The sequence below is a fragment of the Equus asinus genome, chromosome 4 (genome assembly GCF_041296235.1).
Source record: "Equus asinus isolate D_3611 breed Donkey chromosome 4, EquAss-T2T_v2, whole genome shotgun sequence".
Taxonomy (NCBI): domain Eukaryota; kingdom Metazoa; phylum Chordata; class Mammalia; order Perissodactyla; family Equidae; genus Equus; species Equus asinus.
In genome coordinates this window covers 136,963,555-137,244,920 of record NC_091793.1, presented here as the reverse complement: position 1 = coordinate 137,244,920, position 281,366 = coordinate 136,963,555, and the positions used below count along the sequence as shown (strand labels likewise).

The window sequence follows — 281,366 nt, the reverse complement described above, 5'->3', positions numbered from 1 at the left end:
TGTTCCATTGGCTGGAACTGCTCCACGGCCACAGCTAACTGCAAGAAAGGCTGGGGAATACAGTCCAGCTGCGTGCCCAGAAATGAGGGAAAGTGGGTCTGGCAAACGGCTGGCTGGCGGCTACTGAAGAAGGTTCCCTCACCTCTCCACTGACTTCTGCCCTGGAATCCATCACTCTTTGCTCGTCCTGTTTTTAAGTAGAACAGATATCAGTAATACTACTTTACATTTGCTCAGTTTACAGGGAATTTTTGCATAAATTATGTCATCTGAGTTTCCAAGAGCCCTATAAGATAAACAGAGAGTTACTGTTTCCATTTTATAGATGAAGAAACTGAGGCTCAGACAGGTTGACTTGTCCAAGGACATAAACCAGTAGGTGGTGAAACCAGCTCACAGTAACAACAGCTGGAATACTTCATATGCCGCTTTTTGGCTGATGCAGCGCTTCCACGTCTGTTATTTTCTCTGACCACGAGTGCAGGGCTCTCGCCATTCTGACAGTTGGCCTGTGGCCTCTCCATCATGCCCAGCTGGTTATTAGCATGTTGCTGGCCCAGCAGATTACGAGATATAAATAGATGCATTTGTGGTCTGAGCAAGTCTTTTCCTGGAGTCAGGCACATTTATCCCTGCTAGAAACCAAGGCCTTCTCTGCTTCTTGGCTCAGGTTAGTAAGGCGGGAGGTTTGGTGGCCCCAAGAACCACATGACAGCTTCCCTATGCTTCTATGGCCTAGAGTGGCTCTCCAGGTGAGGATCAAATTACCCAAGCTCAAAGGAGGCTGGACAAGAGTTTTAGGGTGGGGATGTGGGGTACAACAGGATGCAGCTGTACTTACAACTCTGTTAATCTGCCAATGGGCATTTCTCTGCTACTGTTTCTTGTTTTCTTCACTGTGTGGTATCTTGTGGTTAAGAGAGCAAGGGAGAGAGATTTCTCCCCCATAAACTCAAATTCCACTTTGCACTTTTGTCTTCATCATTTCCGTACTGCTTATCTCCTATGGGGATCCCCGCTTGGTGCATCCCCACATTCCCCCTTCCTCAAGCAAGAAAGGACTCCGAGAACAGGACCTCCTGCATCAGGAGCTGAGCTTTGAGCCCCACCTCGTGAACTCCCTGAGGGCTGCAGCTGCGGCAGCTTCTGCTTCCTTGAGTTCTCCTGGCCCAGAGTGGGGTCCCCAAATGCTGGTTGACCAAGAATGTTGTCAAGCTTTAACTTAGTTTTCAGAGATAAAGAACTCAGAGTTAAAAATAGCATGTTATTACTTTAAAAAATAAGACTTAAATAAGATCTTTTCAAGCACATAAAGAAAATAATAGGATGAATATCCATATACCCACCACATGTTTCCACAAGGTTCCAATTATCTTTATTATGCTATTAAGAAATGTTCCAGGAGCTGGCCTAGTGGTTAAATTCACACACTCCACTCTGGCAGCCCCGGGGTTTGCAGGTTCAGATCCCAGGCATGAACCTACACACTGTTCATCAAGCCAAGCTGAGGCAGCATCCCATATACTAAGTAGAGGAGGATTGGCACAGATGTTAGCTTAGGGTCACTCTTCCTCACACACACACAAAAAAAAGTTTCAACATAGAGTAGCTTGCACTTTTCAGAATACAGTACTGGCATTAGAGGCATTCTGAATGATTTGAATGGCACTGACAAGATTCCTTGACCTCTCTGTGCATCAGTTTCCTCTTGGGTAAAGTCAGCATAGTAGTGTTTGTTAGAAAGGGTAGTTAGACTGAAAGTCAATAGTACCTGACACATAAGTGCTCAATAAATGTTAATTATCATTTTAGGATTACTACTTTGTATTTTCCAATGATAGTAGACCATAATTAAGAACCACAGAAGCAGCGCAGGGCTGTGCTTACAATTATGCGAGTTCTTTGCACAAACCTGGCATGGGGGCAGTCATTGCCTAGTCATTGATTTATAGTTCACAAGTTTCTGGCACCTGGTGGTATAGTGTGTTGAAGGAGGAGTATCTTTCCATTCACAAATTAGTAGCACAAGGCTGGGTGGGAGTGTGTGAACTTGAATGATTTCAGTTCTGTACTGATAAGCTGGAACAATCCTGTACATCTTGACTGTAGAATTTTAAGAAGTAGAAAGTGGAAATTATCCAGTTTAAAACCACTTAATTCACATTAATATTTCTAAAAAGTTAATGACTATGTGCAACACTGTTAGCAAGTTAGGGGCTGGGGTAAATGCTAATAAAATGACAATTATGAGACAGTTCCCGAAATAGGAGTTTCCTCTCAACACTGGTTGGAGTAGATAACTACAATATTTTGGAGGCAAATTGGTACTATCTATCTACCCTTACATCACTTTGACACAGTAATTCTACCTCTTAAAATTTATCCTAAGGAAACACAAGTACGTGAAGATAAATGCACAAAGACATTCCTTGCAGCTTTGTTGGTAATAAAACAGCAACAAAAAAACAAAAACTGGAAGCAGTCTAAAGACAAACATTAAATAACAGTAGACACCTGGCTAGGAAAAACAGTGAGGCCTGTGCGAACATTGATCCAACCCATCCTTCAAGTTTACAGCCAACCCAAGTTAAGACGGAGAAAGCTCAGCCACGGGCAGTCTGGGACTGGTCTAGAAACCTATCTGTTTCTTTCTTTCAAAGATGTTTTCGTGTACTTTTTGCTATATGTTGTATGTTGGTTCAAATTTGGTGTTTTGTTTTCACAAACTTAATAAAACAACGACTAAGTTTTTTTACTTTTATACTAAATATACACAGAACACTTGCAGAATCAGCAATTAAAACCCTTCCTTCAAAAGCAAATGCTCAAGGACAGGAAACAATGGTTTCTGGTACCTATTCAAAGCTTGCCTTACCTGTGTGGGAGAAGCACTGAGCAGATTAATGCCCAGCCTTAGGGGCCTCCTCAAATTATCTACAGCGAAACAGCACAGCTGCTGCCTGCCGCTGGTGTTAAGGTCTTCACTTTAACAAGATGCACAGGCCTGACTTCTTGGCCATCCAATCAGGTTCTAGTTTGGAGTACCAAAGGACAGCAAATCAACAGAAGGGAATCCTCCTAGTGCAGTGGTCAAGGCAAAAGCATCATCAGCTGGGAACTTGTCAGAATGCATATACTTGGGCCCTATGTGCTAGGTGGACCAAATCAGAAACTTACCTTTTAAAAAGTTCTCCAGGTGAGAGCAAATCCCACAAGTTTTGAGAACCACTGTTCTGATCACTTCTAATTTCTCCTTAAACCAAACGCAGTATCAATACTTTCAAATAGTTCACAAGAATTACCATTTGACACTTGCTACAAGAAATGGTTTTCAACAAAAAACTACTGGAAATAGTCTACAAAGTTGTACTTGAAAATGGTCAATGAGTGTTGACTTCTGGCAATAGAGCCTACAGTTAACGGCCACAGGACGAAGTATACAGAAATGAGCTCAGAGTCCAACACCTGGGTCTGTCACTTAGGGCTTAGATTTAATGGTCATCTTAAAGCATTCCTAAAGAAGGAAAAAACAAAAGTGGCAGTCTTAATTTTATGTTCATCTGAGTAACACAAAAACCCAGTTAATTCCTCCACGGGTCATTCCCTCACCACTAAACAAACATTAAGGCCCTAGGAGATGCCAGGAGCCCTGCTAGCGATGGGTAAGCACAGACAGGGAAGGTGCACCACTGGGGAGTGGAGACGGTCAGGGAACGCAGGAAACAACGGCTTTTAAAACACTCCCTTACAAACATTCTCCCACTTAATTCTCAGAGGAATCCAGCTTCAGAGAAGGCTCTGAGTTTAAGGAATTTGCCAGAGTATTTCCTACCCTAAAGTATCACCTGAGAGTTTGCTAAATATTCAGAACCCTGGGCACCAACCCAGACCTGCTAAGACCCACAGTCTGTCAAGATCCCCGGTGATTCTGATGCCCTAAGTTTGAGACATTCAACTCTAGTGCATGTTATTCTAAGTGGTACAAACGAACCAGGACGACCAGAGTCAAGTTTCAAAAGATGGCCTTAGCAAAGTGACAAAAGGATTGAAAGGAACTCTTCATGGACAGAGAGCTGCAGTGTTGTGAGGTTGGAGCTCTGGAGCGAGCACAGCTCAGCCAAGGCCTTGATAAGCATACTGAGGCCCCAGAAGACAGTGCAGATATACAGAAGCAGTTTAAACCAGAAGGGGGTGGAGTGCAAGGGAGAATCAGTTTCTAAACAGGGAATATTTTATGTTGCCCAGTCACAGAAATTCTCCAAACCTGCTAATCAAAATTAGGTAAATAATATTCACCTGAGTCCCACACTGCAGACTAAGTTCCCACAGCTCTTCAATAGAAGTGCTCCATTTTACGACAAAGGAAGAAGCAGAATGTACCTTTTGGTTTGTGCTTTAAAACAGTTAAGGCTTTAGCGCCTAAGAAAGCTGGCAGCTCTGTGATTCAACTAGGTTTCCTTGACCACTCAAAATGACTAGGAGTAGAAGTTGATTAATTAGTATCCTCAGTCCATCCTGTTTCAGATAGAAAGCTTTTTTGACTATACAGTCCTTGGCAGGTCTATGGGCCACTTTCATCAAGATTTTAAAAATAAAAATCTGTTGTGTCCCAAATCAAGAATGTGTCCGGGTACTATTTGGTGATGCAGAACGACATTCCCCAGGGAGGAAATAAGCAGCTTACTATCAAACTTTATCTAGGAATGGCCACGTGTACTTCATGCAGCATTTGCTTCCATCAAAATATCTAGATCTGAAATGTATTTCTCTCTCTGAAAATCTGCATCATCTCATTTCCTGCAAACCACTCCTGGGAGAGGGGAAGCGCACCATTCTCTCTGATTTATGAGTGATGAACTGAAGTTAAGAGGGGCTGCTGGCTTACCCTTGCTTACATGAGCAGCAGAGGTGGAACTCAAAGCTGTAGTCCTTCTGGCCCCTCCACCTGCCGGATGCATTTCTTGAACTGGGCTTCAGCAGGATGCCTGTGGCACACACAGAAATGCAAGACGTAACAGTCTTCCGAAACTGGTGGCTGTCATGACAACAAAGCTGTCAGCCAGGCTGCGGTTCACATACTGGACACTATTTTTTAGAAACAAAGATTCCTCTTTGGTGTTTGATGTCCTGGTTTACACCTTACTCCTACCGACGTTTTTTCTCATCTTGTTTTCCTTTTATCCCTCATTCTTCACTATAAAATGATCTGGTATTACCTTTTTAAAAAAAGTCACTTTAGAAACAAATCAAGGTTTACGTGAACAATTATTCTGTTGTACCTTTCAGAACTGCGAACAAGTAAAGTTAGGGACACAATTTTTTTCTTTCTGAAGAGATACTGGAAAGCTTTGTTCATCTAATTTTAAAATTTTGAACACAAAACACAGCTTTATTTAAATAAATACGGAGGCAGAAAGAAGAAAAGGAGAGAAATGAAAGACAGTCCAAAAAGGTAAGAGAAACATATTTGAGTGAGGTTCTTAAATTGGTCAATCTAACCACTGCCTTCCAAAAGGCTAAGTTTCAAATGAATGATGCACAACTCTCACCTTTCAGCTATAATTATCGAAACAATGATCATCAAATGCTAAATAAAATATAGAAAGGGCCAAAGATTATCTAAAATGTAGAAATCACAGAACTGCCTTAAAATACAAAGAAAATATTTTTATTTGTATAACAAAGACTCTAAGAAATGATGACGTAATAAAGTTAACAGAGCTGCTGTCAAGACACAAATAGGCTTGAAAAGCTATAGCCGATTAATCACTGTGTGTCACCTAACCTCCCCTGGATTATTTCAGAAACCATGTCTGGTATATGCCTGACTGAATCTTAAGCACGATGTATCCAGGTTCAATCCAGATTCAATGATGGTTCCCTTTGATTAGTCTTCAATATCTTTCTTTTTTTTCTTTTTCTTCTTTTTCTCTGGACTCTGCAAATAACCAACAAGAATGCTTTTGAAAGAGCTGTAAATACATAGGTGAGTAATAATAACTTTTCTTTATAAAAAGCAAAGTAGACCTACTTTTCTTGAAAACAAATTTGGGGAAAGATTAAAATATAAAAACCACCTCTATGAAAGCGATCTGTAGCAAATCATATGCTCTCCTTTCCTCAAAGCAACTCTATTTTATAATAAGATTCTAGGTTTGGGAAATGGACCTTAAAATATAAATATAACAATGTCCTTTTACTTTTACCTCACCATCAATGAAAACTTTTTCTTTCCCCTGAGGAAGGCTCGCCCTAACCTAACACCCACTGCCAAGCTTCCTCTTTTTCTATATGAGCTGCTGCCACAGCATGGCCAGACAGAGGAGCAGTGCAGGTCTGCAGCCAGGAACCAAACCTGAGCTGCTGAGGCAGAGTGCACCGAACTTCACCACTACGCCACTGGGGCTGGCCCAATGAAAACCATTTTTTCACTGCCTGCTTGTTTCTGATAAAGAGAGTAGAATGAAATATGGAGAGCCTGCCCGTGCCAATAAAGTAATGGTGAGTAAGAGCACACATACAGCAACTGCCGTGCTGGTGCACGGTTCTTCCTCAGAAAGCGCTTCTTCCTTCACGTGTTTCTTTTTGTCCTTTTTCTTCTTCTTCTTCACAGACGTCTCCTGTTCTTCCACCACGAGCACTCCTTCTTCATCCTCTTCCTCCTCTTCTTCCACTGAAGAGGGTAAGTGTAAAGACACAACAATTAACATTCTATCAGACTTTACATCCCCAAACTCCTTTTGAGTCTTAGTTCTCCCCCGCCAGTCTGGTCGACGATCCAGTGTTTATTACGTCATCAACTGGAAAGACCCTTCAAACACCCACCTAGTCCATCACCACTGACTTCATAAATGATTTAACGCTCAGAGAGAAGTAAACTTCTCACGATCATGTAGCTATGTGTAGGAATTAGGATTAAAACAAATCCTCTGATCTGCAAACCCACTGTTTCTGGCAGTCAGTCAGTTACACTGGAAACAATTAAAGCCGTGCTCTGGAGTGAGGAGGCCTGGGCTCACTCAACCCGCGATGCCTCTGCACTAAGTCATTCAACCTCTGCAAACTCGACTTCCTCCTCTATGGGATTCAGCAATGTCTCTCTCACTGGATTCTTACCAGGACTTAACAAGATAACACATACAAAATACTTAGCACGATGCCTGGCATGTTAGAACAAAGACTGAATAACAGGTCATTTCTTTCATTAGAAATTTGTTCACTGAATACTTATTCAGCACCTACAATATGCCAGGCCCTATTCCAGACAACTGGAGATCCAGAAAGGGATGGAATGGACAAAAATCCCTGTCCTTATGAATCTTTTATTTTGTAGGAGAGTGGAGAGACAAAAGTAAATAATTAAATGAATGAGCAATACACTACACAATATTTTATGCAGTAATCAGTACTAAGGATAAAAATACAGCAGGAAGAGAAACACTGAGGAGGGCGACACGTCGACATGTTAGACAACAGAGTCAGACAAACACCTAAAAGAGACAAAGGAGTAAACGACGACATATTTTGAGGGAAAATATTCCAGGTAGAGAGAAGAGCAAATGCTAAGGTTACCCTGGGAGAGAAGGGGGAGGTGGCAGGTTCCAGGAAGAGCAAGGAGGCCAGTGTGGCTGCAGCAGAATCAGATCAGAGAGCTGACAAGGGTGCCACTGTGGCTGCTACATTAAGAACGGCATGGTGGATACAAGTGGTTAGATTCTCGATATCCTTTCAAAGTAGAGTTAACAGGGCTTGCTGCCAGAGTGATTCGGGTTATAAGAGAAGAGTTAAGGTTAAAGGCCAAAGCAACTAGAATTGCCATTTATAAAATGGAGAAAATTGTGGAGTAACAGATTGGGAGTGGCAAGGATTCAAGAATGTTAAGTTTGAAAAGTATGCATATACAAGTGAAGACACAAATCTGGAGTTTGGTGTTTCAAATGCTACTAATGGGTTTAGGGATTTCCTTGCTGTGTAATAAGGAAATAGAAACAGGAATTAAATAACTGGTTTATATTTTCTTCATCCAGGGCAAGAGTCCACATTTGCTGACAGCACACTTCGGACAACTAAGCTATTTAGAAACCAAAAATTAAATACGTCACTGCTTTAACGCCTGACTCTCTTGCTAGAGTAGCTGGCTGGTGCTCTAACAGAGGCACAGCTAATAAATGGGGGTACTTGCTTGTCAACTTTGCGAGACAGCCCAGGCCGCTAGAGAGCACCTACTGAATACGATTACTATGACAGCAGGCTGCTCAGTCCACCCATACAAGAGAAACACAGAAAACCACTGATGACACCAATTCTATGCTGAACTATACAAGAAAAATATTTCAGCAACCAATTTAGAAACCATATACCCTTTTCCTTCTATTTTAACCTGATTCTCAAAATAGTTCACAGTAGAAATGTAAGTTTTGGTATACTTAGCATAACATGTAATTCTACATATTCAAAGAAACGCTTCGCACATTTCTCAATGGAGTCTGATGAATCTACCGACATCCTAACTATTCCCAGAGAACATGACGGCTTATTAGAACATGGCCAGCCTTCCACATGGGTGGCTTCACAATCAAGTTCAACGGCATGTACCTTCCCAAGACTTACCGAGTCTGTACTTCTTAAGGAATAGGAGTATAAATGACATTTTAGAAAGTCAAACTAACCTTTAACTTTAACCTTAGCTTTTTTGGCCTTCTTTTCAATAATTTCGTCCTCTTTATCCACTTGTTCTATCTTGCGTTTTTTAGAACAGGTTGGCAGTGTGGAGTCACCAGAAGGATCATAAGTCTTCACTTCACTGAAAGAGCCAAATAATTTTAGAAAATCTCTACAAATATCTGTAAGTGAAATAATTCTAAAGAGATGTAAAGGAAATGCCATTAGATAATACCTACACAAGCACACAATATGCTCGCTCATGTTACTGGCTTTGGGGTAGTTTATGAAAACTCACAGTTTCCAAAAGATAAGTGGTAGCTAAATGAATTCTGCTTTAGTAATCAATGAATATTTTTCTGTACCACAGTCACTACACTCAGCACAGGGAAAAAAGGGAGAAAATTTCTTATACCAAATGATTATACTAGAAAGTAAAATGAAACCAGTTCAAGTTTTAGAACACTGGGTAATTCAAAGAAAACAAAACAGAAGGCCTAAATCAAGTTAAACAGAGAAGACTTCACCCTAAGACCCCAAGAGGCTGAGCAGCAAGAGGCCACGTGACCAAAGGGCTGCCTGGAACCCACCATTGGCTTTTGTTCTAACACGGCAGAAAGAACAAATGGGTGCCAAAAATGTGAACTAAATCTCATAATTAGTGCTTTAAGTGCATGTGTTTAAAATCATCAGCATCATGGCACAGGAATACTAAAAACCTGTTCAAAACAAGCTAAGGAATATTCTATTTCTTAAGCTAACCTGTAGACTCATGGCCATTTAACTTTTATAGGTTAACTTTTGTGGGTTATAATTTAAAAAACAAAGATCCACATTTGTCAACTAAAGACCACAAATTAGACATTAAAATTATAGAATATAAGGTCATTGTAGAAAACTCGGAAAATTCACAACATACAAAGAAAGTGTTAACACCCACAACTGAATACCTTTGTTTTTTTCCAGAATAAAGAAAAACAACTTTTCTGAATGTGTACATTTAAAAAAATACATATTTATGAGATGTTACCACATACTGCTCTTCCTACCCACTTATAGCATAAGATTTTACTATTAAAATTCTTAACAGGCCTGGCCCAGTGGCGCAGTGGTTAAGTGTGCACATTCTGCTTTCGCGGCCCAGGGTTCACCGGTTTGGATCCTGGGTGTGGACATGGCACCACTTGGCAAGCCATGCTTTGGTAGGCATTCCACATATAAAGTAGAGGAAGATGGGCACAGATGTTAGCTCAGGGCCAGTCTTCCTCAGCAAAAAGAGGAAGATTGGCAGCAGATGTTAGCTCAGGGCTAATCTTCCTCAAAAAACAAACAAACAAACAAACAAAAAACCTTAATGGATTACAAGAGTCCTCAAAGTAGAATTTATGGGTTAACAACAAGCAATATATATATATATTTTAAAAGATTTTTTTTCCTTTTTCTCCCCAAAGCCCCCCAGTACATAGTTGTATATTCTTCGTTGTGGGTCCTTCCAGTTGTGGCATGTGGGACGCTGCCTCAGCGTGGTTTGATGAGCAGTGCCATGTCCACGCCCAGGATTTGAACCAATAAAACACCCAGCCGCCTGCGGCAGAGCACACGAACTTAACCACTCGGCAACGGGGCCAGCCCCAACAAGCAGTACTTTTAAGGCTCTTGATACATACTGTCAAACTCCTTCCCAGAAAAGTTGTACCACATTCTCACAGCCTCACCAATATTGAGCATTACCTCAAATAATAACCAAACACCTCTCCCCACACATAACTTTCTTTTCTTAATTTCATGGTGAGGTCTGAAAGGTTTCCATGCTTCTCAGCCATTTTTAGACTTCAGTCTTTTGACTCTTTTTTTAAAAATACGTTTCATTGTGGATTAACTCTGAATGGACCTTCTTTTTGATAAATGGTATACTATACAGGAGCTATGAATGACAAATATTCAAATATCAATATCTGAAAATGATTAAGTTAACTATCAGGAAAGAAAAAACCTGCCAAAAGAAGTATACTATGTATACTTATTACAACAATGTGAGAATATACACATATGATTAAAAACCAGGATGTGACTACAAAGAATTGTAAATTGGAAAGAAAAAAATTAGGGGATACTGAGGTGCTTAAGTTTATAATAAAACAACTGCTGTCAACAGTCAACCTTATTTAAATAAGCAGAGACTGTTCATCCACCCTCCCCTAAATGTACTTACCTTTTATGTTCATATTTTTCTGCTTTTGCTAATGCCTTTCCTGTTCCACTTATTTTCCTTATCTAAGGAAAGAAAAAATTATCAATAATTTTCTAAGGCATAATCTCTTTATAACATATCCTCTAGTATATCAATTCTTTTTTTTTTTTTCAAGATTTTCTTCTTTTAAAAAAGAATTTCTTCTTCTCCTCAAAGCCCCCAGTACATAGTTGTATATTTTGGTTGTGGATCCTTCTAGTCGTGGCATGTGGGATGCCACCTCAGCACGGCCTGATGAGCAGTGCTAGGTCTGCGTCCAGGATCCGAAGTGGCGAAACCCTGGGCTGCCCCCTATCAATTCCTGATAAATTATAAGGCAAACTGTTAATAGCCGGCACAAAAAGAATTTATTAGACAACTAAAATGTATCAAAATAGAACTGTTTAGAGGTGGAATTAGTAAGTACATAAACTAGTCAGTTTATTAACTTCTGACAGCTAACACTTCTGCAAAAGGCAGGATGTGGTTCTTACCCCTCTATCTTCCAGGGTCCTCAACCTGGCCTCTAATTTGGCTCTGTTCTCAACTCCCATCGCAGAACTGGAATCTTCACCAAAAGCATCATACCTGATAGCCAAAACGGTTTTGGCAGCCAGCATTCGAGAAATCTAATAGAGAATCCGAAGTTAGAGGCATCCAAACTATATTCCAAGTTGACATGTAAAAATCTTGTTAATTAATTCACAAGAAAACTACAGAAAATCATCAACTCTACCACTCATGCTAGGATTTTTTAAAATCAGGAATTACCGAAGTTTCATGAATCATACAACTGGAGCTTCCTATCCTGTATTTGAATCTTTGCTATGATCTAATGGCTAACTGGTTACACACGACCACCATCATTTTGGTGAGTTAAGAGATCTTCTAGTAGCTCATGTCTCAAACAACCTCAAATTGTTCTTTTAATGTCTTTAGTTTCTACTCAGTAACATTAGTTCTACACAAGGTCATCCAACAAAAGTGTAGCCCTTTTTCAAGCTGATTAAGATTTTATTTTACTGAACCCTTTATTTCTCCTATTGCTGCTTTGAATTTTATAAAATTTCAGTTTCTGTTAAAGTACGTATCCTACGAAAAAGCTCGAAAGAACTTAATCTGTTTGAGCCTGTTTCCTCACCTGTAGGGTTATTACAAGAATTCCCTGAAGCCCCATCAAGTGTTCAGCACCGTGCATGTGCTATTATTTTTATAACACACACATGTTGATGTGCAACTTACCCCACCCCTCACCAACAAGTGGATTCTAGAAAAATACAGAGGGAAAGAAAATGGCTTTAACAGGACCAATAACACTTTAACTTTTCTTTCAGTGTACAAAAGTGCTTTTTATTTAAAGAATTCACCATTCTCTATTTAATGAGAAAGAGTAAAAGATTTATTGCATACTATGGAGTAGGAGGAATATGGGTGGCTTGGAGAAAAAAGAAAAACGCCCACCTCAGGAAAACTGTAACTCACCTTCCCTTTGTGTTTGGGACTTGTCTGGCCTACAAGTGAAGCGTGATAAATGAGTCCATATTTAGGAGTGTCTCGTCTAGACTTGAGGGCTCTGAAGAGTGCCTTTTCTGCTCCAAGAATCTGAACTGTAGATGCTGCATGTTTGGCCAAATTCAAAAGAGAACCTTCAAAAGAAAAGAAGTAGTTTAAACAGGAACGCACTTCCAAGTATTTGAACATCCAACGTGGTAAACACAAGACCTATGCAGGCTCAGCATTAGAGCCGCGACACAGGGTTCCACAGTCCAGGATGCCCTATAAGTCCTGACGCCTCCGCATTTGAGCCCCGTCTCTCAGCACCGCAGGCAGAGAGGTCTGCGATCAAGGTCAACGACAAACTGAAGGTTAAGCTGATTAGTTCAATTTTACTTAGTCACCCAGGAAGGTATTATCATTCTGCATTCCACTAGAATACCATGGGAGAAATATAAACATATGTATTCATACACCCTCCAATCTTGCCCCTATTTTTCTGAGATTCTGGACTTCAAATATTCTACTTTAGATATGAAAAAACATACAAATAAAAGGAAAATTATTGGGATATCTTGGTTCTAGAACTGTGTGATAAATTTCTCACATTTTATTTACTGCTGTTGTTTAAGATACGAACGAGGAGATATGCTTACAATAATCAGATACCAGAAGTTGCTGCTTTGCTAGATTCGCTGTGCAGATTTTCTGTCAGAAAGCACCCCCAACATTAACACAGTCACTCAACCACTAGACACGTTTAAAATCAACGAACACATACTTCTGTTAATCCTTGCACTTCTTATTGTTGCGAGTTTAACTAAACCTACGAAATTTTGGATGTGGACAACAAAATCAGCCCAGACTATCCCGACCTTGTAGCTGAGGGTATCTGAATGCCACTTATTTGTCTGGTCAACAATACAGCTAATGGAGCTATGAACACTTCGATACATTATAATAATGCCTCCAATAAAACAATGATCTAGTACTTCACTGCATTTGCAAGTATTCAATTACACAGCATTTTTGGTAGTATACTGTCTTTATAATATCACCATACATACATTAAGTTTTATTATCACTTATTCAAAATATTTTTGGATGTCAAATATATATATATATTTTTCAAACATATTAAAATAGCACTTCCAATAGTGACAGATCCTTGATCAAGGGTTTATATAATCTGTTGTGATTTCTTAAAACTATTCAAGTTTTAATCTGATGAGTTTTTAATATAAAATATTAACTGACTTCATCCTCCTGCATTCATCTGATTATTCTAATTAACCGTTATAACCTGAAAATGGACCACCAAGTGTCTCAGAAGAGGTAGTGACTAAAGACGCCTTCATTATCCAAAAGGAAATCAGGCATATAAATAGAAATCATCATTGAACACTTGGTCCTTAGTCCTCACCCACATACCTTCTACCTCTATTTATTACTATTATCTAAAATTTCTTTAATAGCTGTAGTTTAAAGATTAAAATAAAAAAATGCTAGCTAGAAAACAACTCAACTTTAAATAGCCACGTTTACAAGTTAAACTAAAATCATCACCTGCATGAGCAATAAGCCGTGCTCCAACTAGCTCCCCAACCATGACTGTAACATTGGGTGCAATGGCCATCATTCGATTTTGTAGATATTCATAGAGCTGGGTTCTATACTCTGAGATTTCAATCACCTAGTATAAGAAACAAAATGAATAGGTCATAAATGACTCAAGAGTAAACACAGTCTAAAATTCACATGTCTAAAACATGGAGTCCTAAATGATCACACAGCAGCTGTGCAAACCTGGGAAAATCAGCCACTCCAGACCTCAGCTTCCCATAAAGGAGCTGTGCTGAACATTTTATTAGATACTGTAGGTAAACAATCTAATACGCTGCCTAAAAATGTCAGTCAATATTACTGTTATTTAAAAAAATCCCAAGGGCTAGACATTTGTGTCATCCTGATTCTTGTATAGCTATCCCCAAATGAGGAAAAAAAGTTCACTACAGGCTGTAAACACAAAAGTTAGAATGAGTTGGGCCCAGCCACATGGCCGAGTGGTTAAGTCTGCGCACCCTGCTTCAGTGGCCCAGGGTTTCGCCAGTTCAGATCCTGGGCACAGACAAGGCACTGCTCGTCAGGACATGTTGAGGCGGGGTCCCACATGCCACAACTAGAATATACAACTAGGTACTGGGGGGATTTGGGGGGAAAAAAAGCAAAAAAAAAAAAAAAAAAAGAAGATTGGTAACAGTTGTTAGCTCACATGCCAATCTTAAAAAAATAAACAGGGGCCAGCCCGGTGGCGCAGGGGTTAAGTGTGTACATTCTGCTTCTCGGTGGCCCAGGGTTCGCAGGTTTGGATCCCGGGTGCGGACATGGCACTGATTGGGACACCATGCTGTGGTAGGCGTCCCACATATCAAGTAGAGGAAGATGGGCACGGATGTCAGCTCATGGTCAGGCTTCCTCAGCAAAAAGAGGACTGGCAGTAGTTAGCTCAGGGCTAATCTTCCTCAAATAAATAAATAAGTAATAAAAATAAACAAACAACTCAAGCTATACTTCTCTGCTTTCTTAATGGATTTATAATTCATTATTCAGACAATGCTATATTGTCTGAATACAAATAATACAATACAAATAAATTAGACAGTACTCAACTTCATTTTAGTATATACTTCCCGCACTACGTAAATCAAGATGGCATCAGATGAGGTAGTGACTGAACACCTTCATGTTTGTTTATCAGGTGAACAATAAGTTGAAAAATCATCACTGCCATCAGAAAGTTACTGTTACAGAGCTGGTACCATCACAACTAGTTTCTCTATGTGGATAGTCTACCTGAGTGCAGAGGTGCAGAATGTTGCAAATATCTTCTTCTGAAACCTCTGTCCCCATTGATATCTCTGCAGCCGCTTTCACTTCTGCTTCCACTTCTTCCGGCAGTAATTCAGAAAGTTTGGCCGTGGCATAATTCTTCCTATCGCCTATGGAATGTTTGCAGAGGATGAGGGAGAATCACTCTTCAATAAATTAATAAAATCCACCAAACAGTCAAAAGAAAAAGTAGAGATAAGCCAATGAAAAGGGTGCCTAAACAAAACAAAAAGCAAACAAGTTTGACCTAGTAATAATTTTCCTTATGTCAAGGCTTGATTTTAGAGATTAAAATCTCTCCCCACCACCTCCCTCCAAAAATACAAATTATAGATTTAGAATAAAAACAATATACTCCATGAAATAGGGCTAATATTGTGATAGACAATTGATAGCTAAGGTTATATTCTTGGGGTGGTAATACGGTAATATAATATGAGCCAGGTAACTCATATTTACCAACACTCTTCAGGTTCTAAATAATATATCTGTACTATTAGTATAGGAGATAATACTAACAGTATAGACAGCAATACCACTTTTAGAATAGATTATTATTAATATATTTCAGGATATCCCCCCAGGTTTACAGTTGCCCCTATTAATGGCACATTCACTATGAGAAACATTCACCATAAGAAACATTCACCATAAGAAGTCATTTTAAGAAACACCAAATTAGAAAACCATTTCTCTGTTGTATAGGCCATAATATCAGAGCTAATTTTGTTTCTGATATCTAACAGACATTAATATTGCTACACTCTCAAAACATACATAAGTTTCAAAACACTCCGGGAAGTGTGAGAAAAAAGTCACTCTAATGTTTTAGGATGCAAATGCCTTAAAGGATATAGCCACTCACCAACTTTCTGTAAACACTTGCAGTATGTCAAATTATCTGAAATAATTTTTCCTAATTCAGGGAAGTGCCAGCCATACCATTCTCTACACCGCATAATGTAGTTGTTTAGTTCTTTATCCAAGTCATCTAATAAGGCTGCAATAGATTAAAATGAAAAAGAAAACAGGAACTTAAAAGGGTTAATTGTGCCAAAATAAAAATTTACCATTTTAACCATTTTCAAGTGTACTGAGTGGCATCAAGTACATTCACAATGTTGTGCAACCATCACCACTATCCATCTCCAGACCTCTTTCAACATCCCATATAGAGACTCTGTACCCATTAAATAACCCCCCATCCCCACCTCCCCCAGCCCCGGTAACCTCTTCTACTTTCTGTCTCTATAGATTTGCCTTCTCTACATACCTCATAAGTGGAATCACACACTATTTGTCTTTTTGTGTGTGGCTTATTTCACTTAGCATAATGTTTAAAAAATTCATCCATGTTGTAGCATGTATTAGAACTTAATTCCTTTTTAAGGACGAGTAACATTCCACCATATGTACATACCACATCTTGTTTATCCATTCGTTACTGGGTATTTGGGTTGTTTCCACCTTTTGGCTATTGTGAATAATGCTACTATGAACACAGATACGTAAGTATCTGTTTGAGTATTGCTTTCAATTCTTTTGAGTCTTTATCTAGAAATGCAATTGTTGTTTAAAGAGAAGTTTAAAACTGAAAATTGTTTATAGACTTTGCTGTTTCCAAAAACCACTTAATGGGAGAATGACCTATTATAAAGGTAGGTGTAAAAAAAGGCAAAACACAACACAATACGGATCCTATTTATGGTCTTATTTTTCACGGAAAAAGACAAATGAACTGGTTTATATTAATAGTATAAGGCACATTATCCCCAACTAGTCAAATTATGGGTACTTTTTCCTTTTTCTATTCTGCATTTTCCAACTTATTTACTTTTTACTTATTAAAAGTTCTAACTGATCTTTCTCTTCCTAACAGATAGCAGGAAAAAGCATGAGGAACAGACAAACCAGACCCTCATGTGTAATATACTTACAAATTGCCTGAACAATCATTGTGTCCACTTTATCAGCACTAAATTTCAATCTGTATCGGGACAAGCTAGAGGGAAAGGAGAAAAATTAACAATTACTAAGACAGCAACTAGGAAAAGCATTTAATTAACATCTTAAAACTTTTTTTGGGGCCGGCCCAGTGGCTGAGTGGTTAAGATTGCACACTCCTCTTCAGCGGCCCAGGGTTTCACAGGGTCAGATTGTGGGCGTGGACATAGCACCACTCATCAAGCCATGCTGTGGTAGCGCCCCACATGGAAAAGTAGAGGAAGATCAGCAACAGATGTTAGCTCAGGGCCAATCTTCCTCACCAAAAAAAAAAAAAAAAAAAAAAAAAACCCAAACTTTTTTTACCCAAATCCTTCTCCTTGGAGCTACACTGTTTTCTTTTTATTTTTCTACATAGGAAAATCAGTTGAACAATACAATACGCAAGACCAGAAAATACACATTTAAAAAGAAAATAATTTATCTGTCCTGCTATAAAATTTCTGTAATATGAATTAATATATGAACAAGAAATGGGATCATACGGTATAGCGTAATTCATACTGGTCCATAAGACTTCTGCAGCATATTAATGCCTTACACCAGCAGGTAAGAAAAAGTGCAGTAATGTAACCCCTGAAAATAGCAAGCCATGGAGGAACAATATTGTATATTAACAGTTTCTTTATTTTGGCACTATAGCCACATATCACTTAATAACGGGGATACATTCTAAGAAACACTTCGTTAGGCAATTTCATTGTTTGTGCAAAGATCAGAGAGTCTACTGACACAAACCTAGATGGGATCGCCTCCTATGCACCTAGGCTGTATGGTACTAATCTTATGGAACCACTGTCGTATATGAGGTCCATCATTGCCTGAAACATCATGTGACCCACGAGTGTATTAACATTGTGGGCCTGATAATTCTTTGTTGTAGGGTGGTATTTCGTGCATTGCAGGATATTTAGCAATATCCCTGGCCTCTACCCATTATATGTTAGTAGCAGACCCCACTTCCAGTTGCAACAACGAAAAATGTCTCTAGACATTTCCAAACGTCCTCTAAGGAATATCTGATTGCGCTCGACTGAGAACCACAACTGTGCACAACATCAATTAATCACGTTTGCATCTTGACTCAGTTTAGCCATTTGTTGTCTCTTAGAAATGATTCCAAAGTTCTTCCTGACTTTTGTGCATTTTGATCATCTCTGTAACTCAGTAGCTTTAACTCTGTCATCAATCTACGCTCAGTTTTTTTGTTGTTCAAAAGTACAGACCTTTCTACTGTAGTATTTCTGTAACATAAATTTAACAAGTCTTTTTAACTATGTTAATATTTTGGGGGGTTATTGTGTTTGACAGTTCTCTGGTTACAGGGTTGCATAAGCTTTGAGTAATCTGCCCTTAATCTGTTTTTTCTTCATAAACCTTGTTATTTCAGTGTAATTTCAGAGAATGCCAACCTTTTCAGGAATATGGTATAGCAGAAATGTCTGTTCTAATGGACCACTGGTTAAACACGATAGGTTAATGTGCTTCTCTTTGCCTTATTATTATAAAAACTCAATAAAATTCAGAGTAAAGCAAGCAACACAGGCACACACAGACACAGCAGAAGGGTAGACTATATCATATGAGAAAATTTTGGGAGAGGGCAAGTAGATGGAGGAGTAGCAAATGATTTAGCAGAGATAAAAGAAAAAAGAACTCCCAAGAATTGTGGGACCCAAGACTAGAGGGGTGGACAATGTCTATGATGACGGTTAGAGTCCAGACAGCCTGGGTTCAAATCCCGGCTTCATCTTTACCAGCTGTACTGACTTTGGGCATCCGTTTCCTCACCTGAAAAATGTGGAGACTACCACCTCCCTCATAAGGTTGCTGTGAGGGTTAAATTAGTATTTGTAACATGCTTTGAACAGCACTGTACAATTGTTTATTAAATAAAAATAAGCTGACTTTATTCTCCAGTAAATCTCACCTGTGTGCCAACCCAAGACACATAGCTGCCATTTCGCGTGGTTCTACCCCAGGGATTAATCCATCCATCTGTGAACGGATTCCTCTCATAAGTTCATTAACGACAGGACTATGGATACAACTGAGATTTAGCTTTTCCTACAAGAACAAGAGCATTGGTATTAAATAAAGAAATAAAAGTTTTCCTGAAATCATTTAAATGTTAAAATAGCACTGATTTAAATATATACATCTCTTAGTTTCATAAAAAGCAGTTTCTAGCGTGTTTGTGGGAAAAACACTCGAATACTTGTGGAAGTCAAAATTGATAGAAGCTTCCTGGAAGGGTGCTTGGCTCCATGAATCAAAAGCCATAAAAAGATGAATACAACTTAACCTAGCAGCTTTGTTCTTTTTATTGGTTTGAGGGATCATTTACACCCATACGTTATTTAGCTTCTTTTTAAGATTATAAAATTAACACATAGACAGATTTTAATCAATAGTACTATAGACAAGGGAACCGAATGAGAAGCACAAGTTGTGAGCTTTGGACCGTTTTCCCTAAAGATAAGTAACTTTTAGCATCCCTTATATACTTCCAAATATATACACGTGTACACACATACACAAATCTTGATAAATACAGCTTAAAATTTACACATCCCACACAACACGATAAATTCTGTTCTGCACACCTTCACACAAATATACACAGTTCTAAGTTCACCAAATGCAAATAATGTCAAGCGTGCAAATTGTATATATTGTATCATATGTTTAAAAAACAAATATTTAGTATGTATACAAGTGATATACAGTGGAAGGTTTTGTGTGTGTGTGTGTGAGGAAGATTGGCCCTGTGCTAACATTTTTGTCAGTCTTCCTCTATCTTATATGTGGGCTGCTGCCTCAGCATGGTTCGATGAGCAGTGTGTAGTTCTGCACTTGGGATCTGAACCCACAAACCCCAGGCCTCTGAAGCAGAGTGCACGAACTTAACCGTTATGCCACTGGGCTGGATCCCAGCGTAAGTTTTTCAACTAGAGAAATTGAAAGGAAAAAATTAAAGATATCCCATAATCCCACCATTCAGCAATTTGTTTTTCTGCATGCCTTTCTGTGTATATGTTTACTATGCTAAAACTTAATGTTTTTAAAAGGAAAGTATAAACTAAGACTTGTGGGGACTTCAAAGGATGAAGATAGAGATTGACATCATCACAGAAAACTTCATTAACTGACAGTAATTAGAAATAATCTATTTAGGGGCCGGCCCTGTGGTCGAGTGGTTAAGACTGCACGCTCCACTTCAGCGGCCCAGGGTTTCATAAGTTCAAATCCTGGGTGCGGACATGGCACCGCTCATCAAGCCATGCTGAGGCAGGGTCCCACATGCCACAACTAGAAGGACCCACAACTGAAAATACATGACCATGTACCGGGGGGCTTTGGGGAGAAAAAGGAAAAGTAAAATCTTTAAAAAATAATAATAATTAAAAAAAAGAAATAATCTATTTAAGTGAAATTCTTAAATTCACAATCCTAGCTTAAAAAACCCTCAAAATCTCTTCAGCACTTTCCTATCTACCAAGACCTACAACATAATGAAACCTTTACTTCAAGAATCAGAGGTATGTTCATGAACATAATTAACCTGGCACTATAATATCTACTGTAACTACTAAAGATCAAACTATCACACTGGCTATCCAACTGCTCTGCTTTTCATGCCTGGGAGCTTACTTCTCCAGGCTTTCTTTCCACTTTCATGTTATATTTAATCTCTAGCACCTCTACCCACTACTAAAGTTTTCTAATAAACATATACACTAAAAAAGAAATGTCATGACCCTAATCATGAAAAAAAGAGTGGGTAAACAAAAACATGGCGGGTATACATACAGTGTTAACAGATTATCTCTGGGTAGCAGGGTGAAAGCTAATTTTTATAATTTTGAGGTGTATTTGTAATTTCTATAATGAATAGGCACTGCTCATACATGCTTAGTGCTGATAATCATATTGGAAATCAATTATGAGATAGCCTAGGGAAAAAAGATGAAGTATGAGACCTTATGACAAAGAACTCACTACAAAGGCTACACTCTGTCGTCACTGTGTGTAATGAGCTCCGCTCAGCAGGCATGAGAGAAAACCATACTTTACCTTTATGACCCCTCCTAGTTTAGCATCAGCTACAGCCAGGGGTTCATGGGCTTCTTTTACTATTTTCTTCAGAACCTTCTTCAGCTGCTTATTGATTTTGCCCTCCATCAGAGCTGTGAACGCTTTTCAGGAAAAAGAAAAACAGAAGAGACAACTCTCAAATTTTTAACTCTAAGAGATGAAGATTTTATTTAAACTTTAAAAATAAAGCAAAATAAACACTTCCTCTCAAAGTGCTGCACTTAACATTACTTCTGAAATGAAATTATAAAGATAAAAATGTTTTGCAAGTTCACATTTCATCATCTCATCTGACCTTCCCACCCTCAGTTCTGCTCCAGAATCAGGAATTAAACTGGAGCCAGCATTCCTTTCCCCACGTCACACGAATCTTCTCTGGAACTCAGAGCTAGAATCATAAAATGTTAGAAACAATCCATTTTGGAACGACAAATAGATCCACTCTCCTATGTTATTACAGAGTGGCCTGATGCTCTGGATTGTGAAATACCCCAGAATCCCTCAAGACTCTGGTAAAAACGAGTGTATTCATTTTGAAGATTCTTCTGCAGCATAAGCACGTCTGAGTGGAGGCCTTATCTTTCTTTGCTAATCCCTGATCTAGATGTGGTGTCAGGCCTCTGCTTGTAAACTGCAGTGATGGAGAAGTTACTTGTGAAGGCAGCCCCCTGATTTTGGGACCGCTTTCATTTCTGGCGAGTTCTCTCTCTGCCGCTTTATAACTCTCACCCTTCCTTAGACCTCCACTTAGATCTTCGGGCCCTATGGCCTCACACCTCTTCTGATACTTGTCTGGGTTTTGGCTGAGTTTAAAGTATGTTTGGCAGGAAAGAAGTCTGCACAATTTCTAAGGCCAGGTAGTCTGTGCTTAATCAGCCAAGGACCTGTTCTTCCCTCCTGACCAACGTCTCCACCCATCTGAATCACGAGTCCACTTCAGCTGTCATCTGGGAAGATGAAAGGTAAGGACAAAACCTATTTGGTGACTACACAGCTCTTACAGAGGTGTCTACACTCCAAGAAGCTAAGATTCAAGCTACTTTGGTTGGGTTTTAACCTTTTACATATTGTACAACACTGACTCCTTATAATCTACTTTTCTCATAAGAGTTGTATTCTTTGCTTACAAGTTTTTAATCTTTTATAATTAAAAAATTTTATTCAACTTCCTGCTTCTAGTTTTCAACCTTCCATATCTACTTTTATACTTTAACCTAGTGTTCTCCTTTATTTAAAATTTCTTGAAAGTAAAAATTTCTACTCGAGACCTATTCTAACATTTATAAGCACTTATCTTCCCTTTATCAAAAGCTTGCTAATTACTCTTCCTAATATGCATTTTACAAGACTGTGTAGAGACACAGGGACCGGGAGAGAGAAAGCTGAGTCTTTCCTCTACTGCTCTTTTCTACTGGCCACGTCCAACATCCCCTAGCAGTCTTCCCACTTCATCCAAACACAGGCTGGCCCCAAATTTTACTGTGGCTATTTACAAGTCTTGCAACTTGAAAATCTGACCAAGAATAAAAATAAACCTATCCATGCAAATGGGATATTTAAACTTCTGGGATGACTATAAATCCTTGACATCACACCCCATCAGACTCTTTCTTAGGCTACAGGGTTTTAAATGCATACTCTGACATCTACAACCATTTAGTTTTGATTTTGTCATGTCAAAACTGCCTTATAACAGGGAGCAGGAAGTTAATTCTCAGGAAGGACTCTGCTCTCTCAATAAGGTGATGTTCAACTTCCGGTAAAAATAGATGGGAAAAGGCACTGTAGAGGTTTCTATGAGCAGATTCCAGACAGAGCTCACTACTTTCATTCATTTACCCCCAAATATTTATGCACCAGAATCTAGGGATTTGACAGTGAAACAACACTGTCTCGGCCCCCGGGGAACTTATATTGAGGGGGGTGTGAGTGTCAGGGGTTGACTTTAAATTTTCACCTGTCTGGCATTTTCCCCACTTATCTTAGATTATCTTAAGGAACACCAAAAGCTGACTAGGGAAATGAGATGCCTCTCAAGCTTCAGTTTATCATCTGTAAAATTATGATAATATTATCTACCTTACAGGATTGTTTCAAGGATTAAATAATTTTGAAGTGATGAGTGTAAAATCTGACAATCTCATGTAACGAATTATTAGCTATCAACAGTAAAAACCTGTTTCATGTTTGGGTAGAGGTTGGATCTGCCTATTTAATAGTTTAATGAGGACTGGTCAGAAATACCCCCACAAGATTAGAGGTTATATGCAAAAAGGAATTCAAGAGGCCACTCGGGATTGGGGATGCAGCACTTTACAACTGCGGGAGGAGCTGTTCAAATTAGTCTGCGTGAGTAACGCCCCCCGGCAAGGTGGAGAATAGCTAACACAATCTTGCTTGGGATTTTGCCAAAATTCTACCCACATTTAATTTTAAAGCTGTGATGAACAGAATTATCTTAAAAAAAATCTCCAGGCAAAAACTACCATAGTTGCTTTATGGCTCTATGAGGTTCTAATTACTGATGTATTGATGAAGCAGCCTTAAAACTATCTTTAAAATTAAAAATCTAGCCCCACTGTTGGGTCTTCCCTCAGTTTACCCTTCTGCCAAGGTTGAAGTGGCTCATTAATATTCCAGCATATTTATTTATTCATGAGGAAGATTGTTGCTGAGCTTATATCTGTGCCAATCTTCCTCTTCTTTCCATGTGGGATGCCACCACAGCATGGGTTGATGAGCAGTGTGTAAGTCCACGCCTGGGATCGAATCTGCAAACCCCAGCCCACTCAAAGTGGAGCATGTGAACTTAACCACTACGCCCCTGGGCCGGCCCCTATTCCAGCATATTTAGTTAGATTCCTAATTTTCACAAGAGAACTATACCCTTCTCCCGTGGCTGATGAACAAAATTATTTGGGTCTGTCAAATCCTTGCCTAATTTTAAGCCGTATTTGTCCTCATGGTCCTTCATTTTCAAATTATTTAAGCCAAGTAGTTGGCTGATTTGAAATACAGAATTTAAGCAATTGAAAAATTCATGATTAGAGTTTTACATCTGGTTTTCTTGTTTTCCCTAACATTAAAAAAACCTTATAAGACCAAGTGCCTACAGAAGCCAAGCCTAGTTAATAAACCCTATTACTATGTCTGTTGTCCCATCACAAGGACTAGTGGAAGGATATATGAGCCATTCGTTCTTCTCAATTGTTAAACATCACGCCCCCTTTAGATAAACAAGTCTTATGCCTCTCTATAGGTTTCTTATTAGAACACACACACACCAAAAAACCTCTACGAGTTCTCCTAAAACTTTTCATTAACATTGTGCTTTTTCAAACTAAAAACGTACCCCGGAGAGCTGCTTTCTTATTCTTTCAACTGTGAATCCTGGCTATTCTCAACTTTACTCTTGGATTAAAATGATCAGAGCGCTGTGTACTTGACCACATTACCTTGGTCCCTTGTAGAACAGCTTTTACTGAATTGTGCTTCAGCATTATGCTGTTGGTTTCCACAGGGAGATCAACTTAACCACTTCTCACCTCTCATCACATGGGGGGAAAAATCAGCCCTATGGTGAAAAAAGCTAACTCAATGTTGTCTCAGTGGTAGTGACGAATGACTTAGATCACTTAAAATCAGTTCCAAAAAGAATGCATCATTGACAACATTGAATAAGGTTAACTCAGGCAACTGAAGCAATCTTTTAATAAGGACAACAAACTGCCAAAATTAAAAACAAAAAGCTAGTCTTTGACTTTACCTGCTAATGCTTCTGCTGTATCCTGAAATTTCTCAAAATGTTTTAGCTTTACTCTAGAGGAAAAAAACAAAACAAAAAACATGTTATGGGGGCACAGTGATTCTGCAAAGCCACATATTTAGGAAAGAGGTGCTGGACTGTTTCCAAATCATACTCCAATAAAAGAAACTCTCCTGTCATTGGGTATCAGGGTGCAAAGTTAGACATTCTTCATCAAGTGACCAGTTTCTCCAAATGTTAGGCTAGTAATGCCTGGACTATTACACAGAAGGTTACAGGCTTTGAAGGAAACAGAAGAGCAAAGAGGTCTGCTACCACATGTAAACCACAAGGAAGATGCTGAAGCTTCCATATAAGCTCTGCTGCTTAAAAGTGGACACAGATGCCTTTTACTATACAGCATAGAAGAGGCCTAAGAAAAGGTATAAGGGTCGCTCTTCAGTCAGGAATCTTATGACGTTGATTTGTCCATCCAGTACCAATGCCATAAAAACAGCTTATTGTCAGACCTGATTCCCGTCACCCTTCCTTTACTCCCCCCCCCCCCCAAAACTACGTGCAGGGTTACATCATTCTGTCTCAAACAGATAGATACAGTTAATTCATCGTTGTCTCAGTGGTAGTGACGAATATTTGAGTTAGATCACTTAGATTCAGTTCCAACAAGAATACATCATTGACAACAATGAATCAGGTTAACTCAGCCAACTGAAGCACAAAGCCTCTTAAAAGGGAGAACTAGTTTTCTGTCGTGTCTAAAATAGTGTTATCTTAAGCAAGGTTTTCTTACCTGATCAGAGAACACCCTGGGGGTCCCTTAAATATGCAATTAATACAAAGATTTAAGGAAAAAAGAGTAATTTCATCTTATTGCATCTTACCTCACCCCCATTTCCATTCGTCTGAAGTGGCATTTGTTTGTACCTTTCTATACTTACATAAATACACGTATAGATCTATAAAAACACTGCAAAATGGGATCACATTATACAAATTACCTGAAGCACGGTTTTCTCGGTATATCATGGACCCCTCTCCAGGTCAACAAGAGATCTATAGGTATATTACAATTTATTCAACAATTCCACTACTGATGGACATTTAAGTTGTTTCAAATTTTGGGTCTGTGCCACTACAAATGCTGAAACTCTGTATTTTCTCTAACTGTTTAGTATCTATGACATTTTTTTGGGTTCAACACTCTTTAGAAGCTTGGAAGTAGTTTCCTTCTGTTCTTATGAGTTTTTATTAGCACTAGCAGATGAAATATCAAATGCCCTTTGGCATCCAAGGACACCATTCAAATCCACATGTATTAAGAAATAAATCAGGAGCCAGCCCTGATGGCCCAGTAGTTAAAGCTCAGCATGCTCCACTTTGGCAGCGTGGGTTTGGTTCTCAGGCACGGAACTATACCACTTGTCTGTCAGCAGCCATGCTGTGGTGGCTGCTCACATAGAAGAACCAGAAGGACTTACAACCAGAAAATATAACTATGTACTGGGGCTTTGGGGAGGGGAAAAAAGAGAGAGAGAGAGGGGAAAATTGGCAATAGGTGATAGCTCAGAGGGAATCTTTCCCAGCAAAAAAAAAGAAAAGAAAAGAAGAAGAAAAAGAAGAAGAAGAGATAAGTCAGGTCCTTTCCTAGGACCACACTCATCAAATGGGCTATTTCACAAGGTGATTCACAGAAGGTAAAACAGCCATTTTGACTCGACCTTAAGGAAAAGCCAACTCTCTCTCCTACCAGGTATTCCTTAAGCAAGACATCAAAGGTATACTTCAGGGGCTGCCCCATGGCCGAGTGGTTAAGTTTGCGCACTCTGCTTTGGTGGTCCAGGGTCTCGCCAATTCAAATCCTGGGTGCGGACATGGCACTACTCATCAGGCCATGCTGGGGTGGCACCCCACATGCCACAATCAGAATGACCCACAACTAAAAAAATACATACACAACTATGTACCGGGGGGCTTCGGGAGAAGAAGGAAAAATGAAATCTTAAAAAAAAAAAAAGGTATACGTTAGGGGCCGGCCGCGTGGCTGAGTGGTTAAGTTCACGCGTTCTGCTTCGGCAGCCCAGGGTTTCGCTGGTTCGGATCCTGGGCGTGGACATGACACCACTTGTCAGGCCACATTGAGGCAGCGTCCCACACGCCACAACTAAGATATACCACTATGTACTGGGGGGATTTGGGGAGAAAAAGCAGGGGAAAAAAAAGATATTAAAAAAGAAAAAAAGGGGGGGGGGGCTGGCCCCGTGGCCAAGTGGTTAAGTTCGTGCGCTCCGCTGCAGGCGGCCCAGTGTTTCGTTGGTTCGAATCCTGGGCGCGGACATGGCACTGCTCATCAAACCATGCTGAGGCAGCGTCCCGCATGCCACAACTAGAAGGACCCACAACGAAGAATATACAACTATGTACTGGGGGCTTTGGGGAGAAAAAGGAAAAAATAAAATCTTAAAAAAAAAAAAAAGGCATGCTTTATTTTCTCGTCCAGAGACCGTGATGAACTCAAGTATACCTTTCCAGGATTTACTATCTAGTTATTTTATTATTCCAGATGGAGCTAGGACATAGAAGTCATAAAAAATAAATAAACTATGAATTAAGTTCAAAAACATTTGAATATCACAGGGGCCAGCCTGCTGGCACAGTGGTTAAGTTCGCATGTACCGTTTCAGTGGCCCGGGGTTCACCTGTTCGGATGCAGGTGTGGACCTAGGCACCACCTGTCAACCCATGCTGTGGCGGGCATCCCACATATAAAGCAGAGTAAGATAAGCATGGATGTTAGCTCAGGGCTAATCTTCCTCAAAAAACAAAAAATATTTCAATACCACAAACTCACAGAAACTAAAAGTTAAATCAATCAGCAACGCATTCTTTTGATAATTATTACTTTTAACAGAAATTTACTTCAAGTATCTTACAAAATAGTAATTTTGGGGTACTATCTCAACTAGTCTGCAACTAATATAAATTAGTTGAGATGGCCTATGCTCCAAATAAAGAATGTAATAATTAGGCCATTACCAATATTATTCCTGATATAGATTTCAAAACAAAAAGTTATGAATATAACATTATATGAATCAGGAGGGGAAAAAATGTAAAAACAAAAACACCCTGAATGTTAACTGCTAAATTCTTAGTTTCAAGATGACTTACATTTTATTTGCTTTCTCCGGAGTTTCAAATTCTTTCCACAAACTATCAACCTCTTGAAGTTTCTTCTCATTCAAAACCTGTAATAAACATTTAAATAATTTTCTTTAAATTGCACCACTTAGGCATACATAATTATGCTTTTCAAGTACAACTGTACAAGCAAAATGAGGGTGGTGGAAGCTATTTTCTTCTCTGAAATAAACCAGTTTTCTTACTCAGCATAATTTTTGGGTCAAATTAATCGCTCAAGTAGCCCATTTAATAACTAGATGGAATTCAGATCTAGTTGGGGTCTTTGTTGAAAACCTTTTACTTTTAAGGAGTCCCTAACCCCCTCACAAAGCAGATCATCATGCTTCACAAAGCAAAACATCAAGACTTTATTTATGTCCTTTTTATAGAATAAATTTTGTTATTTACTGCTATGATCATCCTAACCTAAGAGTATTATGGATTTCTCTAAAACTAAGATACCATCAATTGCAAGGCACATCCTGATGTAAGAAATTTTAAAATTCAAAGGAAAAAAAGGTGCACTTTTAATCTAGGAAGCACAATCATTAACATTTAGTTTATTCTTCAAGACTTTTTCACTGTCTATGCGACATTTTATTTAGGCAGACTTTTAGGAATCATTTAACATACCATGGATATAATCCTGGGTTTTAACAACCTAGAACTGTATTGTATGAACACACCACCATTTATGCCCTCATTGATAAATATTTATGTTATTTCTAAATTTTTCTTATTATCCTTCAGAAAACATTTTTGGAGCTTTACAAGTTATATTTCTATTGGACAAACTACTGGAAGCGGAGTTAACAGATCATATGGAAATGCATTATTTTACGTTTACAGATGTTGTTACCAAAATGCCTTTAAGAGATTTTATGAGTTTCACTGAAATCAAGAGTGAATAAAAGTTCTTATTTCCTGGGGCTGGCCCAGTGGCGCAGTGGTTAAGTGTGCACGTTCTGCTTCGGTGGCCCAGGGTTCGCCAGTTCGGATCCTGGGTGCGGACACGTCACCGCTTGGCAAGCTGTGCTGTGGTAGGCGTCCCACGTATAAAGTAGAGGAAGATGGGAACGGGTGTTAGCTCAGGGCCAGTCTTCCTCAGCAAAAAGAGGAGGATTGGCAGCCGGTGTTAGCTCAGGGCTAATCCTCAAAAAAAAAAAAGTTCTTATTTCCCTACACCCTCACCAATATTCCGTGATGTCAACTACTCTACTCTAAGATAGAGTAGGATCAATCCTAAAATGCTTTTTGCCCCGTATTTAACCACCTTGAAACTGAGATGTCTTACAACTGATGGCAGTTCAATTAGCAGTGTAAAATGAGGATGTACTAAATTAGGTGAAATATAGTATGTTTAGATATTATGCATGTATATTTATGAAAAAAATAAGCTGATACATTAAAAATTATACTTTACTGATAACATGTCATCAAATCTATAATATCACAGAACATTTACACAGTCACTTATTACCCAGTTATAGTCTAGTATATATTTTTGTGATAAAACATGAAGAAATATGCTATTGCAAGTTGCACAGTACCTTTAATTTCTTTCAGATGAGTATGGCAAGATGATTTTAAGAATGATTTGTTGTGTTGTTTAAATTTAATCCCATACACAGGTGAATTAGATGTATTTACAGGACTTGAAAAGTTGGTCAAAGTAAATCAAACTGGAAAAACTTAGGCATCAGAGTAATGGAGCACTAAATGGCTGTAAAGCATAGTGTTTGTACTGAAAAATTACAAGCTACTAACAGTTCTGTTTTGCATACCATGAAAATTTTAGAATTGAGACATTCCACCAAATCTCATGAATGCACTAAAACATTAATTCAAAGTTACTGTTAAAGGAATTTCACAGAATAGTCTTGACTTTTGGAAATAGTTTGTTCAGAGAATGCAGCTCACCATACCTAAGTCGACTGAGTGTTCAGAAGATATGTACAAAACGGGATACGACTCACAAGTAAAATTCACATTTTTTTCTAGTTGAAAAGCAAGCATTTTTGAAGATAACAATTGGGTAACAAAATTGTCATTAAGAGATATTATCAGTATTCTTAAAGTTAAAGTAACAAAGAAAATGTAATGAAATCATGTTGATTCATGACCACTCAGAGGTCACTAAAGACTGTTACGGCAAACAAAATCTTGGATAATATATGTTCCCAATCATCCTACAACATACTGAAGAGAACATTACTAATAAAGGCAATCTGAACAAAATAAAACTAGAGATAACTGCTATATTTTCTCTTACACATTTCCCCCAAATTTTCAATCATTCATTTTCAGATAGAGAAATCTGAAACATACGTACACAAAATCCATTTTAAGTTTTATCATTTTGTATTAAGATGGAATAATTTCCACTTCCAAGAAGAAACAGTGTATAGCTAGTTACCACTAAAACCTTCAGCACTGCTATTACATTATTTGCTTGTTTTAAAACTAGTCTTTTTTTTTCTTCTTCCTCCTCCTTCTTCTCTCCAAAGCCCCCAGTACATAGTCGTATATTCTAGTTGCAGGTCCTTCTGGTTGTGCTGTGTTGGATGCCACCTCAACATGGCCTGATGAGTGGTGCTAGGTCCGCACCCAGAATCCGAACGGGTGACACCCTAGGCTGCTGAAGCAGAGTGCACGAATTTAACCACTAGGCCACAGGCTGGCCCCTAAAACGAATCTTTGTATTTAACAGACATAAAGCTTATATTTTTATAATCTTCATACTTACAGATGAAATTAAATGTTTAGGATTTGCTTCAAACAATGTAGTGGAACAGGGGAAGAGGGGAGAGGACACAAAACAGCCCTGTCAAAGCGGAGTGATGGAGTACATGAAGTTCACTGTAATCTTCTACTTGTCTGCTTGAAATTTTTCACAATAAAAAATAAACACAAATGCACTCCACCATATGCCAGATCTACCTAGAGCACCCTCCTCGATTCCAGACAGGCATGAGTCTATAAATAGGAAAGGGCACACTATACCAAAAGGTATCTTCTCCAATTTCCACTTTTTTATTGGTTATTTTGGGATTTTCTCTATTTTATTTAAACATTTGATGCTAACTTTTTAAGGTTTACTTCACAGACAAAAATGGGTAATACTCTTTTATGAAACTTGTTAGAGTCATATAGGATTACCTGAATAGTTTCAAATGCAAATTATTCAAAAAGGAAGAAACGGATACACGCAACATGGAGCAGCTTCAAAAAGCATGCTAATCGAAAAAAGCCAGATTAAAAAAACTATAACATTACTTCATTTACATAAAACTTCTAGAAAAGACAAAATTATGCAGAAAGTGGCTGCCTAGAGCTGGGACTGATTTGCAAATGGGCACAAGCTAACTCTGGGATGAAGTATTCTAAAACTGGATCGCAGAGGTGCTTGTAAAACTATAAATTTCACCATAAAACATATCGAACTGCACATTTACAACACGTGAGTTAGACAGTATGTAAGTTATTCCTAATAAAGCTGGAAAAAAATATATTGCTCAGTAGTCATGTTATATACAAATCTTGGCATACACATACAAAATCTCTTCCTCAAGGCTTTGAGAAAACAACAGAGCACACAGTACTACGCTACACAGCTGCACCGTACAATGTGACTGCCAAAATTTAAATGAACTAAAATTAAAAATTCATTTCCACAGCTTTACTAGACACATTTCAAGTGTTAAACAGCTATCTGGCTAGTGGCTACCACATTGGGCAGCACAGCTACAAAAGGTCTGAGGATGAGAAAGACTAAACGATGTCTTTAGTCTTACTCAGTATGCCATGTGACATAAGGGACACAGGTTGAGTTTTTGCAACATTCTAGAAATAACAGTAATAGTTCTTTTACGTATTGTCTTTGCGTTCATATATAACCTTGTGAACAAGCAATAATTTTCCAAAGGTATTTAATTCCTTTTGAATCACTCTATATATGGATATGCGTGTATCAGGTCATGATATAAAATGTACTCACTGTTAACTGAAGTCAAAAAACTGAAAAAACTTCTTAAAGCATTATCATTAAAGTACAAATTTTATGCAACCAATATAATTTTATACTACAACATTTTGAAAGATTATGGGAGGGGGCTAATAACCTTGTACTGTATATCTACTTTTTAATACGCATTTCACATACCATAATATTCACCCTTTTAAAGTGTACAACTTACTTTTTAGTATATTTTCACAAAATTGTGCAACCATCACTAATTCCAGAACATTTTGTATGTCTATTTTATTCACAAAGAATCAATAACTAATATTAATTTCAAATACTTATAAATGAATCACTATTTCAATGCATTCACGCCTTTAGTTATTTCTCTAATATTAGATCACATACACCACAATTTCACAGCAACCTGCAGATAAATAACATTAAAAGCTACAACAGAATACGCAAGACTTATTTTTATGGAGAATATTCTTCCTTAATAGAAATCAATAATTCATCAAGAGACAGAGTTGAATATTTTACGACCCAGGTCTATAAACCATACAATTGCTAAGCCAATTCCTTCCCACCATCAGAGGCAACCCGTGGATTGTGCAGTCGCCCCACTCCCTCAGCATCCAGTTCAGGACAGCATACACAATATCAATTGTGTTGTATTGTGAATATATCTGTGAGTTGATCTGTGAATTTATCCAGAGACACTGATGCAAAATATGACAGACCAGGTTGGCTAAGAGAATTTGGGGGCATGTGCAAAACTACTTAAGAAATTAGAAAAGACTGCAAAAAAGCTGGGGGAAAGTAACAGAGACACGTTCCTGGGCTCGAAAGCCCTTAAAATTGCTAATACTGCAGTCACAGACAACTTCAATGAGAGGAAAACAAGCAAAGTCAGCTTTTGGTTTTAGTTATTTTATTGCTTTTCTTAAAAATAACAAGTATTTAAAGTAACAAGTGCAAACAGAAGAATACTTTCAAATGTCAGAAGAAAAACTTGGAGAATAAAATGAAAAGCTCCACCAAATCAACATTTTGGTACATACCCTACCAGACTTTCTGCACTCATAACACATACATAGTTTTTTGATTCACAACTAGAATCATACCATACATACTTTAGCTAGCATTTTTTTGCCTTACCAGCACATACAGGAAAAACCTGCTGTTGGGCGCTGTATTGGTAGAGCTCAGAGGAGCGCCTGGCACGTGGACGGCACTCAATTTACCTCATTCTTCCTGACATCTCAACAGCATCTCCCTACACGAATGTCCCATTATTCAATCATTTCCGTGCTGACAAACTTGTAAGTGAACTTCAAACTTTCCCTGTTACAACCACCAAATCTCAACTTGATTATCACCAGCCCAGATTTCTCCCCAGGCCTCAAATTTGAAATGACAATCGCATTTCCACGTCTAAGACGCTCCAAGCTTCACACAGCCCGAAAGGATCTCTTTAGTAACCCCGCTCCTGCCACCGAACCCCAACAACCTTGTTTCTTCTCTCTTCTCTCCCATCACGCACCCACCTTCTTAAACCAAAAATCCATTCTTCAATCCATCGGCCAAACTCTTCAGTTCTACCTTCAAAACTTCTCCCGATATTTGTTTCCCTCCATTACCAACCTTAACCCAAGCAATTCCATCTTGTCTAGATTAATGCAAAATATCTTTTCTTCGTTTCTTCCCCCCTGGAATCTATTCTCTACATAGCAAAGCAACTTGATTAAAAGACATAATTACACCAGGTCATTCCTCTGCTTAAAACCTTTCACTCACTCCTCAAAACACTCAAAATAAAATGCGGACCTACCATACCCTGTACAATCCTAACGCGGCTCCTGCCCACCTCTCTAACCCCGCCAAACGCTCTCACACGGAACCAGCGGGGCCACGTGTTCACCGAGACACGCGCCTCCCGGGCCGAGAGCTCTCCCTTCCTCTCAGGGCAGGGGACACGAAAGGCACCCAGGCGACCCTGAGCAGCGTCGTGCTCTCCTTGGGTCTTTCCCCCTCCTCGCCCGCCCAACACCCGCCTTCCCCTCCGACCGCTCAGCCTCCCACCTACCTTAAAGATGGCGTAGCCCACGGACGTTTCAAACAGCACCAGCATGCTGAGGCCGGGTTAGGGCGCTGCGCGGCCCGCCGCGAGCTCTAACACCAAGGAAACAAGGTCAAATGTGCGGCCCGCACAGGCCCGCCAGGCCGCGGCCGGCCAGCCACGAACGCCTGCGCCTTCCTGCAAATAATCAGACCACGCTGCCCGAAGGTTCCACACCACACGGCAGGCAGAACGCGCGAACGCGCTTCTTCTCCAAGGCGTCTGGATATGACGTCACTTCCGACACATGACGGACCGCCGAGCGAGCAGTCGCTTCCGGTTGGTTCCCGCCGCTGCGGGGGGGCGGGGGGGCGGGGCACGAAAATATCGCGGGGTTTCTTAAGGAACGAAACGAGGTTTTAGGTGGCTAGGCTGCACCGAGGTCTGACGGGAAAAACTTGGCTTTTTATTACTATTTTGTTGAAGTCCCATATATGATATATTTTACCTTGAGAGAAGTGCGGAGCTGTCTCGTCTGTTTGCCTCGGGCATCCGGAATGGAATTCGGGAAATGGCTGCCGCTAGACTTTGCTCTCTGGACAGCCCTGCCTTGCAGTGAAGTGCTGAGTGACACGATGGCTGTCACTGTACAGCGAGCGCTCCTGGCCCTTCTCTCCTCTCTGGCCAAACTGGTTTTTAGCACAGCTGTCTTTCAGATATGAGTAGGCCTCTCCCATGTTTACTGCCGTGACTCTAGGGCTTGCGTTTAGACTTTAGGTCCTTGTCTTGGTGTAATTTGCTTTTCTGGGAACTTTCAGTCTCAGTGACAGATTTATAACCTCAATTATTCCACAAGTCTGGCTTCCAATAGGAGTAAAATCTCCTTCCTTACTTCCCAAGCCCTATATGCAGATTACCTGTAAATATTAAGTTGCAACCCGCCGAAAGTTGTGGAACACTGAGTAATTTGATTTTCTCAAGCAGTTCTGCAACCTGGGATCAAGAGGAATGAAAACCCTGGACTGAATACCAGAAAAGATGGAAGTGGGGAAAAGTCGAAGGATGGGGGAATCCAGGGAACAGACAAGAGCATGGTAGATTATAGCCATAGGAGGCAGTGCGGTCGGGGTCGCAAGAGAAACCAAAATGGTCGGGGGTGGGGCGGGGGTGAATGAAGCGGAAGCGCTGTGTTTATAGTGTTATATTACTTAATATTTTTTTGTCTAGTCTCCTTAACGGAAGTGCCGTCTGCTAGAGAGTGCAATCTGTATCTTACACATAATTGTATCCTACTAATATTAGCAAAAGATGTCCTTTTGGACATTACCATTTGTATAATCAGCCCAGTGATGCGTTAGTCAGGGGTTCAGAGCTGACTCTGATTTTGGATTTGGCTCTCGTCCAAATACAGTAATTGTCTAAAATTCCCTGTTGCAAGAGAAAAGTAAGTGATTCAATACTTTATTAAACAAAGTACTAGGTCAAGGGGAGATAGCACAAAGAAATATGAAGAGAAGAACATGGGAGAGTATACATAACCCAGAAGAGGGCTTATAATTTTAGTAGTGGTTTAACATGGTGAAGTGACAAAGATAAGAAATGTGGTTCTTCTGTTCTCTCCCCACCTCCTAGCGCCATCCCTGTCCCAGCTAGAATATAAGCTTCATGCAAGCTCCTTGCTGGATCCCCAGTTCTAGGCTAGTATCTGGTACATGCTAAGGATCCCACAAATATGAATGGTGAAGGAGTAAACGAATGACTGGAAGAATGAATGATGGGATTAAATTATTTCAAGATGCCAGTAGAGGCCCCAGGTACTTTTTGAGACCTACTAATATTAGCAAAGATAGCACTTTGCTCAGAGGCCTCTCATGTGCCTTGTAACAGGGAGGAGATGTTCTGGACCTTTCATGTAGTTTCAGATAGTGAACATGTTTCATGTAGTCAACAAATATTTGTGTCTACTTTCTGCAAGACATTCTTACAGGCGCTAAGGACTTAGCAGCGAACAAAACATGCAAAAAAGCTCCGTACTTCATGGAGAAAGGGGAAACAGAAAATAAATACCTAGTATATTAGATAATACTGGATGTTAGAGAGAAAAATAAAACTGGGTAGGGGAATAAGATGTTTCAGGAAGGTCAGGAAAGGCCTCATAGAGAGGGTGACATTTGAGTAAATGACTTTAGGCAGCCAGCCATGAAACTATCTAGAGGGAAAGGATATTCAAAGACACCAAGCATGAGTGTGCCTGGTATGTTCTCAGAACAGTAGGACTAGTACTGGAGTGACTGTAAATGACCCCATTTAAAATTAATGAATTAACATTTTTATTGATGTAGCAAATAATATAGCCAGCCCTGGCGGTCTGATGGTTAAGACCCAGCATTCTCACCGCAGTGGGTCAATTTCATTTACCCCTCAGGGAACCACACCAGCCATCTCTTGCATACTGCAGTGGCTGCGTGTTGCTGTGATGCTGTGAGCTCTGTCATTGGCATTTCAGACACCAGCAGGGTCACCCATGGTGGACAGCTTTCAGCAGACAGACTAGGAAGAAGGACCTGGCCACCCACTTCTGAAAAAATTGTTCATGAAACCCCTATGAATAGCAGGGAGGGTTGTCTGATAGAGCACTGGAAGGGGAGAAGATGGCACGAATAGACAGGGCAGGGCTCAGCTTTGCCGTACACAGGGGCGCTAGGAGTCGGAATCCACTTGAAGACACTAACAGCAAACAACTAGTATGTTTGTTTTCAGTGCTCATAGTATAAGGTAATGCTTTCAACAAACTTAGGCAATAGGTGCTCTTATTATTACTCCATTTTCCTTCTCAGAGAAATGAAGTAACCCAAGGTCACACAACCTCCCACACTGTTTCCCTTAGGAGTCGCCGGAGGATGAACCATGGGGACTGTTTCTGTCGTACAATTGTTGAGCTGCTGCCCGTGGCTCTGTATTCCCTTGTTCTGGTGTCTGCTAGTGTTGCCATCTTTCTGCTCTGTGGACTGCTGCCAGTTTATGGAACACAGGTGCTGCCCATGCCATCTCCCACCTTCTGTAGACCACCACCTTCAGGAGTTCATGCCCCCCTCCAATAGTGGGGAGGCAACTCTTGTGCCCCCTAACTTGTGACACACGTTTTTCCTTTTGCCAAAGCCCCTTACTTCCAGAGACCATAGACGCTTGGAGGAAAGAGAGGCAATTAGGACATGGGTTGGAAACAGGCTCACAGCCCCGACCATCTGTTCTAACAGCCATGCTTTCATGCTCAATCTGGCTCATCCAACTAGATACACGAGGATTTTCTCTCATGACTCTGTTGTCGCTCTCTCTAGTCTGGCATTTTCTGAGGACTTCCTGCCATCAGATCAGGACCTGAATGAATCTCATGTCTTTCCCTTAGTTTCTCCTGTGGGCCCTGTGTGAATCAAGAGCATCTATTTCAATGGAGTTCCTGACCATTTCACTTAAAAGCTTTCCTGGGGCCAGCCAGGTGGTGCGGCAGTTAAGTTCGCATGCTCTGCTTCTGTGACCCGGGGTTCAAGGGTCAGATGCCAGGTGTGGACCTACACACCGCTCATCGAGCCGCGCAGTGGCAGGCGTCCCACATATAAAATAGAGGAAGATGGGCACAGATGTTAGCTCAGGGCCAATCTCCTTCAGCAGAAAGAGGAGGATTGGCGGCGGATGTTAGCTCAGGGCTAATCCTCCTAAAAAAAAAAGTTTCTTGAACATTGGGACATAAAAGTTTGGAGGCGGGGCCGGCCTGGTGGCACAGCGGTTAAGTTCACACGTTCTGCTTCTCGAAGGCCTGGGGTTCACAGATTGGCAGTAGTTAGCTCAGGGCTAATCTTTCTCAAAGAGAAAAAAAAAGTTTGGAGGCTAGTCTACCCAGAGAACACAGTGATGATCTGGGTTCTGGTGAGCTGTGTTGCCCAAGATTACAAAAAAGGCCAAGAAAGACTCATCTGTGACCAGCTAAAATACAGTTATACCCATTCATCACCTTCTTGTGAGCTTGGACAAAATGAGCCGTTCCCTCTAAACTAATCAACTCTGGATGCATGGTCAAAATTGAGTTTCTTACTTGTAAAGCGAAAGTCCAGACTCTGAACTATATTGTGGAACAGACTATTAGCTGGCCTCTCTCTCTTTTTTTTTTTGAGGAAGATTAGCCCTGAGCTAACATCTGCTGCCAGTCCTCTTGTATTTGCTGAGGAAGACTGGCCCGGAGCTAAACATCCGTGCCCATCTTCCTCTACTTTATGTGTGGGACGGCTACTACAGCATGGCTGGCCAAGCAGTGCCATGTCCACACCTGGGATCCAAACCAGCGAACCCTGGGCCACTGAAGTGGAATGTGCACACTTAACTGTTGTGCCACCAGGCTGGCCCCATGGTCTCTCTCTTTGACATTACAATCTCTGCTCTTACCTTCAATATTCCTATTCTTTTTTTTTTGCTGAGGAAGATTTGCCCTAAGCAAGCATCTGTTGCCAATCTTCCTCTTTTTGTATGTGAGCCACCACCACAGCAGGGCCACCGACGAGTGGTGTAGGTCTGCACCTGGGAAAACTGAACCCTGGCTGCCAAAGCATAACATGCCAAACTCAACCACTAGGCCACCAGGGCTGGCCCCAACATTCCTTAACATCTTTTTCGAAAATAAGATCTCTGCATGTTAAACAATTAGAAAATACTAAAGAATAGCTTATTCATTTGTATGCCTACTGCATACTAGACCCTATACTTTGTTCTGGTCTTTCAAAGACATGCAATACATAATTCCTGCCCTCAAGAAACTGATGATTGGCGAAGAAAGCAGACTAGTACATCACACTTACAATACAACAGAAGAAGGCAGGAGTTCAAATCTCAGCTTCACCTCTTACTGCTTATGGATGTTTGGGTCCTTGGGTAAATGTTTTAACTTCTTTGGCACTTTCTTTGTGTGTAAAATAAGAGTAACATCTACCTCACAGAGTTATTGTGACTATTAAACAAGATAATATTTTTATTTGACATAACTTAAGTGCTCAGTAAATCGCAACCATTGCTATGTAATTAAATTAAATTAAGGTAATAATTCAGATAGACCAGAGAAGGGAGACATCAAGAGGGAAACTAAAGAAATATGGAACAAAATTGACACTGCCTGCTTCCACTAAGGGTAAAAATACATTCACTCCTACAGGTAGGAGACAAACATACATACACGCCACTTTCTACCCCGAGAAAACAAAACTAGGATTTAGTTCTTGATCCCAGATTAAAGGAAACCTTGAGGCTTCCTGTAAATTGCTGATTCTCAAATAAAAACAACTCTCTTTGTCTTTTTTTGTCTTCCTCTATTTTATGTGGGATGTCGCCACAGCATGGCCTGTTGAGCGGTGTGTAGATCTGCACCCGGGATACGGGCCTGTGAACCCCACGCCACTGAAGCAGAGCATGCAAACTTAACCACTATGCCACTGGGCCGGCCCTGAAAAATAACAACTCTTTCTACTCTCACCTTTTGTAATGCTAATATCTGAGGATGTGGGGAAAGCTTTACAGATGAGATAATCATGTGAGAAAATTGCTTCTTTTCCTCTCTTAACAGACTGTTAACTTGCAACCTTGGTAACTATTTTCCTTTTAATACATGTTGTGTTCATTTCTTCTGTTTTGATTTGTGGTGAGTAAGCCTTTTAAATACTGACCTCCTTAATAACTTTCTTGGCAAGTAAATTTTTTTTTCTAAATGACTTTCTCTTTTAGTCCTCTTTTGCGGTTTCTGAGATTCCACTGAGAAGTCAGGTGGATTTTGCCCATCAGATCTGAGCAGACTGCATTGCCAGAGAAGCGTACCATGTGGGCCATTTCCACCCAGACGTAACCTTCCTGGCTCCTGAGTTCACTCTCACGTGGTGATAGCACTTTGCTCTGACTAAATCTCTTTCTGTCTTTCTGGTTCTATGTTTCTGGTTAATAGACAAGTCTGGATGTAGTTCTGGTTTTGATTTGTGTACGACTGCTGGTGGCAGAAACATGAAATCTGGAGTTTATTTATTTGTTTTTTTGTTTATGATATGACCATTTGGTCTCTGCCAGATGGCAGACGACACAGGGAATCTGGTCACGGTTGGGTAGCAGAAGTCAGAGTGTCTGTCCTTTTATGTGTGTTTTTTGGATTATTTGTTGATTTGTCTTTGTGTTTGTTTCTTCTGGCACTCTGTGTTATTTGTCTTGTCTGTGGGTCATTATGCGTTAAATAACGAAAAATATTTTATGTGTCTGTGAACAGAAAGCAGCTCTTTGAGATCTGGAACTGCTATAACCAACTGGTGAGTTTTGTGCTCTGTGTTCTTTTTCAACCCTTTGCTGAAGCTGGCAAACTATGGCTGGTTTTCTTTTTTTTTTTTTGAGGAAGATTAGCCCTAAGCTAACACTGCTGCTAATCCTCCTCTTTTTGCTGAGGAAGACTGGCCCTGAGCTAACATCTGTGCCCATCTTCCTCCACTTTATATGTGGGACGCCTACCACAGCATGGCTTGACAAGTGGTGCATAGGTCTGCACCTGGGATCCAAACCAGTGAACTCTGGGCCGCCAAAGCAGAATGTGTGAACTTAACCGCTATGCCACCAGGCCGGCCTGGCTGATTTTCTGTTTGTGTAGAAATGAAAAAATTTTTTCAGTCCCTGCAAAAGAAAGGTAGTTAGCCTTTATAATGGTTCATTTATATTTCTGTATCTGTGCTACCCACCCTGTCTCTGAAAACTATTGGAGATTAATCAGTCATAAAAATGCGTCGTTTGTATGCAATCAGAAAGATCACTGTCAAAGGGGAGAAAATGTATACAATGAAAGAAAAAATTGAAATTCTTTTCATATGATGTATAGTAAATAGTTTGACCTTGCCCAAAGAGTGGTCTGGCCTTTGCCCTTGGCCTCTGGGAGGTAATCTGTATCACACCTGATACGAGTGTCTTTGTTTAGGGTGGAGGTGTGCTTATATCAACCTGAAGTGAGTTCACTCGCCCGTTGCACAGCAAGCCAATCTCTGACACCGGGTGTAGTGGAAGAAAGTAGAGTTTTATTATTGTACAGCACTGAGCAAGGAGAAAGGGCAGCTAACACTGAAATCCCAAACTCCCTGAAAAGCAAAAATGAAGGGTTTTTATTTGGGGTTTTAGGTAGGGGAGGGGGAACATATGGCCTTGTTGGTTGGAACTTTTCCATGAGCTGTGTTTGACCTTGAGACTACTTGCAGGGAGGAGAAGGAAGAGATCATGAATCCAGGTGGTTGTTCTTGGCCATTTGTCTCCATGGCGGATAGTGGATTCTGGAGCCAGGAAGCCAGGGAGTAAGCAGGGAATGAGTGCTTTGGTTTTAACCCCATATATGCTGGGTTTAATGTAGGGAAACTGATAGCAGGGCTGGTATCAGTCCCAGAAAGACCAACTGTGTGACCAACCTGGAGTTCAACCGTATGGGCAATCAATCAATCAATCATGCCTATGTCGAAAAGCCTCAAAAGTGCTGGCCCAGTGGTGGCAGCTGTTAGGTTTGCATGTTATGCTTCAGTGGCCCTGGTTCACGAGTTCGGATCCCCCGTATGGACATGGCATTGCTTGGCACACCATGCTGTGGTAGGCGTCCCACATATAAAGTAGAGGAAAATGGGCACAGATGTTAGCTCAGGGCCAGTCTTTCTCAGCAAAAAGAGGAGGATTGGCAGCAGATGTTAGCTCAGGGCTAATTGTCCTCAAAAAAAAAGATCAGAGAAAATTTAAAAGGGGCCGGCCCAGTGGCGCAGCCGTTAAGTTCCCACGTTCTGCTTCTCAGTGGCCCGGGGTTCACTGGTTTGGATCCTGGGTGTGGACATGGCACCGCTTGCCAAAAGCCATGCTGTGGTAGGCATCCCACATATAAAGTAGAGGAAGATGGGCATGGATGTTCGCTCAGGGCCAGTCTTCCTCAGCAAAAAGAGGAGGATTGGCAGTAGTTAGCTAAGAGCTAATCTTCCTCAAAAAAAAAAAGAAGCCTCAATAAAAACCCTGGGCCTGAAAGTTTGGGTGAGTTTCCCTGGTTGGCGATGCTCCATGATGCCCCATCACACGCCGATGCTGGGAGGGTAACAACAGCCTGACTCCATGGGAGAGGACATTGGAAGCTTTGTGTTTGGAATTCTTCCAGGCTTTGCCATTTGAGCTTCTTTCATTGGCTGATTTTGTTCTGTATCCTTTTGCTATAATAAATTGTAACCACGAGTATAACAGCTTTCAATAAATTCTCCCTTGAGTCCTTCTACTAAATTACCTAACCTGAGGGTGGATCTGGGAACCTACTAAATATGCAGTTAATGTCAGAAGTGAGCGCAGCCTTGTGGAAGACTGTGCACCCTCTAAACATGACAACTGGCTCTAAACTTTGCAGTTTTCCCAACTCCACGCATAGGGATTTAGAACAAAGAAAAGAGAACTTTGAAATGGTTTATATAACACGTGGTTTATATAACAACTATATGAATGAGGCTGAACGTGTGATAGAATGTCATAAACAGAGTAGGGCTTACTGTTTCTGACTTGTCTGGAGCTTCATGATCTCCTGAGATATCTAAAGGGTTCTCCAGGCATGACTTTTTCTCTCTCCTTTCTAAAAGGGAAATAGGAAAGTCCCATGGAAATATACAAAGGAACTAAGCCAAGATGTGAGCAAAAGCTCTATGTATGCACAAGGTGTTGATAAATCCTAAAGTCGTGCCCCTAGATTGGTCCATAATCTGACAGAACAAGTATCGCAAAACACAGTGCATAACGATACAGAGAGAGATCCAGTTATAAAATTCTTCAGAAATCTCTAGCTTGCCCAAGATTTAAATGAGATTCTTCTATTGTGTGAGTGCGAAATGTTTTCTGAGTAAATGTACTGGTACGCTTTTGCCTATCTCCAGAAAAAAGTAATTAATTCAATTATAAATTGTCTTAAATTTAGTAGAACTCCTATTTTGATTACCTTATAGAGATTAGTAATTACTTATAGGACTTATGTTCATATCTTGTCTCCTCTGATAAGTCTTTTACATACTGTCCTTCTCAAATTCAAACCCCAAATTCTAAATAATAAGACTCTTCAGATGTCTTTACACCTAAACCTCATGTGGAGTTTCCTAGCGAGCAGGGAACAACCACAAAGAAGTTCTCTCACCTTGTAAAAGGAGATAATGTCAATTATAATTAAATATGTTTGGCATTCTTCAGATATTTAATTATTTCAACACTACTGTGAAAGTTCTCTTGTTTCTCAAGCACAAAATTTGAGAACTGCTAAATAAAAAAGAAAAGCACAACTTCTGTAAGTTAATTATATACAATCCAAATGATATCAATTATTATGAGTACGTTTCACTAATTGTGTACTTTTCATGTTGGCTAGAAACACACTCAACTTCACATACAGAGACAGTGTATTAGTTTCCTAGTGTTGCTATAACAAACTACCCCAAATTTAGTGGCTTAAAACAACACAAACTTATTATCCTATGGTTTTAGATATCAGAAGTCTGAAGTAGGCCCCACTGGGCTAAAATCAGTGTGTCAGCAGGAAATCCAGACTCTGGAGGCTCCAGCAGAGAATCTGTCTGTTTCCTTGCCTTTTCCAGCTTCTAGAGGTTTCCCACATTCATGGCCCTGCTTTAGCTGATACATCTTCTCAAACTCTGACTCTTGTCTCCTTCTTTTACTTAGAAGAACTCTTGTGATAATATTGGGCCCACCTGGATAATTCAAGGTAACTTCCCCACCTCAAGATCCTTTAATTGCATCTGCAAAGTCCCTTTTGCCATGTATGGTAACATATTCACAGGTTCTGAGGGTTAGAAACGGACATTTTGGGGGGCCATTATTCTGCCTACCATAAACAGGCACCATAACTGTTAACAAATAGATTGCTCTTCTTTAAAAGAAGAGTGATTTTATTTCTAGGTAGCTAGAAAAAATATGGTAATTTAAGGAAATATCCATTTTTTAAGCAATGCATTCTGAAGTACGTAGGGGTGAAACAACGTGTCTGGGGTTTGCCTTAAGAGAATTCAGTAGAGATAGAGAGAAGAAGGAAGTGTGCAAAATGTTGATTTTTGAATCCTGGTGATATATGTTTGAGGATGAGAAAAGGTGGCTGAAGGAGATATCATTTGAGTCCTGCTAAATAGATAGGAATGATCCAAGTGAGGGGAACTAGGAAGGGTGTGGAATTGTCTTCCAGTCAGAGAGCAGTATTATATTAGTCACTTTTTAAAATGTTTTATGTTTTTTGATGCTTTGACATGCAGGGACCTTAAAGACCCAGAGAGACTGCCCCTCCCTGAGTTAGCTAATTCCTAGAGATAGTGCAGGACTTGCCTGGGAACAGCTCTTTGATATGCAAACCAAACAATCCTGAGTCCACACTCTCACCACCTCCTTTTCTCAGGCTTCTGCAGTTTGGGACGCTATCCTCCTGCCCTAAGTCACCCCAGGGCCAATATAGGACACCTAGGGACCACCCTAAAGCTGAGAGCCCACCAAAAGCAAACTGTCCAATCCTAAGCCTGCTCAGCTTGCTTACCCTGCCTCATCCATTCCAGTCCATGAAAACCACAATAAAGTCTTGTGCCTACACTTTCCCCTCACTCCCTGTCTCTCTTGGTGTTTCTCTGAGTGGTCCTGTCTGGTATGCCAAGGCTGCTGCTTCCAGGGATCTGTGAGTATAAAAACTTCGTCCTTTGTGACAGTCAATTCCGTGTCTGCGTGTCTTATACCTGATTAAAACAAATCCCAGGTACATTTTAAAGCAAGCATGCCCTTCCTAAAATAAAACCGTATGAGGAGTTGGAAGAATGCGAGCTCTGTCAGAGTAGGGGCTTTATCTGTTTTGTTCGCTGCTTGAAGTAGAACACTATTGTAAAAAGCAAAACAGAAACAAACCTATGTGGCATTTACATGGCAGGTGGGTGGTGAGCGGCAATGAACCTTATCTCAGTGGCTGAAAAGATGGTTAGCCGTATGAGGTGGCAAAGCACTTGGCAAAATTGTTGCCTGAGATTACTTGAGAAGCAGACCGTGTGTCTACTGAGTCCTGGAGCAAGGGAATAGAAAATAGAAACTTAATAGAGGTTATTTTTAGCAGTGTGTGGCAAGATATTATAAGAAAGCAATGAGATCAGGAAAGAATTCCCTCTTGGGTTTGTAAGAAGAAATAGAAGGGAATAGAGTATAAAATTTGGGGCCTTGCAGGTAAAAATTCTGACTGCTTCTAGACCACAATAGTAAGAAAAATTAAGAGGCTTTGAACTTTCCTTTTCTCTCCCTCTTTCTCCTTCATTTTTGCTGCTTTTTTCTCTCTTTCCCTTCCTGAACTATTTTCATCCCAAAGTCATTAGGTGGAGGTGAGAAAGTAAGTGTCAACATGGTGTCACCTGGACAGGGGTGTCAGAGCCTGACGGGGGAGAAGTGTGTTCTGTGGAGGGGAGGCTCAGCAAGGGGTGTCAGAACTTGGGCAGGGGGAGGAAGACATTCCTGTAGATGGTTGCCCAGCGCAGGATATTGGCGCTTGAGTGGAGCGAGGGCACCCCTGAGTGGTAGCAAGCTGGTGTGAGGTGTCAGAACCAACAGAGGGTCTGACTCAACCCCAGAGAAGGAGATCTTCACCATATTTTTACCCGCTGAGATTTCAGAATTGCTGTGGCCCAGTGAGTACTGTCTGTCTTCAAGTCCTCCTTATTCTGAATGAGAATGTTCTCACCATTTTCCTGTCTTTGTTGCATTACCAATAGGGTGGGTGTGTCTGGGCAGATTACTTGTCCTTTTCATTCATAGGTTACCAGACCATAAACAGCCATATCTGATGAAGAAATCTAGACATCACCAGGAGAGCTTGGACTTTGAGCTGGATGAGACTTTGGGCTGGTCTCTTGGGGGATGGGGGAAGTATTATCTATACAAAGGAAAAATAGTAAACAAGATATTTGATGACAAAAAGAGCTGACTGTGCCACAGTCTGGCTAGATGGTCACCAATCTCTTTTCCTTTCATTGAGTCACGAGAAAACTACATATCTCAGACTCATTTGATTTGGGCTATGTGTTTGGATTCTGGCCAAGAAGATATGGGTAGAAGTCATATCCTGTTTCTAGGCCTATGTCCTTCTTTCTTTTGACCTCTTGAATGCAGAGAGGATCTGGTCCAGGACTCTGAGAAGACCCTCTATGGCCCATGGGTGAAATCTAGCCCACCACGTTTTTGTGAATAAAGGTTTATTGGAACATGGCAGTGCCCATTCATTTATATATTCTCTAATGGCTGCTTTCATGCCACAAAGGCAGCAGTGAGTCGTTGTGACAGTATGTCCCACAAAACCTAAAATGTTTGCTATCTCTCCCTTTATGGGAAACGTTTGCAGATTCCTGCCAGAGAAGATGGTGCCACCACAAGTTGATAGGAAACAGATCCTTGAATCAAAATATGACAGGTGTCAATTCAGGCTGTGATGTGGATGAAAAATAAAGCTTAATTTTGTTAAGACATCGAGATCTTCGGGTTATTTGTTAGTAGCTAGTTACCTTATTACTAAATTACTACTCTTCCCAGTATCTAGAACAGTGCCTGGTTCATGACAGGAATTAAACAATTGTTTGTTTACAAAAGTATTATATTCACGGTGTAACAATCTAAATATTACCCCCCAAAATTAAGTTAGAATTTGGAAGTCCCTGTAATTGCTCTGAAGCCGGGACCTGAGGGTTACTGTAAATATTCAATAAGAACATGGTTGCCCTTTGACCTTGTTCCCAACACAGAAACACAGGCACAGAGGAAAAGAAGCCAATCCACACGTCATTATAAGCTTATCAATTTTCAGTTTTCTTGTTTAACCTGAGGGGTGACTCAAGGATCACAAGGATTTATGAGCTTGTTTTGAAGAAGAAAAAGAATGCCTTTAAGTAAGTTACAACTGCCAGATCACCAGCCCCCAGCTGCTGTTGACACCCAGAAGTCTGGTTGCCTAAGGGCTTATCAGGAGTGGAAGAAATATGGACTTCCCCTTTGTTTCTCTGAAACTCCTCCTCCCAGGCCCCTTAGCTCTATAAAGATCCTCTGCTTTCTTCTCTCATTAAGGCAAATGTGAGAGAACCTATCCTCCCACCTTCTCTTTTCAGCCAATTCAAATAAACCTTTCTCTATGTCCAGGTACCCATGTCTCCATAATAGGCTTACTGTGCATTAGGCACACAAACTTGAGATTAAGAGGTTTGGTATCCCCTGCTCAAGAAATAACCATTTTTAGGAGTTTGATGTATATGATTGTAAACCTTGTACATATATGCTTACATACATGTATCAGGTGACTTGGCATAGTGGGTCAACATGGGTTCACTGCGTAAGATGATGGACTCTAGAGCCAGAATGCCTGGGTTCAAATGCCAGTGTTTTGTCTATGAGATCTTGGGCAAGTTACTTTACCTATTTGCTCCCCATTTTGCTCATCTGCAAAGTCTTATTAGAGACGTATCTCAGGGTCATTGTGATGATTAAATGAAATAGTTTATGTACTGTGCTTAGGGCAGTGTCTTAAAAATGGTGTTTGCTATTATTAGTAATAATAATTGTACTACTTAAGTGGTACGTTTTTATTCTTGGCTGATTTGCCCATCAGTTAACACAGCTGTGGGGTTCTGCTTCACCCATAGTACCATGCTAGTGTAGGAAGAACCTGTTGTGATTCTTTTTTGGGGGAAGGGAAGGAGAAGAGAGATAAAGAGCTAGTGAAATCAAAGAATGACCCAGGGTCTGGGCACATAACAGGTGTGCGGTAATGTTTAATTTTAATTTCTCCAAGAATCTTGTTTAAGAAACATTAGAAGATGGGTCCAAGTCCTGTTTTCCAGTCTCTCCAATATTACTTTCAGACCACCATTCCTCTATCTAGTTTAAAAACTTGCCCTTCCGCTTTCCTGCCATCCACCAAACTCACTCACTTGTTCACTGGCCTCCTTACACTCCTGAGCCCTGCTGTCATTGAGAGTGACTTCAATTTCTGTGTGATAACCCATCCAACACCCTAATCTTATATTCCTCTACCTCCTCATTTCTCGGGACACTTTAGCCACTCACTTCCAAGGCCACACTCTAATCCTTGTTATCACCAAGAATTTCTCCACTTTTGAAATCTTAAATTCAAGCCACCTTCTTATTGTCATAACACACCTGAGGAATGTAAGACACTCCCAGCAATAACTGGTTTACTATCGCTGTAATCTTCAAGGTGAGAAGTGAGGAAGACAGGAACAAACTCCCAAGGGTATTCATCTGCCTCTCAGAGGTTTGGTTAATTTGAAAACCCCCACAGGTGATTTTGATGGTAGCATTTCTCCTGCCCTCTCTACCTGTTGTAAATCACTGAGGAACTGGAGTCAAGATCTCCTGGGTCCAAATACTGACTCCATCACTTATTTAGGTGAGTTCCATCTCCCTTGGCTCTGTTTTCTCATCTATAAGACAAGGATAGTATCACCACTTACTTTATAGGATTAAGTGAACTAATAAACGTATAGTACTTGGAAGAGGGTGTGACACCCAATAAATTAGCAATTATCATCAACAACATTTATATGCCAATGACTTACAAATCTCTTATCTTCAGCCCAGATTTCTCTCAGTGCTCCAAGTCATATCAATGGCCACCTGGACCTCTTTCTTTTTTTTTTTTTTTTGGAGGAAGATTAGTCCTGAGCTAACTGCTGCCAATCCTCCTCTTTTTGCTGAGGAAGACTGGCCCTGAGCTAACATCCATGCCCATCTTCCTCTACTTTATACGTGGGACGCCTACCACAGCATGGCATTTGCCAATCGGTGCCATGTGTGCACCCGGGATCTGAACCGGCAAACCCCGGGCTGCTGGGAAGCAGAACGTGCGAACTTAACCGCTGCACCACCGGGCCGGCCCTATGGACCTCTTTCCTTGGACAACTCTGGGCACTGCACACTTACATCTAAAACATCATCATCTTTTTCTTTGCAAATCTGCTCCTCTTCTCCAGTGTTGTCTATCAAATCTTAAAATGATATCACCATGTCAAGTTCCCCAAGCCAGAATCTAATCAATTACTGAGACATGCTGATTGTATCCTCTCATTTCCATTTCTACTCCCATTGATCTAATTCCTGTCATTCTCTTTTTTTCTCCTGGGCTACTGCTGCAGCTTGTTACCTTATTTCCCTCTCTTTTGTCTTGCATCTCCACACTGCAAGCTGGTATTATCACTTCCTCTGATTAAAAACACTTTATGCCTCCCACACCCCTCCACTTCCAACTTTATGCCTTTCAGGATTAACTGCAAATTTCTTTTTTTTTCACCCGACCGGTTTTTTTGTTTTGATGAGGAAGAACTGCCCTGAGCTAACATTTGTTGCCCATCTTCCTCTTTTTGCTTGAGGAAGATTGTTGCTGAGCCAACATCTGTGCCAATCTTCCTCTATTTTGTATGTGGGATGCCTCCACAGCATGGCTTGATGAGTGGTGTGCAGGTCCGTGCCCAGGATCTGAACTCATGAACCCCAGGCCACTGAAGTGGAGCATGCAAACTTAACCACTACACCACCAGTCTGGCCCTGAGTCCAAATTTCTTAATACAGTTTACCAGACTTTCTGTGAATGGGCCCTTGCATTCATTTCTGGTGTTTTCTTTCTAGCTCCTACCTCCCAAACCATGCTCCTACTATATAGAACTTGTCACACTTGCCTCCTTCCCTCTTGCCACTTGTCTAGGCCAGGAAAAACTCTTACTTCCCATCCTCTAGCTCAACATATGATCTATGGACTAGGGGAGGACCTGAGACCTTTTCAGGAAGTCTGCAAAGTCAAAACCATTTTCATAATAATATTAAGACATTATTTGATTTTTTTTTAACTATGTGGGGTTAGCACTGATAGTGCAAAATCAGTGGTTTATAAAACTGCTGCATTTTAGCATGGAGACAGTGACACCAACTGTACTAGTATTCATTGTATTCCTCACTGTGATGCACTTGAAAAAAAAACCTAGTTTCACCTAAGGATGTTCTTGATGAAATAGTTAAAAATTAATTATGGTAGGGGCCGGCCCCGTGGCCGAGTGGTTAAGTTGGCAAGCTCTGCTGCAGGAGGCCCAGGGTTTCCTCGGATTGAATCCTGGGCGCGGACATGACACTGCTCATCCAGCCACGCTGAGGCGGCGTCCCACATGCCACAACTGGAAGGCCCCACAACTAAGAACATACAACTATGTACCAGGGGGCTTTGGGGAGAAAAAGGAAAAAAAAATTAATTATGGTAGGCTGAATAATGACCTACCAAAGATGTCCACTTCCTAATCCCCAAACCTGTGAATATGTTACCTTACATGGCAGAAAGGATTTTGCAGAAGTGATTAAGTTAAGGACTTTGAGATGAGGTGGTTATCCTGGGTTATTCAGGTAGTTCAATGTAATCACAAGAGTTCTTATAAAACAGACACAGAAGAGTCAGAATCAGATAAGAAATGTGATCACAAAAGCTTAGGATGAGTGCGGGGGGAGAGGTCGGGGGAGGGAGAGGATGGAGTTGCTAGAGATCCAGCAGGCCTTGAAGCAGCTCTTGAGGATGGAGGAAGGGGCCACAAAGAATGCAGGTGATCTCTAGAAGCTGGAAAAGGTAAGAAAACGAATTCTCCCCTAGAGCCTCCGGAAGGAACGCAGCCCCACAACACTTTGATTTTGGGACTTTGGACTTCCAGAACTGTAAGGTAATAAACTTGTGTTGTTGTAAGCCATGAAGTTTGTGGGAATTTGTTACAGCAGCAATAGGAAACTAGAATATTAATTTTATCCAATTTCAATGCTTGAGTAACATCTTTTCTTTTGAGGAAGATTAGCCCTGAGCTAACTGCTGCCAATCTTCCTCTTTTTGCTGAGGAAGACTGGCCCTGAGCTAACATCCGTGCCCATCCTCATCTGCTTTCTATGTGGGATGCCTACCATAGCATGGCTTGCCAAGCAGTGCCATGTCCGCACCTGGGATCTGAACTGGCAAACCCCAGGCCGCTGAAGCGGAACATGCGCACTTAACTGCTGCGCCACCAGGCCAGCCCCAAGTAACATCTTTTTAATATTCTATGTGAAGAAATGCAGCCATTTCTGCTCCATAAGATGGCTATCTCTAGGAAAAGCAGACAAGAGATCGAGTTATAAGTCCATTTAGCCACTTTCAAAAAAGGAACATTATTTTTGTGTGACAGAACAAACAACAGGTCAATCATGTTTACTCAGACTTGGAAATATAGGAGACATTTTCTCAAAAAATGAACAAATGAGCCTAACACTTAAAAAAAAACTGACAATAATTCTTGCCAATGACAAAATTCGAGCTTTCATGCAAAAATTAGCATTTTGGAAAACTTGTATTCATTACTGTGAGTTTGACAGTTCCTAATACTTAAAGACTTTTTCTGATGAGTCTATGAAAATAATGAATATGATTTTTAGATATTATATAATGAAATGTGTCAACATTTTGGAGATCTGAATAACTCAGTGAATCAATGTTTTCTGAACCACCAATCCATGATGTTACAAAATTTACATCGGTAAACTATGTACCCAAAATACAGAATAGACTAATGGATTTTTAATGTAACAGAGCACAAAAAGTTCAGTCATATGGTTTGAAGCTCCACATTTCAATTAAGAAACTACCACTTGTCAAGTTTGGATGTGCTACCAAAAAAATATTCACAGTTATCTGAAAAGGCCATTGAAACAGTCCTTCCCCGCCCCTTCCCCAATTACATATCTGTGTGAGGTTAGATTTTCTTTATGTACTTCAACCAGTTGCAACCAACATGGCAACAACTGAATGAAGAAGTAGCTATAACTACCCTCCTGTCTTCTATCAAGCTAGGCATTAAAGAAATTAAAGCCATTTGCAAAAATTAAAAACACCACCACTCTTCTTACTAGTTTTCTTTGTATTGGAAAACGTGCTCATTTTTCATACAAATATGTTATTTATGCTTACATATTACATAATAAAGGGCTTATTATTTTTCAATGAATTAATATATATTTTAAAATTTTCTCACTTTTAATATCTAATATGGTAAATATCGTTAGATATAACACACATAAACAAAAGCTCTTTGGGGTATTCAATAATTTTTAAATGTTTAAAGGAGTTCTGGGACCAAAATGCTTAGGAACTGCTGCTCTAGCTTGTATCAACTTATTCTGATTTCAATTTAGATTTTATTTTATTTTATTTATTTATTTGTTTTATTTTTATTTTTTTTGGTAAGGAAGTTTGGCCCTGAGCTAACATCTGTTGCCAATCTTGCTTTTTTTTTTTTTCCTTGAGGAAGACTGTCCCTAAGCTAACACCTGTGCCCATCTTCCTCTATTTTGTATGTGGGACACCTCCACAGCATGGCTTGATGGACTGTGTGTAGGTCTGCACCTGGGATCCGAACCTGTGAACCACGGGCCACCAAAGTGGAGCATATGAACTTAACTACTATGCCACCTGGCTGGCTCCTTATTTTATTATTTTTTTTGGAAGATTTTTATGAGCTTGGTTGGATGTGACTGTCCTATATGCTCCCTTATTAACATCCTATGCTTCCTTATTATTAGCAGCTCTTCTCAGAGCCATTTAAAAATACATACATAACAGTTGTACTGAGATATACCATACAGTTCACCTATTTAAAGTGTATAATTTTTAGTTTTTTAGTATATTCACAGAGCTGTGCAACCATCACAATCAATTTTAGAGCATTTTCATCACCCCCAAAAGAAACCTCTCCCCCTTAGCAGTCATTCCCTACTTCCTCGCTATTCCCCCAGCCCTAGCAGAAGGCTGGAGCAGTAGCCCACTAATCTATTTTCTGTCTCTATAGATTTGCCTATTCTTGACAGGTCATATAAATGAAATCATATTTTGTGACTGGCTCCTTTTACTTAGCACGTTTTCAATGTTCATTCACATTGTATGAGTACTTCCTCCTTTTTTTATAGCTTAATAGTATTCCATTGTATGGATATGCCACTTTGGTTTATCCATTAGCCAGTTGATGGACATTTGGGTTGTTTCCACTTTTTTGCTGTTATGAACAATGCTGCTGTGAACATTTGTGTACATGTTTTTGTCTGGGCATATGTTATCAGTTCTCTTGGGTATATATCTAGGAGTAAATTGCTGGGTCATGGTAACTTTACTTTTAACAGTTTGAGGCAATGCCAGTAGGTTTTCCAAAGCATTTTATATTCCCACTAAGTAGGGTATGAGGGTTCTAATTTCTCCATATCTTTGTTAACTCTTGTTATTATCATCTGTCTTTTTGATTATAGACACCCTAGTGGGCGTGAATGGGTACCTCATTGTGGTTTTAATTTGCATTTCCTTGATGGCTAATCATGTTGAGCATCTTGTCATGTCTATTTGTATACCTTCTTTGGAGAAATGTCTATTCAGATCTTTTGCCCATTTTTAAATGATTATTTGTCTTTTTATTATTGAATTGTAATAGTTCTTTATGTATTCTGAATACTAGACCCTTATCAGATACATTATTTGCAGATATTTTTCCCCATTCTTTAGGTTGTCTTTTCAACGCAAAAGACAAAAGTTTTTTTTTTTTTAAAGATTTTATTTTTTCCTTTTTCTCCCCAAAGCCCCCCAGTACATAGTTGTATATTCTTCGTTGTGGGTCCTTCTAGTTGTGGCATGTGGGACGCTGCCTCAGTGTGGTCTGATGAGCAGTGCCATGTCCGCGCCCAGGATTCGAACCAACGAAACACTGGGCCGCCTGCAGCAGAGCGCGCAAACTTAACCACTCGGCCACGGGGCCAGCCCCAAAAGGAAAAAGTTTTTTATATTTGATTTTTTTTTTCGTTTGAGGAAGATTAGCCCTGAGCTAACACCTGCTGCCAATCTCCCTCTTTTTGCTGAGGAAGCCTGGCCCTGATCTCACATCCGTGCCCATCTTCCTCCACTTTATAAGTGAGACGCCTGCCACAGCATGGCTTGCCAAGCGGTGCCATGTCCACACCCGGGATCCAGCCTGGCAAACCCCGGGCTACCCGGTTGCCCAAGGGGAACATGCAAACTTAACTGCTGCACCACTGGGCTGGCCCCTAGACAAAAGTTTTTAACTTTGATTAAGTCCAACGTATTTATTTTTCTTTCGTTGTTTGTGCTTTTGGCGTCATATCTAAGAAGCTCTCACTTAACCCAAGGTCAAGTTTTATACTTATGTCTTCTCTTAAGAGTTGTAGCTCTTACATTTAGGCCTTTGATCCGTTTTAAGTTAATTTTTCATGTTTTGAGGTAGTAAACCAAATTCATTTTGCAAGTCGGTATCCACTTGTTCCAGTAACATTTGTTGAAGTCCTTCTTTCACCATTGAATTGTGGCATTCTTGTGCAAAATTAATTGATGTGTGAGGGTTTATTGATTTATTTCTGGAATCTCAATTCTATTCCATTTGTCTACATCCTGATTCTCTACGCTTATGCCCGTAGAGCCACTGTATTTTGAAAAAGAAATCATAGAAGGATCATCGTTAACTCAGAGCAAGGAATTCACGGGTTGGAATCAGCTCATCGAGATTGTGTCCAATGGGATGACTGTTTTGCTTTCTTTTTTTAATCAAGGTCATGTGTTTGGCAAGCGGGGGAAGCAGGGCGCTGGTTAACCAAAAACGTTAGCTCTGGGGTCAGAAGCACAGGGATTCAATTCAGATTATTTAGGAAGGCTGACGAGCCAGGCCGGGAGACAATAGAAGCGTCGGGCTCGGCGTTCAGAGACGCGCAAGGTGTCCGGGAGGGAGGAGTCTGGGCTGTCGCTACGGTTCCCAACACCAACTTTGGGGACCGGGAACTTTCGCCGGGGGACGGGCGCGGGCCCCGGTGCTCGGCGGCGCTGAGGAGACTGTCGTTGAGTCACTCGCGCGACCACCAACACAGCGGCGCGCGAGCCCTCCCGGCCGGCGGCTTCCCGCCGTTTTCCTGCCTCGCCTTCCCCTCTCGCCCGTCCCTCCCCCGGCGCGTACCGGAAGTGACGCGAGGCGTAGCGGAAGTCCCTCCAGCCGCGGTGTTGTGCTGTAGGGAAGAGAGACGGATTTGTAAACCCCGGAGCGAGGTCCTGCGTGCCCGAGGCCGCTGCTGCGCGGAGACCCCGGGGGAAGCCGCCGTCACCATGTCTGACCAGGTACCGGGCTGGGCGCGCGCGATGGCGGGGCCGAGGCCCTCCTCGGCAGGGCCGCCTGCCGCTCGGCCGGGGCCGGGATGGAGGCGCGGGGGAGGGGAGCGCGCCCTGGGGGAGGGGGCGGCCGGTGGGGCCTCGGCCCGGGAGGAAGGGAGTGGGCTGGGGCCGCAGACGCCGGGGCCTGCCGCGGGCCTCCGGGAGCCGCCCTGCCGCTCCCCGGGCTCGCTCGTCCCTTCGCCCCAGCGCCTCTGGCCGCGGCCTCCGTCAAGTCGGCCCCCTTCTGTCTCCAGTCCACCAGGTGCAGAGCCCGGCTTCCACCCCCGGCGAGGGTCCTTGGGGAGCCCGTCCGCCTCCCTCTCCGAGGACTGATTGCAGAAGCGGGGCCCTAGGCCCCGGTTATGTAACGGGAGAGAATCCCTGCCCTGGAGGCTCCGGGCCCTGAAAAGCGGCTGGACTCCACTTTTTGGTCTGGGTCTTTGGCTAGTTCCTGAGTGGGGACGTGGGGGCGGGGGCAGGGAGACGCGGTCTCGGGTTGCTGGGAACCTAGAAAGCTCTGCTTTCCGTCCGGATTGCGATTGCGGCGAGGGCCGGGCCGCCGCCGCGCTCGGAGTCTTCCCGTGTGGGGGTGCGGAGCTGTCGCCTCTTTTCTTGTACTTTCCCTTTCCTTACTCGGGATTGGTTGAGCGGCTCTCCAGTTGTAAGAGAGCACTCAGAATAACCAAGAAAGAAAGTAGCACAAAACTGCTAGAGCAACTCAAAACATTTCATTTGGGCATTAACCTGAAGGTGACTGATCCCTTGTAGGAAAAGGATAGGAAAGCTCCGTGTATGGAGAGCAGTTGCAGAACATTTGTAGAAAGCTGCGGATTTTGGCAAAGTGCTCCATCTCAATGTTAGTATTTACTAACAAGTATTTCCTTGGAATTTGCACTCAATCAGGAGTATTTGGTTTTCCGTAGTTAAGTTTTTCTTCCTCATCTTTTTGTAGTTAACCACGCTTATGGCTAGTTTTTAGTTCGTAAGGTTTTTGTCTGGACTTCGTTTTGTTGCTCAGGCGACATTGACTTTTTAAAGTATTTTTGGACCTTTTGCTTGTTTAGTGATAGTTATCTAGGAAACTGTTTTTCATTCAACTCCATAGTGTACTTGAGCTTTTAAATTTAACACTTATTCCCTTGGCTTTTAACCTAGTTCAGTTTTGTACCACTTGGTGAGAGCAACTGATGCTTTTGTGGATTTGTACTGTCTTGCAAAATGCACATGTATGTTTTTAAAGCTTAACCATAATCTAGATAGTTTTGGATGGGTCTTCTTACTAACAGTCGAGGTTAATTCCCAAGTTGGTATGGGAATGGCATTATAAGTATTTCCCTAGATAGTTGTTTACTTGGTTACCAGGGAGGGAGGAACAGGTGTAAATGCTCAGTTTCGTCAGCCTTTTATTTTGATGCTCAGAAGTGGCTAGGAAGCATGTTGAAACAGAAATGTACAGAAGGACTTATGAAGTAAATTGTAGAATTCATTCCACCAGATTGAATTCTGGTCATTTAAGAAAGACGTGAGGGAAAAAATAAAGGACCTGGGGCACTAACAGGTGGCTGTAGGCCAGAGGTTCTTTAGATTCTTTTCAGGGGGTCCTCGAGGCCAAAACTATTTTCATGATAATACCAGCACATGACACATTATTTGTCTTTTTCACTCTTCATTCTTTCATGAGTGTTTAGTGGAGTTTTCTCAAGACTTAAATGACCTGTGGTATTACAACAGATTGAAATGTAGAAGCAGATGTGAAAATCCAGCTGGCATTGAGAGATTTGCAAGAATGCAGAAACAGTGTCACTCTTCTCATTAGTTTTGTTTTGGAAACTATTTTTAATGAAAATGTTCTTTGCTAATATATAATGAGTTTTTTGTTATTTTAAAAATGAATTAATATTTAAAACATTTCTTGGTGGTTTCAGTGTCTAAATATTGTATACCTCAATAGACATAACCAACCTGACAAAAGCTTTAGGGGGTTCTAAATAATTTTTAAAAGCGTAAAAGAGTCCTGAGACCAAAAAGTTTGAGAACTGTTGCTTTAGGTTGATTGACCAGCATCATTATTAATAATCAGGACCCAGTACAGTTCCAGTGTTGAGTACTAAGGATTTAAAGAGATATGAAGCTCCACTCTCACCCTTAAGAGGCTTATGAGTGAGAGTAAGAATCCCAAGTTACAACTATGCAATATCAGCAGATGAGACTGAATCACAATCTTAATTTAAACCAGATTCTTTTAGAATCATGTGTTTTCTGAAGTACCTCTCAGAAGGTTATTGTCTGTTGTTAAGATATTGAAATTGAGTAATAATTTCAGGTTAAAATAGGTGGCTATTAAATTCACACGAGACTTAAATTGCTGGGTTCTCCATTGATTAATGAAAAATGATTATTTTTGGAATTTGAGTGAAATGCTTTCTTATAATTCTAACAATGTTGCCATTATATAGTGGATTTGTGGACCATTATTGAATAATCTTCTAAAATAGTTTCTAAACCTGAGGTTCATGGACCTTAAGGGCTGAAAATTCACTGAAATTGTATAGATTGTTTTGTGAGTATTTGTGCACGTGTATTTTTTTTAAGGGAGAGAGAAATAGCTTTCATCAGGGGTACATGATCCCTCAAAAAGGTTAAGGACTAGACTTTAACCAGTAACGGATTGGGTGCTCTCCTTTAGCCTAATCACCTTGCAGCAAAATTAAGCACTCATATAGAACCAGAAGCTTAATATCAAATGGGCAAGGGTGATTTGTCCAAATATTTTCCCTTTCTCCTTCCCTGTCTTCAAGTTTATCTTTTTTTTTCGTATATCAGAATCATCAAAGGCAGTGAGGACTTCAGCTCTTCAGTTCAGGTCTGTTAATTTGTAATAATTTGGATGACTGGTTTGCTTTAAATGCTAACTGAATCTGTTATGACAAGGTTCGTTCTCCCTGCCCCCGCCTCAGAGACAGAGAGAGAGATTGATTGAATGATTTCCTTTTATCTTTGGTCAAGGATTTGGACCATTATGTAATTGAGGTTATCTGTTGGTTCCTAACAAACTACCTCAAAACTTAGTGGCTTAAAACAACAGTCTTGTAATTTGCTCATAAATCTGCCACTGAGCAGGGCTCTGTGAGTTGGACTCATCATCGCTCCTTGTGTGGGGGCCTCAGCTAGGCTTACTCAAATAGCTGGACTGTTCTTACAGTCTCAGGGCCTCTGTGAGTGGTCTCATCATGTGTTCTCTTCAGCCTGGGGATCCCAGGATAGTCAGACCTATGGCAGCTCAGGCCTCACAAGAGAGTGAGTGTTCCCAGAGAAGCGGAGTGGAAACCTCAAGCCTCCTGGGACCTAGCATTGGAACTCACTTTCGCATTTGGTTGGTCAGGCAATTCACTGAGGCCAGCCCAAATTCAAGAGATTTATTTATTTTTATTGAGATATAATTGACATGTCACATTAGTTTCAGGTGTACAACATAGTGATTCAATATTTGTATATATTTTGAAATGATCACAATAAATCTAGTTAACATCCATCACCACACATAGTTGCAAATTTTTTTCTTGTGTGAGAACTTTTAAGGTTTACTCTCTTAGCTTTCAAATATGCAATACAGTATTATTAACTATAGTCACCAAGGGAAAGGCATTTAGACTCCGTTTCTCAAAGGGAAGAGTAACCATGAATTTGCAGTTATCTTTAATCTATGACATGAATTGTATTTCTTCTGTTAGGATAGCATTATTCCCTGCAGTGTTCTTTATATCTCCCTGTTGCTGTTTACTGATCTTAGTAATTGTTGGCTTGAGAGAGCAGAAGAATACGATGAACTGGGCGTATATTAAAATTCATAATTGTGTATACTACTGTTTATATCATAGAATAAGTACGTTAAACTGTAGCTATGATTTGAGCAGGTAGTGATACATACATTAAGCATTCCATGGCCTAGGAGAGTAAAGATATGTTCTCTCTTCTCTCTGATAGATATATGAGGTGCTGCTAGTGGGTGTTGCAAACATATAGATTATAATAAAACATTTCAAAGCAAATGTCACCTAAACAATACTTAATAATATTTTGAAAACTGAATGTGATTGTTATGGTTAGAGTACTCTTGAAGGTTAGTTGAGTAGTTCAAATTGCAAAACTATAAAGCAATTGTCAAGTATGTCGCGACACCCATTAGTTCCCCAGGGCAGTTAGAATGTCTCCGTTATAGCTTTTTATATAGTGTTACAGTTATTTTAAGTTATCTTAAGTAGAGTCTTTCTCCATTGGACCATTTGCTTTTCAGGGTCAGGAATCAGGCTTTCTTCATCCTTTTTTTCCTGAAGTGCCCGGGCAAAGTGACTGGATACTTTAGTAAAAGTTTTTGAAGGAATGAGTGGTCAGATTCATTCATTTATCAAGTATTTCTTGACTGTCAGTGTGCTGTCAGCATCATTCTCGGCCCTAGAATTGGAGGGTTGCCTCAGAAACAGGAAGCACCAGGTCCTCCTCCTCCTTCAGTTCCCGTGACGTTTGGGTCCGGAGGAAGGGCTGGCTGTCCGAGTGGAGTCGTTTTCCTTTTATGATGCTTTTGCATACCTTCTTGACCTTTACTTCTATTTGCAATAGACCTGGTAACTTTATCTCCAAGATCAAATCATTTGCATCTTCCAGGACATTGGGATTGTTACAGATAATTTTCTCTAAGCCATGTAGTATTCCCATTTTGGAATTTCCTGAAATTGTGATTTTTTTTTTGGTAGATAATTATCTGATACTCCAAAAAAGTCATGTTGGTAAGTTCACACAGGTTTTATCATTGAGCACCTTAGTTTTACGGTTAAATTTTGAATATTCCTACAACATGACTCAGATTTATTTAAAGATGTATGGTATTTGTTATGCTTTTCTATTTTGACCATTCTTTTTGCCTGTGATTGCCTTTGCTGAGCTAATGAGAGTCTGAAGGAAAAGACCTGAAGGAAGGAAGGGTGGAGTTCTGTTTTCTGGACTCACTGTTCTCAGTGTTCAGGGCCAGTTATTTTTAAAGGTTTTACTGAAGATTAATATACATGTGAAAAAGTGCACATAAATGGATAGTTTGAACTTTCGCAAATTGATCATGTTTATGCAGCCAGCACCCAAATTAAGAACCACTAGCCTAACTAACACACAGATTAGTTTTGCCTGGTTTTATACATTATAACATGATATAAGTGGAATCATACAGTGTATACTTCTGTGTCTGGCTTCTTTTGCTCATTGTTTGGAGATTGTCCATATTATTGTGTGTAGTTGTATCTTGTTAAATCTCATTGCCGTATTGCATTCCATTGTGTGAAGGTACCACAATTTACTTCTCCATTCTGCTTTTCACACACATTGAGGTGGTTTTCTAGGACCTGTTTTTAACATGAGCCAAACGATACCTATTTACAGCACTTCCTATGTCGGGTTAGATTGGTTTTGGCCTGAATATCAGAAAATCTGATATATAGTAAGTTAAACAAATATGCAGTTTATTTTTCTCATGAAATACGTCCAGACGTAAGTAGTTCAGGGCTGGTAAGATAGTGCCACAATGCCTTCGTATGCCTTTCTCCTCCATCCTTAACAGCTCATGCTTGTCTCCTTGTGGGCACAAAAAGGTTGCTTTGTATCTTTGTTCCAGGCGGGAGAAAGGGATAAAGCAAAGGGAAAAAGTATACCAAAAACTATGTCATCTTTTCTCTCATTGACCAGCACTGCATCATGTGGCCTTAAGAGAAGCTGGGAAATATTTTTTTTTAGCTGGGCACGTTTAGGCTTCCCTTTGTAAGGAAGAAGGGGAAAATGGATATTGGATAGGGAATGAACAACTGCCTGTCTGCCATACCTCATCTATGTGCTGGTACTTTTAGATACGGTCAGGCCAGTTTGTTCCAGGCTTTGCATACGTCCGTAGTCTAGGATCAAAGAGTAGGGTTTACACAACCAGTGCAGTTTTCAATTATAATTTTCAGTTCCTGAGAAGTTGTCTGTGCATGTTTAGTGTTTAACCACAATTGTAGGGTTGAATGTAGATTTACAGAAGACCCAGTGTCTTGACAGCCCGACTTAAACTTTGAAGTTATGGAGCTAAATTTGGTCAGTTCCGTTCCAGATCTCTAGTACCGTCTCATTAAGTTTGAATATGTGTAGCATGAAGCTGAAAATGTATGTGTATTTTTGTGTTTTTAGAATTGTGGTAAACTCATTGAATTATGAGGGAGAAGACTTTATGGTAATTTTGGAGTTTGTATTTTTTAATAATGGATATAAGTATTAGAATTATCCAATTTAACCCTTGTTGAGCTTGCTTCATTAGGACATAAAGTAAACTGATATGTTACAGTAAGACCTATGGTTAACAGAATTTTTGGAAACTTTGAGTGAATGCATTTTTATGAAATGTTTTATTATGGAAAATTTTAATGTACATATAGTTGTACCTATATATCCATCTCTTGGCTGTCTTATTTCAGCTGCACAGCCCCACTTGAATCCCTCATGTTATTTTGAAGCCAGTCCCAGACATTTTATCATTTTATCTGTAAATATTTTAGTATGTATCTCTAAAAGAGAAGTACTTTTTCTTTTGACATGACCAGGATATTGTTGTCACTCCTTAAAAAGTGAACAGATTTGTTAATGTCATCAAACTAGGGTAAATGCATTCTTTGTTTTTGGATTTCCTCAGAATCTCCCCTCATTCAGAAGAACGAACAACCCTTGGATGAGTGGAAGGGTCGGTGACAGACTGTGGGTAAAGTGTGATGCTCTCTCCATGTGATTGGATTGTCAGCATACTGATTGGCAGAGCACTTCTAAGCAAAGTCCTTGTTTTTTGACTTTGAAATGGCACAATAAAATCCTTCTCATGAATTTTTTATATTTTTAAATGAGGATCGTTGTGTTTTCTGTCCTTTCCAGTCTAATTCTCTTTCCAGATCCAGCCGTCTTCTATTTCCAAGGTATTCCTTCTATATCTTGCAAAGAAGAGTTGATAGTGCCTGGTGTCTGATAAATTCCTTTACCATTCCAGGTACCATGATTCAGTCTGTGGATGACACCTGAAAACTTAGAGGTTTTCAGTTCCTCTCTTTGATCTTGTACATACATTTACTTTTTCTTAGGTTACCAGGTTTTTCTGCTCTTGGGCTGTGCATCCTCTCCAGCCAAATCAACCGGCCCTCTCTGGGATTCTCTTTTCTCTGATGACCTGGTGTCCCAGACCCAGTGCTGTATGCTTGCACTGTTTGGTAGCTAGTGTGCCATACCATTCTGTATTGGCTGCTTTTTTACGGGGGAGAGAAGGAAAGAGCATACAAAAGACGCTGAAATCACTGGAGACAAACTTTGGCCTTTTTTATCTAAGATCTTCTCACTTTCCAGACTAGTTTGTCAAAAGAAAAAAAGGTAGCACAGGAAAAATTGGATGGCTGCGTTAGGCAAGCATGAGGCTGTTAAACAAGTGGCACCGATGACATTGCTGTGGGGCTTCAGTCTGGAAGACGGCGCCGAAATGGAGCAACTAGGGAAAGTGGCGCCTTGTTTGTGGAAATAGCAAATCCCTGTGTTCACATGTTCTTATGAACGAAGTGAATTCTTATTTTCAACTGTGAATATAAAAATCTGAAAGGATTTTTGTTTGGACTGACTGTTGTGTAGAGTAGAAGTATGAAGCGTTAGTAACATTTTGTGGTATGATACAGAAAGTAGTGCTGTCACCTTAATTCAGCGAGAATTAAATAATTGCCTAGTATTCGCCTGGCACTACAGAGATTATAAAGATGAAAAACTTTGGACCCTCTCCTTATAAACTTATGGGGAGACAAGACATACAAAACCATCACAGAAAACATTAATTTATTTAGCAAGCATATTGAATATCTTCAAAGTACCAGGCACTGTGCTTGACCAGAAATACAAAGAAGAGTAAGGCATGCCAATAAGGAGCTTAGTCTAGTGGGAGATATAGGCATGCGAATGTGGTTATAATAGATACAAGTAAGCAGTATGGGACATTTAAGAGGGTGGTCTGGGAAATCATTTGGTAGGAAGTGATGCCCGAGTGGTCTTGAAAAGGGATTAGGGTAGGAAAGGACATTCCAAGCAGAGGGAATTAGCTTGTACAGAGATAGGGGAGATAAGATAGAGGGTGCCATGTTCAAGGAGTTGTAGATAGTTCAATATGGCTGGAGCAAAGGGTATTATTAGTAAGAAACAGGAGAATAAGGACCAGCACATGAAGGACCACTGTGTGTCAGCTAAGGAGTTTGAACTTAACCCTGAAGATTCCGGGCAGGTCAGATAGCATTTTATTTTATTTTATTTATTTATTTTTTTAAAAGATTTTTCCTTTTTCTCCCCAAAGCCCCCTGGTACATAGTTGTGTATTTTTAGTTGCGGATCTTTCAGGTTGTGGCATGTGGGACACCGCCTCAGTGTGGCTTGATGAGCGGTGCCATGTCTGCGCCCAGGATCCCAACCTGCGAAGCCCTGGGCCGCCTCTGCGCGTGAACTTAACCACTCGGCCACAGGGCTGGCCCCCACTAGCCTCTATCTTAAAGTTAAAAGCTACTTCTAGTTTAATATTTTCTGTTAAATTTTGAGTGTCAAAGAGTTTATTAGTTTTAAGTTACTGGCGTGAGATACACAGGTAAGGCCGTTATTTTATTTTTAAGATACAGTATGGTTGGTTATATTCTTATCAAGCGTGGATTAACACTTTGAAATTGTTATGAATAATATAGTATATATTTAAGTAAGTGAATAATTTATTTGGTGGCCAAACAAAGATATAGCACATGGGAAAGCTACTTCTCTCACACCATTGAGTGAAATTTTCCAGGCTTCCTCCTTTACTAAAAGTGGCTTATGGGGTCCGCCCCCGTGGCTGGGTGGTTGGGTTCCTCTGCTTTGGCAGCACGGGGTTTCGCTGGTTGGGATCCTGGCTGTGCACGTGGCACCGCTTGTCAGGCCATGCTGGGGCGGAGTCCCGCATGCCACAACTGGAAGGACGCACAACTAAAAAAAATATGCAGCTATGTACCCGCGGGGCTTTGGGGAGAAAACGGAAAAAATAAAAAATCTTAAAAAAGAAAAAGTGGCTTACTTTTCTTAGATACTTCATGGTGAAGTTGTTTCAACTAATTTATTCTGTTAGTTTCGTTTTCTTTTCAGTATCCCTTCATTTGGAATTCCTTTGTGACTCTCTTTTCTTTCTTCCAGTCTGGTTTCCTCTTCCCTTTTCCTGCTTACCATTTGTGCTTTTCTCTCATTTCGGTTCAATTCCCCTAATTCTTTTTCAGCCAAGCCTAATCTTCTGACATTGCATATAACGCTTCAGGTAGTCTAAAATAGTAGGTGAGAGAAAACTGATTTGTTTTGACTCTAGAGTATGTTAGGCCAGATGCTTGGCCATTTGATTTCCTCCTAAATAGAGTTTGCTTATGCTACTATGATTAATTTGTGTTTCTTAGTATAGTTTTGTAATGGGCGTAGTTAACTTCTCCCTATAGGCTGTGAGAAGATAATCTTGGGTTCAGAATGTTTGGTTAAGAATTCATGGAGAATGAGCTTCCTTTGACTAATAGGAGTTGACTGTAAGGGTAATGGTTTCCAGGTGGTTCCTCTGCCCAGCAGCGTGGTAATTTGTTAGAAATGCAAATTGCAGCCCTACCCCAGACCTACAGAACAAACTGGGAGTGGGGCCTAGGGGGCTTAACCAGTCCTTGGGGGGTTCTGATGCATGGCGAAGTGTTATTACCATTATTGTAGGATATTGTAAGAAAAGAGACCTCTTTCTTGATTTCTAGTGAACTAGTGTTTGGGACAGTAATTGGGTTGGGATCTTCTTTGCTCTTTTCTTTAAATGTCCTTTTCTTTCAGGAGGCAAAACCTTCAACTGAGGATTTGGGGGATAAGAAGGAAGGAGAATACATAAAACTGAAAGTCATTGGACAGGTGAGTTTCATTATTTTTCTCATTTGACTCTTCCTTGAATCTGTGAATAATTTCTGACACATGGGAAAAGTGATTTAGGTAAGGCAAGTTATTTATAAAGGGCATTTTTATTTACTATGTATGCATCTCTTGGAAGTAGAAAAGGCTGGTACTGTTTTTTTTAATTGGTCTGCTTTGCAGATTTAGATCACCTTAATTTCGCCAAATAAACCTGTTTTTTCGTTAGCAGGCTTCAATGGCAAATACAGTGGATACTATTGAGTTGATAAGGCTGAGGCCAGCCTTAAACAAAAGGACCTCTCTGCCCTTTTCCTGATCCTTTGCTTTTTCCTGGCACCTCATTTCTCCAGACTCTGGCCTGTATCTTACTGACCCTTTTTGAGATGTTTGCTGATACTTATAAGGTTAGCTGAAAATTGTTGGAGGAATGAATCTTCATAGTTGTTTTTTTTAAAGGGCAAAAGACAGAATTGGTGGACTCTCACCATCAAAGCATCAGCGTACTATTTCCCCACATTCTCCCAAACATGAAATATTACCAGTCTTTCAATTTTGTGCCAGTATGATAGGTAAAAGAATTTTATTTCGCATTTCTCTATCAGTGAGGTGTAATTTTTTGTCTACTGTGTTTATGTTCTTCTATTGTGTGTTCATATCCTTTTCCCATTTTCTGTGATTATCTCATTTTGAAAATTTTTTATGTTGATATAATTCATATACCATAAAATTCTCCATTTTAAAGTGTATAATTCATTGGCTTTAGTACATTCACAAGGCTGTGCAACTATTACCACTATTTAATTCCAGAATGTTTTCATCACCCTAAAAAAGACACGCTGTACTTACTAGCAATAACTCTGCATCCTCCTCTCCCTCCACCCTCTAGCAACCACTAACCTAGTTTTTGTCTTTATGGATTTACCTATTCTGGACGTTGCATGAAAATGAAATGATGTGATATATGGCCTTTTGTGTCTGGCTTCTTTCATTCCGCATATTTTCAAAGTTCATCCAAGTTGTAGCGTGTATCAGTATTTCATTCCTTTTTATGGCCAAATAATATTTCATTGTATGGATATACCGGTTTGTTATTAAGTTTATCAGTTAATGGACATTTGGGTTGTTTCCATATATTGGCTATCATGAATAATGTTGCTGTGAACATTCATCTATAAGTTTTTTTTTTTTTTTTTTATTAATGTTATGATGGATTACAAGCTTGTGAAATTTCAGTTGTACATTTTTGTTAGTCATGTTGTGGGTACACCACTTCCCCCTCCGTACCCTCCCCTCACCCCCCTTTTTCCCTGGTAACCACCGATCAGATCTCCTTCTCAATATACTAATTTCCACCTATGAGTGGAGTCATATAGAGTTCGTCTTTCTCTGACTGACTTATTTCGCTTAACATAATGCCCTCGAGGTCCATCCACATTGTTGTGAATGGGCCAATTTCGTCTTTTTTTATGGCTGAGTAGTATTCCATTGTGTATATATACCACATCTTCTTTATCCAATCATCAGTTTCTGGGCATGTAGGCTGGTTCCACGTCTTGGCTATTGTAAATAATGCTGCGATGAACATAGGGGTGCAACAGACTCTTGAGATATCTGATATCAGGTTCTTAGGATAGATACCCAGTAATGGGATGGCTGGGTCATAGGGTATTTCTATTTTTAACTTTTTGAGAAATCTCCATACTGTTTTCCATAGTGGCTGTACCAGTTTGCATTCCCACCAACAGTGTATGAGGGTTCCTCTTTCTCCACAACCTCTCCAACATTTGTCGTTCTTGGTTTTGGATGTTTTTGCCAATCTAACGGGGGTAAGGTGATATCTTAGTGTAGTTTTGATTTGCATTTCCCTGATGATTAGCGATGATGAACATCTTTTCATGTGTCTATTGGCCATATTCATATCTTCTTTTGAGAAATGTCTGTTCATGTCCTCTGCCCATTTTTTGATCGGGTTGTTTGTTTTTTTGTTGTTAAGCAGTGTGAGTTCTTTGTATATTATGGAGATTAACCCTTTGTCGGATAAGTGGCTTGTAAATATTTTTTCCCAATTAGTGAGCTGTTTTTTTGTTTCAATTCTGTTTTCCCTTGCCTTGAAGAAGCTCTTTAGTCTGATGAAGTCCCATTTGTTTATTCTTTCTATTGTTTCCCTCAACTGAGGAGTTACAGTGTCCGAAAAGATTCTTTTGAAACTGATGTCAAAGAGTGTACTGCCTATATTCTCTTCCAAAAGACTTATTGTCTCAGGCCTAATCTTTAGGTCTTTGATCCATTTTGAGTTTATTTTGGTGTGTGGTGAAAAAGAATGGTCGATTTTCAATCTTTTGCATGTGGCTGTCCAGTTTTCCCAGCACCATTTGTTGAAGAGACTTTCTTTTCTCCATTGTAGGCCCTCTGCTCCTTTGTCGAAGATTAGCTGTCCATAGATGTGTGGTTTTATCTCTGGGCTTTCAATTCTGTTCCATTGATCTGTGGACCTGTTTTTGTACCAGTACCATGCTGTTTTGATCACTGTAGCTTTGTAGTATGTTTTGAAATCGGGGATTGTGATTCCGCCGGCTTTGTTTTTCTTGCTCAGGATTGCTTTAGCAATTCGTGGTCTTTTGTTCCCCCATATGAATTTTAGGATTGTTTGTTCAATTTCTGTGAAGAATGTTCTTGGGATTCTGATTGGGATAGCATTGAATCTGTATATTGCTTTAGGTAGTATGGACATTTTAACTATGTTTATTCTTCCAATCCATGTGCAAGGAATGTTTTTCCATCTCTTTATGTCATCGCCTATTTCTTTCAAGAAAGTCTTGTAGTTTTCATTGTATAGATCCTTCACTTCCTTGGTTAAGTTTATCCCAAGGTATTTTATTCTTTTCGTTGCAATTGTGAATGGGATAGAGTTCTTGAGTTCTTTTTCTGTTAGTTTATTGTTAGTGTATAGAAATGCTACTGATTTATGCACGTTAATTTTATACCCTGCTACTTTGCTGTAGTTGTTGATTATTTCTAATAGTTTTTCTGTGGATTCTTTGGGGTTTTCTATGTATAAGATCATGTCGTCTGCAAACAACGCAAGTTTTACTTCTTCGTTACCTATTTGGATTCCTTTTATTTTTTTTTCCTGCCGAATTGCTCTGGCCAGCACCTCCAGTACTATGTTGAATAGGAGTGGTGAAAGTGGGCACCCTTGTCTTGTTCCTGTCCTCAGAGGGATGGCTTTCAGCTTTTGTCCGTTGAGTATGATGTTGGCTGTGGGTATATCATATATGGCCTTTATTATGTTGAGGTACTTTCCTTCTATACCCATTTTACTGAGGGTTTTTATCATAAATGGGTGTTGGATCTTGTCGAATGCTTTCTCTGCGTCTATTGAGATGATCATGTGGTTTTTGTTTTTCATTTTGTTGATGTAGTGTATCACGTTGATTGACTTGTGGATGTTGAACCATCCCTGTGTCCCTGGTATAAATCCCACTTGATCCTGGTGTATAATCTTTTTGATGTATTGCTGTAATCGGTTTGCCAAAATTTTGTTGAGGATTTTTGCATCTATGTTCATCAGTGATATCGGCCTGTAGTTCTCCTTCTTTGTGTTGTCCTTGTCAGGTTTGGGGATCAGAGTGATGTTGGCTTCATAGAATGTGTTAGGGAGTTCTCCATCTTTCTCAATTTTCTGGAACAGTTTGAGGAGAATGGGTATTAAGTCTTCTTTGAATGTTTGGTAGAATTCTCCAGAGAAGCCGTCTGGTCCTGGACTCTTGTTTTTGGGGAGGTTTTTGATTACCGTTTCTATTTCCTTACTTGTGATTGGTCTATTCAGATTCTCCATTTCTTCCTGATTCAGTTTGGGGAGATTGTAGGAGTCTAGGAATTTGTCCATTTCTTCCAAGTTGTTCAATTTGTTGGCATATAGTTTTTCATAGTATTCTCTTATGATCTCTTGTATTTCATTGGTATCTGTTGTGATTTCTCCTCTGTCATTCCTGATTTTATTAATTTGCGCTTTCTCTCTTCTTTTCTTGGTGAGTCTGGCTAGGGGTTTGTCAATTTTGTTAATTCTTTCGAAGAACCAACTCTTTGTTTCATTGATCCTTTCTATTGTCTTTTTTGTTTCAATATCGTTTATTTCTGCTCTTATTTTTATTATTTCCCTCCTTCTACTGACTCTGGGCTTTGTTTGTTCTTCTTTTTCTAGTTCCGTTAGGTGTTGTTTGAGGTTGCTTACGTGAGCTTTTTCTTGTTTAGTGAGGTGAGCCTGTATTGCGATGAATTTCCCTCTTAGGATTGCTTTTGCTGCATCCCAAATGATTTGGTATGTCGTGTTCTCATTTTCATTTGTCTCCAGATAATATTTGATTTCTTCTTTAATTTCTTCAATGATCCATTGTTTGTTGAGAAGCATGTTGTTTAGTCTCCACATTTTTGCACCTTTCTCTGCTTTTTTCTTGTAGTTGATTTCTAGTTTAATAGCGTTATGATCAGAAAAGATGCTTGATATTATTTCAACTCTCTTGTATTTATTGATGTTTGCTTTGGTTCCCAAAATATGGTCAATCCTTGAGAATGTTCCATGTGCACTTGAGAAGAATGTGTAACCTGCTGTTTTTGGATGAAGTGTTCTATATATATCTATTAAGTCCATCTGGTCTAATTTTTCATTTAATTCTATTATTTCCTTGTTGATTTTCTGTCTGGATGTTCTGTCCATTGGTGTTAATGGTGTGTTGAGGTCCCCTACTATTATTGTATTGTTGTTGATGTCTTCTTTTAGTTCTATTAAGAGTTGCTTTACAAATTTTGGTGCTCCTGTGTTGGGTGCGTATATATTTATAAGTGTTATGTCTTCTTGGTGGAGAGTCCCTTTTATCATTATATACTGTCCCTCTTTATCTTTCTTTATCTGTTTTGCTTTGAAATCTACCTTGTCTGATATTAGTATAGCGACACCTGCTTTCTTTTGTTCATTATTAGCTTGGAGTATTGTTCTCCATCCCTTCACTCTGAGTCTGTGTTTGTCTTTGGGGCTGAGGTGTGTTTCCTGGAGGCAGCATATTGTTGGATCTTGTTCTTTGATCCATCCTGCCACTCTGTGTCTTTTGATTGGGGAGTTCAGTCCATTTACATTTAGAGTGATTATTGAGACGTGGGGGCCTACCACTCCCATTTTGTGTCTTGTTTTCCGGTTTTCTTCAGTTTCCTTTGTTTCTCGTCCCATGGTTTAATCTGTTCTGATGTAGAGCTGCTACTCTCTGTTGTTGTCCTTCTACTTATCTCCTCTGCTCTTGGTTTTGTAGCCCCTTTCCTTTTTTGGATTTTTCAGGAATGAGGGTTTTCCTGAGGATTTCCTGAAGAGGAGGTTTTGTGGCAATGAACTCCCTTAATTTTTGTTTATCTGGGAAAGTTTTTATTTCTCCATCGTATTTGAAGGATATTTTCGCTGGGTAGAGAATTCTCGGCTGTAGATTTTTGTCCTTCAGATTTTTGAATATATCATTCCACTCTCTTCTAGCCTGTAAAGTTTCTGCTGAGAAATCTGCTGATAGCCTGATGGGGGTTCCTTTGTAGGTTAGTTTCTTTTGCCTGGCTGTCCTTAATATTTTCTCCTTGTCGTTGACTTTTGCTAGCTTCACTACTATATGCCGTGGAGTTGGTCTTCTTGCATTGATAAAGTTTGGAGATCTATTGGCTTCTGTCACCTGAAGATCCATCTACCTCACCAGATTTGGGAAGTTCTCAGCCATTATTTTTTTGAATAGGTTTTCTGCCCCTTTCTCCTTCTCTTCTCCCTCTGGTATACCTATAATCCTTATGTTGCATCTCCTAATTGTGTCTGATAATTCTCGGAGAGTTTCTTCATATCTTTTAAGTCTTGCTTCTCTCTCCTCCTCTGCCTGCAACAATTCTATATTGCCATCTTCCAAATTGCTAATTCTTTCCTCCATATTATCGGCCCTGCTGTTCAGAGCATCTAGATTTTTCTTAATCTCCTCTATTGTGTTCTTCATTTCCAATATTTCTGTTTGGTTCTTCTTTATCGTATCAAACTCTTTTGTGACATAGCTCCTGAACTCGTTGAGTTGTCGGTCAGAATTCTCTCTTAACTCATTGAGAATCTTAATGATGGCTGTTTTGAAGTCATCGTCATTTAGGTTATATATCTCATTTTCTTTGGGATTGTTTTCTGTGTATTTGTTGCTTTCTTTCTGTTCTGGAGATTTAATGTATTTTTTCATATTGCGTGATGTTGTTGATTTGTGCCTCCGCATGGAGATAGAGTTTAGTTGCTCCTTTCACTTGTTTCAGCTGCTGCGGTGGGGGGAGCAGCTGTTTATACTTCACCAACCAGGAACCCTGTCCGTAGTTGCTAACTGGGCCTGGGCCCCTCTTCGTAGCCACAGTGGCCCTTTGGATTCCCTCCTCTGCCGTGGGGGCCGTCACAGGGGGGCTTCAGGCTGCAGGTGCCTACTGTTGCAGCCCACCTAGATGTGCTCTCTCCTTGGGGTCTGCAACGGTGTTATGGGCTTTTCCAGCGGCCAGGGGTGGGATCACTTATATTTGTCGCTCCGTTGCTGTCGGCACCCACCAAATCTCACTTGTCCTCTATGGGTCGCAGGAGAGCTATTGGCATCTTCTACAGTCTGTGGTTAGTACACCTAGCTATGCTGCTTTTGCCCTGGGGTCTTCCAGCCTTGTGGCTGGCGGCTGGGTGCCTTCTACTGGTGCTGTGCAGAGGCTTTCCCTAAGGCTGCTGTGAGCCTGTAGGGTTTCCCCCTAGGCTACTAAGCTGGGTCTCTGGAACTCTCTCCAGCCCCAGTCCTCTCTGAGATCTCTGGCAATCCCTAGCCTCACGGGGTGGGCAATGGCAGCTGGGGGTCGCCCCGCCCTCTGGGATTCTCTCCGGGCCTCTCCCGGAGCCGTGAATGCTCAGCGTGGCCCCTCTGCTAATGGCAGACAGAGAGTTTTGTCTGCTGCCTGGCGGAGCTCCGGCGCTTCCCCTCCGGGTCGCAGGACCGGCCTTTGAAAGTTCCCCCCGCCCCGGTCCTCTCCGAGATCTCTGGCAATCCCTAGCCCCATGGGGCGGGCAACGGCAGCTGGGGGTCGCCCCGCCCTCTGGGATTCTCTCCGGGCCTCTCCCGGAGCCGTGAATGTTCAGCGTGGCCCCTCTGCTAACGGCAGACAGAGAGTTTTGTCTGTTGCCCGGGCGGAGCTCCGGCGCTTCCCCTCCGGGTCGCAGAACCAGCCTTTGAAAGTTCCCCCCGCCCTGGTCCTCTCCGAGATCTCCGGCAATCCCTAGTCCCACGGGGCGGGCAACGGCAGCTGGGAGATCTCCGTGCCCTCCGTGTCTCTCTCTGGGACCCTCCGGGCGCCCCGAGCACCAGGCTGGGTCTCCCCGTGGGCTCAGGTGTGCAACTCCAAAGTTTCCCTCTGCGTTTAGGAGTAATTGCAGGGGGTTTAGGTAGGGTTCTGGTCTCCTGTTTCCACCGTCGCTCCTCTGTTGTGTTCTCGCTCCTGCCCTAGATGTGTGTGGATCCTCTGGGGGCGTCCGTTGGAAGAAAGCCGCTTGCGGGTACTAGGCTTCCCGTCGGGGTCGGAGAGTTTTCACCTATTTCCACATCCTCCCGGAGGAAAGTCCATCCGCCTTCCGATGTATATTCGCGTGGGTGTCTCAGATGTCCTGAGATGCTGTCTGGATATCCTTTGTCAAGCGATAAGTGTCCAAATAATTGTAGACTCGAAGGGCGAGAGACAAAGAGGACTACTCACGGCGCCATCTTGGCTCTTCTCTCATCTATAAGTTTTTATGTAGATGTGTTTTTAGTTCTCTTGGGTATATATCTAGGAGTGGAATTGTTGGGTCTAATATAGTGGTAATTTTGTTTACCTTTTTGAGGACCTGCCAAACTATTTTCAGCAGTGGCTGCATCATTTTAATTCCCACTGGCAATGTATGAAGATTTCAATTTCTCCATTCTGGTCAATATTTACTGTTATCTGTCTTTTTGATTATAGTCATCCTACTGGGTGAAGTAGTATGTTTTTCGATTTGCATTTCCCTGATGGCTAATGATGTTGAGTATCTTTTCATGTTCTTATTGGCCATTTATACGTCATGTTTGGAGAAATGTCTCTTCAGATGTTTTGTCCATTTAAAAATTGGATTTTTTTTAATTTTTGAGTTGTAATAATACTTTTTATATTATGGATATTAGACCTTAATCAGATAGATGGTTTGCAAATATTTTCTCCCATCTTGGGTTGTCTTTTCACTGTCTTGGTTATGTCCTTTTGCAGCACGTGGTTTTAAATTTGGTGAATTGATCTGTTTTTTCTTTTGCTGCTGTGATTAAGTCTTTGATCATTTTTGTCCGGATTTGAGGTAGATTCTAACTTCTTTTGCATGTGGCTATCCATTTGTCCCAGACCATTGGTTGAAAAGTCCATCCTTTTCCCATTGAACTGCTTGGCATCCTTGTCAAAAATCAAGAGAACATAGATATATATGGCTTTATTTCTGGGCCCTTAGTTTTATTGCATTAATCTGTATGTCTCTCCTATGCCATTGATTACCTTTTTATTTTTTTTAAATTTTTTATTATTTTTTTAATTGCAGTAACATTGGATTATAACAATATATAGCTTTCAGATGTACATCGTAATATATTTTGAATTCTGTGTAGTATATCATGTTCACCACCCAAAAACGAATTAGAGTCCTTCCCCTCACATGTGAGCCTAATCACCCCTTTTGCCCTCCCCCCCTTCCCTTATGGCAACCGCCCGTCCAATGTCCATTGCTATGTGTTTGTCATTGTTTTTATCTTCTACTTAGGAGTGAGATCATACGGTATTTGACTTTCTCTCTCTGACTTATTTCACTCAGCATATTACCCTCAAGGACCATCCATGTTGTCACAAATGGCCAGATTGCATCATTTCTTATGGCTGAGTAGTATTCCATTGTGTATATACACAACATCTTCTTTATCCATTCGTCCCTTGATGGGCACCTAGGTTGCTTCCAAGTCTTGGCTATTGTGTATAATGCTGCAGTGAACATAGGGGTGCATGTATCTTTATGCATTTGTGTTTTCAAGTTCTTTGGATAAATACCCAGCAGTGGGATAGCTGGATCATATGGTAGATCTCTTCTTAATTTTCTGATACTCCATACTGCTTTCCATAGTGGCTGCACAAGTTTGCACTCCCACCAGCAGTGTATGAAGGTTCCATTCTCTCCAATCCTTTCCAACACTTGTTGTTTCTTGTCTTGTTAATTGTAGCCATTGTGACCGGAGTGAGGTGATACCTCATTGTAGTTTTGATTTGCGTTTCCCTGATAGCTAATGATGTTGAGCATCTTTTCATATGCCTGTTGGCCATCCAGATATCTTCTTTGGAGAAATCTCTGTTCAGATCTTTTGCCCATTTTTTAATTGGGTTGTTGGTTTTTTTGTTGTTGAGATGTATGAGTTCTTTGTATATTTTGGATATTAACCCCTTATCTGATATATGGTTTGCAAATATCTTCTCCCAATTGTTAGGTTGTCTTTTCGTTTTGTTGATGGTTTCCTTTGCTGTGCAGAAGGTTTTTAGTTTGATGTAGTCCCATTTGTTCAGTTTTTCTTTTGTTTCCCCTGCCCAGTCAGACATGGGACTTGAAAATGTCCTGCTAAGACGAATGTCAAAGAGCATACTGCCTATGTTTTCTTCTAGAAGTTTCATGGTTTCGAGTGTTACATTCAAGTCTTTAATCCATTTTGAGTTGATTTTGTGCATGGTGTCAGATAATGGTCTACTTTGATTCTTTGCATGTGGCTGTCCAGTTTTCCCAACACCATTTATTGAAGAGACTCTCCTTTCTCCATTGTATGCTCTTGGCTCCCTTGTCGAATATTAGCTGTCCATAGATGTGTGGGTTTATTTCTGGGCTCTCGATTCTGTTTCATTGATCTGTGTGTCTCTTTTTATGCCAGTACTGTGCTGTTTTGGTTACTATGGCTTTGTAGCGTATTTTGAAATCAGGGAGAGTGATACCTTCAGCTTTGTTCTTTTTTCTCAGGAATCCTTTGGCTATTTGGGGTCTTTTGTTGTTCCATATAAATTTTAGGATTCTTTGTTCTATTTCTGTGAAAAATGTTGTTGGAACTTTGATAGGGATTGCGTTGAATCTATAGATTGCTTTAGGAAGTATGGACATTTTAACGATGTTAATTCTTCCAATCCAAGAGCATGGGATATCTTTCTGTTTCTTTGTGTCTACTTCGATTTCTTTCAACAATGTTTTATACTTTTCAGTGTACAGATCTTTTACCTCTTTGGTTAAGTTTATTCCTAGGTATTTTATTCTTTTTGTTGCAATTGTAAATGGGATTGTATTCTTAATTTCTCTTTCTGCTACTTCGTTGTTAGTGTATAGAAACGCAACCAATTTTTGTATCTTGATTTTGTATCCCACAACTTGACTGTATTCATTTATTGTTTCTAAAAGTTTTTTAGTGGATTCTTTAGGGTTTTCTATGTATAAAATCATGTCGTCTGCAAAGAGTGACAGTTTCACCACTTCTTTTCCAATGTGGATCCCTTTTATTTCTTTTTCTTGCCTGATTGCTCTGGCTAGGACTTCCAATACTATGTTAAATAAGAGTGGTGACAGTGGGCATCCCTGTCTGGTTCCTGTTCTTAGAGGGATAGCTTTCAGTTTTTCTCTGTTGGGAATGATATTTGCTGTGGGTTTGTCATATATGGGCTTCATTATGTTGAGGTATTTTCCTTCTATGCCCATTTTATTGAGTTTTTATCATAAATGGATGCTGTATCTTGTCAAATGCTTTCTCTGCATCTATTGAGATGATCATGTGATTTTTATTCTTCATTTTGTCAATGTGGTGTATCACGTTGATAGATTTGTGGATGTTGAACCATCCCTGCATCCCTGACATGAAACCCACTTGATCACGATATATGATCTTTTTAATGTATTGTTGTATTCGATTTGTGATTACCTTTTTTAAATATTGATTTGTAGGAATTCTTTATGTTTTCTTGATTTTTCTTGTCTGTTTTGTGTGTTGTGAGTATTTTCTCCACTGTCTCTTAACTTTTGTTTATGGTGCCTTTTACTGTATGAATGGTTTATGTTTTTATTAAATCAAGTTTATCAGTCTCCTTTTTTTATGGTTTCTAGGTTAAAATCTTGCGTTAGAATAAGGATTTCCTAATGTCAAGATTAGAGGAAAAATTCTCTCTTAAGAGGAAGAAAAAATATTAAAAAAATATTTTGAAACGTTAGCTCTTTTAATTCGTCTGGAAGAATTTTAGTGTATCGTGTGAGGTATGCTGTAGAAATTTTGTCTGTTCATGAAATTATCTATAGGAAGAGAATTTGTTCTTTCTTTATAATTCTAGTCACAAACAAAAGTATAAACATGCACCTTGCAGTAGCATACATTTGTGAACGTGATATGTAATTGTAAGGATTGGCTTTGAAATTTTACAGTATGCAAGTGCCAGTATTCTCTTCAGATGGTTGCCTGTAGTTTGCTTGACAGTCTAGGTAGAAGAAAAGAATCTGTGGTCCCGCAAATCAATTTGACTGACTCACATTCTTACTCATTTTTCTCAGGTGACAGACCAGACTCTCTGGGGTGACTGTTTATGGCAGGAATCAGTTCCTCAGTCTGTTATTTTATGGTATATGTCTCTCTTGTTGGTTTGACCACCTGTAACGACGCTTCAGTTGCGGGGGGTACCTTTGTTTTGAGTTGCTTTTGGGGGTTTGTGACAGTTCAAGTTCTTTTATTTTGAAAATAGACTCGGCACTCAGTATGAAGGAATGCGTTCTTTGACATACATCCTTTTACTTATACTGCTAATTTTAACACCCAACACACATTGTTTGATTAAGTGTCTTTTGAAATGGGTATAAAGCAACTTTCAGGATGATTAGAGTGTTTTAATAAAACCTGTTAGGAATACTAAAAAGAATGTTTTGGTGGGAAAATGTAGGTGACAAGGTTTCTGTTTTTGTCGTGTACAGTCGTCACTCAGTGTCTGCAGGGTGTTGCTTCCTGGAACCCCGCAGATACCAAAACCCGTGGATGCTCAAGTCCCTTAATTGGCCCTTCGTATCTGCAGGTTCCACAGCTGTGGATTCCGCATCCGCGGACTCAGCCAACTTCGCATCCTAATCATAGTAGATACAAGATCCGTGGTGGGTTGAATCTGTGGATGCAGAACCCGTGGATTTGGAGGGCCAATTGTGTGTGTAATTAAATAATTTATTTCAAGCAAAGCAAGTAGTTTACACAAAGAGAGATAATTTTTTTTCTTTTATCTCCTTAGGATAGCAGTGAGATTCACTTCAAAGTGAAAATGACAACACATCTCAAGAAACTTAAAGAATCATACTGTCAAAGACAGGTTTGTATGTATTAAGAACAGAGCTTTATATGTCATTAATTTTTCTTTTAAGGATGATTGCGAAAGGACAAGTGATCTTTTATTATTTTCACCATTAGCAACTCAAGGAGAATACTCCTTATATCCTGTTTAATTGCTTTTTCCCCCTTGTGGCCCATTTCAAAATTTGAGTTCATAAGATATGTGGAACTAGTTTGAAAAATAACTTAGAGTTGTAAAGATAGCTGTATGAATGTTTCTGTCTTGAGAGTTTATAAGTGTGAGTCACAATAAAGGCAAGTACTTTTTTGTGATCACTGTGAAATTTCCTTGTTTCTAACCATGGGTGTTATAGCCATATGTTAAATTTAAGTATTAATATTAGTAGTTTATTATCTTTATACGTTTACTGTTAATTGCATTCTGTATTTTCAACATCAAGGAATTTTCTCTTTTTAAAAAGTCATAAAGAAGTCTAATTAATTTATTAATGCCAAATCCTCACAGATTCTGGCCTTCATGAGCTGGATTATTAGAACAATAACTAATTCCTTTAACCTGCCTGGATTCAAATTCGGCTTCACCACTGTCTGACTGTGGGACCTTGGACAAGTTATGTGCCTTGTTTCCTCCTTATTAAAATGGGAATATTACAGTGCCTACCTCATGAAGAGGAAATCAGATGACCTACATAAAGGTCTTAACATGATGCCTAAAAATCCTCAATAAATGTTACCTGTTATTGTCATTATTAATAAAATAGAGGGTTTTTTTTGAGGAAGATTAGCCCTGAGCTAACATTTGCTGCCAATCTTCCTCTTTTTGTTGAGGAAGACTGGCCCTGAGCTAACATCTGTGCCCATTTTCCTTTACTTTCTGTGTGGGACGCCTACCACAGCATGGCTTGCCAAGCGGTGCCATGTCTGCACCTGGGATCCAAACTGGCGAACCCCAGGCTGCCGAAGCAGAACATGTGCACTTAACCACTGAGCCACCGGGCTGGCCCCTAAGAGAGGTTTTTAAATAAATGTAATTGGAATTAGTTTATATGGGAGACAACCAAGATATATTTTGATAATTAGATCATATTCCATGATATTAACTCAGGTATTGTAGGTTTTATTTTTAGAAGGCTTGCTTTTTACAGTTTAAATTTGAAACTTAGATAAAAATCACTTTTGCCAGAAGAAAAAGAGATCACCTAGGTGTTAGGATAAGTAAAGCAATAAACACTTCTTTCTCTTCTGTTTTTGATGTCAATTGTTAAACTTAGTAAAATCTTATTAATTGGGGCTTAACTAGTTCACATTTATAATAATATTGATGGGAGCTAAAATTGAGATGTTCACCAGGGGAAAGGAACATATACGTTAAATGCATTGCGCTAAGGACTTAGGTGAGTTGTCATTTAATCCTAACAATGACTCTGAAGAAGTTTATGTAGTCTTTTCACCCCATCTGATGACCAAGGAGTTGATTATTGAGGAAAAACGGTGCACAGTAAAGAGGTAAATCACAGAGCTGAAGTGAAAATTAAGCTTTGATCCAAAATGGAAAGTGCTAGGTTTCGGGAGATAATTAAAATATAACATCAATTTAGAATAACTTCCAACACTTTTTTTTATGCTTGGGCATATACTTAAAACTTAAGAAAAAGTTATTTTACTTAGTTCACAGAGGCTTGATAGTTTTTCTTATATTTAATGATGTATGACGAATAGGAAACTTAATTTATCTGAACCATGCAACACTTACCCAGTAGAGATTGAAAAGTATATAAAGTAAATATTTGTTGAATCATTCTTCCATTTTGATTTTATAGATTGGTTTCTATAGAAACTTTTTTCACTCTGACACAGGATAATGTTTCTTTTTTAAAAGATCCTATAATTAAAATCAAAGACTATCCTGCCTTTGTCAGTTATGTTTATTTTATTATTTAATATAACCCTGGAAGGAATTTAAAATTAAATGGAAGGTGAGTTTGCACGGTCTCCTATATTTATGTACAGTACATATTGGAAGATAGTTTTAATTTTTTTGGATGTTTTTGGGACAGTGTTTGAACACTCAAGGTGGAAACCTTAATACATTCGATATTGAGCAAAACTGTCATAATACTTTTGGACTAAATAAATGATTCTTGATTTATACTTACCAGTGATTTCTCTTTAAGTGAGTCACCTCTTCCCTTTTAACTATTTTTGTTGACTAAGTGATTGGAAAAATGTATTTTAATCTTTTGTGATGTTGATAGTGCTATCTGTGCCATCACAGGTTTACTGTAGCTTACCTGGCTAGCTACTGTGCTTTACCAAGTTTCTATGATTTAATCTATTTAAAACCAGTTTTGCTTGTGTAGTTGGAAGCTAGTGAGAGTGCTCATCCAATTTCTGAGTTTATCTTTCATGTTGACTTACAGATTTGAGAGGAAACTATAGAATAGAGCACAGGCTTAGGAACAAGTTTGGCCTTAAATTCTTGGCCAGTTCGTGTGCCCTCTCCATGCTTTAGATTCCCTAGCTGTGAGATGAAGATAAGATGATAATATGTACCTTCTAGGGTGATTGTAATGAACGTTTATGATTATGTATGTAAAATACTTGGTATAGGGAGGGCCTAGCAAAAGTTGGTACTCAATAATTGATAATTATGATAGAATTGGCTGTCTAGTTTTATGTTGTATGTATTCTGTTGAAGCTTTCATGTTTGCTTTTTTTCTTTTTTGGGTGAGGAAGATTGTCCCTGAGCTAACATCTGTGCCAGTCGTCCTCTGTTTTCTGTGTGGGTCACCACCACAGCATGGCTTGATGAATGGTTTGTAGGTCTGCACCTGGGATCTGAACCCTCAAACCCCATGCTACCGAAGTGGAGTGCACGAACTTAACCACTATGCCACTGGGCTGGCCCCTCATATTTGCTTTTTATGCATCAAAGTTCTTATTATCTCGTATAAGATTTGTGTATACATATGTGTTTTTTACCTTTTTAGGGAGTTCCAATGAATTCACTCAGGTTTCTCTTTGAAGGTCAGAGAATTGCTGATAATCACACTCCAAAAGAAGTGAGTATAATCTCTTCTCTGAGTCAAGAAAAATGTTAAATTCTGCATTCAATGATTTGGTTCACTAATATTAAACTGCCGTTTTTGTGAATATTCTCTGATTTAAGTGGTATATCATTTGTCAGAGAGAAACAATCTTTTGGATTGAAACTTCCCATATATTGCCTTCGAAAGTACCAGTAAAAAGAGAGGTGGAAAGTGGGAATTGAGTACTGAAATTGTCATTAAGCACACAGTACGTCATATTGAAGATGGAGAGATATTCCCTAGATTTGGCAGATTTCTAATAGAGTTTGATGGTGATGGTGATGTTTTATGGTTTGATTTTGACTTTTGACCCATTTTGCGAACTTATTAGTGTATAGAAATATATTTGGTTCTGTTGTCTTGGTTTATGTTTTTTAATGCTTCTGTGTCTTCATTTAATTGTTTTATTATAGGGAACATTTTCTTTGTTTATATATTCCCCCCCTCCCCACCCCACCCCCCGCATAGAGGCCTCTGAAAGTAATAAAGTGTGAGAGAGAGTGTATATTTATATTTAGACAGATTCCTCCTTCCAAATACAAACTGACATTCTGATAGTGGGAATGATGTATGGTTATTTTTATTTTGAAAACATTTCAGACTCACAGGGTTGTTAGGAGACGAGTGTAATATTCTCCTGTATAACAGCCTTTTCCGTAGATTCACCAGTCACTAACATCCTGCTATGTTTGCATTATCACTCTCTCTACATAGACATATTGTTGTTATTGGTGGACCACTTGAGATTAATTTGCAGATATCATGACCCCTTCGCCCTAAATATTTCTGTGCTCTCCCCCAAGAGCCACAGTTCAATTAACAAATTTAGGAAATTTAACTTTGATACAGTACTGTTATTGAATATGCAGTCACAATAGTCCGATTTTGCCATTTGTCCCGGTAAGGTCCTTTATAATTTTTTTTTTAACCCTGATCTGGGATTCCATCCAGGATACGCATCCTAACTAGTTATCATGCCTCCGTTGTTTTCTTTATCTGCAACAGTTACTCAGTCTTTGTTTTTCATCACACTGACATTTTTAAAAGAGTACAGGCCAGTTATGTTTTAGAATGTCCCTCAGTTTGGGTTTGTCTGATGTTTCCTTGTGGTGAGCTTCAATTTTGCCTTTCGGGTGGGAGTAGCACCGAGTGAAACCGTGTACTTGCGAGTGCATCAGGTCGGGAGGTGCGTGGTGTCCATTGGTCCTGTTGTGTGTAATGTTAACTTTGGTCACTTAGTTAAGGTGGTAACTGCCAGATTTATGTATTGTAAAGTTCTCGTTTTCCTGTGTAATTAATAAGTAATTTGTGGGAGATACTTTGAATCTGTGTGTATGTTCTTCTTTGGGTATTGGCTGGTGGGGGCTCCTTCAATTTGGCATCTGTGTTCTTTTTGACATGTCTCCATCTTTTTTTATAGTTTCTATTTTGAAATAATTTTCAACTTACAGAAAAGTTGCAAGAATAGTACAAAAAATTGTACTCTCTTCCACCTAGATTCACCTGTTTTTAACATTTTGCTACCTTTGCTTAATTATTTCCCTCTTTGCCATATATGTGTGTGTATATATATTCCCCGAACCACTTGGGAGTAGATTGCATACACCATGGCCATTAACTACTTAATATTTTAGTGTGTATTTCTTAAGAACAGGTATATTCTTTTACATAACCACAGTACTGTTGATCAAATTCAGGACACTTAACACTGTTAGAATGCTTCAATCTACAACCTAATTTTGTCACTTGTCCCAATTATGTCTTTTATAACAAATTTTCTCCCTCGTCACTGGATCCACTTCAGTATAAACATATTTTATTGAGGTGTCCCTTCAGTCATTTTTAATTTGTAACACTTCCCTAGCCTTTTTCTTTTTAATCTCATGACATTTATATTTTTGAAAAATACAACCAGTTATTTTCTAGAAAGTCCTTCATGACTGGATTCCAGTTATGTAGTTTTGGCTGGAATATACTACATGAATGGTGATGTGTCTTTCTCAGGGTGTAATATCTGGAGCATGTGAAACCCCTTATGGGTGATGTTAATTTTTATCACTCAGTTTAACTGTCTTTTTTTTTTTACTGTGTTATTTTTTTCTTTTGTAATTGAGTAATTTGTGGGGACATACTTTGAAACTATGCGAATATCCTTTTTCTCATCAAACTTGTCCCCTAAGTTTAGTAGCCACCCACTTTCCTGAGTATTTCCTTACTTTTTGGCACAGTATGCTGTTCCAAACCCATGTAGTGTTTTCCCCGTCCTGGCATGTGTGCTCTCTGCAGCACAGTAGACACTGAGTGCATTTTGCGGCCCCTCCTCACCGTCACTAAGAGATGATCTTTTCACAGGGGTAATGGGGCAGTGGGAGAGCGCAGGTTTTTGGGTAGTGTTCACTCATCCCTACTCATGTGCTGCTTGAAACTGATAGTTTAAGGACACACACTACCTTCCTGATTTCAAGGTTCCTTGTAATTTTGGAATTTTAGTCCTTGCAGTATTTACTAAGCTATGTGTGCACTTAAGATTACGTTTTAATAGCATCTTTAATTAGTAGTTATTTTAATATTCATATATGTACCACAACCAAGAGATCCATAACACTAGAGCCAATCTAATCACTTTAAATCAACATAAGTCTGTGCTTTACTTTCAGATTTCTTAGCATATTTTGATTTTCATATTTTGTAATTCACAAAAATGTCACCTATAAAGTACAAAACTTTTCTCATTAAAGGAGATTATTGACCTTAGACTTTCCTTTAAAATTGTATTTTCCATTTGTTCTGTGGTGTATCGGAGTTCAGTGGAAACAGTACTAGTTTTGTTTTCAGTCCGCCTAGCACAGTGCCTCCCAGCCCAGCTGCACGCCAGAATCGAGAGTCACGGTCCTTACCTCATTGAGGGCAGCACCTGGGTTTCTGTGTGACACCATGCCCCCAGTGTTCTTTTTTCTTTTTTAAATAAAAGAATACTCATGGTTAAAAATAAAAGTAATAAAAAGCCAAACAACCAAAGTATATAAAATGGAAAATAAATATATTCTGAATATCTGCATTCCCATTTCTCAGAGGCAACCATTATTAATAATATCTTTAAGAAAAAAATTCCAGAGTATTTCAGTGTATATAAATATAAAGCACATTAAAAAAACCAATAATTGCATATACTTTGCTTAAAAAGGGATTTTAAAGGATCCCTTTTTTTCCTCTAAGCATTGAGAAGGGATGGGCTAAAAAATCTAGCTTATAAAGCTGGAGGTATCAAATAAAAGTAGATGTATAGATAGCTTTTCTGCATTTAGAGTGGTCACTATCAAAGAACATAACAGTTATATGCCAGAAGGAACTGTAGATGACAGCAAGACATTTAGAAAGGAATCCTTAGGCAGTATTTTTCTAATTAAAACCATGTGTATTTCAAATTGAGATTAGGCTTTTTGAAAGAGATTCTATCAGGTTATTATATCAAAAAGTAAAATGCTTTTTAGAAACTTATGCCATCAAACTATTAAACTATTAAATACATGTTTCATTAGATTTAACACTCCTTTAAGGTACTTTTCAGAAACACTTAAATTTTCTCTGGTGAGTAAACTGAGAAGTGAAGTTGACTCAGCAAAGTAGGACGAATGCCTCCACAGACAGACAAGCAGAGGAACGACAGACCTCTGCTCTTGAGAGGAAGGGGACAGGAGTCTGAATCTTAGAACAGGGTAACTGGATCTCTTGTATCTTTTTGCACTTGAAAACAGTGGCCACGTAATTGCAGCCAATTATAAAGTGGTGCTTTTATGTTCTACAGCTAACATATTTTTCTTCCTTCTTACAGCTGGGGATGGAGGAAGAAGATGTGATTGAAGTTTATCAGGAACAAACAGGGGGTCATTCAACGATTTAGATATTCTTTTTATTTTTTTTTCTTTTCCCTCAATCCTTTTTTATTTTTAAAAATAGTTCTTTTGTAATGTGGTGTTCGACACGGAATTGAAAACTGGCACCCTGCCTCTTTAAAACATCTGGTAATTTGAATTCTAGTGCCCATTATTCATTATCGTTTGTTTTCATTGTGCTGATTTTTGGTGATCAAACCTCAGCCCCCTTCATATTGCCCTCTCCTTTTTAAAAATTACATGTGTGCACAGAGAGGCCACCTTTTCCAGGACTGTGCATTTTCAGGCTTGTGATAAATAAGACCGACCAATGCGAGTATTCATAATGACTTTCCAATTGGCCCTGAAGTTCTAGCATGTGATTGCTTCACTCCTGGACTATGACTTTCAGTGGGAGATGGAAGTTTTTCAGAGAACTGAACTGTGGAAAAATGACCTTTCCTTAACTTGAAGCTACGTTTAAAATCTGAGGGTCTGGACCAAAAGAAGAAGATCAGGTTGGAGTCAAGATGATAGAGATGGTGAGAGTAATGACTGACTCCAAAGATGGCTTCACTGAAGAGAAAGCATTGTAAGATTAAAGAAAAATCTTGACGGAAGATCCCAGAAAAGTTCTAATTTTCATTAGCAGTTAATAAAGTTATTCATGCAGACGTGTATATGACAGAACACTGCTCTTTTTGATTTTATTTGTACTTTTTGGCCTGGGATATGGGTTTTAAATGGACATTGTCTGTACCAGCTTCATTAAAATAAACAAAATATTTGTAAAAACTGTACTAATGTTCATTTTATTTTTAATTGTACAGAAAGAAAAAAGAAAATGCCTAAAACGTAAGGTTTTCTTGCATAATACTGGAAGTTATTGTTTGTACATGGTACAAATAAACTTTTTCTTCAGTATCGTGCGGTGATGATGACCACGACTTTGGAGCACTGAAGGTTACTGAAGTGCCTTCTGAATTACGGGTTTAATTAAGGCAGCAATACCTTCTTAAATACTCAGTGTTCTGCTTTTTAAAAAATTTGATGTTTCTGTATGGTGCATATATATGACACACTTACCCAATCCTGTTGAATAAATGGACACACCAAAAATTCTTAATTGATTTATATTGATAATTTTAGTTTTCTCTTTAACAATTTATAAAATGTTCTTTGCTTAGTTAAGGTTTGGGATATTTTGTTTATGATTTCCTTTTATTTCTTTGTATCCTAAATATTTAAACTTTGTGTAAAATTAAAATACCCAAATTAGCTCCTATTAGAGACCCTAATCTTTTAATTCTTGAATGAGTCACAGAATTCAGTGTGTGTACGCACACACGTAACCCAGTTTGATGTTAGTCCCAGTAGAGTGCCATCTGACCAAGTGAGAAGAGCAAAGAAAATAGCTCTCTCAAGCATTTTGTAAACTGTTAGAGCTTAAATACTCTACTCAAGTCACCTGTTGAAAAATAATTATCTTGCCTTATAAATTTCTCTATCTGACCTTGAGAAACTATTTGTATTGTGTATATATAGTCTAGGTAAATGATGCTGTTAGACAGTCACCTGGCATGTTACCATTATATTACATAGTGCCTAGGAATTAGGCCCCTTTCTAGAAGATTCTCATTGAGTTGCATGTTTCTGTCAGGCCTGAGTACAGAGCTGATAGGCTATGTGAGCTGTCCAGACTGTACGAGTATGTAGTTTGGTATCTTGTTTTTGTCTGCATCTGTGAAGGCTCTCAGCATTTAGGTGGTGGAGCTTAGCTAGTGGAGAAGTAATTTTCTTGTTTTTAGTTTATTGGGTTCTTCTAAATGCATTGCATTCTGCTATGGTTAACTTAAAAATGTGCTTATCTGGTGTAGTACTGCTGTGGAAAAAGGCTTTCACAGCAACGATTTAGTAGAATATCAGATTTAGAAGGGACCTTGAGTAATGTTTAGTGTAGCTACCCTACCTGGTGCTTGAGTCCAACATCTTAAGTTTGTAAAAGAAGGGAGAAAATAGTCCGTAATGGTACTTTCCCCCACGAGGAACCCTGAGTGTTCTTTCTTCAGTTCTTGGTTGAGTTATTTGAGATGCTCCTTTCTCATCTGGTAAGTACTCTTGAATGATGAGTGAATGTGCAAGTAGGGTGGACAAGTTTGAGAAAAAGTTTAAGTGATTTAAATTCATTATGACTGATAGCCAGTGTTTGGGCCATTTTATTTCTCTTTTACATAAAATAAGGAGTTAAAAATAAGCATCAAATCTAAGCAAGTCCAATAACACAGCAATAACAGAATCAAAATTAAGTGGGACTTCTGGATTCTAGAAGTGCAGCTCCTGTAGGAAGCAAATGCCGTGCAAGCAGTGGTGGGAAAGTTTTCAGCTGTGCACAGTGAAGTACAGAGTAGAGCCAAAGGACATTCGTGGGAAAAGTCAGGTTCACGTACTGCTTGCTTGAACTAACATCTTTTTATATATGTTGTTAGCTAAGGCTCTTTCATCTCCTTTAACGGTCATTATTTGATAGACGCTTATTACTTATTGATATTAAAGAGATGTTAAAGACAAATTAGCTTATCGAGACTCTTCCTTGATAGTGTGATTTTAAAAATGGGCAAGTTATGTGTCATTGGTTTTTCAGAGCACAATTAGGAGTAAAAACTGAAGATCTGTTAATTTTCAAGGGCTCTAAGAGAACAGTGATGTCCAGTGAAACTTTCTGTGATGGTGAAGATGTTCCATATCTGTGCTGTCCAGTGTGGTAGCCAGTAGCCACACGTGGCTATTGAGCACTTGGAATGTGGCAAGTGTGACTGAAGAATGCTTTAATTTACATTTAAAAAGCTGCATGTGGCTACTTATTGGGCATTGCTGCTCTAGAATCTATAGGATATGAGAATACCCTCACAAAATAGCTCATTTTGCTCAAATGAACATTTATCAAGTAATTACCTTGTTTTAAATAGACATTAAATTTTAGATCTTAGGATGAAGTGGATATGGTTTTGCCTTATAAAGATTATAATAGAGGCCTGCCCCGTGGCCGAGTGGTGAAGTTCGCTCGCTCTTGCTTTGGCGGCCCAGGGTTTTGCTGGTTTGAATCCTGGGTGTGGACATGGCACCACTCGTCAGGCCATGCTGAGGGGACATCCCACATGCCACAGCTAGAAGGACCCACAACTAAAAATACGCAACTGTACCGGGGGGCTTTGGGAGAAAAAGGAAAAATCTTAAAAAAAAAAAAAGATAAAATTCTTAATATATGAATTATCTCCTCTTAGCTCATTGAGAGCTATTTGTGTTACAAAATTTTCACTAACCTGCAATTCTTTTAGACACGTTGACTGAAATGAAATGCTTGGACTATGCTAAGACTATGTTAGTGTCTTCCTAACTGAAATGCAAACAAATTATAAAACTGTGGGCTAGTTTTAGGCACCAAAGCTTCTGGATTTATGTGAGTGAAGAGTGTCACTGGGTTGAGTACAGTGTGTGGTGGGGAGGGGTGGTGGGAATGGAGGTCCCAGAGTGAAGTAGGTGTGAGTTGAGGTAAACCAGATGAAATGGAACTAATTGGGCTCAGTATGGAACTTCATTAGAGAACAAGTTTCTTTTTCTGTCACCATCTCCGAACTTACTTTTTAGTTTTCTTCTAGCCTTAAGGTCTGGGCATTTGCAGGAACTGAAAGTAAGAGTAGACCCATGGTCTGGAAATGTTGTGTGTCCACTGCAGGCCGCTGGCTTCCTTATGGAGTTCTCGGTGGAAGTGAAGATGTTGCCTCAAAGCAGCTTTTTGCCTAAGGAGACAACCCCGCCCCAATCCCAGTACTGATTAAGCATCCTGGAAGTTGCCCTTAGAAGCTGTAGAACGATTTTGCATTTGAGTGATCATCAGTTAGACTTGGTGCTGCAGATCTTGCATTTTAGGGGAAGATTGTACACTGTTCCTTAAGTAACTTGACAGAGGAGGTTTAGAGTGCCGTGAGCCACCTCCTGGAAGAGTGAAAGGTGTAACTCAGAGTTCCTAAACTGGTGTTGCTAAAGGGACTCCTTTGTGTTAGAGATGAGGACACAGGCCCGAGGAGTTAAAGTAGCTGGGCCAAGGTCGAACGAGTGAAGACAAAGTCAAGCCAGTTGGCGTCACGTTCTGCCCCTGGGTAGAGTGAGGCTCTGCCCCTCACACCGCCGTAGCCGCTTGGACTAGCCTTAAAAACTGCTCGACCTTGCCTCATATGCGCTGTCGGTGTTCTCTTTGTGGAAAATTGGAACTCAATAGCTTGCTTTTGGTCTCAATACTTAGGAATCCAGCCCTACTGCTATGATACATGGAATACATAATTTTGAAATTGAATGAAGATTTCTCTAATGATCCTTTTTGTAATTCATGTAACAGCTGAGGAAAGTCCAGGAAAGGACAACTCAAGGTTAAGGTGGGAAACCTTGAAAGAGAGTTGCTCTGGCTGCCTTCTCTTTCTGGTCCCCTAAAGAGTATTTATTAGCTTAGAGTCAGCTTAAAGAGTCAATTGAAACGACATTACTCAAGAGATTCTCTCATCAGAAAGATGCAGTGACCATTACTGTTATAAGAGAATAAAGGAGGAAGTGACCTTGGCTAGCCCAGCACCCGGCAGTCAGGCCCCCGGACAGTCCCCCTTGGCAGCTGTCGCCCAAACGTCCAGTACCTGGCTTGCTCCTGGCCTTGTTTCATGGCTTCCTCCAGAGCCAGCCTTGCCGCTTCCTCTTCCTTTTGCCTTCTTTCCTCTGCTTCCAGCCGAGCCTTCTCTTCTTCCTGTTTCCGCTGCTGGTACTCCCGCCGCTCTTCTTCAGCCATTTCCATCAGGCGTTTCTGTTCTTCTGCTAACTGCATTTCCAATTCCTTCTGCCTTTGCTTCTCTGCCTCTGCAGAACAGAAAAGCGGGTAGGCTTAGCAGGGGTCTCATTGGAGAGAACAGTTCTCTGATCCAACTCTCAAGCCTGTGATTCCCAGGGACGCCCCATGAGATAGTGTGCAGCTCACCTGCCAGCAGGCTGCCAGATCCTCTGGGGGGGTACCTTGGGGTTAATTTAGTAGTTTAAGAGTCCTTTATCAAGCACCTACTATGTGCAGCACACTCTGCAATTAATACAAAGCCCTGGGGGAGAATTTTCCAGAGCCAGGTGTGCTCATGTGTGGTGTGCAGATGGATTGGGCAGGGGTGTCAGATCTGGGTCTGGAGAAACGTGGTGCTTCCTCAGCTGGACTGACCCATCTAAAGAGTGTCATCTGCTGAAGTTCCTTCGTCCTCAAAAGTGAGGCTGTAGAGAGTCCACACTCAGCCCCTGAAAGGCTGCCCTGAAGCTATCCAGATGTTTGTCTCTGTCTGCTAGGGAAGGAAGCAAGGGGCAGGGCTGTCTCCGATTTAGGCAGCTCCTGGGCACTGCTGAGAGGACAATGGGAGGGGCAGGGTCCCAGGCTAGGGGATGACTGAATTGAGAGTGGGACCCAAGGATCATCTCCACAAGCAAGTCTCTTATTTTGATTTTCTGTCTCAACTCACTCTAGTCACACATATCAATCACTTTGAAAAAAAATAGCTCATACATTTGGAGTGCTTCAGACACTAAGGCCTAGGATAGGAATAACTCTAGGGAGATGCAAATGAACACCCACAGTGGGATAAAAATATTTCCGCCCCAGATAGACAGGAGACGCAGAGCTCCAGAATGCCCTCACCAGCCCTCTCGGCTTCCTCCTGCTGCTTCTTCGTCTGCAGTTCTTGCAGTTTCCTCCGGAACTCCTCCTGTTGCTGCCGGGCTCTCTCCTGGGCCACCTGCAACTGGAGCCGCTGCTTTCTCTCCTCCTCCGCCTGCCACCGCTGCTCTTCTTCGAGTCTCTGTTTCCTCAAACTGAGAAAGCCCACCAGATGGTCAGGGAAATGGCAGAAAACACTGGGGCATCTTTGCGAGACAAGCCAACAGGCAGTGCCCCTGGGGGAGGCTTTGCAGCCCGAAGGCCACTTGGAGCATCCCCTTGAGAGGAGACTCGGTTTCCAAGAGAGGGCTGATGGAAGAGCAGGAGCAAGAACACAGCGGGCCTGGGGCTGGAAGCCTGGAAGTTTCGACACACAGCTCTGTGCTCTAGGGTAGGAGTCTTAGGTTCTCAGAGCTTCATTTTCCATTCTTAAAAATGGATTTTGGAACTCTTGTCTCATAAGGTTGTGAAGATTAAATTAAATGAGTCCAGGCCTATGAAAGGGCCTAGCACAAGGCAGACAACACGGCAGGGGCTCAACAAGCATTTGCTGGACTCATCTATCTGGAGGAACCCTAATGGTCAAGGTGCTGCATCTCACCTTCAGGCCAGGTTATTCCTAGGATCGCTGAGGATAGAGAAAAATGAGAGATGCTGTTTTCCTTCAGGACCTGAGCCTCAGTACCCACTTTGCCCTAATGGAGGTCACCCCCTGCCGTTCGCTGCTGCTTCCTAACATGGCCCTGGCCGCTGTGGCTGCTCGACCCGACCCACCGGATCTCCTCCGCACGCCTTCGCTGCTCCAGCTCCAGCTCCTCCTTCATCCTCTCTGCCCTCTCCAGCTGCGCCTGCTGGAGCCGCCTCTGCTCCTCCTGCTCCCTCCTCTTCCTCTCCACCTCCAGCCGTCTCATCTCGGCCCTCTCAGCCCGCAGCCTGTCCCGGAGAGCTCTCTCCTGCTCCTTCTTAGCGAGGAGGTCCTAAGGAACCAGAGTGGCCTTAGTGCAAAGGACAGTGAGGTATTCACGGGGAGCTTGTCTCAGGAGTGAGCCGCCTCCCCTCCCCACAGTGATGTCTCCCCTCAGAGATGGGACCCTTAAGTGGTTTCTACCCTCTGACCACAGCTGCATAAACTCTACCACCACCGGCTTGGGCTCTGGGTCTGATTGATCTGGATCCACATCTCTCTCTTACTTGTGTCAAGATTTGGGGATCACAACTTAACTTTTCTGATCTTGTCTTCCTCGTGGGCTGTTACCAGGATTAACTGAAAGAGTGACAGTGCCAGCCTAACGCCTGGCACATCGTCCATCTAGAGTTCTCAGCCCTACCTGCGCTTTAGAATCACCTAAGGAGCTTTCAAAAATTACTTGAGGCCAAGCCCCACCCAGACCACTAAGTGAGAACACCTAGGTGGCGGGCCTCAGTGGTTTCACAGAACTTCTCAGGTGGCTCTGACGCGAAGCCAGGGCCGGCAGCCACAGCTTCTGGATGGAGGCTCCTTGGCCAGGGGCAGTCTGAGGTACAGACATGTCAGACTCGCATTTAACCCCATGCAAATTCACTTTTTCAGTGAAAGGTTCTCTCAGTTTCCGTGAAGGATGTCTTAGCTTTCCTTCTTTGCTCTCATGCCTCCTCCTCAGTCACAAATATGCCCACGAGGGGAAACCGGGAAGGCAGCTCTTCCACGGGAACTCTGTGTTCAGCATGGGGTGAGACTGCCTTGCTTTTCAGCCTTTGCAGAGGCAGCACGGTATTATGCCCTGACACCAAATCTAAGAAATTCTGATAGTCTAGCAGGCTCAGAAAAATTCTGCCCACAGGTTAGAATGCCACCTGCTGTGTAGAGCAGAATTCTGTAATCTAAGCAGCTGGGAGAGTTGAGAACTATAAAAGAAAAATCTTTCCGAAATCCCTTTTGGAAGGCTATGGGCTATAAAACAAATAAATACATAATAATTTAAAAGAGTAGGGCCGCCCCGTGGCCGAGTGGTTAAGTTCATCCGCTCCACTTCGGCGGCCCAGGGTTTTGCTGGCTTGGATCCCGGGTGCAGACATGGCACCGCTCATCAGGCCACGCTGAGGTGGCGTCCCACATAGCACAACCAGAAGGACCACAACTAGAATATACAACTATGTACTGGGGGGCTTTGGGGAGAAGAAGAAGAAAAAAAACAATTTAAAATAGTGACAAGAGCTCTGATTTTGGAGTCAAACGACCTGGGTTTAAGCCTTGGCTCTACAACTCGATAGTTGTGTGACTTCTGGCAACCGATATTTAACACCTTCAAGCCTCAGTTTCTAGGTCTGTAAAATGGGACCAGTCCTACCTAGCTCACAGTGTGGCTGTAAAGGTTAAGTGAGATGCAGCAGAGTTGTGCCATATGTACAGGTAACTCATGTGAGTTTAATCATAGTGGCTTAGCTGTGGGTGTGCTGTAGTGTTGAAAGATAGTTTTAATTTTTTTGGTATACAGCAGACCTCTAAATGCAGTTCAGCACCTTCATCTCAGTGGAAGAAATAGTGATCTATTCCAATAGCAGAGGAAAAATTGGCTGTGTTCAGTCTTATTGAGAGATGTATCTGTATAGTATTATTTTTGTCTAATTACAGGGATTTTCAAGGGTAATTTTCCTTAGAATCATTCAGTTTTTCTTTTAAATATTTGACATTAGAATCAAGGCTCCTGGAACAGAATGGCTCTTACACGCAAAGGCACCTTGTAAAGGCAGATGTGTGTGTTTCCGCAGCCTGTGGTCCAGCTGAGCCACAGATGAGCAGCTCAGTAAAGGAGGAATTTCCACAGCCTTTGGAGCCATTTGAGTAACTGCAATGTCATTTGGGGCAGTTTTTCCCACCCCTGCAGTGGCACCAGTGAGGACAGGAATCCCTCTGGCCACGGCAAGAATATCGGACCTACCTTGGAAGGGTCCTCGAGGCTTCTCTCTTCTTCAGATTCCATGTTTCCAGTGACAGCTACAGTCTGAGTGGGCGATGATCTTATATCTATTGAAACTTGGCTCTCCGGAGCATCATATCCGGGAGAAAGCCAAGGGTCCCCTACAAGGGAGCCTGAAGGAGAGAAACCTCTATCTGATGTGTCTTCTGTTTCCTCGGAGTTAATGGCATCAGGCCCACTCAGCTCCGTCACCAGACTCCTTTCCTTCTGTGGCCTTTTCCTTTTGCTTCCTGGTTTTTTTGCTTTGGCGGTTAGCTCGGGTTTCTTTCTAGCCTTTGATTTCTTTGGCTTCCCTGGGGACGAACAATCAGGGACAGACGGATAGCTAAGTACACACGGTCTCTGTGTCCTTTTCAGCAACTTCTAAACTTCAGCATGGATGGAATCGCCTGGGCTGCAGTCCCTGAGCCCGACTCCCAGAGTCGGATTCTGTAGGAATCTGCATTCTACCACCACTCCGAGGGTTTTGAGAAGGGTGGTCCACAGACCATCCTTTGAGAAAGTGCCTTATCCTCTCTGGATTAACTATAATTTAGTGGTCTTGCTACTAAAAAAGTTCTGTCTTACCCTGCCCTATGGTGGGGGCAGGACTCTCTGGAGGAGAGACCTGTAGACACAGCTGGAAAGTCATGCCTCAGGGACCTGGCTTGAGGTTGCAGCCATGTAACCCGGCAAAGTTTAAGCCTTCCATACTCTAAGGACTCTTGCTCAGTTCACCTCTGGGAGCCACAGGTATTTCCTTTTCCCAGTCCTGCTAGTGCTACCCAGGTCTTGGGCTACAACAATATAAACTCGGCAAGACTTTAAAGAGCAAATAGTGAAAATAGGTCTGGCCCAGGAAGCTATCCAGTGTCATCCTTTCTGACAGCTTTTGATTTGTTTGGAGGGTCTTCTGAATCGTGGTCAGTAAGGATGGGTGTAGGTTTAGGCTAAAGAAAGTCTTCAAAGCACGGGAATCTGAATTCCTTGTAAGGTGCAACACAAGGAACCAAGAAGGAAAACGGTACCTGGGGTAACCATTCAGAGCTTGTTGCATCCTTTCCCTTCCCAAATGCCCTCACTGCCCAATTCTCAGATTACAATTAAGTTACTGGTTCACAGACGCAGTGGTAATAGCGTGCATTTGGAACCTAATGGCAGGACAGACCCTGGGTCCCTCCTTTTACTGTGTGACTCGTTTGATCTTATGCAAGTCAGGCAACCTCTCTCAGCCTCCACTGCCACATACTATAATAATAGTCCTTACTTTATGGAGCTGTGGTGGGGATTTCATGGTATCACATATGCAGGGTTCCTAACGTAGTGGGTGTTCAGTGAATAGGTGCTGTTATTATTATTATCACACCCTCTCCTAGGTCGCTAGGCACCCCCGGTCTCCTCCATCTCTGTCTCCTAAGATATTGACATGAAGTAAGCCTGCAATACCGTCTTAGCTGTGGGAGTCAAGGAGACTCAAAACAGAGAACTTGTCCCATGGGATCTGTGTTGATTTTCCATGAGACCTCCGGGCCCTCATTAGGCATCTTCTCCTGGGTCATTCCTGGAGAGGACACTCCCTTACCAACGGCAGCCTCTGCTTCCCTGCGAACCTTTCCTTCTCTCTCCCTTTTGGGTGCCTTGGACTTGTCCATCTTGGTTCTTTTCTTTCTCTTAGCTTTGTCAATCAACTCCATCTCCTAAAGGTGAAAAATTAAGGAAAGGGACCATGTAGGAAACAAACAACAAATCCATCAAAGAAAGATTGTTGAACAAGGTGACAGAATGGCTTAGAATGGAATTCGTGTGGGTTCCAGATGAAGCAGAAGAGCGAGGCTTAGAGAGTGTGGAGCTGGTGGGGAGATCCTAAGGTTCAGCCTTTGATTGGAAACTGCTGGTCTAACTTCATAGGGGAAAAGAGGACTGGAATACACACTATGATCTGCCCCTTTTTCAGATGCTAAATCATGGTCTTCAGAGCTGGATCAAAGTGAAGCAGTTTTCACCTTTGATAGATTGCTGTTGCCGCGATTAACGGTTAACTAGTTTAAGTCAAAGCCAGCTTTATTCACGGCTGCATCATTTGCTAACTTTCAGGAAAGCACAAGCAGATGGCCACAGGCATGTCAGTCGTCGCCTTTCCCCATTGGCTGGGACAACATGGAGGTTCCTCCTAAAAGAAGATGGCAAAGTGGGGCCATGGCTACCCACTCAGTACCTGTGATATTGTGACATAATAAGAAATATATATTTGGTCTTCATCCCGAGTCCCTGGCACAGAGCTCCTAAAACCCTTGTTAATGAGCTGATTCTGGAAAGCCCCTAAGGAGTGGGGGCTGGTTACCAGGGGAATCACCCATGTGATCAGAGTGTTGGACGTTTCAGCCCCATATCCCTGACCTCAGAGGAGCCAGTCACCATTAGACAATGATTTAATCACCATGCCTACGTAATGAAGCCTCCATAATAATCCTAACCAAAGGAGTTCTGAGAGCTTCTGAGTTAGTGAACATATCCATGTGCTGGGAGGGTGGCACACTCCAGATTCCACGGGGACAGAAGCTCCTGTGCTCAGGACCCTTCTGGACCTTGCCCCATGTATCTCTTCATCTGGCTGTTCATTTGTATCCTTTAAAATATCTTTTGTAATAAATCAGTAATAGTAAGTAAATGTTTCCCTGAGTTTTGTGAGCTGTTCTAGCAAATTATCAGATATGAGGAGGGGGTCATGGAGCAGTCTGTTGAAAGCTATTGAAAGCCTGTTGGTCAGAAGTACAGGTGACAACTTGGGACTTACAATTAGTGTCTGAAGTGGGGGTAGTCTGTGGGACTGAGCCCTTAACTTGTGGGGTCTGTGCTGACTCTGGGTAGTTAGTGTCAGAATTGAATTGCTGGACCCCCAGTTGATGTCCAGAGAGTTGGAGAATTGGTTGATGTGGGAAAAACTGCCACACACTGGGTATCAGAAGTGGTGTAAGTGTGGGAAAACTGAAGTTCCCTTTTAGTACCTTTGTAGGAATGAGAAATGGGCACTCCATCCTCCAGAAGGATGCAGCGAACGCTGTGGGGGCAGGGCACGGTGAGCAGACCACAGACCGGATTTCAGCTCCCACTTGCCCACTTTGTCAGGTGCCCCTGTACGGTAAGCAGTCTACACAACTGTACATGGCACCCCTGATGGGAGCACGATCCAGGTAGGGCTTCTGGACAAAGCTCCCGGGTGTTTACACTCACATGACTGATGTTGGCTGGTGTGTGCTGGCTGAACAGTCTGGCTTTAGTCTTCCATTCTCTTTCTTTTGGAAGAAGAGATGTATCTACAGGACCCAGCTTCTCTGAGGACTCAGGCCCGTGTCCTGGAAGTCTTCTGTGCAGATGGTGTACATCATAATCTCTGCCCCTTTGAAAAAAGCAAACCAGCAGGACCAAACTAAAGAGAAAACGCTCGTGGACAAGAAGAGGGAGGTGAGCAAGCTGACTCAGCGCTGGGTCCCCCCAGGCCCTGTGGCCAAATGCTCAGTCTCTCTCTTTTCTCAACACATCCCCAGGTAAGGGACATGAGAAAGTTTCTTCTTCACTTTTGGGGTTCTCTCAGGCTAAATCCTAAAACTTTTGGAGCAGGAGAACCAGTCTGCCTCTCTGGGGTTGCGTACGGTGCCTTTAATTGAATGACATAGGATTATCTAACTGAAATTTCTTTTATCAAAGGCTTGGCTGAAAAAAAGTGACCTTTACAAAAGATTGTCTTAGGAAGATCCAACTATCCATGGGTTCCTTGATGCCTTCTGATCCAGCCACTGAAAGTTCATGTGCTTTGTAAGTGTGAGCCCTTGTGGAATTGCTGTCGCTGACCATGTGCCTTGAGGTTAACTGAGTGACGTTCTCTGGGTAAAAAGGCCACTAGGAAACGGCACATGGACTTCAGTAGCAGCTGCAGCAGCAGCTCTGTGTGCCAGGCTGGCTCTGGGCAGTTCATTTTTTAGCAAAAGCAGGATTACATTTACTGTGCTGTGCTAGCACACAGCCTTACTACAGAAACTTGAGAAATATTTGTTGAATGAGGTCACTGGAATTTCCTGTAAATATAGGAGTCTTTAAATCGTTCAGTGTCACTCTATAAAAACCCATAGAAGGGGGCTGGCCCGGTGGCCGAGTGGTTAAGTTCGCGTGCTCCGCTGTAGGCGGCCCGGTGTTTCGTTAGTTCGAATCCTGGGCGCGGACGTGGCACTGCTCATCAGACCACGCTGAGGCAGCGTCCCACATACCACAACTAGAAGAACCCACAACGAAGAATACACAACTATGTACCGGGGGGGCTTTGGGGAGAAAAAGGAAAAAATAAAATCTTTAAAAAAAAAAAAAAAACCCATAGAAGAAGGATCTTTAGAATTTAGTGCTAGGAAACCTCTCTCCCCGCCGAGGAGCAGGTGTGTGCCAGTGAGAACCACGAACCTGACGGCGTTGCGCCCATGTCTTCCCCTTTCCCCTTCAGGACTCTCTCGATCGAGTCTGAGAGTCTGAACTTCAGTCACAATGATTATAATGACTTTTGTGGAGTGTTGGTGTTCTTTTTTCTTTCCCTCCTGATTTAAAGACAATTTTTTGATTATCTCATCTCTTTTTTGGTGAGGGGGTAGTTGTAAGCGGTTTAAATCCATTGTGGAAAAAGATGAGGTGTAAAAGTTAAAAAATGGAATTCTTCAGACAGCTGCCTCAATACCCAAGCGCCCTTCGCCCTTGTTCCCAGGGAACCAAAGGCTTTTTGACCCAGGAGGGAATCCTTACACCACGAGGCACGTGAGGGCAGGTTCTCAAGTCACCGTGGCTCAAGGCAGGTCACAATAAGCTACAGTTCCAGCTGCCACTGCCAAACGGGGCTGAGGTCAGCGATGGCCTGACCGCTGAGCCGCTGGTCAGTGAGCTCATAGTGACATGCAGAAAGCACTTAATACATGCTAGCGTTAGTATTCGTATTATTTTTTTCACCTAGAGCTGAGTGAATGCTGAGAGGAGAAACTAAGGTTGAGTTGACAGCTTTCTAGGCCTGTCTGTAGATCTCAGATATGCAGACAAACAGAGGAAGCTGCTTCTGTTTGGCTGGAGTTAAACTTTGCTCTTGGCCCACCCAGCCAGCGTGTGGTTTAAGGAGGAAGCACATCACAATATAATCCTCCCCAAGAATCTTTGTTTCTCAGATAGCAATTTAATTCCAGCTGTCAGAACATGCGGTTAGCTGAGAATCTTCATGCCTCTTAGAAAAAACAAACGAGATTAATTGAAAACAAAGAAAAAATAAAAGTAGAAATGTCCATGTCATTGAACTTTGAACACTTACACCTTGTGGACAGCGTCTGCCTCAGGGGTCTGGATGTGCTCAGCCATGGAAGCATTAAGAGGTTCAAGGGTCATGCGCCTCAGCTCTGCATCTGGAAGACAAGGAACATCCTTTTTTATTTTTGGTGAGGAAGATTGGCCCTGAGTTAACATCGGTTGCCAATCTTCCTCTTTTTGCTTGAGGAAGATTGGCCCTGAGCTAACATCTGTGCCCATCTTCCTCTATTTGTATGTGGGATGCCACCACAGCACAGCTGGATGAGCGGTGTGTAGTTCTGCACCTGTGATCCAAACTTACGAACCATAGTTTGCCAAAGTGGAGCGTGTGAACTTAACCACTCTGCACTGGGTTGGCCCCAAGGAGCATCCTTAGTCAGTAAAGGATAACATGAGATGGTCCCAGATGTGGGAAAATGTCTACCTCGTTTTCAGTGGAAAGCAAATTAGCACAATGAGGTATGTTATCCCCGGGAAAGGAGCAAATGCTGCAGAAACCAGTGCTGGCACATGGCAAGTGATACTAAATTAGTAAGACCCTTTGGGAAAGTGATATGACAGTATGTATCAAGAAACAGAAAAATGTTCTAGTCTTTGATCAGGAACCTCAACTCCTGGGTATTTATCATAAGGAGATAATTCAAAAGAAGAAAGAACTTTTTGTACAAAGTTATTACAACATTATTATTAATAATGAAAAATTAGATGCAGCCAGATATGGGAGATTGGGGAAGTAATTTATGATGCGCTAATTTGACATTTAGAATTATGGTTAAAAAGATAAATAAGCAATATGGAAAATATGATATAATGACAAGTAAAAATGTAAACTATAGTATAATACGTTAAAACTCTATAAAATATGTATGTAGATGAATGAACACTGGAAGAGAAAACAGAAAAAGGAGATAATATGTTAGATTGGGAGGTTTGTGTGTGTTTAAATTTTTTCTTAAAACCCTAGTGTGTTTATAACATTGAAAAGAAAACTGCTTTGAAAAAACAAATGTTCCCCTCTGAAGAGGGCTTACTCAGGTGGCGCGGCCGGCACTCTCCACCAGGTGCTCTGAGGACCACATCGGAGGCTCTTTTAGAAGGAGAAGAAGCCCCAGGCTAAGGCTTCCTACTGGACTATGCCACCTTTTATTTTAGTTACTTTAAACAATTTTTAATTACGGAAGGTATATTTCATTGCAGAAAATTTGGAAAACACAAGCATAAAGAAGAAAACAACCCCCTCACAATCAACACATCATTATCAGAATGACTAAAAAGACTGACTATACTAAGAGTTGACAAGGATGCAGAGAAACTGGAATTCTTGTTACTGCTGGTTGGAATGTAAAATGGTACAATGGTTTCCACTTAGGAAAATTGTTTGACAGTTTCTTAAAAAATTGAATGTTATAAACACCATATCATTCAACCATTACACTTCTAGGTATTTTACTCAGGAGAAATGAAAGCGTATGTCCTTATAAGCAGTTGTACACAAGTGTTCATAGCAGCTTTATATGTAAGAGTAAAAAACTTGAAACAGCCCACATGTCCGTCAACAGGTGAATGGATAAACAAACTAGTAGGTACGTACAATGCAATACATACAAAACTGCTCAGCAGTAAGTAGAGAGAAAGTATTGATACACTCAACAACATGGAAGAATCTCAGAAGAATTGTGTGGCGTGAAAGAAACCAGACAAAGGGTACATATGATATGATTCCATTTATCTAAAATTCTAGAAAATGCAAAGTGATCTGCAGTGACAGAAAGCAGAGCAGTGGTTGTCTGGGGACGGGGTAGGCTGGAGTTGGGGGAGGCACGAGGAGCGTTGGGAAAGGTGACTGTTTCCTCCTGACTGTGGTGGCGGTTTCACGGCTATATAGATATGCTGAGACTCACCTAATCACAGGGAAAAAAATTGTAACTATGTGGTGATGGATGTTAACTAACCTTATTGTGGTAATCATTTGCAACATATACATATATCAAATCATTATGTTGTACACCTTAAACTAATACAATGCTATCTGTCAATTATATGTCCATAAAACTGGAGAAAAACCTCTAAATCATAGCAATGTTTAATGTCTCAATGAAAGAAAATTGTTGGCTGAATAATTTTCTATTCTACCAAATAGTTATACATAATTAAAATCTAAGAAAAAGTGAAGTTGATTATATTAAAATCTTTACAGAAAAAATAGTAATATTTAACATTCAAAAAAACGTATTTAATGGTACAATTTAAATAGGTACAATTTATCATGTGCCAATAACCCCTCGATAAGGCTGCTTTAAAAAACTTAACAAAGAATATATGAATACAAATGAAGTGCCTAAAACAGTGCTGGCACCTGGTAAAAACAAACAACAATAATAACCAAAAAACCTTCACCCATTCTCACTCTACTCACATACAACCTCTGCAAATATTTTAACATGTGTAAGTCCATGCATGTATAATAAATATACACCCATATTTTAATGGAATTGATAATATAATATATATATAATTTTAATCTACATTTATGTTATTAGAATTTCCCATATAATTAAATATTCTTAAAAATTATTTTAATAACAGATAGCATTTCATCATATGGATGTACCATAACTAACTTAACCAAACATGTAACCTTTTTTCTTTTTAGTTTTCATATTGTGTTATTTTTTAACTTTTAAAATTCAAATTGTTTCAAATTTTTTGTAAAGAACTTTGCATAGCATATTCTTGAAAGGAACGTTTTTGGCTATTAAAAGACTTACTCTTTGTCCTCATCTGTGATTATCGAAGAATGTATAGTCTTTAAGGCACAATGTCTGCTGCCAAATTGTTCCCTAGGAAATTTGTACCAATTTACACTCCGAGGACATGATCATTCCTTCCTTCCCTTATCATGTGTTTATGAAATACTGACTACGTGCCAGCCATTGTGTTAGGCGTGGGAACATAGTGGTGAGTGGGCTGTACACACACTCTGGTCTCAGGGAGGTTAAATTCTAGTGGGGAAGATGAATATTACCACAAAATGAAACGAAACAAAAAATAAAAAACGTTTTGAAAGGAAGACTCTAATATTCAATCCCTATTTCTCTCTTTCTCTTTGAGCAGTAGGTTCTTGCATGAAGTAATTTTTCCTTAATTTTCTTTGTTTGAAAGTATTATAATTTAAAGAATGAATTCACCTGTTGTCTCACCGTCATCGCTCCCTTACTACTACAGTTAAGCCATTTTTCAGGGTTCCCTCATCGTCCACACTGGGCCCCCGCCCGAGCCTCTTTGCAGCTTGGGTCCCCTCTGCCATCCCCAAACGTCAAGGGGGTGTCCACTGTCTCACACTTCAACCTCTGGACTCTTCAGTGCGGACAGAATTGTTAACCTACACATGGTGGTTGAGGAAACTGGGAGGGTCCATTGGTCCTTGGAATTTATTTTGTCTTGGATCATATGTAAAATTAACAGTGGGAGCTGATTTAAGCATTTTTGTGATAAGGGGAATTCTGTGAGGGTTTCTTTCCCTGACAATGAGACAGCCCAGGCAAAACTGTCTCAGTGAAGACATTCGCTCCTCTTCACAGCTATTTTGAACTCTAGGACAGGGCACCACAGGACCAGCAGAGGGCGCGTTTGTATTGACCAAAAGCTGAGATTCTATACTGGTGTAAACTCGCCATTTTGATTAGAATTGAAACCCTGTCAGTTCTGGGATGTGGAGCATAGAAGGGTGATTTTTTTTTTCTCTAGTAAGATAACCTGATACTTAGGAAGTATTGGAATAAACTAAGGCAGTACTTTGAGTAATATCTTACAACTTTTAACTGCTTTAAAAAAATCTGTAAAATATTTTAGGAACGGAGAGTATAGAAAAAATTACTATATTACCCATTTGCTTACCACCTAGCTTTGTGAAATCTTAACATTTTACTGTACTTAATTCATGTTTTTTCTAAAGAAATAACACATTTCAGATACAGTCCAAGACTTCGTTGTATCACATACAATCTCGTTTCCCTTAGTCTCTCCCCAGAGATAACTCTTCTCTTAAATTTGGTATTTATAAATTGGCTGGGTTCAGAACATGCTACCCCAAATCTGGCACCTTGGCAGACTGAGTATCTTAAGCCAAAGGAATCTGAGCAAGGGCAGGTGCAGGAAGGACTCTCTGACCTCCCCCTTCCTCCCTGAGGCAGGTTGTAAGACCCTCATCTGAGAGGTGTCCCCTGGAGGAAAGGGGCCTCCTCAGCTCTGAAGACAGAGGGACTCGGAGAGGAATCCCAAGGAACAGGCCTTGCTAAGTTTCCCCCAGTTTATTACCTTTAGCTCATACCCTTTTGTCCTATCACATTTTCCCACAACTTCCCACTCTTCATCAAGCCTAGTATAGAAATGCGCAGGCCTAACCATTTCTTTGTGTTTTCATTTCCTTATGAAGGCTCCTGTGTCACATAAAACTTACATTAAATAAATTCGTGTGCTTTTCTCCTGCTACTCTATCTTTGTTAATTTAATTTTCAGGCCCCGCAAGGGATCCTAAGAGGGTCGAGAAAAACCTTTTTCTTCTCCTACACGGTCCTCATGCATATTTTAATATCTTAACGCACCTATAAGTAACATATAATATTATTTTACGTATTATAACTTTATATCAATATAATCATTTATATAACTTTTGCAACTTGCTTCATTTTGCTTAACGTTTTACTTTTGAGATTAATCCACGATAATACATGTAGTCTCCATTTATTTATTTTGAGGGGCTGTGCATTATTCCATTGTATAATTGTACCACAATTTATTGGTCCATTTTGCTGTTGATGGCTGTTTTGATTATTTCCAGTTTTATGTGATTACAAACAATGCTGCAATGACCCTTCTTGAGTGAGTCACTATGCATCTATGAAAGAGTTTCTCTAAGATATACCTGGAATGGAATTTTTGGGTTGTAACAGGGTATATGTATCTTCAATTTGTTGGATATTTCCAAATTGCTCTGACTTTCTAAACTCCATATCCTCATCAATAATGGGTGTACAGACTTTTAAATTTTTGCTAAGCTGATATATATGAAATGATATATCTTTTTTGTTTTAGTTTGAACTTTCCTGATTGGCAGAAAAATGGTCATTTCTTTAGGTTTCCTCTTTCATTAATTGCCTGTTCGTGCCTTTTACCCATTTTTCATCTGGGTTGACTATCTTTTTCCTTCTCTATTTGTAGCAGTTCTTGCCGCATGTTGGATACTAACACTTTGTTGGTTATACACACTGCAGATATTGTCTTCTCCATTTTGTCTGTGGGTCACCACCACAGCATGGCCACCAGCGAGTGGTGTAGGTCTGCGCTCAGGAACTGAACCTGGGCTGCAAAGTGGAATGTGCCCAACTTGACTACTAGGCCGTGGGGCCTAAAGTAATTTTTGATATTTGGCTGGGTGAACTCTTCCTCTTTGTTTTTCTTCAAAGCTATATTGGCTATTTTTGGCCTCTCTTTATGAATTTTGGAATCAGCTTATCATGTTCCAACAAAAACCCTCTTGGGGATTTTTAAACATTGGAATTGCATTGAATTTATAGGTTAATTTAGGGAGAACTGTCATCTTTCTAACTTTGAACATTAAATACAGCATTATATAGAAAATTAATTTTGATTCAGGTCTATTTTTATTTAATTTAATAAAATTTTATAATTTCTTAATGAAAGCTTCACATATCCTTTTTTAGATTTATTGCTAGTAAATATATATTAAATGTTATATTTAAAAATTACATTTGTCCTGCCTTCCTATATAAACTGTACCACTGGATAACTAAATAGTAGGAGAGGAAAAGGTTTTTTTGGTAGGAATTTCCCAAGTAATATGTGAAGAAAGGATGACAGAATTTCAGTATCGCTGTTTTGCAACCTCTGATGAATTAATGGATCTGGTGCCGCTGGCATCATGAAGAGACAAGCAAACATGAAGTCTGCTGATGGAAGAACATGATGCCCTCCATGAAGTGGGCTTGCCCAAAGCAAAGCCAAACCGGCATCTGATCAAATGTAGATCCAAGTGCTAACTTTCAGGAAATATAGAAGGCAGAGAGATACGTTCCACCCACCACGAGGATGCCGTCAGCACAATCTGGACTGTGGGCAGCTTTACAGGGCACGTGACCCAATGTCCTCATAATAAACTAAGAGAGGGGATAAAGAAGAAATGGAGGGGAGCCTATAAATGACAGCAGACTTAAAGACCTATCAATCAACTGCAAACAGACTCTAAAACAGTTATAATAATTATAATTAGAATGTTGAAAAAACTGATTGAATATTCAATTACATTGAAGGATAGTTCTGATTTTTAGGTGCAATAGTGGTATTACGGTTATGTCAAGCATCTTTTCTTGACCTTTAGAGAAGCATACTCGAGTGCATATGGGTAAAATGAGATGAGCTGGAATTTGTTCCGGAACAAGATGGAAGGGAGGAAGGGGTTGGGGATGCAGGTGAACCACATGGGCAGGAGGCGGGTACGTGGATTCAGGGGCTCTTCTGTCTGCCTTTGTTTGTGTTCAGGGTTTCCCATAATAACAATGATTTTAAAACTGTATTGTATATTGTGCTTTATGTTTTGAAACTATTTTTTTCCACAATCAATTTTTATGTATTGATCTCTATTTACTTATCTTGCTGAATTTTTTTGTTTGTCTTTTAATGGTTTGTCTTTTTTTTTTTTTTTTAAAGATTTTATTTTTTCCTTTTTCTCCCCAAAGCCCCCTGGTACATAGTTGTATATTCTTTGTTGTGGGTCCTTCTAGTTGTGGCATGTGGGACGCTGCCTCAGCGTGGTTTGATGAGCAGTGTCATGTCCGCGCCCAGGATTCGAACCAACGAAACACTGGGCCGCCTGCAGCGGAGCGCGCGAACTTAACCACTCGGCCACGGGGCCAGCCCCTTAACGGTTTGTCTTTTAATAGCTTGTCTCTAGCGGGCCTCGAAGTTTCCACATAAGTAGTCCTGTCGTCTGGGAGTGATGACAAGGTCATTTCCTCCTTTCTATCCTTCTCTTTCCTTCCCGAGCTTTCCCTCCAGGGCTGGTACAGTGTCGACATGGAAGTGAGGACAGAGGGCGTCCGCACCTAGTCTTGTCTCTAAAGAGAACGCTTCTGTAGTTCCACTGCTCGAGTGTGGGGTTTCCTGCAGGTTTTGGGTAGATACTCTTCATCAAAGTCAGGAAGTCCGCTTCTACTCTTAGTTTGATCATTTTAAAGCATGAATGAGTGAGTTTTATCAATTTACTTTTCCTTTTGCATCTATTGAGATGATCCTAAGGTTTTTCCCCTTTAACCTCTTGATGTGAGTTACAAATAAACAGATTTTCAACGTTAGACCATCTATGAATTCCTGGGATAAACTGCGTTCAGTCATGGTATATAAATAAATAAATATATATATTTGAATATAAGCTTAAGGATTTGATTGCTAATATTTTATTTAGGAATTCTGCATCTTTGATGGTAACTCAGTTTGGTCCATAAATTCCCTTTCTTTTCTTGTCCTTGTCTCTAGTTTCAACTGCTTTTTCGTTTTGATGAATTGGAGTGTCAAGTTAGAAATGAGCTTTACTTCCCGGAAGGGGAGGAGAACTTTGAGGAGCAGGGGTAGCAGCCGTGTCCTGGGATTCTGGAGGCTTCCCCGTGTTTCTATCCCTGGCTGAGCGGGGTGAGCCAGAAACTTTCTTAAGGCTGCACTCAAGGCCCATTGTGGAGGAGAATGTGAAATACCTTCCAGAAGAAAAGATAAAGCAGTGACCGAGCATGCAGCTCATCCAGGCTGCTGAGCGCCTCAGACCGGGCCGGGGCTCCGCGTACACTCGGCTGCCCCTCTGCCCCGCTGTGGGGAGACCCGCAGCACCAGGGGCTCCTCGCGGCTCCACGTGGTCGGGCCGTCTGTGCACTGGGTCCTGCTCGCGCGGTTTATTCCCGGGCCGGGCGGCCCCTGAGGAAGGGCCTTCGAAACCAAACTGAAGGGAACTCAACACCCCAAACACTGAGGAGACCCTGGGTACCTTGGTTTTAATAATTGGCTGCATTTTGCATAATTCTCTTGACTTCTAGACCTCAGGCTCTCTAATTTATAATATAAAAGACCTTTTAGAGATCCTAAATCTCCAAGATTCATGCTGGCTTTAAAAAAAATGCTGCCATCATTTTGTGGTGTTGCCCCAACTTCGTAACTATTTCCTAATCAGAAACACATGGATGGCGTTACAACTCTTAAAAGAGCCAGACAAACCCGGGCTCGTGTCTCAGCTCCTCCACTTACTGCTATGTGACCTCGGGCTAGTTACCTCACCTCTCTGCACCTTGTTTTCCTCGTCTGAGAAACAAGGATAATGCATTTTACCTCATAAGGTTGTGGGGAGGATAAAATGAGACAAACGCACAAAAAGAACCTAGCGTGGCGTCTTGCTTCAGAGTAAGCGCCAAAAATTCCTTCCCTTTTCTCCACCCGAGGGACTGTGTGTGGAAAACCAGCCACAGGAGAACCTCTATAAAGTGAAAAGGGTAAACTGTCGGTGGCACTTCAGGGTGTTTCCCGTCTGCCTGCCTCCCCGCTTTTCGTCCAAGTCTGTTTTGCAGAGTTTTGGACCTTCTGGCTCGGCAAGTCTCCACTGGGCCCGGAATCCACAGGAGGCACCAGCGTGGAGCCTCACAAGCTGCCCCAGAGGGACAAAGAAGAGACTAGAAGATGCGCCGGGAGAAGGGACCAGAGGGGAGGTGGCCTGGAGTTGTCTGTAGGGGTCACAGCAGCGGGCGGCTGACTTCACGCTGCGGCCCAGTGAGGGCAGGCTGCTCCTGACCCCAGGGGCAGCAACCGCAAGACATTTGGTCCCTTCCTCTCCTCCCCCATTTGCCACACTTTCTTTCTTTCTTTTTCTCTTGCTGAGGAAGATTTGCCCTGAGCTAACATCCATGCCAGTCTTCCTCTACTTTGTACATGGGACGCCTCCAGAGCATGGCTGAGCGGAGCAGGTCCGTACCTGGGATGCGAACCCACGAATCCGGGCCACCGAAGTGGAGCACGTGGAACTTTAACCACTTGCCCACAGGGCCGGCCCCTTTCTTTCTTTTTTAAAATACCTGCCTGAAGAGTCTCTGCGTTCAGATTTCTCTGCTTTATGTGTGTGGTGGAGCATTTCTTCTCCATTTCCCTGGCCTTCCGTTTTCTCTCCATCTGCCTGCTGCAGGGTTGGCAGACGCTCCTTTTGATAACTGTTAGCAGCCAGGAGAATCAATGTCTACAGATGGTCTGGGGAGGTCAGTCAGATCTGGAGCCTTCCCACTGCCCGACTCTGTGACCAGGGACATGTTACTTAAGCTCTCTGGGCCTCAATCTTCTCATCTGGTAAATGGAGATAATAAGAGCTCTTTCTTTTGTAAAAGTTAAATGAAACAATTTATGGAAAATGCTTAGCTAGTGCCTGGCACACAGTGAGAGAGAACTGGGCCTGCTGTCCAGATGCCTTCATACGAACTGGTGAATGCACTCTGGGTTCAGGACACTCCTTCCTCCCTGTCAGGGACACCTCCTCCAGGGAGCCCTCCCTGACTTCTCCCCATCCCCTGATGCCAGTCTGGATCAGGTGTCCTTCCTCTGTTCTCTCAGAGCAGGGAACACACTGAACACACAGATGGTTGGAACCATCTGTGCACGTGTCTGGCTCCTTTGCTAAAGTGGGAGCTCCATAAGGAGTGTGTCTGATCCAACCGCAGAGGGCCTGGCACTTCGTGGGGGATCAGCAAATGTTTGCGAAGTAAATGAAGAGCTTTCCATCACTGCAGTCAGCCGCTGAAGACCTAGGAAGGCCCGGACCTGGGGCCTGAACCCTGGTGCTAGCACAGTGCTAACACAGGGTTCTGCTCTTCCCCTAAACGGAAACAATTCCGAGCTCGCTGAACCACAGAAAAGGAGAAGTAGAGATTGGAAGGTCAATTCTGTTATTTTCAGATGAGGAAGGGGAAGCCTAGAGAGGCCGAGGGGTGAGGCCGCGTGCCAGTGCAGGAGGACCGTGGTGAAGCCAGGGTTCGCATTCTTGACCTGCTGGGCTCTCACGCACCGGCTGTGGCGGCTGAGCCAGGGCCCGCGTACAGCACAGGGGCTGCTGGTCCCCTCCAGACTCTCTTGGTCAGCGTCTGGTGACCCAACGGGGGCTGGGTGGCAGCAGAGCTTCATGTGGGACATAGAAAATGGCAGCTGGCCTTCCCTGGGAGCAGGTGTGGTGGGAGGAGCTGGGGAAGGAGGCCCAGCCGCGTCCTGGCTCTGCTGCCGCTCCCTGTGCCAGCCTGGGTGCGTCACAGCGACAGAGAGCACGAGGGGGACAGGGCCCTAGCTCATCCCACCCAACCCTCTGGGTTTATAGAAAAGAAAACCGTGGCCAGAGACGTGACGTGCCCTGGACGGCAGACCTAATCAAGGGCAGGGCTGGTGACTGAACGCGCGTCTTTTGAAGCCTGTTTGAAGTCCTTTATTTTGGTCCTTGTTAGAACAGTTGTACCAGCATCCTAACTACCACACATCCATCTCTTGAATAAAGCAGTAATCCTCTGAGCCTTTTGTCCTGGCAGAAGAGAAATGGCTCATTAGTTTCTAAGTGTTCCTGTAAGACCTGCCTTTTGTTTCCCCCCCCCCCCCATTGTTTCAGGCCACTCATTAGGGCTCCCTGCACTTGACACAGGGCTCCCTAAATCTCTCACTCCTCTTAAGAATATCTTAAGTTCTGCCACATTCCAAGCGGTTGTGTCACTGTTGTGACGTAACCTTCCATCGAATGCAGAGGCTGGTGGGCTGCTTTGTTCAGACTGGGTCTGCTGCCCCCACCTGCGCTGGAGCAAAAGACTGCCTCACACAGAGGACTCCGTCGGTCCCCCAAGAGCAAGCCCTCTTGCCGCTGAGACTGACTTGGAAAGTAAAGAAGTCATCATGTTGCAACTTGGAACAAGTCTCTCCTGACCAGTTACAAACTATGGCTGCTAAGCTTGAGGTTTTTGAGGAACAGACTGATACTTAACCTCTGGTGAGCACTTACTCTGTGCCAGGCACTCTCACAAGCACCTTTCACATATTACCTCCTTTATGTCACAGCCACCCCACGGGATAAGGACAGTTAGTGTCCCCACGTTACAGTGAAGAAACGATGCCCAGAGAAGTTCAGTAACTCACTCAAGGCCATGCAGTTAGTAAGGGGGGAGCCTGGTCTGGAACCCAGGGAATCAGACTTGATAATCGGGGCTCCTGATCTCTGTGAAGCTGCCTGAGCAGTGCCCTCCAATCCTCCCAGCCTCCTTATTTTTAAAGGAATAAGTTAAATCGAGTCACTGCCCAATTCAGAGAAGTCATCCCAGAAGCAAGGCCAGGGCCATGGTTCTCAAAGTGTGGTCCTGGGACCACCAGCATCAGAGTCACCGGGGAACTTAGTAAAATTGCAAATTCTCTGACCTCAGCCCAGATCTAGTGAACCAGAAACTCGGGGAGAGGGGCCCGGAAGTCTTTATTTTAACAAGCCTTGCAGGTGGTTCTGAAGTTCGAGAACCATCGGCCTAGGAAATAAAAATTGAAATAAGAATTAAAGTTTTATTCTTTCTTTGGACTTTAGGGGTGGCGAAAGGGGTGGAAAGGAAAGTTCTGTGTTTAAAACAACAGCCATTCCCCACCCCTTCTTCGATTTGGAGGTTGCCGATCTGACCTGTCTCGTGGAAACTTGCGCTCAGCACTCTCACCAAGTCCGAGACTCAGGACGCAGCAGGCTCACTGCTGGTAACCGACCACGAAGATCACTGCCTAATTTAGAGCAGGAAAAGTCCTGACATCCAGCTGTAAGACTCCTGAGGGGGAAATTGATCCTTAAATGGTTAAAAAAATTTTTTTTGGCACTCCCTCTTTTTCCTTCAAAGATTTGAAATCCTTTTGAAACAGCAGTATTTATCATTCAGGACAGGCAAATGCCTTCTTCAGTTTTCTGCAGGGATGTTTCACTGCATTACAGACTGTCCGAATAGCCTGTGTGGAGCTCAGCCGGAGCCCGTCCCTCTGCCACGAGACAGGACATCTGTTCTGAGCACTTTGGCCATTGCTTAGATCTGGCGGTGTTCTGCGCTGCCTACAACCTCCATTGCACCTGGTCCGGACCTCGGAGGCCCATCAGTGTTCACATCCTGCATAGGTGATTTACGACGTGGAAGATCTGAAGGCTGGAGCATGTTTCCCTGGCTGTTGTCACTCAGCTTTGAAAATGGAGGTGGCAGGAGACTTATGATAGCAGAAACCCTGCCTAAAAGCTTGGCCAAACCCAGAGATCGAGCTACCATAATATTTTATAGTCTGATATCCAGAAGCAGGGACATCTTTTTAAACGAGTATAAAAATTAATTATTTTGTCTAGGATGTCAACAGAAAGAAGTAGTAAAAGATATAAACAGAAAAAGATCAAGTTTAGGGTGAAATCCCAAATCCACGACTTTGCGCATTTCTCTCCAGTGAGCTCTTGCGGTTTCCCTCACCCCACAGGGTCCGGAAGAAACAGGAAGAGTCATGGTGTCATTTCACAGACTGGTCAACTGAGACCACGAGAGGGTAGATATTCAAGCAGTGTGAATCCAAGTCAAGATTAATCTTCATTAGGGGGCTACCATACATGAATTACTCCATTTATTCCTCACGCAACCTCATGAGGGGAGCCCTGTTTTCACCCTCAGTTGAGGACACCCAGGCATGGAGAGGTGAAGGCAGAGGTTGTCCAGCTCCAGAGCTCGTGCCGTCCCCACAGTGACTCAGACCTGCTGACCTGCTCTGCTCGACCACAGAGGGGACCTCGTGTGAGTTAGAGAAAGGCGCCCAGGAGAAGAGCCAGGTAGGAAAAGAAGCCCCTTGGATGGCCCCCCCCCGGTGCTGGGGTGCACGGCTTAGGGAGCAGAGCACAGGCTGGGTTCCAGCCCCACCTGCTCTCTCTGCTGGACGCCTTTGTTGAGCAAACAACAAGCACAGTTCTGCTGTCTGGCTGGCCCTGCATCCGTCCTGAGGACACAAGAATCTCACACATCTGTTTCCACTCCCGCAAGAAGCAACGAGGATTAAGAACAGCTCTGCTGCCCGGGCCCGGCCCACTACAGCATCACGCGGCACACGGGGGCGCCCCCGGGGGAGAGCTGAGAGTCTAGTTCTGAGCTTGGGAATATTAACTATGCCTAGTATTTCCTAGAATCATCATCATTATCAAACGGAGCATAATTTTTGGAGGAAGGCAAACTCAAGCAGCTCTGGTCACCCTGAATTGTGGGTGAGAGGGACCGGATCTCTAAGGACGCTGTCCCCCTCTGCTGGAATATTACCCTCTAGGCAGGGAAACCTGTCCTCCCCCACCTGCACAGCCAAGCCCCCATGAAGGCAGGGGGAACACAGAGGTGGAGGTGTCTGTGGGGCCTTTCGTAATGCCCCCAAAGTCTCCACTCTCTTTCACCATCTGCAGCCTCTGGCAGGAAAGAAATGTTTCAATAAATCCAAGGACCTAGCGCCACTTGTCAGGCCACGCCGAGGTGGCGTCCCCCACAGCAGGACCAGACCTCCAGCTAGAATATACAACCATGCACTGGGGGGCTTTGGGGAGAAGAAGAGGAAGAAGAAAAAATCCAAGGACATAAAGGCATGTTATTACCCTCTGGCTTGTGATGCACTGAAAACATACGGGAGTCTGAACTCAGCACTTGGTTTGTGTCCTGACTCCAACCCAGGGCCTGCAAGCAAATGGACGAGTCCTTCCCCTCTGCCGTCTTTGAGCAGTGTCAGGTTCATCCGACCGATAGCGCGGTAAGGTCATGAAACCCAGCCCAGCTCTCTCTACCTTGGGTGTCTTGATAATCTTCTCTGAGGGGTCCTCCTGGTTCTTCCTGAGAATCCAGTTCCTCTCCACTTTCCTGTTAGGTTAACACACAACAAAAGATGCGTGAGACAAAATAAATGCAAACACTCCCGTGTCCGTGCCCTTTGGTAAAAGAGAATCCAGTTTTCTCAGTTGTTTCTTCCCTTTCTTTGTCAACATATTTTAACTGAAGTGTCCAGGAAGTCTGCTCCCCGTGGGAACTGCCCTAGAGAGCCAGGCGGGGTGGCCGTGGCGCTGGGCCCTGCTAGGTTCTCAGCTGGACTTCTCCCACGCGGGAGGCTTGTCCATCCCTCTGCGCAGGGCTGGATGCCTGGCGCACGTGGGCGTTAACTAGGGGTGGGGAGAAGAGTGTCAGAGGTGAAGACCAACTGGTGGAAGGAAGTGTGGTGTCAGGGGTCTTGAGGGAGACCTGTGCCACGAGACAGAGGCAGAATAGTGGGAAGGGTGGGGAGGAGCCAGACCCCCAAGACCTTGAAGGGGTCTTTATCTCGAGAACAAATGGAAGGCACTGAGGCTTCAGAGCAGGGGAGCAAAAGGGTTAGATTGGCCTTTGTGGGGTTTCCAGGGTTACCTCAAATTGGGTTTTTTATCACATTTAATCCCCTCTTCCTTCCTTCTCTGAGTCACACACACTGCGTGCAATCCCCCCGCCCAGACAGCTCCACCGCAGTGGTTCTCAACCCAGCTGCACATCAGACTTTTCTGTGGGGCTCTAAAAAAATGATTCCCAGGGCCCAACCCTGAGCATTAAGTTTAGACTTTCTGGAGGTGGGGCATTTTTAGGGCTTCGTGGTTATTCCACTATGTAGCCGGGCCTGAGAATCACTGATCGTCTCTAGGGCGTTGGAAGAGCAGCTCTTTAGAAGCCAAAGAGACATGGCAGGTGGAGTCAGTGACCAAGTAAAGCCCGCGACTGATGCAGCCAGCTCTTGATCTTTGTTACCGGGATCTCTGCTGAATGCACAGCTTCACTGCAGCCGTGGGAATGCGACAGGGCGGGCCCTGGGACTGAAGCTCCTCACCCTTTAGTGACAATCAGTTTTCCACTTTATTACCAAATACCCAGGCTGCTTTGGGAAGAGATAATTAATTATCTGCTAATTTGTTTGACATTCTCTTCTCACTTGATGGCTTTTTACCCTGTGTATTTCTCACGTGTTAGCTTAGTGTTTGTAGCTGGTGGGATGTTCTGACATAAAAAAGCGAGAGCAGGTATTTCATTTCCTTGCTTTTGCGTTTCTCATTTTGGAGACACAGCAGATTTGGCCTGGTGCAGTAAAAAAATTCATCCCTGAATCAATGAGAGATTTAAAAAAAATTATTGCAGGAAAAACCTGCCTCAGTCATATAAACTGCTAAGTTAGAGGACTAGAAAAGAGATAAATTAAAAAAAAATCCTGTTTATAAATCCTTTTATTCTAACAGGAAATTGGATTAAAAGGGAGAAACAAGCTTCCTCCCTTGGAAGAATTTCAAAGCCAAGAAAGATAAACCTTCAGTCTTAACAACATGCAGCTATGAGCCCTCAGGGGCAAGAAATGGTCTCGTTTCACAGACGGGGAGACAGAGGAGAGAGTGTGAGGGATTCGGAAAGAATTTTCTGATGCGTCCCTATTAGAAAAAGAAAGTCTTAATTTGAAATTCTCTGTTGCTTAGAAAATTGCCAAAACAGCTATCATTTTTTACATAAATGAACACACACATGGGGCCAGCCTGGTGGTGTAGTGGTTAAGTTCGCACACTCTGCTTTGGTGGCCTGGGGTTTGTGGGTTCCAATCCTGGGCCTGGACCTACACACCGCTCATCAAGCCATGCTTTGGAGGCGTCCCACATACGAAATAGAGGAAGATGGGCACAGATGTTAGCTTAGGGCCAATCTTCCTCACAGACACACACACACACAAATGAACACACATGCGAGATGACTCACCCAAGGTCACTCATTGCAACAGACTGGAAACAACCTAAATTTCTCATTAACTGGGGACTCATCAAATAAATTATGGTAATTCATCCAAAGGAATACTATGCAACTGTTAAAAATCATCTCTTTACTAGTTAACAAGGAAAAACCCCAAGATATATTAAGTGAAACAAAGTAAGACTGTGAACGATGTGCATAAAATGTTAAAGTGTGTATGAAATCTCTCTGTGTATGTATCTGTCCATACTGGTGTATGTGCCACCACAGCTTGGGAAGGGCGCATAAGAGCCTCACAACAGTGGTGTCCCCGGGGATGGGAACTGAGCAGCTGGGAGACATTCCCTTTTATACTTAAAATTTTTAAACTTCTGAGTATATTTTGGATTCAAAATTTGAATTGAAAAACTAAAACTAAATAGAATGCTATCTGTCACTTTGAATATGAGTTACAAATGCAATGACTAAACGAAGTGATTGAGAGGTAGTATTCTTGGCGAGGAAGCAGAACAGACTGAAGGATGAGCTCAAGTCCCGGCTCTGTTATTCTGGCTGCGGTCTTTGCTCATCATTGGTTCACGCAGCTTGGGGACAATTACTAGTGTCTGCAGCAGGGCTGGCTAGGGCAAAATTTGGTGTGGCTGCAGTGCACGGACAGCGTGAATTAGAGACGGGCCACATCTTGCATGTTGCAGTTTGGAGTTTAAAAAAATTGCATTTGTTATATTTTTCTATTTATAAAATAAATACATCTTTGATGCCGGGATTTAACCAGAAGGCCAATGGGGACGTGGTAAGGAATTTCAAGCAAACCAGGGATATGACTGAGCTGTATTAGAGAGAGCACTGGTGGCAGTGTGGTGTTACAGGGCTGGGGAGGGGAGAGTAACAAACACGCTGCATGCACGAGCTGCGGCACTGAGACCAGACATGACAGACAGTTGTCCGAGCGGCTGGGGTGCAGGTCCTGGAGTCAGACTGCCTGCGCTGCAGCCCCGGCTCCTACACCTCCTGTCTTATAGATCACGCGAGTCACGTAACCCCTGAGCCTCAGGATCTTCGACTGACAGGGGCCGGGCCAGGTGACTTAAGTTCTCATCTGTCCTTAGAGAACCTTCCACCGGTCCTGGCCTCTGCCCCCATGCACAGCACCCCACCTGAGCCTGGTCCTTCCAGGCCCACAGCGGGCTTCTGGGAGGATGGAGGAGCACGGGATGCAGGAGTCAGAAGTGGGGCTCCAGTCGGCTGAGAGCCAGCAGCAGGACCTATCACTGAGCCTCGGCCCCTCCATCTGTGAAACGGGAGTAACGATAAATACTGTACAGCGTTCTTGAAAGGCTTACTTAGGAAAATACATTCGGAAGTTCTGTGTAGCATACCGTGTAACACACACATCTAAATGACTGAGTACCTTCTAAACGATGGAAGAATATCACCATTTCATTTGAGAGTTTCAGCTTGAAGGTAGTACAACATTTCTTGTGTATTAATAATCCTTTTTCTTTAATAAAGAAAACCAATTTATGACGATCATAAGGTATTTTGTGTCATTAAGATTAAAATATATTAAAGATATTAAGATTAAAGTAAAATCTCTACTCCCCTCCCAGGAACCAAAGCCAGAGCACAGAAGCACACTTCAATTCTTCACAGGAGCAGAGCAGACAGACCTCACCGACACCCGGTGCTGTGGGTTCCGTGGCTTTGAGTCCTGGCTTCCCCTGCTGCCAGTCTGGGCAACACTCGTCAGCTCCTCCCACCGTCTCAGCTTCCTCACCTGCGCGTGGGGGCTGCACACTCACCAGGAAGAGGGTAGGGAAGATTGAATGGGGTTCACTCTGTGGGGGCCAGCCCTTAGCAGAGATGGAGGAATGCTTGTTCCCGTCTCCCTTATGAATTGAATCCTTTACAGATGTGAACATTCTTTGAAAACTATTTCATGTAATTCCTGCCTCACTGTTGACACGCAGGTATGGAGGTCCCAGTATTATTATCCCCATTTTACTAATGAAAGGCAGAGCCCCAGAAGTGTTATAAGGTTACTCAGAGTTAGAGAAGACCCACAGCTTCCCAGCTATTGGCTTGATACTTCAATATTGATAATGTTCCACTTAGTCTGGGCTTCTTTCTTTAAGAAATATAATAGACTCAATGAATCAATGCCTTGAATATTTTTCCCGGCAATATTGTTATTCAAGAGTCCTGGAATGTTTACATCTCAAAACCTCCTCCCATCCCACCACAGCTCTCTGCTGGTGGTCAACAAAGCACGTTGAAAGGACTCCAGGCACTGGAACTTGTCTGCCCAGGGTCTGCTCCATCTTTGGATAGTCTTAAGCCAAACATTGTTTCCCTGTTACTTCCATCATTCAAATCCATGTTGTCCCTCCTCCAGGTGACCATAGGATGCAGTGGCACTGACTGTCATCCTCTGCTTGGTGGGACATGTCCACCCCACCTACACAAATAAACCTGGGGCTGGCCCCAAACCAGGGAGGGAGGCACTGCTCAAGTCTTTACCCGATTTCAGGCAGGTTCCTCTACCTCGAGTCCGAGGGCACCAAGTCGTAACCGCCTGCGTGATGGCTATGGGGGTGAGGCTTATTTCTCATTCTTCATATCTTCTGGGCATAACATATATACCCTTTGACGTCAATGTTGAGTATAAGCATATTGAGTTCTGTAGCTGGCATTAGGCATTATTGCTATTTTCTTCCCCACTACCACGACCTAACCCTGACAATTTATTAAAGTTCCTAGGAAAAAATCTCTAACCTAATTTATTCATCAACTACCATTTCTTTCTCAAAAATAGATTTTTAAAACACATGGTTCAATTTTTATTTGCTTATTTATTTTTGGTGAGGAAGATTGGCCCTGAGCTAACATTTGTTGCCAATCTTCCTCTTTTTGCTTAAAGAAGATTGTCGCTGAGCTAACAACATCTATGCCAATTTTCCTCTACTTTGTATGTGGGACACTGCCACAGCATGGCTTGATGAGCAGTGTGTACGTCCACACCCAGTATCCAAACCCTTGAACCTGGGGCCACTGAAGCAGAGTGTGTAAACTTAACCACTATGCCACTGGGCCAGCCCATCACATGGTTCAATTCTTATGTGAACCCAGATGTACTCTGGATCAATCACGTTTCCCCCGTCTAAGCTCAATAGAGATTATCCTATAAAGTGGGGTAACAGTGTTGTCTTCAGATTTATAACGAGGTTCTTACACTCAAGGAGGATTCCACTGTGACCACTGAGAAATGAATGAGTCTATCCCGTAGCGCCCTGGGCCTGCCTCAGCCACAACATCCTGCTGATATTATCTGTTTCTCTGTTTATCTCCCTCTCAGATTATAGGCTCTTTGGAAGGCCAGGGATGGAGGTGACTCATCTCTGTATTCTGGGGGCCCAGCACAGTGTCTGACACACAGAGGATGCTCAATATATGTTGTCTGAAGGGAGCTGAACGGTCACTGGGAGAGAAAGAATTCATGCTGGCTCCACAGAATGCAGCTGGAAGTAGGGAGAGGGCAGAATCCTGTAGGGTCAGAAAATCTTCCTGCAGCAGACCAGATGAGTGCTCAGGAACAGAATTTTCTAGAAGGAGCTGTGCTGGCTGCTTAGTTAACATGTAAGCAGAGCTTCTGATTGGATGGGACTCAGTTGGGGTCTGCAGTGAAGCGTTACAGCAGATGGTTGGAATCATGGGCTCTGGAGCTGGGCTCCTAACTTTAAATCTTGTTTCTGCCACTTGCCACCTGTATGACGTTCGGGAGGTTACTTAACCTCTCGGGGCCTTAGTTTCCTCATCTGTGGAGTGGGACACTATTACCTACTTCTCAGGTTCGTTTTGTGAATTAAATGAGTTCTCGCATGGAGAACTTAGAGCAGAGCCTGGCACAGGGTAAGTGCTCGGTAAGGTTAGCAAGCATGATTATTCCATCTCTGTCCATTCTCCTTTCTGCCTTGATTTTTCATCTCCTACCCTCGTTCCCTGAAATGTGCCAGGCTTCCTCCATGCACCAGGCAAAAATGAACGAATTGCCCCATGGATAGGCAGGAAATGAACAAATGAACTGCGTAGCATGAGTCGGTTTCTGTGCAGCTCCAGATGCGGAACACAGCCTGTGTGCCTTTCTCTGTTTGAACTCACCATCCTTTTCTCTACAGCCCTGAGATTTGTGTCTTTCTACAAGGCAATCTCTAAGAATCCAGGAGCTACCATGTCAGCAAGGAGAAGGTCTACCTAAGGAGAGCTGTTAACATTGAACATTTCAGAGAAAAGATGCGGTCTTTTGGGCAAGGACGGGCCTGGGAGTCAGTCGCCTGGCGTGTTCTGGGCAAGTCCCCTGTAGCGCGGACCGAGTCACCACTCCTGTGAGACTTGAAAAGGGTGGGCTGGAAAGTGGGCCTTAGGGATGGCAGTACCTTTCCCTCTATAATATGATGCCAAAGTTGCTGAACAAAAATGTCACGCAAAAGCCTTGTGGACACTAAATACACAAAAAAATTATTGTAAAATTCCCCAGTCTGAATTCTGCAGTTTCTAGATGCTCCATAAATATCTTCTTATCTCATTTCCATAGCAATTATCACCTTTTAACATACTGTGCACGTTGCCTGGAGCAGGACAAGGATCTCAGTCTGTTTTGTTTGCTGATGAATCTCAAACGCCCAGCAAGTGCCAGACACATAGTAAGTGGTAGATGCCCGATACGGGTTGAATGAATCAATAATGAAATGATGATGCTATCTCATTCCAGGAAGTACCAATCATAGTTCTTCAAGCCCTAAGGGAAGAACTAAGCTATTGCTAAGAAAAAAAGGATAGTTTCATTAATGTAAATGTTTTGGGCTGAATTGTGTTCCTTCAAAATTCTTATGTTTAAGTCCACCTCCAGGACCTCAGAATGTGACTGTATTTGGAGACAGGGTCTTTAAAGAGGTAAAATGAGGTCATTAGGTTTGGCCCTAATCCAATATACAGTATGATTGTACAAGAAGAGGAGATTCGGACACGGACACACAGAGGGAAGACCACGTGAAGACACGGAGAAGACAGCCATCTGTAAGTCCACGAGAAGGCCTCAGAAGAAATCAGCTTTGCCAACACCTCGATCTTGGACTTGTAGGCTCCAGAATTGTGGGAAAATAAATTTCTGTTGTTTAAGCCAGCCAGTCTGGGTAATCTGTTATGGCGGCCCTAGCAAAGGAATGCAATGAGTAATGAATCCAGGTAACTCTTTTGCACCCTTGGAGCAAACAGCTTTTGTTTTGCTGCCCAGAGTCATTCTCTCTTATTCTGGTTTGAAGCACCTGTTTTCCCTTTTGAGACACTCCTCCCCTGCCCGGGCTTAGTCCTTGTGGCTGCAGGCTGGGCCAGTCAGCGTATTCCATTCCCCCGGCCATGATGATTCGTCTGGGTATGGGCATGTGAGCCAAGTTGGGCCAATGAGATTAAGTTCTGGAATGATCTGGAAAAGAGAAGCCAGTGGCCATCTTTCCACCGTGGGGAAAGAGCCTATCTAAGCGGAAACAGAGGAAAGCAGAGCCCAGCCATGGAGAGAGACAGATCTGGGGCAAATCCATGACTCTCTTGATCAAAGCCCTATCTCGTAGCTGGGATTGGGGCAGCCCAGAGCAGATGTAAGCTGAGGACTCTGGATTAGCTGAGGTTAGGGGAGGGACCTTTACAACCTATGAAGTCCCTGCCGGTCTACAGCAGCAGGCAGCACCACCATCATGAACCCTGAAAGTACTTGGTTTCTCCTCCTCTCCTAGTCACTTCTTCTCAAGGCCCTGTGCTGTTGTCCTCCAGGGTAGTACAAAGGACCTGAGATCCTTCCATGCCAGGCCTTGCTTTCTTCCTGGCCAGTTTCTTTTAGGCTACGGTCCTTTATTCCAGTTCATTCAGCTCGGGTGGCGGAGGGGAAGGGGGCGCAAAGAATGAGTAGGAGGACAGCCCTATGACAGAGGGCTGTGGGATGAAGAGGAGGGTTAGTTTATGGAGCACTGAGCACCTTGCACATGCGCGGTGCTGTATTAGGTGCTGCTGCAGCGGGGGTGTTGCAAAGATGGACAAAGGACATCGCCACCGCGGGAACCTCAGCACCTTACCCAGGTATGAAGCTGAGCTGGGAGAGCGATCAGCTCTTAGAGAACAGAACACAAGGTCAGACATCCCAAAGGGGATTCGCGGGTGACTTCTAAATAGTTAACTGAAGAACGAGGCTTCTCTACAGCAGGAATATCAGCTCCACCAATTACAGCGGTAAAGCAGTAACAATTATTTTAGCTACTGTCAAGGTGAAATGAATTGTATTTGCTTGTTTCATGGGGTGGTTCAAGGTTATCCTTTCTCCTCTCTGTTCCCTGTCCCCCACCACCCAAACCAGACACCCAACTGATTTGTCCCCGACGGCTAGCTGTGATTACTGTCCTAATTTGCTCTTTCTTCATCTGCTACAAACTGCTATTTTCTGTCCTTTCTGATAAAGCAGGAGTGCTGATGGACTTCTGAGGCTGGTTTTGCACCATGCGGAAGTGTATTAACCGGAATGCCTGTGTGCGTGTCTACAAAGCCCCTCGTCTTCCCAGTGTGAGATCACCTTCAGGAACGGCGTCATGTCGATGTGCAGTTTGCGCGTGTAAAATTCTCTTCTGTTTGAACACATCGGCCCTTTATTTATACAACTTTGAGGCTCTCCTGTCTTCTGAGCTGCTGCCTCCAAGGACTGCTGGGCTCCCTGTGAAGAGAAGCAGAAAGCCCAACTTTCATAGGAATGATATACAGTGTGACAAGAGCTAGTCCAAATCCCCAAATATTTATAGAAAGTCATTTTTCATCGTTGGAACACTAACAGTAACAGCTATTTTTACCAGTGAGGACACAGGGGACCCAGATGTGTAGAGAATAATCCGAGAGTGGTTGTTAATTCACACCTGGGGTCGGTGTAACAGGAAAGGGGATCGAGGGGTCTTGCTGTGTTCCAGGGTTGTAATCACTTTATTTGATCCTCACAACAACCCACAGGTACTGTTATTCCCATTTCACAGATGAGAACTGAAGGCTCTGGGAGGTTCAGCCACTTGCCCAAAGCCATGCAGCTGGTAAAGGCAGAGCTGAAATCATCGCCTGCCCAAGAATCCTTTTCTTTTCTTTTTTTTGAGGAAGGTTAGCCCTGAGCTAACTGCTGCCAATCCTCCTCTTTTTGCTGAGGAAGCCTGGCCCTGAGCTAACATCCGTGCCCATCTTCCTCTACTTTATACGTGGGACGCCTACCACAGCATGGCTTGCCAAGCGGTGCCATGTCCACACCCCGGATTCGAACCGGCGAACCCTGGGCCGCCGAAGTGGAACATGCGAACTTAACCACTGCGCCACCGGGCCGGCCCCCCAAGACTCCTTTTCTAATGAGACCTTTGTGATACTTCTGCAGCTTCCGTGAATGGTTATCAAATCTGCCTTGTGGCAAATAGAGTTATAGCAGGATTCCTGTTATTTCCAAACCTAAAATGTATGTAACGTGTTAGGAGGAGTGGTTTGAACAAACCCAGCAGGGAGGGAAGAAGGGGCTAATGGAGAAGGCTAGGAGGCCCCGGGCTCTCTGATCTTTCAGACCATGCTCTCTGCTGTCAACACAACAGACAACTGTGTCACGTTCCAGAGCACTACAGAGTTGGATCCGAAGTTGCTTTCCAGCCCATGCCCCACACTGCAACCTGGCTGATCTTTCCAAGATGCAAACTGGACCACACCATCCTCTGCTTACAGCCTTCAAAGGCCCTGCCCTCACCATGAAGGCCAACCCGCCTAAAAGGTTTACAAGACCCTTCTTGCCTGGCCCCAGACCATCTCTCCTGCCTCATTCAGTCATTCAACAAATATCTATTGAGTGCTTGTCCTACGCCCAACAGAGCGGATATAGCCATGCAAGTAGCAGACAGAAGTCTCCACTCTCATGAAAATCGCATGTCCATTCGACTGAAAGGAAAGAGATAATGAACCAGTAGGTGGAACACAAGTTATGTCCAAAGGTGATTCGTGATGTGGAGAAAAATCAAGCAGAGAGGGGAGTGAGGTGTAGCTGGGGATGGCAGTGGCAGCTGCAATTTTAAGCAGAGTGGTCAGGGATGACCCCACAGGAAAGCAATGTTTGAGCAAAGCTCTGAAGAAGGCGAGGGAAGGGCCGTGGGGCTCTGTGCGGGAAGTGTTGATGTCGCTGTGGGAATGGCTAGTGCAAAGAGCTGCCACCGACACTGACCTTTGGGCCCCTGGAGCAAGGCCGTCACACATGCCCTTCCCCCTCCTGGGAACACGCTCCCCCTGCCAACTCCCTCATCCTTCTGGCTCGTCTGTGCCTCCCATGACCATCGCAGGGCACCGAGCACTTCCCGACACTGTGCACGATGATGTTCATGCTTATGCAGCAACCCCCTCCCCGGCCCCCGGCTAAGCTCCATGAGGGCAGGAACCACCACCATCCCATCCCCATTGTAACAGCAGTGCCCGGCCCAGGGTCTGGAAATGAGCACACACTTGAAACACATTTGCTGAATAAACAATTAAGTGTCACATCGGAGGCGAGTGACTCGTTGCGGCCCACCTGAGTGAAAATGGGGTGCAGTGGGGACACTGCACAGGAAGCACGTCCTCTGTGCAGCACTGGCTCCTCATTCTCAAAGGGCAGAGTTACTAGTTATTTTTCAGGCTGATTCGCTGGGGTTACGTACATTAGTGTGCCATGAGATCACCCTGGGTGTGGGTTTGATCATTTCCATATTTTCTGGGAAACTAACTCTCGGATGTCTGTCTCTCTGGGCAGTCATAAACTCTCCCTCCCATAACATTTATATTACTTTTAAGTATTAATGATGAATGAACGGTTAGTGACTCCCCATAAGCAGCCATCATTCTGATATACACCCACACCCTTTTCCTTTGTTTTGAAATGTGGCTAGAGATGAAGATTTTTCCCGGACAAATACATATCCAATTTTTTGTCACCTCAGCCATATATTTGATTAGCGTCTTGGAGTGAGACAGCCCCTCCCCATTTCGAGATCAAATGAAAGCATTTGGTCCAAGCTGGAATCAAAGCATTTCAAGCTTTCTAGCTCTCCAAATCACGCGTGAATCACTGGGCGGAATAATGGAAATCAGACACTACTGATTTGAGGGAAATTTCTCCATTATCTCCAAGAGAATATCTGTGTTGGGCTAGGGGACAGAAGTCATAGCCAAGACCAGTTCCAGTGGCTGGAATCACTTTAACTTCTTCTGTGGGACTCAGATTGAAGAGGCTTTGAGAAAAGTCCCTCCAAATCACTCAACCTATGAATCTTTGGACAAAGCAACTCCCTTGACTGTGTGCTCATCTCCCTAATGTTCAGGGCCATCAATTCCCGCTTGAAGGAATGCTTTCAGTAAAGCTTTATAGTCACTGGAATGTGAAGTACTGGTTTTGCTCATTATGTTCAAGTGTTCTAAAAAATAAATGATAGGGAAAGGGGGGTTGGAAGATGGGCGGAAAGAAAAGATTAAATATATAAAGAGGATTCCGGGAGGTAGTGATAAGAGGAGAAAAAGTCAGAAAGTGGAAACCAGAAAAGAAAGCCACGTGTTGGGGTGGTTTTTCATTTATTCATCAAACTGACATTTTTTGAGTGATATTGTATGTGTCAGACAAACAACCACATGAATAAGCAGGGTGATTTTAGGGGGTGATAAATCTATGAAGACAATGAGACAGTGATAGGATGGAGGTTGACGGGGGAGAGATTGGGAGTGGCCTTTGGGTGATCAGGGAAGACCTCTCTGAGGAGGTGACATTTGAGCAGAGAGCTGGTGACAAGAAGGAGCCAGCTCTGGAAGGATCTATCTTTAGCAGTCAGTATAGCCTATGTCTACTTATTCGGAGGTTAAAGCAGGCAGGGGTTCTTTGAAAAGGAAAATAGAATTCCTGCCTTCTCGGCTGTCCTGCCCCAGCCTTCCGGGCTCCATCCCCATCTCTGGGAGGCACCTTCTGTCCTCTGGGTGGTAGAGCCGTCATAACTGACACTTGCAGCCAGCGCTTGGGCTATTTTGAGAGCAGAGACAGCAGAATAAATAGTCAACAGGAGTCAAGGTCTCTGAAGGTGCAGAAGGGAGAAGAAAACACAAGGTTAAAGAGAAGGGAAGGAAAACGGGGGTGGGGGGGTGGGGGCGGGAAGTGGAAGAAAGCAAGAAAGCAGAGCCGCCTGAAGCTTTCTTGTTTCTTTCATGTGCGCGCTTTAGCGGGAATGACTACGGAACTGACGCAAGGGTGAACTGTTTAGCAGAAAATCCAAACCCGTTCCTTCACCTATATTGTACTGTAACTACTATAATGTTCTCAGGTTCTGCTAAAAACACTTGGAAGCCTTTCTCTTCAGTAAATGAAACAATAAAGATTAATGAGTTAATTTGGTAAAGCTGATCTGAACTGCACAGAAGGCGTTACGCAAGTACTTGGCATTTAAAAAGTGATCTGACATTTAAAAGGAGATGACTGTTAATGAATTCAAGAGCTAATCTTACACTCTGACAGACTGAGCCACGGAAAATCCAGGATTATTATCTTGCTGTAAACACACTGTGATGCAGTTGGAAGCCAGAACAAAAGAGAGCTATGGGCTGTGTACAAATATCCATATGCACACATGTATAACGTAGCGAAACTTACAGAGGACGTCTGTTAAATTAAACAAACAGCATTTTCTTTCTTACTCTTGGGTTATAATACTTGAGCTACAAACTCAAGGAGAAACCCTTCTCCCCAGGGATTTTTCCTCCTCCTTTCCCCTTGCGTATTTTGAAGGGTCCCACCACGGGTTGGCCCTAGAGTCAGTGTGATGTCTCACCTTTGGAAGGAAGGCAGATTCTAAACCCAACCAGCTAGATCTCCACCCGTGGGTCCCCCAGAGCAGCCAAGATACGGATCTGCCCTGCGGCCCCCCGGCCCTCCTCTCTGCTTCTCCCACTCCTTTCTAATTGGGGCTCCCGTCTCTGTAGCTGCGGCTGAGTGGCTCCAGAAGAGCTATTGTCCCTTATTAAGAAGGCTGCAACACTTTCGCTGTCTGACTGCCTCCCACGCAGCTCACAGCTTCATTCTGCCCCAGAGCGAGCTGCCAAGAGTCTCTGGGAACCTGTGGGCAAGCTGAGCTGGAGGAAGAAAACAGAAGGAAGGAGGGTCTTTGTAGCCAAGATCTGAAATGTGCTGGGGCCCACGCCCCCCCATTATCTTAATGCCTGGAGAGCGGGGTCGGGGGGGCCTTTGCTGAAACCCTCACGCGGTCTATCAAGTTGTCACATCAAACCTCTGTGCACACAGGGCGTTTGTCCCCTCCTGTGAGCAAACAAAAGGAAAAGAATCAGTCTCTCCTGTGGACCACCAGGCTCCCTCCTTGGCTGAGAGTCTGTCCCTCCGCTTCCCTGGATTGGGGGCCTCCGAATCCCGATGTGGGTGGCTGGATCTGAGGGATTTAGTCACTCGAGGTGGGGGGTGGGGGAGGGCCGGGATTCTGAGCATCCCCCTCACCATGCACCCTGTTGGCTGGGTGGGGACCAAGTTCTGGAAAGGGCCACCCTTGCCGGAGCTACGAGCTGAAGGGCCTGGCGAATTTCCCTGTGCTCAGCCTTCTCAGGCCCTGTTATTTCTCTTCCATGGCAGCCTGGGGGACTAAAAGTGGGTAGCAGGAATGGGCGCACACGTGGGGCTGAGCAGGGCCTGGAACTCTGCTGGGCTCCCTGGGGCTGGGCTGCCTGGAAGGATCTGAGTGGGAGGGTCTTTGTACACACAGTCAACTTGGGCTAACTTGGAGGGGACCCAGCCTGTGCAAGGCCGGCCTCCCCAGCCGCCCCCAGTCCCATTCTGAGACCTTGTGTGGGTCTAGGTTTCCTTGACCTGGGGGAGCAGAAGACCTCAAGTCTTCAGAAGACCAGATGGAGCACCAGGATCTCAATTCAGCAACCCCGGCTGCCTGCACAGCCTCCTGAGGAACAGAAGGGACCCCAAACCACAGTGTGGTTCCACCCACCACAGGTCTGCTGGGATCTGAGTGCCCATCACCTGGGTTCATCTTGGCTGCCTGACGTCCTGGTCCACTTTTCATGTTCTAAAGGCAATTTGGGGCTGAGTGGACAGTTTTAGGAGGGCTCTACAAGAGGCGTTGTGGAGATAGTTTGGTTAGAAGCCAGAGAAGAGCTTTCTTGTTCCCCTCCTGTCATGAATTTTTGGTCTCCATCCACTTTTTTATGCCTCAACTGTCTGGAAGGACATTTTCCATCCTCCTGAGTGTGCAGCTAGCAAACATTAGACTAGGAAGAGAAACGCTGCAATCTCCAGTCTTGGCTCTTACGAGGGACTTTCTCCACGTCGTTGAGCTTTCTGTGTCTCAGTTTCCCCACCTCACTGCTCTCCTCAGGGAGTTGAGCGAAACCCAGGCACTTTGACTCAGGGCGTCTACTATCTGGGTGTGAATCTCCCCCTGGAGTTCTAATTGATATTGCCCTCAGTTTAATTAAGTGTTCTGGTTGACACAACAGAATCATTGTTTATCTGGCTTAGCAGGAGTTGGGAGAGAAAAGTTTTAAGCCAAAATAGTGATCTCTTCTGCCCCAGGGGAGGTAGAAACTAGCTTCTCCTGTGAGGGGGCGTCCGGCTGTCTTGGCTGGGGCACGCCTGTGTTTGACAGATGATGCACCGACTTTAGACGGGCAGATGGGAGGTGCTGGGCTGCAGGGTGGGAATCTGAACGAGCCCCTCGCTCCTTCCAACCCCAAACTTTAACCCGAACTGTGTGACTTCCCGGTCATGTTGGGTCTGTTGTGACTTTTCCAATCTGACAACCAGCCGAGAGATGGAGAGTCTCAACTTGCAAACTGATTTTGTTGTGAAAAAGGCCATTTTAAATCAGTTGATTTTCACTAGAAAAAGAAATGTTACCCACGGTGCTTTGATTCCCACGCGGGTCCATAACGGCCTGTCTAACCTGTAATTTAGCTGGACAAGGAGCTGAACTAGGCCTGGCAACACTGGGCCAGCCGAGGGCTGGAAGAAGAGAAGGAAAGACACCCCCCTTCCCTGCCCCCGTCCCCTCGACTGGGCCCACCTGTCCTCTGACCTCTCCCTGGGCAGCAGCGTGGGTTGGCGCCTGCTGGATACAGTGCTCCTGGCTCCACCATTCCCTGCCTCCCCCTCCCCCAGGCCTTCCGCTGTGCTCCCTTAGGTCCAGGGTGGAAAACAATTAAAAAAATCCAGGACGAGATGTGAGAAACCCAAAGGAATCTCTGACTGGTGGAATCGCAGGCAGTGGAACACAACTCCAGACACATGGCGGACCCTTGGTGGTGTCTGAGTTTGGGTGTTGGGGCGAGTAGGGTGGGGGAGGGAGAACGGTAGGTAGATTGGCTCATAGTCCTTTGAGTTGTTTCTGCTTTTCAAGCTTCTCCTTTTCCATGTCTGGACCCTTAGACTGTATACAGCCCCAAGTTCTGTTTTATAAAGGCTCTCAGGAAGAGAACAATGATCACTATGATAATTTAGTGGGATTGCCTGGCGACAAGCATTGTGCTAATCCCTTTCCATATGTTGTTTCATCTAATCCTTGTCATGACCCCACGAGGGAAACAAATTATTATCTCTTACAGATGAGGACATTGAGCCTCAGAGAGGTTAAATAACCTGCCCGAAGCCACACAGCCAGTATGGAAGAAGCTGGGATCTCAATGCAACTTTGTGGGCTTCCCTAACCAGCTGGCCCCTTTGCAAGTGCAGGTCACGTGTGGAACGGAGCCCTGTCTGTCTTGACATCTGTTTCCTCATCTGTAAAATGAGGACAATACCTATCTGATAAGGATGTTGTAAGGATCAAGGGAGATATCCTAAACCCACCCATAAAAAATCTCAAAACCATCGGCTGGCTGATATCACTATTTAAAAAGACTCTCTCCAGGTGATGGGGAGGTAGTTGTCCAAGCTTATGATAGGTCCATGGAGGTTCATTATACTAGTCTCTCTACTTTTGCATGTGTTTGAAATTTTCCATAATAAAAATAAAAAAGAAAAAGAAATTAACTAGGCACATATCATGCGTCTGGCTGGAATCAGCAGCCAACAGACCAATAAATACAGACCTACCGGAATCAATGGTTGTCGCAGTGAAAATTCAACAAACGAAAACCTCGATTTTGTAATTAAAAACAAACCCCCTCAGTAAATTATCCTTAAATTGTCAATGGAGTTTTGGGGCTGACAAAGTAATCCTGTGGGGAAGGTTGAACCAGAAGACGAAGTTTGCTTAGATCTTCAAAAAGACTTTGAATCAAGTTCCACAACCAAAGCTGTTTACAAAACCAGACAGAGAGGAGGAGGGAGGGGAGTGAGGAGGGAGCGGGACCGAGCCTGGACCTGGGGGAGCGCTGTGCCTGCCTTAGAGAGAAGGAACAAAGGTGGCGGGTGCAGCTGCTTCTCTAGACGGCTATTCGCCTGGGATCCCTGTTGGTCCAATCTTCCTGATAAGCCTCCAAAAGATCTCCAAGAAGGATGGCTAGTGACATCTCCATTCTGCACAGGACCCACAGCTTTTCCAGAGAGTGACATACGAGATTGCAGCCACCGACAGCAGGAAGTACCGGAGGTCGGAAGAGAGATGTCATCTGAACTTCTGTATCGTTCGTTATCACTGGAAATATCACAAGTACAATCTCCAAATCCTGCATAGAGGATTGAGGACGTCCACCCGGGACGTGGACCTTGATAAACAACAGATTTATTTGTCAATTATTTTTCTGAGTAGCTACCGCGTGCCAGGAACTGTGCTAAACACAAGGGGTACAAAAGTGAATAAAGCAGAATAAGAAAAAAAAAATGTCTTTAAAGATTAGTAGCTTGTTGTTTTAGATAACAGCCAAAAAGTTCACCAGAAGGCAGGGCATGGCTCAGAAGGACACTGAAACAAAAGGGTACCTTGTGCCCTCTACAAAAACTTAGTGTGTCTATAGGTGTTTTTTCATCCTGAAAGGAGTTATGAGCAGCATCTGTGAAACCACCAAGGAAGCAGATGGGGTGAACACAGGTTTATTCCACCTAAATCTGTGTGTGCTAGAGTTACAGGCCACTCTGTGAATCCAAAAGAGGTAAATTTAGGACACGTAAGACCAACTATGAATTTATACTGTTGTAAACTCATGAAATCTGAACTCAAGAGACAGTGCAGGTGGAAATAGAAGTGGCTTTGTGAAATAGGAAAAAGGGACATAATTCCGGTGTTACAGGATTTTTAGGACCCTACCGAAGTTCTAATCCCCACAAAGCAACAAGACAAACCCCAGGACAAAGTAAGGGAGAAAGGATGTTTGCTCTTCCTAACAAAGGGAGCCAACCGACAATGTGAAAACCGGCAAGATGGTTTCTCTCTTATTTTACACAGATACAACGATTCTTGGGAAATCTAATTGAAGTCTGAGCTTGTACTTTGATCCTCCTTCCTGACAACCTCTCTGCCCTGACAGCTCTATAAGCCAGTGGGCGCCGGGCGCCTCCTGGCCCAAGCTTACCTAGATGGGTCTGATGGACAAGAGTTTCATACTTTGAGATCCAGACTTTTCAGAAAAAGAGGCGAATTCATTGTCCCCCAAAGTCTAGGATCAGAGGGATAAAATGCTGAAAAGGAGTTGAGGTCCTTAAAAAGAGAATTCTGATAGCCCTATCCAAAAATTGATCTAATAAAAACCTAATTAATATTAAATAATTTCAACTAACAGTAGTTACAAAATAATGGCACTACGGTGTTGACCCTGGTTTAGCTTGCTGTATGCTTGTTTGCTGTGACCCTAGATGGCTATAAGCCAGACTTGAATAAAACCAGGTATCCTCATGATCCATTTTTCCTTCTTACAGGGAGAATTTTGAAAAAAGTGGAAAACAATGAAAAATCAGGAAGACAATAAAAACAAAAAACTCAATCCAACACACCCTAATTTCAAGTTAACATGACTGCACTTTTTTACATGCATTATTTGCAACTCTTTTCCTTATTTTTTCACATAGTTGTAGTCATAGTTGACACCACTTTGATTTCCACTTTTAAAATTAAATTGGTGGTTCTCAGCTGAAAGGGATTTCACCCTCCAGGGGATACGTGGCAATGTCTGGAGACATTTTCGATTGTCACAACTAGGGGGCGGTTGTGCTCCTGGCAACTGGGGGTAGAGGCCAGGGAAGCTGCTCCACAGCCTCCCGCCCCACAACCGAGACTAGCCGGCCCCGAATGTCGAATGTCGGTGCTGCTGAGGGTGACAACCCTGCATTCAGCCATTAGCATCCCACCAGTTTCCAGTCTGAAGAAGCATCATCTTTTAATGCCTGAATTAACCCCTCACCGAGAGGGACGTGTCACAATCATTTCTCTGAGGTCGGACTATTAGGCTGTTTCCAATTTTTCTCTATTATAGAAAATGCTGCAATGGACATCTCCACTCACTTTTTTCTGCTGAATTATTTTCTTAGGATAAATTCCAGGAAGTCAGAAATACTGAATCAATGGGTCTGAATATTTGTTCACGTTTCACGAGTCAAATTGCCATTTGTCTTTACAAGTGGGTTGAACCAGATTACAAACCACCAAGAGTGTGTTTTACCAAAACCTCGGCAGTACTAGGTGTTGCCATTAAAAAAAGTGAGAGGAGGCACACCTGTCAGATATAAAATGGGACCACCAGTTTGCCTCAATTTGCATTTAAATTGCTACTCAGGATGAATATTTTTCCATACTCGTTTTCTATTACTATTATTTTGGATATGAATTGTTTATGTCTTTTGCTTATTTTTCTAACTGGTTCTCAATATTTTTCTTTTAAAATCGAATGTGATCTTGACCGAGTATAGATAGTAATGCTGTTGTAGTTGATGCAATTATTATAAAGTTTTACTTTCTCCCTCCACAGCATAGATATGTTAACGTTTCCTGCTAGAATTTTCAGTTACAATATTACTACTCCTTTTAGATGCTGGTCACCTGACTCCACCTGCGGCCTCTGCACAGAGAGGCCTCGGTGAAGAGGAGAACCTTCTGGCTATTGACGTGGGCCACCGAGGTGAGAGCAGTATTCGTCCCTGACAGTACCCCAGGATCTAATTTCCCGTAATCAAATGAAAGGCCTTAGGAGGAGCCACAGGCAGAGAGGAAAATAAACGTGAAGGAGAATACTCCATTCTGCCAGGAGTTTGAAGGACCTGCATTAAAAAAAGGGCACGATACCTTTAGGACTTCAGAACTGGCAATGCTCCATATGCCGCTATTAATATGCAAAAAATGCCTTCATAAATACTTGATTCTGTTCACAGTGGGGAGGCAGTTCATTTGACAGAGGAAATGGGAGCTCGGAGTTGAAACATGTCTGCTTGTCTCCTTTCTCTTTTTTCACTGCTCTTTTCATCTCTACATTTCCCCTTGTAGCTTTCTTCCCCCTCTTTCCCCACCTAACCCCTCTCCAGCTGCTAGGAAGCCGCTGATGTCAATTGCTCCTCTCATTTCTGTTTATGGGTTCACCGCCGAGGCCCTGATCCTCGGCTGGGTGTGGAAGGGGTGTCCCCGGAGCTAGTCCTGTGTGCTGGGGGCGGGAGCCCCAACCATCCGCGCGGACCGGGGCCTCCCTCGGACACGCACGGCGGCGGTGCTGGGGCCGACAGGGAGGGGGCGCCCGGGGCGGCCCCGGAGCCGCGAACCCGCGAACCCGCGAACCGTGTCTCGGCTGCAAAGCTCCTGCGGCTTTCTCTCTCACCCACCCATCAGAAACTTCCCAAATCTAGGTCTGTGATTTCTCGTTAAACCACGGTGATGTCAAAAGATTCCACCTTTGGGTCTTTTTTCCCTCGCAGCTAGCACAGTGATAAAAAAGTAAAAGTATTTTGTGCGACTGAACTCCCAATATGGTCAGACCCCAATGAGCGGAGGGAGTGGGGAGTCAGCGGGGATTAATGGGAAGGAGCGAGGAGCAGAACTGCTAATGCTGATAAAGATGGAGTTGTGTGACATCCTAGCCCGCTCAGAGGGGCGAGGCGACCGTGGAGGGAATCCCCGGGGTTCGCCAGCGGCCCATCAGGGTCGTAACTGAAATCTGCTGGGCAGAAATTTGTTTCTAAATCCTTTCCAGATGCTTTATAGTAAACATGAAATTAGTCATTTACATGCAGTAGGTTGAGGAAGTAGTTACAATTGAAGTCAGTGATTAATCTAATAAAGGGCCTTTAGCCTCAAGAAGTACCAGGCTGGGGGTGGGGGGCAAGGCAGACCCTCCCCTCCCTATCCCCTGTTCTCTGTGTTTGGGGGCTGGCGGGGCTCCCTAGACTTTTCCTCAAATGGCTTTCCTTTTGGGGGCTCCTTATAGGAAATAAAGCTCCTGTGGCTTGAACGAACCACGGGTTGCGGTGGGAGCCCCCTCCGTTCACAAAGGCGGGCACACGGGGTTCCGGCGGGAGGGTCTGCCGCCCCTCCGGGAACGGGGATCAGGGTTTAAGACCCCGGGTCCGGTGTCCTCCTGCTGACTGCCAGGCTCATCTCCAGTCTGGGCCTCAACCTGACGCGCCTGAGCCACAGGCTGCAGGTGGTGGTCGGTCTGAGGCACAGGCGCGGGGCTGTGTGGATTTGGGGCGTGTTCAGGGCTGTGTGGGTTTGGCGTGTGTTCAGAGCGTGGGGGGCATTTGCAAGGCATTCGGAGCCATGGAATTATCAAAATAGAGCGTATTGCATTTTCCTTAGTCTCAGACCCTCCTGAGAAAGAAAAGCGTCTAGGTCCCTCGTTAGGGGTGTCTTCACAGGGGGCCGTAACGGCAGTGCCGGGTGGGCGCTGTGGTTCCTCGGAGAGGGAAGGGTGGGCTCTGCTGCTGTGCCCGGCGCGGCCGGACCGGCTGGGCTCCGACGCGAGGGCCAGGGCTTCCGCGGACCCCAGACCCACAGGGGGAAAGAAATGGCTTTTATTATTATCGGGTTTAACGAGTTCAAGGGAAGACGAGACAGCCAGGTGCGGCAGGAAGTGAGATAAGGGGCACCAGAGCTCCTGGCCCCCTCCCGCTCTGACCCCCGGCTGCGGCCCAGCGGGAGAGACCCCAGAGCCTCGGGCTCCCTGAGACCCCCCGCGTGCAGCTCTAGACAGCCCCTCAGTCGCCTCTCTAGAGAGAGTCTGAAGACAGAAGCAGCCTCAGAGCTTCCAAAGAAGCAGCCAACCTATAAACATTTGTGAACACATGTCCTCAAACCACGAACAGATACTCCTAATCCAGCCAGATGAAGCTTTCTCTCCTTTCTTCGTGGTATCCTTTCATTTTTTTCTTGATTGCTATTTTTTCTCCCCATTAGGAATGAGAATTGGGGTGGAAAAATGTGCCCATTGGCACGAAGTCTGCCTCGATGGTGGACACCTCCCTGCGTTTCCCCTTTTTGACTTCGCAGAAGGCAGGGAAAGGCCTATTCAGCTTATTCACACACAGGAAGAGCCAGACAAAACAGTCCAAGTTGAGTTAAGACATTCCAAGTCTATGAGTTAAGGAACCCCTGTGATTTTATAGTCCACTTGTCTCATTTTATTGATGAGGCAAATGAGGCCCAGAGAGGTGAAGAATCTCACCCAGGGCCACACAGCAAGCTGGGACAAGAACCCAAATGTCCTAACTCCCAGTCTCACACTCATTCAGAGCCAATACCGTACCTGCTTCTCTGGCTTTTGGGTCAATGGTGAGGTTTCATTAAGATTCGTGTGAAGATCGGTTCCAGATTCAGTGTTTGCTATGGTGAAAATCATAGAGAAAAGGATCAAGGTTGTCAGATCTGGGTCTCATGAATTTTTACATATACCATATACATATACAGCTAGTTCACATGTGTAAGATTATAAACATCCCCCCCCCCACACCATGGCATCCATATTTACTCACCAAATAATACCCACAGCCTCTATAGGCACAGTCTAAACTCCATGTTAAACATAGTGTTAAAAGCTGATATGCAAGTTTTAATTTTTTTGTTTTGGTTTCTCTTGAAAAGAACAAAAGTAAATTCTTTGTGCTACCAAAATTCAGATAAAGCTGAAATTAAAAAGGAAATATTGATGGAAAAAAATCTGCTGATGCTGTTGAATATAAATTTTGCATGATTGTACTTTACTGAAGTAGGAAAATGCTTCTGCAACCTTCCAGGTAGAGATCAGAGACTTCCCTTTTTCCTCGTAGTGGGGGCGGTGAGGGGGGCAACAGGAGACGTGAAGACACCATGCAAACAAGGGCAAAGGTCACGGTGGCGCTGGTGGGAGGGGACCAAGGGAATTCAGATCCCCAGGAAGCAGGGCCACACTGACCCCAGTGGGGTCCGCCTGTGATCCGTGACTCCTCTCCGCTGCTATGTTACCACCGCTGTAACAAGTTGCAAGCCAAGGTGCACACCGCGAAGTGACCCGCCCAAGGGTGTACGACCAGGGAGATTTTGAGGAACGATTCGAGCCCAAGACTGCCCGACTTGAAAACCCCAAGCTGCAAAAGGATAGATGTATTTTGTCTTTCTTTGTTTCCCCTAAGAAAGTAAATTTAATGTTTATAAAGGAATGTTTATTTGAGGAACAGATTTAGCTAAGCACATGGCCCCTCTGACAAGGATGTCAGTCTCTCGTGTGGGACCAGTGTGCAACAAAAATTTCTTTCCACAGTACTTGCTGCTCATAAGTGGCCCTTTTAGGAGTCTATGGCCATATGTGGCTCTGCATCTTTGTCTCTCTGACCCAAAGCCTCTCCTCATTCCTTGTGGGCTGACCTTTCCTTTTCTGTTGTTTCTCAGCTGTCCTGTCTTATTTGAAAATGGCCCAGATTTAAAACATTTCTTATTTACAACAGCTGGGGAAACTGAGGCTCACAGAATGGTTTTGTGTGATTGGCTCAAGGCCATACCTTGAAATAGCGCAAAACAGAACCCGAACCCAGATCTCCCGACTCAGCATCTTGTCCTCCTCCCTCCACGTCCCACGGCCTCCTGTTAGCCCCACTTGAGCTTGCCACATCGCAGCTGCTTGGCCACGATCCATCCTCTGGACAAACCCGGCCCAGCAGAATTGCGTTGCGATGAGGTTCACTTCACTGTGGCTTGGAAGGAACCCTGGGTCTCTTAGAAATTAAACTTATAAATTTCTAAGGCATAAGGAAAGTTCTTGCAACACCAAGAGAATGAATCAGTCAGCCAGAGTTCAAGAAATGTAAACACATTTTTAGATAGGAGACTGAAAAATCGCTTAGGACTTCTCCATCTCTTGGGTCAAGACCCTGGTAGTTTACTGAGGTCCGAGCTGTCAAGGAGGAGACACGACTCGAGCTGCATTCCTGGGAGATAAAGCAATGGGGGTGGTCAAACGTCCTCTCCAAACAGTGCGGCAGGCTCTACCCCTGTTATCAAGCTGGAGAAACTGATTAAGCCCTCGACCAACGCAGGCAACTGGCTGTGAACATGGGCCGGTTCTTTTTCACCGCTCTGGAGCTGTTGTGTACACTCACAGGCTACAGACAGCACTTCCCGGCCCGCCTGAACCCAGGAGCTCAGAGTCTTTCTATAATGAACATTTCTGCCACTAAAGAGATAAACAGAAAACACATTCCTTCCCTGGCTGCCCACCATCAGGCCCGAGCAGATTTTCAAACGCTAGCATTAATCTAAGCACAGGCTTTTAGCGAGGAGATAGCCTTCCTACCAGATAACCAGGCAGCTTCACAGATGACCCTCCCTGGACGGGGTCTTGTCCCAAACCTCCTCTGCCTTCTTCAAAGCATGGGATCCTTCACCAAACACTCAAAACTTGAAAAGCAGGAAAGAGCATCTGATTCTAGCATGGCATCTGGGACCTCAAAGTTTCCTTCTGTTTAAACCTATGTTGATGATTAATTCCCAAGTTGTTGATTGTTTTAAGTAAAAATGAATCATAGTCATATTTATTGTCATTGTTTCAGAATTCTTATTTTCCTTAGCATGCGATGCTCTGCTGGGCCCCATCTGGCGTCAGAACAGAGACGGAACTCCACTGGGGATGTGCCCAGTGCCAGACAGATCTCAGAAGGCGTCTTTGCCTTTGCACGTGGACTCACTGGCCCTGGCGGAAACCAATGGGAGGAGGCCTGAAAGTCAGCCTTTGCGCCTTCATGGTTTTGTATTTTTGGTCAAAAATGGAAAATGCAATGGCAAACTCCAGATTAGCAAAAAAAAAAAATTTTTTCCCAGTATAAACTAAACCATAAAAGGAAGGATAATTCTGGTCCCTTTACATAGCCCTGCTGACCTTTCCTTAAGAATGATTTCTAAAAATACTTTATTTTATGTGATATGGCTCAAGATGCTTATGATCTATAGAGTGTTTGATGTGTTATAATAAATCTCAAGTCTGCTTGTTTAATGCAGGAGACCAAGACCCAAGATGGCCTCTTGGTGTTGCCAGTATCAAATTCTCAAGACAAGACTTAAGACCTTGTTTATGCTATACATTTTCCCTTTAAATCTTCCTGGAAGAGGAGGAGGAGGGTGAAATGGGCATGTCTAACAGCTGCTCAAACCTGAGAAAGTCTCCAGGCTCAAGACACACCCCAGGGAGCTCTATTAAAGGAGGCAAGTAGGCGGATCGAGAAGATACGAGTCAGTCTGAATTTAAATATGGAAATGCCTACTAAATGCAAGGGCAATGTTTTTCTTCCAGTTTGGAATAGCAGTTCTTTCCCTTGCTTATATCTTCTTCGACCAAGGTTAGCACAGTCTCAAGGGTCTGGCTTTAGTTTTGGGAACACCAACTTCTCTCAAAAGCTCATAAATTATTTCTTATGGAGAGGTCCAAAGGTACATGGCAGTTTACCAAGCCCAAAATGGGAGACAACCAGATGATGAAATTTAAATTCAAGTTGTGTAGCAACAAAATATCCACTACGTGAGAAAGCCTCCAATCGAGATACATTATAGGATTAATACGGACACCTGTGGTGGAAGGAGGGCATTCAAAAAAGAGGCTGAAGGTGGAGCTACGTACAAAGCAGCCAACCCATTCAATTCGTGTGGTGGTCTTAATCCTACAGGAAATATTGTCCTTGGTTACTTGCTCGCAAACAAGTATAGACATCTGGTCTCCCAGCCTCTAGTCTTACCCGCTTCAATCCATTGTCTACATGGCTGGGAGAGTCATTTCTCTAAAACAAAGATCTGGTTATATCAATTCCTGCATAAACAGGATCTCACAGCCTTTGGGATAAATTCCTTAGTTGCTACCCATGGCCCTTCATGGTCTCACTCCTGTCTACACCACCAGCAGCGTTTCTCACCACTCCCTCCCCTCCGTGTGCCCTGGGCGCCAGTCATTACAAGCTGCTTACATTTCTCCCATGTCGACATGTTCTCTGACCCTCATATGGTCTCTCTCTCTGGAGCACCCTTTCCTCTTCTCCACGTGGCTAGTTCCTACATATATCCTTAGAAATTCAGTTTAAGGGTCCTCTCTTTCCAAAAGCCTTCCTACCCTCCAGGCCGCATTAGCCTGTGCTCCTCCGTGGCTCTCAGCGCACTCCACGACTGGAGACCACTTCAAGGCATGGACTTTATCTCTCAACTGTATTCTTGTGCCTAACAGTATTTGGCATTAGTAGATAGTCAATTAGTTTTTATTGAATGAATGAGTGAATGAGCAATCTTTATGTGCTTTGTAAAACAGATTCACTAATTCTTTCTATTGGACATGTTCTGATGCTGTTGTCTTCTTTAATTTCCACATGAGGAATTATAGAGAACTAAGACAACAGCAGATGAAAATTCCTAGACCACAGGGAGATGTGTGAAAGAAGCAAGAGAGAAACTAGGAGGAAAAAAAGTCCTTAGGAAAAGCCTCATGCTTCTTTATGGTCTTTTTGATGAGAAGCTAGGCCAAATGTCTGAAGGGTGATGAAAAAGAAAAGAGTATTTATGGATTACTAGTTAATGAAAGTTATAATTTTTCGATCACTCTGACAGAAGAAAAATTAATATTCTAAACTTTGTTATAGGTTGAGAAACATACCTGATACACATACTGACATCTTAAAATTCATACCAGCCTTAAATTGCATTGTGTTGAACACTACTTCCCTGCCTGAGCAAGGCCCTGAGTCCTCGTGTGTGTATACATACACTAAGTGAACGGCAGATGCTGGCTACTGGGAGGGATGCGTCCTGAGAATTCCCAGAATCCTTAGATTTGTGGGTACCCCTAGTGTATATCATATCCCCAATAAAACCAAAGTAGAAACAAAGAAAGAGGGAGAGTTCTTCAGACTCTTAATGAGTCTATAAATAAAGGAGTAGAGTGATTTATAAAACTATTTTTTTTGGCAGAGAATCATCAAATTGTTAGACCACTTCACTTTCTCTTACTTCCATCACCAGCCCTAGCAGTTGGCTTTCTTTTTAGGGCCATTAAAAAATATTTATATATATAAAAAAAAATCAATGTTGTTCTTTTTAAAAAACAACTTCGCAAGAGCTATTGCAGATGTTACAATAAATATAGACCACGACACTGAGATGTGGGCGCTCGGCGGTGGGCTAGGTGCCCCCACCAGCTTAGTGATGGTTTGCTGTCTTCTGGCCTTGTGATGTCTATGATTTGACGTCGCGCCTCTATAAAATGACCACGTGTATGTGTCCCTGACTTCAGAAGTCATTTGTAAATAGATGAAACTGAACTTCAAGTCCACAAATACCCAAAGTCCAGCATTTATATAATTTTTTAGAATCCTCTCATTTTTTCCTGAAAATATTCATTAAAACCAAATGACCCAAAAGAAAACAAAAAGCTGTGGAAGCTCTATAGGTGACTGCAATGAATAGACGTTTTAAATCGCTCTTTGAACTCAATTCCAGGGAGTATCAGATACTTTCCGAGTAGTGTTATATCCATTTTCTTAAAAACAAATGGGGAATGTTGAGCACAAAGAGATGTAAGAATGTTTTGTTAAGATCATTGAGCAAATCAAGGGAACAAATCAGCTTCCTATATTCTAAGCCCTGAAAGAGATACTCTGTGCTTATACGGGCAGGCCCACTGGGAGGGGGAGTTGTTATTTAATTGCTATAGAGTCATAGTTTTGCAAGATGAAAAGAGTTCTGGAGACTGGTGGCGTCACAATGTAAATCTACTGAACTGTACACTTAAAAATGGTTAAGAGGGCAAATTTTATGTTGTGTGTGTTTTATCACAATTAAAAAAATGTCAGGGAACAGGAGATGAGGAATTACGCTTCAGGCAGAGGGAACAGTACGTTCAAAGCTGGGAAATAACACAGAGATTTGCATTAGCCTTGGGTCTTTCAGTTACTAGCAGGAGAGATGAGAAGGAATAGAAGTTTTCCTTCTCTTTCCTGGCCATAGAGCTCGCCGGGGGGCAATTCTGAAATGGTCCCCGTCTGTCTCTGGTACTCTAACATCTCCCTGTCTGTGCTTTTCTCCTTCTTGTGCCTCCTCCCCATATAGCTAATATCCTCTGTTCATCCACGCCCTCCAGGGCACGCCACCAGTCAGGCTTGTTTCAATCTTTGAAACTCTACTTAGCCCGGAATTACCCACCTCTGTTTCCACCCCATCAGAATTTTCAGTCCCTCAGAGCAGCTGTTCTCAGGTGAGTTGCAAGAGGACAGCCATGTGATTAAGTAAATTTTTACTAACATGCGGGTGACTATTATCTGCACAGAAGTATCAGCCTTCTGAGAGAATTCTTCTGAATTCAAAGTGAATCTACTACTAGTGAGATTTTAATAGTAGAATGAAGTGAAACTGTAACATTTTGGGCCACATTAGGAAGAATATTTTTGGTCTGGAAAGCTACCCTCTAAACAGGCCTATCTTGCTTGAAAATCTTTCTCAAGAGTTTGGTTCTCCCAAACTGTTCCTACTTTTTCTCAGCTTCTCCCCTTCTCCCCATGTCTCTAAAAGTTGTAAATCATTTTCAGTCTTACCCACAAAAGAGTATCTGATGCTGGGTAAGGGGAATTGGAGGGAGAAAAGGCTATGCAACAGAAGCCATTTATTAGTATGGGTCATGAACAGAACCTTCCTAAACTCTCACACATCGTCAGATGGAAACGCGCCTATCTAGACTGACATCACCACTAACCATGCATAGCGGTAAAAACGCAGCTTCCTAGGGGTCAAAGCCCAGCTTCACCACTTAGCTGTGTGACCTTGGGCAAATCAGTCAACCTCTCTGAGCCACATTCTCCTAGGTGAAAAATGAGGATAATACTAGAACTTACTTCACATCGCTGCTGTGAGAATGAAGTGAAATAATGAATATAAAGCACTCAGCATGATGTTTGGCATATCAATGATAGATAAAAATGGTAGCCATCATCTTCATCACCATCATCATCATCATTGTCCTCATCATATCCATCAGCATCCTTCACTGGAGGGCTCCTATTAAGAGCTGCTCTGGCCCAGTTCTGACTGACAAGTGAGAAGGAACAGAACTGACACTGCAACTCTTCCCGCATGGTCAGGATGTCCATCCAAGGACAAGAATGCCAGGCTCCAAGTCTTCCTCCACCTACAGACTTTGAGAAGGGCCAGCACATGACTGTGCCTCTCCTCCTTCTAGTCTTACAGTCTCTGGCAAAAACAATTTCCTCCACCCAGCTCTGGCTCCAGCCCTCGATCCGTGGCATTGCTTTCTGTTACTACAGCAGGTCCCTTATGCAGGATTCATTGCTGCCTGCCCCAAAAGAAGCAGTGAGGAAGACCACACATGTTCCCTATTCATCGAAGACTGTTTTTAAGAGAGAGAGCGCCTCCACATAATCATCCTTTCCCCTGGTCTGAAGTGGAAGCAGCAGTAGCAGTGGGTGGAGGATGAGCTACCCGCCAGCCCACACTCCTGGTTCTCGCTTCTCTCTCCATGGGGCAGAGGAAAGATAAGAGGAAGCTCCGGAGACGGGGAACTGGCTGCGGTCAGCCAAGGATGCCCCAATCCTCAGGCTGTCCAAAAGGACCCTCTTTCCTACTTATTGCTATATCTGGGGAGAAATGGTGTATTTCTGGAGGTCTAGGTATGAAATAATAAGTACATGAGTCAAATGACATAGAGGAGAAGTAGAGGTGACTTTTCAGAGGAAAAGCTTACCTTTTAGGGGACATTGAATTCTAGACCTCTCCTTTTCTTGGCCAGTATTTGAACTGACAGATTCACAGGCTGAAAAACAATAAGGGTTTTACCTTTGAGTGTGAGAAAGTCTTGAAAAAAGCTATTTTCCTTACCCCATGACAGCGGAAAACACAGTAGAGGCCTTGATGCTTAAGCCTCATAATGAATTGGATGGTTCTGAAACCCCGTAGATGCCATCCTGGAGAGAAGGTTGATCTAGGATCTAAAAAGTCTTGAAGAAAATAATAGTTTTATTCAAGATGTTTAAGGACCATGATGCTAAAATTCTGCGAACTTTTGATGGAGCACAAGCAGGAGACAGTTGATGGCTGAAGCTGCTGTGAGGAGATGCCCGGGTCTGGACTGCAGACAGGCCTGGGGCCCTGCGTGTGCAGTGGGGGATGACGGGCAGCGTGAGGAGCTCCACCTTCTGGCTGTGGCACCCATATGAGGCGTGGACCAGGAGAGGTGGGAGGGATTCGAGCATGTCAGATTCCAGCCAAAAAGACAGACAGGCTTGTGTGCAGCCCCGATGAAGTTTTTTGCCATCTCTTACAGTCACCTTGTGTGGGAACGATTCCCCTAGCTGTCCTTGTCAGTCAAAATAATGCTATTTTAACAGCCAAAGAGAATTAGGATGACAGGCCAGAGAAAGACAGTTAAGGGAGAGGTAATAGACAGCAAAGAGGTCAGTTGAGTGGATCCAAAATGGAAGACGATTTTTAATGGGAAATTTGGTGTGTGTGTGTGTGTGAGAGAGAGGTGTGTGAGATATCAAGGAGATAGCAAGAGGGAAGAAAAAGGCAGGGGGAATCAGAAAATTCAAACTGGAAAGGATTTTGAGATCTTCCATCTCACTACCCCCCGACTCATTTCAAATCCATTGATGGATAGATGCATGTATGCTTCGTTGTCTCACTGCTGATGATAAATACACTAGAGAGGTTGTCAGAAAAGAATGTTTGGTTTTATTGATTTGCTGAACTGCGGTGGGCCCTGGAAGACCTGCTCCTTGGTCTTGCCCACCTGGGGAGCACGCTTGCAGCCACACACACACTCACAACTCAGGCCCAGCCGGGCAGCTTGGGACTCTGGGAGCCAATGCTGGAGAGAGAGAAAGCCATAATTAGCGCTAATTGTTGACCCTACAGTTCAAGAAGAGATGCTCTGGAGAAAGGGAAATGAGAACAAACATTAATTATTGAGTGGGGACCTTGGAGACAGACACTCCGGATTAAAAGGAGAGAGATAAATTGCATAATGAATGTTAATTTTCCCTCAAAGAATTGAGTGGTCGGCGGTAAGAAGGAGAAAATAGGCTAAAACCATCATGAAAGAGAAACCTCAGTGTGTGTCGGGGGAGAGAGCACAGGAGGCTTACAGAAACACGTGCCATCACTGCTCGCCGCCGGCCCTCTGCCTTACTCCCAAAAAGTGGCCACCAGGTTTTCCTTGCACCCTTATCTACCACAAGTTGTCTGCCAGGAAGCTCAACCGCTTCCCGGACAGAACAGAAGCCAGAGAACAGCCACATTGCCTTCCTGACAAGCCGAGAGGCGCACGACGCTGGAACCCGTTTTTAGTATGCTGGTGGGATTTGACTTAAAACAAGGGAGGCGGCTGGAGCTCAGCGCCACGCGGGGGAGGGCTGTGGCCCTGCGTGTGCCGCCTCGGGGTGCGCGGGCTCCGGGGCTTTCAATGTTGTTTTATCTTAAGTACAACATACGAGACACACACGCACGCACACACCGCGCCCTCAAAATAATCCTCTTCACTGAAGGTGAAAACAGAAACAGGGTAATTTGAGTAGAAAATGGGAGATGAGACGTAGCCAATTGTGTAGAGGGCTCTACCAACAGGCTTGTCCCCGGCTGCTCAGACTCCGCGCCGGGAGACCCATGTCCAGCGGGCGGCCGGGGATGCTCCGCGCGCCTCCTGCATCCGCGCTGCCCGCCGTCCTCCGTGACGCCACTGGCGCTCGGCCTTTCTGTCGCCTGTTCCCTCACGCTGTCACACACTGGGTTGCCTGACACCCCCTCAAACATCTGGGGTTCCTTGTTGCCCAGAAAGCAGCGTTTCAGCTCGGTCCCGGCGCCCCAGGCCTCCCCCTCCGCCCCAGGCAGCGCCCCCGCGGTCCGCACGCACGGCTGCTCGTCCCTCCCCCGGGGACACTTTCCCAGCTCTGCCTTTGTTCGTGCTGGCCCCTCAGCTGCTCGGGTCTGTCCCTCTTTTCTGTTTATCCATTGCTACTCATTTCTCAAAGGTCAGTGCAAGTGGGGGTTCCTCCGCAAAGCCCCTCCCGGTCCCCGCGGTTGGAAGGAACGGCTCCTTCCCGGACCCCTGGATCCTGGGCCGGGGCCTCTCCCCCGCGGGTTCCCTCTGGCCTGGGCCCCGTCCGTTGTCTGTGAATCTGTTTGCACACGGGCTGTGAGTCCCTGGGGGCCGCAGCCGTGGGCCGGAGGGGAGCCTCGGGCGGTGGGTGAGGCGGGCACAGGCCGGGGCAGGCAGGCCTGGCCGTCAGTCCCCGCTCTGCCGCCCACTGGGGGTGATGGCTGCGTGGGAGGTAACCTCCTCGTGTCTGAATGTCCTCACCTGTGATATGTGAATGAAAACACTCACTTCACAGGATTATAGGGGTGACGGCCGTGATGACAGATGGGGCCCAGTCCCTGAGAGCGTTTGCTCTCAGCGTTAGCATCCCCACCTGTCCCTTGCTGGTGGCCGTGTTCAGCACATGTTGTCAAAGGAGTCAAACGCCTGTGTAAGGGGTCTCCTCTCTTTTATGTCCAGTGACATTTTATATCAGAATTTTACTTAATACTTTACAAGATTATGATCTGGTTTGATTGTCACAAAGCAACGTGAACTAGGTTGGCAGACCTTATAGCTGCATTACGGTGGCCAAGGAACGTGGTAAGTGGCTGTAAGAAAGAGACTCCAGAAGGTGCACACTGACTTCATGTCACGTGAGTTCAGAGGTAGGCGGCAGACCAGGCCGGCTCTGCTCGTGAGGTCACCCAGGCCCTGTGGTTCCTTTTATCTCACGCGTCATCATCCCATAGAGTGTTGCCCTATTCCACATGGTCGAAGCCATTTCACCACCTCAACCAAGTCCAAGGGGAAAGAGGAGGAGGGCAAGCAGCGTCCTCTTAAAGACATGACCTGGCAGTCACGCACCTGCTTCCGTTCACTTTCCATTCGCCATAACTTGCTTACATGGCCTCACCTGGCTGCAAGGGGGGCTGGAGGCATATTTCTAGCTAGGCAGCCACGTGTTGCGCTAAACTTCAGGATGGGGGATTCTAGTATCAAAAGGAATAATGGAAAAATGGCTATTGCGGAACAATTAAATTCTTTGCTACTCAGTTTCAATCAGTATTTATGGCCAATGCTCTGGGAGGATCTACCGTGTATTCTGGGGTATACTCAAGTACATGGGGGGGGTGGTCTGCCCAGAGGAATTTTAAATCTTGGAGAAGAAAGAAGAAAAAGAGTATAAGAGATAAGGGAAGTGAGGAAGTGCCTGGTGAGAGGGCCAGACAGTAGGAATTAGTGGAACCTAAGGAAGCAGCCATCGATGTGGGCTGAGGGGGCAGGTGAGGCGTCACAGAGAAGGTGGGACTTCAGCCAGTCCTTGAAGCCTGGGAACGTGGCAAGAGGGACTAGAGGCAGAATGATTTAGTGGGAAGAGCTTTGACCTCAGTGGGCGCAGGAAGATCTGGGTTTGAGCCTTACATTTGACACATAGAAGCTGTGTGACTTTGAGCAAATCACCACACCTCTCTGTGCCTCAGTTTCCTTATTCATAAAATGAGAGGGTTTTCAAACTGTGGTCTCCCAGCTCCGGCGGCTCTGCATGGACCCCTCCCCAGGAACCGTCTCAGGAGGGGACGAACTAGCTGGACTGTGGAGACGTTGGGGAGGATGCAGCCACACCGGCCCCACTTCACCGGGCAGCTCTGCTTTTATCTGTCTGATCTACTGGTCCCTCAGGGAGGCTGTTAAAGTGTTTCTTCTGCTTAAGCCCTGAGGAAGGCGACGCCTGTTGCCTCCCAGCTCTAGATGTCTCTGAAACAGAACAAAGCAAGGGAGGTCTTCACAGGCTTCGCAGGCTCTGTACAAAAATGCAAGTCCCATCATATGCAAAAAATGAAGAGGAATTAAATATTCTTCAACATTTCATATTGATTTTTTTTCTTCCAAAAAAAAAATTTCTAGCAGATTCAGAGAGAACTATTATTTTTGACATTTTTCTTCTTTGGAAGGCGTAGAGTGGTGATGACCACATTTTCAACCACATACGAGGTAGGGGAGTCTTTGTACTTGTAGGAATCGTGGGAGGTTTTTGTCGAAGGACAGGAGACTCCCTGGGGTGTCTAGTGGCTCTCAGAGCACCGTCCAGCGAGGGCTGCTTAGGCCGTGCAGGGGTCACTACGCTGAGGGACAGGACTTCCCTCTGAAGTCCGGACAAACATAGCCATTCCAACCTGCCCTGGGGTCTATGTGACCTCAAATTAGCCCCATGCCGAGCCTCATGGGAATCTCCCATAATTGCTGTAAGAAGAGTACGTGGGTCAGAGCTTGGTGGGGAACAGAAACCACCAGGTACTTTAAGAAGAAACAGCCTGTCTGTAGATACTTGGTGGTTACAAAGTTGCTGTGGCAACTGCCTCTTGACACACTCGGTCTTCCTGGGCTCACTTACCAGCATCAGTAGCCAAAAGCTTTGATGCCTCTGCCTCACTTCTGCCCTCCAAATTTCATGCAAGTGCATCTAATTGGCAGAACTTAATTTGCATCCAGCCCCTAAGTTATCTGGGAAATGTAGTTTTCAGCCTTCTAGCCTCTGCAGTACAGGAAGGCCCACTGGAAGGAAATGCTGGGTGCCACGTGACCATGTCCAGCCACGTTTTCCTTTATTTCAACATTTGACCTGAGATCACTGGAACTGTCAACATTATTTCTTATGGGTTATTAACAAACACTGATTGGGCCCAAGGGCCTTATTGCCACGCAGGCTTCCTGCTGCCTTCCTCTACTTCTCACTCAGAGATGGATGGATTGTGGACCCTACCATTCAGAAGCGATGTTTTGAAAATGAAAATAAGAACAGTCATGAATTATTGAATGGCTGAGAGCACGCTTCAGGATTTAGACAACAGAGCTACCCCAGCGAGAGAGTCTCCTCTGGAAGGAACCTTAGAAATCATCAGTTTAGTGTTTTCCAAAGTGTGTTCCAGAAACTATTAAGAACTGCACAATGCTTTGCTAAAAACAATAAAGAATTCAGTGCTCAAATAAGTTTGGGATACAAGGCATATTCTCAACGGGAGGAGCTGAAATTCACAATGGCCTCTTAGAGGCTCTGTGAAGTCCTGCCATAAGGAAACGTTAGCTGCTGGTTTCCAAACTTATTTAACCTCGGAACCTTTTGCTTTTTACATAATGCCTGTCAACTTTCTGAGGAACTGGAGTTCTATGGGACACACGCTGGGAGGACTGGATCTGAGCCCAGCTCCTCTTTTCCCATATTAGGGAGCTGAGGTCCACAGCAGTGCAACTATTTGCTCCCGATCACAGATATCGCGGGTGGTAGAGCTGAGAATAAAGCCCAAGACTTTGGACATTTAGTCCAGAGTTCCTTCTTCTTCCTGACTCTGCCTCATCTAAGGACTTCTCCTCCTTCAGATCTCCAGGCGTCTTCTCTAAAGCAACAGCTGCTAAGAGAAAGGCTACTCAAGAAAAATCATACTTTGTCAATGACCCTACCAACACGGATGGATTCTTTTACCCGTGAGCCCCACAACCAACATGACCACAAATGGCAAATGGAGAAAACAAAGAGAAAGCCAACTATTTAGCATATGTTTGCCCCCAAATCATCAGTGTTTTGAGACCAGCTGGATATTCTTGGCCCCTTCATCTTTCTGTTTACCAAATTGCAGACCACCAGGAAATGACACCAAGGATATTATGTATTACTGAAGACAAATTACCCCCACATCTAGTGACTTAAAACGGTAAATTTGTATTATATCTGACACAGTTTCTGTGGGAATCTGGGAGTGGCTTGTGTGTGTACTTCTGGGGCAGAGCCTCTGGGGAGGCTGCAGTCACAGTGTCAGCCAGGATGTAGTCATTCGGAGGTTTCACTGGGGCTGGAGCATCTCCTCTCGAGGCAGCTCACTCACAAGCCTGGAAAGCTCGTTCTAGCTGTTGGCAGGAGGCTTCGGTTCCTTGCCCTGGGGACCTCTCCATAAGGCTGCTTGAGCGGCCTCGTGACGGACATAGCAGCTGGCTTTCCCCAGAGGGGTAATCCAAGAGAGAGAGCAAGGAGAAAGCCAGTCTCAGAAGTCATACGCCATCACTTCGGTCATATTCTATTTCCGTTAGAAGTGAGCCGCTGTGTCCCATCCACTCTCAAGGGGAGTAGAGTTAGGCTCTCCCCTTTGAAGGAACAAGTGTCAAAGAATTTGTGGACATATTTTAAAATCACCACGCCAAGAAAGAATTGCAAGAGAGAAGGATGTTATTAAATGACCAAAAAATAAGGAACATTTTTGGGGTAAAAATCCATTTGGGACAAGAACCAGTGTTAACTGGAAACTCTGAAAGAGCTCAAGAATTTAAAGTGACATGGGACTGGAGTCCCAGCCTGAATCATCGGGACAGACATCCCTGAACTTCTAGCAGTAAGCCTTCTGAATAAAAGAATTTCTGAAAGAAATCTTCCATTGCTGCCACCACAACCGGGAGACTAGATGCGGGATTTGGATCATGGATAAGCAATTCAGAGCACATATCCCCTGTTTTGACTTGTATCCATCCAAGTTAACTTTTCCTTTCTTAAGCCTTTGAATTTTCTAAGTGTTGCAACATCCCGCCAGGACCAGGAGGGTCAAATTCCAGCTCTAGTCTTCACAACTTTTTTTCTTTTTCTGAAGGTTCGTATTCATCTTTCTATGCTGTCTGAAAGCAAGATATCATGATCTAATTGCCTAAGAATTTATTCCAAATAGATGTTGACAGAGTCTGAATGTCTCAGAAAGATCAGACAGATCATATTCCCTTCTTACTCAAGATTTTTTTAAATTTAAAAAACCCAACTATGATTCCAAAAGAACTTTCCTTTGTGGCATCTGGGGTATTCAGTCAATCAACAAGCATTTCTTGGACATATGATAAAGATGAGAGGTGCTCTAGGCCTCGTGTAATATATTTGGGAGCTAAACAGAAAACAGATGCAGATAAATACAATAATCATAACAGTCGGATTGAGAGGGAGGAATGGGCTGAGGCAGTTGTATGAGATGAGGTGGATTTACTAAGGAGAATTTTCCAGAAAAGATGAGCCTTTGTCTGGAACATAAAGCTATTCTAAACATTTGGGGACAACTGGGCAAAGGCTGGAAGATAAGAGAAGGAAGACTGAATGTTTGGGCTTCCAAAGAGATGAGAAAAGGGTGGGCCTGAATAGAGTGGGAGATGAGACCGGAAGGGCAGGGTGGGCTGGTGACCAACCTGGATTTCAACAAACTGAACTGCAAAGATTTTGGTGTGGTTGGAGCAAACCCTTTGCAAGAGTTGAAAATTTTTTTCAGCACACTGCTTCTCAAAACAAACAACGAAAAAACTTTCCCATTAATAGAGACTCTCTGAAACCCAGATCTGTTCTATGGGCCCGCGTAGGGACATGTGGGTTTAAGGCTTTGTCCCACCTTCCAGGGCACATTCTAATCGCTGTCCAGAATGAAGGTCCGCCAGCTGTATATGGAGGAAAGGCTAGAGAGAGGCTTGCCCGCCTGACTGACTGATTCATTCATTAGTTCAACAAGCTTACAGCGAATGACTTTAGGTTTGAGAGGCAAGCAGGATTAAATATACTGTTCACGGGACTGAGACAAGATGGCGGACAAGTCTCCATTTATTCAACGTAAGCTACATTTCTCTCTCTCTTGCTTTAGCGTGGAAATTATTGAGAGATTTTTCAATGAACATGTATCGTGATCCTGTTATGCATGTGTCAGGAACCGTGCCAGGTGCCAGGGATGCCAAAACGACTGAAACCTCATATGAACAGTGTGACAACACACTGAAGGCCTAAACATTTCCTTTTCTGCTTCCGGCTTTGCTTTGCCAGAGTCTCTCCTGGAACAGAGAGGACAGCTGTGCAGCAGAACCATATTTGCTGTCCAGCTGCTGTACCCACAGTGTCACTCTGACACTGGCCTCCACATCTCTAACTCCTGCCTCCGCCAATGCAGAACCAAGTTATTTCCATACTCACAGCACAGGATAACCCAAGTGGTGGTGGAAGTGCTTTAATGTTGAATTTGGAACTAAATGCATGCTAGTTTCTGGAAACCCATGCACTAGGCCGCTGCTTCAACAGCAACAGACGCAACCTGTGAAATGCAGCAACAGTCAAGGAGCTTCCCAGCTGGCGGCAGGGCAAGAGTCAATCCCTCATTTCAGACAGGATGAGGACCCTGGACACAGGGAGGGACTGACCCCAAGTCATCTGACAACACAGAGGACAAGCCAGGGCTGCTCAGATCTCCTGGCTCTGAATCCACGCTCTCTTTATTGAGCCGGTCGAGACGCAGCCCACTACAGGAGCACAGGTTTTGCTCTCTCTCATCAGACCCCCTGCTGGCCGTCCGACTCATGCATACACGCCATGATGGATCCCAGGAGGTTGACACTCAGCACCCTCGGACTTCATTTTTTTTCCTTTGCAAAACGGCTATTGCCCAGAGCCAGCATCTCTTTTCCAAAAAGTTAACATGCCAGAAGGGTTTTTGGAAACTGCCTCGATAGCTGTCAGGAGCCAGAGGATTCGCAGTAATAAACCAACGTGTACCACGAGGATACCTGCTTGGCTTACCAATTAGCCACCTCCGCCTCTGGAGGGCGGTTGGAGAGAAGAGAAAAGGCAGTGTTTAATTTGGGCAAAAACCAAAAGGGCTTTATCATTCTCATCAAGGCATCAATAAGGCACATTATACCTCCTCCAAGCCATTCCACGGGGACGTCTCCCTCCAGATACTCCAGCAAGAGTCAACTTGTTATGCAAACATTGGGTTATTGTGTCTGAGCTACAGAAGCACCTCTGTGTCAGCGAGAGGGGAGAAACTGGCTGACTCGCGTCTGTTTTTAATGATGTCTCTGCTGCTGGGAAGTTTTGGAAGCTGCAGGTAAAACCTTCCGCTATGAAAATGAGGCCGACCCGGGATGGATCGTCTTACCTTCCCCACACAGAAGCTCCTCGGTTTGGGTAGGCCCTGGGAGGGACAGGCAGACGTTTTCTCCATCTGGACCCAGCAAAAAGTGTCCCAGTGTGGGGTCTCTGGAATCTTTTTGAAAACAAGCACAAACATGGGCAGTGTCAGCATGAGTGCAAGAGAGGAGGCTGCGCCCGCACCGTGCTCCCCGAGTCCCCAGCAGACAGACGCAGTGAGCTCAGGGCCCGCCAGAGCCCAGGGTCAGCCCCACTCCTGGGATCCGGCAGGAGTCTGGAGGCCAATGCAGGATGAACAGGGTGGGCTGCCACCAGCCCCTGTCACGCCTTTGTGAGAACCTGGAGGAGGTGGCCCCTCGGGGCTCAAGCAGCCCTACAGGGCAAGGCTGGGCTGGTGAGGGGCACCCAAGTGAAGGACAGGGGGCCCTTTCCTCCAGGTGTGTGTCGCCCACCTGGGCAAGTGCTTGGTGAGTCCAGCCTCTGCTTCCCCTCTCTGTCACATGCCTTTGTGCCGTTCTCAGCATGGACAGCCATCCCCTATGGCTCAAATGCTGTGACTGCCAGTGACTCCAGGGGGCTCAGGCCAAGGAGAAGGAAGTTGTATTTCCCTCAGATGCTTAGAAAGATTGAAGGTGTTTCTGTAACCTTACCTTCCCCATCTCCAAGGCAAAGGGGTCAGGAGCAGAGCTGGCCACCAGTCACAGCACACACTTATAAGTACACAAACACACACATGCACACAGAGGCAACACACACACTCGAGAACACACACACATATTTACACAGAGGTATACATACACGTATATATGTACACTCACAAGGCAAGCACACACATACATGCACAACCACCCATATGCAAGTGTGTCTGCATGAGCACACATATACCACACAGGCGCAAGGACACACACACAGCAACACTTGCACACTTGTGCGCAGCATGCCTGCGTAATCACACATATGTACACACAGGCACACACGTATCCTCACATGTACCTTCATTTACACACTCAACGTATGCTCCTGAGGCTTCGGGCTGCACTCTTACCACAGTCGGGGCCCTGGCATTGCTTCTCCTCAGATTCTCCCTTTATAATGACGTCGGAGGAGGAGTGTGAGTCTGTGTGTGTGTGTGTGCGTGTGTGTTCGGTGTGATTTCTCCTGGGCTACCCAACCTCTTGGGAACACCGTCAGTGCTGGCGTGACTGCACCTAAAGTTTGGTTCCTTTGTATCTAAGTGGAGGGCGTCGCTGCCGTGCGGTGCGGGTCCAGAAGGAGGGGCCACAGGAGGAAGGCGCCTGAAAGACGAGAGAGAGAGAGAGAGAGAGAGAGAGAGAGAGAGAGAGAGAGAGAGAGAGAGAGAGAGAGAGAGGAAGGGAGGGAGGGAGGGAGGGGGAGAGAGGGAGGGAGGGAGGGGGAGGGAGGGAGGGAGGGAGGGGGAGGGAGAGAGGGAGGGGGAAGGAGGGGACGTGATGCTGACCGTTTCAGCCTTGAATAGAGAAGCTGCAAACACATATGGAGTCATTGATCTATGTATTTAATTTATGCTTACAGGGCTTCACCTGTCCATGCTTGGGGGCAGGGGGTAGACAGAGGCACAGAGAGACAAATGGTGAGGCGTTCTGTGCCCGAGTGAGCATGAGATGAACAGGAAAGATGAGGGATCTGTTGTCTTCCTGGCGGCTCTTAGTGTCCTCCTCCCCGCCCCCCGCCTCTCAGTGTGTGAGTTTCTGGAAGCTGTGACTAGGATTCTGCCATTAAGAGAGATGCTTTCCTCACATTGTCCGGTGCCCAACACACAGCATCTCCTTCATCTGGTGCTCCACTGGAGAAAGCAGCCCAACACTCCTGGAGGGAGGAACAGCTGGCTGGGCTGCACTTTCTAGAAAACATTTTGTTGGTTTCCAGCATGGCACCTCCCTAAGGGGTTTTCAGAGGTAGTGTGGACTCTAAGCAATTTCTGCTTTATGAGCTGCCTTTAGCTCAAAGCCCCCACGGAAGCTGTCACTGCACCATCTGCATTATTGATCTTGTATAAGGACCTCAGTCAGTCTAAGTCATGGAGGGTGTGGGTGCTACCTCACCCTCCAGTGACAATCCAGTCCTCGTCTGTCTGTGAGCAGGCCTCAGGCTCTGCCCCGGGCTGAGGGTGGCCTCTGCCTGGGACTCTTCCTGTTGGCAGGGTCAGCAGGATCCCTCACCCCGGGGAGGGTTGGGCCTCGGTGTTGGGTGGCCCAGTCCATCCCATAGTGTGGCTCCCTGGGGACCGCAGGCAGCTGTGTCCTCACACTGCTGCTGGGAGGGAGGACAGCACGGAACAGTTTGGCAATGCGTGCAGGTGCAGCACACCCTTAAAACATGCACTGACTCTTTAGGAATACGCATGGTAAACACGAATCCCACTGACGTCGTCGTGAACACTGCCCATTTCCCCTTCAGCGGAGTGGCTCTCGGACAGCTTCATCACGGCTGCCGCGTGGCCCTGGAAGATGATTAAAATGAGCCCAGAGCCCCAGACAAGCCAAGGAGTGATTACCTTGTCCTTCCGCTGGGAGTGTCCCCCGGGGCCGTCTCACGACTGCGGAGCCTGTGGGGCTGCTGTGCCCTGATGTCCTGGGGCTGTCTGGGCCCCTCTGGCTCGCTGGACTTTTTCTTCCTTTAATCAGGGACAATGGTGGGGTCACATTCTGGGGTGGGGCATCATCATCTTCGAAAGCAAAAGGAGACAAACACGAGTGAGAGGACTTCTGGATCAGAAGGAGAAGGAAGCTCTCTTCTAAGTGGGGTGATGGCTCCTCCTGAAGGATGCTTCAGTCCACCCATTCTCAACCTCGTCCCTTTTCCAGACCAGCTGTCTCCCGTGGCCAGGGTGAAATCACTCTTGGCCAGAACAGTGGCACCTGGTTGACGAACCCCCAGAACTGGGAGGCACTGAGCAGCAGTTGTTATTACTCTCCTCATGTTGATGGGCTCCTGAGACAGAAGAGAGACGAGAGGGGCTGCAAGGTCCTTCCAGCCCACAGTGCAAAGGCTCTCACTAGGGGCCCCCCGGCTGCGGAGCTCACGAGATTATTGGCTACAGAATTCCAACCACAAAGCAAGTCTTCTAAGCAGAACCAATGAACACGCGACTCCTCCAGGTCATAGCGTGCAAAGCAGCACCTCCTGGGGGCAGAGAGGGTATGGGGCTGATGACAAGGCTCCACACAGTGCGTCCTGCCCTCCCCTCCGTGCTCTCCTTCTCTTTTCTCAAATCAGCTGGGACTGATCTATGGAGGGTGAAATCCAGTAATCTGAGGGATTGAGACCTTGTCTTAATCTCAGAGAGTGTCTTTATTTCATGCTCAACACACGGTTGCTGTTCGTGTTTAAAAGCCGGCTTCACACACAGTCTCAAAGTATTACAGGCTAGTTATTTGCTACGAAAGGGAAGGTGTCTGCCATGGAGAAATCTAGAGACACCACCTTTAACCAAATAATGAAACTGAACACCACTGATAATGGAACAGATGACAACAGATGGAATAAATATACAGGGATATTTGTGTCCCCTGATGTGGTGCACCGAGAAAGACACAACATCACGTATTTGGCTCTTCTTGCTAAAGATGTCTGATCTGAATCTGATCACGAGGAAACAGGCAAATCTAAGTTGAGGGTAATTCTGCAAAGCAACTGGCCTTCAAAACGTCCATGTCATGAAAAGCAAGACTGGTCAAGCGCTCGAGACGAAAAGATTCTGAAGAGGCGTGACAGCTAAATACGATGCATGATCCCGAGTTGAATCCTGGATTGATCAGAAAAAGAAAACCTCTAGGGAACGTTATTGTTATAATGAGAAATTTGAATATGGACTATATATTAGAAATTAGTGTTACACCAACGTTGATTTTCTTGATTGTGATAGTTGTGTTGTGGTCATGAGGGAGAACATCCTTGCTCTAAAGAGATATGTGCTGATAAGGGATGAAAGGCAAAAAGTCTGCAATCTATCTCCCGATGGTTCAGCAATAGAATAAAATCTGTATGTGTGTATGTGCACATACAAAATCTGGCTTCGTTTTTATAATGGTAGAGGTGAAATAATCCAGGGCTGAGCAAGTAAATGGGTATGGGCCACCTCTGTGGCAATGGGATGGTCACACTTCCTAGCTCAAATCACCCTTGCCCAGGAGCCCCTGTGTGAGGAAGACTGCCTTGAAAAATGGGACTCTCTGGATCTCTTTATGTGACTTCTACGAGGTTGGGTCACGTACTGAACCGACTCACACCAAGGCACCAGGGACTTCTAGCCCGGCTGCCCCCTGGCAGGGTGGCAGAGGAGGGACAAGTTCTAGAGAGTCAGTCCCTGTGGACATGGCAGCTCAAAACAAGTGGAGGGCAGTGTGAGGTGAATGACAGCAAAGACAAAATTCACTGGTGTGGCCTCCGACCCCAGTGGCTCAGGCTGTGCACCTGACGCTGAGGCTGCAGGTGGAAAGCTGCTCTCTGGCCCATTTGCACACAAAGTGGCCCTGGCCCATATAGTATTTGGATTTTTTTTGAAAAGAAAGACTTTTTTTCAGTCTTTAGGATGATTAACTCTCACTTGAGAGACGGTGTAAATGAGCCCGTGTCCCTGTAATCAGAGGCGTTCTCAGAACTGAGACATCTCGAGAGCGTCCCAACCTGGGCTCATGGTTCTGTTTCTTCTGAAAGGCAGTGCAGCCCGATGGGGAGGCTGCTGGTGCGGGAGACCTAGCTCCCGTCCCAGCCGGGCCACTTGCAGCCGTGCCACCTCAGACAAGCGTTCTCTCAGGGCTTCCGTTTTCGGATCTGGGAAGTGAGGGTCAGATCGTTGTGAGGAGGAAACGAGATAAGATGTGCTAAAAACTAACCCAGTGCCTGGCACAGAGAGAACTCCATAAATATCAATGTTCCTCCTTCTCCTTCTTCTGACACCACTGGTCAGAGATCACTTAATGTTTGTGATACTGTCATCTTGCCCTTTGGAAAGGAGTTTCAGTTTTCTGAAAATGAGGCGCTTTCTAAATATGGCCCATTACTTTCAGCTTAGCCAACACATAAAAATACACACTTAGATGCACCCATGTGTGTAATTTCAAACGTCCATATGATGTTTTGAAAAATTAGAGTGAAGACTTTTATTGATATTATGGACTTTTTAATGAATAAATAAACATCCCTAAACAGGTTAGAAATGAAATTTCATTGATTAAAAACATAGGATAAACCATAGAGCATGCAGCGAACTTTCAGTAAGTTTGGTGCCATTTTACATCTGCAACCAGAAAAATATTAGTAGGGGGACGATTTAATGAGTAAGTAACTTATGAGCTAGACACTAAACTGGTTCAATGACAGCACTTCAGTTAAGGCAGCTGCTGCCTGAACAAAAGACACCTTCGGGTGGCTGGGGGGAGCTGACCTCCCTTCCAGCTCCTTTCTCAGGGCTGGGGGTCCTTACGTGTCTTGCCTTGCTTCCCTGCTGGGTGAGAGTCTTGTGGAATGCTGGAGGGCAGGAGGGGTTACCTTGAGGCGAGAGTGTGTCCCTGCCCGAGTCCACTGGGAGATGCACTCTTAACATCCTTGGTCTTGCTAGGGACGTGCGCTTCAGGGAAGCCCTCCAGAAAGGTCTGGTCTCTTCTGTCTCTGCTCCTGACTCAGGGTGTGGAGCTCCTAGGAGACAATGAGAAAGCCAAGTTGTAGTAGACATCTGTGGTTTTTGCCAGCCATCTCTTCTTTTTGGGGATCCATCTCTCCCCTGCTCACACCATGTGGTTTGGGTGCAGCTGAGACCATTCCTTGATGGGCACGTGACTGCAGCCTGGCTAAAGAGACGCCTCATTGCTTTAGCCACAAGGATCAGGTCCAGGCACATAACCCAGTCAGAGGCAAATCTGGTACTTTTGCAAGAACTTTTAAGAGGCATATCCTTGCTACTGGGGTTAACAGGTGAGAGGTCAGTGTGGAATTGCAGGAGCCTATCTTGACCACCATGTGGGGACAGCCTGCTTGAGAGGAAACGCTAACAGAGCTGAGAAACTTAGACAAATAGTGCCCAGATGCCATTTTCTGAGACCTGGATCCAACTGAGCCTGGAGTTAGCTGGTCTTTGCACGACCAATGACACGAGCTCATAATACATTTCTTTTTTTTCTTAAGACAGTTTGAGTTAAGCTTCTGACACTCGTTACTGAGAGAGTCCACACTGACTGACATACCAAAGAAGGAAGAACGCAGTGCATTCACTTTCTCTGTACCTTATTCCTATTTTGCATTTGGCACTGTGTTGGCACACTCCAAGTGCCTAACAGCTTTAAGAATCTGGTTCCCAATGGCCTGGCGACCTTCCTTCTAGGGTCATCATGGAAGATACTCAGGATTTAATTGAATCCTGCTAATAGTCTTGTCTTTGTGTGTAGTAAGTATGTCTTTTTCTTCCAGTGTTTTGACATCTGGGACCTTACTGATCCTGGGGAGACTGTCCCCCCGCAGCGCTAGCTGATTCCTAGAGATGGTAAAGGACTATGTGCGAGTTCACATTTCACATGCAAACCAACCAATCTAGAGCTCCTGACCCCCACAACCTCCGTTACCCAACTCTTACACTCTAGGCCACTACCCCCTGCCTTAACCCCCCAGGGCCAGGTACAGACAGCGAGGGCTGGCCCCTGCCCCTGGAGCCTGCCCAAACCACTCAAACTAGCCAACCGCAAACCTGCTTAGCCTGCTTGCACTGCCTCGCCCACTCCTTCCCCCAAAAGGCAGTACTCTCGCCCATTCCCCACCCGCCAGCCCTTCTGGTCCTGACTGACCCCGGTGCTTCCCCGTGTGGTCCTGCATGGCCCGGCGTGCCCTCTCCTCTTGAGAACTCTGAGTAACAAACTGTCTTTTCAATGGCAATGTCTCCTGATCTGTCAGCCTCACTGTACCTGAATAATAATAAAGCCTACATTTAAAAATATTGGTTTTTCTTTTTTAAGGAGCCAAGTAACTTTTTTTGAAAGGTAAAATTATATACAGCAAAATGTACAGGGCTTAAGTGTACAATTCACTGACTTTCAACAAATGTATAAATCCATGCAACCAACCAAGGTTTAGAACATTTTCATCACCTTAGAAATTCCATTACGCACCCTTCCACTGACTGGTCTTTCAAGCTCAGTAGGTAAGCATTCTTCTTCATCTTGAGAATTCAAATAGCCACAGAACAAAAATTCTCCAAGAAATCAGTGGCAGTTGCTGCTGAAGTTTCTACAAAGCTCAGAACTAGGACTCCCTCAAAATTGGAGTCAGCTGTTTAGAGGGTCACCTACCTACCTCACGCTGCCCAGAGAAGTCCTAGGAGCGAGAATGTGTCTTAGGCCAGGGTGCTGTGGGACGTCTTGGGAAGGTCAGAAAGAATTCCTCCTGGGGGTGTAGGGTCAGCCGTCGCTCAGAAGCCTCCTTCTAAAAGTCTTCCTAAGTCCCCTGTTGGAAATGATGTCTCCCTTACCCCTACTCTCTTAGCACTTTGCTTAGAAGCACAAAATCTCTGCCCTGACAAAGACTGTAGAAATCATCTAATGTTACATAATAACCTAATTCAAAATCAGGAAAATGGCTCTTCAGGCAAACTTTTATCTTTCTTTTATAAAATGAAGATCCAAAGACCCTTTTTACCTTCGCTGCCAGGAAACTCATCTAAATCCAGGGCTTACCTAAAGCAATGAATTCATCCCAGCTGTCTGATAACATCACTTCTCTGCTCCTTTTAACCAGTTTTTTTTTTCAATTTCAATTGTGCTGTTTTATATACTGTATTTATTTTTCATAAACTGCCTTAAAATTCTTGCACCTTTGTAACATCTGTGGTGCATCCGACTTATTTGTGTGTATGCCTGACTTCCATTCTCTTCCACAGTTTAGCAGAATGCACTGCTTAATGAAGGGCTCAATAAATATTTTAAAAATTGAGTTGAATATGACCAGAGAGACCTACTTCTGGACTTATTCCCTTTCCTTCTTTTAAAAAAAAGTTCTCTGAAGAGGATGACCCTGGGGAGGGTCAGCCATGGTTTAGGAGAGGGCTGCATTAGCCGGTCCCACACCCGGAGCTTCCTGACCTGCCCGAGCTCCCTCAGGAGACCCGTCCCGAGGGGACCTACCTCCTCTGCGGGGTTTTTCTTTTGGAGGTTGCTGGGTGTGGAAGTGAATCTCCACGGGGAAGATGAAGAGCTCTGCTGGGGGCTCCTGGGCTTTAAGTCCACTCCCCAGGGGGTCCAGGACCCTGGGCGGTTCTTCTGAGATAGGAGGTAATTTCAAAGCTTTTGGTGCCTGAGAAAATTTAAAAATAAAACAAAACCCATTAGGGCAGGTCTCTAAGCCCTGCCGCCTGCAGGGGACAAATGACAGGGAATCTTATTGTGTCTGCAGCACCAGGAGCTGCTGGGTGAGGTGGCTTCAGTCCCCATGGCTGAGAAGCAACGCTGACCACCCAGGGAGCCGGGAGTCTGTCTAGGGGGCTGCCCCCAGCCTCTCGGGAGCTCGGCTGTACCCTGTTAACCCAGCCTCTGACTCCTCAGAGGAGCACAAACAGATAAATTCAAGAGCCTTTGGGAGGAACTACGGTCTTTCTTCACCTTGCAGCTGGGGAAACAGCCGGCTTGAAACGATGCAGCAGAGATTTCTAAGTACAGAGAGAGAGAAATCTTGGCATGTGTTGTCAAGGGGAAAAAGCAAAGCTCAGAACGTTGACTGTGCAACCTTTTAGGGAAGAAAGGGTGGAAAATAAGACTATGCGTTTGTCTGCTTACCCCGTTTACCCCTCAGCCTCCACACCCTCCTCTGCAAAGTGAGAGCAATCACCCCAGCGGGGCACAGGGCTGCCGCGAGGATTGAGCGAGCTAGTTACACACAGTCACCATCGTGTTTGGAACTAGGAATATTTCTGTGGTATTTCTTTGAGAGCAGAGTCTTCTCTCATTAGGGTTTAGTACCCAATCTCCCCACCAGCAGGATACCTAGGCGTCCCTACGCTTCCGCAATACGAACACGGCTAAAAAAGCATCTCCGTGTGTCAGGATCTGCCACGACTCTAGCCCAGTTTTTTTGCATCCAAAAAGCCTCAAAACACGTGTCTATATGTATACATGCGTATCTGTGCACAGAGAGACACACACAAGGGGTACTACTTCGAGCCTCCTGTTTCCAATTACGCAGAAGTTTCTGGAAATTTCTCCTTGTCGTCTGCAGCTTTTAACACATGAACTCCGCTCTAGGAAACACATCTTTGTGCTGGGCGTCAGGGAGTCCAATTTCACAGAAGGAAAAATAAAAACGGTTCTCACTGTTTTAGTGCTCGAGAAGAAAAAAGATCAGAGACATATGTAACCATCCTCCGTGCTTAGAGTTGAATGAGGAAGGAAATTTAACCAAACACACGCAGGGAAATATTTATAATTTCACGACATTAAGAAAATGATTAAGCAGACGTGTGCACATAGGCTCTCTGTGTTCCTGGAGGCCTTCACTGTCCAGGTGCCAGCTGCCCACCAACTGCCCTTTTCTGAACACTGACCTGGTGCATTTTGTTTGACAAGGTTTGCATTGAGAAATCGATGTGGAAAAACTCAGATGATTTGTGTGAGGTATGGCCGACAAACCAAGCCTTAATTTCTTTATTCTAATTAAAAATTTACCGAGTTTTAATCTAGTGGAAAATTTTGCTTTCCTCTGCTAAACCACAGGCATGGGTTGAAGGCAGGGACTCCTGTCCTCTGAGCCTGGCTCGGTTCTGGGCTGACCCGGGGTGTGAAATTGAGGGCTTCCCTTAGGCCTGCCATTTACTCCTGGTCCAGATGCACCTGGGAAGACAGAGGCCCTTCTGGTGTGGATGGAAAGGTTTAGGTCAGCTTAGACACAGGAAATCTGAGAAAATCCTGAACAGACTGAAAACAACCTCCCCCACTGGCTCCAGGACCACCCAGGGCTCCTCCAGGGCCATTTCCCATGACGCGAGTCCCCACAGTTAACCAACACCGCTGCAGCTCCCAATCGGACACAAGACGCTCTCACAGACAGGCATCACCCCCTCGCATCCTTCCAGCAGCCCTAAGAGTTGGCCTCATTATCCCAGCACACAGATGAGGTCACTGCAGCTCAGAGGGGCTACAGGGCAGAGCGTTCCGGGGCCCTGTGTGCCCTGCTCAACACAGGTACCTCCAAGCCACCCACTTAGAATGCAAGGCAGGACCCGGCCAGAGACAGCAAAGGACTTCTCTAAGGAAGAAGGTGTACCTGACGTCTGAAGGAGTTGATAAACTTGCAAAATTTGCCGTTTATTTTCAAAGGCGACAGGGCCTCAATTAAGCAAAACCATTGCTGGATTCAAAATCTCCAGCATTTTGAGTTTGAAGTGGGTCAGTTTCTTACAAGCTCAAATTCTGTCCTCACAGTTTGCAGGTAAGCCCCAGCCCCTTAACAGAACAAAGGGTTCCGTTGCCACCAGAAAGTGAGGAAATAGCGTATGCCTTGGGGTAGAATCGGGGCAGCTGAATTCCTTCACCCGTCCTTCACTATTTTCAACGTTTAGTAAATTACTACAGCTTTGTCCCAGCTCCACACGGTGAGCTCAGAAGCAAGCAGGGCCAGTCCTCTGCTGGAGGCAGCCCCTTGGAGTCGCTTCATTTCCAGATCGAGAGTGATCTCTTACACACACACACACACACCTTTTTCGTCTTCACTTCCCCAGGCGTGCTTTTTTCTGAGGCGGTGCTGGATGCTACAGGCGGGAAAAGGCACCTTTCAGCTGGAGGCTCCGGGAACAAGCGGCTGCTTCTGCCCTTGTGGAGTTTCCTGTCGCCCTGTATGTCTGTGGGAACAGGAGAGGATGAGAGCTGACCAGCTGCAGGCATCTGGACGGACAGTGGACTTTCCACTCTTTCTGCTTTGGGGTCAGTGGGAGGCAGAAGGAGGGCCGGGCACCAAGGCCACCACGGCTTTGGCTGAGCAGGTTCGGGGAGCCCTATTCTCATTATCCGGGTTGGGTTCTTGCTGGCTGAGTCAGACAATGGAGACAATGAACCCCTAATAATAGCAGTTAATATGTGTTAAGTGCTAAATGTGGGACAAGAATTATGAAAAGGATTTTACATGCATTAACTCCATCTCTGCAGTAGCCTTATGGAAGTATTATTACTACCCCCACTCCACAGACGAGGAAACTGAGCCTCGGTGAGATGAAAGAACTTGCTCAAGATCAGAGCTGGCAAGTGGGGGTAAGCTGACCCAGGCAGTCTGATTGCAGGATGTGCCGGTGGAGTGCTAGGCAATGGGGAGTCTCATTCCCACCTCCGACTGGACTTTGGCTGCTAGTCTAAGTGGCACGAGGAGGTGACACTCTGAGTGCCTCCGTGTTCTCCAGTGAGCTCTGCTTGACTAGGCTTACCCAGATCAACAAGCAAGACGTCTGGCTTCTTACCGCTGAGGTCTGCCTTCCTGTTGCGGAAGGTGCCTCCGCAGAACGTAATGTGGGGTTTGTCACTCAGGAGCCAAGAATGGGCAATGTGGGCGTGCCCACAGGCCCTCCTGGAGGTCAGCTGCCAGTTTTCATCGTGGTTTTCCTTCAAAGCCTGTGCACAGTGCTGATTCTCTCCGGCCATGTCCTAGAGAACGACAGAGACACACTCCTGTGAGCAGGCTTTTGTGAGGGGACGAGCAGGTTCCTTTAAATCAGACCTGTGGCTAGATTTGTGGTTCTAAGGATTAAATTTCCTTTGCAGCCTGGGAAGAAAAACATGCCTATAATAGCAAGATCTCTAATGCTGTTCATTACAATAAAGCATGTTATTGTTGATGAGAGAAAGGATGACATTTAACCATGCCTGACATATACTGCCTTCTTGCAAGAAAAATTAAAAATGAAAATGAAGCGCTAGTGTCACTGTCCTTCTCCGTCACGGGCCGTCTCTCCCCTCTCCCCTCCGTGGTGTGGCACTTCTCTTCTCTGCCTTCTCAGTTCTCATGGGCACAGCACCTTCCTGTGAGTCAAATGAGTTTATTCAAGACAGGAGCCTGTGTTGTCTCTGCTGCTCTGAGCCACTCTCATCTTGTACACACACACACACAGAGGCCTTAGAGTTTAGAAAGCATTTTTACATTTTAGCTCATTTAATCCTCACCGGAGCCTTGTAAGATACATATGATAACAGCTCCATTTTACAGAAGAGAGCGTCCAGGCTCACACTTAGTTAGGTCTCCCGGATGGGCTCGCCACAACCAGTAAGATGGAGGCCTCAAACCGAGGCTTCTCCAACTCTGAGGCCGAGAGCTCTTTTTTTCTAGAGAGGACTACAGCTGCCACGACGCAGTGAAGAGTGTCGGGAGGCTGTGTGGTTAAATAAGTTTGGAAAACCATGAGTCAAAGTTAAAGTGCCTACTTTAGTGACAGAACTTCTCAAAACAGTGCACTGTGACCCTCCGGAGGAGAGCGTGGTACGCGGCATTTCCCAAACGTATTTGGCTATGAAACCCTTTTATGGTGGAGCATCTGGCAATGCTAGGCTCCCACGGGTGACACTTTGGGAGACAGTGGTCAAGAAACTCAAAGTACTCTTCTCTTCTCCGGAGAACCCTGAGAGATGGTGCAGGGAGGAAGCTTCCCGCATGAAGTCAAGAAGAACGACGCCCGGGGAGCCCGTTAGAAACGGTACCTCGGCCAGCACTGCCTCTTCCCGCCAGGGCTGCTTCCTGAGTGGCGGCAAGTGAGTCCCCTGGCTGCTGTGGTTCTCGGGTACAGAGCCTTGGTCCACGAGTCCAGCCCCAGCTTCCCCTTCATCCAGGCCCTGTTGACCTGCAATGGTGAACAGCGGGTCAGCCTGGGAACCCCAGAGAAGGGCAGGGTCCTCTTAGCTGCTTCCAAGCTGCCTCCCTTCTTGCTTTTCTGAGCAAGTGCTGGGCAAGGCCCTCCTTCCTCCTCCTTCCCTGTTCCTGTCTTTCTGCTAGCTCTCCGCGAGAGCGGCAGCCAGAGCAGGGACAGAGCTGCGCTTGGAGTCAGGCTGCTCAGGGCTGACTTTTCATCTCTTGGATTCAGTTTCCTCATCTGTAAAATGGGGATACTGGCTTCTTGCCCTCTCTTCCTTGCAGAGCTGTCTGGAGCTCGAATAAGAGAGTGAGTGGGACAGCCCTTTGTAAACTGAGGGGCTAGAGGGTGACAGCAGTATGATCGTGGCGGGTGAGCTGCCGCCTTGCTCTGCTGTCACTGAGACGCTTGGTCTGAAGCGCCTGACTTCCTGGGCTGCCTGCTGGTTGTTTTCTTGGGGACAAAGCTCTGCCGAATGCACAGCGGTGGGACTACTGCTTAGCCCTCTGCACGCACCCTGCCTGTGCAGCCCTTGGGAAGGATCTGAGTCAACCGATGACTCGGGCATAGCTCGTAAATCTTTCATTGATGGTTGAAAGGGTCCTGCAGCTATTCTCCTCGCTCACTTGAGGGAGATTTACTGCTGAAACAGCCTGGCAAACCTCCCTGGTTTGGAGCCGCTTTAGCAACACCTCCACGCCCAGCGTGCAGTTCCGTGGAACAATGTGGGTTTGTCTTTCATCGGGGGCCCTGGAAGCCTTCAGGGGCCCTGCATGTGTTGGAGCACAGGGCTTCTGCAGGCTCCCGGCCAGCCTACCTTCCCTCTATACTCCCCAGCCCTCATCATTCCCTACATCATTCCCATCCTTGGTGTCGTGGGTCGAGAGCCAAATGCCCACGTGTGGGCTACTCCCTCCCTCGGGCTCTCCTGCCTCTGCCCGTGGCTCCTGAAGGGCACTCCGGGTCTGAGCCGAGGCCGAGTGTTGGCGGAACAGAGGCTCACTCGGGCTCGGGGTGGAAGGGGGCTGCTCAGGTCTTAGTGGCCCAGGGAAGCCTGGGGAGTCCTGGGAACCCCTCAATCTGAGGAGGTCTTGGGCCACGTAAGACCTGTCCCCAAGAGGAACTCAACTCCATACAGGGTGTGGCCCTAAAGACCTTTTTGTGTATTCTAGATGATTCTTTGGGGTCAAGCCAGACTTTGGGTCCATCCTTCCTAGTCGGATTCATCTGGAACCGAATCATTTGTGAGCGTAGAGGAAGTGGAACCGGCCAAGTGGGTAGGGGGATACAGAGAGACATTCTCCCCCTTGGCTAAATCCCGGGGAATATTGTGTATATGACTCAACCTGTGCGAGGGAAACCAAGATTCTTCTCAGTGAACACCATCGGGCTCATTTTTAAGTGCTCAATAGAAATAGATTTGCAGGCAAGGCCTTGGAAGTTTCAGTTGTTGAAAGGAGGCCACAAAGCTTGGTCTCTGCACTTCAAACATGGGTCCCCATCACCCAAGTCATGTGCACTGGGTGGCAATTCTGAGCTCCCAGAGAGCTTTCTGCCTCTGCCTTCTCCTGCGATTTTCCACAACAACCCAGGGAGGGTGGAAGGCAGACACCATTTCACCCATTCTACAGATGAGCAAACTGAGGATGCAGGGAGCATAAGTGACTTGGCAAATGTCACATTGCTGGGGCATCCGGGATTTTCAGCCAGTACTTTCACTACTTTCGCAAATAAAGCGTCTGGCAAGGAGAGGGAGGCCAAAGGGAGATCAAGTTAAAACCAATAAAACCATCAGTCTGGGTTCAAGTGACAGCCTCTGAGCTGTTTTCACTTCTTTACGAATTGATTTTTGGTCCCTGTGATCACGGGCAAGAGGGCATTGCAATTAGTTAGTAATCATACTTAACAAACACAAACTGGGGAGGTCTATAACTGACATTTATGGAGCACTTACTGTGTACATTAGCCCATGTAACTCCCACATCTGACCCTGGGAAGTAAAGGTGGGTGTGGTCATCTCCATTTTATAAATGAGGAAACTGAGGCCCATGGCCTCATGAGGTCACACGGATGGAATCCGGTGCTAATGGCCACATGGTTAATCACCAGTCTACATTGCCTCTCTGTTTTCTGCCTGATTGAGACAGCTCCTTGGTGTGTGGCATCAATTAGGGAGGTCACTTTACTCCTTAAGTGTGCAGTGTTGACCCACCCAAAAAGTGGAAGTACTGTGGTCTACTGTCCAGTATTTTTGGATCCTAGGGCATCGTCTAAGGATATTAGCTGAAGACAGTAGGATTTTTGAAGATAGAGTGCATACGGCAATTGCTAGGTGGGGTGTCACCTGGGGAAGGGCAGCAGGTCCCAACACAGGAGTGTTACCTGGGTGAGTTCAGCACTGCCAGGACATGGACGGCCCAGAACCTTGATCTCTTTAGTGCCCCAGAATCAGCTGGTCTCAGGGGTGTGGACCGACATTAGCAGAGTGCATAGAGACTGGTGTAAAGAGCAGGATATTAATTTACAAAGAGAGGAGTGATGACTGACTAGCATGTCTCCTGCAGATGAACTGCATCCGGACCAGGTTATGACTGAAGTTCCCTGCTGCCAGAGTCAAGACTCAAGGGAGGCGCATGGCAGGAACGTTTAACGGCACAGCCTCTGAGAATCTGCCACGTTCTCCTCCACTCCTCTGATAGACCAGATTTTCTACTTATTCTGACCAGATCCTCTGCCAGGGACAGGGCTTGGTTAGGCACTACCATTGTTTCTGGGAAATTCCTTTTTCATTTCAGAAAAATTAACTTTATCTTATGTTAGGTTCTTATTCTTTCCTTCTCTTTTCTCAAAAACCGTGGTACTAGGCAAGGCCCTGTTCTTTGTACATTAGCACTGCCCAGTCATCTTTTCCCATCTCCCTTAGCAAAGGCAACTTCTGGCTCTTTTAATCTTCAGGTTCCCAAGAATAATACTGACATGTAAAAGCCCCATAGTCCTCAGCAGCTTACAGACAGCTCACAATAATTTTCTGTGGGAAACGAGGTAGGTCTTCTCACACCCATTCGAGCAAACAGAAGCTCAAAGAAGTTAAGTGACTTGCTCAAGGTCTTATATCTAGTAAGAGAGAGAACAACCATTGCAATCCAGATTTCTGGCTCCCAAACTTGTATTTTTCTCAAGTGAGATTGTCACAAAATTATAGGATTAAAGAATGTTAGAGTGGAACAGGCCTAAGAAATCATCTAAAATCTGGAGTCTAGACTTGAACCGTTTGATATGGTAGCCACTAGCCCCATGTAGCTATTTATATGTAAATTAATTAAAAGTAATTAAAATTTTAAAACTCAGTTTCACAGTCACACTACCTACATTTCAAGTGCTCAGTAGCAACATGCAGCTAATGGTTACTGTATCGGACAGCACGTTCGGGCATCGAACATTCCATCACTGCAGAAAGTACTGTTAGACAGTGCTGGTCTAGACTAATCCCCTCATTTTACAGATGAGGCCAATGAAACCCAGAATCCCTAGACTCTATTTTGGGAAACTCCATTTTAAGGTGTTAGAAATCCAAATATTTGAGAACTGGTCATAAAAATCAACATATACCTTGTTCAAAAGATTTTCCTTGTTGAATCCAAAATGGAGGGAAGACAGGCAGGAGATGGTACTTTGGGGGTACCCCTGAAAGATCCTGTTGTGGCCTGAGATTCTTTGATACATTAAGTTCACTGTCCTGGAGCAGCACAGAATCCTTGAGGAATCCTGAAGAGCAGGTCAGGAGTTATTGGTAGAAATAATGATCACCAGTCTGCAGGTCTGGAGATAACTACACGGTTCCCCACTTGCACTAGTCTTGGCTTTGGACATTTCCCATTAAGGATGACAATTAGAAGACAAGAGGGATTAAAAAATCAGATGGAACCCAGATATTTATCCAAAGAGCTTGAAGTCAGCAATCCCAAAAGTCCTATGCGCCCCAATGTTTATTGCAGCACTGTTTACAATAGCCAAGACGTGGAAGCAACCTAAGTGTCCAGCAACAGACGAACGGATAAAGAAGATGTGGTACATATATACAATGGAATACTACTCAGCTGCAAAACAGAACAAAATCATTCCATTTGCAATAACATGGATGGACCTTGAGAGAATTATGTTAAGTGAAATAAGCCAGCGAGAGAAAGATAATCTGTGTATGACTCCATTCATATGAGGAATTTAAAATTATGGACTAAGAACAGTTTAGTGGATACCAGGGGAAAGGTGGGGTGGGGGGTGGGCACAAAGGGTGAAGAGGTGCAACTATAACATGACTGACAAACATTAATGTACAATTGAAATTTCACAAGATTGTAACCTATCAATAACTCAATAAAAATTAAAAAAAAAAGAATTAAAAAAAAATCAGATGGAACCCAGAGAGCCATGTGTGTGTTTCTTCCACTCCACCGTTCTCAAGGGTCTCCCTGGTGGAAGAAACATGGCCACTTCTTTGGGATTGAGTAAAAGTTTCCTCCTGCCTCAGGAGAAGAATCCAAAGGTTTCTCCTGGACATATCCTGCTTGCTTCTGTAGGCCCCATGATTCTCAATCCAGTCATTCTACAGGTATTTATTGAGAGCTTACCAATGGGCCTGCCCCTCTACAAGGTGGTGGAGCAGACACAGAAGAACCAGACACAGGTCCTCCTTAAAGGCACTAACAGTCTGTTGGAGAGAGAAAACTCTCCTGTGCTCCACTGTGTGGCCCCGAGTGTCAGGATGATATAAGGTTAGACAATGAGGAGCTCAGTATTGGCTGGAGCTGTCAGAGAAGTCTTTGTAGAAGATGTGGACCTGAAGAGTGGGGAGGATTTATCACCGGAGTGGAAAGATGGGACTAGAGAATACACTAGCATGACAAAGGTGGTGAGCTCTGAGATGTGAAGAGAGGGGGTGGCAGAGGTCATTGGGCCAGTGATCTCATCCCAGAGTCTTGCCATTGCCCCTCCAGCTTGAGGGTCTCACCCTCAAGAGGGGCTCTGGTGAGGAATTATGGCAAGGGGTGCAAGAATGCACAGACACATGGATCTTTTCTTAAACCACACATTGTAGCCATATGACTTCCACAGAGGGGTCTGAGACATCTTTTGATGTTAAGAGGGGCTCTTATCCTTGAAGATGTTGGGCCTAGATTATGGGGCAGTGACCTGCTCTGCCCTCTGCTCCACCCAATGATAAACATATCTTTGGTTAAGAAGCTCTTTCTCACAAGTGTTAAGCAAATGGAACTGCCTGTAACTGCGGGCCTGCCATGAAAGTAAAACCAATTACTGGACAAGCCCACACCTCTCATTTTCCTTCAAGTCATCATCTTATTGGAAAGAGAGCTGTTTTCTCTCCTTTCCCAAGGTAAACCTATAAAGCAAGAAGAAAGTCAGTCTTGCTCTGGTCCTGTCTGTTTGTTGGTGCTGAAGAAATGGCAAACAGCTCAGTAAGCACTGGCAAATCCCACTGCTCACCCCGCTCATCCCCAGTACGTTTGCCAAATAAAATACAGGATGTCCAGTTAAAATTAAATTTCAGATAAACAAGGAACACTTTTACAGTAGAAATATGCCCCAAATAGCACAAGTTTAACTGTGTGTGTGTATATACTACATCTAGCAACTCCACGCCCCAATCATTTCCTGTTTTCTTTCTTGCTTTCTTTTTTGCTGAGGAAGATTTGCCCTGAGCTAACATCTGTGCCAATCTTCCCCTATTTTTTTTGTCCGTGGGACACCTCCATGGCATAGTTGGTGAATGGAGTAGGTCTGCACCCAGGATCTGAAACTGCAAACCCAGGCTACCGAAGCGGAGCGTGCAGAACTGTAACCACCCAGCCACAGGGCCCGGCTCTCCTGTTTTCATTTTTAAACCTTTACAGAGTATGTTTGGGGTCTCTGCTCAGCATAAGGGTGTCCATCTCGCTCCTCAGTGGATTGTGCTGGAGAGCTGCCATCTTTAAGAGGAGGAGGCCTAACATTTTCACTTCCTGCAGGATCTGAGATCACCTCAGAAGGAGAGCGTTAGGAAGAAATGGGAGCAGGGGGTGTGGGGAGGGTCTGGCTTCTGCTCCCAGCTCTGCTTTTGGCTGAATGCTCTCAAACAACTTACTCTGCCCCTCTGGGCCTCTTTTTCCTTCTCTTGTAAAAGATAGGGATTGAACTGGAGGATCTGGAGTCTGAGGAGGAAAGGGTGGGAAGAAGGTTCTGCTTGGGATGTGGAGTGTGAGGCTGCTAAGAGGAGCGAGAGGGACTTCGGGCTGGAAGTTCCTCTGCAAAGGTTGGGGAGGATAGAGAGTGGGCTATAGAGGCCCGTGGGCTACTGAGCTTGAGCACCTTTGCTTGAACACAAAATTGCTCCTGAAATTCGGCGTTTTAGACCTTGATGGAAAACACACTTTCACACCAGGACGCGAGGCGGGGCAGCTCGGGGAGCACGTCCTCCCGTTTCCCCACTGACCTGCGCTCTGGAGCCTGGACACGCTGTCAGGGGGCCATGTCCGCAGGAGGCCGCGGAGGTATCTCTTGGCCGAGTACCCAGGCTGGATCTGCCGGCTGGCCTGGCTCTCTGGTTGGCTTCGGAAGTGGAGGTATGGTTGCCAGGCTCTGTCCTGCGCCCTCTGTGGGGACACCAGTCGGGAAACAGTATGGCTGCTGAGCCCTGGGCCTCCCAGGCTCAATCCTCACCAGTAATCCCGGAGACTCCCGTAAGGCACCAGAAACAGATGCCTCAGCCAACAGACATAAACCGAGAGCCCACACGGCAAAGCTCTGAAAGGCCCTGCAGATTCGCAGTTGGAAGAAGGAGAAATGAGAAATGCCAGACCCCATCTTGAGACAGAACATCAGAAAAGGATAAAGAGCCTCAAAAGAGAACACATTACTTAGTTCAGCCTGTGGAAATCATTTTAGTGCCTTAAAAAGTGGCCTTGCACAGCAGTGGGAAAGCCCACTCGACAACGCGGCATCAGCATTCAATGTTTGTGATGTGAATAATGGAACAGACAAACTGTGTCCGTGTTCACGGGGAGCCTGGCCTTTTGAAAATATCTGGCTCTGCTGCATTTCATGTCAGCCAGGGAGAATTTTCTGGGAACCTACCTGCCACAGTCAGTCCCAATTTGCAAGATCTTGTGGGGAAAACATGTGAATAATAACATCTTACATTTGGCTAGAGATTTATATTATACAAAGAACTTTCACCTCATTATAGTCCTTTAAGGGGGATGAGTTAATATTACAACCACTTAAATGATGCAGAAACTCTCTAAGGATGACCAGTTAAGCACAAGAATAGCAAACATGTGGTACTTATGTTGACATCTCTTCCCTGCCCTTGTCAGTGGCAGACATCACCAATCGATCATGGCATTCTTGACTGATGAACTGATTGTGACCTTGGAATCCTTCTCTTTCAAATTGAGGCATAATTTAATGTCCAGTTTAATAAATCTGACAATTGTATACACGTTGTAACCACCACACAAAACAAAATACAGAACATTTTCGTCAGCCCAGAAAGTTCCTTTATGCCACTTTCTAGTCAATGTCTCCCCACCTACCTGTTAATCACCATTCTCAGGTGAGGAAGAAAAATATGATGGAAATATAAGTCTTGCTTGATGGGGAGAGGAAGGCCTTACGGTTTGGGTCTTTGCTCTGCTGGGCAAAGCTGTGGTTTGCTCCATTCTGGTGTATTCAGAGGATGGAAATGCCACAGAAGGGCAGCCCAGAGTCGTAGCTGAGGATTCAAGACCACCAGAGCCTCTTCTTCTGCTAACCAGAGGACTGGGAGCCAAAGCCCATAAGATGAAGAAATACGTCTGCTGGGGAGAGAGAAAGAGGTCTCCAGGACATTCATCTGTTCACTCATTCATTCCTCAAACACCTACAATGCACCAAGCACTATGCTGGTCACTGGAGAAAGAGGGACAAATAAGGCAGATCGATAACTGATAAATAAAGCAATAGATAAAAGAGAGCATGGCTTGTTATTCCATTGGCTCTACTCTCTAGAAATCTGTAAATTAGATGAATGCTGGGAATCGAAACACACAGCATCAACTGGTCCTTGATGTCTGGACAGTTCATGTGGCAGGTACTTCACATGAAAAAGAACTTGAAAAATTCAGCCCCACATAAATCCGGAGGCTTTTCCCAAAGGTCAGGAAAGAAGGAATCGTAGGGAGGGCAGCGGAAGCCAGACGACTTACGCCCCTTCCCTCCCTCCGCTTCCTCCTTGGGGCATGCGGTAAATAGCTGCTGAGCATCCTCTGCGGGCCAGCACCGGGTTAAGCCCTGGGATACGGAGCTGTCAGACCCAAGGCCTTTTCTGGTGAATTGGAACTTGATTTCCTCCCTGTGAATCTTTGCTTCATATGACTTCTGTCAGAATGCAGCGAGACCGGGCCTCCTTGGAGAGGCTGAGGTCCCCGTGCAGATGGTGCAATGCGCTGTTTGATCTGGACAACAGCGCCTTATGGGTTCATATTAGTGGGTATTCTGAAGCACCAACTTGGTCTGGAGCTTTACTGGGCAGCTTGCTCAGTGGGACGGGGAGTTGCCGAGACGAGTTAGGGAGTTCCTTGTCCTGGAATTTGGGGTATCTGGATACATTTTTGCTTAGAGTTTGGAAGCTGCTCTTGGCCTCTGTGTTCATTTCCCCTTGCTGCTGTAATAAAGGACCACACACCTAGTGGCTTTAAGCAACACCAGTTTGTGCTGTCACACTTCTGCAGGTCAGAAGCTTGAAGTGGGTCTCGCTGGGCTAAGATCCAGGTGTTGACTGGGCTGTATCCTTTCTGGAAACTATGGGAGAGACTCTGTTCCTTTGCTTTTTCAGTTTCTAGAGGCCACGTGCATTCCTTGGCTTGTGACCCCTTCTTCCATCTTCAAAGCCAGCAACGTTGGGCTGAGTCCTTCTCATGCTGCCATCTCTCTGGTTCTCCCTTTTGATTGCTTCTTCCACTTTTAAGGATCCTTGTGATTACACTGGGCCTGTCCTGATAAACCAGGAGAGTCTGCCTGTTTTAAGGCCATCTGATTAGCAGCCTTTGCCATTTACCTAATATATTCATAGATTCTAAGGATTAGGATGTAGACATCTTTGGGGTCCATTATTCTGCCTACCACAGCCTCTTTAATTTTTTTTTCTAGTTTTCTGGTTTCTCTGAGTAGTTTCTCAAATTATGCGTGTCAAGCTGACTGACAAATTTCACATCTCATTGGATGCACTGAAGCCCTGAGGGCAGCCCGGGGTCTGCTTAGGGCTAGCAAGGAGACCACTCAGGGTTAAATCTATTCACTCGTTTCCAATGTGTGGAATAATACGGTAAGTGGAAAAAAACAAGATACAAGAAAGAATGTATAGTACAGTGTCATAAAAGTTTGTTTTATAAATGTATAACCACGGTGGAAAGACTGGAAGAAAATACATTGAAATTCTAACAACAGTGGGATTACAGTGTTGGGCATAAGATTACAGAAAGTTTTTTCTTCTCTTTTTTTTTGTTAAAATCAAAAAATTCAGTAATATGGTTAGATTATATCTATAGATGGAAAACCTGTTAAAAATTATTTTATTGCACCCACCCTCCTCTTGTATATATTTCTCTATTCTTCCCCCAACATTATCCTGGACCTCTAACCACCCAAAGTTACTCTAAAACATAAAAGGAGGCAGAAGGGAGTGCGAAGGGAGTTTCTGGAACAAGGAAATAAATAAATGACAGCGGGAGGCTGGCGGTGATGGTTTCACTGCTCAGAACTGCCTCGGCTCTGCCAGTGAAGCCCAGCCTCTGGTTTCTTCTGAAATGAGTAATTAGTGTGCAGAGCGGCCTCTCACCCTTGCTCCACTGAGAGTGCTTCCTTTAACGAGGGACTTGCCCGGCCGGCTGCCTTCCCAGTGCCCGCCAGGCCTCTGTATGCAGAGGGGCGAAGGGACCCCTGTCCCTGTCCCCATCCCCTCACTGGCTGTCGTGTCCACCCTGCATGTGCTGGCAGCTGAGGGTTTTCAGAGGATGGAAGGAGCTGGTGCAGGCTGTGCGCCCGCCCAGCAAATGTGGGGTGGCAGGGTGCCAGAGTCCCCAGCAAGGCAAGAAAGACCTGGATAGTCAGCTGCCACCTTACCACAGAGGGTGGCCAGCCTTTGTGTGCAGGAGCCGACAGAGGGGTGAAGAGAGAAGTCCAGAAATCCCAGCACTGGCAGGCAAAGCCCCATAATTTGACTCCATCCGCTTCTCCATGTACATTGCCAGCTCGGAGCCACATCTGTCCAATTACCCTGCCTTTCCTCGGCTTTCTCCCAGGCCTTCACTCACCTATGCCTAGAAGGTCTCTCTCCACTTATCTGAACAAGACTCAGCTCAAATCCTGCCTCTTCCAAGAAGCCACAATAGACTTTCCCAGCAAGAAGCAAACACAAACAAAATCTTCTTTGCCTTCCGACAGTGTATTAATAAATTATAGTCTAGCTCCTCTCATGGCCTCCTTGTGTCAAGTGTCACTGGGGCACAAACTTGCTTCCTTGAGCAGATTGTATACCCTGTGAGGTAGGGGCTATGCCCCCCGCCCCCCGCCACACCCTGGCAACTCCTATGTTCACCCACCATTTGTTGAGCATCGGTCATGTGTCAGGCACTGACTAGTTAATAACCACCCATTAGATGTTAGCTCAATGAATAGAAAGACCCAGAAATGTCTGTACTGTCTTGCTGACCACCGTGCCTCGAGCTGCCCCCTCCAGTCAGAAGTCCTTCTCTGTGTCTCAGCAGGACACAGCTGGCAGCTCCTGCCCCTCAGCTGGGCTCGCTGGAGTCACTGTGCTCTGGCAGGCCCAAGCCTTAGAGCAGAGGGTGATCACCCATTGTCGTCGCACCTGTGCAGGTGTGACTAGAGCCAGCCTTGGGGCTGCCAGGTGAGTGCAGCTGGAGTAGAGGTGGGGGTGGAGTGGGAGGGGAGAGGTGTTGAGCCACTTGCAACTGTGCGCCGGAAGCCTTCTCCAACCCCAGCCTGCTTTAATCAGTCTTGTACAAACACTGCCACTCTCAGCCAACCCCTTTTGCTGCAGGTTTAATTTCTGAGCTTCTGTGCAAATGATATTATCTCTTTCGTATACCTTTGGTGATTATGTGTTCCTGGATATCAGGCCATTAGGAAGAGAATCATGAAGCGGTCTGAATTTTGCCATCATTGCCATGTTGTAACAAGGCTTGATTCCTGATCAAACCATTTAACATCAAAGATTTGACCAGCCATATGTCACAAAAGCAAAGGTACAATAACTAGAATTGAAAAACAGCAAAAATTAAGCTCTGGTTACTATAAGAGCTCAGTCTGCCTGGGTTTGAATCCTGGCTCCATCATTTACTAGCTGTGTGACTTTAGGGAAATTACTTGACTTATCTGTGTCTCAGTTTCTTTATCTGTCCAATGAAGATGATAAAAGTATTTTATAATTTATACACACAAAAAAATGAAGCTGGATGCTTACCTCACATTGTATACAAAAATTAACTTAGAATGGACCAAAGATCGAAACATAAGAGCTAAAACTATAAAACTCTTAGAAGAAAACATAGGGTAAAAGATTCGTGCCATTGGATTTGGCAATGATATCTTGGATATGACACCAAAAGCACAGGTAACAATGACAACAAAAATAGATAACACTGTCAACAGATTGAAAAGGCAACCCACAGAATAGGAGAAAATATTTGCAAATCATATACCTGATCAGGGATTAATATCTAGAATATATAAAGAATTCCTACAACTTGACAACAAAAACCCAAACAATTTGATTGAAAAAATAGGCAAAAGATTTAGATAGACAAATGGCCAATAAACACCTGACCAGATACTCAGTGTTACTTATCATTAGGGAAATGTGAATCAAAACCACAATGAGATACCACTTCCCCCCCATTAGGATGGCTATTATTGGGCTGGCCCAGTGGCATAGCAGCGAAGTTTGCATGCTCTGCTTTGGTGGCCTGGGGTTCACAGTGTTGGACCCTGGGCACAGACCTATGAACTGCTCCCCAAGCCATGCTGTGGCAGCAACCCACATACAAAATGGAGGAAGATTGCTACGGATGTTAGCTCAGTGAAAATCTTCCTCAAGCAAAAGAGGAATATTGAAAACAGATGTTAGCTCAGGGCCAATCTTCCTCACCAAAAAAAAAAGTATCTTATTTAAAAAAAAAGAATGACATCAGCATAATGGCAGAATGAGTTGTTCCCTTTGTCTCTCTCTGTTAAGATAGAACTAAATGGACATTCATTAACTAGCAGAGGACTCCCTGTATGGCACAATAGGATGTCTCAGAGACCCCTGCAACCATACATCTGAAGGCAGGTGGACTGGATCCCAAGCAAGCAGTGGAACTAAGTGAGCACACCCCTCCTCCTCCCTGGTGGCAGTGATCTAGAAATACAGAAAGGTTTTAGGTGGAGGAGGAGGAGAGAACTAAGATTTTTAAAAAATGAAGAAACTCTTTGAGAAACATTTGACTCAATTAGGAAAAGTAACATAAGGATTATAGATATTCCAGGGGAAGAAAAGAGGGAGAAAGGAACAGAGGGCTTGTTTAAAAAAATAACAGCTGAGAACTTCCCAAATCTGGGGAAAGAACTGGACTTACAAGTTCATGAAGCCAATAGAATTCCTAATTACATCAATGCAAAAAGATCTTCTCCAAGGCATATAATAGTAAAACTGGCAAAAGTCAATGACAAAGAAAAAATATTAAGGGCAGTAAGGCAGAAGAAAATAACCTACAAAGGAACCCCTGTCAGGCTTTCAGTGGATTTCTCACCAGAAACCTTACAGGCTAGGAGAGAATGGAGTGATATATTCAAAACACTGAAAGACAGGGGCCAACCCTGTGGCCTAGTGGTTAAGTTTGGCACGCTCCACTTCAGCAGCCCGGGTTCACTTCCCAGGCACAGACCTACACCTTTCATTGGCCATACTGTGAGTGGCCATACCACTCATTGGCATACTCATCGCCATCATACTGTGGCAGCAACCCACACACAAAACAGAGGAAGATTGGCACAGATCTTAGCTCAGGGTGAATCTTCCACAGCCAAAAAAAAAAAGAAAAATACTGAAAGACAAAACCTTTCAGCCAAGAATACTATCCAGCAAAACTATCCTTCAATATGATGGAGAAATAAAAGCTTTCACAGATAACAAAAGCTGAGGGAGTTCATTGCCACTAGGCATGCCTTAAAAGAAATGTTGAAAGGAGCCCTCCCATCTGAAACTGAAAAGCAAAGGTTTATAAAACCTTGAGCAAGGAGATAAATAGGGAGATAGAATCAGAAAATTGCAGCTCTGTATCAGAATAGGTTAGTAAACACTTAATTATAAAAGGGACCTTTGGGGTAATGTAAAGCACACTAACATCCATATTATAGGTGTCTTAGAAGGGGAAGAGAGAGACAAAGGGGCAGGGAATCTATTTGAAGAAATAATAGCTGAAAACTTTCCTAACCTAAGGGAGGAAACAGACATCCAGGTACAGGAAGCACAGACAGCACCAAACAGGAGACCCACAGAGGTCCAAACCAGGACACATTAAAATTAAAATGTTAAGAAATAAAGATAGAGAATCCTAAAAGCTGCGAGAAAAAGGCAACAAGTCACATACAAAGGAAACCCCATAAGGCTATCAGCTAACTTCTCAGAAGAAATCTCACAGGCTAGAAGGGAGTGGCACAATATATTTAAAGCGCTGAAAGGGGAAAATCCCACAGCCAAGAATAGTGTACCCAGCAAGGTTATCATTCAGAATGGAAGGAGAGATAAAGAATTTTCCAGACAAGCAAAAGCTAAAGGAGTTTATCACCAAGAAACCAGCCTTACAAGAAATGCTAAAGTGACTTATTTAAGTGGAAAAGAGAAGATCACAAATAGGAATAAGAAAATTATTTAAAAAACCCCCCAAACACCAACATGACAGACAAATAATAATGTACAACTGAAATTTCACAAAGATGTAAACTATTATGAACTCAATTTAAAAAACTCCAATAAAATCACTGGTAAAGGCAAATATATGGTAAAGATGGCAGACCCACCACCTATGAAGCTAATATGAAGGTCAAAAGACAAAAGTACTAAACTGTCTATTTCTGTGATAAGATGGTAATGGATACACATGCACAACAAAAGAGGTTAGATACAATATCAAAGACATAAAATGTGGGAGGAGGGGAGTAAAAGAAGTCAAACTAAAGAGACCACCAACTTAATATAGATTGCTATATACATAGGTTATTATATATGAACCTCATGGCAATAACAAACCAGAAACCTATAGTAAATACACAAAAAATTAAGAGAAAGAAACTCAAACATAATACTAAAGAAAGCCATCAAGCCACAAAAGAAGAGAGGAAGAGAAGAGGAAAGCAACACAGAAGAAATACTAAAACATAGAAAAAAAGTAACAAAATGGCAATAAGTACATTCTTATCAATAGCTACTTTAAATGTCAATGGGCTAAATGCTCTAAGCAAAAGGCATACAGTGGCCGATTGGATAATAAAAACAAGACCCATAGATATGCTGCATACAATGGACATACTTCAGACCTAAAGACGCTCACAAACTAAAAGTGAAGAGATGGGAAAAGATACTCCATGCATATGGCAATGAAAAGAAAGCTGGGGTAGCAAGACATATCAGACAAAATAGACTTTAGAATAACAACTGTAACGAGACAAAGAAGGGCATTACATAATGATAAAGGGAACAATCCAACAAAAGGATATAATCCTTGTAAATATCCATGCACCCAACATAGGAGCACCTAAATATATAAAGCAATTATTAACACACATAAAAGGAGAACTAGATAGCAACACAATAATAGTAGGGGACTTTAACACTCTACTACACCAATGGATAGATCATCAAACAGAAGATCAATAAGGAAATGTTGACCTTAAATGAAAACCCTAAAGAATCCATCTGAAAACTATTAGAATTAATCAACAACTACAGTAAAGTTGCAGGGTACAAAAGCAACTTACAAAAATCAGTTGCATTTCTATACACTAACCATGAACTAGCAGAAAGAGAAATCAAGAACACAATCCCATTTACAATTGCAAAAAAAATGAATAAAATACCTAGGAATAAAGTCAAACAAAGAGGTGAAAGACCTGTACACTGAAAACTATGAAACATTATTGGAAGATCGTTGATCCATTTTGAGTTTATTTTTGTGAATGGTGTAACATAAGGCTTCTAGAAGAAAATATAGGCAGTACATTCTGACATCAGTATTAAAAGGATGTTTTTGGACACCATGTCTTCTCAGACAAGGGAAACAATAGAAAGAATAAACAAATGGGACTTCATCAGACTAAAGAGCTTCTTCAAGGCAAGGAAAACAGGATTGAAACAAAAAAACAACCCACTAATTGAGAAAAAATATTTGCAAGTCATATATCCGACAAAGGGTTAATCTCCATAACATACAAAGACCTCACACAACTCAACAACAAAAAATCAAACAACCTAATCAAAAAATGGGCAGGAGACATGAACGGACATTTCTCCAAAGAAGATATATGGACAGCCAACAGGCACATGAAAAGATGTTTATCATCACTGATCATCAGGGAAATGCAAATCAAAACCACACTAAAATATCACCTTACACTCATTAGAATGGCAAAAATAACCAAAAGAAAAAAAAGCAAATCTTGGAGAGGATGTGGAGAAAAAGGAACCCTCATACACTGCTGGTGGGAATGCAAACTGGTGCAGCCACTATGGAAAACAGTATGGAGATTTCTCAAAAAATTAAAAATAGAAATACCATATGACTCAGCCATCCCACTACTGAGTATTTATCCAAAGAACTTGAAGTCAGCAATTCCAAAAGTCCCATGCACCCCTATGTTCATTGCAGCGTTATTTACAATAGCCAGGACGTGGAAGCAACCTAAGTGTCCATCAACTGATGACTGGACAAAGAAGATGTGGTATAGATATATACAATGGAATACTACTCAGGCATAAAAAAAGAATAAAATCATCCCATTCACAACAACATGGATGGACCTTGAGGGAATTATGTTAAGTGAAATAAGCCAGATAGAGAAAGACAACCTCTGTACGACCCCACTCATATGTGGAAGTTAAACATGTAGACAAAGAGAACGGATTAGTGGCTACCAGGGGAAAAGGGGGTGGGGAGTGGGCACAAAGGGTGAAGTGGTGTACCTACAACATGGCTGACAAACAATAATGTACAGCTGAGGTTTCACAAGATTGTAAACTATCATAAACTCAATTAAAAAAAAAACATTGAAAGAAATCAAAGAAGACACAAAGAAATGGAAAGACATTCTGTGCTCTTGGATTGGAAGAACTAACATAGTTAAAAGGTCTATACTTCCTAAAGCAATCTACAGATTCAATGCAATCCCTATCAAGGTTCCAACAAAATTTTTCATAGAAATAGAACAAAGAATCCTAAAGTTTATTTGGAACAAGAAAAGACCTCAAATAGCCAAAGCAATCCTGAGAAAAAAGAACAAAGCTGGAGGTATCACACTCCCTGACTTCAAATATGGGGGCTGGCCCCATGGCCGAGTGGTTAAGTTCGTGAGCTCTGCTGCGGTGGCACAGGGTTTTGTTGGTTCGGATCGTGGGTGCGGACATGGCACCGCTCGTCAGGCCACCTTGAGGCAGCGTCCCATATGCCACAACTAGAAGGACCTGCAACTAAAATATACACCTATGTACCAGGGGGATTTGGGGAGATAAAGCAGAAGAAAAAAAATAGCATGGTACTCACACACAAGGAGGCACACAGATGAATGGAACAGAGTTGAGAGCCCAGAAATAAGCCCACACATCAATGGACAGCTAATTTTTGACAAGGGAGCCAAGAACATACAAGGGAGAAAGGAAAGTCTCTTCAATAAATGGTGCTGGTAAAACTGGACAACCACATGCGAAAGAATGAAAGTAGACCATTATCTTATACCATATACAAAAATTAACTCAAAATGGATTAAAGACTTGAATGTAAGATCTGAAGCCATGAAACTTCTAGAAGAAAACATAGGCAGGATCCTCTTTAACACTGGTCTTAGCAGCATATTTTCAAGTACCATGTCTGACCAGGCAAGAAAACAATAGAAAAAAACAAATAAATGGGACTACATCAAACTAAAAAGTTTCTGCACAACAAGGGAAACCATCAACAAAATGAAAAGACAACCTAACAATTGGGAGAAGATATTTGCAAAACATACATCTGATAAGTGGTTAATGTCCAAAATATATAAAGAGCTCATATATCTCAACAGCAAAAAATTAACAACTCAATTTAAAATGGGCAAAAGATCTGAACAGACATTTATCCAAAGAAGATATACAGATGGCCAACAGGCACATGAAAAGATGTTCAATATCACTAATTATCAGGGAAATGCAAATCAAAACTACAATCAGATATCACCTCATGCAAGTCAGAATGGCTATAAGTAACAAGACAGGAAATAACAAGTGTTGGAAAGGATGCGGAGAAAAGGGAATGCCCATACACTACTGGTGGGAATGCAAACTAGTGCAGCCACTATGGAAAACAGCATGGAGATTTCTCAAAAAATTAAGAAGAGGACTACCATACAATCCAGCTACTCCACTGCTGGGTATTTATGCAAAGAAGATGAAAACATGAACATGTAAAGATATATGCACCCCTATGTTCATTGCAGCATTATTCACAATAGCCAAGACTTAGAAGCAACCTAGGTGCCCATCAAGGGATGAATGGATAAAGAAAATGTGGTATATATACACAATGGAATACTACTCAGATATAAAAAAGGATGAAATATTGCCATTTGTGACAACCTGCATGGACCTTGAGGGCATTATGCTAAGCAAAATAAGTCGGAGGGAGAAAGCCAAATATGATCTCACTCATAAATAGAAGATAAAAACAACAACAAACAAACACATAGAGACAGAGTGGATTGGTGGTTACCAGAGGGGAAGGTGGGAAGGAGGAAGGTGAAACATCATTACATATGTATGGTGATGGATTGTAATTAGTCTCTGGGTGGTGAACATGATGTAATCTACACAGAAATCAAAATATAGTGATGTACACCTGAAATTTATATGTTATAAACCATTGTTACCACAATTAAAAAAAATAGAAAAAGGCAGGGGAAATCACAAATTAGTAGAGACTAAACAACATGCTACTGAACAACCATTGGATCAATGAAGAAGTCAGAGGAGAAATTAAAAAACACCTGGAGACAAATGAAAATGAAAACACAACATACCAACTCTTATGGGATGCAGCAAAAGTTGTGCTAAGAGGGAAACTTATAGTAATACAGGCTCATCTCAACAAACAAGAAAAATCTCAAATAAGTAATCTTAAACTACACCTAACGGAACTAAAAAAAGAAGAACACAGAAAGCCCCAAGTCAACAGAAAGAGGGAAATAATAAATATTAGAGCAGAAATAAGTGAAATAGGGACTAAAAAATCAATAGAAAAGATCAATGAAGCTAAGAGCTGGTCTTTAAGAAGATAAACAAAACTGACAAACCCTTAGCCAGACTCACTAAGAAAAAAAGAGAGAAGGCTCAAATAAATAAAATTAGAAATGAAAGAGGAGAAATTACACTGGATACCACAGAAACACAAAGGATTATAAGAGAATACTATGAAAAACTATATGCCAACAACTGGACAACCTAGAAGAAATGGATAAATTCTTAGACTCATACAACCTCCCAAAACTGACCCAAGAAGAAAGAGAGAATCTGAATAGACCAATCACAAGTAAAGAGATGGAAACAGTAACCGAAAACCTCCCAAAAAATAAAAGTCCAGGCCCAGATGGCTTCTCTGGAGAATTCTGCCACATATTTAAAGAAGATTTACCTATCCTTCTCAAACTATTCCAAAAAATTGAAGAAGATGGAACACTTCCTAACTCATTCTATGAGGTCAATATCATCCTGATACCAAAACCAGACAAGGACAACACAAAAAAGGAAAATTACAAGCCAATATCACTGATGATCATAGATGCAAAAATCCTCAATAAAATATTGGCAAATCTAGTACAGCAATACATTAAAAGGATCATACATCATGATCAAGTGGGATTTATACCAAGGATGCAGGGATGGTTCAACATCTGCAAATCAATCAATGTGATACACCACATTAACAAAATGAGGAATGAAAATCACATGATCATCTCAATAGGTACAGAGAGAGCATTTGACAAGATCCAACATCTATTTATGATAAAAACTCTCAATAAAATGGGGATAGAAGGAAAGTATCTCAACATGATAAAGGCCACACATGACAAACCCACAGCCAACATCATACCTAATGGTGAAAAACTGAAAGCCATCCATCTGAGAACAGAAGCATGACAAAGGTGCCCACTCTTACCACTCCTATTCAATGTAGTACTGGAGGTTTTGGCCAGAGCAATTAGGCAAGAAATAGAAATAAAAGGAATCCAAATTGGAAAGGAAGAAGTAAAACTCTGATTGTTTGTGGATGACATGATTCTATATAAAGAAAACCCTAAAGGATCCACAAGAAAGTTATTAGAAATAATCAACAACTACAGCAAAGTTGCAGGGCACAAAATCAATTTACAAAAATCAGTTGCATTTCTATCCTCTAATAATGAAGTAACAGAAAGAGAACTCAAGAATACAATCCAATTTACAATCTCAATAAAAAGAATAAAATATCTAGGAATAAGCTTAACCAGAGGTGAAAGATCTGTACATTGAAAGCTACAAAACATTATTGAAAGAAATCGAAGAAGACATAAAGAAATGGAAAGATATTCCATGCTCATGCATTGGAAGAATAAACATAGTTGAAAGGTTCATACTACCTAAAGCAATCTACAGATTCAATGCAATCCCAATCAGTATTCCAATGACATTCTTCACAGAAATAAAACCAAGAATCCTAAAATTTATGTGGAACAACAAAAGACCCCGAATAGCTGAAAGAATCCTGAGAAAAAAGAACAAAGCTGGAGGCATCACAATCTCTGGCGTCAAAATATACTACAAAGCTATAGTAACCAAAACAGCGTGGTACCGGCATAAAAACAGACACACACAGATCAATGGAACAGAATTGAAAGCCCAGAAATAAAACCACACATCTACAGACAGCTAATCTTTGACAAGGAAGCCAGGAACATACAGTGGAGGAAGGAAAGTCTCCTCAATAAATGGTGCTGGGAAAATTGGACAGCCACATGCAAAAGAATGAAAGTAGACCATTATCTTACACCATACACAAAAATTAACTCAAATGGATTAAAGACTTGAATGTAAGACCTGAAGCCATAAAACTCCTAGAAGAAAACATAGGCAATACACTATTTGACTTCAGTCTTAGCAGTATCTTTTTGAATACGATGTCTACTCAGGAAAGGGAAACAAAAGAAAAAATAAACAAATGGGACTACATCAGACTAAAAAGCTTCTGCAAGGCAAGAGAAACCATCAACAACACAAAAATATAACCCACCAAAGGGGAGAAAATATTTGCAAATCATATATCCAACAAGGGGTTTATTTCCACAATATATAAAGAACTCATACAAATCAACAACAAAAAGACAAACAACCTGCTCAAAAAATGGGCAGAGGATATGAACAGACATTTTTCCAAAGAAGATATACAGATGGCCAACAGGCACGTGAAAAGATGTTCAATGTCATTAATTTTTAGGGAAATGCAAATCAAAACTACAATGAGATATCACCTCACACCTGTCAGAATGGCTATAATTAACAAGATGAGAAATAATAAGTGTTGGAGAGGATGTGGAGAAAAGGGAAGCCCCATACACTGTTGGTGAGAATGCAAACTGGTGCAGCTACTATGGAAAACAGCATGGATATTTCTAAAAAAATTAAAAATAGAAATGCCATTTGGTCCAACCATCCCACTACTGGGTATTTATCCAAAGAACTTGAAATCAACAATTCAAAGAGATTTATGCACCACTATGTTCACTGTAGCAGAATTCACAATAGCCAAGACATGGAAGCAATCCAAGTGCCCATCAGCTGATGATTGGATAAAGAAGATGTGTATATATATACAATGGAATACTATTCAGCCATAAAAGAAGACAAAATCGTCCCGTTTGGAACAACATGGTTGGATGTTGAGGGTGTGATGTTAAGTGAACTAAGCCAGACAGAGAAAGACAAACACTGTATGATTTCACTCATATGTGGAAGATAAACACATGGACAAAGAGAACAAATTAGTGGTTACCAGGGGAGAAAGGAGTTGGGCGGGGTGGTGGGCGAAACGGGTAAAAGGGCACATATGTATGATGATGGATAAAAACCAGACTATTAGTGGTGAGCACAATGCAGTCTATACAGAAACTGATATATAATAATAATATTCACCTGAAATCACACAATGTTATAAAGCAACATGACCTCGATTTAAAAAAAATCACAAGCGGTGATGAGGATGTGGTGAAATTGGAACCCCTGTGCATTGCTGATGGGAACATAAAGTGATGCCGCCACCACTATGAAAACAGTACAGCAGTTCCTCTAAACATTGAAAATAGAATTACCATGTGATCCAGCAATTCCACTTCCGGGTATATACCCAAAAGAACTGAAAACAGGGACACGAACAGGTATTTGTACTCCCATATTTATAGCAGCATTTTTCACACAAAACATGACAGCAATCTAAGTGTCCATCAGTGGATGAATGGGCAAACAAAATGTGTTGTAAACACATACATAAAATGTGTTACGTACAAATAAAATGTGTTACATACATATATATACATATACATAGTGGACTATTATTCTGATACATGCTACAACATGAATGAACTTTGAAGACATTATGCTAAGTGAAATAAGCCAGTCACAAAATACTAAAAGGATAACTACTATAAGATTCCATTCACCTGAGGTACTTAGGGCCGTCAAATTCAAAGAGACAAAAGATAGAATGATGGTTGCCAGTAGTCGGGAGGAAGCGGAAACAGGGAACTATTGTTTAACGGGTAGAGAGTTTAAGTTTTGCAAGATGGTCAAAGTTCTGGAGATAGATGGTGGTGACGGTTGCACAACAAATGTGAATATACTTAATGCTACTGAACTGCACACTTAAAAGTGAGTAAAATGGTACATTTTGAATGATGTATATTTTACCACAATAAAAAAAGAGCACGTACTTTATAAAGTTGTCGTGAAGGTTACAGGAGATAATAAGGGTAAAGTGCTCAGAATGATGACGAGGGTAATAGCACAGGCCACTGAAATGTGTGCCGTTCTTATAAATACTCTCTATCCACTGGTTACACAAGGGAACCCATGGATGAAGTACATAAAGCCTAGAAACGTAGGAGTCCACTGGATCGTCTATACGGCTTACTATGAAGGTGTTACCAATAACCCAGACTGATTTTAGTGAAAACCTGATTTGCTTTCCCAGAATGGTAAAGGGTTTTAACAGGTGTGTTGGAAGACCCAGGTCCCTTTTTAAAGACGCCTTTAGAGCTGGGGAGAGGCTTCTTCTCTCTAGCTCATGGGGAATCTTCAAAATCAGGCCCTCCAGGGTTTCAGAGTGGGGCTCTGGGATCTGCTGTCTGGGCTCCAGACCCAGCAGCACCACTTGGGTCTTGTAACATGATTCCACGTTTGCAACGTTTGTAACATTTTCAAGTTAAACTTCAAGCCTCAGTTTTTCCTCCCACAAAATGGAGGTAACTCTAACATCCAGCTCACAGACAGTGCAGATTGAGCGAGGTTACAAATAAAATGCCTGGCACACCCTAAGCGCACCCTAAGTGTTAGCTGTTGTCGACATTGCCGTGACCTCCTAGTCACGGTTGGCCCATGTCCTCGGCTGATCCTTCCTACTTCCAGGTCTATTAAAGGCTCCCAGTGTCACAGCTCAAGAGCTTCTCGCATGGAGGATTCTCGGCAGAAGAGCCGTCAGTCACTTTCTCCCTTGTGTGGCTTTGGTGCCCACTGGACACTTTGTTGATGGCCATCACAGCCCTATCACTTCTTAGGGACACCACGGAAGAAGGAACAGGTTATTGGTGAGAACCTGCAAAGGGAACTTCGTCCTCCTGATCTTTGGCTGAAAGGATAATTTATTTTTCTTCCTACTTTTCTATATTTTTATACTTTGTGTGATGAGCCTACATTATGGTTAGGATAGAAAACTAAACTTCATTCAAAAAACATATTTCTTATGATATTACCAAATAGAATGGTAACCTGAAGGTGCCTTCCTAGGTTGGACTTTGGCTGAAAATGCCAACTAAAGAGTGAGCGCCTTGAGTATTGAGATGTGGGGAGAAATTAGGCAGCATAGAATGAGTCAGGATAGAGTCAGAGGAACAAGGTTGACGATACTCTTAAATGTAACCACACGTATAAGGGAGATGGCAGCAGCAATGGAACCTTGGTTGAAATCAACTATAATAATCTGAATCCTGCTTACCTCTCAGAGAAATGAGCTGCTCTATGAATTGGATTTTTAAATCAAAGTATTTTAAATACATTATTTAATCAATGTCCCACTGTTGGACATTTAAAAAAATCACAAGATTTACAAAATCCTAAAAATATAAGAATAAGAAATACTACACAATGTGAAAATTATTTAATATTTCGGATGATTTGCGAGCCACTTGAGGATTCTGCTACGCTACGAGAGCATCATTATAACTATCATTTAGATACTACCCCAAATTATGGTTATTTAGGTTTTATAGCTATTTGGTTTCTAAATAATGGGAAGCTGAATGAATTAAAGGTTTCAAGATGAATGGTTTTAACTCTGGGAATGTTTGAACAACCATTTCCTTCTGGTTTTTTTTTTTTAAAAAAACCAAACACCCAACATATCTGTGTGTAGCCAGAAGTGGAAGACCTCTGGCATCTAATCTCCTGACTTAGCACTTGGTCTTTGCTCATCAGGAAGTTGGGCCATCAAGCGAGTTAAAGAGCAGGCCCATGTTGAGCTATGAAACCTGGACGTATTGCCACGTTCATGTCATTAGACCCACATATAGAACCAAAAACGACTGTAGGTGCCTTAGAGCTTTGACTGCCCCTCCCTGTGACAGCTGAGACTCTCACAGGTCTGGACCGAGCCTGCGTTTTGTGGGTTTCCTGATTCACGGTCCAGCCAGGATGGAACCTTCTGTGAGCAGCACTACTTAACTATTCCCCCCTTCCCCCTCCCCATCTTGGCTCTTTTACTTTGAATGTGGTGTTTTTAACTCACAAACTGTACTATTTGGACAAGGAAATACTGACCTGAGGAACAGATGGTGTGGTTATTGGTGGGCTTCACTTACAGTGCTGTTTGAGATGTGGGGAGAATGTTTTTTCTATTTTGCTATTTCATTTCCCTTCCTGATCCCACCTGGCTCTCTAGGGTCTACCTCTCTCTCTCTTTCACCATCTACCTCCTTCAAAGCCATAGATTGTTATTTTATCTTAAAAATTCCATGACTTTAAAAAAAATGATGTTTGGTAAAAATATACGTATAAATAAAAATATGATTTATAATCTCAACACCCATGGTAAAATTTTGATGTGTATCCTCCTGTTTGTATAACCAATTTTTAAAAATTGGGATTATATTAGGTACGATGTTATCTACACAGCCTAGTCTTCAATTCTGGTGCAATTATCTATATGGCTGTATAATCTTGAGTGAATTACTCAGACTTTCTGTGCTTCAATTTCCTCACCTCAAAATGGGGTGATACTCCACCTAGCCCCAGGATGGACAGAAAGCATACATGAGCTATACACGGAAAGCGCTTAGGACAGTGGCAGGAGCATAGAAAATACTGAAAAAAATGTTAATGAGCATTGGTATTCTTATCATATGAATACTATTTTGTAACCTGCTTTTAAAAAATACACCATAAGGGGCCAGCCTGGTGGCATCGTCGTTAAGTTTGTGCACTCTGCTTCAGCAGCCCAGGGTTCACAGGTTCAGATCCCAGGGACGGACCTCTACACCGCTCATCAAGCCATGCTGTGGCGGCATCCCACATACAAAGTAGGGGAAGGTTGGCACAGATGTTAGCTCAGGGCCAATCTTCCTTACACACACACACACAACAAAATACCGTGAATATTTTCTCAAGTTATTCATGACTAATACGTGACTTTATTGCCTGAATCAAAATCCATTATACGACTGTACACAAATTATTTAGTCAATGTTCCATTGTTGCACAGTTATTATTTTCAGTATTTTGTATAGTAATAAATAATCCTGTAACAAACATTCTTGTGCATAAATCTTTGGGCACACCTCTGATTATTTCCTAAGGTAAATTCCTAAAAGTGGAATCGTGAATCAAAGAGGTTCAGCCCTTTCTAGGCTTTTACCAAAATGCCCTCCCGAAATGTCGTGTAACTTGTGTATGAGGCAGCTCATTTCCCCACAGCCTACCTGGCACTGGATATTACGGTTGAAAAAGTTTCTCACAGTCTGTAGTTTTCATAATCGGATGCTGCTCTGTAGTTTACAAGGCTCTCCTCTTCCGAGGTGTTCGTCTTCTATAACCCCACGTCCCTTTTGAGCCGCTTCTCCTCCTATTTTAATCTACTGTGTCCTCTAATCTCACATCCTGGCCCTGCTACTGTTCCAAACCTTTTCTTTCCTTTCTGCTTTCCTCATACCATTTCCCTCCCACCCACCTGGAGTTAGACTAGAGAGTTCTGTCTTGGGCAGGTGTGTGTTATAAATCTAGTAGATGGTTAGCACGGGAAGACAGGAACTTCTTTTTTTCATTGAGCTCAAGGCTAACTAAAAATGAAGCTGTCCCCAAATAGACTCATCTATGTTATAAAGTAATAAGATCCCTGTTGCCTGAAATATTTAAACTATATGGACAAGTGTCTGAAAACTGTGGGAGGTATGCTTACTCTGGGCGATAAGTTAGCCTATATGTCAGTGTCCAACCAGGAAACAGAAACCGCCCTAGGTATTTAAACACAGAAGGAATTTAATTCAGGCAATTGGTCACACAGGTGATTAGAGAGCTCAGAAGCCAAAAAGATGGTGAGGCAACACTAAGATCAGTAACATCAGGAAGCCAGCACCACCCCCAGGCTAAAGGACAGAGGGATGAGCAGGTGCGGTTACCTGGAGGAACCTGGAGCCACAGTGGGCATGTCTATTTGGGCCTGGACCACAGAGATGAGGCAGGTGCTTCTCACCACCCCAGGTAGAATGGGAGGCGAGAAATACCCTGTCTTTCCTCTTCTCCCTCTCTATTCTCCTTCCAGTATCTTCCATTGGCAAATTCAATAAAAAGCCAGTTGACACAGATGTTTGTGGAATTATATGTAGCCTGTGGTCAACTCCACCATGATGCAGAGCAGAGTAAGAGAAGGGTGAGGCTGTAATGGCAAGCAGGCCAAGTCCTGGCACAATGACTTCTGGAGGCCATTCCAAATCCACAGAAAATAGGGCGAAGTGCAAAGCATGGTGGCCCTGGAGAGGTAGATAGTCCTGGGTTTGAATCTTGGCTCTGTCATTTATTAGCTCTGAGATCTTGGCCAAATCACTTAATTCCTCTGAGCCTCAGTTCCCTCGGCTATAAAAGGGGCCAAGAAAAACCATATCTCACAGGGTCACTGTGAAGATTAAATAAAATAATGTCTATAAAGTGTTGGTAAGCATTCAACAATTGGTTTCCTTTCATCCAAGAATTTATAATTTTAAGACAAAAGACAATTGGACATTTGGTCAAGGTCATTAAACGTCTCTGTATTTTGAGAGAAGCGAAAGGAGCAGACGAATCTCCCCTTTGGAAGCTCTGCCTAGGGTGGGGTGGGTGACAAATTGCCCAATCATGATGCTGGGAGATGATCTAAGAAACATTAAAAGTATCGCACATGATTGATTCATTCCACAAACATTTGTGGGTACTCACTATTTTCTGGAAATGATTTAGACATGGTCCCTGCCCTCAAGGAGATGGCAACAGATGGGCAAAGAGAGAAATGGAAACGATGATGGTTTGGGAATGTTCCTGGAGGAGGGGGCAATGGGCTATCTCTGCCCAGGGAAGTGGGGGAAGTCTTCACCGAGGAGATGGCATCCGAATTGTGTTTTGAAGGATGAGTGGGAGTTTTCCAGCTTCAGAAGCATGTGCAAAAGCGTGGAGTCACAAAAGAGCATGGGGTGTTGGGGGAATGGTGAGCTCTTCACATCCATAGGGCCTCTAGGGGTCCGTGGTCAAGGTGGTGCTAAGAACAAGTGAAAGACATGGCTACAGACGGAAGAGAAAGGCAGCCCATGAAGGACCTGGTGCAAGAAGCTAATGACTTGATCCTGTGGGGAAGGAGAAGCCAGTAGACTTTTAAACTAGGGAGTAACTCGCCACCTATGACCTAGAATTTCACAAAGTGCCACGTCTTCCCAGTCTCCCTCAGGGCCTCAGCCAAGGGGCTGATGCACACAGTTACATAAAGCAGGGGCCATGTGCACATCTCATAAGACATAAGAAAGTATGAATCAGAAAAATGAGCACAAGGGTTTCCCCTTAATAATAAATTCAGAATGGAAAAAGTCATTAACTCATCCTGCAGACGCTGAAGGGCTCAAGGTAAATATTTAAAATGTTCTCCTTCTCATTTCCACAAAGCCAAGAACATCAGAGGTGTAATGATGATGCTTGCAGCTACGAGACAGGATTTCAAGGATTCTGATGAAACGTCTACTGGCCCGGATCTGTCTGAATGCTGAAAAGGACTTTGTGTTACTCTAGCGGGAAGGAAAACACAAAATAATAACGATATAGCTCTGGATGCTTTCCAGAACCCTTTCACAGACAGTATCTCATTTAAGCCTCGCAACAATTGTGTGCATCAGAGAGGACCGAGAGTACCATCCCATTTTAGAGACAAAGAAATGGAGGTCTGAGGATTTCACACCTTCCTTAGGATCTGAGAAGAAGTTGTATCCAAAACTACAAGTGGATTTCTAGACATGCAGGCCAGCGCGGTCCCCGACCCCCAGGCGCTGCTCTGCCTACCTGTCTCCTTCCGTAGGCTAGGATGGCTTCCTTGAGGTCCTGAAGCGTGTGCAGTTCGAGATCCAGCCTCTTTCTGGGACCTGTGGGGCCGTAGGGGCCTTTTCTCCTCTCTGCGGGGGTCCATGCTGATACCGCTAGACCTTCTGAGTACAGGATCAGGGCGCCCTTTCGAGTGCTGAATGTTTTAGGAAGAAACAGGCTCCACGTGTGCTGCTTGGCCCTGCCCCCATCTCGCGGTTTGCTGACCAGGACATAATTTTCTGGGGACTTCCAGTTCAAGTAATCCTGCAACGGAAAGAAGCCACTTTGAATGATCCACTGTGGAAGGCCCTTTTATGACAAATACTGCTTGTACAAGGAATTTGATATTTTTTAGTGACTAGTTTTCTCTGCTCACATGGTGTCACGAAACATAATCACTCCTCTTAGCAACTGATTTTGTCCTCCACGTGTCAGAGTTAGCAGAACTCAGGTCCCGGTTCTGTTTTACCCCACACAACTTTCAGGGGAGCCATTCGTGCCTGGAGGCGTCAATGGGGTAGAGTGTAGTTTACAGGCCAGGTAAAGTTTCCTGGTATGCAAGTAAGTAGTCAAAATTACCAAGGGCAGCAGGTAACTTTGAAATTAGACCTGGACTAGCTGGCAGTTTAAATAGGAGAAAACCATTCCAATCTGTCACTTCTGCTGTACACAGGGAGAATTTCTATACATTCCAGATGCTCTGTAACATTACCTAATTTGGCTATTTAGGAGCCTGTAAAGTAGTTACATATCTTGTAAGTAAATAAATGCCATTGGCCACAGAGGTCCTTTGAAACTTTATGTGACTTTTAGTATAGCAAAGGTCAAATATCACGACAAACTACCATGACAAGGGAAATCTCTGTGTGATCCAAAATTTTCAAAGTACTCTCAATGGATTTCTTATTCCTGGTAGGACTTAATGAAATAAAATTCCAGTACAACAAGGGAATTTTGCCACCTCTTTAAAGTCTTTTAAAATGAGAATTTTTTTTTGCCGATATTAAATATGAGTCCTGTGGGTTGAATTCCAGAAAGTTCAAGGAAGCCGTTGAAATGGTATGAACATACACAGCATTTCAACCACAGAGCATGACTTCCAAAAACCAGACAGCCATCCACTTGCCTAGAACCCAGGTGGAAATTCTGGTCTTGAACCAAACCATCCAAATTGTAGACAATCTGGAATCTCCTTTGGTCTAAAGCAAATGAGGCTGTGAGTGTGCAAGGGAAGGAAGAGGCTCCCAGTGGCAATCTTGGTGTGTCAGGCAAACCACATTATTTTCCTGATAAGGAGGAGGGGAGACCTGCCAGCAAGCCCCTCTCCCCTAACAAAACAAACTGAACACACATGGCTCAGCCCCACATGGAAAAATAGAACATTCCTGCCCCAGCCCCGAAATGCGCCTTCATTCAGCTGTAAGACTCACCTCTGGTTCAAAATAGACTTCTAGCTTCTGTTTGTTCTGGACCAGCCTCCCGTGTCCCCGGCTCAGGAGAGAGAGCGAGAACGTGTTTTCCCCGCGCCCACCCTTCTCAAGGCAGTTCATCCTGGTTTTGAAGACTGAGAGCTGGTCACACCTCAAGGTTTCCCGAGCTCAGTAGGGAGCCCAAGAAGACCACAAACACTGGGCCTTTTATTAAACACATTTCCCCTCGTACAGCAGCTTCTTAATAACAACCAGCCACACAGTTGAGACAGTGTGCGTCTTTGTCGGGAGAAAAAGTAAACCACAAACCCAGACTCCTCAAGCCCAGGACTGTCCACACTGGGCAGGCTCTCTCCCTTCGCCTGCACCCTTGTTGTCCCTTGGTGCTGTTGGTGCTGTTGCTCTGTTACCGCTGGCCATGGGCATCTACATGTCCGGCCGCAGCACCATCCTTCTCATTGTGAAAGCAGGTTGTTTCCCGGTTGCTATGGCAGCACACGGAAGTGCAGGCCCTTAAACCAGCCTGGGCAGGGCAGCGGCTGCTGAGGGCAGTGCTCGCCACTGGGGGGAGGGAGGGTCCAGCGGCACTGAAGTGACCAGGCTCAGATTGCAAGCCTTGATTTCGAGGGGGAGGGGCGTGTTGGGATATTTTCTCTGTTATAGTACTCATCTTCTTTTAGAGTGTGTCTTCCCCCTTCTGATATGTGAGCCTGTCACTGTCAACTAACCATGAACAGACCCAGAGGAGTCGTCTGGGTCACCTAAAACCACCTGTGACGCTTACCTTGACTGGACTGCAGGCCACTCTCTGGCACTTGCTGCTTTGCACGGCTGAGCGCGGGGTCCTGGGGATCTCCAGACCCCTTTGCACACCTGGTTCTCTCTTGGCAACTCCTGTCTCCAGAGGGGGGGCACTTGGGAGATATGGGTGGCAGGCTATTAATTGCCACAAAGACTGGGGGTCAAGGCTGGCATTTAGCAAGCAGGGGCCCAGGATGCTAACCGTTCTTCAGTGTGTGGGACTATCCTGCATAATGAAGAATTGTCCTACTCAGAATGCCAGTGTCACCTTCCTTGAGAAACACTGCTACGACCTGGGCTGCTTGGTTCTCCTCGATGCTGACACGGCAAGGAGGATGGACGGGGGGAAGTGGGTCAGGGAACAAAAAGGCGCTTTTGGTGGTGACCAAGGACACTGCTTTGGCCTGGAAAAGCAACCTGCCGTGTCATGTGTCGGCAGAACCTCATTGGTAGTCTTGTGAGAGTGCCCCCTGCTGACCTGCATGAAGCAGTACAGGAGGCTACAGGCCCAGTTATCCTTGAGATCTCCCTCCGTGGGGGCAACCTTGCCAGGAGGCAGGCTCAAGTCTCACGAGGAGGAACCAGAGGTCATGTTCTGTAACTAGATTGGATTTACCATGGGGAATCAAGACAGTGAATGCAGAGGATCAAAACTGAATTTAGTTTAAACCACATGGATGCCACTTCAACATCCATTAGGATAGCTATTATTGAAAAAAAAAAACCCAGAAAATAACAAGTGTCTATGAGGACGTGGAGAAATTGGGACCCTTGTGCACTGCTGGTGGGAATGTAAAATGCTGCAGCAGCTGTGGGAAGCAGTCTGGCAGCTCCTCAAAAATTAAACATGGAATCACCATGTGATCCAGCAATTCCACTTCTGGGTATATAATACAAATGAAGTGAAAGCAGGGATTCAAATAGATATTTGAACACTCACGTTTATAGCAGCATTATTCACAATAGCCAAAATGTGAAAATAATCGTGTCCACTGACAGATGAATGGATAAACAAAATTTGGCATATACATACAATGGAATATTACTCAACCTTGAAAAGGAAAGAAATTCAGACACACGCTACAATATGAATGAAACCTGAAGACATTATCCTAAGTGAAATAAGCTGGTAACAAAGGGACAAATATTGTATGATTCCGACCATAGAAGATATTTAGAGCAGTCAAATTCATCGAGACAGAAGTGGAATGGGGTTTGCCAGGCGGTGTGGGAGGAGGGAATGGAAAGCCGTGTTTAATGGGTACTGGGCAACGACGTGAATGTACTTAATACTAGTGAAAGGCACATTTAAAAATGCTTAAAATGACAAATTTTATGTTATGCATATTTTAGCAAATTAAAATCTAAGAAAAAAACATATAGCAAAGAGAACAAAAAACTGAATTTAGCACTTTATGATCTGAAAGTGGATCAGGCGACATTACTGTGGAGTGCCCTCCTCGGAGCAGGTGAGACAGAATCCTGCAAAGTTAGGGTTCCGGATAGTCACCAGGGGTCCGAAGCTGCAGTGGTTCCTCTCTTTTCCCTCTCTGCCCCTTCAAAGGGCAAATGGTACCCTTCATCACAACTTCCCCGAGAGGTTCCTCCATGTGAGACATGGGTCCCTGCCATCGAGAAGCTTCCGGCAGGGTGAGAAGATGGGTACGTGTGAACCAGGGCCTGAAAGATGACGTGACAGCTATGCTAATGGATAACAGAGCTGGAGATATGTAGGTACTGTAGGAAAAGAGGTGTGTTGGGGGGTGATGCCTGGTGGTGGCCTCGTAGAAGGCTCGAAGATGAGCGATATGAGCGGTGACTTTAATGGGCAGTAGTGTATGGTGAGGAGGGAAGACGAAAGAGGGGGTTGCAGGAGGCATGGACAGGAGCGTCTGAGGCTGCTGGCGAAGGACAGCTTCTCTGGTGTAGCCAGAGCCTCAGGTCATGAGGGCAGAGCTGGAGCTGGAGAGACAGGCCGGCCGCCCGGGACTGTGAGGCCACACGGGCCTGCTAAGCCTCTTTGGACTTCGTTCTTCAGGTCGGTTCTTTAAGCAGGGGGGTGATTGATCCTATCTAGGTTCTAGAAGGATGCTTCCGAGAACAGTGTGAAGGATGGACAGAAGGAAGCATGCTAACCTCATAAACCTCTGGGTAGACTTTCAGGGTCTTGCCACTCGGGCCAACCTTCCCTTGGATTTGAATGAATTTGCAAACTAGGTCAGGAATAATCACTTGCTCAATGGTCTTGGGTGGAGACATGCAGGGGAAAGTCCACACCAGCTGCAATGAAATATAACTGTTGCCATTTTGAAACGCCCTTACTCAGGGAGGTAAGGTAGCATAAGAGGAAAATGACAGAGAGACTGGGACCCCAACGAGAGCCACTATCGTCAGCCAAGGAATGACTCCAAGTTTCTCCAGAGGAAATTCCTTCTCTGAGCTCACCTGACTTGGAAATGTTAACTCATCCATAAATGGTGAGCCAGGCCCCCAGGAAGTCTAGGTTGAGTGAGCATCTCACCTGGCAAAATACCCAAGCGCCCATCTGGCCCTCTCAATGCTGTGGCAAGGCCACCAGGCCTCTCTGAGGTTGTAATCTGTGAACGGCAAGACCACAGCTCAAAGTGGGCCCCCCCCAAACTGTCGTGTTTACATCCATGCTGTTTAATATGGACAATGAACAGATGTACAGATCAATTAATAGACATTTAAGAGCATTTACTCAGTCCCCACAGCAGTTTATGGGAAGTGCATTTAGAAAGCAATCGAGGTTATTGCTATTCTAAAGTGCTTGGGGATCGCAGATGAAAGGCCCTTGTAACTGGAAAGTATTTATAACTCAAGAAGAAACTCTCCACACCCATGTTATATAACACCAACCCCATCTCCTGGCATGTCGGACCTGTCAGCCCATGCAGCATGTCTGTTTAAATTACACTGTAAATTCTATAGAGTGGAGACCTCGCTTTTATGGTTTGTAAAGCATCGTGAATAACCATGGCACTCTGTAAATAAAGAGAAACCACATGAAACAAAGAAAAGAGATGTTATTCAATGGTCATGTCCCCAGTGTGCTCAAGAATTTGTCCCTTGCTCCAAAGTGCATGCGGTGAATGGACGCTGCTCTGGGGAGGTGGCCTAGGGGGTAGCGTCAGGCTCCCACCCGCTTCGAAGGGCAGTGTGGTAGTGTTTTCTAGGAACTGTGCTCACCTACAGGGCAGCCTCCCAGAAGAGTCGTTGGTGTTGCCCTTCTTACCCAAAGAGGAAAGATCAGTGCACAGAGTGATTGAATGGTTTTGCACAAAGCCACAGAGCAAACCAGAGGTGAAGTGAGACCTTGTCCCAGTTTGGTCCTAATCCCAGCCTGCTGTTCATCCCACTTCTGCAAGAGAGTAGGAGTGACTATTCACAATGGCTAACGGCCAGTGCTCGGGAAGCTGCCGCGATGGAGGCCATCTTGGTGCCCTCTTCAGCCACAAAGCTGGTGACTGGACGCTGGATCTGTGTCTGGCTGCTGCGAAGGCCTGAAACACTCCAGCCTCCCCAGCCTCGCTTCTCCTCACTTTACCTTGCACATCTAGTTGCACAGGAGTCTAGGAAATCATATTTTCAGCTTTCTAACCTCCCGCGCTGGCATGGGGGTGGAATGAAGGCTGATAGAGCCATCCACAGTTGTCTGCCATAAGCACTAAAGACAAGTTGCGTGAGAAAGTCAAAATAAGGGTTTTTTTAAAGATGTGGACCACGTATATGACAATCAGCATCGCCTTGCATCAAGACTCTTTCCATCTGCTGGTGTTTTATACTCCCAGCTAGACTGTAAGTCTTCAGAAGGTAGGGACAGCCTCTTATAATTCTTCCTACTTCCCGTAGCACCCCTTGCATATAGTAACAGCTGAATAAATATTTGTTTCTTACTTTATAACATGGCCAGAGAGGTAGGTAATGATCTTGGAGCGATTATGAAAGATATATGAAAGAAGAGGATTAAACCAAAGCCTATCTTAGTAGCTAGTGGTTTGCCTACAGGAAGAAGCTTAGAGCCATAGGTTAAAGACTCAGACCATCAAAAACTTGGTATTTGAAGGCTGAAAGGACACCAAGAGAATCAGTGTGGAAGATACAGCCCTCCAGACTTGTTGGAAGAAGCGCAGACTTGCTGAGGATGAGTTACTTGGCTTGTTTGGAGGCTGGGGCTAATTTCTCATGTGGCCAGGTCGGGTTTGAAAGGAGAAAATGCAAAAGGCAATAAAGATACTCTAGAATCATAGCAAAGGGGAATGTGTCAGCGATGACTCCTGTTGCCATTCTCTCCTTGTCTATAAATTACGGCCATGTGGCCCGCCCAGCTCAGGAGGGAGGGACTGGACATCTATTTCATTTAGATCTTTCTGAAGGGTTTGCCTTGGGAGTGTGAAATATTTAGTTATGTTTTGCTCAGGGCTTCATTTTATTAGCAGGAGTGCTCACAGTAATTGCAAGCTTTTAAATTTATGGTGGGGAGATAGTAAGGTTGGAGAAGAAATAAAAATCACACATTCTTGGTTCTTTCATAACGTGGGGAACATCAGTCACTATTCCAGCCTGCAACTCATCACAGGGGGCAGACGCAACGAACCTGCTCGGGAACCGACCCCTGGAGGGTGACGAGACCAGTAGTGACGTTAATTCTCAGAGGAGAATCTCAGAGCAGACGCCCTTCATCAGAAGTACCTGGATTCTGATCATTTAGAACCATTGAACATTAAAGTAAGAAGATATAATATTTTCTCTTCTTATGTTTTATCTTATGTCATTGGTATGGTTGTGGGTAAATTTTTTCTTCTGATTTTCATCAAATGTTGTTACAGTGATGTTTGTTTAATTAACCAATAAGACGATCCATAAGGCACTGAGTGTAGAGCCTCATGTAACACGTGCTCAATAAATAGAAAATATTACTTAACAAACAATCCCTGTCCCTAACCCAGAACACACATGAATTCCCTCCCCGCTGTGAGCACACGGCAGCGGGTGGGGGGGAGCTCTGTACGAAAGGATCCTCTGAAAACCGTTTCCTCACACTAGGAACTCTCATGTGCAGTGGACAGCAAGTCTCTGGGCCCCACAGCCAGACACGCCTCTGTTGCCTGACTTCCAGTTCACTGTGCACACTCTATGATGAGAACGGCTTTTATACCTTCCAACCACCACAGGGTAAGAATTGTGAGCTGTCTGCTAATCATTTTAGGGAAATGTTAATCCGATGTATGAAACATGTATCTTTCCAGGCACGTAGGTATTGCACAACCCAAGGTGCACACAAACTCTCTTCCCACTCTTTGCCCACCTCAGTGAGATTTTGATGTACAAATCGGTATCTTCACTCACAGCCCCAGGAGGGGAGCAGCCAGGGAGCTGGAGCTGACAGTCTGAGGAAGAGGAGGGGCATCAGGGAGCCTAGGTTCTGGGAGAGCCTGCCCCTCAAGGCCTGGCATTGCAAGAGTGCACCCCTCGTGTGAACCCAGGAGCCCCTGGCCCACAGCTAACCTCATTGCCTGTTACTCAGCCTTCATAGTTCCCTGTGGGAAAGCATTCAGACCTTCCTGAGAACTGAGTCAAGGTGCAAGCCCCTCTGCAGAGATTGAATTAACCACACTGTGCAGGGATGGGACCCAGAACAGATGCCTGACTTTGGGATTGATTGGGGAGGAAAGAGAGCGAGGAAGAAATGGCACCGACAGAGGGCAGTATGCCTTGGGAGGGACATTGGGAGGCCCATCCACAGCAGCTTTGCCCTTTCCCCCCGTTTTCCCAGAAAGGAGCCTGTGCCCACGTCCCTCCAGGTAAGAACCTTAAAATGGGGCAGAGGCTGCCGACCTCTGGTTGCCCCCAGGAGGATCTGTGAGTATATATTCAGGGAAGAGGGGAAGCACTTCCTTCATGTCTCAGAGAGCAGACCCACCTGGGGTAGCAGAGTCCCTTCTCCAGAGGCCAAAAGACCGCACAAAACTCTACCACAGTTGAGAGGACTCAGTAGCATTATAACAAGTGTGATCAGACGTGAGCAGTGCCCTCTGCAGAACCTCAGGCTCCAGCCAGTCCTGTTCATGCCCACCTCTGCCACCAGCCCACTCCAAAGCAGGTTTCCGGGGGAGCTAGTCAAGCAGGAGAGCATCTTTGAAATGGTACATTCCAATGGAGAGACTGATGGCAGGGGTGGCTTTTCAGATTTTACAATAATCCTTCTCTTGATTCACTGTCTAGACAGGGTTAGGTGTGCAAAGGGTTAATGGGCCTCCTAGGACTCAGCTGCCAAGTACACTTAATGCTCAGTCCAGCACTCCCGGCTTGTATTCTTACGCTGCTGGAGTGGCCTGTTCATGGCATCTGGTTCCCTGGCAACAGCTTTCATTGGCTCAATCAAAGCCTTTTCTTCTTAAGAAAGCTCCTACTGAGACGCCCACCACCACCACTAATCACCATCTTAACTCAGGGTTTAGGATGCAGCTGGTATGAAAAATAGCATTTGTGCATGTGAGAAGATAAAGCAACGGACTGGCTTGAATACACCTGCCTTGTGTGATCCTTCACTGGTTTTCTACAGGACCAGTTGGAAAGTACCTGCTTTTCCACTGGGACAGCAAGAAAGGCTAGGCCAGACAGCTTCCCAGAGCTGGAGCTCTTTGTTGGGCAGAAGTCCATGAGCCTGGGTGATTCATGACGAGCTGTTTCCTGGGCTGGTCTGTGATATAACCGCGGGTTCTGTGCTCTGACAAGGGGCGTTGCTGAGCGGAGGGCGTTCAGACAACGAGATCCATATTGTGGAAGGCTTGTCCCCTGTCAGCCACAAGCTGGGGAGAGAAGTCAGCCTCCACTGGAACCCGGCATCTGGCGGCCGCTCCATCCCGCCTCGAGAAGTTTCGCCAGCTCCAGATTCACTAGGAGCAGCAGGAAAAGTAGCTCCTCATGCAGCATTTGGGGGAATAAAAGTTGATGAGAGTCTCTAACTCACAAAGATGGGCATTTTTAGCAGAACTCTTTAGTCTTACTGAGAATTGCTTTGCGTTTTCCTGTTTTTTGGGGGAATGACTAAAACGAAAGCAACGGAGTAGAGAGGAGGAAGGCCTGCGTCCCTACTTTTGGTTTATCCATATCAATCCGTTCATTCATCTCACCTTTTTAAAATCAAATTTCATCCCATGTGCTTATACTCACTGAAACCCAAACACACAGCATCGTTCAGGAATTGAAAGTGTTCAAAATTCACAGTAATATTTACAGAAGATGTTGACTTCTGGCCTGGCCACCCACCCTAACATTTGTGCTGCCCTGACCTTCTGGTTCCTCAAGAGAAAACAGTCATCCTGGTCATGGTGCCAAGATGTAATGGGACAGCTGACGGTTCAGAGACAGTTAGGGTTTGTGGCTGCTCTGCTTGGGTGAGCGAAGGGCCCCTCCTGCTGTGTGTGGGCGAATGGCTCTCTGTGTCTGACACCAGCCCGTCCACAGCTTAGCAGGTAAGGGTGCTCCATGGGGCTGCCTCACATGTTGTAAAAATATGTTATGGAAAGCACTTAACAAAAACAACAAACATTTGAGAGCTTTGTGAGGACCAGTCTTGTTCTGTGTCTTATTAGATGTGTAATGGGAAAATTCTTAACCTTTCTGAGCCTCAGTTTCCTCATCTGGAAAAGGGGATAATAACACCTATCATATGGGACTGCTGCAAGGACTAGCAGAAATGACGTGTCTGGGGCCTGCCCCCATAGATTCTGACTAAATTATTCTAAAGTAGGGCCCTGGAGTCCATCGTTTTTAGGAGCTCCCCAGGTGATTCTAACATTCAGCCAGCGTTGAGAATCACAGATGGAAGGCACTCTTTGGTTATTTATTTTTTAGGCTGAGGAATTCCTTGAATATCAGGGATTCTTGAGGATGGAAATAAGGAGGAGGTAGTATTTATAGAAACAAGATTCCTTTACTCCTTCTTCAGATCCAAGACTTATAACAGATTGGAACGGATATGTGGCTCAGTGCAGTGGAAGCATTCTCTCCCCTGTGAGCCCTTTCCAGATGGGTCTTTATCAAACAGCTTTTTCATCCAAAAAAAGGAAAAAAAAATATTGAGTACCTTCCATATGAATGTTTTGATCAGAGATTGTGCAATAGGGATAAATAGATAAATAGCATAGTCCCTGGGCTCAGGAGGCTCCCAGCCTAGCAAGGGAAGATAAGCCAGGCACAGGGAGCCTCTATGCTCCTGGACTTGGCAGGATTAAATAATAATACCCTGAGCTGCTTTCCCCTGGGGGAAGCTTGATGGGGTGACACAGGAAGTTTCAAGACACTCAGAAATGGGGGACACATTTTCAGCTCGGATTCTTAGCAGGAAGTGATTCTTATCCTTCCTAACAAAGGAAACACACTCTGATTAAAGACCAGGAGAATAAAGACACAGAACCCTTGGTTAGAGAGTTAAACTTTATGAAATACCGCACTCCCGTTTTCATTGGTTAGCAGAAAAGACAGCAAGCATCTGTAGGGCATATTTTAAAGAAGAAAATGTTTTGACTACATCACTTGAAAGATGCTTGATGACGAGGATTTTAGGCTGGTTAATTTTTAAAAAACTGCAGATGAGAAGCAGGCTCTGAGGATTGGAATTTGCTTGCTCTTTGAGAGATATTTGCCTTTGTGAAGGAAGGGGGGATGACCTTGTAGGGACCTGAAATTGGCCACCCCAGGATATGTCTCTTTGGCATTGGGATTGTTTTGGGCCAGATCTTAAGAGTCTAAGAAATCTTTCTTTCGACTCCTCAGCTCACCGACCCCGCATCACTTGATATGTAAAGGCTGCATATGGAATAAATATGTAAATGAAGACAACTTTGAGTGGTTAGTAGCAAGATGGGGTCGCCCAAAGCCATGTGGGATGTGAGATCTAGAGAGTCCAGAACCTGCGGGAAGAATCCAAGCTGATGCCCAAATGGTTCTCTTGGCCACACCGTTGTGAGTTTTCACTAATTCTTTGGAGTGGAGAAAGAGGAAACTGGTGTTGGAACTCTTGTATATTCCTTGGTGTTAATTCTGTATAAGAATATAACATAAGGGGCTGGCCCGGTGGCACAGCGGTTAAGTTCGTTTCAGTGGCCTGGGGTTCACTGGTTCGGACCCTGGGTGTGGACCTACACATCATTTCTCAAGCTGATGAGGATTTTAGGCTGGTTAATTTAAAAAAAAACTGCAGATGAGAAGCAGGCTCCGAGGATTGGAATTTGCTTGCTCTTTGAGAGATATTTGCCTTTGTGAAGGAAGGGGGGATGACCTTGTAGGGACCTGAAATTGGCCACCCCAGGATATGTCTCTTTGGCATCGGGATTGTTTTGGGCTGATTGCTTTCCATAAACTGAGACAGGGAGGGAGGCTCTGGGGAATGGAACTTGCCCTTGTTGGGACACATTTACATTTGTAAGGTAAATCTCTATCTGTAAAAGGTGCTTCCCTCTCTGTACCAGGGAGAAGAAGAGAGATGACCTTGTCCCTAGAAACTCTTAATGGGGAAGGCAAGAACTTAAGTTGGTTGCTGTCTGGCAATCTCACGTAACTGATTTAGGGTGGTGGCTTCTAACCTTTCTAACCTTTACTTAATCTGATTTGATTCTTGTCTAAAAGTCATGGGATCACCCAATGACCAGGCCCCACCTGCACTGATACCATTTTAACTTTTTTCCATGTTCTTTCCTTTGTCTTGTAAAGAGATGACTCACATACTCATGCCTTATAAAATTAGCCCTAACCCTCAACTCAGCACAGCAGCAGGAGCTCTGCCTGCCCATAGGTCCTGTCCCCATGCCAGCAGCAGCAGCAGGAGCTCTGACTGCCCGTGGGTCCTGTCCCCACGCACCAGCTCTGCCTGCCCATGGGTCCTGTCCCCATGCCAGCGGCAGCAGCAGGAGCTCTGACTGCCCGTGGGTCCTGTCCCCACATACCAGCTCTGCCTGCCCATGGGTCCTGTCCCCATGCCAGCGGGGGCAGCAGAAGTGGCAGCAGCAGCAGCTCTGACTGCCCATGGGCCCTGTCCCCGTGCTATTCCACACTATTCTCTAAATAAAAGAGCACTACTGCCAGATCTTAAGAGTCTAAGAAATCTTTCTTTCGACTCCTCGGCTCACCGACCCCTCATCAAAGCCACACTGTGGCAGGCATCCCACATGGATGTTAGCTCAGAGTCTTCCTCAGCAAAAAAAGGAGGAATGGGGGCAGATGTTAACTCAGGGCTAATCTTCCTCAGAAAAAACAAACAAAAAATAAAAATAAAAATAAAACTGTAATTAAAAAAAAAGAATATAACGTAAGCATGGCAGATAGGTTTCCTATTATGTACCGAATCCAATCAGTTGGTAGTGGCTGCCTAGAGCACTGGACTGAGAATAATTCTGGGGAGCTGGCCTAGCACAAAGGAGCTCCACGGCTGACCACTTGTGTCTTCTGTGGGCGAGGGAGGGAGAATGAATTGCGATACATACACTGAGCTTTGCCAACTCAGTGTTGTAAACCGTACAGAATTCTCATTACAGGATGTGGACTTAATCATTCTTAACAAATGTTTTTGGCATCAACCTAAAGTCAAAAGTTAAAGAGCTGTTCCATCCATTAGTGAATTAACCCTAGTTCCTCAATTCTGAGATGCTGTATACTTTAAGACACACTGCTGATTTAATACCAGATTTTAAGGGAAAAGACACCACCGTAAATATGAACACGCAAAATAACATTTATCCATACGTCCCTTTTCAGCACCTTATTCAAGGTTTGAGAATAAACCTCTTTCAGATTCAGCCTATGGATTTTTCTGAATCATTTGTGACCATTGGCCGTTGTGCGTGGCATTATGGGGATTTTCTGCTGTTTATCGCCTGGCCTAGTGATCTCGACCTCCTGTGCAAATGGAGCCTGGGTGGTCTAATTGTCAATCGTATTGTTGAATACCAGGGTTCATTTCTGTCTCCTGTTTGGTTAAACTCACAGTTCGGTCCTCCCCTTAATTATTTCTTTCTGGAAGGTAAACAGCTTCTCTTGAAGGTCATCCAGAAGGTTCTGAAAGATATTGAGAGCGACTTCGCAATGAATAAGTTTATCATACAATCCTCCTTTAACTTAAGACGTTCTGCTATGTCTCCTAAGCGATCCTTCCATTTTTATTGTATGTAATTACAGTGTCCATCGTGCGGACTGACAATCCTCTTCCTGCGTCCTCTGAAGTGCTTGGCTGTTGTTTTGCTAGAAAACATGAAAGTGCAGTCATACCTTCCGCCATAAATATTTGCTTCACTTATTGTAAATACGCCTCACTACGTTGTCCCTTGCGTAGGCAATAACAATTCTGTCTCAACTTATTCTCCTGCCAGCAGGTGGCAAATTTCTTTTGACATAAGTTATAAGTGGTATCCCAACTTTAGAAATGTTAAGATGTGAACATACAGCACTCTGAGAATAAAGAGAATAAAGCAGATATCTGAATGAGGGATGTCTGAGTATTCAGGTCAAAGTTCCAGGGCCCAGAGTAAGGAAATAAGGTAAGCAACCTCCGCTCCCACCCTGTCCCCTTACAGAATAGTATCATACAGGGTTAGTCATATCTGGGTGTGCTGCGCATAACACACACAATACAAAAGAGAAGGCATTACAAGAAAGTAATACAAGAGAGGAAGTACTAAGCTGCCTAAGAGAGGAGTGGGGAAAATACTATGGGAATTCAGGGGGACAGTACTTCTGCTTGTGTAAATCAGGGCAGGGGAGCAGGTGGCATTCAAGCGGATGTTGAAGAAGTAGGTACTGAATGGGGTCATGTGGAGAGAAGAGGCAGACTGTGGTGGCCGTGAAAAGGCGCCACTCAGCTCTCCAACTGTGAGTGGCGTAATTGACCCAGGGCCCCGGTTGTGCGCTCTGAAATCTATCACACATTTGTGCTGAGGCTGGGCTTCCCACGGGCTGCTCCCAGCCCGTGACGGAGTGTGACAGAGGTACAACAGCAGCAGGAGTGTTCTCGGGAGGCACTGCTGACATGGGACTCCTTGGTGGGTGACTTTGGCTCAAGGACTCCCTGGCAGCCTTGATGAACTTTTTTACAATTGTGCAACAGCCTAAGATACTTCCATCCAAACTTTCTTCCTTCCCCCTTCTCCACGTGGTCAAACCTGTCCCCAGTCTGACAGTCCTCCTGGCTCCCTCCTCATTTGCCCTCCCTGATGTTTTGCCTAATAAATCTCTTGCTCATCTAATCCTGTCTTAGTGCCTGCTTCTTGGAGGACCCGGATAGACGTCCAACCCTAGTTGAGGTGCCAGGTAGATGTCTTCAGTGCATTCCAAATTGACCATTCCCTTTGCTTTGCCATTTCCAACCCCTCTCCCAATCACCGCTGTGCCTGAGAAGTAGGCACTGTTGGATGGTCTCCAGCGGAAGAGCTGTGTTAGGCAGTAAGAAGTGCACAGAGGAAAGTCCTGGAGAGAAGGAAGCAGACTCAGAGGGTGAGTAGAAAGACATCCTAATTTTTTCCCTTATTACGCTAATTATTTCTTTAAACAGAATTTATTTTTTAACAAAAAAGTGTATTTTATTAGTTGGTACTCTTCTGGTTACGAATGACAGAAACAAGCTCCATCTGGATGAAGCAAAAAGGGTTAACATGGGGCTCGCTGGTGGCGTAGTGGTTAAGGTCGCACCTTCCGCTTTGGCAGCCCGGGGTTTGCAGTTTCAGATCCCGGGTGGGGACCTACACACCGCTCATCACACCATGCTGTGGCAGGCGTCCCACATATAAAATAGAGGAAGATGAGCGCATGGGTGTTAGCTCAGGGCTAATCTTCCTCAAAAAAAAAAAAAAGCGGGGTTAATTATGATGACCTTGATGGCATTGAGCTGCATCTCAGGAACAAGTACAGTCACGGACCTGAATGACATTCGGCTGCTTTTCTGACTCTCCTTCTGAGGCCCATGAGATGGCCGCTGATGACCCCTGCACTTTACATCCTGTGGTCCAGGGACCCAAAGAAAGACTGACCTCTCCTTTTTAATTCTGCTTCTAATTCCCAGGGGGAAGCTCAAGTTGGCCCGGTGTGGATCAGATGCCTACCCTCACAACGACCCACTCTGTCCAGGGATACTGGGTCAGGGAAGGGACTGTGATTGCTCCATGTTACTAGGGTGGGGTTCATGGTCACTATGTGCATAGCGGTCATTCTCAAAAGAGGAAGGAGGGCTGCTGAGAAGCCAAAATCGTATTTATACCACACAGAATATGCTTGCAATACATGTCATGCAGCACTGTTCAGCCATGCATAGACACCTAGAGCTATTTCTTCCGCAAGGAGCTTGACAGCTGCTCCGCAGTCTCTCCGGAGACTCGGAAGGGGAGGAACCCGCATCAGGGCACACGGCTCTCGGATTTGATCTGGGCAGATTTTCAGAGCTTCAGGGAGTGGCTTCAGCTCCATTAGGGACTGCGGCCTCAGAGTTGCTGGACACCCTTTCCCACCCACCCCAAATCATCAGATTTGCTGGGCTAGACTTTCAGTAGCCTCTTATTTCTCTGACCAGGAGGAATCTGCATAACATGGACGAGAGAGATCACTAGATTTAGAGTGGGGAGACCTGAGTTCTCATCTTGGTTATGTCTTTAACTGGCTATGTACCACTTCATCTCTCTGCACTGAAATTTCTTCGTTTGGGGACCTAAACAAGAAAGACAGATCCCAACCCAAAGGTCCTCTGATTCAACACGTCGTCAGTCTGTTATGAATCCGTTGGGCGCTCCTTATGTATAGCACTACTTTCTCACTTGAAACTAACTCCCACCCTCCCTCTCTCTTCCTTCTTTCCTTCCTAATACACATTTATTGAACAACTAGTATGCACCAGGCACTATGATTTGGACACAAAAAATAAACACAACCAGTCCCAGCTCTCAGAGAATTCAGTCTACTGGGGCAGCTGACACATAGACAGACAATTAAAATACTCCCTGATAATGCTGGTCACGTATGAGGATATTTCCACAAGTGAGTTCTTCTTTCTTGCACTGATTATGAGTTTTTTCTTTTCTGTAATCGTATATTGGCAATTTCTGCAGGAAATGGCACCTTTTAGTTTTTCTTGAAAGAATGTAGTGGATACAATGTTTTGGTTGTTATAGCCATTCCATCAAGAAGAATAAAACAGTTTTTGGAGCCAGCACATTTGTTCATTTAACCAATATTTTTTGAACATTAATTTGTGCCAGCTCTGTGCTAGGAGCCTAGAGGGGGTGATACACAAGGAAACCAAGAATATATAATTACGAGTTGTAGTAAGTTCCAAAAAGGAATTAAACAGGGAATTTAGATGGAGAATAATGGAGGTGGAGAGGTACCTGATGAGACAGTGGAGTCGGTGAATTCCTCTCTAAGAGGACGTTTCAGCTAAGACCCTTAGAGAGAAAAGGAGCCTGAAGGGCCACGCCGGGCAGTGGGTGGGCACTGAGTTCCCACACTGAGGGACTTGAGGTAAGAGAGAGCTTGGTGAGTCTGACCACCTGAAAGGAGGCCAGTGTGGCTGGGGGGCAGTAGGCAAGGGGAGGATAGTAAGAGATGAGGGTGAGGGTAGGTAGAAGCCAGGTCAAGGGGGGCCCTCCGGGCCAGTGTAAAGGGTTTGTGATGGGAGTCACTGAAGGTTTTGAAGCAGCAGTGACTTGATGTGATCTGTGCTTTAGAAAGATGGCTCTGACTGTTGGGAGTGTTCCGTCCTAGCCTGATGGAAGTGGAACCCTCTTGTATACCCAGTTAGGGGTGTGTTTTCCGAGTGTCGTTTGGCAGGAGCTAAGGGAGACAGAAAAGGGAACAAAAGAAGCTCTTCACCTGTCCTGGCTCAGCCTGGCCCAGCACATCCTTCAGCCTCGAGTGAACATGTGGCCAATGGAGGAACGGGGGTTGTTTCTTTTCTGCTTTGGCTGATGGATCTCCGGCTTCTGGGAAGGTGACAGCAAAACAGAAGAACAGGAAACTGGGATATAAATGCATGGTCTTCTCTAGAGAAGGCTAGAAGAAAAGAGAACAATTTAGAGGGCAACATGTTGTATAACTTCTTGTGCTGTCTCACTGGCTCAGCCAATCTGCTGGAGGGTGGGGCCAATGCAGCCAGGCATCTGGATGGCAGTGGACAGACCGTGGATTTTGAAGTCAGATAGGCTCAAAAATTGGCAAAATTTTGCAATATAATCCTGGACGAGTTACCTAACCTTTTTGAACCTCATTTTCCATATCTTTGTAATTGGAATAGTACCAATAACCTTGCAAGGTTGTTGTAAGGGTTAATGGCGGTAGTCTGAGCCACAGGTGTGTGAATAAATGGGAGCTGTCATGATTCTGTAGAGAGAGACGGTCATCTGTTAGGCCTTCAAGAGCAAACCAGGCTTTGAAATCCCCCTTCCTCTTTTGGGACCCCCGTCTCTACCTTCCCTCTTACCCAAACTCCCAATAAAGGAAACGTCAGTTTACCAGAGCTTCGAGTAGGGAGGGACTTCAAAACGTGCCTCTGCTTTCAAGTGGGTGATGGCTTATTTTTATTTTGCACCATATTAAATTCCTATGGAATGTGCTCATTTTTAGCAGGCAATTGACCCAGACCACTTTTGGGAATTTGGGAACCTCCTGGTTAGAAAGATCTAGCACTCCCCTGCCCCTTTCCTCGCAGCTCCGTTGGGCTGACTCTACATCAGAGTGTTAGCGCTTTCTGCCAGTCCTCAGTGGGGGCTCCTGAAGTCACAGCCTTTGGCGTCCTGAGTGCTTCTCAGGGCTCTGGACACGAGGAAGGCAGGATTTCCAAAACGCCCACCTCAGTGCTGGGCTCCTGGCACAGCCGCGGTGACGGCTGCCTGGTGAGGCTGCCTTTGAAAGTTGGTGTTTTGTTGGGACGAACTCAAGCGCCAGTGGCAGATTTGGGCTGCAATGGAAAGTAGGTTCCAAAGCTGCCCCTGGAATGTGAACTTTTCCTGGAAACTTTCCCCGTGGCCTCTCGGAGAGCAGCAGACGTCAATGTATTCACACCAGGAGTCAATTAAAAACCCCAAATTATTGCCATTCCAATAAACAATGATCTCTCTTCCTTTTCAGATAAACTTGTTAGGATGATCTAAAAGCCAGGTTTAATTACACGATCAGATAGCATAAATCTGATTGGAAGCTTTTTGTCTACTTTAATTACTTTTCTCCTGCCGTCGAGTTATTTTTAGTAAACGTTAAATATGTATTTAAACAATAGTGTATACCTTTTCTAAAACCCACTGAGCTTGTCTTTCATTTGTCCTTCCTCCTCCTTCTTCCTTTTTTTTTTGGTGAGGAAGATTGCCCCTGAGCTAACATCTGTTGCCAATCTTCCTCTTTCTGCTTGAGGAAGATTGTTGCTGAGCTAACACCTATGCCAATCTTCCTCTGTTGTGTATGTGGGATGCCGTCACAGCATGGTTTGATGAGTGGTGTGTAGGTCTGCAGCCGGGATCCTAACCCATGAACCCTGGGCTGCCAAAACAGAGCATGCAAACAGTCACTACGCCACCAGGCCAGACCCCTCCTTCTTTTCGATGAGGCATAAATGTTCCTAAGACACAGTATTTGGAGAGGAAAAGGTTTAGGAGAACACCATACTTTATAATTTAGCCTGTGATATAAATACATGTATCCTGGGTACCAACATAGGTCATATATCACAGGTTGAGGGGGTCATTTAAGGTGGTTCCGAGTAACTGTTAAATGTTTGATCCACTGGAGGGAAGGAGAGGAAGTAAAATGGTGAGAATACTCCATAACTATGCCTTTCAAACTTGTCTGGAATAGGACCCTCCAAGGGCCATCGTTCTTATCAGTTATCCTTTCCAGCTCCTCCCATTTGCCCTCCCTCCCACGCATCAAAGACAATTTCTTCTTCCCGAGGCACATCTCCGTCCATCCAGGAGTTTCAAGATCTGCTATCCCAATGGTTTAACTACTGATCATGTAGGTAGGAGAATGTATCCCGTTCACCTCTACTTAGCACAGTGCCTGGTACATAACAGGAAGGAGGGAAGGAAGAAGAGAGTAGGGAGGAAGGAAGGAGATAATAACAGGAAGGAGGGAGGGAGAGAAGATTCTCACGCTCTGCATACTTAGGATTCAACAATCTCTTTGAAGGTTGTCCTGCTGGTTGAAATGTATGACTGGTGAAATTTGGTGAACTGTAGTTTAACCAATGCAGAGCGCTGGCCAGTGTCGTCTGATGTCAGGGACGCTTAGTGTATATGCATGAGGAGTGGCTAATTGTGGGCGAACTTGCTTTCCTTTGTAGCGGGTTTTCTTAAGGGCCTGAGTTAAGATTCTATGTCATCTTCACGTTGATGAAAATTACTGTTGTCGTTTTAAGTTTCTCTCAGTTCACTATGTCCTTGTCAATTCTGATGATGAACAAAGCTCCCTTGAGATTTTTTTAAAACAAATTCCCATGCAACTCAAGCAATTGCTTTGTTTTTGTTTTCTGCCATTTTGGGGAGAGGATAAAAAATGTTAGTTTGAAACATTTATGTTTGACTGTAATTTAATAATTGTAGAAATTATTCTTTTCTTTTTGTTACATTGAATAAGTTCTAAACCCAATGTCTCTGAAACCAGTGGTCAACATGTTTTTCTCTGTTTTTCAAATTGGCCAAGAACAGCAGAAATAAAAGGAGTAAATTCTATGTAATCACTTCTAAGAGGTAATAAAAAAAGCACAGCCGCCACACATCAAATAAGATTTGTTTTCCTGTTGATATATTTGAATAATTTGCATTGAGGTTAACACACATAGAAAAGGAAGAATGCCCTAAAGATTATTGCTTTAATATGGCTGCATGTAAAGAGATTTGGGGCTAACTGTTGGTAAAGGATGAGCCTTTAATCAGATGTAGTCAAATGATCTGTTTGCACTGCTCAAGGGGGGGTGATAGGGGCCACTTATCAGAGTCCCCAACACCAGCTGGCAGGAGACCTCCCACACACTCTGCCTTAGAGAAAGAGCCCAGTTTGGCCAACAGCCGATAAGAAAGAGGACTCAGCACAGGCTGGGTCGATGCCGGCGGGGCTGCAGTTTGATAATGTCTAATAATATCTCGTGTTTACACACGAGCCTTTTCCTGGGGGCAAAGTGCTTTACCAGCATTATCTCATTAACCTGTCCTCTGACCCTAAAAGCATCCACATTTCACTGAGGCTAGGAGTGAACAGAAGAGAGAAAGAACAAAAGAACTAAAGGGTAAAGCTGGATTTGGAATTCAGGTCTCTGTTTCCAGGCTGGCTGCTCTCCCGTTCCCTTGTCACTCTTACGTGAGCCACGACGCTCATTTTTTTTTTTTTTTTTTTTGAGGAAGATTAGCCCTGAGCTAACATCTGCTGCCAATCCTCCTCTTTTTGCTGGGGAAGACTGGCCCTGAGCTAACATCCGTGCCCATCCTCCTCTACTTTATACATGGGACGCCTACCACATCATGGCTTGCCAAGTGGTGCCATGTCCACACCTGGGATCCAAACTGGCGAACCTGGGCCACCGAAGCAGAATGTACGCACTTAACTGCTGCGCCACTGGGCCGGCCCCACGGACGCCCGTTCTAAATGATGGGACCCTCATGATTTGGCAGGGCCTAATTTAAAAAAGAGAAAAAACTCCATTGCTTTTCTTTGCTTTCAGTGTGGCCAAAGAATTGGTGAAAAATCCTAAATATTCTACGTGTACCTTCTATCTCAGGAGTTCCTCATCTCGGTTCAGTGGGTTTGGGGAGGAAGGAGGAAATTGTCTGCAATCTTGGGCATGTATGATCACACTTGAATTTTTCTGGGGACAGAGCCCATGGTTTCCATCAGATTTTCAAAAGGATCTATGATTCCTTGAGAAGAACCTCTGGGTTCTTGGTTTTGTTCTCTGGCTCTGGTGGGGTCTTGGAGCCAGTCTACAGCAAAACTTGTACTTGGGATCCCAACTATAGTTCAGCTCCAACCTAGTGATGGGGTCCTGGGGCAGGAGAAATTGAATTTGGCTGACAACCTATAAATCATATTTCTAAGGGTGCCAATACTTTCTCTGGCTCTAAATAATTTCCCGCACACGATCCACTGAATTATTCTTCTATCTGTGTACCCAGCGTTCACTGAGTAGCTCCCTCCCTAGGGCTGCCAGAAGAAAGCATCGCAAACTGGGTGGCTCAAAGCCACAGAAATTATTCTCCTGCAGTTCTGGAGGCCAGGCATCTGAAATAAAGTTTCAACAAGACCACACTGTCTCTGAAATCTCCAGAGGAGGAAACTTTCTGCCTCCTGCAGCTTCTGGAGCCGCCCACAGTCCCTGGCTTTCTTGCCTTGTAGACACATCACCCCACTCTCTGCCTCTGCCATCACACGGCGTTCTCCCTGTGTGGACAACTGTGATATTGGTTAAGGGCCCGCTCTACTCCAGTGTGACCTCATCTTAATTTAACTACCTACATCTGCAAGGACCCTGTTTCCCAATAAGGTCACATTCAGATGTCCCAGGAAGGACATGAATGTGGGGGGACTATCCAACCAGTACACTGAGCGTCTCTATGTACTGAATACTCTGCTGAGCGCCAGAGATTAAATATGAGACAGACCGCTGCTCTCCAGGCACTCACAATACTTAATGATCTCCTTTGATTTTTTTTAGTCCAGTAGCACTCCTTCTTCTTGGGATTTCTTTAGTTGTCCTGGGGTGATATAGGAGGGTCCCAAGGTGATGATCTAGGCCTCACTCTGATTTTCTTCTGGATCTATACTCCTGTCCATTTTTTCAGGGAGTGAGAGAGCTGGAGCGCATCCACTAAGGGGCTTGATTAGCTTTCAGTGGTCAGCACAGCTACAAATTCTCCCTTTCACCAAAAAATGAACTCGTTTGATACATGAGTACGTGGGGCAAGTATAAAGAGAGCAACATTACCAGATATTCTCCATGGAGCAAGGATGGCGGGAGGTGGCGGCGGAGAGCTGGGCAGAGAGCGTGGAAGGCCTCGTATGCTGTGCTTAAGGCTTTAAACAAGGAAGAGACAGTCATAGCTGCACAGGGTGAGGATGAATTGGAGAGGGACCAAAATGGAGGCAGGTAGGCCAGTTAGGGGACCATTATAGTGATCTAAGCAAGAGATGGTGGCCATGGGGAGGAACCAAATCCAAGCTGGTTGGCTGATTGGAGGGGTTAAGGGAGAGGACAGAGCCCGGGATAAATTGCAGTTGCTGACAGAGTAAAATATATAGCACCAGCTGTTGGATCTCAAACCGTTGACCTTGTCCTGGCCGTCTACAGTGCCTCTTAAACACCAAGAGCCTGCAGGACTGCAGGGGAAGGCAGCAGAGCACACCCACTCCTGACAACCATAAAGAGGCAATATTTCCCTTGTAACCGCGCCCCTTCTCTGAGGCAGGTCCCTAGAGGGAGCTACAAGGACTGGCTCTCTGATAGAGAGACGCCTACTTTGCCTTATTCTTCCAACAGTGCTGATGGATGGGCTTTTAAATGTCCACACTCACTTACCCAGGATGCCCCTGGAAAGGAAAAGGGTTGTCTCAGGCTGTGGGTGGGGTGGGGTTGGCTGTGAGACATTCTTGTGTCCCTTGACCATCTTAGCACCATGCACTCAACAACTGAGTTGAAGTGATTTCCCCAAACTGGAATAACAGTCATGATTTTTTTCTTTCTTGGAGGAAGCCATTAACTCATCTTTTCCAAACAACTCCCAAACTCCTTAGGGAACCCAGCGTTATCTCTCAAATCCCTCATCTTCAGAGGGAGTTTGGAGACCGGACACAGGGTGAACACTTGAGGAGCACATGCAGTGAGTCATCTGGACTCAGGTCCAGATGGAGCGACCTTCCAAAGTGACCTTCTGGAGTCGCTTTGCCCTGGAGGCTTATCAGGCTCCCCTGCAACCCCTTTCGTGTAAAAACACAATAAGATGAGCTAAATCCAAACCCACTTTGGCTCCACCAGTCTATCAGCTCCCCCACTGGTGACCGTGGTCCTCCTGGGACACCACGTCCTGTGAGGTGAAGTCATTAAACGTAGATCACGCAAGAGCAGGGTCTAATTCCCTGCTAATAAGTAACACATGACTTGGAATAAATGTATTTCACAGTTTCAAGAAAAGCTGATCACAGTTTTAGTGATATTTCAACAGTCAATTCTATGGATACTAACAAGTCAGTAGTCAGAGTTGGAAAACAAAGCAGGAGGAGGGAAGTGGCACAGTATGGGAATCGAGGGGTCTTGGTGTCTCAGCTTTCCTCATCTTTAAAATGGGGACAGTAGTATCTATCTCAGACAGCTGTTGAGAGAATCAAACGAGGTAAGGTGTGTGGAGTGCTTCGCACACTCTGCACATGTGCCTGGTACATCAAACCTCTCAATTAATGTTACCAGTTATTATAACTCTGGGTTCAGGGAATGAGAGGAATGACGGCAAGTCAATTAATAGTTGTCAAAGGAATGATTGAATCGAGGTGTCAGGGGCTCAGAAGCAGAGCTGTGTTCAGAACTCTCTCTTCTCTCTCTCTCCCCTTTCTTCTCCCTTTGATCCTTTTTTTTTTTTTTTTAAACGCATTCCATCTCCGTGTTTCCTTTTCCTCGGTTCAGAGTGACAGGTAGGAAAGATCTCTAGGTTAAAAGAAGTGTCCCCGAGGAAAATGAGGCTAGCTCCACTCTAATTTTTCTTGAAGGCTGGTCCTATGCAAAAGGCTAACCGTGGGTTAAACTCTTTCAGTTTAAAAATCAAACGTCCAGGATTAAGAGACACAGTAATGTTTATTCTTGCACATGCAGTAACTGTTTTGGAGGCGGAACCTGTTGAGTCTTTCTGTTCATAAGCAGAGTCCAAACTTTGTGTTCTGACAGGAAGAAAATTGTGTTTTATAACTTAAAAATAAGAAAAGGCCATTCAGGTAGCATTCTGGGTGGACAGTAGAGATCGCATTTAGATTTTTTTCAGTGGCCACTTTAACTGCTCAGACAGATTTGAGCAATCCTGAGAGACAAGCACAGAGCAGTTATAAATATACAATAGTGGCGGTGTGCACTGAAAGGGGACTTAGTAATCTGGAGTAAACATTTTGTACAACCTGTAGACCAAAAACCACTCGGTGAATGGAGGCATTGTATGTCACCTTCCTCTCATCAGAGATGAACTAACTGAATTTCCTTGCTGTTTCACTTAACTCTCACAGTGAAATAGATTCCCACCTTGAGTGAAACACGAATCCACTTTTGTAGAGGGAGCTCCCCCAGTGGACCCCGTGGACCAGAATGGAGAATTTGAAAGTTTACTCTGTAGCCTTCTTTGTTGTCAGCCACTTGTGCTAACAGTAAAATGAAACTTTCGTATACTGTGAGAGGATGGTTGGGTTTGAAACATTTGTTCTCATTTTCTGGGGCTCACTCCATTTCTAAGTTTACCAAGCCATTTGGCTTTTGAAGAATGCTGCAAGAAGCACCAGCAGATACATGCTATGCTGGAAGCTGGAAGTACTGGAGAGGAATTAATATGGCATTGACTTTTTCCTATAAAAGCGTGTTATTTACAAATTTAATTCCTTGGAAATGCTAAGTGCAAATGGTGATGAAAATGCAATGAATCATCCTGAGAATGGACTCTTCTCTGCTAAAAACTGAACAGTCTCCTTTCAGGCTGGCATGTGTCTTTATGCAAGGGTGTCAGATGACATCCGTGTCAACCCTGAAGGAATGAGACCCAGAAGTGAACAGCGAGAAATGTAGCTCTGAGTACGGTGTTTCAGTGTTAACCATGAGGACGGAGGAGAGAGACAAAGGCAGAGAGAGAGGTGCTCATAAGACAGAGTCTTTAATAAGAGATTAAATAAAAAAGGTCTTAACATTTAGACTCTCCTCCTTAAGGCTGCCTGCCTTTAGATCAAAGCCCAATTTGAACTATCTCACACACCCAAGACCCCTTTCATTTAAAATAGTCTGCACACACACATGCATACATACCCCCTGCACACACATATACACACGTATGTGTGCACACTACCAGCCTTTTGTCTCTTTTATGCATGACTTGACTTTCTGTGAGAATCGATAATTTCTAAGCAACCTAAAGCTCATCTAGGCCCATAAACTAAAGAATTGGCTCTAGATCCCCAGCCCAGATAACTAACATTAGGCTTTAGCGAGCAGATTAGCGGATGGTTGTACTGGGTAAAACCTTTTGAGTTTCTTATTTACCATTTTCTGCTGTGAAGTCCCCCATGACTGGACCCTTCGTCCTGTCGGAGATCCAGTTATCCTGCTGGCAAATGTTGTCAGCCTGTGGAAATGTGGAAGAGCGGTGCCATGGCTCAAAGTGCAAGACGCTGTTCCCCCTGAAATTCACATCAGCAGAGAGGCAACACCCCACCTCTTTCTCTGCAAATGCACTGGATTTGTTCAACTCATGAAATTATGTCATGTGTGTTTTCTTGTTAAGACACAACAACAACAACAACAACAGTGTTGCCTTCAGAATTCAAACTTCCTGGAGCCAGGGGTGGAAGGCAAGAGGAATTTAACCCTGTTCTCTGGAATTGTTTTCACTCTTTCCCCAAAATCGTTTCCTGTTTGTTAAAGAGCACTCCAGTGGGAAGTAGACCTAAAATATTTCCCTTTCCATGTCCTTACAGCCCAGATCAATTCTCTGTGCCTCAGTTGCTCCTTCTGTAAACTGGGGGTAATGCAAGGGTCTTTTTGCTAGGATGCCTGCACAAGCTCTCTCTTGAGCTCATGTCCAACTCTAATGCCCAGTGCGATTCCAGAATTCCGTATTGAGAACCTGTAAAATGAGAATAGCAATGATTTCCGTCTCATAATGTCATATGGATTAAATGAGTTACTATAAGTGCTTCACATAGAAGTGTGTAGTGAGCACTTACACTATACACGCACGCGGTAAGCACTTATTAAAGGACAGCTACCATGTTATCATTTCATTAGGATGATACTGATAAGACGTATGTGATAATGCTGGGACGGGTCTTGTGATTCTCCCAATAGGCTTTAGGGAGGCAGCTGCCGCAGTGCCAGGGTTTGCTTTCCTCGTGAGCTGGTTTGCTGACTCCTGCCCGGCCAGGAGCCCAGGAGCGTGGCTTCCCACTGTCCCTGTCCAGCCCTCAGGCTGGGGTGGGCAGCGTGGAAGCCAACCGGGAGGAGGCCTCTGGAGGGGCGGGGATGCACTTCCTCAGGCTTATTCTGCTGCCAGGCCCCTGAGCCTCAGCGGGGAGCATCCAGCCTCCAGAATTTAAGCAGCATTTACGAAGCTTCTGTTTCTTGAAAAAAAAAAGTGCTTCCTGGGACTAGCAGGGAAAACGCCCTCCTCAACTCCATTCTGTCCTAATGTGAATTATTTTACTCACTTATTCTCCCTTCAATCCTGGGTTCAATTAAAAAGAATAATACGGGCCAGCCTGGTGGTAAAGCGGTTAAGTACGCAAGGTTCTGCTTCGGCAGCCCGGGATTCACTGGTTCGGATCCCGGGTGTGGACATGGTACCACTTGGCAAGTCAGGTGTGGTAGGCGTCCCACATATAAAGCAGAGGAAGATGGGCACGGATGTTAGCTCAGAGCCAGTCTTCCTCAGCAAAAAGAGGAGGATTGCCAGCAGATGTTAGCTCAGGGCTAATCTTCCAAAAAAATAATAAAAAAAAAAAAATAGAGAATCGAAGACACTAGGGCCTCAGGCAGTATTTGTAGCCTGGTGGGCAGGGGCATGGGCGATGGCCAATTTTGCTGCTCTGCAGCTCACCTTTCAGAGCCTGAGGGTCCTTATGTGTGAAGTGAGGACTAATGACACCTACCTTGCACTGTTGTTGTGAAGAGCAAATGAGATAACTACATATTAATCATAATAATCTGATGTTTATTGATCACTTATTAGATGCCAACTACTGTGGCTACCAGTGGCTTCATGTGGGTTAACTACTATGCTATAGTGTACCCAGAGCTTAGTATATAGTCAGTGCTCAATAAATCTTATCAATTACTAAGATAATGATCATTATCAACAACGGACGAAGAGCCAATCTTCCCTGCTCTTGGCAGCATGTTTGTAGGATCACGCTCCCTTCACAAGGCTGGTCCAAGTCACCGGTTGCTCTCCCGTCCCTCTTAGGTCTCTCTCCTTCCGGCCACATCATATTTTCAAAGCGCACTGCTCTGGGGGAAGATGGCCAGATTCAGAGTCTTCGGGAGACCCCCGGGGACCCTTCACTGGAACCTGACCTGTGCTGACCTGTGACACTCAACAAGCTGCTTTGAGCCTCACTGATTTCCATCTTCAGAATGTGATCAAGGTAGCGCTACCCATTTGTTGTTGGTACTTTAGGACCATGGGGAGGAAGCTAGTTTGTAGACACAAAGGATGGTGGTTCTGGTCCGCTCCCCACTCAAGCAGCTGGTCTGGAAATTAATGAGGTGAGGACTGAGTGCTTAACTCTGGCTAAGACCCAGGATAACAAGTTCCAGAAGCCAGGGTGCTAAACCCAGGGCCCAGCATGGTACCTGCCATGTCCGAGGTCCTCAAGAAACAATTTGTTGGTGCTGAAGATAATTCATGATTTTAGCTTGAGGACTTGTTCTTTACATCTGATACAAAAAGCGCCTCAGGGACCAGCTGCCACCCATCTCTCCTTCCAGCTATCCCAGATCCGGAAACTGGAACTAAACGCTACAAGCCGTTTGCTTTCCTTTAGAAATTAAAAGATCTAGCTGGTGCTGTGTTATTCTGCCCATCTTTCATTGTCGGTCCTGTATTTCCTGTTCCCTGTCCTGCCATGCCCTCCCCAAGATGCTTTTCCCTTCGATTGAATAGTTCTCTAGAATCTGCAAGGCTGAGCAGAAGTCTGGGGACCACATTTTCTAGGGTGAGTAGAACTAGGTTGTTGTCTTACCTGGATCATCCGAACAGCTTGTTTTCGTTCATGGACAGCCCGGAACTTTATCTCCTCCCTCCCTGCCCGCTTTGTATCTGGCTCCTAAATGCTTTTTCTTGCTCCTGCTGTGCCCATCTCTCGGAGATCACCTCTTAAACTCTAAGGTGAATCTGATGCCACGGCCAAGCCACACACAGAGATTGGCAGGTGTGGAGCATTAAAGGAAGCCAAATAACAAAAGAGGTGGGCTTGAGCTCCCTGAAAGGTCCCCGCAAAGTGAAGTAGACCCCAGCTCAAGCACGCCAAACCCCTCACAATAGCGTCAACTTTATTTTGTTAGTTTGAAGTCTTCTGAAAGAGGCTTTAGGGACAACGACCTCGAGGAGCATTTAAGTTTTTGCCTGGGTATAACTGATCAGAACCCGAAGCCTCTGTCCTGTTATATCAGCCACGTAAGATGTTGATCCGGCTGTGAAATGCCGAGCAATGGGAATGCTAAGCTAACGAGACTGCAGCCAGCCCGGCTGTGATATAGACACGGTCTTCGGGAGAAACCAAGAAGATCCCACGCAATAGAACCCCTTAGCTATTGAGGAAGGCGAGCTGAAGATGGGGGGATGCAATTGCTAATGAAGAGGAATGAGGGGCGGCCTGTGGCCGAGTGGTTAAGTTCATGCACTCGGCTTCAGCGGCCCAGGGTTCCGCCTGTTCAGCTCCCGGGCGCAGACCTAGCTCCGCTCAGTCAGGCCACGCTGAGGCAGCGTCCTACACAGCACAACCAGAAGGACCTACAACTGGAATATACTACTGTGTACAGTGGGGGGAAAGGGGGGCGGGGCTCTGGGGAGAAGAAGAAAGGAAAAAAAGAAGATTGGCAACGGATGTTAGCTCAGGTGCCAGCCTTAAAAGAAAAAAAAGGAGTGAGGAGCAGCCAGTTACTGTAGCAGAGTAATGATTTTACTTTTTGAATTGGGCTTGCAAAGGACCACGTGAAACTCATTTTCTTTCACTGACTACATACTGGCTTGGTTGGCTGAGAAGTGGGACACACTGGCCTATAGGAGTGAAAAACAACCAGTCAGGGATTTCAAAACAGCCGTGGGTGATCTGCAAATGGACGGGCCAGTTGTACTTCACACTGGCTGCCTTGAATTGCAGGATGCTGGATGAAGGCCTTCGTGTCAGGTGCCACCTTCAGCAGATGGGGCAAGCAAGGCCCTCGGAGGTGAGGGAACCAATCTAAGAGCACACGAATTGCAGAGGATCACATAATCCGTAGTCTTGAGAAATGCATTCTTGCTGGACGCCCCCCTCCGCCATTCAAAGGGCCAGGCCCACCACTGAACCTCCCAGCGCTTCCCCTGAGAGGCTGGTGGTGTATTACAGAAAGAGCCCTGAGCTGGAATCTGGGGGCGTGAGGTGGGTTCCTTCCTCTTCCTGTGTCACTTCACCTCACAGAGCCTCTCACCTTCTCCATCTTTAAAATGGGAATTATTCCACATTACAGGGCTCTGATGATAATTGTGAGGATAAAGTCAAATAATGAATGTGAAAGCAGCTCTTAAAACACTAAATGCCACCAAATGTCAAGCGATAGTATTCCAAATAGCACTTGTGCCACTTGCCAAGTTCTGTCTAGAAACACAATTAGCTGCTCATTCCTCCTTGGGGATGCACTCCTCCCCCCGAACTATGCTCCCAGCCATTTCAGGTGGACGGTGTCCTCCCTACCTTCATCTGTAACCCCTATAGTCCCCGTCACGATACCTTCTATGCGGTGGCTACTGATCAGTCCTTCTTGAACTGGATCACTTACAATAAACTACCATCATCTTCGTCAAACTTCCTTTTTTCCACCGTGTACTAACTGAGAAAATTCCAAGTGACTGAACTTTTTTTTTACAACCAAGGAGAATAAGAGGCACAATCTGTGTTTACCAGAAACCTGACATTTTAACGGTACCCTTTTACTAGTTCAGTTTTGTTTGAAATGTGAGGAATACAGATTCAGACAGAAGAAATGTTACAAACTGGAAAGCAAGAGTTGAAGAACCAAGTTTTACAAAATCAGTCTAATGGTACTAAGGGTGAAATAAGAGAAAAAGGGAACAGATCTATGAATTGTTAAGTCCACATTGGACTGCTTTTGGTCCCTTCTAGGATTTCCTGGAGCCCTGTAGACTGTTACTCACCGTCCACATATGCATATATAAAAATATACCATCTATAAATAGCCACCTGCCTCTTGAGTGAAATTAAAGATGAGAGAGTTAGAAGAGAATTTCCCAGTATAATTACAGGGCTCAAACCTACAGCTGTTACAACTCTATAGTTCTTCTCAGAGAATTTTAATATCACTATTTTCTATGAGGCACATTTAAAAAAATTCTATTTTTTCTTTAATGGTAAAATGTTATCAACAGGACATTTATTTCTTGGCAAGATTTCTTACATACCTACTTAAAAAGATTAGGTGTTGTGTGGGGTCATTGTGTAGACTAATTTTGTTTTATAAACTGCAGAAAATTTTCACAAGTGTTTCTGCTCCTTATCTAGGGATTAACACCAAACTCCTGCCAATGTTTTTCTTAAAACTCTACACACGCCCTTTTACAAACATTCTCCCTCACATATTCTTCTAAGATGCACCTCCTTCAAAATCCCTGAGATTCTGAAATTCTTAGGTAAGAATCGACTGCGTAAGGAAGGACACACCACAATGTGAAAGGGATTAAACGGAGCACTTTTATCTTTGCTTACAAAAAAAGCAGGTAGTAATTTATTCATACACAGTCTTTGTTCCCTCACTAAAGACCCAACGCTCTTCAATCTTTGAGAACCCTGAAGGACAGGCCTCGCTGACAAGAGGAAGGGGACACATTTATAGGAGCAGACACATAGCTCTCCCACAGAAGGGTCTAAGTGCCTTTAGCAGTTAATTTGTGAGCAAAAAACCCCGTTGGGAGCCTTCCATCTACTCTGAAAGCAAACATTCTCAACAGGCGGTATTAAGAGTGGTGTTAAGAGAGGCATGCTTTAACCTAAAAGGTGTCATTTTATGAGCAAAAACTGGATAAACCTTAAGAGACTTGCAGTTGCTTTTTTTCCTTCCTTGACGCCCAAACCTTCACAGGTACAGATGACCGCACACTCAGCGATGTTCAAAACCCAGGAGCATCCTAAAGCTGCTTTGCACAGCTTTGCACTGTGGCGGCTTCCTCCTCCTGGGGAGGACTGTCTGTCACTGGTTTTCATTCCGGGTGTCTGTCAAATACACCAGCCACGAGTGTGAGCCTGTTACTTAAAACAAAAACCGAACTGTTTCGGTTGAGCTTTCTAAGTACAGAAACTCAGAGCCAAAACAGGGCAGGAGAAACAGCATCTAGTCTGCTCTTGGGCCTCGACAGCCACTTGAGAACGGGCCCTCTACTATGAAACACCGGGAAACAGGCCCCCGAATTCAAGAGGAGAGGCGAGTAAAAAAGAAAAGCTGGGGAAGCTTGGAATTGGAGTATTTAGAATGCCTTTATCACTTCCCTGAGGGGCGCTTTAATATCCAAGTGCCTGGTTAGGAAGGCTTCTCAGTCTAATCTGATTCCAAAGTTAGCCTCTCCCACCAGAGGAAAGAAGAGCTCCGGTGGCTTCTGAGGCCGTCCTCGGGTCAGGCGTGCAGGCCATTCCTGCCGGAGCTGCCGAGTCACTGCCACCTCTGCCACCTCGGGAATCACTTGACCTCTGGTTCAATTGACCCACAAGGCGGAGTGAAGCCCACAGCTGAGGAGGCTCCATATGCAAGGCCTCTGCTACCAACTGGAATCATCTACTGACTCTCCCAGCCACCTGAACCCAAAGGATTTACGTATTAACGATGTAGATAAAAGGGCATTAGAATTCAAAAACACCAATCAGTTCAAAAAATTCACTGAATTCTTCCCAAGGAAAACATCACCAGAAAAGCAGACCAAAAATATCTTCTAGTCATCTTTCAAATATGGACTTCATCTCCGAAGGGTGGTAAAAACAGGGATCAGATAGCGCCTCTCTAAAAGAGATGCTTATTCTGTACCTTCAGTAAGTTATCCAAAGCGGATGGTTAAAGGCTTAACAGTGCGTGTGGTGGGGTGGCGTGGAGGGACGCAGGAAGCAGCAACAACAGAAAACAAATTAAAGGACAGTTAAGGCATTCATTACACTCTGTTTGAAAAGGCAAGGGAAAAAAAGACCTCCATCATGTCTAACATCTTCCTCTGTGAGGCACACATCGAATGGGGTCCCTCTGTACCTTCTTCTTTCCATAACACAAAGTTCTGCTCTTTGGCTTAATGACATATAAGGACCATAAACTAAATAAACATTCACGTTGTATTTAAAAAAAAATTTATTTGTGATCTGTACATGTGATAAAGTGGGGCTTCCTTGTAGACTTTAAAAGGCAAAACAAAACAAAAATCCAAAGTAAAAATGTATAAATACAATATATATTTTCTTACAAAAAAAAGGAGATTTACAAAATATACATACTGCACTTGTCTCTATCTTACAAATTTCACATGCAAGAGATACAACACAAAAGTTGCCAAAAACTGTGTAGTGGGAGTTTAGAAAATCTGACAAATGAGACAGTTTGGGAGGTTTAAGAAACACAAGGTCAATGTTTTAATTTAAAAAGCAGCTCCACTCAACTGAACATTACAGGTACAAAGTAACTTGTACTCCTGACAGTACCCTCTATGATTCAACAACTGTTTTGAGAAATAGGATAGTGTTGCAAGATTGGAGGCTGGTGTCAAAGGTGGAGGAAGGCTGGCTCCCACGATTCTCTGCTCAGCTTTAGACCACTATGCAAAAGAATCAGAGTTCTGTTACTGGGAAAAAAGGACACGATTTAAGATTAAAAAATTTAAGTCATCAAGTGCGTTTCAAAGAACTGCAGGGTTACTTTGAAGTGCGCCTTCTTTCAATGACTCCTTAAAACGGGGCCTGTGCTTTAAACCAGCGTCCTCACTGGCCATCTTTCTGCAGGTCACCTCCCCACCCAGCCACACAAAGACAGGGGCAGCACACGCGTGACGTTTTATCAACGATTTATAGAACTAAGAAAACAGGACAAAATGCTTCTTTACTTTTTTGAAAATTTAGCTTTTCTTTATTAAGAAGTTCAAGGCATTATGCTTTTCCTTTATCTTGAAGGATTCAAATTAGACAAAAAAAAAAAATAGAAGGAAAACCTAAATACAGGTTTATAGGAAGAAAAAAAATGAAGGGAAAGATTTCCCTGGACATTTTAACAGAGCCTGTTGTGTTCTGAGGTCATGTGTTCCGAATTAAATTTATTTAAAACAAACACAACAAACCTCTTGCATTTCCTTCAGCCAAGTCAGAACCTCTGACGGAAGGGGTACGGAAGCACACTGCCCTTCACGTTTCCTTAAAAAGGAATGTTTATCTCAACCAAATTGACATCCAAAGGGAAACCTGGGATGCGCGCCCTCCACCTCTAACAGTTGCTGTCTTCAGTTCTGCCTTTCCACAGCGAGACACTTGTTTCCTCTTTTGTCTCTTACAACAAAGACAAGGGGAAAAATGCATTCCTGTTGTGAAAAGCAACAAGTCATTTCTTTTCAGGGTATTAAACCAAATAAAACACCCTTCTTTCTTCCTCCTGCCTTCCCCAGAAAAATTTTTTTAAAAAGCAGAAATACCTACTCCTGGTCTCCTTCGCCTATCCCGGAAGTGTCGTCTTCATCTCTTTACCCCCTCACATTAGGATTCCAGGAGGCAGGCCTCCCAAGACCTCCAAATGCCTATTTTACAAGACTTGAAAGGAGTGGGGGAGGAAAAACAGGCAGGAGGGGGCCGGGGAGGACAGACTGTAATGTCTGACCCTGGAAATTAACCCATCTGGGCTCCAGTTTGGCCCCAGTGAAAAGAGATTATGGTTTGACCACCGCTTGACAAGGACACCGCAGGGGGTCCTCCCTTCTCCCAACAAAGCGGCCGCCGCAGACAGCGCTGTACCTTTCACCCCGGCCTCACAGGAGCGAGGACAGGCCACTTGTCTTGGAGCAGGGGAATCGCTCGCAGTCCCAGTCCAGCCCCGGAGCCGGGAAGAACTCCGGGCAATGCCTGCCGGTCTCACGCTTCTCGACAGGCCCCGGTCGGCCGTACCGTGCATGATTTTCACATCATCGCTACCAGGACCATCTTCGTTATCCTGCAAGTCTTTGCCAGAAGTCTCTTCCTCCAAAGCGTCTTTCCACTCAGGCCTCCTTTCCAAACCCACCCCTCGCCCGCAAACGACAGACCTCCTCTCTTCCAGGTCACTTCTCGTTGGAGGGGGAGCAGGGTACAGAAGCGAGCCCCCCACCCGGCCGTTCTTCCCCGGCGCGCCTCGCCCCCTGCCAGGGGTGGGGGAAGAGGGGTGGGGGAGGGGCCGGGGCTCATACCGCAGTCTCCCCCTTGCTGCTGTGGCTGAGTCTGTGGTAGAAGCGGCGCCACGACTGCAGGGTCTTGCCGGACCAGATCCAGAAGCCGGTGGTGATACCCACGATCATGGTCATCAAGTACTTGATCATGAAGACGGTGAAGTCGGGGCTCATGGGCGGAAAGTGGCCGGGCGGGCAGGGCACCGCGTAGCTCTTGCACGTCTGCAGGAGCCAGGTGCGCTCCCAGTGTTCGCGGAAGGCCTGCTCGTAGAAGTAGCAGGCCAGGACGATGGTGGCCGGCACGGTGTAGAGCACGCTGAAGACGCCGATGCGCACCATGAGCTTCTCCAGCTTCTCGGTCTTGGTGCCGTCGTGCTTCATGATGGTGCGGATGCGGAAGAGCGACACGAAGCCGGCCAGCAGGAAGGACGTGCCGATGAAGAGGTAGACGAACAGAGGCGCCAGCACGAAGCCCCGCAGCGCGTCCACGCTGGACAGGCCCACGTAGCACACCCCGCTGAGCAGGTCCCCGTCCACCTGGCCCATGGCCAGGATGGTGATGGTCTTGACGGCGGGCACCGCCCACGCGGCCAGGTGGAAGTACTGCGAGTTGGCCTCGATGGCCTCGTGGCCCCACTTCATGCCGGCCGCCAGGAACCAAGTGAGCGACAGGATGACCCACCAGATGGAACTGGCCATGCCGAAGAAGTAGAGCACCATGAAGAGGATGGTGCAGCCCTCCTTCTTGGTGCCCTGCGCCACCGTGCGGTAGCCGTCGTCCGAGAAGCGCTCCACGCACACGGCGCGGTCCTCCAGCAGGAAGCCGGCCACGTGCGCCACGGCCACCATGAAGTAGCAGCCCGACAGGAAGATGATGGGCCGCTCGGGGTAGCTGAAGCGCCGCATGTCCACCAGGTAGGTGAGCACGGTGAAGAGGGTCGAGGCGCAGCACAGCACCGACCACACGCCCACCCAGAGGCGGGCGAAGCGCCTCTCCTCCTCCTTGAAGTACATGAGGCCGTTGGCGCGGCCCGGCTCGCACGGGGCGCCGCAGTCGCGCTCGCCCAGGAAGCGGTAGCCCAGGTAGGGGGGCACCTTGAGCTGGCGGGGGCACGAGAAGGGGAAGGCGGGGCGGCCCCTGCCGTCGGGGGCCCCCGGGGGCAGCGCGGTGAAGGGCAGGTCGGGCAGGTAGGGCGCGGTGGGGTAGGCGGTGGGGCCGCCGCCCGCGCCCCCGGAGCCGTCGGACGTGTTCTGGCCCACGCAGATCTCGCCGGCGCCGTGCACCGGGAAGTTCTCGCAGCGCAGCCGCTCGGGCCACTGGAAGCCGAACTTGTTCATGAGCGCCTCGCAGCCCTGGCGGGCCCGCTCGCACAGAGAGCGGCACGGCGGGATGGCCTTATCGAGCACGGTGCACACGGGCGCGTACATGGAGCACAGGAAGAAGCGCAGCTCTGGAGAACACTGCACCTTCACCAGCGGGTAGAACTGGTGCACCTCGAGGCCCGCGTCCTCTTGGTTCGTGTGGCCGAGCAGGTTGGGCAGGATGGTCTGGTTGTAGGCGATGTCCGTGCACAGCGGGATGGAGATGGGCTGGCAGAAGCCGTGGTCCGGCACCGAGATGCCCTTCTCGCCGTGGTACGGCTGCGCCCTGGCGCCCGCGGGCAGCGCGCCCAGCAGCGCCAGCACCAGGGTGCACAGGCCCAGGGGCAAGCGCGACGCGACCGAGCCGGGACCCCGCATCGCCGGCCGCGGGTGCAGCGACGCTCTCAGCCCGAGGAGCGCGGCCAGACAGCCGGGAGAGGCTGGGATCCGGGGAGGCGCCGCCGCGCCCGGCGCATGAGAGTCTCCCCGGCGCCGGGGCCGGGCCGTGGGCGGCGCGGGGCCGAGGGCGCCGCAGCTGGGGTGCCCGCGCTGCGGGGGCGCCGGGCCGTCTCCGCCCAGCACTCGCGCGCCCGCCGGGGGCCCGAACTCGTCTGGCTGGGCCGGGGGCGCCGAGGGGGCTGCCCTCTTCCGCCGCGACCTAACGGTGCGGCTCCGTCTGCGGCGAGGAGCAACAAGCGTCTCCGGTTACCCTTCAAAGTTTGCCCAAGTCTCCCGAGCCGCAGCGCACGGCGCCGCGCGCGCCCCCCGCCCCGAGTCCGCCCCCGGCCGCCGGGGCCCGGCGCCGCCGCCCGGAGCCGAGGACGCCGCCGCGGCGGGGCTGCTCCGCCTCCTCGCCTCGAGGCTCCGCGCGCCGCCGCCGCCTCCTTCGCCTCCCTCTCCACTCCGCTCCTTCTTCAGCCCCGCGAGCCCGGCCCAAGTTCCAGCCCAACGGCTGGTGCTCGCTCGCAGTCCGATCGGCGCCTTGGAGCCAAGAGCTCAGCGAGTTCTCTCTCGAAATCCAGCCGCACCGCGTCCTAAGCAGCGAGGGCCCGCGCCGCGGCCTGGGCCGGGCCTCTCAGCCGCGCGCAGCCCCGGCCCGCGGGTCCCGGCGCCGCCGCCGCCAGCCGAGGAGCGCAGAGTAACGCCGGCGAGCCGCGCCGCTCGCCAGATGAAGCGCCGGGCGCGGAGGTTCCGGCCGCCCCGCCCCCTCCCCACCCCACTCGCGGCCGCCCCGGGGGCGGGCCCTCGGCGCCGCGGCGGCCCAATGGCGGCCTTTGTTTTCCGAGCGGCCGCCTCCGGATTGGGCAGGAGTCGGAAGGGGCAGGCTCGGGGCCCGGGGAGGCGGGGCCTGCGGCGCTCTGGGCGGATTCCTGAGGGGAGGGGCTGGGGGCTGGGAGGGAAAAGTTGAGAAAACTTTTACCCTGAACGGGCTGCGGGGTGGGGAGTGGGGGGAAGCGCCCCAGAAAGGGGGTCTGCCTGAGAGACGTGCTCCTCTTCCGGTACCCGAGCGACACTGTCCTGGCGGGAGGGCTCCTGCGCCGGGGAGCCGAGGGGAGCGCAGCGCCGCGGCCGCGGAGGCGCGACCCCGAGGCACGTGGCCCGCCGGCCCGGGAACGCCGGGCGCTCAGCGCGGGCTCGGTACCGGCCGGGAGGGGTGCGCCTGGCGGATCGCCCTCCTCTCCCCAGACCCAAGGCGACCACGTGAGGCCACGACCCCCGTCCCGCCGGTAGAGGAGCCTCAGACTCCGGGAGGGGAGGGGGACCCCGGCTCGGGCCACCCGCCCGCGCCCTCGGCCCGCGGCCTCGCGGTCTGCTGCGGCTTTAGTGAAGCTGCAGGAAAACCAAGACGCTGCTGGGGGAAGGTTGTAAAAGCAACCCGAGACCCCGTGCCCGGAATGCGGCGCGGTTCGGGGCGCGTCGTCGGGGGCCGTGTGCTCCTGGTTCCGCGGCGGGTGGCGTGGGAGCCCGAGGGCACTGCAGAAGCCACGGTGCGATCCTCTACCTGGAACCTGCGTAGGAAAGTTTGAATGCGTGTTGCAAACCTGGGCATTTGCTAATTAAAGAGTTTTCAAAACACAAAGAGGTTATCCTGGTTCTCGGGGAGCGTCTTCTGATTGGCGAGCGTTCTTTTGTTCGGGAGCCGATCTTCGTCCTGTTCGGGGCGCTGGGCGCGCGAGGTCCAAGTTACCGCGGCCTCTCCCCTCCCTGGGCGCCGAGGAGTGTCCTGAATCCCCGTGCAGGAAGGGGACAGTGGAGAAGGGAGAAACGTCTCGCACACACCACGCACACACGCACAGAGCAATCCTTTGCTTTAAAAAACGTTACTCTTGGCCGAGCCCTTGCCGGCGCTGGAGCCCTGACGGATTTCTGATCAGGTTGCGTGTTTGCAGAAGTTGCTGCTTCTGCTGCCCTGGTGAGCCTCTTCTCCAGCAAGAAAACACTGATTCTGAAATCTAAGGCAATTGATTGGGCTCCCTTCCATGGGAGGCTTCGGCTTCCTCTATTTTTCTTTTATTTATTTCCTATTACTCGAGTTTCCCAGGCATCTTTCCTTCCTCTTCGCAGTACTTTGTCTTCCCCTCTCCTGTTAATGGGTCTGGAGGGCTGACTCATTTGGGCCAAGGTAGGGTGTCAGACTGCTCGCATTCTCCATCCGGCCCTCAGCAGGAATCCCCATCTTTTCCCTCCACACCATGTCTCCCCCTCACACCTGGAACCATATTTTTTTTTCTTTTAGGGTCTCTGCCTCAAGATAGTAAGAAGGATCAATGGTATTTGCTTTAGAAGTGTGTCACTCCTTCCTCGTATTTTTTAAAGGGCTCCTCTTTCTCTTTCTAAATTATTATTCCTATTACCTAACACTGGAGATCACTGATAGCGCTTTGAAAGATGCTGCTTAAAGACAATGCTGCTGCTTTGCTTTGTCATTTAAAGCGTCTGTGGTGGGGGGTTGGAAATCCTTTTTTCTTTCTGTGAGCTTCAGGATATCCTCCTTTTCTAAGTCAAATTTTCATGCTTCTTCATCAGGCCACTGATCTAAGTCATCCTTGCTTATTGAAGAAGAAATAGCAAGCACTGTCATCAAATAAAATGAAAACCAACAGGATAAAATGCTGTGTCTCAAATGCAATGAAAACCAGTTCAGTTGCTGAGCTTTTCTACTCCTCATCTTATAGCTCCAGACAGCTCCCTGATGTTAGGTAATAGGGATAATTATTTAGAAAGAAAAAAAGCCTGTAAAAAGATACAAGGGACGAGTGAAATATTTTTAAAACGGTCTAGGCATAAGATGCAGACAACCCATCCCAGATGGAAAGAATCACAGATGGGAGTCCTCTTGCTCTGTCCCAGGCAGACAAGTACAAAATGCAGAGAAGCAAGGACCAATGTTTTGATGAGTATTTTGTTTTTTAAGATGATTTTTAAAAAGCCCACTCCAAAGTGATTCTGAAAAATAAGAATTTGCTGTTTGTGAGAGGGTGTGGTAGCTTTCCATGCCTGGTCTGATGTAGAATGCTGTGATTTCAGTGAGCTAAGTAATAAAAGGGAATAGATCAGAGAAGTAAGTTCACAATGTCGGGGGCCAAATAGTCTGTTTTAGGCTCTATGATAAATGTAGTAACATTGGTTCACATTTTGTGCAGGATGAATTTAATTTTCTTTTCCAAGCAACATCTTCCACACCCAACTCCCAAAGCCACTAACTGGTATCTTCTGTGGAGAGCTAAGGGTGAAAAATTTTGTCACTGTCTGCTGCAAATCTTCCAATCGTCTCTGCCCTCTAAAACAACAAAGGCTTTTATTTCTTTGCATGTAGTCATATGGCCCCACAGAGAAGTGATGCTATTCATTGGCTCCTGTTATTGAAATGCTACCTATTTTGGCCAAGTCCCAGGTTAATCTAGTTGCGTTACATTCTGATGTCAGGCCAGATTTGAACATGGCCACCTTCGTGGTGCCGCAATCCCGTGGTTGTAGTGAAACTCCAGCTGCAGGAATTACTCATGCAAGACCAGAAAGGGCAGTTTTAGCATATACTTCTCTTTCTGGCCTCTCTTTTACCAGACCGTTTGTGACTATAACATTAAGCACTTGGAATTTCCAGTTGCCAGGTTGCCGTTGACTTCATTTTAGTTTGGGGTGTTGGAGCATTCCCCAGATGGGAACATGTTTATCCCTAAAGCAGACTTTGAAGTGTTAGGAAAGTTAGAAATGTCTACATTGAATGAGAGGAGGGCCATGCTGAAACCCTGTTAGGTGTGCCAGGCCCCACCCTGCAGAGGTGATTTGTAGGATAGATCAGTCACTGAATCGCTTTGACCATTTTCCTTGTGGGTTGAGGGTTGTATTAGTTACCTATTGTGTCTGGCAGGCTGCAGAGACCTAGGAGGAGAAGCTGCAGGAACAAGACACACAGGGGTAATGAAAGACCCTAAGGAACGTTCTAGAAGAGTGAAGATGGGAGCTAGAGCAGTGGATCCCAAATCTGGCTAGTTATCAGAATCACCTGAGGAATTGAAAAAAAAATTTTTCCGAGTCCCAGGCCCCACCTCAGACATCTTGAGTCAGAATCTCTGGCATTGGACTTGGGGACTTAATTTTTAAAAGCTCACTGGGTGATTCTTTTGAATTTGTCAGGTTTGAGAACTACTGACCCAGACTCCGAATCCAAAGCATTTTGTGTGTCACTGATGCCTTATAGAATGTCTTTTGTCGTCAGTTCCCTGGAGTGGGTGCTGACTCCTGGTGACCCTGTGGGCAGCAGAGCGGAACCCTGCCAGATCTTCTTTTGTGCCATCCTCTCCCCTTCCGGTGCTGTGTCGGGCAATGCTTGGCTGCTACTCATAGGGTTTCGCATGAAGTCCTCACTCTACTTGATTACATTTTGAACTGAAGGATGGAATAATGAGAACCATAAGAGAGGATGAAGTGTGTGTGTGTGTGTGTGTGTGCCTGTGTGTAATTACAGAGAGAATAAGGGAGAGGGAGAGAGGTGATGGGATAAACGTCTGGTTGCAGGCTGTGATGTTGGGTCTGGGACCTTATTTATGGGTCTCAACAAGTTCACAGTGGCTACTCTAAAATGTAACAGCTGCCGCTCCCACAGTTCATTCACAGCTTTTCCTCAGACTGACATTGCCATCCCTGTGCCTTGTACCACGTGACCCCTCGCCCCAGACAACTGAGCAGGAAGAGGGAAGCATCTGAGCAAGGCAGGAGGCTGTCTGGATGTTGAGTGGCCACGCGATCAGATCCTGTTGTTCAGGGAGTCCGAGTGCAAAATACACTGGCAGAGGCGGAGGGACATTCAGTAAGATGGGAACAAGCGGGAACCAGGAAGCAGGAGAAGCTTGGAGGAAACAAGAGCCACGAGGCTGTGAGCTGAGTAGAGAGAGCAATTACATGGTGGTAGCAGGAGCTGTAGATAGAGAGATGGGAGAGCAGAATCCTTCAGAGTGGAGCTACAGGAGGAAGGATAGAGGGAGGGAGGAAGGAATGGAGGGAGGGAGGAAGGAATGCAGGGAGGAAAGAAGAAAAGGAGAAAGGAAGGAAGGAGAGAAGAAAAACCTGATTCAAAAGGTGATGTAAGAAGACCAGGACACAAGAGGGTTTCCTAGCTCCTTCCCAGGAATCCTACCTGGCCTGTTAATGAAGTCCCCTGACCGCCTGTGTGTTCCTGACAACTGGGGGCAACCTCATTAAGCAGAATGCCAGCGCCCGGACAAAGGGGGAAAACACGGGTCTCTTCTGACTTCCTCCTGGGGACAGGCCCATAGCTGTGGAGGGCTGACCTCCGAGGACCAGCACCAGCCCAGGAGAGGCATCCACTCAGAGCTGACTAACAAGGGTCAATCTTGCGGCCACCTTCGTCTTGCTCAATGGTTTGGATAAGAATTTGAGGAGATACTTCCTAGGACTGCAGCTGACATTGAGTTGACTCCGTTGAGTGACTGAGTGATTGTAAAAGTGTTGCAGTAAAGACCCAGAAGACCTCTTTCTCCTGAGTTGTGCAATGTAAATGCTGTAGAGCATATTAAGTCCTTAGCATGGCGTGGAAGCTGCTAGTTGTCCACCAATATCTGTTCCTTCCTCCTTCCATAGTAATAGAGTCCCCAGTCTTTAGCTGGACATGTGGCCACTTGGAATAAAGACTCCATGTAAAAACCTCCCTTGCATCCATCCACTAAGCTCTGGCCAGTGGAATGTCAGCAGTCAGGTGCAACAGAAAGGGAGTGGATGTACCATCCTTCCCGCTCCTCATGGCTGGAACTCCAGAGCCTGTTGTGGAACATTCAGGGGGTTAGAAGGAGCCTGGGTCCCTTATGGTCCCTCATGGCACCCCACCAGCCTGGGATGGACTCCCTCTGGATGTCTCACATATGAGATCAAAACCAACCTGTCTTGTTTAAGCCAATATGACTCTACGTTTTCTCGTGCCCTCAGCCAAGCCTAATCCTCTTTTATCTTGTGGTGCCCAGCACAGAGTGGGCACTCATCAAATGTCAGCTTCCTTCTTGGCTTTCTTTAAAGGCTCCCTGGCTCCTGGGCTGTCACTGGTACTGGCTCCCGTGTTTTAGTGCTGCCCGTACCCGCCCGTTCATCTGGCAGGCCCCTGAGGGTAGAAACTGTGTCTTATTTTTCTCCTTTGTCTCTCACAAGGTAGATGTTTGATTTGTTGAATCAAATTGTGCAATTCATCGGTCAGATGAAGTTCAGTGAAAATAGAAACTATAAATTGCAGAAATGCAGGATGGAGAAAGACTAGCCAGGATCAAAAGACCTGGGAGTCCTGAGAGACCAGAGGCTAAGGGGTCAACAATGACTGCTGTGATTTTTAAGTCGAATGTAAACTTGGGAGGCATGAACTAAATGAAGTGGCGTGAAGGAACCTACTGGTAGGAAGAGTAACCCAAATAGGGTAAAAAGGTGATTCTCAAAGAGGGGGTGGGGATGGTGGTAGAGAGGTTTAATTTTTAAAAAATCTACTAAAAAAAACCTACTTTCTGGGCCCCACCCCTGGAGAATCTGCTTAAAAGCTCCCCCAGGGCATCTACTAAGCAGCCAGGATAAAAAATAGCTGATGAGATGACAAGGTGAAAGTATTTGGTTGTTTCACTCAGAAAAATATATGAAGTCATTTAACTGTCTTCCCAAGTATATGAAAATTTGTTTGAGGTGGATGTGGTGCATTTCTCTCTCCTGAGGATCAAACAGAGGAAAGGCTTCAGTTACAGCCAGGGAAATGAGAAGAATTCTTGGGGTCTGAGTCCAGCCACTGACTCCTTGGCCTCAGGCAGGGCGGTTCACCTCCCTGGGCCTGGTGCTTCCTCCGTGAAGGCGGGGAGCCGGGCCTTGTGATCTGGCTCAGCCCTGAGAGCTTGGGCTCTGTTTGGGGGTGCTCACCTGGGCCAGGACTTCCCACAGTAGGGGCTTTATCGTGTGTTCCGTGGAAGTTATCCACAGGGCGAGCCAGTCTCCTCCCAGTTCCTGATGACCGGCATGGCTGAGGCTCGGCAGCTCACCGTCTGTGCCCGACATGTGCAGAAAAGGCGGCACGCGGTGCCCTGAGTGTGGCTTTAAGGGCCACTTGCCCATCGCTTTTCTTCTCTTTCTCATTTCCACTTACTCCCCTTTCTCTCCCCCTCTCCCTGCCTCCTCCCTATTATTGTAAAATAGTACTTTAAACTCTAGAGCCAGGCTCTTCAATTAAGGTGTAGACAAAGTAGCTTGACTCCACTTGATTAAAAACTCTGTGAATGGGAGAGAACACAAACCTCAAAACATTTGCCTTTCAAAGCCAGAAGAGAGGGGAGAGAGAAACTGTTATGCGATCTCGAATTTGCCAGAGAATTTGCCAGATGTCAGTTTAAAGCGCCTAAAGAATTCTTAAGCCTTTGTTTACCAAATCCTCCCTCCGCTCAGTCAGAACCTCGCGGGAGCCCGGCCGGTGGCTACCTGACCTCAGAGGCCACCGAAAGGCCAAAACAGGAGGGGAAGGGGCGGAATGGGGGATGGGGGAGGTATTTGAATTTGAGTTTTTCTCTTAATTATCTGGGGCTGCCCTCTGAGAAACCTGCTCTCTTTGCATTGGGAAATTAACTCTTAATCTCCACAAATGAGGGCAATCAACCCATTTACTAAATAAACACAGATCATTGCAGACTGTCTGCCCCTCTTTGTGATTTAATTGGAGAATGGCTTCACCTGAGGGAGGAGCCGAGGCGTGGCTGAGCCCAAGCAACCTGGCGGGGTCCCCAAAGGGAGGTGGGTGTTGAAGAGGTGGTTAAGAGATGGCGGAGGGAGCTGGGTTGTGATGAGGCCTTTCAGGGCTTTGAGATTTCCTTTTCCTTAGTAAATTGGAGTCCCTCCCTGGCTCAGGTCTTATCTGAATTTATTTGGGGCCTCCTGTTGTATGGTGTTAATTTTGGCTTTGAAAGTGTGAAGCTGGTTAAAGCAACTTTGTGTGTGTGTGTGTGTGTGTGTGTGTGTGTGTGTGTGTGTGTGAGGAAGATTGGCCCTGAGCTAATCTGTTGCCAATCTTCCTCTTTTTACTTGAGGAAGATTGTCCCTGAGCTAACATCTGTGTCAATCTTCCTCTATTTTATGTGGGATGCCATCACGGCGTGGCTTGATGAGTGGTGCTACGTCCACGCCTGGGATCCGAACCTGCGAACCCTGGGGTGCCAAAGCAGAGTGTGCAAACCCAACCACTACACCACCAGGCCAGCCCTGAAGCAACTCTTATTCGAATGCTGGCTATCAGAAGTCTCTGGGAGGGGAACAGGGAAGCCCTGTATTTCTTAGCTAACTCTCTTATTAATATGCTGAGCAATCTCCCCTTGCTTTAGTCACCAGGTACTTTGGCTTTAAGTAGTCACAGAAGGTTATTCCAACCCTGGGTAGTTACACTGCAGCAGGATGCAGTGCCTGGCATATAGAGGGTGCGCAGTAAATGACTGAATGAATGCATGCATGAATAAGGTACATCTTCAGCTGAAAATGGGGAAATAAAGCCACATAGCCTTCATTTATTTAAAAAAATGTGCTTAGAGATTACCATGCGCCAGGCACTGTGCGAAGTGCTGGGAATATAACGGGTCCCTGCTGCCATCCTGGAACTCAGGGTCCTGATGAACAAACGAAGCTGTGATGACCGTGGGTTTGTCTCAGATTTACCCTAGGAGTTTGGCCCTGAGCTAGGAACTAGCCCTGCTGTGATGTAAAAAGGGGGCTGATTGGAGAATGGTTTGGGGATTTATTTTTCGGAAAGGACATCGGAGTTCAGTAATTCTTCCCCTTCGTTTTACAGATGAGAAAACTGAAGCCCAAGATGGTGGAGCGAGTTGTCCAAGGGTTCACAGAAAGAACTGGAACTAGAATCCACATTTTTGGGTTCTTAGGCTTCTGCTTGATCCAAGAGCTTTGCACATAATGGCCCAACTTTATTTGTGGGTCTGTTTATCTTTGCTTCCTGCTAACCTCACACCGGAAGTGCTTGTGCGAGCTCCAGAGTGAAAAGATCCGAGGGACTGGCCTGGCAGGGACCCTGGGTGGGCTTGTGCCCGGGAGAGTCATGGGACACCGGCGAGTGTGGCTGCTCTGCTCAGGGGCCACAGCAGCGGTGCTTGGTCAGGAAGGAACTGGAAGGGGGGTACAGAAATTGCTGTCAGTGGGACCCCAGAGGCCGGGGGAGGGGTCTGGGGCTGTTCTGGGCCGTTTGAGCTGGGCAATGAGCTGCTGATCTGTGCTGTGGTCTCCAGCAGACTTGTGAAGAGCTGCTACCGATGGGGAGGCGTTTTGAAAACAGCCCAAGAGGCGAGAGAGGAAACATTTAAAGAAGAGATAAACAAAAGAGGTGACAGACTTCTCACGTTAGCAAAAGGGGCCTCAGTTTTGCTGTGAAACTCCACTCCTCCTCTTCCCCTAGTCTGCCACTGAGGGGGCTCGTCCGCAGCTCCCGGAGGTGACCACTGTGTTAAGGCCTTAGTTCTGAGGACCATGTTGGTCTTGCTGTGTCTGAGCCCTGGGGTTGATGATATCCTGATTTAAATTCCAGCCAAACAGTAAGAGCCAGCCAGCCAATGGACTCCAATGTCTGGATTAGTCGGATCTTCACTATTTTTATGAACTGTAACATTCATTGAGTGCTTCCCACAGCCAGGCTTTGTGCTGAGCCCCTAACCTGCTCTATCTCCTGGAATCTTCATCACAGCAGCCCTTTGAGGTGGCCGCTGTTTATTGGACCCATTTTATAGGTGGGGAAACGAAGGTCTGGAGATGTCCCTGATCACATAGGGAGGGAGGAAAAGAACAGGACTTTGAAGCCAGGACTTGCTTTGCAGAAAACACGTGTGGAAGGGGAGCAAAGAAGGAAGAAGTAGAGCCCCTTCCTGGGTGTGGGAGCCACCTGATTCCCCCAGTGTGTCTGGCCCCCAGTCCCCAAGGGCAGGCCGACCGGGAGAGTGTGTGTTTCCTGTGGAAGCCTCTAGGAGGACGCGTTTCCATCTACTGCCTCTGTCGCCAGCTGTCCGAGAGGACATCACAGGGGCAGGACATTTCTGGGATGCTGGAGCACTGAGGGGTGGCCAGGATGCTGGGCCTTCCCTAGTAGCCACCTCACATTTCTCACTCTGCTAGGAGGAGCGATAAAGTCGTTTTTCCATTAACTATTTTGAAAGCTCTTACTTTCGGTATAGTGGGGGCTCCCCCCCACTTTCTTTGGAGATGTGGTTTGAGAGTAATGGTTGAGAGCACTTGTTTTGTGGATTTGAATCCACAGCAGCTTGTTAGTTATGTGGCTTTGGACAAGCTACTTAACTTCTCTGGGCCTCAGTTTCCTCATCTGTTAAATGGTGATAATATCAGCACCCGCCTCGTAGGATTGTGACGATCAAGTGAGATAATGCAATGAACTTAGTACCTGGCCTGCTGTAAATGTTCAAGAAAGGGTCATTATTATTGTTCTTTAATGGTGTAAAGAGACAATTTGGTCTAGGCAGATGGGGGCTCAAGTTTCTGGTTTCCCAGAAGGCCGCCAGCATCCTCGGTGCCCAGGTGAGATTGAAAGTGCTGTAGAAATGGCAGGGCCAGGGCAAAGTCATGCTTCAATCTGAATGTTTCCAGCGAGTTGAAAAGCTGAAGAGATGGCCATTTGAAAGTTGCTACAGACCACAGGAGCAACCGAAGAGAAAACTTTCCTTTCCAAATCTGGATGCCTACAACCCATACAAAAAAGATATTTTGGGCATCCCATGTTTATTTCTACCCATGTCCTTTTTAGGCATAGGGCTTCCAGAACCAAGAACTGTGCTAAGGACAAATGAAGAGGAAAGGTTATTTTTCATTCCTAGGCAATATGCATATAGAGTTTATCAACACGATCACAACCTTTTGCGAAGCTGAACTTCTAATGGGAAACAGGGAAAAAATGTAAGTGGTACATTTCTCACCATGCTTTACATTACTGCTTTATATTGTCCTGCCCGTTTCATTTGGGATGCAAACCAACTCAAACTGCCCTGCGGAGCACTTTAGATTTACAGAGCCTGTGGAACCCTGCCCAGTTTTGCAAATGGAAGGGCCCGAAGCAGTTACTTGCTGCACGGCAAGCCCCAGGCAGGCAGCATCCGCAAGGAAGGCCTAGTTGTGTTTCCCAAGTAGCCCTGCCCTCGGTGGGCGCCTAATAAATATTTGTGGAATAAATGAGTTGTTGTTTTCTACCTTGCCCTATGCAGCTCAATTTGTTGGTTTAAAAGAATTTTCCTCATCACAATTTCCGAAAGCTTAAACAGTAACGTTTGTGTTTATGTATGTATGTAAAATAACAATTAATTAGAAAGTGCTGTTTTATGTTGTCGCTAGTGAAAAGCAGTGGCCTCTCTTTTATGACTTCTATAATCTAGTAAGAGCTTTGAGCACCCAAAGGCTTAGAATACTATCTTACTGTTTAAAAACCACAGATTCTTTTGATAAACATTAAAAAAAAAAAACGTTCACAATTGCCCAGAAAGTCTAATGAGTTTTTATCTGCATTTTTTAGAGCGGCTAAATAACTTGCCTGAGATCACAGAGCTGGTGAGTTATAACGGCTGGGGTTTGAACCCAGGCGGTCTGGCTCGAGAACGGGAGGCACCACTTGATCATGCTGATAATATGAGGTGTGTGTGTCACTGGCCATTGGGCAGTTCTGGCTGGAGAGATCTCACCTCTGTCTGAACTCCAGGGAGAGAGCGGTCTCTTTAAAGGGTTTTCATTCCATTTTGGACAGCTTTAATTGTTAGCAAGTCCTTCATTATATTGAACTGAAATCTGTGTCTGCGAGGTTTCCATTGATCTTCACAGCGCAAATGTAGTCCCTCTTCCACGTAACCACCCGCAGATATGTGAGTGCCACCCTCCCCCACACCTCCTCCTCCTCTAAACTGTTTTTGGGAACAGTGGAAAGAGGTCCTCTCAAGACTCCAGGCCCCCAAAGCAGCCGAGGCTGAGAGGAGGCTGGACGGGGCTTATGCAGGAGGCGGAATGTTAAATCAGGCATTGTAAACAGCTGCTAGGCAGTGTTTAGAATGGTGGGCAAGGAATTCCCTAGGAACCAGCTAAGGATGGCTCACCATCCCTGAATTATACACTTCCCTGGAACACAGACGTTGCCATAAGATGTAATTGGTCCTGAAAGTGGTGAGCACAGTGGAATAGCAATGACTCCAGCCCTCTGATTTGTAGCTGAGTCTTTATGCCCACATAGATGGGGTTCAGTGGTAAAGGGAACCAGACGTGCAAAATTAGTGAGGATGAGACCAGAAAAAGACATCATAACAGGGAGGGGCCTGGATGGGGATGAAAAGTAGGTTCCGCAGCTGGAGTGATTACGTGGTGCCCGGTGGGTTTGAAATGGCAGCAAACCCTTGCTAAGTGAGAGGAGACAAATAGATGCTCTGGCAAGAGAGCCAGAAATGCCGATTTAAACCCTTGCTGTCCTCTCCATCAATTACATCGTAGAAATGAAAATGCATGGGTATGTTGCAGGGTGGGTATGGCCGCAAAGCAAATGGAGCCAGCTCCCTGGGGAAAGCTCAGGCAAGAGGACTGAAGGAGAAACACATTTTGGCAGCCATTTTTAGCTGTCTCTGCCCCCACTCCCACCCCAGCCTTCAGGACCTGATGAATGGGTGGCTTATCCTCGTGTAACCACGTGGCTGAGTGTCTCTAAATGGTCAGCAAAGATGTGACAGCCCCAGAGTTCAGCAGAGCCCCAATCCTTATTGGGACCGAGATGCTCTGGAGAGGCAGCAAAGATGGCCAACAGGAGACCCTTTCATTGTGTCCAGATGCTTGTGTTCCTTCATCCGTCTGAAGCCATGTGCACTAGGCCCTGTGCTTGGCGCTGCACATACAGGGGTAAACAAGACCAGTGTGGCTCCTGCATCGTGCCTTCCAGGCTTCCTGGGTGCCCACGCCATGCAAGGCTTTGTGCTAGCCTGAATGGGTATGCAGGCTCTGACTGTCCCATCCTCTTTTAGGGCTTCTGGAAAGAGATGTGGAGGGTGAAAATCTTCTGTGCTGTTGGAATAGTGATGGCTCTGGGTACAGGAATGCTGGATGTTGGGACTGCCCATGCTGACTGTCTTCTTGGAGATGTGAGGTCTGCGGCCCCAGAGGGCTTCTTGGAGGAATACTCACAGGACACCCACCCCCACCCCCGACCCGTCAGCTTTTATGTCTGTCTTACTCTTGGAGACAAACTCCCCTTTGTCTAAATTTGGATATTGTTCTCTCTAATGGAGCCGAGCAAAAGTCTAGCAACGCCAGCTTCCCTTGGAATCTCAAGCCAAGCATTTGAGCAGACAGGCATTGCTCATCCTGAGTCTCTCAGCATCTCCCAGCGATTAACATAACATGACACCAGGCCCATCAAGATAAGGATCCTAATGGCCACAATGGCTTCCCTTTCTTCCCTCAGCCGTCTTTATTGCTCTGCACGTTACGCTAGCTTCCAGCAGAGAAGAGTTTATAAGCGTGGGGCTAGGCGAGCCCGTTCTGCAGGCAGCTCCCCGCAAGGCTCGTGCAAGGGCTCCGGGGACAGAGATGCATTTCCCTTTAATAAGCTTCTCACACTACATTAAAGATAAAAGGGGAAGGGAAATATTTATATTCTGACAAAGCAGCTCTTCCCTTCAGGCTCTTGTTTTATTTATTAACTTGCTCTGTCCCTCTCTCAGTCTCTCTCTCTCTTTCAGGGGTGGGCATTTCCTCTCCTTCTCCCCTTTAGTCATTAATTTTGCAGGTGAGTGACAGTGACAGGGGGACTTTAGAATCATTGTCAAAGAGATGTGATTTGTATGTGGGTCCCATTCCCAGGTGACACAAACAGCTGTTCCTCTGCCCTCCCGGGAGCTGCTCCCCATCACCAGCCTGACAGGTGGCACTCGGATGGCAGAAGGCAGCATACTGGTTAAGTTGTGTCATTTAAAACGAAGCTGTGTCAGTCCAGCAGGTTGTTCAGAGGTGCAGTAACCTGGATGCGTGACTGCACACCTGGGCTGCCTTCGACCTTTTGTTTGTTACACGTTTTCTTCTCTCACAGAGGTGAGCCCTTAAAGATGCCTATTTCCTCCAGCTAACCTGCCCAAAACCAATAAAACACAGGTATGCTGTTCTGAATTTCTAGTCACCCCTTTTGCAATGATTTTCATTAAAGTTTCAGACCACCTATTGTTCCAAAGCCTGTGCGAGTTTGTTAAGGGTTAATCCTCTGAACAGCCCCCTCCCCTACAAGGAGTTGCCTAGATTAGCAGTCAGGAGACAGACGGGGATGTGTGTGTGGGGGGGGATTAGGATCTGCTCAGTTTGCCTGTGTAATACCTGGGAGTATTCATCCTCTTTTCCAAGTAGAAGCTCTCTATAGTTTGGTAGTGACTTCTTTTTTAATGATACATAATCATCAATTAAAAATTCAAAGTAGAGGCGCCCCCCCCAACATGGTCGAGTGGTTAAGTTCGTGGACTCCGCTTCGGTGGCCCAGGGATTCCCGGGTTCGGATCCTGGGCATGGACGTGGCACCTCTCACCAAGCCATGCTGAGGCGGCATCCCACATGCCACAACTAGAAGGGCCCACAACTAAAAATACACAACTATGTACCCAGGGGCTTTGGAGAGAAGAAGAAGAAAAAAAAAAGAAGATTGGCAACATATGTTAACTCAGGTGCCAATCTCTAAAAAAAAATTCAGAGTACAAGGAAAGCAACAAATGCCCTACCACCCACTTGTGGAGAAGCAGCTAGGGTGCTGCTTCAGAGCTCGGGATCTGGAGGTGGAAGCCTTGGGTTTGAAGCTCTGCCACTTGCCGCCTGTGTCCCCATAGGAAGCATCCCAGGTCTGTTTCCCTACCTGTAAACTCGGGGTGATAATAGTCTCTATCACTGCTTAGGAATCTTAGGAGGATTAAATACAGACGTACCTGTAACGTCTTTAAGATAGCACTGGACACACAGTATAGTCCATAATAAGAATTAGCTATTGTTACTATTACCATCCCAAATAACCAATGAATAACAGTAAGTAATATTCTGGACTTCACCTTATGTATATACAGAGAGAGAGGACAGAAATAATTTTATAGCAACAGGATCATATTATGCATGCTTTCAAAAATAAAATATTGGGTTTGGTTTTACCTGAACTTAACAGAAGAAAGGCACTCAGGTGAAATTGATGACCTTTACATATTAGTTCCTGAATGACAAGGTATATTAGTTTCCAAAAGATCACTCCCAGGTTAAGAAAAAACATAATAGATGATGAAAGTCAAAGGAAAGGTTGGGTGGATGCTTTTGACTGACTTTCTGCCTGGTGATTGGCCGTTTCAATGCTCTCCTGCTTCTTCCGGTTCCCCATCTTTGATGCTTCCGTTATCTGTAATTTGTTTGGGTTTATGGCACCTGCATTCTGATTTGCATCCATTTATTTCTCCAGGGTTTAGTCCTCTGGATTCAATGTTTACTGCTAGTCCTTTTACCAAACTTTCCGGTTGCTCATGCTCTGATTTGAGCCGTTTCTTGACAGGCTGTATCATTGTCACATGGGTTTTCTCCCCCTCCCCCTGCAGAAGGACTCATTGGGGCTACATGGCCTGAATTCCTTCACATTTGAGGATGTCTGAACGTTACCATTCTGTATGGGGATGACTGCTTGCTGAGGGTAACATTCCTGGGTCACCTTTTCTTTCCCTCAGAACCTTCTGGCATTGAATGTTGCTATTTAGAAGGAGGAAGGCAGCTTTATCATTTCCCCCTTGTAGGGCCCTAGATTTTCTGCTTGGATGCTTGAAGGATTCTTTATTCTTGAAGTCGTGATGGTTCTATATCAGGTTTTCCTTGTTTAGAGGGAGCCCCCCCCCCCACCTTCCATCTGCAGATTCAAATATTCCTTGATTTTGGAGAAATTTTTCTGTATTATGTCCTCAAATATTTTTTTGGTTCTATTTTTGGGGTGGGGAAGAGGTTTCTCTTTCCGGTATGGACACCAATTTATTTTCTATTTATACTCCTTCCTTTCTAGTTTCTTTAATCTTTGTCTTGTCCCTCTGTTTTAACTTTTATTACCTTAAGTATTTCCTGGATGTGTTTGTTTCATTTTTTCTTGGGAGGGGGATGTTGCCTTTATTTTTTCTCATAGAAGATGATGATGTTCTGGTTCTTAATTGTTTCCTTAGCTGCCGGATCTCTCCTTTTACCTCACTCTTTTGCTAGGTTTTTGAGCTTGTCCTGAGTGTTTCCCAAGAGGCAGAGGGAAATTCCCACCCCCGACACCGATAGTATCACTTGGGGAGAGACAGGAAACACAGATAAAGCTAAACGACAATCAGAACCCTCTATAAGCTGAAGATGCGTCATCTTGACAGCAGGTGCTAGAGGTGTTTGGAAGAAGGACTGGTTACTAAGGGTTGATGGTTGAGATCTTCAGAGAACTGGGACAGGGAGCTGAGCAACATTGCAGTTTTGGAAAGCTGCCCAGGACAGGTGTGGGCATCGTGAGTCCCCCAGGCTGTGAGGACAGGAGAGGAAAGGACAGACGGTGGAGAGTGGGAACCACAGTGTGGGCTGGAGCCACACTATGGCGGGTTCCCCCGGCACGTGGCTAGATCCTCAGGCTTCAAAGTCACACAACCTGGGTTCAGGTCTTTCCTGCCTGCTCGCTTGGTGACCTTGGGCAAGGTACTTGATCTCTCTGAGCCTCACTTTCCTCATCTGTCAAATGGGAATGATAGTATAAGCCATCTAGTAGAATTGTTAATGAAGATTAAATGCGATAACTCATCTAAAGGGAAAGGTGATTAACACATTGTAATAGGTAGCAATAAATGGTGGCTATTATTGTGGACGGTCTTGAGTCCCTAACTAGATTCTGAGGTCCCCGGGGGAAGGATTGTACGTTTTTCCTCATTTTATGCCCAGCACATGGTAGATGATCAGTAAATGTGTGGATGACTTTATTGTATCAGTTAGGTTGTCGGTCGTTGCAGGCAGCAGAAACCCTAACTCAAACTGGCTCAAGCCAGGGATTGCTGGCCTGCTGCCTGTGGATCCGCTACCTGTTTTCGTACAGTCCATGAGCTAAGAATGGGTTTTACATTTTTAAATGTTTGAAAAAAAATCAAAAGGAGAATATTTGGAGAAACTTGAAAATTATATGAAATTCAAATTTCAGTGTCCATAAAAAAGTTGTATTGAAACACACCCGTACTCATTCATTTACATATGCGTAGGGCAGATATTGGCAAACTTTCTGTAAAGGGGGACAGATAGTAAATATTTTAGGCTTTGCAGACTCTGCGTCCTCTGTCCTAACTACTCTGCCATTGTAGCAGGAAAGTGGCCCTAGGCAATAACCTTCAAAGAGAAGACAAGACCTGAGGACAGGAAACAGCAAAAAGTGGAAAGGCGCGTGGACGGGAAGGCAGCTCTCCGGAGTTCTGGGTTTGACTCTCACCAGCTGACGTTAGGGTTTTGGTCAAGTCACTGAACTTCTCTGGCTCAGATTATCTGCAAAACAAAATGGTTGGACTAGATTTTGAAAGCTTCTTTTAGCTCTGAAAGTTCTCTTTTTCTATTTGGTGTCCTAGTTTAAGTCCCTGGACCTTTTCTGAAGATGTGTACAGCAGGTAGAATAGTGCTCCGATGGCAAGCAACAGAAACCAGCTCTAGTTGATTTAAATGCAAAAAATATTTATTGTAAGGCTGCCATGGTAGGTCACAGAACTAAAGGGAAAGCAGAAAAGACAAGCTTGGAGAGGACAGGAGCCAGGGCAGGTCAAGGCAGCAGGAGCTAAAGAAGAGTTTCTTCAGAACACCGCAGTCTCAGCTGAACTCTGACTATTCTCAAGATCATTCAAGATTAAAATTCTCATGTTATGTTGCTGGTCTAGCTTAGGGTTGTATAAAGGAACCCCCATGATTGTATCCAACAGGGAAGGATAGATCCCAAAGCCAAATGAGGGACTACGACCAGAAAAAGGAGGAATGGATCCTGAGCAGATATCCATGCTAAAGGGTGTGGTTGTCTGAGTGCTAGACATTGTAGCATGAGGAGCCAACAAATGATTCAAAGAAATCAAAATGTTTCTTGAGTCATTTGCTCATTTTCTCAGCAAATACTTACTGAATTTGCGAATGGCATTTTGGAGGACGCCAAAGAAATAGAATAATGACCTGTAAGACTGGTGGGAAAAGGTGCTCAGATCTCACTCAGGATGACCTGGGAACAGAATTATATTCCCTTTTAATTTGAGTCATTAAAATATATCTGAGCATATGCAACTGCAGCTCATTATAGGAGAGATGTTAGGTAATTCTCTAATTGTATGTATTACACCGTAGGCAGAGGAGCCTGAGACACGTGACTTACGTGTCAAGGGACAGAGCTAGAAGCAGGACTTGGCTTCCTGACTTGAATAACTGTTCTAAGGCAGCTGCCTAGCAACCACGGCCCGTTCAGGAGCAGCTATCATGTGAGGAGCCTGGTGCCTGGCTCCCCCACTACGCCACGAACTTCTCCAGGGCAGGACCTGGCTCCTGGTCCTCTGTTTCACCCCAAGGCCTCGCGTGGCACTGGGCCTGCAGAAGACAGATGCTCAATAAGGAGCCTGCGTTACAGCTTCCACGGATGAAGCCGAGCCTGTCTATGGCTGCTTCCGATGCAGACTCTGAAGCTGAAGAGGATTGCAAACATCCTGGCATCTGTCCGAAAAGCCTAGTCTAGGGGCACAGAAGGACTTAACTCAGGGCAGAAGAATTTCAGAGTCTTTGCTAACAGGAGATTGAGCTGTGAGCTCAGGGCGTTCACCTTAGACGGCTTCTCCCTCTCAGTGTGTACGTTATTACTTCTGGCAAATCATGAAAAACATGACCTCACAAAGAAACCAGTGAGAGCCATCATCTCGATTCATCTCTCTCCTTTTCAATGGGAAAAAAACTGGCCTGTGCCTCGAACTTTGCTCAGCAGGAAATGTTTATAGAAATTAGTCGTCAATCGAGGACTTGTGCATGTGTGTGCTCTTTGTTTAGAGAAACTCACCAACGCCCTGGACTCACCTCTGGAGGCTCCCGGCCAGGCCTTCAGCAGCACCCCTGGTCCCACGGCCGAGGCTCAGGCAGGCCACGGCTCCACGGGCCGGGGCTTCGCGGCTGGATCCCGGGGCGTGCATCTCAGAGGCCATGAAATCACTGACCAAATAAAATTGCTTCTTCTTTTCATTGTTATTTGCCCTTACCTGAAAAGGGGGTTTGTGTTATTACCTTTTTTCCCCTGAGGCCATCAGTCTGCCCCTCCAGCTCTAGATTTGTGGGATGGCAGTGACTTCCAGCTTCAGTTTCACAACAGCTTAAAGTGTCTCCAGTTATCTGAAGCCTGTTGAGAAATCCTCAAAACTAAATTCGTCTCGGTTCACTTAGGCTTCCTAAGTCAGCGTCACCGTGTGCTGCAAGGAGCAGCAGGGGGGATGTGAGGAAATTGGAGGCCTCACAGACGGCCGTGTCTCCAAAAAGATTGGCGCCCTTGGACGTTATTCTGGGCTGGTTCATCACCGCTTTTCTCATCTCCGTGGCAGGAATATGGTGTTCATTTGTTTAAAGAAAGATTTTGTTTTTCTGAATCTCAGCATCAACCAGCCCGTCTACACTTGCTCTTTCATCGTCTCCTGGTATCCACATAACTGTGGTTCCTTCACTTTCCCCCTCGGCCCTCACCATTTTCCACATCCATTGCCGTGTCACATCAATCCCCCGCCCTTGTGTGCGACAGTGAATCTGAGGAGTTTATTACTAAAGTCCATTTGGGCTGACTTCCTCCATGTCAGTTTCCCTGGCCACTCCAGTGGGCACTCAAGATCTTGCCCTTTGCTTTGGAGACCTTCCTGGTGGGCCACCCTTACCTACACCTCCCTTATAAGCCAAGAGATTCTCCAGGGAGCCCAGCTGACCTCCTCAACTTCCTTGTTTTCCAATACTCGCTTAAAAGCAAAACTACAAGAAAATAATTTTCCTTCTGCTTCAGCCGGACTTCATTTTTCTCCATGTAGCCACAGAGATTAGAACCACACGAATCTAGAGCGATGTTGAAGGATTTGACAAGAAAAGTCCAAAGAGAAGCGTGGCAGCAATATTAGCAGGCATGGTCTCGGATGAGGCTGTCCAAAGGCAGCTGACACCACGTCTGCTCTCCAGAGCCCAGCGCATGGCTTGCTGTGCGGGTCTGCTCTGAGCTAACGCAGGACCACCTACTTTTTGGACAGTTCCCCTCTTTTCCCTCCCCTTTTGCCCTTTCTCTTAAAAAGTTTCCAAACTTTTTAATGTCACACCCGTTTAGACGGTGATTCAAATACCAGGAGCATCCAAAGAATGTTTAAAGTTTCCATTCATCAAGCGGCTTTGCTAGAGTTCAGGCGGGACACACCCAGGGCTGTGGGTGGGATTGACAGCCAGACCAGCGGTTCGTCTACTCTCCAGCTGGGTGCTCTGGAGCGGGTTAGAGACACAGGCCTGAGGTTCAGCAGGGGAAGAGGTATGAAGGGGCGTGTGTGCAGCGGATTCCAGCACAGGCCGATCTCCCTTTCTCTCTGCCTGGATCTTTCTTTCTCTGAAGCTGACCCACTGACACTCCCTCGCCTGATAATTAACACTCTGCGCAGTGGGAGCTTCTGTTTAGGGCTTTTTCCTCTAGGGAAGTTGTGGGGAGGGTTGGAGCAAAGGGAAGGTTTTTAGCAGGGAGGAACCTGCAGAAGAGAGAGCTGTGTGGAAAGCAGGGAAATGGGCAGGGTTTTGTTGAGCAAATCAAAACCCTTGCCAGAGCCTAGTTCCAGTTTATCTTTGTTACGTCACCAGACAATCAGCTGCTATGTTAGGAGAGAAGGGAAAAACCACACAGACCCAAATCTTGTCCCAAAGCTTGTCAATGACCGTGTTCCTGTAGTCCCCCCGGAGTTGGTGGCCACCACATATCTCTGTGAAAACTCTTAACTGTAGTGTCCGGAACCCTGCTTGTATCCAGCCCAGTGAGATCATTAAAACTCACCCAAGGGCTGCAGACAATTACAATAATGATGTACAGCTTCACAAATTGGCATGAGTAACTTGGGTGATACCAAAGAGGAAAGGAGGATTTTGAGCCTCTCCAGTAAATGAGCTTTAATGAGGACGTCTATTGCTTTTCCTGCCATCATTTCTTGTTCTAAAATAAAGCTACCAAGTTCTGTTGACATAATCCCTACAATGATGCTGTCCCCAGATGGGATGGCCCTCTGTCCAAAAGTCACATTCCCTATCTGATCACTTTTGTTTCTCTTGAACTGAAAAGGTCAGCTTGAGTGAGGTATTGCATGTAACCTTTGCAATTTTCATTTGATCCTATAAGAAGAGAGGGAAGGATTAGGTTTGAGTTGTGAGAAAATTCAGTGCTTACTTCACAGCTCTCTCCTCCTGATCATGGGGTGGTACGTTTTCCAGCCTCTTGGGGAGTCCAGTTGATTAGACAAGGCTCATTCTGAGCTTGAATCAAACATGAGTTGAGGGCCGGGGAGGCCCCCAGCTGTTTGAAGGACCACCTGTTTGCAAAGAAGCCTCAAAATAGTAGAGTAAAAAGATTTTTTGGATAGAGCCAGCTCAGGCAGGGTCACGTCTTAAGGGAATAAGCTGTAACTGAATTAGAAACAGGTGGATTAGTTTTTCTTGAAAATACTCTTTTTTAAAAAAATTAGGGGGAAATTCTTAGCATGATGCATTTCAGATTTGATGCAACTAAGACTGGGGACAGGGGTGATTCACTGAATCCAGCGTGTGTGTATCAGCTAATGGCTGATGTTATGGCACATGAGTATACAATGTATACATATCATACATGTTACCCATGAAAGCCTTCCATTGGCTAATGGAGCTCATGACCAGCACATAAATAAATTCTCTGTGTCTACACTTCTGTTTTTAAATCACTAGCTTGTTCTAAAAAACCACCATCACCACCACCAACAACAAAATTGCCAACGCCATCAATAGTTAATTCTAAAAACAGAAATGTAAAAACAAATATGTCTTATCTCATCTTTTAAATTTATATCATTTGATGTGCTCACAGTTCCTAATAAGGAAAGTAAAGATTAGTTAAACAAACTATTAGCTTAGAAAAAGACTTGTCAAGATTGGCCCACTCGACAAAAATGTGACTCATTCTCAAGTTATATGTGTGTATGTATACGTATGCATGTATGAATAATCTTGTTGTCATGCCCCTGAAATGCCCACTAGGTGATCCAGGAATTTCCCCCTATAATTTCAGCACAAAGCTTTGTATACAGCAGGTGCATCTTACTTGACTGCATTGTATTAAGCATCTACCACAAGGGGTAGGGCAAATAAACCTTGGAGTCAAGATTATCCTTGAAAAATCTCTTCAATGGCTTATGAATTACAATATAGGGACAGCTCTCACTAGGTCCAACACAGCCAGATTTGTCTCTGATAATGGATCAGACTTTTTTGTTTTGTCTGTTTTTGGTTGGGAACCAGATGAATCAGCTGGCTTTTATTTGGAGGCCCTGATATACCCCAAACTCTTATCTTATCTTTCAAACTCTAGCCTTACATTCAGCCTCACCCTTGAGAGGTACAAGAAAAGTAAAACGAGCAGAGTGGACAGCAGATCCATGCCCCTCACCTCGCTGACTCTGGGGTCTGTCCTTGAGTGAGTGGGGGGGTGGAAGGTACACACTATTGAAAGTGTTCTTTTTCTTTTTTCTTTGTGCCATGTGCACAGAGTTGAATTTGTATCATATATTATGAATCTACCATAAATATTTATTGAATTAACAAATGTTTAAGATGATATTAGATATTATTTGGTTCAATTGGTCTACTGACTTGTAGGAATATAAGCTATTTTTCCTCACTGGAAAAAATCAATAGTTTAAATGGCTTTTAGTTATAGCAAAGCATGTGAAAGAGTCTAAAAGAAGAAATTACCAATTACTTTAAAAAGGAAAAAAAAAAAAACCAGCCAGACTACTTTGATGAAGGCCTTCCCATAAATATTCTGAATTTCTTAGGGGTACAATATATAGCAATACTGGCAATTTTAATACCATCACTAATCATTTGGAATACTCTGACATCCTTTCACTATAATATTTGTATATTTAGTGGAAGCTTTTTGAAAAGTCATTCCACTAGCCAACAAAAGTCAATTTATAGTTATGATGTAATTTTAAGGTAGTATTTCAGAGCTGTCAAGATCAAAGACTTGAAATATGACTTACAAAAAAAAAGTTCTCAGGAGAGGCCACTCCAAACAACCTTCTAAAGGAACTAACCAATCACATCTCATCTTCTGTTTTCCTTTGGTTTTTGGAAATAGAATCATACAAAAGATACATTCTCCAGAGGCACATGAATTAAAATGAAAGAGTGAAAATAAATAATCCTAGATGAAACTTTCCCTCTGATTTAAACAGTGAGAAATATATGCACTCAATGTATTGGCCATAAAAATAGGAAAACTGTTCTCAAATTTTGAATTGGGCTCAATACCAAAATCTGAAAATGGATATCATGAAAGCCACTTTATGGTTATTGCGTTAATTGGAGGAAATTTTTTTAATGCACGGGGGGTGTCTATCTAGTTTATCTTCTTGGGCCTTATAAGCCAAAACTAGAGATTATCTTTAAAAGTGAAAATCCTTTCAGTACAATAAAACCCAAATTGACGTATTAAGTTTTTCTATATTTTTGCTTGCTGACTACCGTAAACTCAGCTGTCAACTACTGATCTGGCCTGAAGGGACTGTCCTGGGTGGATTCACAAAAGTATTTACTTTCTCTGCTTGTCCAAGGTGATGAAGAAGGGAGACATCAAGTTATAGCTCTCCACGGTGGCCCCCTCTGACTTCCTCAGGCTAAAGAGAGGAAAAACAAAAAGCCAAACAATGCTCGTTCACTTATAAAGCATTTTTAGATGGTGACGATTTTTTTGATCATGATCTACCAACCCTTTAAAAGAAAAATAAGGAAAAAGAAGTGTTTGTGGTGCCTCCCCCCATCCCCCCAGTGACTCAGAGCAGGACTCCAACACAGTATCTTTCTTTTGAGCTTCTTGATGGATTTGGCTGAGACAGCTCAATTGTTCTGAAGAAGACTGGCCCTACAGGTGGAAGAAGCAACTGAAGATCACAAGTAAGTAAAAAAAAAAACCCAAAAAACTCAATTTAGACTTTTCCTCCAGAACGAGAGGACATTTGCTTTTGTCTTTGGAAGACGTCACTTCCAGTGAAAAATCCAAATTGTACAATGTGATGTACCCACTTGAGACTTGAGATAGGCTACTGCCTCGAAGGGCTGCTCTCCCAAGTTGTCCACACATCACTGCTTGTCTCTGAAGGCTATGCTCCCTCGCAAAGCACACACTTGTCTCCGACGCAGTCATAGCCGTAGTCATAAGAGTGTGTAACCACCACCACGATGGCAGCTACCCCTCCACAGGGCCCACCGCTGTGTGTCTGACCCAGACTGGCCATGTGCACTTGTTGGCTCGTTCATCTTCACAGCTCTCCCTTAAAGAAGGGTTTATTATCACCATTTTACAAATGAGGAAACTGAGTTCAGAGATGTTCTGTGGGCTAGCGTCTCATGATGAGGAAGTAGTAAACTGCAACTCGGACCCATGTCTGACTTTAAACACATTCTTTTATACTCTCCATTTCTAATACTCTAGCCAACTGTTACGGCTATTTCTCTTTTGAGGGGGATTTTAGGGGAGATGAGGAGCCAAATAAACTGGGAGAGGGCGTCCGGGAATTTTTCAGGAAGATTGGACAATAAGTGACTAGTACTATCCTGGATATTCCTTCAATGAACTTGGAAGGCCAGGTTCATTCACTGTTGTCTCCCATTGGTGGGCATATAAGAGATCAATAAATGTGAAATGAATGGAGATAATAGATGCTCATTAAATTTGTTCTGAATTGAATTTTAAAACCACTGCCATACCAACAGTTGGGAATCCACAATTTCTACACAGGAAGAGTTTAAGGAATGGTGATCTGGTTGAAAGGGAGCCTAGGTGGACTGTCTTGGAGCATATCAAGGGCTGGCTGGTTTGGTAACAGTGGCAATGAGTGGTAATGACGGCAACTCAGGACACAGCAAAGTCCTCTCTAACCTACTCAGCATGGCGCCTGAGTACCTGCTCCAGCCCAGTGAGGGGTCACTGGTCTCAGGGCCAGTGAAGAACCCACCACCTAACACAGACATTACAGGGAGTCTGTGAAGGACAGGACGGACTGGCTGGTCCTTCCCTCCGTGGTCAACTCTCTGCTGCCAGCAGTGCTGCAGCTCGACTGCTCAGGATGTTTTCTGCAATGCGATGACAGCGTGATGGAAGAGCCATCGCCTCAGCACCACGCAGCCCTGCCAAGCCTTGGGAATGCTTATGTTCACGCTGGCCTCAGCTGCTCTCCTGAGAACCCACCCCGCTTGGTGAGGCCCACAGATGGAAAGGAGGGAGGGGTGCCTTCCCTAATATAACATCTTAGCACATTAATCAAAAGCAAAATAAAAGCAAATTTCCCCCAAATATAAACCATGCCGATGACATCTCTCTCTTTAGAACAGGGCTGTGGCAGGGTCCAGCTGGGCTCGCCAGCCCGTATCCATGGATGTAAGCGAGAAGAGTGCAGAGGATGTAGGAGATAAAGTTTCTCTGTTAGGGAGGAGATTTGAAACTGGATTCAAACGAAAAGAGAGGGGCCTTATTGTTGAGGTTTGCGTCTCGGAGGAAGACATCTTTCCAGCTGAAACACTTAACAAACCAAACCCACAGAATTGGAAATTCTAGACTCTTGGTTGAGAGCACCTGGGGGCCCGGTCGTCCGCTCTCTCTTCTCTGGGAGGCCGTACTTTTGACATGTCTGGATTAAGGGAGGCCTTGTGCCATTCTCCGGAGGTTTCCTCTCTGCAATCTGACCTCCCTCCACAGTCTCCAAGTGTTTTAGATCCAGAGGCCATTTTCCCTCTCGCCTGGCATCCGTCTGAGAGGGTGAAAGCATCTGTGAATGAGAATGTACCTTACAGACAGGAGTTCCCTTGAAGACTCCTGGACTCCTCTCAGAGCCTAGAGTAGTGGCGGCCAAAGCAGAGACTCAGCAAAGACCCATCAAATAAATAAAACAATGGACTGGAACGCTCTCTTGTTGGCCGATCTGAAAAACAAAATCCTTACAAGCTGCTTCCTGTTTCGCAATATTGGCCTCGTTTCTGGGAGCAAGGAGAGCGAGGAGAAAGTCTGATGAGAACTGTCCATGAAGGCAGGGTGTTAAATGCAGTCTTTCCCCTGGAAAGAGTGGCCACGGCACAAGACAAGTTTCCACCTTGTCCTTCTCTCCAGGGCGGCCTGGTTATCGTGTTTCTAGGGAGAAAAAGAGATATTTCCAAGAGCAGAGAAGAAGAGAGAGCTCAGGAAAACCTGGGCCTCCAGGTGCTTTTTCAACCGAAGAGTCGATTGGACTTTTGACCCTTCGAATACTACACACAAAAAGGTTTTTTGTACCTTCTCATTTATGAAGTCTATCAAAGTGGGACAAACATGAAATAAAATTAAGCCCATAAATTTAACAATCACTCTCGCTTGCTGTTAGAAACCTCTTAAGAATTTATGCCCAAGTTTCTATTTTATCTGTAACTATAACTTTGTTTTCACTGGAAGGGGAAGTTCCTTCAGCGGAGGGTAATTTAATTTTGTCAGTAACCAGACACATTCTGTTTAGATTTGGAATCCTTTTAAAATGGGAGCTTTCTATCAATCACCCTCCCAAGCGTGTTTGGACTGTGGGTTCTTGGAGAAAGGGGCCCTCTGCCTATTGATGACGTGGGGACCGGACCTCCTTCTCAGAGGCAGCTTCCAGGAGAGAAATATTATCAATATCCACGTGTTAATTAGCAGGAAATGGCCTGGCCGCGTGGCCTCCCCGGTCCCCCATCCGGCCCAAGCCTTCCTTCTCCGAAAGCGGCGGCCGGACGCTGCAGAAGGGAGGAGAATTCTAGCAACAGTGAAAATGTAACTTTCCACTCCATCACAAGAAGCCAGACACAGAAACCATATTCAAAGAGTTCTTTGTCCACAAGATAACGTTTGAATCGGAAACTTGTTTAGCCAGATTCTCCTGTTACAATTTACTGCTTCATCAGGTGGGGGCAGGGAATGGCACAATCCAGCCTTTAAATAATAGGAGGATTCCCACAGGAAGGTTGGCAACTCCAAATGCGTGTTTTTAAAAATCGCTCGTCTCCCCGCACCTCAGCCTCGGGCGTGGAAAATGCGCCTGTGGCTGCGGGAGGGTGCCTGCTTGGGAGGAGGGACTGCGCAAATACCCACACACGAGAGTGTGCGGCTTTCAAGTCGGAGAGGAAAAAGCAGCCAAGAGCGGTCGAGTTTAGAATACCTTCCCTCCCAGGGATTAGAGGCGGGAGCAGAGACTGGAGGAATGGGAGAAGGGAAAGGATGGACAGACATCTCCCTGCGGTGAACTCCTGGGAGAACAATCGCCTTTGTTCAAAGCAGGCTGAGAGAGCAGCTTGGGAAGCACCGGATCTGGGCTCGGGGCAGGTTAGGGCCTGCGTGCACGCGTGAGGTCTCCTGGTGACCAAGGGCCCAGGTGGGTGGGCCTGGAATGCTGATACTAGAGAAGGGCTGAGGGGGTGTTTTGGCCCATTCTCTGCCCACCTCCACCCAGAGTTGCGACTGCTTCCCTCCTGAAGCCCCCTCCAGCGTTCCTAGTGGGGGATGGGAGAGAGCAGACTTCCTGCCTCCCTGGGGAGAGCCAGGTTGGCTGCGGGCGTGGTCTGGGATTCCACTGCCCAGTGCTGGGGCCCTGGTCCTGACTGGGCCACAATCCCCTGGGGAGTTAAAACAAAACAAAAGCATTCCTGGGCCCCCTAATATCTTTTGAATCCAAATCTTCATGGAGATTAGGCTTGAGAATTTGTGTTTTCCAAAACTCTCCAGATATTCTCGTGCTACTGGTGAGGAAACTGATGACTTGTTAGGAACCTTCTAGCATGAATTCACTCTTTGTTTAGTTTTAAACCTGCTCATACATGTGAACCAGTTGGGAATTCCAAACTCCCAAATTGGCCAAAGCTCTAAGGGGCCTGCGTGGACCCCAGGGCAGACTTGTCCAGCTAACACCTTTCCTAAAATGGGTTTGGGGAGAGCCATTCACCTGGAATCCTTCAGACTTCTGGTCTCCCAGGACAAGGACTCAGTGTCATCAGGCTTATGTTTTCCAGATCTGATGTCTTGGAAAAGTCGGGCATGGCTGCCCACAGGTCCAGGCCAGCCACTGGGAGGTGGGAGAGAATGGAACTAAGAGGACACCGACCTGTGTCTCAGTCTAGGACATTCTGCGCAGCGTGGTCCCTCAGGCCTCCATCTCGTCCCTCACACCCCTCCTGGCCGAGCTCTTGTGCTTAAAAGCACTATTCTCATCTTTTGGTTTGTATGAGTTCTTGCAAAACGTGTATCGTTGTCCTGTTCATTGATTCATTCAACAATATTTGCTGCCTGTCTCCTATAGCTCAGGCATTTGGGACACATTAGTGAACAAAACCATCGGGGATCCTGCACTCGTGGGATGTATATACTAACAGGGGGTGAAAGACAGCAATCTATAAGCATAAAAATAAGAACATTGTCAATGTGTTAGAAGGCGCTAAGTGCTATAGGGAAAATAATCCAGAAAAGGGGATCAGGAGTGCTGGCAGGGAGGGGGTGGGGAAGCTACAATGTTGCATTTTCTCAGCATCTACTTTTTATTTATAAAAATGGAACTGCTACATAGCTTATTTTGTCTTTTGCTTAGCACCAAGTTTTTAACTGTTGCATAATATTCCATGGTGCGTGTTTTTCTCTTTCCGGGTGTGGACCCTCCATTGCTTCCAGTTTTCCCCTGCCATGAATAACACTGCACTCAGCATTGTTGTAGGTTAGAAACGTGTTTGAGATTTATGCCCAGGAGTGGAATAGCTGAGTTGTTAGGTCTACCTATACTTGATTTCGCCAATGTGCCAGATTGCTCCCCAGAATTGGTGCAAAAGCCCACCCTCCCATCAGCATGTACAAGGGTCCCCATGTCTCCAGACCCCTGCCAACACTTGGCATTATCCAGCTTCCTGGAGTTTTTGCCCGAGCAGTGTGGCTTCTGTTACCAGCTCTCCTGCTAAAACAACCTTCTGCCTTTGCTCTCCATGGCGCTTCCTTCCCAGGCTCCCCTCGGCTCTCATCCTCACTTCACTCACCCTCCACTTTCTTCTACCCACGAGCACTACTTGTCTGCATCACTGGGCTGTCTTTCTAAACTCAACTTCCTTCCACTTGGACTTGATATCCTGAGGTCAGAAATCCCACCTCCTAGTTGTCAAGATAGTGTCCCAAATTCTGTCCTACTCTTACCTGGTGTAGCAATTTTGCTTCTACACTATTTTCGGGATGTCTGACCCTGCGTAGGGCCTGTGGTGGCTTTCCATATCCTGTCTCATCGAGTCTAAATTCTCCCATCTGGCTTCAAGACCTCCCACCAACTTGCCCTGCTCTTCTGGCCCTCTTGGGGCTTTGCCTGTGTTCTTCCCTCAGCCGGAACCACCCGCTCCTGCACTTTGCTGGGCTCACCGTGGCTCAGCTCACTTTCACGTTCTCCTTCCCCGGGTCTGGGTGAGGTGTCCCCACAGCACTCGGGGCTTTCCTCTGTTGTGACACTTGCCCAGACTCTGCTGTGGACACGCTTGGCTTCCGGCTCTTTGAGGGAGAGACTGGGACTGTGTCCTGTTCACCGTCCCAGCACAGCACCTGCTGCTGTGTGCAGCACAAGCAGGCGTTCAATCGATGTTCATCGACGGAGTGAAGGAAAGAAGCAGTGAGCGAGTGGGTGAAGGCTCTCCACCTTCACACACACGATTGTTCCAGCCCGCTTGAAATACTTCTCTCTTCTATCCGTTCATCTGCTTCCCTTTTTTTCAAAATTTGATTCAAAATCCAGCAAGTCCATAAATCTTACCCATACCCCTGAGCCGATCACTGCTCCTGCTTTTTTTGAACTCCTGTGTTCTTTGTTTTTCCATTGGATTTAGGGTTTGCAAATGCCATAGGCCCACATTATAAAGGAAGCTGTCTTGGATGGGGTCCTCCTGCTCTTTCCGGCCCACGGCCAAGGTCTGTCCTAAAGGATCTCCCTGCAGTCCCTCCTCCCGTGTGTCCAGCATCCACTCACCCCTCTTCTGGGTAGGCTGCCTGTGGGGGAACACCCCTCCTTCACTTTCAACCCAGGTGTGGAGATGGGGGTAGGGAGGGACCTAACCCTCAGCCAATCGGTTCTTCTATTCCCTAGGCCACACACACACACACACGCGCGCACACACACGCACGCGTGTGAAAGAGACAGAGAGAGAGAAACTTTTTTCCTGGACTTAACCTGAGGGGGTGATGTTAGGTCTAGAAGTTTTGGCAGTTACCTTGTCACCATGAGGCAAGGGACCATCTGAGAAAAAAGCCAATCCCGCAGAAGCTGACCCAAGAGACAAGGAGAGAGAAACCAGTCCTTTTCTCGAGCTGCACCTGAAGTCAGTCCTACTCCTGGGATTTTAGGACATGAGCCAAAGTTATTTCGAGACCATGATAATTCATTATTTGGTATTTGATGTCTAACATTAAATAAGGGATAGAATATTGTGGTAGAAAAAGCACTGGTTTTCAGGCAAGCTCACCCATTAGCTAGTCATGTGATCCTGGTCAGGTCTTCACACCTCCCTGGGCGTCAAGCTCTTCTCCTGGAAATGAGGGAGCTGGACGAGATCAGGGCAGCTACTGAGCCAGTGTGCACTAGCCCAGGGTTCCAGTTGCCTCCTGGCCTGACATTCCAGTTGTCAGATACCTTAAATCTGGACCAGATAATCTCAGTGTTCTTGTATAGCTGTCATTCGATGATTCTAGGCAGGGAAAGTCTGACCTTTTTATAATCCCTGATATTCCCATCCAAGCACACTTTGTATAAAGTGCAAGATGAAGCATGTGTAATAAAACCAGCAAATAGCATAGTTGTGCTCCCATATTATTTTTATCCTCATCAAGTTTCCTTTAGATCTGTCTTGCCTCAGTAGAGTCTAATTCAGGAAAAAAGGGAAAAGGGTCTAGGCCTCAGCCTGGAGTGTGACCTCAGGCACGTAATTTGTCTGTCATTACGCTGTGGGTGGAAATGACAAAGAGGATAATTCACAGTGACATCAGTAATCAAGTTACAAGGAGTTTTTGGTTTTGTTTTATTTTGGCTTATTTTGCTAGATTCTGAAACGTTATGGATTTTTCCCTTCATGTGTCTAGACTTTAAAATGTTTTCTTTTTAAAAACAAGTGTTTTCCCGTAGTTTTTATTGCTAGAAAAATCACACAGCCTTTGCCCCACAATTCCCATTGATACTTTTCATTGTTGTCTTCAACTTTCACAATATGTTTTTCTAGACAGGTTAGTATTTCCAGGCCTACTTATCTCGAGGTAGCATACAGAATAGGCAAATCAGTAACAGAATTTCTAAAGAACAAATTCTTGTGGTCCTAACCCCCTGGGCCTGGTGTCTGAGAAACACGGTCAAGGAGAGTTTGATTTGGGAATAGAGCTAACCTCCACTTATCGTCATGGTAAATCTAATAGCCCAAGACTGAAGAGCTGGGTAAAATTAAGAAAAAAGAATATATAAATGAAAGCCCCTGCAGAAATTTCTCTCAGCTCAAAGAGACCTGATTGACTTATTTGTTGAGGGATTTTTTTTTTAAGTAGTTTTAATTCATCCATTCCAACCTATTGGCAAACGCTGCTGGCTCTCCGTAAAGAGCACGTCCCACGCATAAGCGCTCTCATCGTCCACGGCACCAGTACCGTTCTGTGCCCAGACTCCACCAGGGTCTCCCATCCTCCATTCTTGCTCCCCTGCAGCTTAGCCTCCACAGTGCTGCTGTCTGCCACATCCCTGCTCAAAATCCTGCCATGGTCAGTATAAAACCCCACAGCCTCACAAGGGCCTTCAAGACCTAGCCTGTTCTGACCTCTGGCAGCGTCTCCAAGGTCATCTCCTCTTATCTTCACTCCCTCCCTTTGCTCCAGCCACTGGCCTCCTTGCTGTTCCTCAGCTATGCCAAGCCCATTCCGGCCTCACCCCTTGGCCCCGAATGCTCCTTCCCAGCTTCCTCCCTCACAGCTCTCAGATCTTCACTCAGGTTTCCGGGTTTCCCTCGTGACTCTAAGATACTGGTCACCATTTCGCTCTAGTTACCTTGTCTAATTTATCTTCATAGCACATATTCCAACCTCACATTATATTTTTATTTGTTTCCTGCTCTCCGACATCAGGAATTTTGTCTGTGTTATTCACAATAGTGTCCCCCAAAGCTCAGAATAATGCCTGTACATAGTAGGTGTGCAATAAATATCTGTTGAATGAATGAATGAGTTTATTTTTAAAATAAGTATTTATTGCACATCTGCTCACGTGCTGGACATTGGTCTTGGGTTTTTAATGTATACAAGCCAAAATTTTTTTAGATTGTAAAAGAAAAAAATCCTGAAAACACATTTATGGAGAGATGCCAAAATTTGTAAAAAAGAAAAAAAATGTAAAGAGCTGTAGTCCCTGATCTGGGCGGCAAGTGGCCTTATCTAACAGCTTAAGTGGTGGTTAAGGGTGTCTTCAGACTTGTAAGTCTTAACCCCGGGGAATGGCTGCAAAAGTGGCCTGCTGATTACAGCCCAGCCGCGCCAGAGGTCACAGGTTCCTGCCCCACGTGAATCCTTCGGCTTTGTTCTTGCCACAACCCCAGAGCTGTGGCTCTCGCCCTGACCAGCCTCCCCGGGCCAAACCTGACTGTCTCCTCCAAGGAGACCACTTGAGAAGAGATGAAGGGGTTTGCACAGAACAGTCACTGGGCCTGGAAACCCAGCTTGAAGCCATTTCAAAGCCAGCTGCTCTATCTGAAGACCACACAGTCACGGTGGAGGGGAAGCGTAACTGCATAGAGATGGGGGGCAGGGGTTGGCCTCGTGGTGGCAGAGTTTAGTCTGTGAAGCCCCTTTGGCCCCAGGGATGCCATCTGGTAAAGGAAAGCAACTCAACATTTTACCAAATCCATATAAAGGTCAGTTGTTGATCAGGCAAATTTGGGCACAAACCATAATTTTCTCTCCCTCATTCGTCAGAGGAAAACAGCTTTGAAATATCCCCCAGTCCTCCAGTATGGTTTCATCTTTATTGCCCAAATGCTCGCCCTGCTATGCCACGTGCTTCTGTATCACCCCAAAGAGCTTAGGAGGCACAACCCCCTTTTCACAGGTGGAGGAAACTGAGGCAGAGACAGTCGCCTGACTCACTTGCTTATCCCTGCGTATCCGCCCCAGCTGTCCCCATGCCACAGAGATGCTCCAACGAACAAGCAGGGCCTTCAGATGCGTGCACCCTGCCGACAGTACACTTTCCCTGCCATCTGCCGATGGAGGAAACAGGATTGCCTAGAAGCAAGAAGCTGTGATTGGGAGGAACCTGAAGAAACATTCTAGGCCCTCTGTTTTTTTCTTTGTCTTTAGAGAAAAGATTCTGCTTCTCGTAGAAGGAAGAGGGAAGTAATAAGGAGCCCTGACTCTACCTGTGGCCGACCAACTGACTGCTCACCCAGGTTGTCAGTGAAGGCTCGGCGTTTCCCTGACACTGTCTAACTGGGTTTCGGGGGCCCTTAGGGGTCAGCATTTTTCACACACAGTCCTTTTACCAGTTGTTGAAGGGAACAGGTTCTTCTGTTGAGGTTAAAACAAAAAAATCAATTCCTCTACGTTGGATCAGACCTGGGAAAAGGCTAACTACGGCCTCCTCGATTCCGAATCTCAGGGACTCAGGCCAGGTGCTCAGTGGTCATGAGATCAGCATCAGACAAGAGTTGCTAAATGGAAAAAATTTTATCTTATAAAAATTCAGGTCTGGAAGGAAATCCTGGCATTTGCAATAACTAGGATGGACCCTGAGGGCATTATGCTAAGTGAAATAAGTCAGACAGAGAAAGACAAACACTGTGTGATCACACTTATATGTGGGATGTGCAAAACAAACTCGGAAACAGAGAGAAGAGCCGTGGTCATCAGCGTTTGGGCGTCGTGGAAAGGGAGAGATGTTGGTCAACGGGTACAAACTTCCAGTTACAAGATGAACAAGTTTGGGAATCTGACGTACAGCATGGTGATTATAGCTAATAATACTGTATCATATACTTGAATGTTGCTAAGATCCTAAATGTTCTCACCACAAAAAAGAAATGGTAACTATGTGGTAGGATGTGGGTGGTAGCTGATACTATGGTGGTAATCCTCTAGTAACTTATAAACATATCAATCAACTTGTTGTACACCTTAAGCTTGCACAGCGTTGTGTGTCAATTATGTCTGGCTAAAGCTGGAAGGAAAGATTCGTGTCTGCGTGACCCTGGTCGTGTCGTACCTGGTTATACGTATCCAAGTCTGCGAGATGCTCCTACAGTCAAGCTGGCCACAAGGTGGACTGGGCTTCACTTTACCCTGGGGGAAACCGAGGCGGAGTTGTGGAGGCTTCCACCAAAGGTTGTGCCAAGGGAGTCAGCAGATGGCCAAGCTGCCTTCCTCTAACTGCAGCGCGACTCTCCCGCCGGTATGTTTACGACTGCTCACATGCCAGCAGGAGCTTCCGGAATGTGTGCATCTCATGTTTTGGGAAGAGCAGGCTGCGGGGGTGAAGGTGAGACAGGAAGTCTCTCTGGAGGCTCCGAAGCCATTCTGGGTTTGGAGCGTCCCCAGCACCTCCCACGGAGTCGAGCCTTTGAAACGGCCGTGTGGAGAGGCTGCACTGCGGGCAGCTGCCACAGTCTGCTCTGGGCCCGCTGCCCTTCTGTGGGACCCGGGAGAGAAAGATGCGAGGAGAACGAGCCCACTGAGGGATGCGGGCCTGGCTGGCAGGCTGCCACCCCAGCGCCTGTCAGCAGGCTGTGGTGGCTCTTTTGGGTTTGCTCCCAGAGCAGGGCGGCGGGGGCCAGGGAGAGTACTTCTTCTGTTTGGGAAAAGGTACATCCATCTGGCCTGCTCTATAGCCTGCGGCCTCTCCACCATGGAGCTTTCCTGTCACTGGGCACAGACGCCATAGGCCAGGTCTCTGCTGTGACCCACAGGAGATGCTGCCCTGGAAGAGGCAGCCAGGGAGGGCCATGCAGGGCGTGTGTGCGGCTGGACCAACCGAGCCGCCAGTTCATCCACCCCACAGACACTTGTTAAGGGTCTCCCGGACTGGAACATGGACTCAGCCTGGTAATGCGGTCTCGGTCTCGGGCAGAATTGTCAAGACGGGCAGTCCAGTACTCTTAGGCCTGAGGGGTCTTGTAGATCATCCTGTGCAGCCTGTTTGTTTTCTCCAGATGAGGAAATGAAGGCTTAGAGATCTGAAATTGCTTGCCCAAGGTCACACAGGAAACCCAAGTTCAGGGCCCAGCTCCACCACTGCCTTGTCATGTGGCCTTGAGCCAGTTACTCAGCCTTGCTGGGCCTGTTTCCTCACCATGTCAAGGGGGACTGAGAAAAGTAGCTAATCCACAGGGCCATGTGGGAGTTAAATGAGATAATCCAGGGGAGGGGCTCATGGGGTCCCTGCTGCCCACCCATCTCAGAATCTGCATCATCATCATTTCATTATCGCCGTGCTGTGCTGTGGGCAACAACCTCTGCCGCCGCCTGAGACTTAGCAAGGGGGCGACGCAGCCCAGGCACTCAGCGACTGTCCGCCGAGGGCCTCCAGAATCGCGGTCGCCTTCTGTCCTCCTCAACTGCCTGTGAGGTACAGAAGGGAAATCTCCTCGCTTCCATTTTTCTGATGAGAAAACTTCACTCAAGGATGGGCCTCAAAACGGAGTCCTCGACTTCCCAGCTCCCTCTGCTCTTTCTGCCTCCACCTGCTGCCAGTTGGGATATTCCTGCTGAGAGAATATTCCAGCTATGTTGGGTCAGACTATGAGAAAGAAGGGATACTCCCCCACCTCTCATGAATGGAAATCACCTCAGCCTTCTTCCCCTTTTCTTTGTTCTTGAGTTCATCCTGAGGGCCTGGGGCTTCCTCATCCGACTGCAGGGGCTGCATCTGAAGGAAGGATGGAACCAGGACTGTGGCCAGAGGCAAGTTCAACAGCAAAGACAGAATTACCCTCAGTTGTGTTATAGCGGCCGAAGGGATTTACGGATGTTTTCTGGGAATCTGTGGACACTGACCCGAAGTGAACAGAGCTCAGAGGAGACGCAGGGGCCCTTGTTAGACAGGAAGAAATGAGCTGAATGTACAGGGTGAGGGTAGGGATTGGTGGGGAGAAAAGAGAAGGAAAGGGGGTTCCCCCTGTTAAATATTTACACTCTGAGCCCTGAATTTCCAAAGGTAGTGGTAGGAGGCTCATTTCTCTAACACGTTCCTCCCCGTAACCCACCTTTCACGAGAACATGCAGCAGCCACAAAACACCGCTCCTGACTATTCGTCAGTAAACTCCCCCAGCTGCCGGGATGCAGGGGCTGGTGCTAACCACGCCCCCCCCCCCCCCCCCCCCCCCCCCCCGCCCCCCAGGCAAACAGCTCCTGAGGAAAGCCCTGAAGGCTGAGAGAGCACAGATCTTCCAGGCCCGGGGTCAGAGGGCAAGGTCAGGGGAGGGGCCAGCTTTGTTTCCACTCTTTGCTGGTGAAAGCCAAACCTTTATGGAACTTTTCTAGCTGCATTTTGGGCTAGTTAGCTTCAAAAACAAAAGATGTATTTTCCCCCTTCTCCTTTTGGGTTTTGTCCTCTGCTGACAGCGGTGACATATGCAGGTCTGGAGGCTGTAAAGACCGGGCCGGGCTCTCCCCCATCCTGAGGAAAAGAAAAGATAGGATCTTAATTAAAAGAGAACCCAACGTGCAGAAAGCCAGCACAAACATTCCCAACAGCCACCCTTGCTTCTCTGATCTTCTCAATAGAGAAGGGAACGAGATCGTGTGATGGGGCGTGCCTTTTTAACACTCTGTGTTTGCACAACCTGTTACATTTTGTAAAGCACTTCCACATGCTACAGTATCCTGTGTAATCCTTGCATCCGTTCTGTGAGATGGGGCTTACGATCCCCTTTACGGACGAGAAATTGAGGCTTGTAAGTAACTTCACCAAGGTCAAAGAGACACTGAAGAGGCAGAACTAGCACTCCAGCCGGGTCTCTGTCTCCAAACACAGGGACCTTCCCAAGAGATGTAGCAAGCGATGCGCTTTACCATCTCTGGGTCTCACTTCCACATCTGTGGAAGAAGGCGAGTGGCTGGCTTCCATCTGAATCTTCGAAAACTGTTCTCCCACTTTGGTCCTCCACAAGAACAAGTCAACAGAGGAGCGTTGGGAGCTTGGCAATACTGCGGGAAGAAATCGAGTTGTGCATCTCAGTAGCTTCTGGAGTTTGACATCAAGTCCCCAGCCTGGCGACAAAGATTGTTTGTGTTTCCATGCTGTTCTCCAAAACTGATCAGAATGGTTATAAAATCAATCTGGAGTATTTCTGGCCCTCTGGCATTTTGGATGTAGAAGCTGTTGCTAGCATTGTCAGATGTCTAAAAGTATGTGATTTTGGTCAAAAATATAGTCCTGTTTTCAATCCCATGCCATTGCTGGTAGAGATGTGACTGCGGGCTAAGCTGTGGGGCTTCTGTGCATAGCCTGGACTCTAGAGAGTGCTCATGGCAGGGACTTGAGGCAGGAATTTGTAAGGAGGTCCTTTGCGGGGATCAAGTGGCTTAGGACACAGTATTGCTGAGGATCAAAGCAACTTATTTTTTAGTTCTTGAGTGGAAAGCTGTATCTCACTTTTCATAACTCAGATGAAAGTGTTCTGGTGACATTTTGGTGGCCACCAGGGTTTGTGTTTAGAGTCTTGATCCAGCTACCGTTATCCTGGCTATTGTGGATGTAGTGAAGGGATTGGCCTGCAGCCGTGACAAGGCATTTCCCTAAGGAGCGGGTCTGGGTGGAGGAATCACGGGAGTCTGGAAAGCCTGGGTGCCCTCGTTCCATAGAGAAGGGAGCACTCTGGTGTTGAGCTCAGCAGCCATCCCTCCCTCGTGCCTTTTGTTCCTGGGCATCTGAAATTCCCGGGCGGGAGAGAGCAGAGGGCGCGAGGGAGCCTACCCTGGTCCACGGTTACTTCATTCCTCTAGATTCAAATCTAGAGTGTGACGTCATTGGAGAGGATGCCAGAGGTGAGCGCTGTGGGAAAGTTTATTTTCTCCTGTTTTCCCCTTGCCACATCTATAATAACAGCGATGAGGCAAAGGCGGGCAGAGGTGGTGTGTGTGGAGGTTAGCAGGTTGGGCTCAGAGTTAGACTCGCTGGGACAGATCCCAGCTCCTCCACGCTGGGGTCTTGGCAGGTTGCTTCCCCTCAGTGTTCCTGTTTCTTTATCTGTAAAATGAGGATGATAGTTCTCACCACATGGGCTGTTGAGGGGCTTTAGCTAAATGACCGCCCTGGCTCACAGAGGGGGCGCCCGGGCCACGCTGGTTATTACTGCTGAGCGCCCCTCGCCTGTGGCACAGGGGAGGGCTCCCCATCTCCCCAGCACCCAGCCAGGACTGCCTGCTCCTCTCTGGCTGTAGAATATCGGGGAATTGACCCATGCTTTGTTTTTTTCAGTTTCCTTCAGAAATGTGGGACAGTTTAGCAAATCTGAAAATTGTGTGGACACACGCACAAGCTCCTGCTGCTGGAGAAGAGAGGGGATGCATGCGTCCGCCTGGCCTGGCCCTCTGGGCCCACGGCCAGAACCCGGAGCTCTAAGCAGACCGCACGGTGCACACTGGGCCGCTGGCTTTCACAAGCTGGCTCTGCACGGGCCGCCAGGTGGAAGAACTCTCTGATCCTCAGGGAAGCCAAAGTCCAGTCGACTCTGCAGGGAACAGCCAAGACAGGCAGCAGGTGCCGGTGTCCCCCATCTCCTGGAATAGGGATTTTAAGGGGCCTGGAAGCTGGTCAGAACAAGATGCAAGGAAGCGCTGGTTCTTTTACCAGTTCTCGAAGGCGTCTGGGACTCATGAAAGGGCAAGGGCCACTGTCAGAGCGGAAGACAGGACAGCCAGAGCGAGCACCCGGGTGAATGTCCCAACACGGGATGGTCAGCAGGGAACGAATCCGGGTCCTGCCCAGGGCTCAGGTGTCGGGGGCTGGTGACAGGTGAGAACACGCCTTGGGCTGGTGCTCTCTCTGTGAAACACAACCACACTGTCTCCTGCTGACAGGCAGTTGGGACAATAAACCAAGGATTCTTCTGGTCAGATAAGTGGTTTAGACTGATAAGATGATGCTATACATTTGCCAATGGCTGTCCCCTTTAAGGACTCAAGGTGGAGATCATGACAGATGTGAGTGTCCGGGGATGCTGTGGAACCTCACCGAGAACACAAAGGGTGCTGACTTCTTTCCATGGGGAGAGGTCTCCTTCCTCCGATGCTTCACCTCGAGCCTCTTCAGCATCCCCTTCCTTCCCTTTGCCTGCTGTGTTCTCAGCGATGGTGACAGGCTTGAACCATGACAACCACGGCCTTTTCCATGCACAAGGCAAGGCCGCACACCAGGCCCCTGTGCTGAATGTGTTCTTGTCGTTGTCGCTGAGTCCCAGCAGTACTCTTCTAATTGGGCGTCATTCTCGTTTTGCGGAGGAGGAGACTGAAGCTCAGAGAGATGAGCCCCCTTGCCAAGTCCCACAGCTAGGACACAGAGGAACCCAGATACACACGGTTGCCCTAACGCCAATGTCTGTTAGCGTCCTGCCACCTTCCTTCACCTGCCACCCCAGTGCTCCATCACAGGCTGGAGCTAAGAGTCCTCCCTATCAGGGTCTGTCCCAGAGAAAAAGGCAAGAGGGAGAGCAGAGAGAACAGGACAGCTCTGTCAGTGTCTGTGTGTGTTGAACGTGTGTTGGCGTATTATGTAGTGTTGGGGTATTATATGTGTTGGGGTGTCGTGTAGTGTTGGGGTGTTGTAGGTGTGTTGGGGGGATGTTGTGGTTTTATGCAGTGTTGGAGTGTTGTGCATATGATGATGTATTGTGTAGTATTGGGGGTGTTGTGTGTGTTGTGGTGCGGTGTAGTGTTGCGGGGTGTTGTGTAATGTTGTAATGTTGTGTTTGTCAGGGGTGTTGTGTGTGTGTGTGTTGATGCACTGTGTAGTATTTGGGGTGTTGTGTGTGTGTTGACCTATTGTGTACTGCCAGAGGGTGTTGTGGTGGTGTGTGTGTCCGGGATGGTGTATGAGTTTATTGGGGAGTTGTGTAGTGTTGAGAGTGTTGTGTGTGTGTTGGGGTGTTGTGAGGGTGTGTGTTGGCAGTTGTCTGTGACAGGAGGAGAGCAAGACTGTCTCATGCTTGGTTGGTCGCTCCTTGGCTGAGGACTTCACTCCTCCTGCCAAAGTCCCAACTGTTGCTGCTTCCTGGCCCCCCGACTGAAGAGAAGGAGCAGCTGGCTCTCCATCTCTTTCCTCTCTGACCTTGATGTAGGGCTGGGACTGGCTGCCAACTCAGTGCCAGGAAGCAAGAGGACCTGCTTGCAGCGAGGGCATAGGGTCCACGCATCTTGGCATGGGCTGAGGGATGCATGCAAGCTCTGCACTCGGGGCCACACTTGGGGATATAAGTATTGGAAGAAATGAAGCATTTGCCCAAACCTTGCTTTGTACAGCCTATCAGAGAGACAGGTGCTTTTCATGTATTATCAGACATCACTGCAATGATAATACTAACAAATAGCTAATGCTTATCTAATGCTTACGATGCATCAGGTGCTGTTTTGATTGCTCTACATAGGTTATCTAATTTAATCCTTGCAACAACCCTAAAACATAGCTACGTTTATTATCCCCACTTTATGAGGCACAGAGATGTCAAGTAACCTACCCAAGCTAGCACAGGTAGAGAGAGGTTGAGGCAGTGCTGTACAAACCCTGCACCGTGCCCTTCACCATAGACAACCTGGCCCCATCGTACCAGCCATAGCGAGGGGTAACTCTGACCCTGTCCCCAGGAACACGGTGGCACCTCTACTTCTTATAGGGCTTGAGACCCTTGGGACTAAGTTTTAAAGACTTCGGCTGGGCTTTGTTTAGACCAGAGCTTCCATCGCAGGGTTGAACGATCCAGTTCTCAGCCTGCTGGTCTCTGGTCTTGGCAACAAGAGCCTTTTCTATCGAAAGATGAAGGGAGGATGGTCCAGTTGAGCCCTGGACAGAAGACAAAGGAGGTAAAAGGCGACATCTCTCCCAGCTGGCTTGGGAATAGTCATCTTTCTCCCTAAGAATTTCTTTGCATCCCGAAAGTTGAAAGAAAAAACTTATTAAAAATAAAGTTTTTTAGAGAGGAAAAAGCTATCTTTGTCTCTTTGTGCAGATCCACCCCTCCTAGACCTGTCTTCAGAAAACCTCAGTTAAATGAATGCATTTCCTGAGTGTTAAGAAATAATAGAGCAGTGAGTGGACTGGCAGCTTGGTTATGTGACAGTTCTCTGTGGGGGAATAACTTTGGACAATGCCCTGCAAGGATCTCAGAGATGCAAAAAGGGAGGGTGTCAAAAGGTAAAGGGATTCTTAGCTGGGGGCAGCAAGGGAGGAGTGAAGGGAGCGTCTCTAATGAAATTACGCCAGCCTGCAAGGAGCAGGAGAAAACAAACCAACATTTCTAACCGCTGAGGAATTCACGCTGAGCTCAGACAAGACAATGGATTTATTTACAGGTGCCCCGTGGTGCGCGTTGGGGCCGGTGGCGGAGGGTGCTTTTGGTTCCAAGAATTTTCCTTGACTAGAGAGTGGATTTCTCGGCAGAACTGGAAGCTGGCTAGTTTCAGACTCCTTAAGGAAGAAGAAATTCCCTGGGACTCACACAAAAGAGTTTGTTTCCGTTGCATAGTCACGAGGAGCTGTCACTGTATTTGTCTCATGACGAGGTCCTTGAGGAACACCTCGCCTTTAAGCTGGCCCATGTTCTTGGGCCCTCTGCTACATCCTCAGGGTGACGGGAGACAGGAGGAGCCTGAGGGAGGCCATTAGGAATCCAAGGGGTCTAAGTAGCAGCTCCATACCCAGGTTGAGGCCATTACTGATCTATTTAAGGCAAAAGAGCTAAACTCAGAAACAGAAGTAGAAGAAAATAAAAACAAATCCCCAAAAGAAAAAACCTGGAAGGCATGGACAGAGTCAACTAGATTCAGGAGTAGGGATGAGAGTCAAGTCCATCCCAGAGTGGTCTTGAAGCTTTCCTCCGACCCCAAATCCTCCCCAGCCAAGAACTGATGGCTGAGGGTATCGTCAGGGTCTTTCTAGAGCAAGCTGGACCTGAGCCTACCTCTCAGTATATTCTTATCACCTGGAACCAGGGGAGTCTTACAGAATACCAAGAATTTGAAAAAAACCTTTGAAACTTTCCTGCATGATTTCCGAATCCAACTGTCCCATGGAATGTCTCCCACTTTCTAAGAGCTAGGGAGCTTTCAGAGTGGGGAGTGTCGTGTAACCCAGGCCATCTCGTGTTGCAGAGAGCTGTCCACTAGTTCATACTCTCCAGTCTGGGATCTGACGAAGAGCCTCTCCCGGGCTTTCCCCAATGCCACTCTCTCTCTCCTTGGACGACTGCCTAGTGCAGAGACAAGCCTGGTTGACAGTCACAGTGGGTGGTGGTGGGCACAGATGGCGCTCTTTGTTACAGAACCTCAAAATCATAGAGCTTTGAAGGGCTCTGGATGGAATCTAGATGCTCGAGGCCTGAGACAGCAAACTTCGGGGTAAAGCCAAAGTGAGATTTCTTGACCCCTCCCTGCCATCCCTGCATCACCTTCAGACATCATCTCCCACTTCTCATGTCCCTTATTCTGCTCTAGCCACACTGACCTCCTAGCTGTTCCTAGAACACACCAACAAGCTTCCGGGCTCAGGGCCTTGGCACTGCCTGTCCCTTGGCCTGGAACTTTTTTTTTTTTTTAAAGATCGGCACCTGAGCTAACAACCATTGCCAATCTTCTCGGTTTTTTTTTTTCTGCTTTATCTCCCCAAATCCCCCTGTACATAGTTGTATATCTTAGTTGCAGGTCCTTCATAGTTGTGGGATGTGGGATGCCACCTCAAGGTGGCCTGATGAGCAGCGCCATGTCCATGCCCAGGATCCATCCAAACCCTGGGCCGCCACAGCGGAGCACGGCCAACTTAACCACTCGGCCACGGAACCGGCCCCCTGGAACTCTTTTGCAAAATACTCACCTAGCTGACTCCCTCGTCTCCTTTGATTCTGTTCCAGTGCCTCTTCCTCAGTGAGGTTTACCCTGACCACCCATCTAAAGATTCCACCCCTCCCCGGAGGGTAGAGGGAGCTTTGTTTGGTTCGCTGTCCCAAGCACTTTTTGTTTATTGTCCCAAGCACCTAGAACAGTCCCGGCGCGTAGTAGGCCCTCACCACATATTTTTAAAATGAATAAGATTCACCAGATGTGCTTCTTGATGGAAAAAAGAGAGAACCCATAATTAGTGTATGAAGACTCTGAGATGAGGTCCCCAGCCAAGGTTACATAGTAAACAAACACCAGAGGCATGGTTTGAACCCAGAGGAGTTGAAATCCTGGCTCTCTGCCACCTGTCAGCTCTGTGACCTTGGGCAACTTACATAACCTTGCTGAATCTCCATTTTCTCACTTGTAAAATGAGCATCAGTTAATCCCTGCTGGCAGATAATTGCAAGGTTTCTATCACCCCATAAACCTGGTCTTGTAGTGCAGGTCTGAGCTCAAATGCGCCCTCCTCAGACAACCTTTTGTGGCTGTTCCGTCTAGGGCAGCCCCCCGGAGGCTCTACCAGATGCACCCCTACGTGTGGAAGCACGCCGGTGCACTGGAAGGGTCAGTCCATGTTTGTTGCGTGAATACATGGCATTTAAGCGTCCTTGTTTGCAGTGAAGAGATACGATGCTCAACTGTGCAGCCCAGGACAAGGCCCAAGTGGCGGGAGCAGCGAGGGGAGGCCTGGAGGCCCTGGAACAACCCAGTGGAAGTCAGATGCCCTCGCCTCCAGCTGCAGGTTTGGGAGCTGCGGGATTTGGACTGGGAGGTGAGGAGTCCACGCGGACGAGGGGCGCTCAGAGCTGGGAATGAACAGGGTGAAATAAAGGCCCAGCAAAGAGAGAGCCATCGTGAAGTCTAGCTGACCGCTCGCCAGTCTGGAGGGTGGCAGGAGCTGGCCGTTTATTCTCGTTCTGAATTACCTCACCCTCAAGCACAAAGCAACAACCCGGGGGCTGTCACTGCCCTCTGTCCTACTCACAGGGCATTTCACCATGAAAATTACCTCCAAAAGGGCTCAGGGAGGATTTTCTTGCCTTCCCGTTTCCTTTTGCGAAGAGACCGTCATTGTTCTGAGAAAATCAGCTGGGCCACTTAATGTCACTCTGAGACATATCCTGAGAAGTTCCATATGAAACCTCAGCCACAGGCAGTGGTCTCCGGGCTGAGCCGGGAAAGGCCTGTCATTATCCCAAACTCAGATGGAGCAATTGATAAAGGCAGTCTAATTCACCAAAAAACTACAACAATCGCGCAGAAGGCATGGTCCGGCGTCTAAGCTGGAGTCACCGTGCCAAGACCTGACAGCCGAGGATGGACAGTCTCTCCATGTGGAGAGTTCTTTCTCTGAGTCCAGATAACACCTGTTCTCAAGAAGGAGCTTAGAGGACACCAAGGTCACAAGATGTGCCCGGGAACACAGAAGAGGAAAGGCAAGGCAGTGGGCGCTGCAGAGTAACACCCCCGCCCCGCGCACATGCACCGGCCACCGCGAGCCTGGGCTCTGATTTTCACACTCCTTGGATGCTGCGGGCTGGCTGCTGCTCCTGACTCCAGCAGCGGTGTTGTGGTAAACAGTTAACAACTGGCTGGGGAGAAGGTGGAGCTGGTTTGTAACATTTGCCGACTAACGTGGTTTAAATACTCCCACCATGGCTGATTTCAAGCCACCAATGTGACATAAACTGTATGAAAAAATTGCTGAAAACCTAACAGTCAGCTCCCGGAGCCAGTATGAGCTGGTTCCAGAGCCACTTCTAGGACACTCGGTGGCGGGGGTGGTGTGGGGCTGGGGTGTCAGGATTTGGGACCCTCAAAGTGTGTGTTTGCCCAGGACCACCGCCCCAGCCTTCATTCCAAAGGCCAGTTTCCTATGGGCTGAACCCCTGTCACAAATGTGAGGCCCTGATGTTGGGGGGCAGGCCTGAGGAGGCTCCAGCATCAGGCTCCTGGAGTGGGTCTCCGAGGGCTGGCTGGATCCCTGGAATTTGCAAAACCTACCCCATTGCCTTGACGGGGGATATGCACAGAGGGTCCACTCCCAGGTCTGGTGGAAAACCCCTGACCAGCCTGCTTTGTGCCTGATCTTCATCTCCTTGTGCATGAGAATGGGTCCGTGGCAGGTGGCCTCGGGGTGGGTATGAATAGGGGTAATTGTCCCCGTGTCAAAAGGATGAGCCAGGAAACAGGAATGGGACTGGAGGAGGGGTGGGGGTGGGCTGTGGCTCTCAGGGAATTAGGCCTTTTCTGTTGTTCCAATAAGGCGGCCTCCTGTGCGCCCTGCGGCAGCTCTGACCCACCCCCCCCCCCCCCCCCCCCGCCCCGCCCCGCCCTGCCCCCGAGAACGCTTAATGTGCTCTGCCTTTGTTTACCTATTAGTGCTCCGGGAAGGACACCTGATTTGGGAGCAGGCTGTTAGGGATGTGCTGGGAGGAGAAGAGAAAGGTGTGAGCCGTGCTGCCTCTGACACCTTCGGCCAGGAGCTGCCCCTCTCTGAGCTCAGTCTCCCGTCTGTGAAGTGCACCGTGATAATCCCAGCCTCACGAGGCCGTCGCCGGGACCGAGGGAAACCGTGCCCATGGCTGCCTGGCGTGGTCTCGCTGAAACCCTCAGTGGAGGGCAACCATTATTATTATTCTCTGACTTCTGGCCAAGGCCCCAGCACAGGCTACACCTAAACCGTGGGACTAAGTGTGTGACCCTGGGCCAGCACCTTCTCCCTCCTTCTCCCCTCCTCTCCCCTCCCTCCTCTCTCAGTGAAATTCGGTAATCGTGCTGGGCCCTCCCTGCCTCCCAGGGATGGGAGGATTAATGAGATAATGGGAGAAGCCGGCTGCTCTGGGGAAGAAAGGTGTTCTGAACACGGAAGGTGTAATTATGATCCTGTAACTACATGAATGTTTATGCTGTGTCTACCTCGGCAGTTCCGAGGGGCTTTGACAAGCGTATTGTCGAGCTGGAACCGGTTCAAGGGGTGGGGACAGCAGAAAGCTGCTTTCTGCTTCTGACTCCAGGCATCCCGGAGCCTCCAGAGGAGGCTGCGTCCACACTCCAGGCGGCAGGAGTTCCGTGGGAGTGAAGGTAGCCCAAGTCACCTTATGGCTCCAAACCCGGGATCTTGGAAGGCCCCAGGATGCTGCTCAGAGCATTCCAGTTGCAATAGAAGTCCAGGCATAAGCATAGCAATTTTGTGGCTGGCAAAGATTTTGGTGTAGGGTTTAGCAAATTATAGTCTTACTCAGTTTGTCCTGCCCTGTCCCTAACGTTTCAGCCTCCTGCTTCCCTCCAGCTGTCATCACCACCAACACTATCTTCATCATCATTTAGGAAGTCCTCTAGTGGGCAGGGCCTAGGGCTGAGTGCTGACTTTGGCTGCTTTAGAGTTAAAAACAGCCACTCCTGTGCTCTTCCCCAGCTTCTTCCCTCTAGAAATAGCATGCAAGGAGGGGTTGGAGGGGGTTGGGCAAAGAAATGGATGTGAGTGTGTGTCTCCCCCCAGCCCCGCAGTTTAGTGATGTCAGGCAGGGGAAAATTTCCCCCTACTCCTCTGGGCTCTTTTGGCTAGTTCTAATAATTAAGTCGACACAAGACAGATTAACAGGAAGAAAAAAACAAATTTAATTTCATATGTATGGAGGTCTCATAGATATGAGACCCCAGAAGTTGGCAAAGCAGGTTGTTTATATACCTTTTAGACAAAGAAACAATAAACTTGTTAAGAACTGACAAGACAAAGAAACTTAGGCTTGGGTAGGAATTAGTGAAGAAACCAAGCAGTTTGATTACACTGCTTTCTGGGCCCTGAAGTCCTGGTCTCTGGCTCTAAGGATCTCTCTCGACCTCTTGGTACAAGGCGGGTAACTTTCACATGGGAGATTTCTTTCCTGCTTTCAGGGAGACAGAGAGGAGGGTCAGAGTGTCCTTCTTACACTGGCTGTTTCTCAAGTAATTTTAATTCAAAATTATCAAAATGCCACTTTGGCATATTTTGGAGCTGCCTGCCCTAAGCCCCATCAGTGGGGAAGGAAAGATTGGGATGAGAGAGACAAACGGGAAGGGATGGGAAAACGGGCTCCCAGAATGTTCTGCACTCAGTGGGAAATGCAGACAGGGATTAGGGGTCTGACGCCAGGTTTGTGTTCTGAAGCTGCCACTTCCCAGGCTCTTGCCAGGCTCTTGGCCTTGGTAAGGTCACATTACTTATCCTCTGTGCACCTCAGGTTCCTCCTCCGCAAAACTGGGGTGAGTGTAAAGGGTCAGTGTGAACATCAAGTGGAATAGCACCTGCGAGGCGCCAGGTATGGATGCAGCGAGTGCCCTTTACGTGTTAGTGATGAGTTAAAGCTGCCTGGCAGACCCCCACGCCTGCAGCATTTCCCACGTTGGTCTGTAGTCATAACCCTACTCCAACTGACTTCTTGAGTATCCAGCCTCCCCTTCCCATCCCTTTGCAGTCAGAGGAGCTGGAGGCTAGTACATGCCCATGGTGGCCCTGCCCGAGAGTAAGCTCTCAGCATCTCGTGGACACTCCTGAACCTGAGGCTGCCCCCCTTCTCCCTCTAACAGCCAGAAGAGTTGATAGGGACCCCACATAAGTGGTGGTGAGAAAACCCAATCTCCTAGAAAAGATCCCAAACGAAATGACTCATCCGTGGACAGCGGAATCCAGGTTCCCAAACTATGGCGATGATGATGATGATGAAGACGACAACAGCAATAATTATATACGACCTTTAACTTTCCAAACAATGTTCATAGTTTCCTCCTTTGTAAAATCATGGGGTTGGATTAGATGAACTTTGAGGTCCCTCTTCCAGCTTTCCATTCTGTAGTTCTATCTCGAAACGCACTAGAAAAGTTCTCAACTGGGGACAAGTTGGACCTCTTCTCCGCACTCCCATTCTCCCATCTTCCCCTCCACCGACACTAAAGGCTGGTGGCTCCTCCAGACACCTGTGGATAGATAAAGCTTCAGCACGTACCTTGCATAAAAGGATGTGGTCCTTGGGTGCCTGTTCTGAGGTATTTTGACAGGGTAGGAGGGGAAAAAAGGACAAATTTGGGGTCTTCCTGGAGCTGTGAGGATGGGAGAGTGTGTCTGTGTGAGGCACTTATTTAAAACACTCAGTGGGAAACTCTGAGGCCACCTAACAAGAATACTTGGATGCTGGGAAAATGTGAGTCATCAAGCTTCCATGATTTGATGGAAATATACCCTCCAGACAACTGAAGTTCTGTGCTCACTTCAGCTCACTTCACCTTCTGGCTCCTTACTGGGAAAGAGGGGTTCTGGCGTGCGTGGCCAGTCTGCCCTGAATCTGAGATTAGCAAGCCGACATTTGGGTGGGTTTGAGTCTCCCAGGAATCAATTGCTTCAGATGATGGGACCATCATGGTCACATGGTTGTGAAATGGAACCCTTAACCTGGTGTGACGTCCTCCTTGTGAAGTGTAAGAACCAGGGGAAGTAGCCTGACCTTCTTAGCCATCCGTGTCAGCCATCTGTTCCCATGGCCAGTCCTGAATCTGGACAACACACGTCACGGGGACAGGCATCCTGGAGGCAGTGCCCAGTGGGTGCAGGAAGATGCCTCAGGGTCTGCAGACGCTATTTCTATGCTTGGGTGGGCTGAGCTATAGGGTTTATTATGAAGGGGACGTGAGGCAGGAGACGGCGGAGGAGGACGGGACAGCGAGGGGAATAAATTTTAGAGTTCCTTGTTCTCCCTGGGAAGTGAGTAAATGAAGGCGTGTGGTAGGTAGAAAAAGGCCTCCCAATGATGTCCAGGTCCTAGTTCCCAGAACCCAGGAATATGTCCTGTTACGTGGCATGGGGAAATGAAGTTTGCTGATCAGCTGTCTTTCAGATGAAGAGATAATCCTGGATTAACTGGGGAAGACCACTGTCGTCACAAGGGTCCTTGTAAGTGAAAGAGGGAAACAGGAGAGTCAGAGTCAGTGACGCAATGTGGGAAAGACCGGCCATTGCCGGCTTTGAAGATGGAGGGTGGGGCCACCAGCCAAGGAATGCGGGCAGCTGGAAAAGTCAAGGACGCGGATCCTCCCTTGCAGGCCCCAGAAAGGAATATAGCCTTGCCCTCACTTCAGTTTTAGGCCAGTGAGCCCCGTGTCATGCTTCTGACCTATAGAACAGGAAGATAATAAATGTGGGTTGTTTTAAGGCACTAAATCTTTGGTAATTTGTTGCAGGAATAGGAAACTTATACAAAGGACCTGGGATAGGGTCTCAGGAGTGAAAGGAGAGAAAAGTCTTGGAATTTTTGTCTACATTGCTATGGACCGAGGAAGGATACAGTGCAGATTCTTGACCTGGCTGGATTGGGTTAAATGTTGCTGAGGTCCCGGGCCTTGGGCTAATGCCTGAAAGTGGGCCGGGGGAAGGAGAAAGCCAGGGAGGCTGAAGAGGCAGAAAAGGGGCCCCATGGGCAGCTCTGAAGCCTGTTCCTGTTCAGATCCACCCACATGGGCCTCGGGTAGCTTCTCTTGTCTCTGCCCTTCCAGAGCCTCTCCAGCATCCACAGCAGCCTTGCCAGACACAGTCTTTCTTCTTCACCTTCCGTTCCAGGACTTCCCACCACTGCTCTGCCTTGAGGATTGCTTATCTCATTGCTTGTTTTCAAGTGGCCATATGCACCTGCGGTCATGTTGGCTAGAAGGAGGTGGGAGTCTTCTTCCATCAGGGCAAGTCAGGGGCTCAGAGGAGACTCCACTCTTGAGCAGGGATGCGAAAAGCAGATGGTGTGCCCCAGGGACACCCAGGTGGAAAATGGCTCAGGACGGTCAGAGTGGGCCCAGGGCTGGATGACGGCATTGGCTCCCTTCCTCCATTCCTCCTGTCCTTCCCCAGATTTCTCCATGGCTCCTCTGAGCACTGGTCAGTCTGTGGGGACAGCTGGCGCAGTGTCCAAGGTTTGGGCCATTCTCAAAGGAGGGTAGGAGGCCATGTGTTAGTTTGCTAGAGCTGTCCTAACAAAATACCGCAGACTCGGGGGCTTAAACAACAGAAATGTGTTTTCTCGCAGTTTTGGAGACTGGAAGTCCAGGATCCTGGTGTCTGCAGGTCTGGTTTCTTCTGAGGCCTCCCTCTCTGGCTTGCAGAGGGCCGCCTTCTCTTTGTGTTCTTGCACGGCCTTTCCTCTGTGCGTGCACCCCTGGTACCTCATCCACTTCTCATGCAGACACCAGTCAGGTCGGATTAGGGCCTAACGGCCTCATTTGAGGTAGTTACCTCTCTAAAGCCCTATCTCCAAACACGGCCACATTCAGAGGTGCTGGGAGTTAGGGAGCCAACACAAGAGTTTTGGGGGGACACACGTTAGCCCATAATAGCAGCATAACGTGGTGATTTAAAAGAGTCACCCTCAAGTTAAATCTTGGCTCCTCTGGTCCCTATTTGTGTATTTGATCTTGGGCAAGTTGCTTAGCCTCTCTGGGCCTCAGTTTCCTCGTAGATGCAATGGGATTAAGAATACCTACCTCAGGGGCTGGCCCCGTGGCCGAGTGGTTAAGTTCGCGCGCTCTGCTGCAGGTGGCCCAGTGTTTCGTTAGTTCGAATCCTGGGCGCGGACATGGCACTGCTCATCAGACCACGCTGAGGCAGCGTCCCACATGCCACAACTAGAAGAACCCACAACGAAGAATACACAACTATGTACCGGGGGGCTTTGGGGAGAAAAAGGAAAAAAATAAAAAAATCTTTAAAAAAAAAAAAAAAAAGAATACCTACCTCAGGGGCCGGCCCAGTGGCATAGTGAAGTTCAAGGGCTCTGCTTTGGGAGCCTGGGGTTCACAGGTTCAGATCCCAGGCCTGGACCTATACACCGCTCATCAAGCCATGCTGTGGCAGTGTCCCACATACAAAATAGAGGAAGATTGGCACAAATGTTAGCTCAGGGACAGTCTTCCTCATCAAAAAAAAAAAAAAAAAACAGAATGCCTACCTCAAAGAATTTTCATGAGGATTAAATGAGATGAGGCTGTAACTGCTTGGCACACAGTAACTGCCTGACGCCTGGGAGCTTGACTATTATTCCTGGACTGTCAGGGTGTGTCCTTTATGCCCAAAGCCCCAGTGAAGGAGGGAATCAGCAGGCAGAAGCTCCCTGGACCCAGGGTAGAAAAAAGCAGCCATTGAGATTGGCACAGATTCACCCCCCATGCATCCCAACCCCTTGTGGCTGGGGTTGTTTGAATTGTTTTCAACAAACATGTATCACTCTCTCGGAGAAACACTTCTATAGAGGAGGCCGGGAGAGTATTGACAGCCCCATTTTTAAGATGGAGAAACAGAGGCTCAGCACAGGGACGGAGCCCAGGGTCGCACGGGAGGAAGCGCTGGAGTCAGGACAGGCTCTGGTCCTACGATTCCAAGGGCAGGGAGCTGTCCACACTCCACCATTCTTGAGTTCACATGTGAGTCACCAGCAGCAGCTTCCCTTCTGAATAAATGGAAAGGTTGAGGTCAAGGGTAAAGCTTCGGCCTTACGCGCAAAGTGTGTGGAGGGGCATGCTGGGTGGAGAATGGAAGGAGAGAAGCTTGGAGGCCGGGCCTGGGGTCAGACTCAGTGCATGGCAATGACCAGGGAGCCAGGCTGATAACCTGGTGTTAGGTGGGGGTTTGGGTGGAGGGTGGCCATTCAGGACCCTTAGGTTTGGAGTGGAAAAGGGCAGGTAGAGTAGGTGGCTGAGGGTGGCCATGGGCAGCTCTGTCGCCTTGGCACGCAGCCCCTTTCACAGTTTTGGAAGCTCCCTTCTGTCCTCCTGGAGGCCAGGACTCACTGAGAAAGTGGGATCCCAGAGTGAGGCTCTCTCCTCCCGTAGCGGCTGTGCCAGGCCCCCTGCACGGGATGCTTCCTCGGTCTTCAGACCTGCAAGGTGCTGGGCGTGAACACCAGCTCCCGGCACTTGTCTGTGGAAACGGGAGGAAGGATGCTGAGATGTTCTGAGGCCACAGCAGGTGGTGGGGCACTTCTCAAAGTAGCGGCAGGCCTGCAGAACAGCGAGCAGGAGGACAGCGGTGGAGCGGCTGACCCGGGCTGTGGGAAGCCCAGGCTGGCCGGCTTTGTGCGGGCACCGCCTGGGCTCTGTAGCTGTGGTCGCCCGCAGTCCTGTTAAAATGAAGGATTGTGATTAGGAGGGAAAAGTGGAGAGGAGCTGAGAGAGCACCCGCCCACCACCCACGGGAAACAGG

At 45.0% G+C, this 281,366-nt stretch overlaps 5 protein-coding genes, 1 long non-coding RNA gene and 4 other non-coding genes across 15 annotated transcripts; 3 read left to right on the top strand and 7 right to left on the bottom strand.

The window, feature by feature from the left end:
- Nucleotides 1-5,646: 5,646 nt before the first annotated feature.
- NOP58 (NOP58 ribonucleoprotein) lies at nt 5,647-34,649 on the bottom strand. 3 transcript variants are annotated; one of them, XM_070508413.1, is made up of 16 exons: nt 34,373-34,641; nt 28,311-28,387; nt 25,143-25,195; nt 24,832-24,950; nt 21,356-21,477; nt 19,209-19,345; nt 17,212-17,276; nt 16,140-16,274; nt 15,239-15,384; nt 13,952-14,078; nt 12,374-12,537; nt 11,386-11,520; nt 10,874-10,935; nt 8,670-8,803; nt 6,522-6,673; nt 5,647-5,938 (listed from the first exon to the last, which is right to left on the bottom strand). In XM_070508413.1, exons 5-16 carry the CDS (start codon nt 21,461-21,463, stop codon nt 5,888-5,890), a joined length of 1,416 nt encoding a protein of 471 aa, XP_070364514.1. In that variant the 5' UTR covers nt 21,464-21,477; nt 24,832-24,950; nt 25,143-25,195; nt 28,311-28,387; nt 34,373-34,641; the 3' UTR covers nt 5,647-5,887. The 3 variants fall into 3 exon arrangements, with proteins under 3 accessions (XP_070364514.1, XP_070364512.1, XP_070364513.1); XM_070508411.1 differs by lacking the exon at nt 24,832-24,950 and having other exon boundaries at nt 34,373-34,649; XM_070508412.1 differs by lacking the exons at nt 24,832-24,950; nt 25,143-25,195.
- LOC123285409 (small nucleolar RNA SNORD11) lies at nt 13,707-13,790 on the bottom strand. The gene has a single exon (XR_006527155.1). It is a non-coding gene; the product is annotated as a small nucleolar RNA SNORD11 (small nucleolar RNA).
- On the bottom strand, nt 15,093-15,178 carry LOC123285410 (small nucleolar RNA SNORD11B). The gene has a single exon (XR_006527156.1). It is a non-coding gene; the product is annotated as a small nucleolar RNA SNORD11B (small nucleolar RNA).
- Nucleotides 24,970-25,054, bottom strand: LOC123285406 (small nucleolar RNA SNORD70). The gene has a single exon (XR_006527153.1). It is a non-coding gene; the product is annotated as a small nucleolar RNA SNORD70 (small nucleolar RNA).
- Nucleotides 25,744-25,832, bottom strand: LOC123285405 (small nucleolar RNA SNORD70). The gene has a single exon (XR_006527152.1). It is a non-coding gene; the product is annotated as a small nucleolar RNA SNORD70 (small nucleolar RNA).
- A 23,701-nt stretch (nt 34,650-58,350) lies between the features above and the next one.
- SUMO1 (small ubiquitin like modifier 1) lies at nt 58,351-85,768 on the top strand. Of its 2 annotated transcripts, XM_044768433.2 has the most exons (7): nt 58,451-58,485; nt 60,374-60,406; nt 62,329-62,394; nt 65,523-65,597; nt 77,949-78,026; nt 80,998-81,069; nt 84,929-85,768. In XM_044768433.2, the coding sequence occupies exons 2-7, from the start codon at nt 60,401-60,403 to the stop codon at nt 84,995-84,997; spliced, it is 366 nt and encodes a 121-aa protein (XP_044624368.1). In that variant the 5' UTR covers nt 58,451-58,485; nt 60,374-60,400; the 3' UTR covers nt 84,998-85,768. The 2 variants fall into 2 exon arrangements, with proteins under 2 accessions (XP_044624367.2, XP_044624368.1); XM_044768432.2 differs by lacking the exon at nt 60,374-60,406 and having other exon boundaries at nt 58,351-58,485.
- Nucleotides 85,769-88,606: 2,838 nt separating this feature from the next.
- On the bottom strand, nt 88,607-194,172 carry KIAA2012 (KIAA2012 ortholog). 3 transcript variants are annotated; one of them, XM_044768431.2, is made up of 23 exons: nt 193,684-194,172; nt 192,233-192,517; nt 170,573-170,732; nt 167,695-167,850; nt 163,937-164,076; nt 162,706-162,889; nt 161,954-162,096; nt 159,392-159,560; nt 156,774-156,920; nt 153,778-153,948; nt 151,252-151,359; nt 141,983-142,051; nt 134,534-134,610; nt 121,416-121,553; nt 112,843-112,915; nt 98,968-99,058; nt 96,867-97,032; nt 95,218-95,332; nt 93,618-93,949; nt 91,474-91,676; nt 90,682-90,854; nt 89,651-89,867; nt 88,607-88,765 (listed from the first exon to the last, which is right to left on the bottom strand). In XM_044768431.2, exons 1-23 carry the CDS (start codon nt 193,801-193,803, stop codon nt 88,627-88,629), a joined length of 3,576 nt encoding a protein of 1,191 aa, XP_044624366.2. In that variant the 5' UTR covers nt 193,804-194,172; the 3' UTR covers nt 88,607-88,626. The 3 variants fall into 3 exon arrangements, with proteins under 3 accessions (XP_044624366.2, XP_070364510.1, XP_070364511.1); XM_070508409.1 differs by lacking the exon at nt 141,983-142,051 and having other exon boundaries at nt 193,684-194,043; XM_070508410.1 differs by lacking the exons at nt 163,937-164,076; nt 167,695-167,850; nt 170,573-170,732 and having other exon boundaries at nt 193,684-194,151.
- A 30,618-nt stretch (nt 194,173-224,790) lies between these two features.
- Nucleotides 224,791-228,732, bottom strand: FZD7 (frizzled class receptor 7). The gene has a single exon (XM_014860046.3). It carries the CDS (start codon nt 228,588-228,590, stop codon nt 226,866-226,868), a length of 1,725 nt encoding a protein of 574 aa, XP_014715532.2. The 5' UTR covers nt 228,591-228,732; the 3' UTR covers nt 224,791-226,865.
- LOC123285082 (uncharacterized) lies at nt 228,687-229,250 on the top strand. The gene has a single exon (XM_044768147.2). It carries the CDS (start codon nt 228,687-228,689, stop codon nt 229,248-229,250), a length of 564 nt encoding a protein of 187 aa, XP_044624082.2.
- An 8,311-nt stretch (nt 229,251-237,561) lies between these two features.
- On the top strand, nt 237,562-268,899 carry LOC139045142 (uncharacterized). The gene is made up of 3 exons (XR_011502984.1): nt 237,562-239,642; nt 240,253-240,370; nt 267,483-268,899. It is a non-coding gene; the product is annotated as an uncharacterized lncRNA (long non-coding RNA).
- Nucleotides 268,900-281,366: the final 12,467 nt, after the last annotated feature.

Bases quoted from the DNA above. Each gene is read 5' to 3' on its own strand.
- KIAA2012 (XM_044768431.2), bottom strand. From the start codon at position 193,803: ATGAACTGCCTTGAGAAGGGTGGGCGCGGGGAAAACACGTTCTCGCTC. The intron at 153,949-156,773 runs GTAACCCCTCCT...TTGCTTTCGAAG, and splicing joins GGACACACTCTCGCCTCAAG to ATGATGATGCCCCACCCCAG. The intron at 151,360-153,777 runs GTAATCACTCCT...GTTTTCAAAAAG, and splicing joins ACTCCCAGCGGAAGGACAAG to ATTCCAGAGACCCCACACTG.
- LOC123285082 (XM_044768147.2), top strand. From the start codon at position 228,687: ATGAGAGTCTCCCCGGCGCCGGGGCCGGGCCGTGGGCGGCGCGGGGCC.
- FZD7 (XM_014860046.3), bottom strand. From the start codon at position 228,590: ATGCGGGGTCCCGGCTCGGTCGCGTCGCGCTTGCCCCTGGGCCTGTGC.
- NOP58 (XM_070508411.1), bottom strand. From the start codon at position 34,417: ATGCTGGTGCTGTTTGAAACGTCCGTGGGCTACGCCATCTTTAAG. The intron at 6,674-8,669 runs GTTAGTTTGACT...TACCCTCTTCAG, and splicing joins AGCTAAGGTTAAAGTTAAAG to TGGAAGAAGAGGAGGAAGAG. The intron at 5,939-6,521 runs GTATGTGTGCTC...GGTTATTTGCAG, and splicing joins GCACCAGCACGGCAGTTGCT to AGTCCAGAGAAAAAGAAGAA.
- SUMO1 (XM_044768432.2), top strand. From the start codon at position 58,366: ATGGGCAAGGGTGATTTGTCCAAATATTTTCCCTTTCTCCTTCCCTGT. The intron at 62,395-65,522 runs GTAAAGTGTGAT...CTTTTCTTTCAG, and splicing joins GGGTCGGTGACAGACTGTGG to GAGGCAAAACCTTCAACTGA. The intron at 81,070-84,928 runs GTGAGTATAATC...TCCTTCTTACAG, and splicing joins ATAATCACACTCCAAAAGAA to CTGGGGATGGAGGAAGAAGA.